At 43.8% G+C, this 227,584-nt stretch overlaps 13 protein-coding genes across 16 annotated transcripts; 4 read left to right on the top strand and 9 right to left on the bottom strand.

Moving 5' to 3' along the window:
- The first annotated feature begins 15,419 nt into the window (after window positions 1-15,419).
- Window positions 15,420-22,671, top strand: cox4i2 (cytochrome c oxidase subunit 4I2). Its single transcript, XM_084553970.1, has 5 exons — window positions 15,420-15,535; window positions 19,870-19,954; window positions 20,130-20,294; window positions 21,544-21,675; window positions 21,945-22,671. Exons 2-5 carry the CDS (start codon window positions 19,870-19,872, stop codon window positions 22,076-22,078), a joined length of 516 nt encoding a protein of 171 aa, XP_084410096.1. The 5' UTR covers window positions 15,420-15,535; the 3' UTR covers window positions 22,079-22,671.
- Window positions 22,672-26,188: 3,517 nt separating this feature from the next.
- Window positions 26,189-60,562, bottom strand: bcl2l1 (BCL2 like 1). 2 transcript variants are annotated; one of them, XM_084553331.1, is made up of 3 exons: window positions 60,440-60,562; window positions 55,959-56,733; window positions 26,189-29,356 (listed from the first exon to the last, which is right to left on the bottom strand). In XM_084553331.1, the coding sequence occupies exons 2-3, from the start codon at window positions 56,511-56,513 to the stop codon at window positions 29,213-29,215; spliced, it is 699 nt and encodes a 232-aa protein (XP_084409457.1). In that variant the 5' UTR covers window positions 56,514-56,733; window positions 60,440-60,562; the 3' UTR covers window positions 26,189-29,212. The 2 variants fall into 2 exon arrangements, with proteins under 2 accessions (XP_084409457.1, XP_084409458.1); XM_084553332.1 differs by lacking the exon at window positions 60,440-60,562 and adding an exon at window positions 59,426-59,805.
- A 1,908-nt stretch (window positions 60,563-62,470) lies between these two features.
- arfgef2 (ADP-ribosylation factor guanine nucleotide-exchange factor 2 (brefeldin A-inhibited)) lies at window positions 62,471-91,369 on the bottom strand. The gene is made up of 39 exons (XM_084552995.1): window positions 91,035-91,369; window positions 88,311-88,341; window positions 87,803-87,926; window positions 85,038-85,184; window positions 84,007-84,186; window positions 82,269-82,560; window positions 82,014-82,172; window positions 81,145-81,272; window positions 80,643-80,776; window positions 79,712-79,946; window positions 79,492-79,591; window positions 78,918-79,057; window positions 78,069-78,177; window positions 77,793-77,982; window positions 77,530-77,641; window positions 77,233-77,438; window positions 77,058-77,142; window positions 76,099-76,270; window positions 75,527-75,678; window positions 74,373-74,501; window positions 74,107-74,265; window positions 73,866-74,013; window positions 73,091-73,187; window positions 72,955-72,995; window positions 72,690-72,859; window positions 72,215-72,366; window positions 71,915-72,087; window positions 71,637-71,797; window positions 71,415-71,545; window positions 70,621-70,750; window positions 70,160-70,295; window positions 69,842-69,980; window positions 67,744-67,801; window positions 67,318-67,426; window positions 67,055-67,194; window positions 66,801-66,978; window positions 66,438-66,576; window positions 65,786-65,903; window positions 62,471-63,986 (listed from the first exon to the last, which is right to left on the bottom strand). Exons 1-39 carry the CDS (start codon window positions 91,249-91,251, stop codon window positions 63,819-63,821), a joined length of 5,589 nt encoding a protein of 1,862 aa, XP_084409121.1. The 5' UTR covers window positions 91,252-91,369; the 3' UTR covers window positions 62,471-63,818.
- A 4,435-nt stretch (window positions 91,370-95,804) lies between these two features.
- Window positions 95,805-116,846, bottom strand: pard6b (par-6 partitioning defective 6 homolog beta (C. elegans)). Its single transcript, XM_084553422.1, has 3 exons — window positions 116,332-116,846; window positions 113,790-114,012; window positions 95,805-96,779 (listed from the first exon to the last, which is right to left on the bottom strand). The coding sequence occupies exons 1-3, from the start codon at window positions 116,392-116,394 to the stop codon at window positions 95,842-95,844; spliced, it is 1,224 nt and encodes a 407-aa protein (XP_084409548.1). The 5' UTR covers window positions 116,395-116,846; the 3' UTR covers window positions 95,805-95,841.
- A 9,343-nt stretch (window positions 116,847-126,189) lies between these two features.
- On the bottom strand, window positions 126,190-136,664 carry adnpb (activity-dependent neuroprotector homeobox b). The gene is made up of 4 exons (XM_084553887.1): window positions 136,222-136,664; window positions 131,721-131,837; window positions 130,362-130,454; window positions 126,190-130,268 (listed from the first exon to the last, which is right to left on the bottom strand). The coding sequence occupies exons 2-4, from the start codon at window positions 131,826-131,828 to the stop codon at window positions 127,242-127,244; spliced, it is 3,228 nt and encodes a 1,075-aa protein (XP_084410013.1). The 5' UTR covers window positions 131,829-131,837; window positions 136,222-136,664; the 3' UTR covers window positions 126,190-127,241.
- A 1,703-nt stretch (window positions 136,665-138,367) lies between these two features.
- Window positions 138,368-142,284, bottom strand: dpm1 (dolichyl-phosphate mannosyltransferase subunit 1, catalytic). Its single transcript, XM_084552630.1, has 9 exons — window positions 142,134-142,284; window positions 141,832-141,931; window positions 141,019-141,052; window positions 140,853-140,929; window positions 140,126-140,151; window positions 139,924-140,019; window positions 139,732-139,800; window positions 139,513-139,627; window positions 138,368-138,852 (listed from the first exon to the last, which is right to left on the bottom strand). The coding sequence occupies exons 1-9, from the start codon at window positions 142,262-142,264 to the stop codon at window positions 138,748-138,750; spliced, it is 753 nt and encodes a 250-aa protein (XP_084408756.1). The 5' UTR covers window positions 142,265-142,284; the 3' UTR covers window positions 138,368-138,747.
- Window positions 142,285-142,934: 650 nt separating this feature from the next.
- On the bottom strand, window positions 142,935-177,897 carry LOC311493971 (collagen alpha-1(XX) chain-like). The gene is made up of 42 exons (XM_084552795.1): window positions 177,532-177,897; window positions 172,625-172,736; window positions 170,441-170,545; window positions 165,707-165,850; window positions 163,294-163,473; window positions 162,415-162,612; window positions 161,723-161,890; window positions 160,849-160,968; window positions 160,417-160,581; window positions 160,095-160,253; window positions 159,833-160,005; window positions 159,356-159,485; window positions 158,466-158,611; window positions 158,244-158,373; window positions 156,687-156,826; window positions 155,772-155,898; window positions 154,458-154,597; window positions 154,250-154,382; window positions 153,384-153,529; window positions 153,152-153,281; window positions 152,948-153,064; window positions 152,692-152,838; window positions 151,399-151,455; window positions 151,069-151,107; window positions 150,826-150,964; window positions 150,047-150,189; window positions 149,520-149,629; window positions 148,386-148,544; window positions 147,993-148,070; window positions 147,786-147,872; window positions 147,644-147,697; window positions 146,823-146,918; window positions 146,204-146,257; window positions 146,063-146,116; window positions 145,923-145,976; window positions 145,615-145,686; window positions 145,491-145,526; window positions 145,336-145,402; window positions 144,235-144,423; window positions 144,076-144,153; window positions 143,809-143,970; window positions 142,935-143,653 (listed from the first exon to the last, which is right to left on the bottom strand). The coding sequence occupies exons 2-42, from the start codon at window positions 172,725-172,727 to the stop codon at window positions 143,625-143,627; spliced, it is 4,758 nt and encodes a 1,585-aa protein (XP_084408921.1). The 5' UTR covers window positions 172,728-172,736; window positions 177,532-177,897; the 3' UTR covers window positions 142,935-143,624.
- A 1,390-nt stretch (window positions 177,898-179,287) lies between these two features.
- Window positions 179,288-186,092, bottom strand: LOC311494261 (solute carrier family 35 member C2-like). The gene is made up of 10 exons (XM_084553209.1): window positions 185,967-186,092; window positions 184,912-185,119; window positions 184,438-184,588; window positions 184,039-184,102; window positions 183,824-183,896; window positions 183,381-183,549; window positions 182,858-182,941; window positions 182,054-182,229; window positions 181,818-181,944; window positions 179,288-180,697 (listed from the first exon to the last, which is right to left on the bottom strand). Exons 2-10 carry the CDS (start codon window positions 185,020-185,022, stop codon window positions 180,576-180,578), a joined length of 1,077 nt encoding a protein of 358 aa, XP_084409335.1. The 5' UTR covers window positions 185,023-185,119; window positions 185,967-186,092; the 3' UTR covers window positions 179,288-180,575.
- A 16-nt stretch (window positions 186,093-186,108) lies between these two features.
- taf13 (TATA-box binding protein associated factor 13) lies at window positions 186,109-186,841 on the top strand. Of its 2 annotated transcripts, none has more exons than XM_084553210.1 (2): window positions 186,109-186,176; window positions 186,263-186,841. In XM_084553210.1, exon 2 carries the CDS (start codon window positions 186,267-186,269, stop codon window positions 186,639-186,641), a length of 375 nt encoding a protein of 124 aa, XP_084409336.1. In that variant the 5' UTR covers window positions 186,109-186,176; window positions 186,263-186,266; the 3' UTR covers window positions 186,642-186,841. The 2 variants fall into 2 exon arrangements, with proteins under 2 accessions (XP_084409336.1, XP_084409337.1); XM_084553211.1 differs by having other exon boundaries at window positions 186,122-186,176; window positions 186,266-186,841.
- Window positions 186,842-188,301: 1,460 nt separating this feature from the next.
- Window positions 188,302-191,460, bottom strand: tnnc2.2 (troponin C2, fast skeletal type, tandem duplicate 2). The gene is made up of 6 exons (XM_084552794.1): window positions 191,376-191,460; window positions 190,403-190,454; window positions 189,941-190,084; window positions 189,557-189,671; window positions 189,324-189,460; window positions 188,302-188,988 (listed from the first exon to the last, which is right to left on the bottom strand). The coding sequence occupies exons 1-6, from the start codon at window positions 191,376-191,378 to the stop codon at window positions 188,957-188,959; spliced, it is 483 nt and encodes a 160-aa protein (XP_084408920.1). The 5' UTR covers window positions 191,379-191,460; the 3' UTR covers window positions 188,302-188,956.
- Window positions 191,461-193,067: 1,607 nt separating this feature from the next.
- tnnc2.1 (troponin C2, fast skeletal type, tandem duplicate 1) lies at window positions 193,068-198,982 on the bottom strand (the record flags this gene model as incomplete). The annotated part of the gene is made up of 6 exons (XM_084554360.1): window positions 193,068-193,225; window positions 194,432-194,568; window positions 196,826-196,940; window positions 197,960-198,103; window positions 198,712-198,766; window positions 198,923-198,982. The coding sequence occupies 6 exons, from the start codon at window positions 198,980-198,982 to the stop codon at window positions 193,194-193,196; spliced, it is 543 nt and encodes a 180-aa protein (XP_084410486.1). The 3' UTR covers window positions 193,068-193,193.
- Window positions 198,983-207,910: 8,928 nt separating this feature from the next.
- LOC311495044 (olfactory receptor 14A16) lies at window positions 207,911-209,097 on the top strand (the record flags this gene model as incomplete). The annotated part of the gene is made up of 2 exons (XM_084554356.1): window positions 207,911-207,985; window positions 208,127-209,097. The coding sequence occupies 2 exons, from the start codon at window positions 207,911-207,913 to the stop codon at window positions 209,057-209,059; spliced, it is 1,008 nt and encodes a 335-aa protein (XP_084410482.1). The 3' UTR covers window positions 209,060-209,097.
- Window positions 209,098-210,058: 961 nt separating this feature from the next.
- Window positions 210,059-224,520, top strand: LOC311494814 (phosphatidylinositol 4,5-bisphosphate 3-kinase catalytic subunit gamma isoform). 2 transcript variants are annotated; one of them, XM_084554046.1, is made up of 12 exons: window positions 210,059-211,401; window positions 211,528-211,779; window positions 213,032-214,224; window positions 214,580-215,207; window positions 216,892-216,957; window positions 218,334-218,559; window positions 219,146-219,240; window positions 219,565-219,799; window positions 220,196-220,326; window positions 220,817-220,928; window positions 222,545-222,702; window positions 223,003-224,520. In XM_084554046.1, the coding sequence occupies exons 2-12, from the start codon at window positions 211,552-211,554 to the stop codon at window positions 223,258-223,260; spliced, it is 3,330 nt and encodes a 1,109-aa protein (XP_084410172.1). In that variant the 5' UTR covers window positions 210,059-211,401; window positions 211,528-211,551; the 3' UTR covers window positions 223,261-224,520. The 2 variants fall into 2 exon arrangements, with proteins under 2 accessions (XP_084410172.1, XP_084410171.1); XM_084554045.1 differs by having other exon boundaries at window positions 210,059-211,779.
- Window positions 224,521-227,584: the final 3,064 nt, after the last annotated feature.

Genomic DNA, 227,584 nt, shown 5'->3' with positions numbered 1-227,584 from the left:
CCCTTTGATCCCGTCGTATGGTTTCATGTTTGCGGTGCTGGGATGGGCCCCGAGTGTGTGGAGTCACCTCCTGTAAAACTGAAAGACAATAACAGGTTTTTAACAGACACTGCACATGAAGACGCTTTATTTTCTTCCTTCCTGGTTATGAGTCTGTGTCAGTGTTTCAGACTCAGGAAAGCTTTCACCGACGGTATAATTTCACACGAGCACACAAGGCGATGCAGGCGATGCCGACCCATGCTTCTCTGCTAACACATGCAAAGCAAAACAATCCCTCAGTCGGTTCCTGAAACCTTTAACTTAAAGTGAGAACAAGAAGAAACTTCCCCCATAAACCACAGAACGTGCTTCTCCAGCCTATATAAAGATGTTCGCTCTTAAATGCGTACCCTCCCACTAACCCACTAATCAGGGCAACATCAATACAACCAAAAGATTATGTATATGTACATATGTTATATGTGGGCGGTGCCCTGCTGCACGTGGGATCCTGATGACCAGGGTTTAAACCCAACCAGAAAACTCCCATGGTCTTCTTCCTTTAATAGTGGTTTTAAAATGTAAACGAGCAGAAAACAAGATTAAGGAGAAGAAGAAACCTTCCACTCACTACATCTTTGTTTCTGGGCTTAGGGAAACTTTTTGACAGAATCACAGAAATAATACCTGTCCTTTCCCGGCTATGGCAACAGCAACATGTCCACTATGAAAAAAGTCCACAGAAAGTGTACTGTCATGACTGTGTGGGTTAATTGGTGGCTTTAAATTGTCCAGAGGTGCACAATATATATATATATAAAAAGTGCAGTAATCACAAGCTGTACGATCAACTTCTTACCTGTTATCAGATGTGTAGGTGTGAAGTGTGGTACGGATGCTAACTAACAATGTGATGGCGACTCTTTCCTATAAGTATTTTAACAGCTCTTAAAAATTTGTGGCATTTTATTTCAAAACGTTGCGGAAAGGACAACGCAGAGCTGCAAAAAATGAGCTAATATGATACTGCTGGGGCGTGGTGCCTCACAGCAAGAAGGTTTGAATCCATGGGCCGACTGGTTCCTTTCTGTGTGGAGTTTGCATGTTCTCCCTGTGTCTGCGTGGGACAGGCTCCAGCCACCCTGAGAGGATCCTAGGTTTTCACAGGAACAAGCGGTTACAGTAATGAATGAATGAATGATACTGCTGTTATAATAGAACCATTCTGAACTTGACATAGTGGGATCTAAACACTTATTATATGGTTCAACATTCATTCATTCATACATCTTCTGTAACCTCTTGTTCCTGTTAAGGGTCGCGGGGGTCTGCTGGAGCCTATCCCAGCTGTCACCGGGCGTGAGGCGGGGTACACCCTGGACAGGTCTCCAGTCTATCTCAGGGCTAACACAGAGAGACGGACAACCATTCACACTCACACCTATGACCAATTTAGAATCACCAATGACCCTAACCAGCATGTCTTTGGACGGTGGGAGGAAGCTGGAGAACCTGGAGAGAACCCACGCAGACACAGGGAGAACATGCAAACTCCACACAGAAAGGAACCAGTCGGCCCATGGATTCGAACCCGGGACCTTCTCTCTGTGAGGCATCAGTGCTAACCACCTCTGCCACTGTACCTCAACATTGCAGAACTAAAAGACTAAAACATGTTTTACATGCTGTATGAGCCCAATGGGGGTGGGTTTTCCCGAAAAGTCGTTTTTGAAGCTCAGCGGTGACAGCTGGCTGTACCTGACTCATTCGCCTGAAGGGGTGAAGCCTTACAGACATTTGGGGTTGCACAACTTCGATTAGAGACTAGTCACCGACTGGTCTCTCATGATGTCCCTAATAAAAACACAGTAGAAAGCTTTGCAACAATTAAATCTATATTCTTGACCTGAATACATACGCTGAGAACAGACAGCTCATGTGCTACACACGGTGAGCTGCAGATATGTATAGCCTGTATAAAAACAGGCAGCACCTCAGCACCATCTATGGGGGTAATATGCTGAGATCAAATTGCGCTGCATGCGACCCCTGAACTAAAATGAGTTTGACAAAACCTGCTCTAGGCGGTCAGCTGGAGCAGATCCCAGCTGTCGCCGGGTAAGAGGCGGGGTTCACCCTGTTCACCAGGGACCGCGTGTCTCTGCAATGTGAGGAAAGCAACTGGAAAAAACACCCGGAGATTAGGAAATGCTGTGCAGCAGGTTCCAAACCTAGGATCCTCTCAATTAATCTAGTACGGGTGCCGTAGGAATGTGGGAGGAGGTCGGAGAAAACCAACACAGGCACAGTCAGCAGAAATGTGAATCAGTGAAGTGAAGCAAACGAGAGCAAGAAGAAATCCAACAGATCATTTGAGGACTGGATCACTGACGCCCAGACGCCAGATCTGTAATTTAGGTTGAAATTAGCTTCAGCCCGTCTTAACCTGCATCTGTGGATGTTTAGCACTCACTTTAAGCTGCATTTAAATCTGTAACACACAAATCTCCAGTATAAATATAATAAATAACTAGTTTTATGTTAAATAAATAACTTTACACTGCACATACTGTTATAACTACCATCTTAATAGTTTTTACACTTTGAAGCTTTTACTTTTTCATGTCTAGGTTTTGCCGAGCAGCCAGTTTACACACAGATGTGGTCCCTGCAAGGTTTTGGTTTTAGGAAATCACCGGTTTAAAACTGGCTAGGTCGGACGCTAGGATACTCTGGGAAGGGTTTGCAAATTGGTACAAGATGTTTATAATTCAGAAATCAAACTCTTTTACATTCTGGGTAATACCGCTATGACGGTGAAATCCCTTTTCCATCTGACGAGGCTGTTTAGCCACCATATAAGAGATTATTAGACTGTGAAAACCCTTTTATTGAAGCATTACATGCACCGTGGAAAGCATGAATCATTGTGTGTGTGTGTGTGTGTGTGTGTGTGTGTGTGTGTGTGTGCACTAGTAATTTCCTTTCTGCCATTATGCGAGTAATAAATAAAGCAAACAGCTCCGTGGATGCTGTAGCTAAATATCCTTACCCACTCTCTGCAGGAGGTTTCATTAACGTGTGCTATAGCAAAATATGCCCAAACACCTTGAATATGTGTCTGAGACTCAGCTGGAGAGGAGCAAAACCATCCTTCCACAAGTCATGACATCATGGGATATTTTCCCGGTGGAGTTGGTTAAAAAACTTTTTTTTTATTTTCTCTTTCGTGGCACACCAGACTGAGGAGCTGGACCGAGATCTGAGGATTTATTTCACGGTCATCAAACCATTCTGTGGCAACTTATCCCTCCTGCAGATTAGGGGAAAACTTCAGCTCCAACTGGTGAAGGTGCTCGGTGACAGAACACAGGCACAAATGTGAAATTTGTTGGGCACCGCGTTGTGCAGGCAAGAATTTTGGTAAAACTTCCCCCTGAGTGCATATTTAATATAAGCATGTGTCTGTGTCAGAGGTGGTGGAGTGAGTCAAGAAATTTTACTGCAGAAATTTGGAGCTTGAAGAAATTTCCACTATTTATTTTAATCTTTCAGTTTCAACCAAACAAACCAGAACCCTTGACATATTTTTGGGACTGTTCGTAATTAATGCACATTCACTGAAGCGATGGTGCACATTTTCCCATAAGAGAAAATGCAGACACGTCTGCAGAGGACGTTCAGTTAAACCTTATTCAGGGCAGTCATATTTTATTTTTGGGCCATTGAAGGCAGCACAATATAAAGTAAATGTAATATATACTCACATCCTGCAGTCCTGTTTTGGCTATATTCTGCTGAATATACACCAATCAGCCATAACATTATGACCACTAACAGGAGAAGTAAATAACATTTAAACCATCTTGTGACAGTTCAATGTTCTGCTTGGAAACTTTTGGACCTGGCATTCATTCATGTGGATGTTACTTAGATATGTAGCACCCACCTAGACCAGACCATGCACCCCCACCCCATAGCAATGACACTCCTTGATGGCAGCAGCCATCCCCAGCAGGATGCAGCAGGATGCAGCCTGACACAGACACACACACAAAAACGCTTTAGGAACAACTAAAAAAAAACAAAACATGAAGAACAGCACACAGGGTTGACCTGGCCTCCAAATTCACTAGATCCCAAACTGGTCAAGTATCCGTGGGATGATCTACAGAGGCCCCTCCCCTCAAAGGCCCCCCACTAACAATATTCTGTTACCAGACACCACAGGACACCCTCAGAAGGCCCATGTTAAATGCGCAATTAATCCCGTTAAATAACTGGAGTGTAAAGTAAGCTGATAAGAAAAGGTGTAAAAACACACCCTCACACGTATCGTAAATCAAAGTTAGTCCATGAATGTCATGGATGTTGTTTTTATGGGCCTGTTAAAGTTTGCGCAATGCCAAACAAGACTCCTCGGCGGCCAAGACCGAGCGTCAACCACAATGTAAAGAATTACTATCTCGGGACAACTAGGAGCTGTAAATATAATATTCAAACGTCTCTTTTTGAGGCTTGTATGCCTCCGCGAATGATTTCTTCACGTGGCGCTGGCTGGCTCCTTGGGAAGACAGCGTGATGATTTGTCGCCTTTTACGACGAACGCAAAAGCAAACAGAATCACAAACGCAGTTTAAAATGCACAAACGTGGACGTCAAAGCCGATTTTATCAGTTTATTTTATATGAAACATGACTTTATTTTCATGTACACCTGTTAAATATGGAGCTGAGAAGTAGTTAGCGTAGCTTAGCATAGCATTAGCATTTTATACATACTTTTTTGACCCTTTGACCCTATACAATTTTTGACCCTTTTGCTGACTGCAATTCCTCCTGTCTCTGTGTAACAACACTACTGGATACCAAATTTCCATGGGATAAATAAAGTATCTATCTATCTATCTATCTATCTATCATAGAGACTTGGAAGCAAGCAAGGGGAAAGCCAGGCCTTCCCAAAGGAAAAGGTATACCCATGCCAGTACATCTAAAGATTTGAGTTTTCTTAGTTTTGATGCTAAGCTAAGCTAAGCTAACAAAACCAATGCCCATTTTTAACAGGTAGAAATTAGAGCAGAATCGAGCTTCCGCCGTCGAGCAGCGGTTGAAGAAGTGGTTTTGGGGCTGTAAGATCGAAGGTTTGAAGAGAAAGAATTTCAGGCATCAATGAAGGAAACGGTTTTATTATTATTATTATTTAATATTCTCATCTAACTCTCATTTCCTGGCTGTCACTCTAAAACATAATTTCTCTGTATCACGTTTTGCTCTCTCAGTGGGGCTTGGCTAACTCTTCCGCCAGTGCTGGAGGTTTGGCATGAGGAGACTTCTAGTAGTGTTGGAAAGAAACCTGACAGCCTCCGAGGGGCAGCGGCGTATCTGCTGGCTTCTCTCACTGTCACCTTCCTTCAACGCGGTTTGTATAATGCTTTGAGTTCATGTTGTCTTTGTGACGTGTCTTGCGAAGGAGGAAAATTTAACTGAATTGTTGCCTCATAAAAAGAAACGAATATTAAACGCTCTCCACTCGAGGCTTTTAAAGCAGTGAACGGCAGCAGCGGCGGCTCGTGAAGTCTTTATTTCTGAAGCAACGTAAAAATGTTTAAAGTGTGCTGCAAGCAAAAGTTAGATTAAGCTCATTTATCAAATATTAAAAGGCGAGTAAATAATTTAAAACCAACGTTTATCAGTGAGCAGATCTCGTTTGTGCAGCTGCCTTATATTAGCACAAAAGAAAAATTTGCATAATTTCACGGACTGGCCAAACATTTGGTATTTAACAACAGTGGACTTATATAAGCCAAATATGACCTCAACGTTTTATAAGACTGTGTGCCTGCAGGAGGAGGAGGAGGAGGAGTAGAAGGAAGAGGAGGAGTGGGAACACCTCCTATATACACCAGATATTTGGCATCAGTACGACGCAGTACGAATGTGTGAATGTCCTGTGAAACGTCATGGTTGGGCTGGAGCCTATCCCAGCTGTCATTGGGCGAGAGGTGGGGTCCACCCTGGACAGGTCTCCAGTCTATCTCAGGGCTAACACAGAGAGACAGACAACCAGCATGTCTTTGGACGGTGGGAGGAAGCTGGAGTATCTGGAGAGAACCCACGCAGACACAGGGAGAACAGACAGCTGACGTATTAGAACCCAGAACCTTCTTGCTGTGAGGCATCAGTGCTAACCATGGTGTATACTGTCCTTCCATCTCTGGTAGTGCCTCCCAGTCATTGCCCAGGACCTTCATGAAAAGGGACCCAGTTGCAGGATCCGGTCTCTTCTGCTCTGTTGCGTTCTCTGTTATATTGCTTGTGTGGACCTATGTTCTCTGTTTGTGTTGATAGATGTGGTGGAGGGTGTAGACTATAGGGGCAGTAGGGGTCCCAGGGGTCTCCACACCCAACATGAAGGCATTCATTAATACACAGGATTAGATGTAACAATCCCTTGTGCCAAAACACATTTCCCAGGCAAAACACATTTAGAGGCCCTGTCCAGCTGAGAAACCCTAATAAACCTATAGTCATGTGATATGACGCTTAACCTACAATCTAAATAAACTAAGTAAATGCTGCTGGCTTGTATGGCCCGCTCAGCAGCAGACGCTAACTCGAACCTTGTGAAATATAAGCTAACCAAATGCTACTGGCTAGCTTAACCTACAAATAAATAAACTAAGTAAATGCTGCTGGCTTGTATGGCCCGCTCAGCAGCAGATGCTAACTCGAACCTTGTGAAATATAAGCTAACCAAATGCTGCTGGCTAGCTTAACCTACAAATAAATAAACTAAGGAAATGCTGCTGGCTTGTATGTCCAGCTCAGCAGCAGACGCTAACTCAAACCTTGTGAAATATAAGCTAACCAAATGCTGCTGGCTAGCTTAACCTACAATCTAAATAAACTAAGTAAATGCTGCTGGCTTGTATGGCCCGCTCAGCAGCAGACGCTAACTCGAACCTTGTGAAATATAAGCTAACCAAATGCTACTGGCTAGCTTAACCTACAAATAAATAAACTAAGTAAATGCTGCTGGCTTGTATGGCCCGCTCAGCAGCAGATGCTAACTCGAACCTTGTGAAATATAAGCTAACCAAATGCTGCTGGCTAGCTTAACCTACAAATAAATAAACTAAGGAAATGCTGCTGGCTTGTATGTCCAGCTCAGCAGCAGACGCTAACTCAAACCTTGTGAAATATAAGCTAACCAAATGCTGCTGGCTAGCTTAACCTACAATCTAAATAAACTAAGTAAATGCTGCTGGCTTGTATGGCCCGCTCAGCAGCAGACGCTAACTCGAACCTTGTGAAATATAAGCTAACCAAATGCTACTGGCTAGCTTAACCTACAAATAAATAAACTAAGTTAATGCTGCTGGCTTGTATGGCCCGCTCAGCAGCAGATGCTAACTCGAACCTTGTGAAATATAAGCTAACCAAATGCTGCTGGCTAGCTTAACCTACAAATAAATAAACTAAGGAAATGCTGCTGGCTTGTATGTCCAGCTCAGCAGGAGACGCTAACTCAAACCTTGTGAAATATAAGCTAACCAAATGCTGCTGGCTAGCTTAACCTACAATCTAAATAAACTAAGTAAATGCTGCTAGCTTGTATGTCCCGCTCAGCAGCAGACGCTAACTCAAACCGCTAACCAAATACTGCTGGCTAGCTTAACCTACAAATAAATAAACTAAGTAAATGCTGTTGGCTTGTAGGCCCACAGAGCAGCAGAGCATAATTCAAACATTGTGAAATATAAGCTAACCTAACGCTGCTGGCTTGTATGTCCCGCTCAGCAGCTAACCATAGGTACCAAGCAACATGAAGACATCAGGAACCTGGCCTAAACAACAGCAGTATGCAGGAATGTCATTGGGGTTTTCAAGTGGGCACCTCCCTTCACCGATGTTTCGTTAAGTTAGGCCCACGATCCCTCGAGAAGGCTTAACAGTGACTTCCAGCGTCCTGGAGTCACCCCCCTCCACACACTGCCACTGCAGCTTCGCCCCATTGATGCGGACTGAAGGTAACCTATTGTTATACACACTAGGATTATTGGTTGGTGCCACTTTTCACATTACGTCTTTTTGCAGTCTGGCCTTTTGTTTGTTGTATTCAGCTCGGAGAAGTTCATTAGTCGCGCCTTGATTTAATATATTGCTTTTATTTATATGGTAAAACCACACGGCCCAATCATTCCCCACTGTTCATGTGTAAATCCTTCTCGGTTAGGTTTTGGTGTTTAAAATAAATCTGTTCCCAAGTTTTTCTTCGACCAGCTTTCCTGGTTGTTGTGTGCCGGTCCCTAAATTCCCCTTTAGTGCCACCGAGGGGCGTAACGAATATATAAACCATGCACACAGGAATAAAACTCATGGTGCTTTTGTATTCATAAATACCTGTTAGTAAACTTATTTCATTGCTTGTTCTGTTCTTTCATGAATCAGTCCTTTGAGTGTGTTCATGTTGGCGTGCAGGAATTAAGAAATCTAGGTTAAATGAAAAAAAAAAAAAAAAGAGAAACAGTGGTGAGGGCACACATCACATGGGTGGGTTCTTGGTTCGACTCCTGGCTGGCCTCCTTACGTTTCATATCCATCTATACAGAGCTGTGATCACCTGTGTGTCACCTTGAATAAATCTGTGCTAGGCTACTCTGTATGACTTTATGTCTCTTGCTGTAATTGGGCTTCGTCGTCGAGGTTCGGTGGTCTTCGGAGGGGGAGTCGTCCCAACACAGCTTGAGTGCTTCCACATGTCGCGTCCCAGCTTATGGTTTGGCACGCCGGCTCAAAGAGAGAACGTCGGTCCCTGGAAATCACAACCTGGGCACGTTCAGCGATGCCACATCAAAAACAAAACACGTGGCTGTGCACTAAACGGATCTAATCAAGTTTGAAGACGCTGTAACGCGCAGAGTGGGTCTGCGATTTCTCCGCACGTGGTCACTAAACCCGGAGTGAATCAGGAGCTGGCACGCCCGGTGACTGCTCCATTATCCACACTGACACGGCAGATTACTGTAGAACTTGTACCTTTCCAAATATTTGGAGGAACTCATGACACTGGAATGCTGCTATATTTCCTTCATCCTCCGGCTTCTTCTGCTTCAGTCCAGCTGGAGGGTAAAAAAAAAAAAAAAGAAATAACGGCCCGAATCTCTGGTAAATGTGTCACATAACCACAGTCAAACCACCTGAATGGTCCCCAAAGTGTACAGCTCCAGTCGTGTGGCATTCAGGGTCCAAGTAATCTCAGAGCACATGGGAGTCAAACTCATTTTAGTGCAGGGGCCACATGAAACCGAATTTGATAACAGCATAATAACCAGTATCTCCAAATGCCTCCCTTTCTTTTAGTGCGAAGAAGTACAAGGACATACTGAGCTGTACTTTGGCAAAATATTTTAGGAACAAACTGGATTTTTTTTAGGAAAAAAGTGCAATTTCAGCACATCTGCTTATCAGTTCCAGGTCTCTGTGTTGTTATGTCACAACTCTGACAAAAAAAATAGGAATAGAAGTTACTTTAGTTCAAAAAATAACAGTTAATAACTTATATTCGCTTTTTAACCCTTTGCAAAGTCATCCTGCGTCCCAGATTGGACCCTCTGGTGGGCTGGTTTTGGCCCACGGGCCGTATGATTGACACCCGTGCCTCAGTACTCGAGTCTAGCTGGGGTTGAGCCTTTCAGAACGCCAGGAACAGCTTCTGTGATTTCTTTTATTCAGTTCTCATAATTGAAAACGTGACCCGACTCATTCAGAGCTGTTAATGCGCCGGGACGCATGCTAAACCCTCATCATGATTTCAGAAGACGTATAGAGAGCTGGACTCATGATGTCACGTCTGGGCCGCGCTTCCCACCGTTGGAAACTGAGAGTAATCTGTGACTCAACGCATCTCTCATCGAAGAGAAGAAACGTGGATTGGATTTTTTTTGTGTGAGGGCTGGAGCCTATCCCAGCTGTCATCGGGGCGAGAGGCGGAGTACACCCCTGGACAGGTCTCCAGTCTATCACAGGGCTAACACAGAGAGACAGACAACCATTTACACTCACACCTACGGCCAATTTAGAATCACCAATGAACCTAACCAGCGTGTGTTTGGACGGTGGGAGGAAGCTGGAGTACCTGGAGAGAACCCACGCAGACACAGGGAGAACATGCAAACTCTACACAGAACCACTTGTCCTCTGGAGGATCACAGGGGAGCTGGAGCCTATCCCAGCTGTCATTGGGTGAGGGGCGGGGTACACCCTGGACAGGTCTCCAGTCTATCTCAGGACTAACACAGAGAGACAGACAACCATTCACACTGCAATGAGGCACAATGAAAAGGTGAAATACTGTGAAACATCCCTACAGAACCACCAGGTGGCACATTTGTTCATCCTGCTGTTTATCACACTAGCTGCACGGGACACAAGTCTACGACGACCGACGGAGGCAGATAAAGAGACAGAAAGACCCAGAGGGAGGGTTTAGCCACTTTTTCCAAAGTGAATCTGCAGACAGCACTTTTCTATTATGTCCCTGCAGAGAATCAGAGAGAGTGTCTGCCAGTTATGTGCCAGCCTAAGATTTTCCATCTCTACACACCTAATCGCCCGTCCCGCAAAGATTCAGACACCCATTAATCAAATCTGCCTTAGAGTTAATTTTCTGACGGTGCTGCTGGTAGCTTCCCAAGACATTTCTACACAGAAGGAACACGCCCGACATTTGGGGTTGCATGAGTTCAGATTTTTTAAAAAAACTTATGGGATGAAATTCAATTAAATCTATATTCTTGACCTGAATACATATGCTGAGAACAGACAGCTCATGTGCTACATACTGTGAGCTGCAGATATGTATAGCCTGTATAAAACATGCAGCACATCAGCACCATCAATTGCATTTAATAGTACTCCACAGCGTGTTGTTAGATGTGATAGTGTAGCCAGGTGTCCTGCAGCTAAAGGTCTAATAACTTTATCAAATAGTTGATGTGCATCCTCCTTCTCTCTGTTACCACAGGACGTTTGGTGAAGTTGTTAACTGACTGCTGTCCAGAGGATTTGGACCGTTCCTCTGCTAGCGTTAGCGTTAGCCTTTTCAGATGCATTGCAGTGGTACTTTAGTTGTATTTCAGGACTGACATGTCACAGTAGTATGGGCTTCATCTTTAGTGAAGTATTTCCACACACTTGATGAACCTGCTAGTTTCCTGCAACGACCCACTGGACTCCTCACCTGTCTTCTAGGAGGCGTCCATGTTGTTATTGTCCCGTGATCAGTGACTAGTCGACGCGATGCTTTAAGTGTCAAGGCGCAGCAGTGAAGTCGACAAACTGAGCCGTTCTTCAGTTCAGTGCCGTTGGTTCCAAAGCAAAGGTCTGCAAAGAGAAGAAGCTAAAGTTAGATAACTGCACGGTCCAGAACATCAACTCCAGACACACAATTTGCCCCGAAGGAGCCGCCAGATCAGGGAATCGATCCACACTTCTCATCTGCCGCCTCCCACTTATCAACAGCCTGCAAGTCTCTGTGTGTACAAAGGCCAAGAGCAGCAGGAAGAATCCAAACGCTGCTCAGCGGCTAAATTAAATCAAACTGGCGTAATGCATAACAATTGGCACTTAATATGATCTCAGCTTGAAGTGGTTGGTTCGGTTTTTGCAGCATCAGCCCGAATAGTGTCATCGGATCCATCTGCTCCACGTTAAGGGAACGCCTCGGCCAGTGAAGCCGTCCACGGGGCACGGCTTCACAGTCATATAGGTGGATTTATCTTGATAAATATATGTTTTATAAAAGTTTTAAACTTTAGTTCTGTTGGTGAGAGAGATGGCAGACACGAGAGTAGCTTTGCATCTGTCGTTTACAATTTTAAAATCAATTTGCGTCACGGCACAAACAGAGCACAAACGGAGAGCAGATTTGTTTCTGGGTAATTAATATGAAAGTTTAAAGAGACGTGAATACAAATATACAGTGGAAAGAGGCAAAGTATTACAATAAACCTGATTTATGAGGAAATGCATGCTCCCATTCAACCAAAGCCTGCATACACACGCATTTACTTCAAAAGCAAGCGTGCAGATTAAAAGAAAACCTCCAGAAAATATAACTCAGGAGACCACAGAAGAAGCCTGGTGACTGTATACAGGTACTGTATGAGCCTCTGCACATTCAAAAAGCTAACAAGAGATTGTTTGATTGCTTGAAACACGAGTTTGCACGTCTGTCAGCCGGTGCACTGAAAAATACTAGAGCATGCACAGTGCTGATTACCCTTCAGAATAGTCCACATTTCTACACAAAAATTAAAAGAAATTGGTTTATTTAAGAAAAAGAATCATTCGTACGTATGTGGAAGTTGCAGAAGTATGTGAAGCTTTGGTTTTCAGTATCTGGTGTGAGCTCAGGACTAGTCTGAGGCCGGCGCACTCCCAGTAAAAGTGTGCAAATGATGACCTCTGCTGATCACAAAGAATTAGAAGGATTACTGTGCAAGTCTGCAGTTATAGAAGCTGGAGTTACTGCTGACATACATAAACTGCAGCAAAATATTTTATATAATTGTGTCATGTAATAGTTATTTTTTTCTTGGGAGATATTTTTATGCTGAAGGAAAACTGTAGAGGAAAAGTGTTTTATTTGACTTCTCCTTTCAGCCAGCAGGGGGCAGCAGCCACAGCTGGGATTTGTTTTCCAGTTGTCAGAGCAAATCTCTGCAACAATGAGATTGTTTCACAGAGAAGATGTCTGGACATGTGCTCGTTCAACAGGATTTCAACAAACAACAAACAAAACTGAGTGATGCCATTAAATGTGTCTAGGTAGCAGATGATAACACAGACCGTTTTACTTGAGGTGGGTGTTCCTGAACAAGCAGGATGATAATGTTGGAGGGGACCAGCATCCAGTCCGGATGTGGGCTGAGACGCTAATTTGATAATTGGAGGAAACAAAATACCCACGGTAGACTTAGACGTAGATCAACTTTATTGGTCCACAAGGGAAATTACTTGGTCACAGAAGCTTAGTTGCACATAAAGAAACGCTCTTAAGAACCACAAGTAAAAGAAGGATTAAATAAAATAACATAAATATAAGTAAAATCTAGTAAAATAAAATAAAAATAATCAAAAAATGAACAGAATTAGCATATGAACAAATGTACAAGAAATAGAGATGGAAGTATATATGTTGTATACATAGGAATGATAGTAAGGTGCAATAGTCATCTGTTATAGAAAGTTGTTGTCCAGCTGGATAGAGTTTGGTGTGAATGACGTCCTGTAGCGTTCACTGGGGGAGTGGAGCTGGATCAATCTGTTGGACAATGAGCTCCACTGTCCCTCTATTGTCTGGTGTAGTGGATGAGATGGATTGTCTCAATGATGGAGAGCAGTTTGTCCAGTGTCCTCCTGTCCCTCACTGACACAAACGTCTCCAGCTCACTGCCAGTAACTACTTTTGTCCTTTCTGCTGGTGCTGCTCCTCCAACAAACCACAGCAAAGTATAGGACGCTCACAACAACTTGCTGCAGACGTTGAAAGACCTGAGCTTCCTCAGGAAGTAGAGTCTCCATCACTGTTGTCCCTCCTGTCCAGTCTGCTGTTCACGTGGACTCCCAGGTACTTATAGTGGTCCACTACTTCCACCTCCAGACCCAGGATGGTGATGGGCTTCTCTGGTGTCCTCTTCCTCCTGAAGTCAGTGACCAGCTCCTTGGTCTTGTCCACATTCAGTAGTAGGTGGTTTTCCTGGGACCACTCAACAAGTGGTCTCTGCTCAGTAAAGATAAAGGATGTTTATAGTTTTATAAAAGCTTCATAGTCTATAATTTAGACTTGAGACATTTAGCTTACTGGTTTTATTTTATTGGTTTCTATTTTATTTTATTAGTTTTATTTGTACTTTTCTATTTTTATCAATTTAATTTATTTTTAGAGATCCAACTTTACCGTAGTGGTATAGTTTGCCCTTTATTATTATTATTATTATTATTATTAGTAGTAGTAGTAGTTGTAGTATTGTTATTATTGTGTTATAGCATAATTATTATTTTATTATTACTATATTACTATACAATAACAATAAATAAATATGTTGGAAAAATTGGAACTGATTCAGTTTAAAGCATATTTCCTGAAGGTCTGATTGATTCTTGGGTAGAAATGTGACATCAGATAGAAATAGAAGTATATCTAGATTATATTAAAACTAGTAACAACAGAATTTGGAAACAAAAAAACAAAAAACATTTCATTCCGTTCCATCTTAGCAGCAGATTATCAGTCCGGTGTGTCGGCAGCGGAGCAAAGAATGAGCAGGATAATAATTCATGAGCATTGTTCTACTCTTGCCAAGCGACACAGTTAATCTGGACGCGTACTTTGACCCGTGTGTCGTCTGACTGGTGAATATGAAGACTGTAAACATCTGTAAACATGAAGAACCGTATAGATCTAGAATCTAGAATAAAGGTTTTAATGCTGTGTGATGTTAATAGATTCATTCATACATGCTGAGCCTAGTTCTGGGTTGCAGCCTTTAGTCTCCGGTCTGTCCTCATCCAGCTTGTGTGTCCATCTCCCTCTGTGTGGCTCTTAGGGTAGAAATAAAGGTGGTTAATGCAATAAGATACAGAAATGACAGGGCTGCAAAAAGCACCTGGTGACCGTCACTGTGTCTTCAAAGTCTTTTTCAGTGCTGCAGCTCTAACAGAAATCTTTTAAGGACCCATTTACTTCCTAATTTGGCGTCACTGCAGGATATTGAGGAGGGATATTTTCTGACATACATAAACACTTAAACAACTCAAACAATAAATGTTTAGAGACTTGATTTACTCTCTGACTGCGGCTGATCACACTCTGAAACACGCTGATATTAATAGACTCATTCTACCTGAGCTTTTATTTTGGGTTGGAGCCGCGCTGTGTTGTGTTGTGGTGTCGCTCCAAACAGATCTGTCCTTATCTGACCTCTATGTCCACCTGTCTGCGTGCTGACTGCTGACTGCTGACCTCCCCCTGCACCACGTACAACCCAACAGGCCGTTAGAGTTTAGGGCTCGCTGCCAAGCCGCTGTGGGAAAGTTGTGGCGCGGTGCCCACTCGCTCTCGCGGATACGTTTTATTTCAAGGAAATTCACACTGTCCCACCACTTCCTCCCGTCTAATGTGTCCTAATGTGACCCCGGCTAATGCCTCCCCTCCGTCTGCTCTATATCATGGCTGAACGAAAGGTAAATAAGACTGAAAGTGTCCTTTAGTCGACCATGCTCCTCTAACTAAACCCTGCCCTCTCCTTCTGGTTAGCCTGCCAGTCCCGTCACATGCTTTCCTCGACTGTTTACTTGCACTAGTTTGGTCTCCAGCTCCCTCCCTCTCCCTCTGTGTCTTCCGTCCAGCCTCTCTCACCCGCCCACTAACGCTTGCTTTCTGCTCAGTGTCGCGCGGCGGTAAGAGCAGAGACGGAGCAGGAAAGAAGGCCTAAACAGTCTGATCTTCCTTTTCGCCCGTTGCCTCTCAAAATCTAGCGACCACTGTGAGTATCTTGTCTTTTTGCTCAATCAGATGCATGGACTAGTTGTAGTTAAATCTGGCAGGGAGTCACTTGAAGGAGTAGATTTAGGGACAGACCCACCCCCTCCCTCCCCACACCTTCACCCTCACCCCTGTCCAAACCCCACACTGCTAGGGGGAGAGTGGCGGACGTGCAGCGAGGACATGGTCGCACAGATCGGACAGATATCTAGAAGTCAACTGTCAAACATAGGAAGTTAAAAATGCTCTGGAGGCAGAATAAAGTCGCTCAAAGCTCCTTTATTTATAGCAGAATCATAAAATAAACAAACCACGCAGCATAGAATCGTGTGCAATTGTCTTGTTTGCAAGAATAAAACTTTTTAAGACTTTAATGTCTGGATAGAAACAAGCATTGCTCCCTTCACTTGCTTTTCCTTTGTGATAGAAAAAAAAGTGCTTTTGAGCAAATACTGCCTTGGCTAAGAACAAATAAAGGCACTTTATTTTATATTCTGCGTAGATATTAAAGTGAACAGGTGCTGAAACAGGTCAGGAGCAAAAGCAGAAGCCTTTCCTTGTTTAGCTCCGCTCCTCTCCTCTCAGAGAGGTCAACTCGGACTCTCCAGCTCTGAATTCCAGCCAACATTTTCCACCATTTTCACTCTGTGTGTCTGTGTGTGGTTGTGTTTCTGCGTCTGTGAGGACCAGGCTGGATTTGTTTTTAGACCGTGGGAGTAAGATGGAGGTTAGTTTAAGGTTATAGTTAGGGCAAAGGGTTGCGGGATGTATTTTTCTAGCAGTAGTCGGTTAATCCTTTAAGTTATCACTAAATAATTTGCACAACTTTTCCTCATGAGCTTTTATTTGAACATGATACCTATTAGATTTATTTACTGCAAGATGTTTTTACTATAGTCTGTCATTAACTGGTATACGTAGAGTGGAATATGATTTACCTTCAGTGACTTCTGCAGCAATAACAGCAACTAAACGTTTCTGGTAACTGCTGATCAGTGGTCTACAGCAGCTTGGAGGAATTTTAGCCCGTTCCTCAGAACAGAACCACTTCATGAGATGTTGGTGGGTTTCCTCACATGAACTGCTTGCTTCAGGTCCTTCCACAACATTTCTATTGGATTAAGGTCAGGATTAAGGTCCTAAATATTCATCTTGTTCTTCTTTAACATTTCTTTTGTTCTTGGGCTCGTTGTCTCGCTGCATGACCCAGTTTCTCTTCACATTCAGCTCATGGACAGATGTCCTGACGTTTTCTTTTAAAGTTCACTGGTAGAATTAAGAATTCATTGGTCCATCAATGATGACAAGTCGTCCTGGTCCAGATGCAGCAGAACAGGCCCAAACCAGGACATTAGCACCCCCATGTTTCATGGATGAAACGAGGTTCTGAGGTTCCTCTCCAAAAAACAGTTCTACTTTGGTCTCATCTGTCCACTAAACATTGTCCCAGTAGTCTTCTTGCTTGTCCACGTGTTGTTGATCAATCTGTAGATGGGCAGAAATGTTCTTTGTTGAAGAGCAGTGTCTTTGTTCATCATACCAGGTTGTTCCATGTTCTCCTGATGGTGAATTCATGAACATTAACATTAGCCAATGAGAGAGAGGCCTGCTTAGAAGTTCTTCGGGGTTCCTTTGTGACCTCTCAGGCTATTATGGAGTGATCTTTGTTGGTGGACCACTCCTGTCATCTTAACTCTCCTCCATTTGTTCTCAGTCTGTCTGACTGTGGATTATTTGTGGATCCAAACTCTTTAGAGACGGTTTCGTAACCTTTGTCCAGCCTGATGAGCAACAACAACTCTTTAGGGTCGAGCTGATCAAAGAAATAAACGTGAAGGTCTTTATCTCTGCAAAAAGCACCTGTTGCCCGTCACTCTGACTTCAAAGCCTTCGTCCGGCCGCTCTAATGGAAGAACTTGTGATGCAGATCACATCTCAATTATTTCTCAACTTCTCTGTCACATTGCAGAGTGTGTTTATCTGTAAAAGACAACGAGGTGGCCAGACAGGAAAAGAAAGGGGATTTGGCCGTCATCCAGGCCACCTTCATAAAGCACTTAACAAGATTGTCTCATTCACGGCACGGTGAATAACAGACGTACGAGTGTAGCCACTGCCGGCTTTTAAAAATAGGATCAATGTCGGATTAAGTGTTCGGGCTACTGCGAAATAAAACACATTTGAAAAGGAGTCGTTAGGTGTTCAGAAACAGCCTAATAGTCTTTTACTTTCTCACCTTAATGATGTTGATCATTCAGTGCCCCTCTGAGAGTCATAAACACAACCAGTTGTAATAAAATATGATTGCACATGGGCTTGGCGTTCACTGTCCAGAGTTAATTGTTGTACATGGAAAGGAATTACTCAAAGAGATCGAGAGGGGAGAAAAAAAATCCAATCTATATTTGGATATTTGGCCGAATGAATGAATGAATGTAAAACTCCCCTGTGTAAAAACAAACAAAACAACAACCCTCTTTCAAATAAATGACCAGATCCCTTCATAATACAGAGCAATTTCCATAGTGGGGTTTCAACAACACCTGAAGGCATCGTTGCAGAAAGCAGCTGCACATACGAGCCGGAGCTCAGTTTCATCAGGCTGCAAATGTTTCTACAACATTTGTTTCTTCCACCTGGTGCAGTCATGCACATCATAAAGCAGGTCGTTCTTGTTTCATGAATAAATATGGAACTGTATGATTTGAACACAAGAACGCCTGGCTGTTTTGTTCCATCCATATTAGAGCATTTGAAAAAAGTTCATTTTCCAGATACATTACGATTGTTGTTGATTGACCTAAAGGGAAAACCAGCAATATTTAAAGGAGAACTACTGTTTTTTACAACCTGGACCTTATTTATGGCATAAAATATGATTGTTTACTCATCCATATAACTTTGGTGTCATTTGGAGTCGTTCCGAAGATATTTAGATATCCATATAGTGGGAGTGAATGGGGCACCGAAACGCAGCCTCTAAATAACTCATTATCTGCCACGAAATTCTTTCATTTCACCAGTATTTTGTTGTGATACACTAGTGCTATTCCCTGTTGAGTCTGGACTTACCTGTTATCATCATCCAGGGTCTGTAGATTGACCTACTAACCTCTGACCTGGATGATTTTTGCAACATGGCTGAATATTTTTCCGATTCTGAGGTTGTGGACGACAACTTTGTTTATGATGGACGTCCTTACCACTTTGAGCCAGAGTATACGGATGAGGAGCTCGTTGAAAGGAGGATGTGGAGGCAGAGAGAGGAACAGCTGGACAAAGAACAACAAACCGCTGCACGTCCGCAAATAGATAACAGGTAACTCGAGTTTTTAGATTAACGAGTTTTGTGGCAGATAATGCGTTATTTAGAGGCTGCGTTTCGGTGCCCCAATCACTCCCACTATATGGATATACGCTGATCTAAATATCTTCAGAACGACTCCAAATGACACCAAAGCTATATGGGTGAGTAAACAATCGTATTTTATGCCAGAAACAAGGTCCAGGTGGTAAAAAATGTTAGTTCCCCTTTAAGGATGTAACTTCATTCAGAACAAAACTCACAACCTCTAATATAAATGATAATACAGCAAAAGGAACTGTAATGAGAGCCTTTTAAAATATTCTGTCCTTGTAGCTGTTAACTAACTAAATAATTAAATAAATCTATACAAGGATTAAACTAATGAAATAATTTAACGTCACTACACGCTGCGCGATTCAGTCATTCAAAAAACACATCAGCATTACCGAAAAATAAATGGATAATTACTTAATAATTGCTTTCTATGAGAGAGAGAGAGAAAATAAGATAAAACAAAATAAATACCAAATTTCCAAAGAGCTTTTTTACTTTCTAAATTATACATTATCCAGAGCCTCCGTCTTCTGTGGCGTCCCTCAAGGTTCAATACTTGGTACACTCCACTTTGTTTAAATATCCTACATCTTGTAGATGATATGATCCAATAACAGAACTTTTTGTCATTATTATTATTATTATTATTATTGTCTTCCTTCCCCTATAGATCAACAACCACTATAAACTCACACTGCAAACTTTGTCATCTTCAGTCAAAAAGATTTGAAAACATCACTCTAACACAAGCTTTGTGTTTGTTATGAGGCTTCTATCTGCCTCGAGATCATGGACTCTGAGTGTTGTCAGTACACAGTTCTTTGTTTAGCTGCTCCACACTCAGATTCCCCCATTTCTTTTTCTTCAAACATCAAGAGCTCTGGTATTTAACTAGAGTTATTGAGGTGTGTGAACAAAGCATCACCTGAGCTGCAGAGATTTGCAGTAAACTAAAAACAATTTCTTGTTTCCAGATGCTGCGCCTGGGAAGCCTGTTGGCCAGACGCACCACGGCGGCCTTGACCACCGGCAGCGTGAGAATGTCAAGCCACGGTCAAGGTAGGTAGCTAGGTAGGTAGGTAGCATAAATTGGTGAACCACAAAACAAAAAAAATCCAGAATACTGAATCAGCAGAGGGCGCTGCTGTCCCATCATCACATCACACACCTGTTATTTAGGCTGATGTACCTTCACAGCATTTTACTCCCTCTTCTACTGCCTCTGTCCCTGCAGAGGTGTCGGAGGTGGTGGACATGTCTCGGCCGATGTACTGGGACCGCAGGGACTCCCCGCTGCCTGACAGATCCTTCAAGGAGGTCCTGACCGATGCCGACAAGACCCTGAAACAGAAGGAGAAAGGGCCCTGGGGTCAGCTGAGCAAAGAGGAAAAGATCGCCTGTAGGTGTCAGTCAGAGACATTCACTTATAACCTCCTATATGTGGGAATAGTGGTGTATGGTAACTAATTTATATTTATGAGTACATCAATCAGATTAACTTAAACCACAGTATAAAGTCAAAAATGATCAAATCATAAAAACACAGACATTTTTCTGCAGAGTGGCTTCTTTAATTTACTGAGACTCATCAAGTTTTTTATTAATTTCTGCAATTTTTAGATTAAAGTAAAAGTCCACTGGATATATAAATAAAGAAAAGAACATATCACAATATGTTTTTGTCCAAAAATAAATTAGATTTTTATAAAAATGCCCTTTATAGTGGACAAAAGAACTTTTGATAGCTTCATCTTCTTTGTTTCCTTGTTTAATCCGATCAAACAATATAATATAATATAATATAATATGCAAGAGAATGCAAATATAGGGATACATGACATAAATTGTGTGTATATCTAAATATATGTCTGATATAAAGAGACATTTACCTGTTTTCCTGAACTATTAAGGACCAGAAATCAAAAGTTTTAACATGTACACGTAGTGCTCCTGTCCTAAACATAAACTAAAACTTCTTATCAGTTTCTTTAGCGCAGGGATTTCCAGAGCCGTGGTTCTATGTGGCCACAGACAGAAAGATGGCGTTCAATGTACTGCATTTCCTCTAAATCCGTCTCAAAACCAACCCACGTGTACTTTGTCAGGTCGAGTTACTTGATGTGGTACGCAGGAAAAAAAACAAAACAAAACACCAGCAGCAGGAACTGTCATGAAAAACAGGATCGCTGCAGAATGCAAAGCAAAGAGATCATGTAAGCTTAGCAGGTGCAGCTTGAATGAGGGTGTTCACACATCCACAACTGAAATTCCCAGTTCTCCATAATCTCTTTAATCTTATTTTACACTAATTAGGTCCAGTTCATCAGTCAGAGGAGTTACTTTTCATACTTTAAACACAGTGAGGTGACTTTTTTATTCTTCCTCTAACACTGACTAAGATTAATGGCTCACCCATTTTTTTTTTTTTGACCTTATGAACTAGTGTGTCCTTAGGCTTTTATTTCGATAGCATCAGTACTCATCCTGACAGAGGGGTGTCACATGCAAATAATGACCCCTCCCGCCCCCGGCTAAACTATCAGCCGCCACCATCGCTCACTACGCTCAAGGAAATAGGAAGGAAGGACATTTGCATATTCGATTGCACACTTTATGCAACGCTTTCTCTCCTCTCCTCTACCCCCCAGTGTATCGGATGGCGTTCAACAAGACCTACCCAGAGATGAGTCAGAAGAGCGATGAGTGGAAGACCGTCGTCGGGGGCGTGTTCATCTTTCTGGGCTTAACGGGCCTGGTGGTCTGGTGGCAGAGCATTTATGGTAAAAAGCATCTTCAGATTAGACAGCGACCATGCCAGGGAACAGGAAACCTCACTCACCTCAAACACTCCCCGTCTCTCAGAAGACTCTTTGACTCGTCTTGGCCTGAAAAAGCAAACCTGCAGCTAATGACGTTTAGGTGGCTCTGGCTCTTTTGAGTCTTTTAAGAGCAGACTCATCTAAACGGATCATCTTGCTGCAGCGTTTGATCAGTCAGATGCAGGTGTAACTGTTTCTCATCTTTTTTTTTTGTTGTTGTTTTTTTGCAGTCTACCCTGAACATCCCCGCACCTTCGAGGACGAATGGAAGGCCAAACAGTTAAAGAGGATGCTGGACATGAAGATGAACCCCATCCAGGGCATCTCCGCTCAGTGGGACTACGAGAAGGGCCAGTGGAAGTAGAGATTGAGAGCTGGCTGGACTTTCCGCCGAGGTGGCACAGAGTCAGAGCTGCAGGGCTTTCGTTCCACTCTCCGGAGCAGCTGCTGAAGTCGGTCCGAATCTGAATGTTGAGTTATCGCTGTTAAAACCACTGGAAAGATTAAGATGATCCACTGTCTCTGTGTTACCTCCGGTTCAGTCGCCTCCTCTCCAACCACTGCAGCCTCCTGTCAGGGATAACTGTGTCCGTCCCGTTGTAAACCATATAACAATAAAGATTTGCCTATGTCCGTGTCTTGCTTGTTTATTATGAGTCCTTAAAACTTACTAAGGTTTTGTGCCGTTCAGAATTTTCCACATAAAATAACATTTCTGCACAAATATGACTCAAAACACCAGCAAGTTTTCACACAAGTCCTGAAAGCAGACAAATGACAAGAGATATTACACTTGTGGATTTGTTTGTTTAAGAAAATGAGCCAATATTACATATGTGTGAGGTGCACCTCCAGGATTACACGCAAATCTCAAGGCCAAATTAGAGTCCATCTGTTCCAGTCAGTGTTATGAGACTCAGGTGTCCCTACGCACAGTGTTTAGTTTAAAATTAGGGAACTGTCAAGCCTAATCTTCACAAGATATGTTTATGGAGGAGCTCAGAAAAAGAGTTGGAAAAGAACTGTATTTTATAAATGCATCATCTTCACCCTTCACAGAAAACTAGTAGACTCCGTCTGTGGATGATGAAGGTCACAAGCTGAAACCTTCTTTCATTAATGCAGCCAAAATGCTGGAATTCATCTCGTAAATTCACATTAATTGAATAATTAAGTATTCCCGAGATCAGTTAACGCTTGTTTGATCAGAAAACGATCTGTTAATCGTTTACATTAGCGATGCTCCTCATAAGAGGTTCATCGGTGACCCATAAACCGCCTTTCTATCCGCTTACAACTAGTGTTTACAGGGCTTTACACTGTTTACAGGATATTTATACAGAACCTTCTTGCTGTGAGTGTTAACTGCACCGCTTAGCCGTCCCTAAATAAGTACCAATAATATTTAACGCTACAGGATAAATTCTGCACTAATGAGTACTTTCCCCTGAATACTTTCAGCACGTTTTACAGCTCGGTCTTGCTGCATAAACCTTGCTGCACGCAAACCTCCACCTATAAAAACCGAGTGAGTGTAATTACTGCCTGAAATACATTGACTTATCAAGATGAATGCATTTAGAAAAACTAATAAGACCCAGTGAGATTGTCCTCTGGCATCTAAAGACATTTAACTAGAGCAGCAATAAAAATAATTATATTTAAATGAGAAAGGTTGAAATTGTGAGACGCTAACTCAGTGCAATACAAAATGTGCTTTTTCTTACATTCTACCATATGAATGCTAATCAAACAGCTTATGTTGTTATGATGGCGTATAAACAAACTATTGTGGATTTATGTATACCATTTTAATTTATACACCTACACTGTTAGAAATTCCTGTTAATTTACAGCAGAATTCCGACAGTATTAACCTGTTATTTTTGAAAACATCACTCTACTGTTAATACAAACAAAAAACTGTGAAATTTTGGTGATTTACTGTTCTTTTAACAGAACTATACTGTTTTCCTAAAATACAGCATTTTACCGCTAATCATTCATCCAAACCTTCTAAATCACAATTCTGGGAAATTTGACCCGAACTACACATGGGAAGCTGGGTCTGTTCAGGCGGCACAGTGGCGAGGTGGTTAGCACTGATGCCTCACAGCGAAAAGGTCCCGGGTTCGAATCCATGGTCCAACTGGTTTCTTTCTGTGTGGAGTTTGCATGTTCTCCCTGTGTCTGCGTGGGTTCTCTCCAGGTTCTCCAGCTTCCTCCCACCGTCCAAAGACATGCTGGTTAGGTTCATTGGTGATTCTAAATTGGCCATAGGTGTGAGTGTGAATGGTTGTCTGTCTCTCTGTGTTAGCCCTGTGATAGACTGGAGACCTGTCCAGGGTGCACCCTGCCTCTCGCCGATCTGTTCTTTCACAAAGCACATAGTCTGTAGTTTTTGTGAAGACTTATATTTTTAAACAAACCAGTTGACTGTAAAGTATTGTGAAAGTAATCTTAACAAACAGTAAACGCTGTATTTTTCAATAACAGCACAAAACTGTAAAATGACAGTAAAAATATGTTAATTTTACAGTAACATAATGGCAACCCTGCTGCCAGTTCTTTACTGTTATTTTACAGGAAAATTCTTAACAGTGCACTTATTATAGAACTGTGTATTTCATGAATACATCTTCTACATTCTTCACAGAAAACTGAGCAGAAATCATGCTTTCACAGAGTAAAGCGTGTTAGATCATAAAATAAACCATTATACTGTCAGTCATTCATGAACGGTTTACATCACCGGATAGGTGAGGATCGGCAGTGACCCGTAAACTGTCCTTCTATTTGCTTACAACGCCACAGAAGCAGTGTTGAAAGGGTTACACTGGGTACAAACTATATTTACATCCATATTTTCAGTACATTTTGCTGATCATAAAATAATGCATGCAAACCTTCAGATATAAAAACTGAGAAAGTGTAATTACTGCTTTAAATACAGCGGCTTATTACGACGAAAGCTTTTATAAAAACTATTTAGAAACTGCAACTTGTCCTTTGGCTTGAAAGACATTCGATTAAGAGCAGCAGTAAATGTAATATAATAATATTTAAATGCAAAAAGTTGAAATTATGAAACACTAAATTAGTGCAATACAAAGTGTGCCAACATGTGAATGTCAAACAGCCCGAGAGCAGAGCTGCTGTTATTTTTGGGTATTCTTCGAATTTGACACCAAGTCAAATTAAGATCAGTGTCCAGAGACCATTCACATTTTAGCAGCATGCTGACGTTATCATTACCTTTTTAGCTCAAAACTCACATCGGGACAAATTGCGGTCACCGTCTCCCCACTTGACTCACATCTGTATTTTCTTATTACATTATTGTTGACATTTCGTTACACAAATGACTCACATTTCCTCTCATCGCCCTAACAAGTCATCTGGGGCATGAAGTTTCTTTCCTTCTGGCTGATTTCTACTTCTTGTGATATATTTAACAGCATGTCTCAAACATCAGGCGGCGCTCCACAAATTCAGAAAAGACACGAAGGCCGGGGTACATTTTCCAGTATTGGGCTTTATTAGGTACAAGTTTACAATGCCATTCTAAAGACATACAGACACCATTGGACAAGGTTTGAATCTTTAAATTTTGTATTCAACAGGAATGCTCCAGAGCTTTTTATTTATTATAATTTTTTTTTTTATTATTATTATTTTTGGAAAATATCTCGCTTTGCTTCTTCTTGACTAGTAGCAGTCCAGTAAACGTAAGAGAACACGACCGACGGTGAACATCAATGCAGAAGTGGGATTTAAGGCCATTTGAAGGGGCACGGTTACGCTTTTTTTTTTTGTAATTTTTTTATTTTTTTTTTAAACACCATATATAAATAAAGTTTAAAAGCCAGGTTTGTTTTTTCTTAAATATGCTACTAAGCTAACGTACTAGTCTAATCAGTTAAATAACTAGCATATAGGGTCGTGCCAATGCTGCCATACTTCATTTGTGCCTCCTTCAAGAACATTTATCTAGAAATTCACACGCATGCACTCACTCTCTCTCTCTCTCTCTCTCTCACACACACTCACACACACACACATACATACATACATACATACAGACGTACATAATGTGTAGGAAGAGAAAATGTTTGAGTGAGAACCCAGACAGCAGAAAAAAAAGCCTGTGAGCAGCTTCTTGATTGGGCGTACACTAGAAAAATAGATATATAATGAACTGGAATGTATGACAGCAGGCCTTGGCGAGTAAGATGCTCAGGAAGTTTTTTTTTTTTTTTTTTTTTTTTTGTTGTTTTCAGGTGAAATAAAATTGTTCCAAAGACAAAAAAACGTTGAGAGAGAAATCCATGTTCGGTAAATGGACGTGATTTTTTTTTTGTGAATGGAACAAGAAAGTGAACACTAGTGATGCCATGATGAAAGACAAGACAGTCTGTGACGACCGGGACGCAGCTGGTAGCCGGACACTCAACGCCGAGTATGTAGTGATGGATTTAAAACGACGACAACAATTAGAAAAGAACTAAACGTGAAGCAGAATTTACTGCTTTTGATGAGAAAACTGCAATCTGCCTGTAAGATGTGCTATTTTTTTTTTTTTTTTTAATTTTATGTTTTTATTTTGCAGGGACATATTGTCCTTTAGTTGGAGGAAGTATCTGGAAGAAGATCAAGTCTGAAGCAGTGGGAATATTCTTGGAACGGGGATGAGTATATACCGCCACCACCACCTCCTTCCCAGTAAATGAATCAAGCTGGCAGTTAGTTGTGTGTGAAACACCAGGTGACAAACACTCCCTCCAGCTTCAAATCAAATCAAAGATGGATAGATGTTTAGAAACAAAGACGGGGTCTCCTCCTGCCGCCCCACCCCACCCGTCTCCATCTCCTGCACACCACGTAGCTGATTGGCAGGTGTGTGTGTGTTCGCTCCGGAGGTGTGTCTATACGCCGGGGCAGCAGGTGGGCCAGCTGTGACTGACGCACGCGGATAGGTGCGGCGACAGCTATGGGACTGCAGGAGGAAGAGGTGGAGCCGGGCGGAGAGGAGGAGGAGAGGCTGGTGGAGATTTGACAGATTTGAGGCATCTGGGGAGGACAGAGGAGGAGGGGTGGTGGGGGGGGGTTGTGGACTGTGGAGGCAATGCATGGATAAGCTGAAGTGAGTGCATGAGATTTGAATGTCTGAAGGCGTCTAGTTTCACAGTGCTACAGCCACCGACAGATGCTGATTGGCTCGAGACGGGTGGGGGAGAAAAAAAAAACACAGCAGACGCGTTTTCTTATTAAATTAAAGTGAAAAGACATCTGATGCATGACTGTATCCTAAAATAAGACAGCTGCTTCATCACGTTTGCTACACGAAAAAGGCCGTGATGCTCGCTCTGGTGACGAGAAGTGGAGTGAAGTGTGGGCTGTGTCCGGGACAAATATCAGATGTAGAGAATAGATAACACTTTATTTTAATCCTCCCCCCCAAACTGAACACACATTTCACATGAATCTTATCAGAACTGTGGCAGATGAATCTTTAATAGATTAAGTAAATGTCGGCGCTCAGCTATGAAGGAGTTGGCTACGAATAGAAGGAACGTGGGTTTTATTGAAAGTGGACGATTGTTATTACAGCTGGAATGATAAAGTCTAGCGTATTATAATAATAATAATAATAATTTATGCACCTCTTTATTATAGAAGTGTATATTGTATAAATACATCTTCTTCCCAGATAACTGACTCAGTTTGTGGATGAAGGTCATAAAACGCAGCCAAAATGTTGGAATTAATCTCGTAAATTCACATTAAGTGAAGGATTAAGTTTGTTCAGACACTTGTTTGATCATAAAATAAACTGTCAATCCTTCACATCACCGATGCTTTGAAGCGGAGGTTCGTCGGTGACCCGTAAACCGTGCCTCTATCGGCTTACAGCTACAGCTCTGGAAAAAAAATGAAGTGACCTCTCCCACAAATGTTTCTTAAATCAGCATCTCTACGTCTATGGCAGCCAGTCCACTCGAACACATTCTACTTACTGAGACGCTGATCAGGTGATCACCTGAACCAAATCTTATTTTATGAGGAAGATTATTAAAAAAAAAAAAACACAGCTGTGATTAAAGATTGAGATTATCCCACCAATAATGAGTTCTAAACTCTTCCTAAGTTAAAATATTAGCGTTGTGTTGTTTAAGAAATGTTTCTCTGCGTTATTCGATGTTTGAAATCACTGCATCTTTCTTGTTATTTTGACCAGTTGTCATTTTCTGCCAATAAAATGTTCTAAATGGCAATATTTTAATTTCAGATTTGAGAGAAATGTTGTCAGAACTTTATAGAACGAAACAAAAACGTTCCTTTTAATAAATACACGGCAAAAGCAGCAAAACTGATCATTTTGCAGTGGTCTCTTATTGTTTTTCCAGAGCTGTACATTAAAGCTGTGTTAAACAGGATCCGCGCGTCGTTGCACTGTTGCTAAACAGGGGAGGGGGTCTTATAATAAAGTGTTACCAAGCGGCTTTGGAGCTTTTCCGTCCAAATATCGAACCCAGGACGCCGTTTGCGATTAAAGAGCTTCCTCGCTTTATTCGTCTGACTATCCGTGCTGCTACAGGGTTTTCTGCGTTCTTCAGCTACCGTGTGTTAAACATGGAGATAAACTCATGCTGAGGACCTGCCACACACACACACACACACGCGCACACACGCACAACCACACGCACACACAGCAGTCTTAGGCCAAGTATGTCCATAAAAGTACAGAACGGCGGGAGCAGCAGAGGGATTTTAATGGTCCAGAAATACAGAAAACCAAAACGCACCAACAAACACAAGCAAGCAAGAAAATGTAGTTTCCCATTAGTTCGTTTTTTAAGTTTGAGAATCGTAATGAAAACCAAAAACCAAACACGGAGGACGGGGAAAGACAAAACCAGCTGTGTGGAGTAAATGGTTGATGACACTGTATGTGATGGTGATGGGTAGGAGGACGTAGAAAAGTAAAGTGTTCAGGGTCAGGTGCCACATCCTCCCCTGCCTTCTCTGTCTCTCTCTCTCCGTATGGCACGTACAAGGACATTTGCAGAGCCGTCTCGTTTTTAGTCGACATATTTAAGACCATAATCGGCTTCAGGCTGCTCCGAGAACCAAAAATTTGTTAAAACTAAAGCGTACAAGATGAAACTAAACATAGGAACACGTGGGCGAATGGAATAGAAGCAACAACTAGCTCGGTGAATGAATACAGGAACATTTCTTTGTACTTTGCAACCACAACTTTCTCTTGTCATTTTCTCAAAAAAAAAAAACAATGAAGGCCCATTGACATTTCACGATTCTCAGTTCTCTCTGGGATTCGTGAAAGGTACATGGAAGGAAAACAAAAAGTAAACATCATCAGTTCTGCAGAGGTTGATAGCATCTTCATCTTAGCATCTCGTGTGTTTGTGTGTGTGTGTTGGGGGTTGTTTAAGGAGGTGGGTTGGGAGGAGAGCGGTGCTAAAGGGGTCTCCTCTCACAGGCGCTTCTGAGCGAAAAGCGAACCCACCACGACGCCGGTCACCACCGTCATCCCGACCAGCAGCCACTTCTTGAAACTCTCCTGAGACTTCCTGCTCTCAGCGGCGGCGTCCTGCCCGAAGATTTCAGCAAAGCGCTCCTGGAAGAGAGAGAGAGAGAGAGAGAGTAAAGAGTTAAAACCTTTTGTTGATGATGACGATGATGATGTGAGGTGTATTCAAATGAGATATATAAAAAAAAAACAAAAAAACACACACCTCCTGAAAACTCCCTATTTAAAAAAAGAAAAAGTGAAAGGCCACGGTGTCGGGTAGATTCCCGTTTGTAAAGGTCGAACAAGCAAGGCTGCTACTGGGTATCTGTTTGACTGTCACAACCCACACCATCACATGTGGAAATTTCCATCCCCCACAACAGGTAAGTCATTACTAAAACCAGCAAAAAAAAAAACAAAAAAAAAAAAAACAAAAGCCTGCACTGATCACTGATGGCGTCTGCAGCAGTGAAATCCCCCATCCCAGTCCCTGCTGGACTGCTGTTGTTGCCGACATTCTTTCCCCATCGCCGTCCTCACATTGCCAAGCCTACGCTGCCCGCCCACTAAAAATCATTTCCTGGAAATGAGCTGAGGGGAGGACGCAGTTTGGGGTTCTCGCCACGAGGAGGCGCCCGACAGGCTCCGATCTTTTACACAAACAGGACGGCTGATCAGCTGAGCTGGACACTGACTCACTACGGATGATGTCCCGGCTGGAGAAGAGGCGACGCCTGACAGGACTAATGTGAGAGTGACTAATTCATTAGTCTGAATCTTAGTCAAGAGGTTGATTTGACAGGAGGGAGGGAGGGAGAAGGTCTTTTATGGGATGAGTGGGAGTTTTTTTTTTTTACTGGAAACTGAGTGAAATGACAAAAAAAAAAAAAAGTAATAGGTGAGAAGGTCAGAAAGTGAAGGCTGTGCTGCAACAAGTTTAAGAAACCACGAAGAGAAGCTGATGATCGACTCATCCATCACTCACCAAAACCATAAAGGTTGTTGAGAGTACCAGAAATTAAATGATACTGAATTTGAGTAAGTGACAAACAAATCCTACTCATGTGAGTTTCTGATGGGTAACCCCCCACTCCACGCCACACCACCAGTCTTTGGACTTTGTCTTCAAGAAACCCTACAAGTCCAGTCGCCCTTGTTCAAAGCTTGATAACAAATATACTGTAGGCCCGAAATCACCTAAAACCACAAGTATACAGTTTACAGCAAATGCCTCCGCTCCCCCCCCAAAACAAGAAAACCAACCAGCAGGTACTGTTTTTCTGGGCGAAAGTGACCACTTCAAACAAGCCGAGCTCTATATATGTGAGCACCTCTTTAGTTGTGGTGCGAAAGGGAGATTCTCAATCTCGAAGGTGCCGAATGCAAATCGAGGAGTTGAATCATACCGATAGTCGACAGGGGCCAAAGTCTCAGAAGGGAAAACGTCAATAGCGTCAATAACAATACAAATCGTCTCAAGACGCTTTACAAAACCTGGCTTGAAACCCCCGGAGCAAGCCTGGAGGCGACGGTGGCAGGAAAAACTCCCCTTTTTACAGGAAGAAACCTTGAGCAGAACCTTGAGCTCATATGGAGGAACCCGTCTGCTTAAGGCCGGCCGGGTAGAGACAGAAAAGAGTTTGAAAATGTGAGAGGAATCAAACAGTAACACCTGATCGTTACTGTGTTTTTTACCACTACAACCAATACCAAACTGTGAATCAGTTTGTCTCTGAATCAGTTCGTCTCTGAATCAGTTTGTCTCTGCGCATTAGGCTGGCCCAGACACCGCCTGATTTTAAATCCCTTCTTTGTTTTTGTTTTGACTGCTCGCTTTACCGCACAAAACGAGACCAGTCCACGTGAGAACGGAGACCCAAAACAAGACAGAAGCTCCAACTCTGAGCTGTCCAAAGAAACTTTAAAGAAAGGCATCTGGACTGATGCTGAATGAAACCCGGGAGCGACGCCCAGTCCAGCTCTAGTCTAGTCCACCTTAGACATCTTTCAGCTGCACCACAATCATGCAAAGTGGAAATATTTAAGTCTGTTCATCTCACGGCGCACGCCACCTATGACAGGAACACTCCATCAGCGCAGCCAGACACAAACAAATGAGATCACTGTGAACTGATTAACCGTGGTTATGTTTACAGAGCTTCACGCTGAATAATTTATTATTTCATCAAAGACGGCTACAGGAAAACGCAGCCAACGTTTAAGCACATTGAACTGCTCCGATGACCGACTAATTGCACAAACGCTGATAGCGAAAGTGCTCAGGTCACGGTCTGATATCTGAACTGACGAGCGCTGATGTCGACCGGATCGATGTGAAACTCTTTCGTTTCTGGCACAGACGGAGAAATATGTGGGAAAAGTACTTGGAGTTGTTTCTTTCTCGCCGACAACGTCTGTATTACAGCGGACCAGACAAAATAAGGAACCCGCCGGCAGCCCGAGTTCTTAGGAAACATATTCACAATGAGTTGACAGAGATAGAGGATGAAATAATGAGATAGGAGGTGCAATATTTTTCCTGAGGTACTGCGGTGTTTGTGTTCTGAAGAACTGTGACTATGCAGGGTGTGAATGTGATCAGGAGTTAAGAGGATGAGATCACTTTGTAGATATGTGTGTAATAACACACACAGACAGTAGACACTAATCAGCCACAACATTAAAACCACTAACAGGAGAAGTAAATAACATTTAAACCATCTTGTGACAGTTCAATGTTCTGCTGGGAAACTTCTGGACCTGTCATTCATTGGTGTGGATGTTCCTTAGACATGTAGCACCCACCTAGACCAGACCAGGCACCCCCACCCCATAGCAATGACACTCCTTGATGGTAGCAGCCATCCCCAGCAGGATGCAGCCTGACACACACACACACACACACACACAAAAGCACTTTAGGAAGAACTCGTGAAGAACAGCACAAGGTGTTGACCTGGCCTCCAAATTCACTAGATCCCAAACTGATCAAGTATCTGTGGGATGATCCACAGGACACCCTCAAAAGGCCCATGTCCATTCTCTGATGAGTCACCACAAGGGAGACCTACACAATATTAGGATAATGTTATGGCTGATCGGTGTATATCTCTTTCATTCGTCACAGCAAATCAGAAGATGTCAGATTGGTTTGACTTTTATTAAAGAGGCCTTATCGTTCTTTGACAAACGTCCCGTTGAAACCAGCTAAATGGATATTACAAGCATCATTGTCACTGCTTTTCATAAACAAACTAATTTGACTATACTTTGAATGTACTTTAGTTTTCACAGATGTTGGTTTCTTAAAAATATAAATGGAAGTGGTCAAACTTTCTCATTTCCAACACAACCTCGGATAAGAACAGAAAACTGAGGCTACAATTCAAAACTGGGCAACAAGAAGATTGAACCTGGTCTAATGAGTCTGATGATAGGGTCAGGATTTGGATTGGATTGCCTTGAACAGTTCAGGCTTTTGCCCTCAAGGGCCGTCTGAGTTTAGACACCACAGTATTTTTGTTGACCAATATCTTCTGGCGACTACTTCCAGCAGGACAACACTCCATGTCACAAATAAATGTCAACCAAACAGAGCATCTTTGGGATTTTAGTGGAACAGGAGAATCCGCTTTATTGTCTATTTATATCTCATCTTGCTTGATAAGATGGCTTTTATTCTGAAATGGTAAAAAAAGCCAATGTGTCAACAATGGTTAATGTGTTAGCAGAAGTTTCCAACTCATTTCTGAAGCTGTGCCATGACGAATTAAATCATCTCTGAAGACAAAAGAGGATCCAAACCGGTCATTCTGTTTTCAAACTCATAGTTTTTTCCATTTAGCTAAAAACTGCGGCCAATCCAAGACAAAAAAAAAAAAAAAAAAAAAACACAGAACACTAACCAGATTTGTTTAGTGCATGGCCTGTATTGAGATCACTGCCGCAAGCAGTCAGTGCTCTTTAGATCTGAAGGACATTTGCTGGTATCTAAGAAAGTCCAAGTCTGACAGTAGCCCCTTTCATTCATGGTTCTGGCTCTAAGTAAACACACAGGAACACACACACACACTATTAAACTCAGTGAGCAGACGTTCTAGATGAGCCGTTATGCTCGTGTGTGTGTGTGTGTCGAGTGTGTTTCTCAGTCAATGAGCGGGATCTCAGGAATCTGAAAAATATGTAACTGAGTGACGGTTTCACTGGATCACTGGCTTCCTCTCGCATGAGGTCAGCACCGGGAGGGAATTTCACCTTCAACCTACATCGGTGCTAATCTCTTACTTGCAGGCGGAACCGTTTGGCCCTCGCGTATCAACCCTCTGACTCTCGCTACTCCTAGACAATGTCAATGGCCGTGAGGAATCAAAGACCCTCTCTTTAGTGTACCGCATGTGCGGAAGCTGCCAAAGTAAAGTAAATATTTATCTTGAACCTCCCCAGAAACCTCCAACACAGCCCTCACTATGTCAAGTGAACAGAGGACGCTGTTCAGACGTTGCGTTAACATCCGTCCTGGCCAATCTGATCACACGTGGCCAACTTACAGCTCAGGTGTGAACACAGGTCTCAAAGTGCATTTGAAGGTGAGCCAGAGACGCTTTTGACCTCATTTCTTTGCTGGTGCGAACACACAATGAGTCCTGGGTCACAATAAAAACCTCCTACTCAACAGGGGTGATATGAGTAAGCAGAGTGTTGCCTTATTCATTCTGAAAAACAACTAGTATTACAAAAGAACACCTGGTATCTGCTCAGTAGTGACAAGAGCCATTTAAAATGTGCTTTATCCTTTGTAGTAGTTGCCAACTGTATAAAACACAACTTGTGTTTAGCCCTAAACCTTGTGTAATAGTTATTTTCTTGCCTGACTTCCTGTTTTGATAAAATGGCTTTTATTTTGAAACAACTTTTTTTGATACCTGCATTTCCTGTGCCCCCCCCCCCCCCCCCCCAAAAAAAAACAAGGTCAGTATCAATTGTCATAATATAATATTAAGTTTCGGTATGTGTCCTGAAGAAGATTCAATTATGTATAAAGCGTTCTCTACCTTATTGTTTAACCCTTTAACACCTAAGCTTTAAAATGTTTTTTGAATATACAAAGTTAGAAATATGTCCTGTGAGTAAGTGAATACCTGGCAGTTATTTACAACTTACTGCATGTTATGTGCAATAAGTGTAATAACCTTCCGGGATTGGATTGTTTTTTTCCCAACAGCACAAACTGTGTTGTAATTAGGTTAATCCAAAGTGCGATTGCGCAAACTGATTGCCCAGGGCGGTCTGAACGGGGCCAGAGATTCCTGATAGCCGTAACTAGTTGAATATACAGAGGAGGCAAAAGCGAGACAAAACACAAGACACAGAGCGAACTGGCTGAGACGTGTACTGGAGCAAAGTTGCACTTAAGCGCTGTGAGCTACATTAAAGTAAATCAGGTGAAGTGGCCACAAGAGACTGATAAACGGTGCTTAAGTGAATAATGACGTCGCGTGATTACATAGCGCTGCAAACACTGTAACATGAGTCAGTGTTTTCATAAAGCCCTTTTATTGTTTATTCATAAAAAAAAAAAAAAAAAAGGGATAGTCTGACCGCAGCCCATCTCTCCACGTGAATTCCTCCAGAACTATGTGAAGAATGAGGGTGTATATAACGCTGCTGAGATTTGTGACGATGACCAACACCTGTAAAGCTGACATGTACAGGCATGTTCCCAGTAGGAGGGCAGGAAATTCATAGTGAAACTATTTTGTTTTTAAAGTAATACAGTTAGTTTTACATATTTGTGTACAGTACATAGTTATGTCCTCATTCTTAGCAGACTGACGAAGAGATTCTCTTATATTCTGGTGTTAACGTTCTACTAAAAAGGTCTTACAGCTGCTTTAATGATTGATAAGTTAACAGACGTTTCGATTTGAATAAAAGTTGAAGATTTACTAAATCACACAGATGACCAAGACTCTTCAAACATAAGAGGCCAGGCTTGACGGTAACAGGTTTAATGTTAAAGCTATTAAAGCAGGAAGAGTAACGAGAAAGGAAGACCCAGTGAGTTCACGGCATTCCTCAGGGATCAGTGTCAGGACCACCTTTGGTTTATTACTAGGGCTGCATATTGCTTCTAATTTCCCAGTTTGACATCAATTCATTTAGAGAAATATCATATAATGCTTCAATAAAAAAGATTTGTGGTATTTCTACAATATTTTTCTACTAGTTTTCTTGCACATGTCTTTTGTGCAGCTCTTTTCTGTTGTCACACTTTCAAAATCATCTTTTGCGATTACAGTCTGAGGATGTGGACCAATTTCGTTGCAGGGTCTCGTGCCGCAGCAAGATTTCTAACGGGAGGATGCAGGAAATGGAGTCGTTTTGAATTGGAAAAATCTATCTTTTAAACATTGCTACGCCGGCCTGAGGGGAGGAGTCTAAACAGGTTGTGACCAGGGTGTGAGGGGTCTGTGGAAAATCACCACAGACCCCTCACACCCTGGTCACAACCTGTTTAGACTCCTCCCCTCAGGCCGGCGTTACAGAGCGCTGTACGCCAAAACCAGCCGTCACAAGGACAGTTTCTTCCCCCGGGCTGTCGCTCTGTTGAACTCTGAGCAGTCACAGAGTGTCAGACCATCCACATGAACATTAAACAATAACTCTGCACTGTTGTATATACTCACTGTACAATAATCCTTGGTGTATATATTATCCTATATTTTATGTGTACAGATTCAGACTTATTTGTATTTTTATCTTATTTTAATTTTATTTCACTTATTTAAGCTGCTTCTGTACCAGAGAGAAAAGTTGCCGGAGTCAAATTCCTTGTATGTGTCATACTTGGCCATTAAAGCTGATTCTGATTCTGATTCTGATTCTGATTGCTACGCTGATGACAACCACCTTTACATCTCTACAAATCCAAACGCAACACTTCCTTCTCCCCCGTTTTCCCAAATCAGCAACTTTCGGGCCATCAACATTTTAAAGTCAAACCATATCCAAAAAAAGGTTCAAAAAAGACAACTGGACTTGTGTTTTTTGAGAAGACATTTCACCACTCATCCGAGTAGCTTCTTCAGTTCTAGGGGACTGGTGGGAAGTCTGAGGTTTAAATAGGAAACTCCTACTGAAAAAAACTTGCTTGTTATGCTAATATAACCAGAAACATTTCCAGTTGCCTTTTTTGAACCTTTGTTGGATAAACCATGACCTGGATGACTGAGAACCTTCACAGATTTAAAGTCAAACTACTTTCTCAAACTCGACTACGCTATGCGAAACTCCCCTCTTCACTACTTCGATTAATAAAAGACAGACAAATAAATTAAAACCCAAATTAAAAGAGGTTGAAGTCTTAACCTCAACAGTGTTCTGCCCCTAATACTTCACATATTGCCTGTTTCCACCAACGGCAGATGTCCAGACAGAGATTTCTGCAATACTCATACTCTTTGGCAACATCTGCACCAGTTCCTTCAAAAGCTTCCACACCTTCTCCATCCTCTTTTGATCCTACTCATCTGTTTCTAGGACGAGTTCGTTCTTGATTTGGGTGTTTTTGTGGGACTTGTAGACAAAAAAAAAAAAAAAAAAAAAACTAGGAACAGGCCTTAGCAAAATATAAGAGGGAAAAAGAGGGGCTGGGTTTGTTCTACTTAGGGCTGGGTTTGTTCTACTTAGGGCTGAGTTTAAAAAATAAATAAATAAAGGCGTGTGAGGTAGAATCAAAACATGACAGAAGCTCCAACTATAAGAGGACTCATAAAGAGAGGATTTAAAAGGTATGACGACAGAGAAGAGCAGGACAAAAGCAAAGACGGATGCAAGAAATTTAGAGGTAAAATATTTTGGGAACGCCACAAATCTCTGGAAACAATGACATTAGTTTTAAATAAAATTATTTTGACACTATATATATATATATATTTATATATATATATATATATACATGTAAATGGATTGATATTGAATCCAATCAGTAAATCAGCAGCGATTACCCAGCCCCTTGTTCTAATTCACCTCTAATTGAATCCAACCTGTTTACCATGCTGGTGATGTGCTTAGAGGCTTGAAAAACACGCCAATCAAGTCATATAGATTATCTTTAGCTTAGAGCCTTTCCAGAGATGGGTCCTTATGCAGCCTTTAAGCGTAGGTGACAGGTAGAAGTCCTCCACAAACACAAAGAGACACTCCCACAGACAAATCTGGTTCACCGATTATGATTTAAAGGTTGTTGTTTTCTGCCTGGCCCCATGTGATGCTTACGGCACGTGTAATAAATCCCGAAAATGTGCCCAAACCTGCCCCTATCACACCGTCGCTCTGGCCGTTATTGCTCATACACTAACCAGCGCAGACCGCAACAGTAAATCAAACAACCTTTCCCTCGGGAGGGGGGCGGTGGCATCATCTGTGTTTCAGATATTACATCTCTCTATAAATATCATCTTTTTTTTGTTTTTAAAAATCAAATCTAGGCAACCCACGAGGTCTTCGCCGGCTTTAATCCTTACCAGAACAACCAGTTAACTCGCTGTGCGCATTTCAAGGCTTTTGCTTTGACACGCTCAATCTCCCCTAGTCCCACCTGGCAGGTAAACCCCGTCTTTATCTGCGCTCTCTCTTTCCCTTTCACACGGTCACGCCTTTATTTCTTTATCTTTGCCGCGCTCCCAGAGGAAATCAGGTGCTAGGCAGCTGCTTGCACAAACGCTTTGTGTATTTCTTTTATTATACGTCTTCAAGTTTCTCTTTCTTCGTTACTGGCAGGAAGGGAAGGACAAAAAAAAAAAAAAAAAAGATGAGGGAAGGATTAGATCATGAAAGCTAAAGGTTGGGAGCGGAAAAAGTAAAGAGGGCACACCAGTAAGAGATTCTGCAGCCGGTTACCACGGCTACCGGGAAGAAGCTGATTATTGTGTGTGATGTTCTGCAGAGTGTCTCCGGGCCTGTAGGGTCCGTCTCCGCTCGGCTGATAAATGGCCGCCGTGCTACGTGCGGGAGAAAGGAGCATTTTAACGATCATTAGCGGCGGCTTCCCATTTATCAGCTCCCGACTTGACGGTTACTCCGGTGTTGCACCATAACAAGCTGCAACGCTCAAATCCCTCGATGGTGAAACCCCCCCCCCCCTCCCTCCCTGACCGTCACACACAAAGCAGCAGACGCTGATTAACACCTCACATCCGCTTTTCTTTTCTTTTTTAGGCAATATAGGGGTGAGGACGGATGGAAATTGAATAACTTGGGGAACACGTCGTATCTCTGTTCTCGGCACCGAAGTTAAAATGAAGATGTACAGCAGGGCTGGGCATCGCTGCCGATTTCCTGAACGGCTTAGAGTCAGATTCATCACAGATAAAATAATTTCTACTTAAAACTAATGTTGCCATCGGTTCCAGAGATTTCCACAATATCTTCCCTCTAGTTTCACATCTTGCACACGTCCTTGCTTTCGTGCAGCTCTTCACACTCTTTAAATCCGATCGGCTTTCAGGCACGACGGCGCTCTCAGACCCGTATCTTCCCTTTCATGCTTTGGATCTCCCTCACACGTGGACTAATCTCGTCGAGATTTGTCGCCTGAAACCCGTCTCGTGAGACCGCAGGTAGATTTTTAACAAGAGGATGCAGGAAACGGCAGGAATTCACAGCATTTGTAAACAGCTACAGCTGGTTCCTGCTTCTCGAATGTGAGAATTTTGTTCCTTTTCTTTGTGTTATCACGACATCTGGCAGAAAATGCAGCGCTGAAATGCCGGAAATCTGCATTATCTCATTTTAACTTTATTCAAATTCAAAAAAGGAAACAAGGAACTGCAGAGAACAGTTGTTCAAAGCTGATCCCTGCAGATCTATTTTGTGTTATCTGTGTAAATCCATACCTGGTACTGGTACAACAAATTACTTTAAGTTCTGGCGACAAGTAACCAAAGAAATTTGTATTTAAGAAGTATATTATTCACCAGAGGGCGAGTCTTTTCTCCAGGCTTAAGAAGGAACCTTGGACTCAAAAATCTCTTCTTAAACACATACTACTGTAACTATAACACAACTACAATGGGAAGATTATATATTTCTTGTGCAGATTACTGCCTTTTTTAGGATTATTTAATTTAAAGCTCAAGCTAAAAGTAAATACAACAAACACATCAAACATCCGGTGTCAGTGCAACTTAACCGGTTGACTTTTCTCCCTACGTCTTTGACTATTTATCGACAACAATCATAGAAGTGCAGCCCCAGATATATTCTGGAGTGACTGCTTCGTGCTGCCACTAAAACTTCATCTCTGCACGTTTGTGTGCAACATCTGATCGAGACACCACCCCCGCAGGAAGTTACTACTTTCTAGGAACCAGCAGGTCACGTGACACCCAGGTCTCGTTGACCACAAGCAACGGCTGCAAACGCTCTGTGGTTAAACTTGTGCTAACGCTGCAGGGGACTCTGGCTGTGCCACTCGAGCTGCGCCGAGAAGATACCTGGAAGGTTCTGTGAAACAGTCAGCATTACCGACAAAGACCCTCGGACGCGTGCACCCCTCACGCAGCTTGTGTGCAAACGCGCTGCCTCTGAATAGCAGTGACTCGACAGAAACTATCTAGATCAACCAGCTCTGAGTCAGTCGCTTTCAAAAAAAAAAAAAAAGAGAGATAGAGAACGAGAGAGACAGAGGGGGCAAACGAGCACACGAGATAAAGTGGAAAGTTACTGGAACTCTGTGGGGGAGACGGGAACAGTTTAAAAGAGAACAAATAAACAAATCTATCACGACAACATCACTGTGATTAGACGTGGTGATGTGGTTTAAGTTTAAAAAAAATAATAATTCCGTTTCTAGTGCTTAAAAGTGAACAGAGCGTTCAATTTAAACTATGTTCTCTGATGAAAACCTGACATACCATCCGACAACCCTGTTCTACCACGAGCACGCTTGGAATGCAGGATGTTTGAGGCGCGCACTTATCCAACGATCTTTGTGTGAAGGCAGCGAGGAATGCATTATGTCAGTCAGTGTGAATGATGTGCTCGCGCTGAGTCACAATTAAGGTCTCTGTTTTGGCTTTGTCAAACGAACAGGCAGAATGAAAGTTAAGGAAAAGGAGAGTTTCTGTTTGAAGATGAACTCCCTTCTTACTGAACGCGGTGCTGCTTCTAAACGTTTGCGACTTTCTGTTCAGAAGATAAGACGGTGCCAGAAAACCGAGAAGCTGAACGTAATGAGTCAGAGACACGGTTAAAGAGCCTGACGATCCCCCCCCCGAGGAGTCACCAGAAGATGGAGCTGCCTTTTATTACACTTTAAAACGTAATCTACGCCGGCGGTAGCTGAGCAACACTTCCTGTTAGTTGCACTACTTTAAATGTGCACACGGCAGCGATGCGTGGCCTTGTGCATACACACACACACACACACACTCAGAGTCACAGTCACATGCGCACACTTGATGTGTTTTTGTTTATTGAGCAAAGTGACTATTGCAACCAAGTGACGGATGAAATTCTGTTTACAGTCAGGCCAGAGTAGGTGACACGATGTTCTCGCTGGTGAAACTAAATGATGTCATACGAGCACACAAGGGTGCATATGAAGTTCCAAGTGTGGTTAGCCAACATGTGTTTGTGTTTGTGCCACGACCTCCCGAGTTAAAATATCACAGCGGCTCGGCGTGATGAGAAGAAACAGCAGATTAACCAGGATCCAGATAAAACCTCCCGAGCAAATGCAGACAGTGTAAACACCCTCAATGAGCAGCTTTGAGCTAATGAATCCAATCACACCGTAGAATGAGCAGAGATTAAATGTACTGTACTTAAGTATTCGGAGCCTTTAAGATGTAATTCCAGGCTGAGACGAGGCGGGATGCGTTTCCGAGAGCGTCTTTTACAGATATCTTAAAATATCTTTTAAAACCCTATCGTGTTTCAGGGTGACGGTGCAGGAAATGGCGAGCATTTAAACCCAGACTATTAAACATTATACACCTGAAGATCAGGTTCAGTTCAGGTGTTATCTATCCAGATTGACTGAGCTTGAGAGGATCCTCCAGGAAGAATTCAGAAGCTTGAACTTTTTGAGCGTTTAATTTAACCTGGGACGAAATATTCCAACTTTAAAATGACAGTGTATGTATATACAACAACTTTTGAAGCGGCTTGTGGTCCAGCACTGGATTCTCTTAAGCAGGGCATACACTGTGCGACTGTCGGCTCATTTTGAGACGATTTTGCCACTCGTGCGACTATTTTGTGAACCTCACGACGAGCTCCCGATCACAAATCGTGCGCTCGCAAGAAAATCAAACTTGTCTGAAATCCTGGTCGCTCCCCGTGAAGGTATCGCACATCAGAAGCAGCGCCACGAGACGATTTGCCTCAACCTCACGATCGCTGAAGTTACGTCAAAACAACTTCCATGTGCGTCTCCCACTTCCGGGTTCCTCTTCTTCTTCTTCTTCTACTTCTTTTTGACGTTGCAGTTCCGGATAGAAAAGTCTGACGCGTGGTATACGGACGTACAGTGTGAGCAGTCATGACGCATCAGAGCATCAGGCCGTATAGCGTGAGAAAATGATTCGCAAGGCTGTGAACTTTTGAACTCAGCGATCTAGTCGTGCAGTTTGAGATGAAAATATCGCACAGTGTATGACCGGCCTTACAATTCAGCTTGAACCTAATGCTGACGAGTCGATATATCAGTAAACTAAGCCCCTATATATAAGCCACCAATGACTGGAACGGATCAACATTGGGCTTCAGCCAAGTCCGATCTTTTGTAATTATTTATTTTGGGCCTGCCATGAACCTAAACCACATCCCTGTGGCATCAAAATGTCTTATTCCTCTTTGTTGGCTTGCGTCAAAGCTGCCAACATCACATGACCAAACATGACTGCTCTGTGGCAGCACTTTACTCTTTAAATCAAGTCATTAAGACAGCAATTTGTAAGTTATGCCATGTGGATATTTAGAGATATTTGTAGATCTTCATTTAACACTTCCAACTTGATTAACCACCAGAAAAACAAACAACACTCAGGTAAAGCCTTCACCAAAACACCAACAACAACTGAACGCTGCCTTTAAGAAAGAGAGGAAAGTTTCCTCAAGGCAGCGTCAAGTGAAAAATATGTCGTGCTGTAAAGTCAGAGGATGCGATGAATCACATGAATGGAGGGAACAAAAAAAATGAGGAAATTGAATAATTCAGCTTTTCCTTCAGCGGCGACGTTTCCTGGTGTTCGTGCCAGCACCAGTGTGACCGGTAACGGATATGACTGAAGTTGAACTTTTGTACCATTAGGACATTTCGAAACCCTGCAGCTCCTTTGGTGACTGCAGAAACACCGCAACTTCCACAATTTCCTAAAGCGATAACCTGTAAGTTCAGGACAAGAAGACTACAGCTGATGAGTTATGCGAAGGTCAAGGAGTGTGTGCTCTCATTCTTGCTGGGCAGGGAGTCGCAAATGACGCCAACGGTGCGATGATCTCACAGTTAAAACGCCCCTGATAACTTTCCTCCTGATCTGCGCCACATCATCGCTGACATGCGAGTACGATTACTGCATTCGCTATTACCACGCCACTTTTATCATTATTGAGGTCTACCTTCTTATCAATGTCTTCATCGTGTCCATGAGCTCTTCCTGCCCCTCCTCAAGGCCTTCCGCTGCTATTTTTATCTTTATTGCAACTGTCAAGGCATTTTAAAAGGAACAGGGGGAACAGTCGGCAAAGATCCCAACAGGATAAAGTAAGAATTATTGCAGAGCTGGGGCATCGACGGGGGTGAAACACAGTTCGAGCTCACGGCTTGAACTTAAGAGCAAGGACAAATAGGAATCAAGTGCAATCCAAAAAAGAGAGAGACTGCTCAACAGTCCAAAAATATGAAAAATGCATGCGACACTTGCCGATCCACGACGAACGGCGCAGCCGGTCGAATCGCGGCTCTTTTAAAATGTGCGCATTTCATATAAGTCGGAGCGACGGATGCGGTTCCGTTTTTTGACACATGGCTGAGAGTAAGAGGACGTGACATTTTAAACAGGTTTTTCTTCTTCATTGTCATTCTGCGCCGAACGGAAACCTGCGCGGAGGATTTGTGTTCCGGCAGTCATTTGGTTTCTTATTTTAATTTTAATGTGCTTGGCTAGATCGCTGCCACCTAAAGCCTGAGATCAACGGTGGGGGTGTTGGCATGGGTGTTGGCGGAAATAGTTTGAATAATTTCCAAGCAAAAAAAAAACAAATGGGGGGAAATTGAATCATTAAACCTTCCCGGTGTTCGTGCTCTTTCTTTTTCGTTTTTGGACACTGGAGCTGACACTGTGTGCCGGCGGTGAGGCCATGAATTAAAGAGGAGATTAATGAGTCAGGACACGGAGGCTCAGACTCTCAATCTGTTCCCTGCTCCACTGTGGGAATGAGGAGGAGGAGGGGGGGGCTGCGCCTCTCCACAAAACCCCATTCTGTCAGCAAACGCACGCCCATACACGACAAGACAAACTGTATGTATACACCGCTGTGACGCAGCAGGACGGCCGAGGACTCGGGACGGTCTGGCAAGGAGAGCACACGTTTAAGAAAGTGCAAACGGAAGCAGGGAAGACCAAGAGACTAGATTCTCTAGGAGTGGATGTATGTAGGTCTTTAAAACCACCCAGACACCTCGCCATGACCCCGAGACCTGCCATCTGTCTGGAAGAGCTGGAAACAGCAATCGAGCGAGAGAGGGAGAGAGGGAACGTGCAAAGAGAGACAAAATAAGAAAGAACAGAAAGGTAAAGCGGGGAGGAGACGCTAAGACGAGAAAAGTCAATTTTCATAAAGTTCGAGAACATGAAAAAGACACAGTTTCTCCAGGATCACTTCAGCGAACGAGTCTGCTTTGTGTTCCATTATCTCGTCTCGTCTTTATCGCTCCTCCATCCCTACAGGCCATTTAGACGTTGAGCTTGCGTCGAATTTAACGACGACGGCCCCCGATGCTCTTTTATCATCATTTAGTCCTAGCGCGAGATTGCGCATTACCATGAAACACTCATCAACCACCTTCTCTATCCGTCCCTCAGCTCTCCCACTTTTAATACATGCCACGAGACCCGCTAATCCCATGATACGCCTCGTAATCTGATCACCGATATGAGCGCGGCGGAGACGGGAGGAAGGAGAAGCGGCGGGCGGATGGGAGGCAGAGGGAGAGACGGGCGAAATGCAATCAGAGAGGGGAGAGGGATGCGCCGGGAAAGAGGAAGAGAAAGAATGCGTTGAAGGGGAGGAAGAGAGAGGAAGAGTAGGGGTGTGGGCTGGAGCAGAGAGAGGTAAAGAAAAAAAAAACGAAAAGACAGACAGACAGAAGAAGGGGGGAGAACGGAGAGGAAGATGGAAGGAGGAGGGTTGGGGGGGGACTTGGTTGTGACCTGATTTCACCACAAAGCCACAGAGAAGTGGAGCAGCAGCAACCGAATGCAGCGTCTGCAAACATCCAGCTGTTCACTCATACACACATGTAAGCAGAAACCTACAGTGTGACCTATTCACCTACATAGGGACGTCCCGATCAAGGTTTTTTTTTTTTTGCCCGCCGATCCTCCCCTGTTGAGTCATAAAGGATTTTCTTATCTTCTTTGTATGTGGCTGTGTTAAATCCAATAACTAAGGCAGTCAAAGGCTAACGTAGCGAGGAGAGGGTTAGCTTGTACCTTGGCTCCAAAAATGATCTGGTCATTCAACACCATAAACTCTGTGACCCTCTCTGTGATACTTTGACGTCTCAAGGAAAAAGAAACTTTTCCTTTAAACCCACATGTTTTGTTTTGTGATTTATTTTTGTAGCTGTTGAATCAAGTATTGAATGACAATCTTCTTTGACGCTAGCCAAAGCTGCCAAAAGACAAAGAAGAAGAACAACAACAACAACAACAAGGGGAAGAAGAAGTTTTGACACTACTGAGATGTGATTTTTTATTTTTGGGAGCTTTGACGCTAGGCAGCCGCCACAAAAACAGAAGAAGAAGTTTTGACGCTATAGATATGTGGTTTTGGTTTATGGCAGATCTAATAATTACATAAGTTCAAGCGAGGCTGAAGCCCGATCAAAAATCCCCCCAAAAAAACCCGACTCTGCCCCGATACCGACTGGGACATCCCTTCCTACACACTGCATCCTCATCTCCACCTTATCTTCTTCCTCTCTGTCTGGACCCTCCTCGCCATCTGCGTCTTTATAACCTTGTCTTCTTCTTCTTCGTTCTTGGCTGCCGCACATAATGGTGCGCTGCAGAGGAGGAAGTGTGATGTCTCCCCCAGTCTGGCAGCGCCGCTCAAACAGCTCCGCGCTCTGCAGCGTGCTGGCAGTTACAGCCACAAACACACATCTATTACACAGCTGGATGTCTGCCCCGTGCACATAAACAGCGTCTGGATGCGGAACGCGCAGACGTCTCGCTGCTGCGACACCGGCGCGGGGTTTCTAATGAGAGAAAAAAGATGGGAGTCTAACTGCTGCCAGTGCAGTCATTAGATCCTCTGCTGTGGTTTCTTCTTTGTGCGTGCGTGATGCTGCAGGGCTAAAGGTCTTGCATTTCACATGATCAACTGATGACCTGACAGAAGCTGTAAACACACGAGTTGCTGTTTACTGGCCTGCTATTCCAGCTATGAAACTGATCCGAGGATTGAGCGGTCTCTGACACTTTCTGTTTCTTCACTCACAGGATGAGAAGCTAAACAAAGCGATGCATCAATTCATTTTACGTTTAATTTCCCTCCAGGTACTGCTACCGAGTTCCTGGATAGATTCAAGGTCCCGATTTGATTCAGAAATATTTTATTTTCAGACCTATTTTACTCAAAGACGTTTTCACAAAGCTAATGTTGTCATTGGTTCCAGAGATTTGTGACATTTCCACAGTCTTTTACCCCTAGTTTCACATTTAGCATTTGCCTTTTGCTTTTGTGCAGCCCTTCTCCTCGTCACACTTTTTAAAATCAGCTTTCAGTCCGGTTCAGACGGTGCTCTCAGGGTTGGAGCTTCTGTCATGTTCTTGATCTCCCTCCCACCATGGAATAATCTCATTGCAGTCTAACAATTCCTTTTAAAAAACCCAGCCCTGCACAATAGTTTCTCTCTACAGCAACAACAACACAAAGATGCTGTTATCACAAACCCTCTCCTTACATGGTACAAACAACTTGGGGACCGGGTTAAGAAATAATTGATTATCGGATTTAAATCGATCTAGATTTGAAAGATCAGAGATCGATTCATAAAAGATTTTTATTTATTCCTTTTTAAACACACGCCATATCCTGTATATGTTCTTGTCAGAAATAGGGATGCACCAAAATTTTTCGGCCGAAAACCGAAAAAGCACTTTCGGGCCATTTTCGGCCAAAAATTGATAAAAGTCTGAAAATTTTTAGCCGAAAATTTATCGCCGAAACAACACGGCCGAAACAGGATGTTGTGATGATGCAAGCAACAACCGCAGCAATTTTCATCCAAAAATGGCCCAAAAGTGCATTTTCATTTTTCCGGCTGAAAATTTTTGGCCGCAAAATTTTGGCTGAAAATTTATCGCCGAAACAAGATGTTGTGATGATGCAAGCAACAACCGCAGCAATTTTCGTCCGAAAATGGCCCAAAAGTGCATTTTCGGTTTGTGGGCTGAAACAACACGGCCAAAACAACACAGCCGAAACAGGAGGTTGTGATGATGCAAGCAACAACCGCAGCAAATGGCACAAAAGTGCATTTTCGGTTTTTCGGCTGAAAATTTTCGGTGCATCCCGAGTCAGAAATCTGGAAATCTCGCTAAATTGGAAAACATAATAGAAGCTCCAACCCTAAGAGCACCATCAGGACTAAAAGATGGTTGGATTTAAAAAGGCGAGTTGCACAAAAGCAACACTAGATGTGAAACTAGAGGTAAAATATTGTGGAAATGTCACAAATCTCTTGAAACCAGCGACAACATTAGTTTCAGACTGAATTGAGATCGTTTCACAACTGAAACATCTCGAATCGGGAGCCTGTGAATCGGAATGGAGTCTGAAAATCCGTAGATACAACTAGCACACATGTGCACACGTCAACACAACACATCCCTGATGATCCCGTCATGGAGCTGGAGGCAAAGTGAATCATCCAATCTGTTTGCTGCCATTCTCAAGCTGTGACTCTGACACCCACCATTGAGTAAGAAAAAAAAAACAAAAAAACACAAAAGAAACAAAAAAAACACAACACACACGTCTTATGTCACAGATCGCACGGCTTTAAACATATGCATCCAAAAACCATGGAGATAGGTCCCACGGTTGAGCGGCTGCATTCAGAGATCAATCCTCAAAGAGCCGCCCACCGCACAGAGGCGTTTATTGACGCCGTTCGAACGAAAAAAAAAAAAGCCCCAGCCATTGATCCGGTGCAAAAAAGGTTTACGGGAGCATTATCTATGTATACGTGTGTGTGAAATCTGTCTCTCTGTATATGTGTATGTGTATGTGTGTGTGTCGAACAACGAGACGATGACAACGTCGCTCTTTGACGAGCATGACCGTGTCGTCTTTGTGTCTGCAGAGTGAAGACACACCTGTGGGCTCGACTAAAAAAAGAAAGAAAGTATGGCACGTTTTCTGTGAGTGTGTATGTGGCCACGGGGTCCTTTGTTTGAGGCGGTCACGTGACTAAGTCTGAGTTGGCGGCGTCCCCTCCCCTCTGCAGCGCGCCACCATACAGCAAAACGCCAGCAACAACAACAACAACAACAAGAAGAAGGAGCAACGCCACGTGGGTGATCTCAAACCAACACACAATTCACGGAAACTTTGTCTTGTTAGAAAAAAAACATTTATCCTAATTTATCCTAACGAAGTCACACATGAGCAGTTAGTGATGAAGGATAGAAGAAAGAGGAGGAGGAGGAGGATGGTGTGTGGGGAGAAAAGATGAAGGGATGGTGGCAGCTGCACAGTGGGGGTTGCGAACCGGGATCAAGTCGGGGAGGTGGGGGGGGGGGGATCGATAGCAGCACCGATGGCGATTTTACGGGCCACGCGTGCGCTGATAAACAAACATGGCGGAAAAAGGACGCGGGGGTTAACGGCGACACTGACGGGGGCGTCCTGTGGCGTCCTGTCTGGTCCGTAACACATTTAGTCTGGTGTGTAGAGATTGATGGGTGAGGAGATAGAGGGAAGAGGGAGGAAAGGAAATAAAGGAGCCTAAATGAAAAATGGCGGGCGGGCGGGCGGAGGTGCGGACGGAAAAATAAGTGACAAAAATCGATTGGTGGCAGGAGGAGGAGGAGGAGGAGGAGGGGGCGTGGAGTTGGGGGAGATGTATAGAAGATGAAGGTGGGGGGGTCGAGGAGGCGGGCTGGTTAGGTCCCAGGGGTGAGATTTCCTCTTGTCTACATTAGGGCGGTCTGACAGACGACTCCAACTGCCTATCCTATGTGCATGTTAATTACAGGCAGAGAGAAAACCAGAGAGAGAGAGAGAGTAAATAAGTCTGCCGTGGAGAACAGCACAAAGGAAGCTCAGGTGTTTCCTCCGTCAAAACAAGTCAATGGACTCATCCTCCTTAGGCCTTTAATTACAAACACGCTTTAGGATACGGTCGTAATTACACACGGCGAGCCACGGCGGTTATGTTGACGATATATTTCATAATAACGTTTCCCACGAAAAGAGAAGACGGACGATCAACGAGCCGGTTCTCTGGGGATTTTCCAGCTAAACTGCCTCCGGCTCTCGGGCACAAAGCTGCTTACACTAAAGATCTTTTGTTCCTGTAAATGTAAATTTTTCAAAAAAAGGTAAAAGTTCCCCAAAACAGAGACGGGTGAGAGTAAAAGTCATTTTGACAGAAGAGAAAGACATTTTCTAGGGAATCTATCTTTTAGATGTTAAAGCTAAAATTAGAGACGTGACGTATTCACCGGTAAAAAGAACAACATGTCACAACAGTGTGGTCAAAACTGGCGCTCTGAAAAATTTCCGAATTTTCTACATTTCTGCATAAAAATTAGGGATGCACCGAAAATTTTCCCTGATAAAAAAATGACTCAAAACATCAGTGGACTTTCAAAACAAGTCCCGAATGCAGACAAAGAGCTCACAATCAAAACGAATGAAACAGAAATATCATGCTTGTTGTGTGTTTAATCTTACATATCTGCTGTGACCTCCTTGTGCAGCAATAACGGCAACTAAACATTTACAGCTGCTTGGAGGAATTTTAGCCCGTTCCTCAAAACAGAACCGCTTCAGTTCTGAGATGTTGGTGGGCGTCAGGTTCTTTCACAACATTTCTATTGGATTAACGTCAGGATCTGGACTTGGCCGTTCCTAAACATTCATCTTGTTCTTCTTTAACCGTTCGTCTTTTGTTCTTGGGCTCGCTTGTCTTGCTGCATGACCCAGTTTCTCTTCAGATTCAGCTCATGGACAAATGTCCTGACGTTTTCTTTTAGAGTTCACTGGTCCATCAACGATGACAAGTCGTCCTGGTCCAGGTGCGGCAAGACATTTCTCAAAAGTGCATTTTTGTTTTTTGGGCTAAAAATTTTTGGCCGAAAAATTTTGGCCGAAAATTTATCGCCGAAACAAGATGTTGTGATGATGCAACAACCGCAGCAATTTTCGTCCGAAAATGGCCGAAAAGTGCATTTTTGTTTTTTGGGCTGAAAATTTTTGGCCGAAAATTTTTGGCCAAAAATGTATCGCCGAAACAACACGGCTGAAACAGGAGGTTGTGATGATGCAAGCAACAACCGCAGCAAATGGCCCAAAAGTGCATTTTCGGTTTTTCGGCTAAAAACATTTTTGGTGCATCCCTAGTCAGAAATCTGGAAATCTCACTAAATTGGAAAACATATCCAAAACATAACAGAAGCTACAACCCTAAGAGCACCATCAGGACTGAAACATGGTTGGATTTAAAAAGGAGAGCTGCACAAAAGCAAAGACAAACACTAGATGTGAAACTAGAGGTAAAATACTGTGGAAATGTCACAAATCTCTTGAAACCAACGACGACATTAGTTTCAGATTGAATTGAGATGGTTTCGAAACTGGTCAAAGCCGTCCTGGTCCAGGTGCGGCAAGACATTTCTCAACCACATGTTTGTCCCAAAGATGGGGGACGAGTTTTTTCATCCTTTCCACTCTTATTGTTGTTTAGTCATTTTATGCAGAACTGTAGATACATATTTTGAAAGGTGCAAAAACCTTTAAGCGTCACTGTACAATGCCTTTTTATCAGGATCAGTTCATCTGTGTTGGTCTTTTCACCAAGGGTTTGTGAAAACAGCATAATAATATGTAGCCAGTGGTGGTTTATAAGGGCGTAAAAAAAAAACAAAAAAAAAGGGAAACCAGCGGAAAGAGAAAGCCACATTTTTCTTGTAGTTAACTTTCCCTTGACCTTACTGAAACCATCAACAGCACGGAGCAGAACAACCGGACTAATGGTCTCTTCTCCCTCGTTTGTCATACCCTTCCCTTCCCCAGTCCCATCCAGCTACAGCCGAGCATCCCCCAGACCATGGCACCGTTGCTGCTCTAAACGAGTTTAGCCTTTATTAGTCTGTCAGAGAGAGCGAGAGAGAGAGAGAGAGAGAGAGGGAAGAAAAACATTCTTCCCCCCGGTAGCAGGTCGAGATATTATTCATCTATAATTGGTAATAACCCCGTACCCCCTCCCTGAGGCGGCTCAATCTCAACTGAGTAATCACTGCCATCGCCTGCTCTGCCAGAAACAGCATTATTAGGTCGATGGCACTGTCTCTACCTCTGCCGTCTGCCAAGGAGGTTTATTATCAGACAATATACGGTCTTACGACGGAGCTTCTTTTAAAACCACAAGCTGTAGAGGGAGCAAATTTATCCCACGTCCCAAGCTACTATCAAATATCTCAGCATCCCTGACAGCGGAAGCTCCAAAATAAGCTCCAACGGGATCATTTAGGCTGAGGCTTTATGCTTTTTTATATTTATTTATTTATTTTTTTTATGTCTGCAAGGTTTCCTCTGTGTTGCGCAAAACAGCTTTCACTTTTTTAATATTTGACTGTCACCTCCGCTACTTCCTCAGTTCAAGCTGGAGGCTTTCACACTTTTTCTTTGCAAAACAAAACTGAAGCACAGTTCAAGTTGTATTAAAAAAAAAGCATTGTCTGGCCCAGAATCCAGACGGATCAGAATCAGAGTCGATAAATATCAACTCTAGACAAGAAATAGTAATGACAATAAATTGAAAATTATATAAAAGGAAGGGGCTGGGTTAATAAATTCATATCAATCTTGATTTGAACGATCCAATGTTGATTGATGAAATCCTCGCATAGAAGCTTTTTCAAAAACACAAACCGTTTCCTGCATCCTCTCGTTAGAAACCTCTGGTGACTGGTTGCGGGTGACAAATTGCAAAGATTTGGCAACGACATTAGTCCCTGTGTGTGGAAGATTTAAATCACGACAGAAGCTGCAACGCTGAGAGAGAACACCGTCAGGGCCCGAAAGCCGATTAGACTTAAAGCAAAGACAGATGAAAGATGTGTCAACTAAAGCTAAACAAAAAAAAAAACAATGAATTGATATTGAATTGAATCAAATCAGGAAGTAGAGAGAGAGATAACAGCTTTAAATAGAAAAGGAACTTTACAAACAAAGTGTAACTGACTTTAATGCAATGACAGAGAACAAACTGTGCGTTCATGTGCTGCGATACGTTTTCTGACGAGAGGATATTTTTAAAAAGCGGATCCAAGGATTTTATTTAGCGATGTCGGATCTTCCAGATAAAGACCGATTTCACTGACAGACTCGGCCTTGACGTGCCCGTCGCCCACAAACACTGGAAACTCCCAAGCTTTTGGAAAACACCCCTGAGGTAATATAAAGTAATTACGCCAACACCGATTACTTTACCTTCAGATTAAGCCTCGGCTAAGCTTCATTTACCGTACGTCATCATCCATTTACACCTTTTTCAATTATAGCAAGAACCAAAATTACTCCAAACAGCAAATATTCAAAAAACTCCAGAGGCATATAAATGAGATCATGACAGACTGATTGCTGAGTGAAACAGAAAGTGACCTTGCCGCTGCTCAGGGCGGACTAATATTTCATCAGCTAACACTAAGGGCACACCTGCCTCACAGCTATATACCCACATCTGCCAACGGCTTTGAGCTTCATCCCTGTGAGGAGGCGTCAGGGGAGGAAAGGGAGGAAGAAAGGGGGGGAAATAAAAGACTGAAAGAAAAAAAAAGAAGAAGAAGAAGAACAGAGCCTCGTGTGGGTTTTACTCAGAGACTCTGGTACATTTCAGGGAAAACAGTGGGTTGACTTTGAACGAGCAAAACCACAAAAAAAAAAAAAAAAAAGACAATGACATTGTGACTAAGAGGGGAAGAGCAGTGAAGCGATGGCACTGGTGACAGGAAAGCACCTACTGGTTTGTAAATTTCCATTTGACCACCGCCATGGCAAGAGCATCAACTTGTGCACAAGTAGGACACGTGAACCCGGCGCTCTCTCTCTCGCTCTCTCGCTCTCTCTCTCGCTCCTCCTCTGCGCCAGGCGACTGTATCACCAACAACACAACAAAAGTGAATTACGCAGCGCTCACAACGGGAAGGAAGTGGCATCATGCGCTCAAGGCACCGTCAGGAGAAGTGAAACCGTGCAGCGTCGACCAACGCGCCGATCCATTCACTGTTTCGGGTGAAGTCATTCAGTTGTCTTCTTAAACCGAAGTGACACACAAAGCGCACGACCACAAGCGTCTATCTACGGCGCGTTAACTGATTCTAGCCCCTGACGTTAACGTGTTGCTAAGGGAAAATGACTTGTGTGTGTTGGTGTGTGTGTGTGTGTGTGTGTGTGCCTGAACCTTTATTTGACAACATGATATCATGGAGATCAGCCACACACAATGACGTACGTGTTGATTACACAGCTACTGTAAAAGCATCCACTTGTGGTCGAGATGGGAAATGTAATTGACCATTAGATTGACCGTCTATTTTCACAACAACAACTGTGTCTCTGCAAGCGACTGCACATTTAATAATGATCAAATTCCATCCATCATTGGTCAATGCTCATCCACAGAGAGTTGTGTGTTCACACCATAGACTCTAACGGGACAAAAATGGACATTGGGGCAAAGTGAAGCTAATATCCCAGGGATATGATGGGCGGCGCCACCAGGGAGAGCTCCACATGCTTTGGCTTTGCCTTCAAAAGGTGGAACGGTCATGGCGCCCAATTTTTCTACAGCAAACTCATTTGGTGTCAAACTCATTTCAGGTCAGGGGCCGCATACAGCCCAGTTTGATCTCAACTCGGGGGGCCAGACCAGCAGCACAACAGCATTTTAATCTATAAATGACTCCAAAAATGTGCAAAGAACGCTATAAAAATGTTCACGTTCAATGAACTCTACTATTACAAAAACACGCAATGAACAACCGGACATTTCTTAAGAAAAAGAAGTGCAGTTGTTGCAAAAGTGCAGCTCCAGGTCTCAGTGTTGTGTGTGTGTTTTATGTCCACAACTCTTACTAAGACTGAGTGAAGACTGGGAGTAGCAGTAACGGTTAATGTCTTCAGTGGAATATTTGCACTTTTGCTGATTCATCCCGCGGGGCCAGGCTGGACCGTCTGCCGGGCCGCTTTTGGACCCCGGGCCGTATGCTTGACACCTGCGGTCTACGGTTCACGGGCTACGGCCGACATAAGCTACAGCTCTGTACGCGTCGCTATAGCGCCGTTGCAGCGTAAATGCAACCGACGCCCGGTGAAGCAAACACCTGCGTCCGGTCGATGCACAGAGGAGCAACAAAAACAAGCTGAAGCTATTTGCTGTCAATGAAAACGTAACCCGGCTGAAGTTCACCCTGGACCAGGTGATCAAATTAAACAACCTGCGAATGACCAGCGGGTGTGGGTGTTTCAGCTTTATGCCAACACGCTCGCAATAACAATATGCCAAAGGTTACTTGGTTGTGACTCTCAACAAAAAGCCAAGTTGCTTCAAGGATTAACGGCAACTTATCCTGTGGCTGTTGAGGTGTTTGAGTTTGCAACAACAACACAACCAACGCCACCCTGACGTTGAGTTTAGACAGAAAAGCTGCTTCCTTTTCGTGCTCTGCTTAAGATTAATGACATCTATGAAATAAAAAGGTTTCCAGATTTATTTTTATTTTCCGGTGCTTCTTCCTGGACACGCTCAGTCCACTGTGTCCCTACTTTGTCCCCTTTTTTTCTCTCATACAAACCAAAGCAGCGTCCAATCTGAACTGGAACAAATAACATCAGCTGTTTCCATAACCTCGTCTTTCATAGCTTTATTTATTTATTTTTTTTAAACTGCAGAACAAATAGCAGCAAACCCAGGCTCTGCACAATTGGGTTTTTTCCTCCTCTAGAGATACGCCGTCAGCCAGAGGGATGTTAGTTTCCATAGGCTCGACCTTCGACCCGGTGTTACACAGCGCCGGGGTGAAAATAATAAACAGCCCCTCCCCTCCCCGCTCTCCTCCATACCATCAAACGGCCGGGACAAAGGAAAAGAGCTGACCTTAACTGTCCTGGAAGTGTGCACGTGTGCAAGAAAAAAAAACAACAACACAACAGTGGGGTTGTCAGAACCAGGACGGGCCACTTTGAAACTAACCCCAGTTAAAAAAAAAAAAAACAAAACACAACAACTGTGCTTTCATCTGATGCAGCTGGCTCTGTGGAGAACACACAAAAAAAAAAGAAACGTACAGATAAAATGGTCAGATGGTGAAAGAAGAAGAAGAAGAAGAAGAAAAAAGAAAAGCAGCCAATCAAGTGACCGCCGGAGTAAAACAAAGGGCTATCTGTAAAAGCCCTGGACTTCATCCTGCCTCTTGATGAGAGAACTTCGATCCCCAGGCGGGGCCGCGGAAAGCTACAAAGCCTCGCCGACGCCGTAGCCCCGTTAAAGCTCCCCGCTTTCGATCCGGCTCATCGAGCTCCGCGCCGCTGATCAATTAGAGAACGGCCGAAGCAGCTGCTGACCATACAGACGCTCTGTGTTTTTACCGTTTCCAAGCACAGGCGGCGTCTTTGCGCCACATGTGTACGTACGCGGGTGTGCGTGCCGATCGATCCAGCGCCTCTGACTAGATGTGATATGAAGAATTTTTCTCTGGCGCACGTCCAACCACACCCATGCGTCGTGTAAAGTCTCACGGTGGAGGAGGATGGTTACGACATGAGTCTGTACACGATGGAATGATGAAATGAGAAGTAGGTGAAGGGCGCCGCTACTTTGTCGTCTTTTTTTGGGGGGATTTTGGCAGCGTACGTTTAATTCCCACTCCCAAGCGTGTGGGTCTCCGCTTAATGAATTTAATCACTTTTCAGGTTAGAGTATATATATATAACACCACACGCGCACACACACACAAACAAAACACCATGATCACTGCATCAACAAAAGGACACACATTTCCAGAACTAGCTGGAAACATAAGGATTTATGTGACTGCTGCCAGCTGGAGGGAAAAGTGTCAACATGGAAATTTTCCACCCAGACAACCTGAGTCTACCGTACCCGTTTAATTAAATCCTCGTATGAAAGAGGCTACAGAAGCAAACAGCACATTTCTCTGTGTCACTGAGCAGGACTCACCCATCCTCCTTGGCTCTGGATCCAGGGCTGGATGTGGTTGTCCAGGTAGACCGTCATCCACTCTACGATCCTCCCCACCAGGGGGCTCATCTCCTTCTCGACGCACTCGACACACAGCGCCCCGCCGAAGGCGAAAAGCCCCACGATGCGACCCCAGTTGACGCCGTCCCGGAACACCTCGTCCATCACGTTCTCGAAGCTCTGGTAGGCGGTGGCCGGCGTGATGTGCAGCTGGCTGTGGAGGTCGCTGAAGGCGCGGGCGTACCGCAGCTCGAACTCGTTGGCCGTGTCCCGGAGGGCCTCCTTCACCGCGTCCAGGTCCGTCGTCGACGGCAACCGCTGCTGCCGCATCGGGGACGCCGGCGGAGTCCCGGGACTCGTGCCGTTAAAAGTCCCGTTGGCGTGTGTCTCTGTCCGCTGTTCCTCACCCATCCCCGCGCCCCCCCCGTCAGTCCTGTTCGGAGGCTCGTTGAGCACCATGTGGTTGAGAGGATAGTCTTTCTGGGAGAGTTTATATTTTATGTAGAAAACCACCAGTTCTCTGTTCTGAGACATATTGTTTATGTAAATGTGCTTTGTCCTCTTTGCTCCAGTCCGTCTTCTCTGTTCCTCTCTCGGTCAAGCTTCGCTGTGTTTGAGTGAACGTTCTCTGTGCCAGGATGTCTTCCTGCGTCTCCTCCGCTCAGACCACCATGGTCAGCTGATGTCCACAGGACACTCGGGGAGATTTGGGCGAAAACCAAACCTACACAAGGCTGACAAATCAGCTCAGGCCCTGTGGAGAGACAACAAAAGGTCAACGTCTGGGTAGCCTTTGTCCACGACTGTGTGTGTGTGTGTGTGTGTGTGGACTTTCAAATTAAATTTGGACAGGTGGGGTCAAAGTGCATCTCTCTAATTGGGCTTTTACATATGGAACAGATGGCAACGATATTAATGAGACGACGGTGGAGCGAATGTGTGTGTGTGTGTGTTTTATCGAGAGAAGGAGAACAAGAGAGACAAAGGGGGAAGTGGTGTGAGGAAGGTGAGGAAAGATCAGCGAGACAGTCTGGCTTGAAGGTCCTCGCAGACAGTCGCCGTGTCTTAATCAGTGACCTCTGACCTCCACTCAGAGCAGCTCGGCACCTTGTTTGTCTCATGCATAGACTGTATATAAAGATGGACGCCATGACTGCTCCTGTAAAAGTGAAGCCAAAGCATGTAGAGCTCCCCCTGGTGGCTGGCTGCAGTATAGGTCATAAGCTCCGCCCCCTCCATGTTAGTGGATGGGACGTGGGCCGAACTAAAACACTAAAATACACGTCAAATATTTTTTTTTCCAAGGATAGTTTCTGTCGTTTTAGGTAGCTTATATAATGTTGATGTATATTCAAGTGTCAATTTTTGGATAGTTTAGTTTTAGCTAGTTATTTGACGCTATAGAAACAGGATGTGACTGTGAGAGTTGAATGAATAAATAAATAAATAAATAGTGTATAATCCACTATAATCCCAAAAAAATAATTAAACTAAATATTAATTAAACAAAAACGCTTGCAGTGTGGGCGGGGCGCTGATATCGTGACTCCACGTGGCTCCACTCCAGGACTGAACTGATCAGGACTCCGGCTCCGAACCTCGCAAAGACAGCACCCGCCTCGCCTGCATCCTCAGGAAAATAGCGTCAGTCTAAACCAATTCAAAGGAAGTGGTGACGCACTGTCCAATGTTTACACAGCGCATGGTCTCAGCTGCAGGTTGTCGCTCATTTGCATTTTGCATATTGCATACAGTTAATAGACTGCCACACACGCCCATGAATGTCCACAAAAAAAACAAAACTAAACGGGTTTTCTGAGGGATTTTTCCAGCACTGAACGAGTTTTCATGTCACTGTCGGAGGTTTGGACTCTTATAACCTCATGTGTTATCCTGTTTCTGTGAAAAATAAATCATGAAGAAGACCTCTTCTTCTTTTGTTTTTAGTGGTGGTTGGCAAATGTCAAAGCTGCCAAAAATTGAAGAAGAAGAACCAACATTAGGTGACTAAATGTGTCTGCTGAGTGAAAGTACTTTACCCTGGACAATTAAGTCAGTCAGACTGAAATTTTGAAATTACGCAATGTGGATATCTGGCAAGGTGGTAGCAGGAGATTGTCATGTCATAATATCAACCTGATTCACTGCCAAAACACTGAAAAAAAAAAGGGTTTATTTATAGGAACTCAGATCAGCAGATAGTGAATATGACAAGATCAGGACATCCCTTCAGGTAACGCTGCAAACTGAAACGGTTTGTTTCGCTTACATAAATAAAATTAAAAACATAAATTGCACTTATTTACTTCAGTTTTTCATCTCCTGTGTGCTTCTATCTTTAAACTGTCTTCTGCTGCAACGCTGCAAATTTCCCCCACAGTAGAAGTACAAATATAGAAAGTTTATTTCAGTATTTTCTGACTTTTTTTTTTTTTTTTTCCAAACGATGATTAATTAATTAATTGAGAAAACGATGACAAGAACCAGTTCAACCGGAAACATATTAAAAAAAAAGCTCTGAAATAATATTTTTTTTTATTTAAACAAAGCATCCATTTTTATCTGCTTCTACTTTTCTTCTACTATTCTATCATCCTGCAGAGCGCATAAGATTTCTGTGCACACACACAAACACACACACACCGCAAAGAAGCCACTAAATTTGAGTTTAAGCGGGCCCACATCCCTGAAACAAAAGACAATCTGACACACTGCCACAGCCGTGTCCCTACACACCATTTCACTGGTGCACACAAAAAAAAGACGTGGGAGGAACAATCTTGGTGATCATGTGGGAACCTGACCTTTTCCTCAAACAATATTGACATTTAAGCTGGTTAAGTGCTGGGAGCTAATAATCAGGGTTCAATGCAGTATAGAAGAGAGAGAGAGGGGAGCTCAATGCAAATAGAGCTGGGGGCGACATTACATAATACACAACTGGTCATCTTTACAGCACAATAGACGCACGACTCTACTGGCTCCTAATCAGAGACACCACAAATAAAATAAAATATATTATAAACAGACGTCAAGCAGATGATTTAGTTCATAATTAGTAGTAAAAAAAAAAAGGGGGCTTGTTTGAGCAGATAAAGACCCAGGAAGCAGCAGTGTTTACAATGCCACATGGTCCCCAGCTACCAACACGTGGCTAGACGTAAACACCACACAAGCCCATGTCTGTGTTCCTGAATACCAGCGAGTCGCGATGAAATGTAGCACCTGAACGCAACATTTCTCGTTATTATTATTTTTTTTAATTATTATTTTTTTTAAAGCTAAACATGGACTCAAAACTCAACTTGGAGTCTGTGTTTGTTTATTACGATGGAATCTGGACTGCCACGATAACAACATCACGCTGGTCGTAAATTGATCCCTGCTGTAAAAGAGCCATACGACATAATAAGACTAATATATATATACAAACGTATACGTCTTACCAGTAAAGCGGCGGTGAATACTGAAATCCGAAGCTTGTCTTCGGTCGAAATGTCTCCAGTCTGTCCGACAGTCTTTCCGCACTAATGCTGTCAAACCCCAAGAATGTGGGATAGTCACTTTGTGTACAGGAGAGTGTACGTTAGCACGTATCTTCCCACGTCTCCCCTTCTCCATGCACGTCCAGCCTCCTGAATTACGTAACGTGGCGCGTTCAAGTCCGTCGGACATTCTAGTTTCTCTACGCCGGATGAATGACTGGGCAACAATTGTTCACATTTTATCTCGTGGAGTAAATAAACCCAACGATACACACTGTAGCTTAAATAATTAAATGTTGACCTGACTGCTTAATTTATTCATTATTATGTAGATATTTCCAATCAAAACAACGCTGCTGAATTACGTTCTCAAATTAACGAGCTCGGCAGGAAGCCCCGTGAACGCAACACGATTCCATTCCGCTGTCACAAACACACCAACTGGGCTCGGGACCTTTAATCGCACAAAAAAATGGCGACGCCTCCCCCCTCTCTGCTCCGGCTTTAAACCGATTTCACCACGGCTGCGTGACATACTTAACTCCGACATCAAAACATTAAAAACAAGTCACTGAAACAGCCTTTTACACGCGTTACTGCGGGCAAAGCTACCGAGCATCCACTGAAGATGGCTGTCACTGACATATACACACACACACACAGACTGGGCTCATAGTCGCTCATTCGTGGACTACGAGTTAAGAAATGCGTATTTAACGTTGGGGGAAAATAAATAAATGTATAAATATACTCCACATGAACCACAGCGATATATAAGCGAGTAATATTAAAATAAATAAAGCTGTGGCGTCAGTGGCGTTAGTCCAAATCTCTCGAGCTCTTTCCTTTAGCTGGTGGAGAAAAAAAAAAAACCCAAACATCACCCTCTTTAGCGTTTTTATTCCTGCATGTTTTATTAGCCAAATGCTAAATTGGAGCAGAATCGCGCTCAAAGAATAAACCGTGGACTCTTACTTGTAGGGTGGTCTCCATAAAATCATGTCTGCTGCTGGCTCGCAATCCAAAGCCCCGGCAGGAACAATCCCGTCCTTCATTGCTAGCCTGTGTGTGGCTAACCGCCTAGCATGCCCAGCTACTACTGACTGTGGCGGATCCGCCCACACGGCTTTACGTCCTCTGCGCAGGCGCCGCGCCAGGCTGCCTGCGTCCAGTCAACCGGGCGAGTGACAGCTCCATCCAACGCGGAGACTCCAAATAAATAAATAAATAAACAAACAAATGAATAAATATTAAAAAAAAAAAAAAAAAACACGTATTTTCAGTGACTTGACCCAAGAGCTAGCCGAAGCTAACGGTCGGCTAGTTAGCTAGTTAGCTAATGTTAGCACTAGCTGTCTAAGCTAGTTTATGTAGAGGGTTTTTTTATTTTTTATTTTTAACGTCTTTAACTTTGCAGCTGAGCGTTTCGTTTTAAATTATAATTTGTTTTACTTACTGGCTTATTGATTAATAACGGTTTATTTTACAAATCCCTCATCTGGCAGCTGTTGATAACAAAAGATGTGGGGTCTCCATAGTAACCTTTGTTAGCCCCCCCCCCCCCCCCCACCATCCTCCTCCTCCTTCTCTTGAAATCCTGCACGCTTCAGGCTATCCTGCAGCTTGACTACAGCGCCACCCTGTGGGCATCTTTATATGGAGGACTGCACAGATAATACTAGCTCCATATATCCCACAAAAACAAATAAAAACAAGCTGAAACATGGTTGAAACATGGTCATCTGGACTCATAAATGATTGCTGGGGTTTTGGGGTTTAAGTAGGAACCCCACCTGAGAGTCACATGACCTGCACTTTTTAACTGGAGCCATCATTAATGACAACACGGATGAATTTGCAGGGCACGAGGAAAAGAAAACGCATCAAACAAACACTTCAGAGCATGTGGATGTCCCAATTTTTAATAAGAAATCTTAAATCCTAGAAATCCAGTCGCCTCAGCTCGTGCAAAAATGCAGCTGCCCGTCTTTTAACCAGCGCTATGAGAAGAGAGCACATCACTCCTGTCCTTTATTCCCTCCGTTGACATTAAACTTTTAATGTTCAAAGCTCTTAACTTCCTCGCCCCGTCTTATTTATCTGCGATGCTAACCGTTGTTAAGTGTGGCAAAGCTTTGAGGTCTTCTAACCAACTCGTGCTGAAAGTGCCCAGGTCAAAGTTTAAACACTTATGGGGGTGACTGAGCCTTTTCAGTTCCTGCACCCAGGCTCTGGAATAAGCTCCCCACTAACTTATTCATTTAGAACGGCTTCGATCGTTGCTTGATCCCTAGTAAAGCACTTTGGGTTGTTGTAAAGTGCTACATAAATAAACTACATGACATTAAATGCTCTTTGTCTGGCGTTAATCTAGATATATGGAGCAAGGGCAGTTTCTCGAAGACGTTATCATCCAAGTCTTCAGTTCTGAAAGACTGGTGGAGGAGCTTGGGGTTTAAATAGCACGACTAGAGTGGATACTTACCTGTAGACCAGTTCAGTTCATTACCAGTAAATCAGAAGCTGAACAGATGCTCGACAATCTGGCGTCACACCTACTCGAGGGCAGGCGTGTCTGGTGGTTAACGGGCCGACAGATGTTCCTGTTTAAACCCTGACCTCGCACCAGTCTTTCAGAACTGAAGATGAAACGTCTTCAAGAAACTCTACGAGTCCAGTTGCCCCGGTTTCATCTTTGTTTTGTTTTTGTTTTTACCCGGAGACAGACGTAAAGACCCACAGGGGTTTTCCAGTTTTGACACAGATGGCTTCCTGCGCTACTCTTTAAATCAACCCCGTCTTCCAAGAGGCTAAACTGTGGACATCGTATCTTCAGATGTAGCTGGACAGATGCATTGTGGATGTGATTTTTGCATATTCTCCAGTTTCTCAGACACTTTTTTTGTTCCTTCCGTCCTCCACACAAGTCTAAATTCATCCGTGTCGTCACAGCAACGACTCCTCACTCGTCTCTAAAACCTTCATCATCAGTCACCTCAGTGGATCAGAATTCAGATTTATTGATTACTTCACCAAATGCTCGGAAGATTACATCACATATTATGTATAGAACCGTATAGCACTTTCATTTCTATTTATCTTACATTGAAAACTTTACATTCTGCAATTTTTTTTTCTTTCATTTACTATATATATATATTTATATTTATATATATATTTATATATTCCCTAGATTTAGGGAAGAAGAGTAGACATCCATAGTTGCAAGGAAAAAGAATGCTCTTCAAAAAATATTTAAATGCACTTTAAATAATTACATACATCCTTCTTTAAAAAAGAAAACAAAAGGAAGAACAAACAAAAAAAAAAGGCATGGAATAACCGAGGAAGGGTCCGGGATGCGGAGATTTCAGTATCTCTGTGGATGTTTTGGTTTCGCTGTTCCCACGAAAACCCGTCCGTGGGACGAAGTCAACACTGATGTGAAAGTCAGTACACTGAGCGGCGTTAATACACGAGAAGATCGCCTCATCGAGCCGACGGATGGATCGCGGTCTCATGAGAGAGAGTTCGTATTTGTGGGTGCAGGAGGGGTCGAATCGCGCAGGAATGCCACGGCGGAGAGGGGAAGCTTCAACCAAACCTTTCACTGTAAACCAGCGATTACGCAGAAACGCAACCGTGAAACAAACGTAAGCAAAAATAAATAGGTAATAAAAAAAAATCTCATCGACAGGCAGGAAATGACGAACAGGATGATTCAGCTGCGCGAGATCTTTGATAGTGTTCTAAGAAACTGTTTTTCATCTGCAGCCGCTTATAAATCAGATACGAGAAGGGAAACATCACAGCGATGATTAATGCTTCGGGGCAGGAGCACATTTTGATTAGATGGTTGTGTTCTAACAGGCACAGGTAGCCAAAACAAAAACAAAAACACATTTCCACGAGGGGCATATGCGACAACGACGATGAAATTCAACGGTGATGAAAAAAACAAATCAGGTAACAGGGTATGCAACCATTTCAATAAATTATTAGTTTACAGATCTTTTCTGGTCATTTAGAGGAGGGTCAAGGTGGGATGGGGGGGGGGCGCGGGGAAGGGGGGGGGATGATGAATGACAACAGTCAGCAGAGAGAGCGCTGGTCACAGTGCTGTTCATCCCCGAGAGAAACAGAAGGAGGGGAAAGGTTTCTCCACGAGCTGAGCGCAGTAGAAAAAGCCGAACACTTAAACGCAGAGTCCTGAAAAAGCTACAGTCACTTTCTCATCTCGATCCAGTCCAAAAGGAGGAGGAGGAGGAGGAAGAGGAGGAGGAGGAGGAGGAGGAGGAAGAGGAGGGAAAAATCTCTTATATGTCTGCTTTCATATCTCTGTGCCTTTTCCGTCCTAGGACGAGGGAGTCCGGGCATGGGCCCCACCTTCCAGAGCAGCGATGCGGAAGACGGAGCCGATGCGAAGGAAGAAGCGCCTCAGGACGGCCCGCAGCTCGGGGATCAGGTCAAACTGCATCATTTCACACAGGTGTGGGTAGTAGCAGGAGGCGTGGGGCTTGAACTGGAAGGAGGAAGAGGAGGAGGAGGAGGGGAAAAAAGGTAAATTAGTACCATAACGCAGCCAACGCACAACGTATGACACAGTAGGACCTCGCATAACTCAAATAACCAGTGAACAGTGTCCTGGAGGTAGACGAAGAGAACCAAATCAAACAAATGAAGCAGAAATATTATACTTGTCTATTTGTTTACACAGGAAAGTGAGCCAATATTACATATCTACATGTCTGTGAGGTGCAGCTGTGGGATTACAACCAGACCATCCTTTCAAAAGCGTTTCCAAATAACGTCACAAGACTCAGGTGTAGTTCAGGGCCCTGCTTAGTAAAGTAAATAAGTAAATAAATAAAAAAATAATAATCAGGGATTTGTCACAATGGCACTGGCAAAGGAGCTTTCTGAGGAACTCAGCAAGAGTTGTTGTCGCTCATCAGGCTGGAAAAGGTTAGAAACCATCTCTACAGAAGTTATTCCACTAAAAACAATAAATGTTTAGTCCTGCCCTTAATCCAGTGGTTCCCAAAGTGGGGGGCACGGCCCCTAGGGGGGTCGCAGAGCCATTGCAGGGGGGGGCACGGGGCGTGGATCGAAGCAGAGGGTGACAATTTTTCGGGACAATTTCACTGTTGGTAACGTGATAGGGACGGGACAGAGCAAATAATCAACAGAAGCGGTCGGGACCGGGACGGAGGACGGAGCCGGAGATTAAATTAAAATCGGGATGGGATGGGATGGGATGAGATGCACAGGTTTTTGACAGGCTCCCACGCAAACGCAAACCTGTTACACTGAACATAATTAGCTTACTTTTATTTGTTCAAAAAAGGCTGAGGTTTGTATTAATTACAATGTGTGGAGGAAAAAAAGTGAAGATTTTCTTATGTACCAAAGGGGGTCCCAGCAGAAAAAGTTTGGGAACCACTGCCTTAATCCAGTGGAAATGTTGTGGCGAAGCAAACAGTTCACAGCGTCTCACGTAACATTTCGGGAGAAGTGGTTCTGTTCTGAGGAATGAGCTAAAATTCCCCAAAGCTGCTGTAGATGACGGATCAGCAATTACCAGAAACGTTCAGTTGCTGTTATTGCTTCACAAGCAGATACTGGAAACAAGGGTGTACCTACTACTGACACAAGTATAATATTTATGTTTCATTTGTCTGTTTGGGTTCTCTTTGTCTACTTTCAAGACAAATGTGAAAATGTTCTGATTCACTTTTATTCAGAAATGTAGAAAATCCCAAAGCGGCGCAAAAACCTTTAAGCAGACGTCTCTAAAATACACACAACGGAAAAAAAAGAAAGCTAGCAACTCTGGGATGGACTGGGACTTCACTGAATTACAGAACTGCATTCAGAAACGCAATTTGCAGCAGGAAGCCGTGCACGACAGAGAGCCAGTCTGCTGTAATATTACCGCTATGATTTCTGTTGATGCAGTGGTTTGTGCGGTGCCAACGTCTGCTACAGCTCTGAGCTGTTTTCTGACAAAAAAATGAAAAAATAGGTTATAGTTTTGGCCTAGAACGCCCTGGAGAGTCACGGGCTGTAATGAATCATCTGTGAGTCACGCTCTCATCCAAAAGGCCATGATTCATAGGTGACAGCTTCCAGAAAAAAAAAGTGTTTATAATGGAAAAATATGATGAAAATACCAGGTTGAACATATATTCTGTTATTTTTATCATGCTACTACACTATCAGACACTCAAGTGATGGTCCCCTGAGCAAACTCTTGCCCTCTGCTTATTCTTTCACAGTTTAGATGCCACTAATGTAGAAGTACAGCGTGTGTGTTCCTGCCTTGTCATCGGGCAGCCGTAGTGTCCTGGTGAGCAGCAGCATCAGGAGGCTGTTCCAAGCCTCTCTGTGGCTCTCTGAGGTCAGACTGATGAAGTAGCCCAGAGCTTCACTGCAAACCCTGAAAGACAAACAACAACACACAGGATTATTACAACTTATTAAAGTAAAGCAGGTCAGCAGGACGTCTTAAATCTCCTCCATCTGTTCTCAAATTGTCTGATTTGTAGATTCCAAACTCTTTACAGATGGTTTTCTAACCTTTTCCAGCCTGATGAGCAACAACAACTCTTTTTCTGAGCTCCTCAGAAAGCTCCTCTGTCTGTGCCGTCATACTTTTCCACAAACACGTGTCGTAAAGGTCAGACTGAGACAAAAACCCTGATTATTTCAAACTAAACTAAGCCCTAAACGACACTCGAGTCTCTTTACACTGACTGGAAACTCGTCTGAACAGATTTGGCCTCGAAATTAACTTGTAATCCTACAGGTGCACCTCACAGATATGTAATATTGGCTCGCTTTGCCAAATAAACAAAAACACAAGTATAATATCTCTGTCTCATTTGTTTGATCGTGTTCTCTTCGTCTAGTTTCAAGACGTTTTTTTGATGTTTTGAGTCGTTTTTATGTTAGAAACGTTGACTTGACTCACAGCAGCAGGCGTGTCTGGATGTCAGGCCACGAGTCCTGCAGCTTTGGGTCAGAGTACATCCTGAACAAGATCCTCAGACTGCAGGCAAGACTGCTGGTCTCCTGCTTCAGCAAGTTGGGCTTGGACTTCCCTTTAAATCCTGCGTGCAAAGGAAAGAGAGAGAGTTTAAACAACAACAACAACAGAGGGTTTAGTGTGCTGCTACACCTCTCTTTAGTTTCTTCTCTCTACCAAGCGTCTTCTCCAACAACACTGAACTTTTCTGATAAAACAAACCTAAAGTTACCTTGTAAATACTAAAAATCTTAGTAGAAGCAGCAGTTAGTTTATTTTAAGGCCCCTTGGTTCTGCTTTCCTACTGACCTGCCCTCCAGAGTGCCGTCCTTTGTTCGTTGTTGGAGTTGAAGTCCTTGGCGAAGGTGTGGGACTCCAGCAGACAGTCGAGCAGCTTGAAGAGGTGCGCGGACGTCATCCTCCCGTACATCCCCTGATCTGGACCGGAGTCGCCCCCCTCGGCCTCCGACTCCTCCAGAGCATCTCTCTGGTGGGCGGTTTTAAGTATTTAGTTCGGTCCGGGCTTAAAAAAATAAGGGTTGAAATAAAAAACCTGAGCATACCTGCGCGGCAGCCATGTTCTCAGCGTCCTCCTTCTTGCTGGTGGTTGGAAAGAAGACGATGTTGTCTACGGTCTGGATTAGCTCAAGCTGCACCACGCATTTAATCAGCAGGCCTGCAAACAGCTTCTGATCTGAAACTCCTGCAGCACAGAGAAAAATATACAAAGATTTAGTCTGGTTTTTGCAGAATACTGGAAGATTTCTCACCATTTTCAGGCAGAAATTGAAGTTTGGATTGGATTTCATACTGGATGTGCACTCACTAGCATTAGACTTTCCCTTCCAGGTGTCGTCACTGGACATCTGGCTGTGTCCTCTCTCAGACAAGGCCCTGTCGTAGCTGCTCTGGGACTGGCTGTCGAAATCAGCATCCTGGAGACGTATATAAATAAAAGCACACCCTCCATGAGCATTCACAGGTTAATTAATGTCACACAGTGGAGAGATTAGTGGGAAATCCAACACTCTTTTATCAGTGTTTAAAAGCAGCTTATCATGCTCCAGACCAGGTATAAAACATCTGCAGAGCTGCAGGTAATAAAAGCTACTGATAAAGTGCTTCCACAGAAAAGGACAAAAAGCAGGACAATCACAGGGAGACGCAACAACAAAAAGAAAGGCTGACTGTGAAGCGTAAGTAAAATTAAGAGAAAGCAGGAAAAAGAAAGCAGTAAAATGTATTTTCTTACAAAATGCTTGCCATCAGCTGCTTCCTCATCCTGTCCAGCCGGTCGCCAAGTCAACAAACTGATGTGAAAAGCAAACACAACGGCAGATTGGTAATCAGGTGTCGTAAAAACTCACGTCCTGTCGCAGCAACACAACAGCCGTACATCCAACTGTTTTTTTTTTATGAAATAACCGACTCAAGGCCTCGTTCAGATCACACGTTAACATCCGTCCCGGGCAATGCGATCGCGAGTGGACACATTTAAGTACAGGTGCGTCTTCAGTCGGCACTAGAGGTCAGATCTCAGTTTAGTGCTCTGTATGCAAACAAACACTGACATCATCTGGAGCGTAGTGTAATATCATAACAGCTGCCGTCTCTAATGAATCTCTACCGATGAATCAGAACCACAAACAGCTGTTTGTTGTGTGTGTGTGTGTGTGTCATGACGTGGGGACGCGGTACATATTTTGGAACAAGCTGTTCTCATTCACTGAAAGCACACGTTGAGTTTTATCAGTTATCTTAGAGACGCAGGTGATTATTGAGGAGTAAATGTGGATCATTAAACATCATCATGATCACAATCAATAACTAATCACATGGCAGGGAAGGAAGGAAGGAAAACTGTTTTGTTGTAGTTGCTCCCATTAATGGGATAATTAACAATCTGAGGTTTATAGTATAATTGGCTGTTATTGACTACTTTTGGTTTTAACTTTATATTTCATCTTAAAAACCGTTTACCTTGAATTGTTTGGTGTCATTCTTTTCTTATCTGATGTCTTCATGTTGGTTGGTAGTGATATTTCTTTGTGTGGTTAGCTGCTGAGCGGGACATACAAGCTAGCAGCATTTACTTAGTTTATTTAGATTGTAGGTTAATCATCATATCACATGACTATATGTTTGTTAGGGTTTCTCAGTTGGACAGGGCCTCTAAATGTGTTTTGCCTGAGACTTTGGCACAAGGGATTGTAACATCTAATCCTGTGTATTAATGAAAGCACAGCCTCACATGTGTGACTCTGACCTACTGTATTAACACAATGGACCTAAAACCACACTAAAAACATAACATCCGAGCAGATTTTTCACTGTGAAAACCACAAAACATGTTTAACAAACCATTTTTATAACTTAGAATGCAAATCTAAAATGTAATTTTCACAAGCTTATTTACAACTATTTACATTAAAATGCAGGAAATGCGTCAGGCATTTTTTTGTACAACTATTTACAACCACTCCGGCTTCCTCCCACCGTCCAAGGACATGCTCATTAGGTTAATTGGTGATTCTAAATTGGCCATAGGTGTGCGTGTGAGTGTGAATGGTTGTCTGTCTCTCTGTGTTAGCCCTGCGATAGATTGGAGACCTGTCCAGGGTGTACCCCGCCTCTCGCCCGATGACAGCTGGGATAGGCTCCAGCAGAGCCCCGCGACCCTTAACAGGAATAACCGGGTACAGAAGACGAATGAACTATCAGACGTCACAATAAGTAACGCCTAAAGGTCACAAATCTCGCTTCTCTCTTTCGCCCTCGTCAACTTTTCCCTCTTCCTTAGCAACCGTTGCCATATAATTTTCTGATTGGTTGATGTGATGCATTTTTCCACCAATAGGAAGGAGGGTTTCGAGCACTTGAAGCTGGCAAGCGCTCTCCGCTTACGAGTTTTCCTTTTTGCCGTTTCTTCCCGCATAAAACCAATCATGACGACAATATACAGGAAAAAGCATGGCATAAATTATTTAATAAGTCTAGATTTACTTGGCCTATCAACACAATTTAAAAACTGGTATACATTTTGAACCTAGCACTTTCTACACAAGTTGAAACGGAGACTCAGTGAGACTGCGTCTTGCTGCTACGTCGTCTTAAACAGGTCTTGTGATTTGGACGCACCGGCGCGTCTGTCGACTTCAGAAGGTTAAGGAATGAGTTAAACTCCTCTTCCACATTAGGTCTTTAATGTGACCCAGGACTCATTGTGTGTTAACACTCCCAAAGGAATGAGGTCAAATTCTGGAAGATCAGACGATCAGATTGCCCAGGATGGACGTTAACGCAGCGTCTGAATATAACACACACACAGCACACAGGGGGTTGGTACTCACGCGTGAGGGCTGGTGTTCTGGAAGATCTCCAGCATACAGGAGCAGGTGATGTTCCAGACGTCAGGGCTGAACTTCTCCCCGTTGAGAATCACCAGGCTCTCCAGACAGTTTGTCCCCGACCGAGCCAGCTGTTCGTTATCTGCAGGGAAAAAAGAAACACGAGGCTTTAGAAATTTGCGCACAAAAGCTGGAATCAGCTAATAGTAGAGGGTTTAAACGCCACGGCCTGGAGTCTAACAGATTTGGATAAAGTAGATGCTGATACAGGTTGACATTCATCGTAATCTACTAAGGTATAACTGGGATTCATGCACCCACCTTGTCTGACACACCACTGCAACTGCGTGAAAATGTCGGCCAGCAGTATTTCACTGAGAGGCTCGTAAAACTGGGTGAACACGTCACAGATGGCGTAAAGTGCGTGGTTACACGTCGTCGTCATCCACTCGGTTTTCTGGAGGCAAACGAAACAAAACAAACGCGAGCAGATGTCAACATTTAGCTTTCTTAACCTTCCTTTCGTCTTTGAGTCGACCGAGTCCAAACCAAATCTGTGCCAAGTTGTTTCAGTTAAGTTCATTTAAACTTATTAACACATTGTGTATGATGTTTTTGTTCAATGGACCTTGTTTATTTAAAATGAGATGTAATTTCTGAGTAAAAATATGCAAGATAAGTGGAACAAGTGTCCAGATACTCTTTGAACGGCATTGTTTTGTTTTTTTAAAGCACCCTCATTCAATCTTCAGATGTTTCTGAAGTGGCTGGTGAACTCTGACCTCCGTCTGCTGCTCAGGGAGCTTCATGTTGTCGAAGATGCGGAAGACGATTCTGAAGAGGTCGTGCCACCAGTGCTTCTCGAAGGTGTGGCCGTAACTCTTCATGATCTCGAACATGACGGTGAGACCTCTGTCGGGAGACAAAGACAGGAAAGACATCAGTCCTGCTGCAGCGTCGCTTCCTCCTGATTCTTTCCACGAGCACGTCATTAGACAACAATGTTGGTGTCAGATAATCGGACACAGTAAAATGACTTTAATATAAACAGTGATAAGATAAAAGAGGAACAAGCAATATTAGCTGGACATTTTGGGCCTCAGTTTATTTAATATAAAAGAGGAAATATTTATACAGTAGGTTCTGCTTTGAGTTTTGTAGAATAGTTTGTCGGGGGAGTAGGTGATGCTCTCGTGAATCTGTGAGCCCTTTATTTTTAGCCTCTGTGTGTTTACAGTCACGTTTGAAGCGTGAAAAGTTACGTTACCTTAGCAACTACTAAAGACACCGATCAGGCATAACATTATGACCACATTCCTAATATTGTGTAGGTCTCCTTTGTGGTGACTCATCAGAGAATGGACATGGGCCTTCTGAGGGTGTCCTGTTGTTAGTGGGAGGGGGCCTTTGAGGGGAGGGGCCTCTGTGGATCATCCCACAGATACTTGATCAGTTTGGGATCTAGTGAATTTGGAGGCCAGGTCAACACCTTGTGCTGTTCTTCATGTTTTTTGCTTTTAAGCAGCACTGCATATGATTCTCTCAAGCTTAACTCCACGCGAAGCGGTTTTGCTACCTGGTGCGGACGTCCAGCTTGCAGCGGTTGATGATGCAGGAAAGCTCAAACAGGATGGGAAACCAGCCGCGAACCCAAACCCGATCACCGGGGGCAACATTCATGTCATCACTAGTGTATTCCCTCAGGGCCTGGACACAGACAGAGAGTATAACATTACACATCCGTTGTCAAGAAAACGAAACAAAACATAAAAGTATGCAATAAGACCAGTTTTGTTACCTGGGGTCTTTCGGAGACGTATTTAGCACAGTGTCGAATGAGTCTGATAGCCTCCATGCTGGTGTCAGGAAAAGCTGCGTTGCACACAAACTCTGACAGACACTTGACAGCATCCTGGAAGGAATCTATAGCAGCTGCAAAGTGCTCCTTGAAGGTATTCACTGATGGAAAGAAGGCAATAAAAAAACATCTTAAATTTCTCTCTAACTTGTGTAAAAGCTACCGAGGAGCAGTTAAGTCACTCCGCTGTTGGAGGTCAGGACTGAAGTCGTACTCACTGACAATATGACCAGTGGTCTGGAAGGCCAGCTCCACTATAGTCTCATCGTGGTCAGAGGCAGCCTGGTGAAACACTGAGAAGATGTTCTTCCAACCGGAACGGATGTTGGCTGCCTGGGAGTTCACCATCTGAGCCACACACCTGATCACCATGTCTCTGATAGTGGGCGACCTGTGGGGGGAAGGGTGGGGGTGACGTTACATGAACTGCGTTAGCTACTAGAACGCCAATTAACGTCTCTTTCCTCCAGCAGATCTACCGTACAGAACCCTCCACATTACATTATCTCTCTCTTCACCTGTTCTTCTTCATGATGTGTTCAAAAGGCCGGAGGAAATCTTTCTGGAAGCGGAAGTTGGCCAGCTCTCCTTTCTCCAAGAACTTCATGGACAGCTGCCTCAGTGAATCCACGGCAAAGATGGCGACGTCCTCGTTGGGGTTACAGCCCACCTACGGGGGGGGGGGGGGGGGGCGGGAGTAGAGAGTCGTTAGCGATTTTGTCGGTATCTCACTTCTAAGGAGTCTGAGTTCAATAAATAACTTTAGGAGTCAATTCTTCTTGGAAACCGTAGACCTGTGTAAGCGTAATTAAATAACCATTTGAAGGTACTTTAGCGGTAATAAAGCCAAGTCCTCGAGGGCACAATACAGGAGAAAAGTAACTGCACAGTGCGACAGGAAGCGTTGCCAAAAAAAACACTCCCACCGCTGCGCTTGTGATACCCTACAGGCCTTCTACAGTTAATCTTTTGCGGGCCGTTTGCTCCACTGACCTTGTTGAAGTGGTCTCCTATGACCTGCCAAATTCGAGACCACTGCAGCCTGATGCGGTTCATGTTGTAGTAGGATATCTCCACGATCTTCTGCAGGCTGAACATCCTCGGCTGGTGCGTCGAAGCCAGCTCGTCCATGGACACCGCGCACAGCCAGCGCACAAAGTCCACTGTAGGCAAAGAAACGCTCCGTGAACGACTTATCTCGCTTTGTAACGTGCACAAAAAATATACCGTCGGTAACGGCGGAGGTTGACACACTCACCGATTGCGTTTCCGTCTAGTCTGGTGGAACCGGTAAAGATCCTAAAAATATAAAAGTAGGAGGGGAAAGGGGGAATTAAACATCATCATTAAGCATTTTTAAAATAAATCGCACTGTAAAGGGAGGTTTGCCTCACCTGTCCACAGCTACCACTACACTCTGAGAGCTGGTTTCTCCCACCGACTCCTGAATATGAGCCATTTGCCTCTTGTCCTGACTTCCCACCAGGTTACCTGCAACGGAAAACAAAACTTTTAGCACTAACTACTGTAATATACACACATATTATTAACAGATTCATTTTAAAACATCTAATATTTTATGTAGCCTATATATCATCAAATTCTACCATTGTGCACATTGTATAATCCATAAGAATATCGCCATTTCTTCCATATTGCTGTTGTGGAGACATGTAACTACCAAGGGAGACGAGTCCCCAAGGAATGATAGATATCACTGCAAAGGTAACCTTCTGTACAAGAAGACTATATACAGTGATTGTTGTTTGTAGTCGACTAGATGGAGACAAAGGACCATGTATGAAATGGAGGCACAGTTATCAGATTCTGTCAGGCAAGTCACCATGTGGCGCATATTTGATGGAGAACCGTGTGGATAGGGTCAAAAGGGCCACTAAAGGTAATAAAAACAATATCAGTGGCATTAGTTCTCAGCTGTTAAAGGATTTGACGAAATATTGACACATTAGAAGAAATTCTTGTTTCATCTGTTGGCTGAGGCTAGCTGGTTAGCTTCAACGGTGTGATGCTTGGTATCAATGGAAAGAGTTAAAGTCTGATCTTTTAGAGACACTGCACACTCTGTTGTATGACCTACTTATTGGCAGTCAGTTACTGGGTGTAAGGGCTTAAAGTGCATTGAAGTTTGGCTGTGTATGAAGATCCTACCAAGTCCTAGGGGCATGAACTCCTCTGTGCCGGAAGGTAAGCCTCTGATGCTGGCCTCCCTGTCCCGGACCACCCCTGAGATGTAGCGTGTCTTCACACCGGTGCCGATCAACTGGGCGAGCTCTAGCTGACTGATGCACCTCAAGATCTACGACACACAAGCATGAAGCATGAATAACGAAGCAATGTTTTTTTTTTTACTTCTGGGAGTCTGAGTTTTGAGGCCGTTCTTTATTTTCACCTCATGCCAGGAGTTGCCCAGGTAGTTTCCATCAGTGTGGGCCACAGTGATAAGGGTCTTAATGGTGTCAATGTTCTTCTGCTTCATCTCCGTGATGCTGGAACTGGCCGTCAGCAGGGTGAACCTGGCCAAAGCTTGAACGTACGCGTCTCGCTCCAGCTACAGACAGAAAGCCCGGTCACTACACAGTCATAGGTTATAAAACGCTCAACTGAACCGATTTCAAACGTTAGATAATAAACTGTGTGTAAAACATCGCCAAACACCTGCATGCTGAAGATACAGGCGATCCTGATGGCGCATCGAATGCCCTCCAGACACAGTGAGGCCACCTCTGGGTCATCACAGTCCTGCAGCCCCACACTGAACGCCGCCAGCAGTGGAGTCCACGCCAGCTGTAACATACAGAAAGAATCAGAATGTGGACATTTCCAATAAATACGTCGTCCAACCACTGTTATAATATTTAGTTCAGTCTAATCAGGAAAGTCAAGTACAGTGTGAGAACCCGGCATTAACTGGTCATAAAACGTGATGTGATCATCTAAATAAAGAAAAAACCTGATATGATACAATTGCAAATAGTTTCATGTCGTGACTGGGTGTGTTAGGTATGACATAAACAATCAACCACTGTATTTACTAACCGGTAAAACCTGCCTTCACAAAACGTCAAAGTGTTTCAAGGATCTGCAGATCAGACCTGCATGAAATCTGAGCCTTTCTTTCTCACTGAACTGATTCATCCATACTCTTTAAATGTCTGGTTTGATTTGCATTCCTCAGATTCCTCAGATTCCTCGCCCAATGTTTTTGTGTTTTACTCTGTACCAAGGCATGTCGGATATCAGTGCAAAGCCAACCTTCAGTACAAGATGGCAGTGTTGTGTTTTTAATCTGTAGCACCATCAGGAGCACCACTAGACAGAGGCAGAGGACCATGTATGAAATTGAGGCACAGGGGGGTCAGATTCTGTCAGGCAAGTCGCCATGTGGTGCATAGTTAACGCAGAATCACGTGGATGGGCTCAAAGGGACCGTAAAAGATATTAAAAACATTTGTTTTCAGTTGTTTTTGGATTTGATGTTATACTCTGACATTATCTTGAAAGACACCATGATAAACTTGATCTTGGTCCAAATTCAAGCCCCAAATCATGACTGTTCTTTCAGGAACAAAGACGTTAACTAGCTCCACTAATTTATTTAAGCTTGGTAGAGTTGCCACAGAATTAAATTATGTCAATTTCTAATTAGTTTATCTATGTAGATGAAACACTTTACAGGTTTAAGTAAGTACCCGTACATCAGTAGATGCTTTTGTCAACAAGCAAATTCAGTGTTGGAGAGTTTTGTTGAATGAGGTATTCAGTATGGACAAGACAACAACGTTTGTCACCGTAAGTGAAACGAGTGATACCTTGAACATGGGCCTGACATGTTCCAGGTGTGTGGCGCTGAAGAAGGGAGCCTGAGCGTGGCTGACGGCCTCCATTAGGGCTTTGGCCGTCTTCGCCATCTGCTCCATTTCCATGTTGTACAGAAGACGGCGCTGCTTCTCACTGGCTACACCTGCAGGAAGAAGGACCAAAATGTTTCTGAGCATTTAGTGACAGGAAATTAAGTGGTTCTATACCGAGGAGTGAACTAAAATTCCTCCAGGCCGCTGCAGGCGACAGATCAGCAGTTACCGAATACATTTAAGTGACGTTATTGCTGCACAAGGAGGTCACAGCAGATACTGAAAACAGGGGTTCAAAGTATGATATTTCTGTTTAATTTGTTTGATTTGATATTCTACTTTCAGGACTTGTGTGACAAAACGATGTGTGATGAGTCATTTTTATGCAGAAATGTGGAAAAACCTGAAGGACATTTGAGAGAAACCTTGAAAGCGTTACTGTGTTGATTTGTTGAATAGTATTAGACGGCAAGCTGTAGACAAAAGGTTTTATTCGACTGAATAATCCCAGCTGCGAGACAGGTACTCACTCTGCTTTGTGGACTTTGGGGTGATAGAAAACTCTTTGCTTTCCTTCATGGCGATCTTCTTGCCCGCGATCTCGTCGTATATGGAAGACAGATACTCCTCGGGCAGGTCTTTGCTGTCGTTAATGCCGCGGTTCATCTTGATGTACTGCTCCTTTGTCATTTTGTTCTTCACCTACGTCGACGAAGAAGGTCAAGAGAAAACATTGAAAGGGAATTCTAACTGAGCCATGTATTGAGACGCTATAATCAAGTATTAGCTCTTCTTTTGAGTCTTATGCTGCTTAGTTTTCACCGAAGCTTAAGTAATATACAGTGTTGACAGTGGAAAGAGCTCTTATGTCTTTCTTGTGGTGCTATACGGTGAGACACGTTTCAATTTACTGCACTATCTTTACTGGTTTCAAAGTGTTTGCATTGTCTGACATTGTTTTACCATCTCTCCCCGGTTATAGCCCGTGTGTGTGTGTGTGTGTGTGTGTGTGTCACTGTGCACACACTGTGTACCATATTTCACACCTGCTTTTTCTGGACTTTTAAATTTCAGACTTAACTCCCTTTGTCAGCAGCGATAAATCAGAGGTAACCGCTATTTGCAGAAGGACAGATTCTGGCCTGTGCAGCTCCCAACAGTCATTTGAATGAAGCCACTGCATTGACGCAGTGTGGGCTGCCAACGCAGAGGGCTCTGTCCAGAACTGTGCAGCGTTCAGGATTCCTGGTAAGATTTCAAGTTCACCTGTCTGTCACTAAAACTGGACTTCCTGGATCTTAAAAAAAACACTCCCAGGACACAATTGATGCAAGACCCAGATCTGATCTTAAATAAACAAACTTTCCTCCCCTGGTGATTCAAAAAGGCCTTTCTTGTGTCATTTATAACTATTTTTCTTTCTTATATTCTGTACCTGGAATAAGACCCTCACATGACGACAGAACACTAAACAATCAGAAGTTCTCACCTGAGGACTGTGCAGGTCTGTGGTGAGCATAATGATGGAGTACGCCAATACGTAGGCAGTGTCTGCGCTAGCGAACAAAGTCTGTCTGCAAAACACATCGCAGGGCAACGGTTAGGACTGGACTCAACGTTTAATCAACTCAAAATAAGTAAATCTGCACGAGAAGGGATCTTACCCCTGGTTGCACTCCAGGTACCGAGCAGCAAACTTCTCCATCAGCCTGTCGATCTTCTGGGCCTCCCCCGGCAGCCTGAAGCCTTCCAGGAACGCTCTCAGAGCCGAGACAAAGTCCCTCCCGCAAAAATCCAGCTGGTCCACGTAGCTGTACATCACCTCTTTGTTGAACTTGATGTTCTCGCCGAGGTACTCGCCCACCTGCGTCTGTGGATGCACCGATAAAACATCTGGGGGTTACTACCGACGTTTAAAGAGTGTGGCGTTGATTCTGATTCGTTTTGTGTAAACCCCTCACCGTGTCAAGTCTGTCCTCCTGGTGCAGGAACTGGGCGATATCCGCGGCTGAGGAACCCAGCATTCCCTGGTCCTGCAGGTACTGGATGCCACGCTTCGGCTTCTTGTTGAAGCTACAGAGAGAACAGAGGGACAACTATATGATCTCTACGCAAGAACAAACATCAGAGAAGTTCAAATATTCCACACCCAGGGACGGACCCTAACTAATCCCAATGTAAATCCCAGCCAGAAGAAAAAAAAAAAAAAAAAAAGGAAGCTCACAGTTCAATGCCGTGCTCAATGATGTCCTTCTGTTGTTTGATGACCTCGTACTGCTCTGGGTGATCTGCCTGGGACGGCGGGACGCTGGAGGACACGGTGGAGTCCAGAGAGCTGACGCTGTCTCGGCGTCCCGCCAGCTGCTCCGGGAGCTTCAGCTCTGCTCCTTCATTGTCCGACGGATGCTCCTGGCCTGCGCACAAAACACACACACACGGTAATTATGAGCTCAGACCTCAACTCCTCTGTGAATTATTCGTCAGTGTACCGTACACTTACCCAGGTTGGCCTGAAGGTTTGGATTGACGTACATGTCTTTGCTCCACTCCACCATACATTTGAGGATGGACACCAGACACTCCAAACCCTTCTTGCGCAGGCTTAGCTCCTGGGGGTATCCCGAGAACAATTAATGTACAGTGTCGTTTAAAGAGTCTTGTGTCCTTCAGAGTTTTCTACATTTATGCATAAAAATGACTCAAAACTTCAGCGAATTTTCATACAACTTGCTAAAGTAGACAAGGAGAACCTAATGAAGCACATGAAACAGAAATATTATACTAGTGTTTTTATTTATTTAAGATAATTAATCATTTGTTCATAACTGTGAGTTGCAAATGTAAGTCAACCCTTGTTTCCAGTATCTGCTGCGCAACTAAACATTTCCGGTAACTGCTGATCAGTGGTCTACAGCAGCTTGGAGGAGTTTCAGCTCATTCTTCAGAACAGAACCACTTCAGTTCAGAGATGTTGCTAGGTTTCCGACTTGTGTTCTTGGACTCATTGTCTTACTACATGACTCAGTTTCTCTTCAGATTCAGCTCATGGACAGATGTCCCTGATTTTTTTTTTTATAAACGAGTCTCATTTCATTGATTGGAAACACTGCTGAACATATGGCACTGAAATTAACTTGTAATCCTACATTTTATCAACTCCCAGATACGTAATATTTGTCTACTTTCTCTGGCCACATTAGAACAAGGTTATAATATTAGCAAAGAGCTTAAAGATGGAAGATACACATTTCTTTTTCAGTTTCAGTGATACCGGTAAGAAGTTGCTCCTTGCACCTGACCAGAAATTAACACTTCATGTAACACGGTGATGCACTGAATGCACATGTACCTGCAGAGGAGTCATCCCGAGCTCCTGACCACTCCGCCCCTGAGCAATCTTAGACAGGTCATTGACGAGGCGCTCAAAAATGTTGGCGGCGTTAAGGTCACAGTCGTAGTTTACGTAGATGTCCACCACGCATTGGGCATCTGGGGAAAGGAACAAAAAGAAAATGTTTGAAACGATTGTGTACAAGTAAATAAATAACTATAAATGTGTGGTGATAATATTTGTACGATGGCCCTGGTTCAGGCCTTGGGAACCTGACTGCAAGCTTCCAGCTTTAAGTACAGGTGTGAACATGAACACAGGTACTTTAATCTTGCCCAAGATGGATGTTAATGCAGGTTTAGAACAGGGCCTCAGATTCCTGCTAAAGTTCTTCTTGCCTAAGAGCTTAAAGGCAATTTCAATTCTGACCAAGCAATAAAAGTTTGTGTTAAATGTACTGCTGCCAAATGAAATAACAGCAGCTGAGTCACTGCAATGCAGCACTTGGTGGAGTTTTAAATGGGCCTAACATACTGTATGTTAGCAGAATACTAGATGATCTACAGGTGAGTGTTAGAAGAGGAATCGGTACCTGCACAAATGCGTGTTAGTGTCTGGATAACCATCCATTTGTGCTCAAAGGAGCTTGTCGACGTCTCCAGGATGGTCAAAAAGATCTCCCGGAAAAACACCTGAGGTAGCGGGAGGAAGATGAGAAAAGCAGGGTTGTGATTTAATTTTCACAAACATCAGCAAACAGTTCAGAGCACAGGTGTCCCGTTTAGCTTTCAAGACCTGAGCAACTGACTCACCTCGATCTGCATCTTCAGGTGGACCTTGAAGTGGGAGAGCAGCGTGAGGAAGATGGCCAGCGAGAGCTCGAAGACCTCAGGCACGGAGGAGACGCCGTTTTTGGACAGCGCCACGCACAGGTACTGCTTGATGGCGTTCACAAACATCTCGTGGGTGCGAAACACCGGCCCGGCGCCCTGCAGCACGGAGAGCAGCAGCTGCAGAGAGACGATCTTTGACCGCAACTCGTGAGACCTGAACATGTAAGGGAAAAAGACAACGGGACATCAGTTTATTGTCAGTTACATGTGCGCACAGCAATGTGGAGGACATAACAATATTTTTATGGATTCTATAACGTGCACAATGGTAGAATTTGATGATTAAGAGGCTAAACAACATGGCTAAAGGCTGTATTGTGTGTACGTTGCCTACAGTTCTGGGTATCGGTAGTATTTTGAAGCCAGATTACCTTTCAAGAGGTAAAAACCCAATTTGGCACATAAGTTCCCTCAAAGCTGAGGGCAATAAAGAATATAAATGGATATAATGGTGATTCACAGGGTATCACAGCCTTCATTGTGAGCCTCTTGCCAGGCTCATTTTACTCTGGCCTATTCACACCGGCTGGCCCGGAGGTCTAACGTTACAGTAACCAGAGACGACAGGGCCACGCCAGGATGGAAAGGGTAAGTTAACCTGCGGAGACCGAGATGAAGCCAAAAGCAGCTATATATAGCCGACAATAGCGTGACAACAAAAGGACACCAAATAAAAGAACTTATCAAGGCAGGTTTGAGCTGATGATTCAGAAAACATGTTCAGATGTGATTCAGAACGTCATGGGAAGCTTTTCAAAAATAACTTTATCGTGTGATGCAAACAGCTGCAATGAGGCAAGAGGTAGAGATAGGAACTGTTTTAAAAAAACAAAACAAACCAAACCCTTACTTTGGGTCTGGAGGTCCATCAGCGAGTGGCTTCATGGAGAGTTTGCACAGAGAGCGGAACACCAAAAAGGCATCTTTCTGCAGGATGTGTGAGAACCGAGCGGCGTTGTGGGGTCCCTGCAGGGCTTCGGCATCCTAGGACAAGACAAGAAACTCAATCCAGCTCTACATAACACACCTGTCCTTGGATTTGTCTCGCCCCAGACGGTTTACTTGTCCTGACACGTCCAAACTTACTAAGGTTCAATTCAAAACAGGGTGTACAGACAAAAGATGCAGTCATTGTTCCTGTTGTTCCTGTTTAGCAGCTGGAACAACACTTTCACTTCAGGTGAAATATGGTTAGATAGACACTGAACCAGAAAGGCTACACACATGTTTACCAGTCAAAGTGACATTTCAGTGAGAATAGATAATGAAGCACAAAGACTTTGAGCTCAGCACTTTGAGCTCGGCACTCGGCACTCTGCTCATAAATAACTGATGTCAGTAACTTTACTCACCAGCATGTCGGCGGAGGAAACAGAAGAGCGGTCCTCGATGATGCCGTTCAACTGCTGACCCTCCGTCCTGACTCGCGGGGGAGCTACCTCTGTCTGCTCGGTAACAGAGTGGACCGGGGGCTCACCTCCTGGGGAGACACAATTTCAGGAACATTTTCAGGTCAAGTCCGTGAAGAATCCATTATCTACTCAGTGACTTGCTGACTAAAGCCAAGCCCTGGGACTAGTGGGTTAATGGTGGTAATACAGATAACAAACAGAAAGTTAGCTTTGCACCGATATCAAACATGCCTTGGTGATTTGTTTCCCTGAGGAGTTACAAGCGTGTGCAACAGCCATATAGAGAAAATAAATATTTTTATGGATTCTACAATGTGCACAATGGTAGCATTTAATGATATACAGGCTAAACAAAAAGGCCAAAGGTTCAATTGTGTGCACATGACCTCCTGTGATGGTAATTAGTTGTATTTTGAAGCCAGTTTCAATTTCAAGAGGTAAAAACCCAATCAGGCACATTATTTTTGAGTCTGCCTTGTATTATTTTTACTAATACCTTTGTAGAACATGCGTGCTTTGTGGTATTTCTATAAACTCTTTGAACAGCTATAATCAACTGGTGGATGAATGAGTTCATTGTGATCTTTGTGCACAACATCACTGCTATCAGGGTGAATTTTACTGTCTGAGGTGAGGATAAAAATGTAAATTTCTCCTTATTCAGGCTTAAAAACAGCCACAATGTTAGTGAGACTGTGAATCATTCTCTGAAGTCTTACCTATCCATAGAGACCAGCATCATGAACACGAACCTGATAGTTTATTTCTTATTTAATATACAAAACTCCTGACACAAGCTGAAGTCTGACCTGGTCCACTGTGTATTTGCGCTGGCTGTTGTTCTGTGTCCTCTGCTTCAGTCTCCGCCGACTCTGCTGGATTTGGACTAGTCTCTGGTTCGCCCCCTTTCTCAGCTTGCTGCGATGCTGTGTGAGCCGTCTCTGCACCCTCGTCCTCAAAAACTGAATCTGACAAAAAAGAAACAAAGACCAAAAGACTCAACAAGTGTCTTTTTGTTTAAAATCTAAACTAAAAGCCAGAGACACAAAGTGGGCGACACGCACCTCTTCTTGGTGTATCGCTGCCCTCGGCTTCTCCGTTGACTGATGGTGTGTCCGGTGCTTGGTCCTGGTCCTGGTCCTGGTCCTGGTCCGGAGCTGGAGGTGGGGGCGTGGAGCTGGTGGCGTTGGTGAGGTCTGGAGTGCTGGCTGCCGGGGACGGGGAGCTCTGGGGCTCCGGAGTAGGCGTTCGGTCAGACCTGGGCGAGCCGCCAGACCTCCGGCTACTCGGGACCGGTGACGGGTTCTGTTGAGGCAGACGGAGCCGCTCCTTCTCCTGCTCCTGGGCCTCTAGAGCCTGTGGTAGCAGGATTTGTGTCAGTGTCGTGAACTGACAACGAGCTCAGACTTTTGTTTTGCTTCTGTTTATGTAGTACCAACAGAAAATAGTTTCTGTTGTACTGTATTATAAAGAAAATTAAAAAACAAATGCTAAAGAATCCCTCTGTGCTACTTAAAAGCTTTTGAACCTTTCAGAATTGTCTACTGCATAAAAATGACTCAAAACATCAGCAGAAGTCCTGAAAGTAGACAAAGAGAACCCAACCCAACAAATAAAACAGAAATATTTACACGTGTTCATTTATTTATTCAAGAAGATTAATCATTTGTGTTTATCGGTGAACTGGAAGAGTATGTGAAACTTTTTTTCCAGTATCTGCTGTGAAACCTCTTGTGCAGCAATAACAGTAACTAAAGGTGTCCGGCAACTGCTGAACAGTTTTCTACAGCAGCTTGGAGGAATTTTAGGCCGTTCTTTAGTACAGAACCGCTTCAGTTCTGAGATACTGATGGTTTAAATCTGTTTAGCTGCTTAGAGGTTGCCCTGGGTTCCTTTGTGACCTCTTAGTCCATCTTGGAGTGATATTTGTTGGTCAACCACTCCTATGTAGGGTAAGAGCTGTCTTAAATCTAATCCGTTTGTTCATAATCTGTCTGACTGTGGATTCCAAACTCTTTAGAGATGGTTTTGTGACCTTTTCCAGCCTCATGAGCGACACCAACCATTTTTCTGAGGTTCTCAGGAAGCTTATTTGTCTGTGCCAACATATACTTCCACAAACACCTGTTGTGAAGATCATTCCTTCATTCATTCATTCATCTTCTGTAACTGCCTATTCCTGTGAAGGGTCGCGGGGTCTGCTGGAGCCTATCCAAGCGGTCATTGAGGCGAGAGGTGGGGTACACCTCTGGACAGGTCTCCAGTCTATCTCAGGGCTAACACAGAGAGACACTCGCACCTACGGCCAATTTAGAATCACCAATGAACCTAACCAGCATGTTTTTGGACGGTGGGAGGAAGCTGGAGAACCTGGAGAGAACCCACAAAGAACCCACAGGGAGAACATGCAAACTCCACACAGAAAGGAACCAGTCGGCCCATGGATTCGAACCCGGGACCTTCTGTCTGTGAGGCATCAGTGCTAACCACCATGTCACTGGGCCGCCCTGTTCTGAAGATCAGACTGAGACAAATCAGACTGAACGACACCAGAGTCACATTACATTAATTGGACTCTAATTTGTCCTTGAAGTTAACTTGTAATCCTACAGGTGCAACTCACAGATATGTAATATTGGCTCACTTTCCTAAATAAATAAGTGCACATATATAATATTTCCGTTTCCTTTGACTACTTTCAGGACTTGTGTGACAATCTGCTGATGTTTTGCGTAATTTTTATGCAGAAATGTGTGAAAACTTTCAAGTGGCAACATTACGATGTGACGATATTAAACTAACAGCCTGGTTTTCCATGCGCGTGAAGATAACGTTGAGCATCTGCGTGAGCGTGGCCTTAGCGGTGGTCTGGTTGATGAGGTTGCGGCTGGCCAGGTAGATGTTGTAGCAGGTCCTGACGGTCAGGAGCACCGTGCCCTCGTGGATCTCTATGTGCGGGGAGGTCACCGCCGTCAGCAGGGCCTGGACGAGACAGAAGAGGAAGTCAAGAGTTATCAGACGGGACGTCTTGCTTGCTGCACCTGCTGAATCATCACCCGACTTCCCTACTTATGAAGCTGTTAAAGCTGCAGATGCGTTCGAGTTCACACCCTGGGCTTCGTCTGAAGAGAAGAATTCACTGGCAGCCGGTTTGTGTTGTTCTGTGTACAGAGCCTGTGCTGACATTCAGGTCTCCTTCAGCGGTGAATACAATTCAAACAGATGTTGATAAGCTGGCCTATAAATCTTATGTCAACAATGATAAAAACTGAGGGCTTCGTGTAAGACAGACTTCGACCTTAACAGCCAACAAGGATGTGCGTTTCAGTCACTTTAAGGAACCTGAGTAACCAGCAGCTTGAATTATAGCTAAAAAAAAATTAAAATGGGAGCAGGAAATGTGAATGAATCTGCAGAAATCAAGCAGCTAACACAAATTAAATACTGTAACCATACGGAAATGATCATTTGACACCTTTTAAATACGCTAAACATTTTAATATCTTGGAGGAGGAGGTATTAAATTCATAATGATCCAATAGAAAATGTGAAAGATCCACTTATTTTTCTTTCTTTGTAAAAGAATCTGCATCAACATTTGAATTTGTTTGTCAGAAGGATCAAATATTAAACAAAAAAACAAGGTATAAATGCAGGTAGTTTTAATTAAATATTAACCTGTGTCTAAAGCTTCTTCAATCTTCACATTAAAAACAAATAAAACTTGCAGAAACTGATCATCTCTGCTCCCTCTCTGTGAGGCGTGTCTCACGTTGTAACGGATCAAACAAACAACAACACACGACAGCTGGAGGATCTGAAGGCTGCCAGACCTTGATAATCTGGAGCTGGACTCCCTCGTCGGTCTGCGGGCCCTGGAAGCAGTTGCAGATGGTTTCCACCAGCCGGTCGATCAGCCTCTTGCCCGGAGTTCTGCTGTCGGGGGCGTTGCCCGTGATGTGGCCGTACGCGATCAGCTTCTACGGAGGGAAGAGAGCGCACAGGTTGGAAAAGACATGAACAGGAACGGCTAAACCTCTTTTTGATCAGTTTATTGGAGTAGCATCGTGTGAACGTACAGTAATCCTGTATGAGCAAATGAAACAGGAGCTCTGAGGCTAGTCTGGATTTTTCATTTTAGTTTTATTTCATTTTTAATGTGGGTTTGCTAGTTTTTTATTAGTTTTTGTATTTCCAAAAATGCTTAGTTTTAGTTTAGTTATTATTAGTTTTAGTTTTTTCATACTTTGGGTTATTTGTCAGGTGCAGGATTCAAAAAGGTCAGAGTGAGTATTGTATAATAAAATTCAACAAAAGATACGTTTAAAAAAATGAGGGTGTGTTAATAATGACTGACTTTTTATTTTTGGGTGAACTATTCCTTTAATCCTTCTTTTTCGGGGGGCGGTGGCGGCGGCGGCGGCCTCACAGAGGCTAGCTTGTTTTGGTACTCGACATTAGCCGCCTTGTGCGAGCTTCTTAAACGGACTTTGAGATTCGCGGAGTTTCTCCCCTTGAGAAGAATCAAGACACATATTTTGTCACAGTCTGTTTCCACTACAAGACACTTGCTTTTATCTTCCTCGTCGTCATATTCAAAAAACAGTCCCGTACAGGACTTTGCTGCTTCCTCCCAGGTTTTGCTGCAACCGCCACGATGCTGCTGCTGCCAGATGGCGTAAAACTGGTAGAGCGGAATAAATCGATCATACGAATCCAACCAGTTGAGGCTTATAATTAAATTGACAGAGACGAAAACTAAGTGAATTAAATCTATAATTTTAGTTCGTTTTCTAAACGTTTTTTTTTTTTGTTTTTATTTATTTCAGTTAACGAAATAGTTTTTTCAATTTTAGTTTCCGTTTAGTTTTCGTTAACGATAATAACCTTGGTCTGGTCACCAGCTGTTTAATAAATGGTGTCGTTTTATTTTATGTCAAATTTCTAGGTGTGTCCATGTGTCCTCTATCCTAGAATCTAGACTGACCCTGGAAGCAAATTACATTTGCTTCCAGGGTCAGTCTAGTTACTCTCCGTTGACTTGAGATTTCGAAAAATCCAAGATTGACCGGGCCAATCACGAGTCGGTGGGCGGGCTTAACATGATGACGACTGACCTGCGACCATAAATTCCGTGAATTGACCTTTGGCTAAGCCCCGCCCCCCTTAGTTACTGTTGCTACGTCCGACATTCTCTTCTGGGCTGTGGTTTTCTGGTTATCTATAAGGCTCTGGTATCAATATCAAGGAGCAACACTGTTCATGCAAAGCTGGGTACGTCTCTATTCACTTCTATAATCGTTATTACGAAGCAAACGGACTAACGTTACGCACGTATAACGTTGTATTTCTTCAGCGTGTGCTAGCGTATCAACAAGGGTTTTGCGCGGACATCATTGGGCTTATCCGTACCCTGGATGCTGGATATATACCGACAGTAGAGCCTGCCGAGACCGAAAATATGAGACGCCTGCGTTAAAGTCAATGGAGCGCTGTGGAAAAAGTGTCTGACCCCTGTGGGAGCTCTCTTGGCTGTGATTGGTCAATCTACATTCTAGGGCGGGGCTTAGCCAAAGGTCAATTACGCGTGAGTTCCCCATCCTGCTAGAACTACCAGAGCGATGGCTGCTGCTAGCGAACAACTTTCTTTCCAATCGGCTTTGGCCGCCGCTCTGAAAGACTTGAAGTTAAGCTTTTCTCTGAGAAAGGAACTCTCTTTTCCGTCGCTCTGACTACGTCACCTTCTTCGTTGCTCTGATTGGTTGTAGCGCTATCCTATTGCGTGGAGAGGGAGTTTGAAAGACAACCGTTTATCCCACCCCTCCGGTTGAGCCCTGTCTATGGAGAGTGCCCCAGACCCTACATTTAATGTGGGTCTGGCTCGTCAGGCTATGTGTCCTCTATATATATATTAGACGTTTGACTGACAAATATTTAGTCAATGAATAAGTGTCTTATACAGAGAGGGATAAAACACAGCTACAAAACAAGATTACCCGGATTATATTGTCAGGTTAGATTATCAATAATCCCGATAATGTCGTCAAATGATGTCATCAATAATCCAAATCATTTCATCAATTTATACCATCAATAGCACCGACAACGTCATCAAATCATATAATTAAAAACTGATGTCATCAAATTGTTTCAGTAAGAATGACGACGTCATCCAATTAAACCATGAAAAATCTGATGATGTCATTAAATAATACCATCTATAGCTGTTTGTATCATTCAGTGATGAGTAAATGGGACCTGATGTGAGGACGCACCATTGATCACAGATGTTTAATGATCCTCCATGACACTTTTCTTTAGTGCAGTGAAAAGTGAAGCTACAGAGATGAATGAATGAATTGATTGTTTGTTTGTGTGTATATGTGGATGTAGCGTCACTGTTCTAGGTGGACGTCAAACGTGTGGAACAGGTGTAGCAAGACGCCCCGCCCTAAAACATCCAGGAGGATAAGTCAAGTAAAAGTCAAGTAGGAGATTTCCTGCTGTGGAAACGTCACAGAAGGAACCGGACTAACCTGAGTTTACTCATATTAACTGTATTTGGGTGTGTGTGTGAGAGGCGTTGAGTATTATTAACCTGCAGACAATCCAGAGAGGTGCTAACTATCCGGGGGGACTTGGAGTGACAGGCCAACTCAAACGGCAGCACGTATTTGTCGGCCTCGATGTAGTTGGCTCTGGGCGGGACCACCGTACCATCCCTGGAGGGAAGACAGAGAGAGAGAGGAAGAGGAAGCAAACATCCGAGTGAGCTGGAAAGTCTACAACGGGAGCAGCTGACTGTCAACACTGGAGCTTAAAGATCCCATTTTCAGGTTAATGATAACTCCAGTGGAGGAGGTTAATAAATAACGTTTAAAAAAAGTTTAGCTCTCTTATAAAGACCGACCACTAGCAGATATATGACCTGAAGGCTCATAAAAACTGGAAATCACCTGAGACATAAATCATAGTGAGCAGTCGCTGACTTTTCACGGCTTCTTCACTCATATCACAACCACAAAAGCACAAATATACTGCAGCGCCATCATTCATTCATTCATTCATAAAAAAACATAAACAGCTATGTGTGTAAGAAAACTTACTTTTGTTTCTCCAGCTCCTCTTTGATTTCATCTATTAAATGAAGAAACAGAAGATTAAATGTTACTGAAAACTCAACTTTGACCTTTGCGGCAAACACAGCTGAAGATATGACCCGTCTCTAAACGGGCCAATCACAAATCTGAGACCAGGATTCAACCTGAAACTACCCCAGTGAGTTTTATTTCAATCTACACCTTTATTTCAAACAGCCTCCTGCAGAGCTTGGGCCTTTCTCTTCCCCTCTGCGTGTTCTGTTCTCACTGAAATCAATTTCTTCATCGTTTTTTTTTTATTATTCCACATTGATCCGACCCGAGCCCGCGAGCCGCCCCGGCGTTGCAGCCTTGGCTGCACAGTAACGGTCAGTAACGGTGCGCATTCAGCCAGACGTGACCGACCGGATCGATTAGAATCACATGCAGCGGCGCAAGAAGAAGCAAATACTACTAAACTGAACCTGTATCGCCAAGGGCTGCACTGAGGAAATGAAGATTATGAAATATTCAGCAAAAATGTCATAATCACTGTTACAGTTATGAGTCATTTCAAGTCAGTAACAGGAATGAATGACCTGTTTCTTCGTGTTGGTAAAATGTGAGTTCAGCTTAAAAGTATGTGCACCCTCTGCATGAATTTAACTTTCACACGAGTCCTGAAAGTAGACGACTCTAGAAAATGAATTTGTTCGTATCTGTGAGGTGTAAAAGTAGGTGAACCCTTGTTTCCTGTCTCTGCTGTGACCTCTTTGTGACTAAATGTTTCTGGTAACAGCTGATCAGTCGTCTACAGCAGTTCGGAGGAATTTTAGCCCGTTCCTCAGAGCAGAACCACTTCAGTTCTGAGATGTTGGTGGGTTTCCTCTCACGTCCTTCCACGACATTTCTACTGGATTAAGGTCAGGACTTTGACTTGGCCGTTCCTAAACATTCATCCTGTTCTTCTTCTGTTGAAAACGACTTGTGTGCTCGGGGTCACTGCCTCGCTGCGTGACCCAGTTTCTGTTAAGATTTAACTCAAACTGTCGACGGGCAGAAATGCACCAGCGTCTTTGTCCACGCCACTTTGCCATCACACCACGGTTGTTCAGTGTTTTCTCCCGATAGTGGACTTGTAAACATTAACATTATCCAACGCGCGAGAGGTCTTTCGTTGCTTAGAATTCACCCTGGAGTTCCTTTGTGACCTCTACTGTGTGCGTCTTGCTTTTTGAGTGATCTTTGTTGATCGGCCACTCCTGTGGAGGGTAACAGTCGTCTTAAACCTCCTCCATTTGTTCATAGTTTGTCTCCAAACTCTTCCAAACTCTTTAGAGATGGTTTTGTGACCTTTTCTAGCCCCGATGAGCAACAGCAACTCTTTTTCTGAGCTCCTTTTGTCCGTGCTCTCGTGCACTTCGACAAACATGAGTTGTGAAGATCAGACTGAGACAAAACCCTCATAACATTCACTGGAAACACTTCTGAACAGTTTCTAATTTGGCCTTTACTTTACTGCCTCACAGATATGTAATATTGGCTCACTTTCCTGTGTTCACTTTGTCTACTTTCAGTGTGAAAAACGCTTTTGTTTTGAGTCAATTTTTCGACACGCAGAAAATTTTGAAGGACGCAAAACCATTCGAGCGTTACACCGCAGCTGGCACTCGGGAATAACATTACTCTCTCTCCGTTTAGTTAGTCGACTGTCTGAGCCTTGCTGTTTATCTAAAACACCGTTAGCTCTCTGCTGGGTGCCTAGTTGATCACGGAGGCATTAGGGAACAACTCAAGATGTGCGAGCAGAGAAACAAGGAGCTCGCAGCCTCCGTCGGCGGCGTGTGAAGCTGAGGAGTGTTGTGTTCAACTGGTATCATGAATAATAAGAGAGGATCACCGGCGGACAGAGCCGGCCAGAGCAGACGAAAACAATCTCACCCACCTGTTTGCCCTCCACCCAAAACCTGCACCTTCATAATTTCCTGTTCCTGAACAAATTTCTCAGCCACCCCCCCCTCTTTAGATAACAGCTGACTCGGTGAATCAGCAGGTTTCTAAAGCCTCCAAAACCACAACAACAAGTCCTTATAGGTGTTGTTTCAATATGTCTGTGCATACACACACACGGGGAGGTGGGTTACACATGAACGGGCAGGGCAGTTTGAGCTGAAACACAAACAACAGCAGCAGCAGCAGCAGCAGCAACACAACGAACACACGCCTGGTTTGTGTGGTTGTCTTGTAACACGATGCGCGGGGTTGTGTGTGTGTGTGTGTGTGTGTGTGTGTGTGTGTGAATGGAAAAGCACGGACGTCAGTAGTGCATCCTGGAGTCGGATAGTGTCTGGGCTGACTGGCTGAGTGACAGTGCTACGTACAACACAGGGATTGGTCTGTTTAGCTAGCTGGCTGGCTAACTAACTAGCGTAGCCCCAACGGCTAGGCTTCTGACAGCTAGCTGTTAGCTCGTTAGCCTGGAGACGTTGGCTCTCATATACAGAGGCGGCGTCAAAACAACAGCGCTAATATTAAAATAAAAAGGGTGTGACAATAAATAATTAGCTTCCTGTAAAGCTAACCGACATCTACAACGGACGACGGAGGCCATTCAGATGCTAACGCCAAATAGCTCGCTAGCTAGCTAGCAAGCTAACTCTCTCCCGTCTCCCTCATAAAACAGAAATGTGTCAATGAAGACGAACAAGAACGTAAAACAAGAACAAAAACAAATAAAAAAAAAACACTCACCGAGCGCCACCTGACAGGCTTTACGCAGCTGGCTGTGCTGGGTCCTCTTCACCTCCTTATCCGAGAGGATTTTCTCCAGCGCCCTGGACAGAAACATGCTCTTGGTTTTCCCGTTTTCTGCCTTCGACTGCGGGTTCGGCTGCTGCTGCTGCTGCGGTTGCTGCTGCGGTGGTGGTGCTGGGAGCCGCTGGTGCTGCTGCTGCTGCTGCTGCTGCATCTCTCGGTCTTGTCAACGCTCCTCTCTCAGGCCGTCATCTTCGGCCCGGCCCCGCGAATGTAAGCAGGTGACGGATGGAAGCTAACGAAAAGCCAGGCTATCGGCGTCCAGTAGAGCTGCTACCTCAGCTCGGCGCCGCCATGCTGGTTACACGTCACGTCACGTGATTCTCAGCTGTCTGGGTTTTGACAACGGCCGACCCCACAGACGGCGGACCCCCCCCACGTCCCACGCCCCTCGACCCTGAGGCAGGTAACCTCCGAAACTGGGTCAAATAAGTTTTATTGTCAGTTATTAGAAAGAAAGAAAGAATACGTTGTTTTACGCTCATACAGTAGCGGTTGCCCGTTTAAACCGGCCGTTAAAGAACGTTGGCGTTTTGCGACATGAGCAACCGTTTACGCCGCTGTAGCAAATACATACGCTGCCATGGAAACTAAGCACTTCCTGGAATGTCCAACGGATGGCGCTAAAACATCACAACGTATTTCAATTAGTTCCGATTCAGATCTTCATCAGCACAGTGGGGAAATAATAATTATTATTAATTAGTGCTAATTAACAATATAACTACACATATAATATAATAATTTATTAACATGTCTTTTAACTTAAAGTTTGTTTTGATTTGTATATATTTATTGTATTCTGTCAGCTGCTGTAACACAATTTCCCCTAGTAGAATATATAGAAGTATATCTATTATAATATAATATGATATAATATAATATAACCTCTACATCTGAAGCTAACAGACACCAAACAGTGAGTATTGCTACATATTAGTTTATTTTATCCAGCTCCTCCAATCAGCAGTTACAGGTGTACATCTATTTATTCATACGTCTCCAGTTGAATCTTAAAACATTTTCAATTAATGTGATAAAATTGTACATTATATATAGATATATATATATATATTTATATTTATATAGCATCGATATGAAAATACTGACAATCTTCATTACAAATCTATACCACGGGATTTATCTGGCAAGCAAAAATCATTGCTCAATCATTTAAAAAACAAAAACATTTAGCCTGTTTTGAAGTGCTAAATTTTTTTTTTCTTTCTCCCTCAAAATAATAATTCACAGTATGAAAAAAAAAAAGCAATAGTGTCACGTTTTGCACAGACAATTATAATAATGAAAATGGACTGTACCGTGAGATTTATGACCAAAGCTCACGAATAAACAAAAACACATCATAGTTATAAAAAATAAAAGTCTTAAAACGTGTAAAAAGAAAGAAAATATGCAGATACATGATTAGAGAGAATAAATATATAAAAAAAAAAAAAAAAAAATGTTTCCATGGTTACAATCCCGGAGTCCTGTAGTAAAGTAAAGACAATAAATTAAAAACTGATTTCTAAAAGTCTTCTGTCCAGAGTCATCGCTGTGTTTTTCTGTTTCTGTTTTCACGAAAGCCAAAAAAATAAAAATAAAAAAGTACCGTAAAGAGAAAAGCTTGATGTCCAGTCACAGATATTCATCGTCTATAAATGAACAATAAAGATAGAGCTTCAAATGATAAACATTAGTGTGATGGTGATATAATAGCCAATGCTAAAGTCCAGGCTAGCACTTTAAACAGGAGAGTAAATGAAATAATCAATGTCTGCTCTCACTCTGAGCAGCAGCATGTAATGGTACTGGATGTGTTTCCAATAATAAATGTTATGGATCTGCTTCGTCAGGAACAAAAACCTGGAAGAATGTAAGAAAGGCCTGAAACACACAGTACATGTCAGAGAGTTTCCATAATCCAAAATTACTCATATGCCTTACAAGCAACTTAATTTCTTTAGGCCTTCACTACAAAGTTGCTCTAAACAGCTTCATGATCCAGAAGAAAAACTAATTTCTTAATCACAAAAATCTCTTAAACTTGATTTTTTAAGCCCTCATTACAAATTTTGACTTAAACCGCTTTTAAAATCTGAGGAAAGAGGTTTCAAAAGAATTCTTATTATGTCAATCATGTGCTTACTGTGAGCAAAGTTCATTACGGCCAATGAAAGCAATTAAAATTACAGCTCACTGTACATATTTGTCAGACCTGCCTCGCCTTCACTAAATAAAGAGCGTGAATCAGTTTGTGTCTTGTGAGCCTGCACGAGTTAAAGTTTCAATGTGACTCAGTGTGATCGGTACGTACTTTGAAACCGGGGCAGTTTCTGTCGTCTGTAGTGACCGTACGGATTTCAATTTGTTTGCTAACAGCGTTACAGTTCAACGACAAATATTGCAGAAATACTGGAGTGAATATGTAGTTTCTCTCATGTGTGAATGTCTCAAGAGACTCTAAAGTGAACTCTGGGCCTGGTCGAGGAAAGCAGAGAGATGACTGCACTGAGCAGCACAGAGATGAGACACAGTCCTGCTCCAAAGTTTTTTTTTTTTGCGCCCTGCGTTAGAAAGTGACTCAAAACATCAGCAGACTTTCACACAAGACAGTAGACAATGAGAAGCCAGTCAAACTGAAATATTGTTCTCCCAGTTTAGTTTTAAAAAGCAGGGATTTGTCTCAGTCTGATCTTCACAACACATCTTTGTAGAAAGTGTATGATGGCACAAAACAAAGCAGCTTTCTAAGGAGCTCAGAAAAAAAAGAGTTGTTGTTGCTCATCAGGCTGGACAAAGGAGTTTGGAATCTATAAATCCAGTCAGACAGATTGAGAACAAACGGAGGAGATTTAAGAGATGACTGTTACCCTTCACAGGAGTGGTCCACCAACAAAGACGCACAATAGTCTGATAAGTCCCAAAGGAACCCAGGGGAACTTCTAAGCAGCTAAAGGCCTCTCTCACATTGTTAATGTCGATGAATCCACTGAACAACGTCAAGAGGCGTCATGTTTGGAGACTAAACAACACTGTATTCCAGCATCAGAACTTCCTTCTGTCCGTGAAACATCGGGGTGATAATGTCCTGGTTTGGGCCTGTTCTGCTGCATCTGGTTCCAGGACGGCTTGTCCTCATTGATGGACCGATGAATTCTGAATTCTACCAGTGAACTCTAAAAGAAAATGTCAGGACATCTGTCCACGTGCTGAATCTGAAGAGAGACTGAGTCACGCAGCAAGATAACGAGAACCAAGAACACAAGTCCCGTCTACAAAAGAACGATAAAAGAAAAACAAAATGAATGTTTTGGAACGACCAGGTCATAGTCCTGATCGTAATCCAAAAAGAAATGTTGTGGAAGGACCTGAAGCAAAACAGCTTCTGTTCTGAGGAAAGGGGATAAAATTCCTCCGAGCTGCTGTAGACGTAGTTACAAGGAGGTCACAGCAGATACTGGAAACAAAGGTTCACTTACGTTTGCAACTCACAGATATGAACAAATGATCATTTTACTTAAATACTAAAAGTTTTCTTTGTCTACTTTTAGGACTTGTGTGAAAATTCGCTGATGTTTTGAGTCATTTTTCTTTTGCAGAACGACAGAAAATCCTGCAGAGCGTAAAAACCTTGAAGCAGTCCTGTATATTGGTCCAGGGGGAAAAAACAAACAAACAGAGAATTAATATCACATTCACATTTTGTCATTTCGTACACCTGCAGCTGGGGGGAAATAGCCCTTGTCGTGGAAAGGAGATGAGTGCAATATGAGGAAAAACGTGAAGGGAAAATGAAATGATAACACGTCTCGTTCCCAGGTGGGGGACATTCGCGTTTGAGCGGCTCACAACTTCCAATTGGTCGGGAGGAAACTGGACACCCACTAGAGTATTATTCATAACAACAGGAACAGATAATAATAGCGATAAAAGACGAGGAAGGAAACAGAAACGGGTGAAATAATATAAAACACAGGCTTAATTGTAGAGATTTTTCAAAAGACGAAGTTGTCCCAAAGAATGATCAGAACCTTTTCATTACCAGTCAGTCGTTACCACAGCAGGTAGATGAAGGAGGAACACCTAATGACAGTGGCTAAAAGCACCTGAGCCAGAACAAAGAGCCCAGACTTGTTTTTATCTCTCTGAATAAAAACTACAGTATTATTGCAGATGTCAGCGCTCGGGGGGGGGGGTTGACGGCCGCGGTGCTGCTGCCTTCCGTGCAAAGTCTCGTCGATTGTCGATGAATGCTCGAGCTCAAATCCCGCTTCATTGAGTTTGAGCTGAGATGGAGAGAGAGAGGGTGGGTGGGTGGTGGCGGGGCGGGGAGGGAAGGGGGTTAATCTTCTGCCCTACGGCGCAACAACCGTCGTTGGCGTTAAAAAGAAGCGCTGCTAGTGGTTCAGAAATGAAACTGAGGGCGGCGGGACATCGAATGACACTTTGATTTTTGACGTATTTGTGCCTGCAGAGCTGTGACGGGACAGGGGGGGGTAGAGGGGGTCACCACCACTATGGCACACATGCGTGATCATTGGCATGTAGGTGAGCAAAGCGTGTAAATGTTAGGACGTGTAGTCGTATGTGCTTGACAGGTATGGTTTGTGATGTTCCCGTGTGTGATCTGGTGTCCCGTGAGGCCCCCCCACCACCCCCCCCACCACCCCACCACCCACCAAGTGTCTGTGGAAGCATCTCGAGTGGTTTGTCTCTCTCCAGGTTTCCAGTGTTGCCCAGACTACAGCGTTATAACGGTGCCGTCCTCCTCCAGGCTCCGTCTCTCCATCGCTCTGTCCGGCGAGGGCGTAGTCGAAGTGGCGTTGCCTAACGATTCGCTGCTGCTGCCGCCGCCGCTTGTGGGCAGCGTCCCGTTGGCGTTGGCGATGGAGAGGGCGGAGGAGGAGGTGGTGGAGGTGCGGAGGTTGAGGTGCGGCTCGTAGCGGGGCAGCGAAGGCATGCTGTAGTTGGAGGAAGCCCGCCTGATGGGCTCGGCCTCCCCCCCCGCCTCGATCACCAGGTCCTCGTCGTCTTCGTCGTCGCTCTCCATCTCGTCGGCGGGGAAGTTCTGGATGATGTGCGTCGGCACGGGGGCCGCAGCGGTGACGCCGCCGCTACCGTAGTAGCTGGCGCCGCTGTCCGACGAGCGTCCCGAGCTGCCGGACGCCGCGCCGCCGCCCCCGCCCCCGCCGCGGACGACGTTGTTCCGCTGGTTGGCGGGCTTGACGGTGATGATGAGGTTGTGGCTGTTGGCGATCATCATGTCCGTCACCTGGTCCAGGGACTTCCCGGCCACCTCGATGCCGTTCACCTCCAGCACCTCGTCGTTGACGGCCAGCAGGCCCGTGCTCTCGGCCAGCCCGCCGGGGACCATGCGGGAGATGAATATCCCCGGCACCTTCTCCAGCCCCTGCGGGGTGACGCGGACGCTGGAGCCGTCGCGGATGTAGAAACCCAGCGGCTTCTCCTGGCCGTGCTTGTAGAGCCGCACGCGCCTGTGCGTCTCTGGAAGGATGTCCACGTCGATGATGGACGACACGGGACGGAAGTCTCTCGGGAGGCTGATGATCACTGGCGGCTTTTTCCTGCTGGCGTCTGGTCGCAGAAGAACCGCAGAGAGGACGTTGTTCTTCTTCCGGGTCAGTGAATCTGTACCAAATGTCGAATAATCGGCTTCTTCTGCAAAATAAAGAGACAGAGGAAGTGGAGAAGGAGAAGTAGAGGACAAAGGTGGAGAGAAACAAAGAGGATGTTAACAAAAGCTGGTTGATTTCTCCGTTGCCGTCACGCTGAGCTCGTTACACATTAGACCGTTATTCAGGCTGACATCCTCTTGCATCACGTCGTTTAGGAGAATGAGTAACGCTTCGCTCTCAGCAGCCCGAGGCAACGCTGCGGGGCGTCTGTGCCGAACACACGCCACACGTTGATCCCCCGCAGCTCCCCTCGGGTCGGTGCGATACAAAAAACGCGGCGCCAGCCAAGTGGGCGCTCGCCCCAAACTCCCCAGTCCTCGTCTGTCTGGACGCGCTTGCCACCTACATACGCCGTTTACAGCCCTGCAGGTCCATGTGGTGAGCCGCATTATCGTTTTAATAAGCATATGTCTGGTGTCGCAGAGTGTCCCAACTAATCCTCTACTCTCAGCCCCCCCGGGATACGCTCTAAGAAAATGATTTTAACGATCCAGGAAACCAGGAAAACCTCATTAAGATTTAAAGTCCATGTCAGGACGGGCAAGCAGAGCAACAGCCGCTCAGAAAACGTATGAAAGCATCACAACAATGGAGCTTTCTACTATTTCCATGATGGTGTATTTGGAGCCAGGTTACTCTGGGGGCCCCGCTAAGAGTAGGAAGCGTTGAGAAGGAGTGGGGCCCGGCTACTTTCCTCCATACTGTCCTACAACATCCATAACTCTTGGTCGTGGACAACCGTCTCTACCTACTGAGACACAGCTGCCCTGTAAGTGTTTAACACACCTACGAGCTTGGTGTCATTGTTCTTATTTTACTTTCAGGACTACTCCTCTTTGAGTAATTGTTTCTAAAGGTCACATTAGATGCAAGAATATTTTTTACTGCATTTCCGCTGCATGAGCCACCAGGATGTCAAAAAGCACAGACGACCTTTACTACGCGCATTTTAAGACTGAAAACTATATATTTTCATGGTAGTGTAGACTTTAAACTAACACAGCTGTTACATCCAAGGCCAAAGCTGGACCTTGGCTCTCTAATAGTTAACCGACATAATACAAGCAGCTAAACATTAACGTCTACAGTCCATGTTGTTGTCAGTTCCAGGCTATTTTTAACATCCATCTTTGAGATGCGTCGACTTTTTCACCTTTTCCAAACTCCTCGCTTTTTTTAAAGTCTGTTTTTAGATGAAAGAGCTCTATAAATAAAGCCCGGGCGCTCTTACGCTGAACACTGAACACTCCTATCTGGGGAAAATAAACCGCCCCGGTGGCTGATAAAGATTCAGGGTCTCAGGTTCTGACAGGTACGCGCTCCCGCCGCCCCGCCCAGCCGCCGCCACTCCCCTCTGCATCCCTACAACCAAAACAAAAGGATCGATTGTCCCTGGAAAGAGAGGCGGTCTCGTGTTTCGGTTCCCATGAGGCACGAGTTTAGTGTATACACGTTTACGGTATCTGTGGCAGGCCTTGACTTTACGGGCCGAGAGGAATAAACAACCATAAACTTCCAACAGTTTTTATTATTATTAGTTTTATTTCTACATATCCTTGGACTCGCATGCACACGTCTCCCTCCGTCTGTGGCACACAGGGTTGTTTCTCTGCAGAGCACCAGTCATGCAAAGATCTCGCTCTTTCTAGACTTTTTCCTCCACCTCCAGCACACGAACAGCCAGACCTGACAACGGCGCTGGAGCTGAGGAGGGAGAATGGGACGGTTCCCCCGAGGCCCACCGCTCAAAAGGTGCAAACTCATGCACTCGCTAAAACGCACAGAGCAGCAAAGAGATGCAGCGGTTAATGAGCGCGCGACGAACCTGCGCGTCTGTGTAAACGACGTTTAAACTCGCAGACACACATTTGCACGTTTTATCTCCGGTCAGCGACGACGCCGGAGACCTAACGAACAGCAGCGATGAGAAACGTTACACCCCGTCCGACAAACCGTAGCTACATTATCAGAGCACACGAGCTCTCAGTCTAATTGGCTACTGGGACCTTGAGGCGAGTCAACACGCAGCTACAGTGTACACTCAGAGCCTCATTTACACAAATTATCTACTTGCTCTTTTTGTTTTTGTTTACACACGGTTCAAGAATATTTTTCCGGCAATACGTTATTTTTTTTATCACCCTGATACAATAGAAACCACTATATAAATGAGGAAAGGTCACAAACATAAGTGAATTATTCTCCAATCCAATCAAAACCTATTAATGATTTATTTCAGCCTGTTACAGTAAGTTATATCTAGATGCAGCGGAGCCACAACATCCCACCACCAGACTTTAGCTCTCAAGTCTTTGACCACACAATCTGAGCATCAACATCCTTTATTAAAAAGTTTTATTTTAAAAGTTTGTTCAGTTTGCCGTCCTGGCCGTGATGGCTTTTGCTCGGTAAACACTCGAAGCTCGCATGTGCTACTGTGTTTACAGGTACGCTGCCGATCTGGCTAATGATTAATGTGGAAGCAGATGTGAGCTATGAGGAAAGGAGATAGAAATGTTGTATAATGGATTTTAAACTTGTTCCGATCGAGTTCTAATCTCCCAAGCACAAATAAAATGAAACGACTATGCTTCAACCACCTTTAAGTGCTCTAACTTTGTTGAAATGTGATGCTAAATTCATGTTATATCAGCAGCCAATGCTACTTTTACTCCTCAAACTGTACGGCCCAAGATACACCTGCGCCACATCAGGATCGGCGTTTCCGAGGTATAATCCACCAACTCTGAATGCAAAGCGTGAAATCGTTAGCCACACACACGCTCGCCATGTCCCTGCACAGGTTTCCAAGGTATTCCAAGTATGCGCTGGCCGCTTTGATTTCCCACACTCTGAATAGAGCCGGTGAGCAGCGAAGGAAGCGAAGCAGTGGAGGAGAAAACGACAAGCCAGCAACACGTCGTCACGAGAAGAGGACACACACTAGGGCTGAAACGATTCGTCGAGTTACTCGATTAACTCGATTACAAAAATTGGTCGAGGCAAAAACTCTGCCTCGAAGCCTCGTTAAATTCCTATGACGCGCACTATACGCGCAGGGATCTGATTGTTCCACACGGACCGTTGTTTTGGAAGCACCTATGCAAGCACACCACTAGCGCGTGATACATTTTGAATTTAGTTGGCGCGATGGTGGAGAGTAAAGATGCCCATAAACGGCAAAAAATGTCTAAAGTTTGGGATCATTACATTCTAAAAAAGGAAGAGAACAAAGTGCAGTGTAAATACTGCAAAGTAGACCTGGCGTATCACAGCAGTACAAGCTCAAATGATCCAGCATCTAAACAGAAAACATCCACATGCTGTTTCACCAAGCGTCGCTGAAACAAGGTAACGTAACCTAAACCTATACATTAATGTTCGCTGATTTTAATCGCATACTGTATGTAGCGATGTCATGATGCGGTTTGACTAGATATGATGGCAATCGGGACGACCGGGCCGGCCGAAGGATTTACGCAGCGGGTCACAAATTGAGCGGCCTGAGCTTATCAGAATCATTGACGTTACTAAATTCTCCGCGAATAGCGGCCAAATACTCCCATATACTCTCCTATTATCACAAATTGAGCGGCCGCGAGGCGAACGCGACCGGCCTGAGTTTATCAGAATCATTGACGTTACTAAATTCTCTGCACCCTCATCTCTCTCACTCTTCCTCACGCACAGCACGCGTTCACAAACAAACACACAGGTTGCTAGGTTACCATAGCAAATAGGCTCACCCCAGAAATTATGTATTATTTGTTAGTAGCCTAATGGTAAATGCTGCAGGTGTAGAAATCTACATAAAACGGATATTTACTTTGATGTCAGGGCTAGATTACAGCATGAAACTTGTTGTGCATATTAATAAATTAAATTGCTTTTTGTTTTACAGTAAGTTCGCTTAACAGTATTGTTATGTAATCCTAATTGTTGGCACTGGCACTTTTAATGGGTAAATTGCAATACATGGGCTTAGTTTTGGAGCCAAATGTTGGAGTTGGAGTTCTCTGTTTTTTTGAGAAATAAAAGGCAAATACTTGATCATTTTACAGCCACATAATTTTCGTTATGCATTAATTGTTTTGGTTGTTTAAAAACGTAAAAAAAATATCCGATTAATCGATTAATCGATCGATAAAGTGCTAGATTAATCGATTACAAAAAGAATCGATAGCTGCAGCCCTAACACACACACAGCGACGCTTTGTCACTCCTCTCCGTAGCGTAACACACACACACACACACAAGCACACACAGACGGGGCGAGCTAACGCACGTCCACCCCGACGCTGAAAAGGCCTGCGACGACTCTTGCCTCAGGAGAGGAAACCACTTCACGGCTGGACACATCATTTCCGTTTGTTCTCCGCACACACACTCCGGGCGCATCACGCTCCAACTCTGGACTTGGGCTTCAGAAAGAGCCAGTGTTAATAATGCAGAGTCAGTGGGAAGCGCAGGCATTCAGAACATGCCACAGCTGTTGACTTCTAATTTTGCAGAAGACAGATTTCGTTTCACTCTAAAATCTGTAACAAAACCCAGAAAAACGACATTAATATGCTTCCTTCCAGATAAAAGCATTATACACCTGCTACAGCACTCTCATTACACACACTCTTACTCAACACCCTCAACAATCCATTACTTCCTGGTAACTGGGGTTGCTGCATCAGGGAAACCTGATGCCGCGTGCAGGTGATATAACATGTTGAGGAAGGAGCTACATGGCAGCTACACAAGCACATTATCAGCGCTGTTACCGCAGCCAACACGGTTGCTTCTACACTGAAGAAATGAACGTAACTTGAATCTTACAGCAGCTACTTACAGCTGACCAGTACAGTTACAGACGGAGGCCTTAAGAACATAATAAGCCACGTAACGCAGACATTTGAATCTATGGTGATTTAAATCGTAGCGTGCAAAGTCCTGAAAGTAGACAAGAGAACCCAATCAAACAAATAAAACATAAATATCATTTGTTTATACAGAAAAAAAGAGCCAATATTACATATCTGTGAGTTGCAATTGCAAGTGCACCTTTCCTCGAGGGTATAACAAGTTAATTTCAAATGCAAAATCTGTTCAGTAGTGTTTCCAATCAGTGTAGGGCATACGTGTCAAACATACGGCCCGGGGGCCAAAACCGGCCCACCAGAGGGTTTAATCTGGCCCGCACAGGATGAATTTGCGGATTGCAGAAATTACATTGAAGACATAAACTGCAATTTTTCCAATAAAAATAAATGCTATTCCTAGGGTTCACACAGATTTAGTAAGAGTTGTGGACATAACCTAGCCTGGTCGTTACCATCCTACGTTTCCGCCCAAAATTTGATTTCGGTCTGGCACGTTAGTCTGGCCCAATGTAACAGGAATCTGTCTCCGTAATGGGCGGATGCTTATTTTGAGGTTTAAAATCATTGGAGTTCCCTTAACCAATCAGCAACGTTTGGTAATGACGTATATTGTGCGCCGGAGTTCAGGCTCTTACGCTTATCACTTCCGCTTCCAGTTAAATAAATCAATCTTTTCCCAAAGCCAGTTGGAAGGAGAGCTACGACGTCCTTGCCGTTTATAAAATGGACAAGACAAGCCTCTTGTTCTGGTTTTAATTCCGTGATGCTCTCGAGAGTTGAGACAACTTCGCGGATGGCTTCTAGCGTCTCTTCCTCCGTCGCCATTGTTGCTATGCTGTTGAACTACAAGCTTCGCTGGACTACAAGCAACTCGGCAGGCGAGTTCCGCGTCATCACTCAAGTGTTCGCTGATTGACGCGGTTACACGCGAACCGCGGAAGTGCAATTTGGCCAGACTCCGTGCGAGACCGAAATCTAATTTTTGGGCGGAAACGTAGGATGGTAACGACCAGGCTAGACATAACCCAACACTGAGACCTAGAACCAAACAGAAATTGCATTTCCTTTTCTTAAGAAATGTCCAGTCATTAAATGTAAACATTTTCATAATGTTCTTCTTTGCACTAAAACAAAGGGAAGCATTTGGAGTTATAGGTAAATACGCTATCGTGTTATTGGTCCGGCCCCCTTGACATCAAACTGGGCGGTATGTGGCCCCTGAACTACAATGAGTTTGACACTCATGGTGTAGGGAGACTCAGGTGTCGTTCAGTGTCCTGTTTTGTAATAATAATAATTTGGAAAAGGTTACGAAACCATCTCTAAAGAGTCTGCATGCATCAAGATCCAACTCTGAATGGGCTAGAAATCCCTAGCCTGGGTGCCAGCCGAACTTAGTCCCGCCCACAACATTTGAGGTCTGGAAGTTCTGTCTGGCGTCGCTCCGTTGAGGCGCAATTATGCTCGAACAGGAGCTGTTCGTACCAATCAGATTCTCAGGGCGGGCTTTATACGATGATGGACAGATGATCAACAGTAACGTAATCACGTCACCAAAGAGCGCTTGGGTTGAATTTGTTTACAACAAAGATGGCTGCCGCTGGAGAACTGAGATGTGTAGATTCTGCCATCGAGTCTGTTCTATAAGATATCGACAGCGCATTAATTTTAAAAGAGGAACAGATCAATGCGATCAAGGCATTTGTTAATCGGAAAGATGTTTTTGCCGTCCTTCCTACGGGATTCGGCAAAAGTTTAATTTATCAGCTGGCTCCGATGGTCGCTAAGAAGATGGGACACAATTAACATACGTCACACACTCCGTTGCTCTGATTGGTTATACGTCTATCCAATTGAGTGCAGAGGCGTTTTTATTTCCTGGTTCGGTTGAAACACGCCCCATAATCACAGCCCAATGGAGCGGTACCAGACTAACATTCTGACTAGAATTGAGTACGGCTACGTCAGGCTAAGAAGTCCCCACGCTTCTGCAGGAAACGTTTAGTTGCCGTTGTTGCTGCACAAGAGGGTCACACCAGGTAATGAAAACAAGGGTTCACATACTGTCGCAACTCACAGATCTGCACAAATAATATATTTTTTTTGAGTTAATAAATGAAAAAGTTGAATATTTCTGTTTCATTTGTTTGACTGAATTCTCTTCGTCTACTTTCTGGACCTCTTAAAAGCAGATGTATATAGAAATGTAGAACATATCGAGGGATGCAAATGTTTTTAAGCAGCATGAATAGTTGCTACTGTTACAGTGGTGCAATGTTTACCGCTTTTTTTAGTGATAATAATGATAATTGTGTTGATTTAAGGCGCGCCCCTGAACTTTCTGATTGCACAAGTCCTATAAGTGGTCCATCATCTAAAAGCAGTTCTTTACAGGATGAATAGCTATCCATGAGAAACCAGTCACCAGAATCCACACGCGCGTCTCAAGGATCAGGCCCGAGAAAAAAAAACAAGACGACGAGCAGCTGAAGGTTGTAGAGTTTCTGGAAAACAGTTTGTTGACGACGAGCCTGGATGTTCACCACAGCCGGTGCCACGGTGTTCCTGACACTGAACGATACGAGAGGGGGGAGGACGGGACGGGGGAGTGTCAGCGCGAGCTCGTGTGGATGAGAGAAAACAGGAGTGGTGTTAAACAAAAGAAAGGAATGATAGAAATACAGCAGAAACGCAGCAAGGAGGAGAGAGAGAGAAAGAAAGAAAGACAGAAAGAAAGACAGAAAAAGAGAGGAGGTGGTGATAAGAAAATACTTTCAAAAGGAGTAAATTCCCGGAGGGTTGCTATTCCTGGTGTGGTGAGCATACCTCCCTGGCACAGCCCAGATAAAAGTTCCTTAATGCTGCTGATAAGAGAAGGAGAAAGAAATGGAAGGAGGGAGGTCAAAGAGAGAGCGCTGGGAGGAAAGGACGGAATAGGGGCGAGCGAGAGCGCTGAAGACTGGAGCGAGACTACGGAGTCCTGATTAGAGCTGGCGATCACTACTTAGCTCCTGATTCAATTCATTATCAATTCATTTAGAGATATTTCAGTTTCAACGCCATCTCAATCAGTTCTGAAAGAGACGTTGACGAAAGCAGCTTTGACTTTACTCTAGTTTTGCATCTTGCTTACGTCTTTGCTCTTGCGCAGCTCTTCTCTGTTGTCAGAGTTTAAGAATCCACTCGGCGCCCTCAAACGTCCCTCACCCCCTCACAGCAGCGAGGTGTTTGGGAAAGCGAGACGCTGCCGAGACTTGCAGAGGTGTGAGGCGAGCTCAAGCAAAGGAAGCCTCGACGCGTAACTGAGCCGACAACTTGAAGGATCGCTAATTAAATCCATTACTCAAAAGACTCCGACTCGTGAATATTAGCCTGCTTTCGGGCCTCATCATATAATCTCATCAGTCCTGCTTTATTACCTCGTTCTTGACGGGAGCCATCCGTCAAAAAAAATAAAAAAATAACCCAACTCAAGCCTACGCTGTAGAGGAAACCAGCTTTAATATAGCACAACGTAATGAACAATAAAGCATGAAGTCATTAACTGCTTTAATCCAGAGTGAATGCATTTTATTTGATGTTTACACTCAGGTAAAGGAGTTTTTCTCTGTGTGTGTGTGTGCTTCACTCTGGAAACTGCAGTATGAAGCAATTCCATCAATCTATTTTGTGCTGACACAGATGGATTTCTGCTGCCTGTAATAGCTCCTTCTCTCCCTGTAATCTTCACTCAACCTGTTCCTTAGTCACTCCGGTCCCTTCCTGTCCTAGTTCTGCCTCCATCTTCCTTCCCCTTGGTTGTACTTGAACCGATATAAGTCAGAATGTGGACTGAGCTGGTTGTAGTGGGAGTAGAGCTGGGGCTGAGAGTAGGAGGGGGCAGGGACAGGCGGTGGGCCGAGTGCGGGACAGGACAGGGGAAGGTTACTTTGGAATGCTGGTTTCAGTACTGGGTTACAGGAAGAGGGCGGAGTCTTAGGCTTAGACTTAGGAGTCAGCGGCGAGGTGGCACGGTCCGGGTCTGACAAACCCAGCCTTCGTCCAGGGGGGACTAGAAGATGGAGAGGACGGAGCAGCCGCGCGGAACCCAAGACTAGTTCTACAAGCCTGTCGCTGATGCATCTGAATAAGGACTTTAAAGGAGAGTGACGGAGACGGGGACTCTGCAGCCGTGACTCTTTCCTGACTACATCAACTGGCTCTGGAAGACAAAGACAGTCAGTCTACAGTTAGATCTGCTCACTAATGTTACGTTCTGGGCAATCTGAGTGCAAGTGTCCAGCTTAAAGTCTAGCTGTGAACACCCCAAGGACACACTGAAGAGACATTAGAGTGATCCGTTCTCAGACCACATTTAGAGGTGGTCTGGGACACATTTGACTTAATATCTCTGGTAGGGTGAACATACAACCCTGTGTCCATATTGCCATGTCACTGATGTGTTTACGTTGATGTAAAGGCGTCTGCGTAGAGTTTAGTTACACATTTCATCAATAAAGACTGCTATCTTCACCAGAGACTTTCCAGGTTATAATCTGAGCTTGGTTCAGGGCGTCTGGGCGGAGATACACAACAACTTGACTCGTGGGCTTTTGGCGAGTGCGAAAAAAACATGTCCCCGAGTCACGAACCAAACACAACAAACAGCTTTCTGGTTCTGAACACAAAACTGAGATCTGATCTCAAGTGCTGGCTGTGGACGCACGTGGAGACACATTTTAACACCAGGTAATCCCACCTATACTTTAAACTGGTGGTCACCTACAATCGCATCGCTCAGGTCGGATGTAAATAAAAGGTCTGACTGAGGTCTAGGACAAACTTTCAAGAGCCAAGATGAACTTTTAGCAGACCGCAACGGACCTAAAAGGATCTGTGAGACGTGTAATCCACTTTAACGGAACATTACTTGAAGTTTCACAGTGGGGGAAAAGCATAGAGGTGTGAGTTATAAATTGAATAACGGCTGAATTCCATTTGGCGGTTTCAGTTTCAGGCGGCTGGTGCTGTTCATGCCGGCTAACTGGAGCGATCGCTGAAGTAACACCTGTTCTTTTCCTACTGGGGAAATAGCAGAAAGCTTTACTTAGCTTCAATGTGCCTGATGCATCTTTCATTTTGAGGCTCTAAGAATTTGTCTTTTTTAATAATATATGTAATAATATTGATTTGACTGTAGCGACAGTATATTTAAAGGGTCCTTGGTGGATGCGTTCGATCCTTCTATCCATACTGGATGAGAATATACATTCAAAACGCCATCCCTGTGGGGAGGGAGGACAAAAATCTAGCTTTAGATAATGGGGAAATTTCCTCTTTGTGGTTCTAATGACAACACTTCTCGCTGAGCTGCGGTAGAAGGATGGTAGCACAAAGCAGAAAGTCTCTCAAGAGAGCCAAACTGGATCCATGGCAGGATGTAAGGACCGAGCTGCATATTTAGAGCAACGCTAAACATTATGTTAGAAAAGGATCTCTTTACAGCTACAAGGAAAAAACTGATCAGTTTATAAATGTATAACAACTCAGAGCGTAAGGGGATTAAAAGCGACTGAAGTGCAAACAGTGACAGTAGTTAGGGCAACAGTGTTTGGGGAGCTGCGTGTCAGAGCCTGCTGACTGACTGGTGCGCAGCCAGCCAGGGTAAATAACGCTGGAATGGTGCGCTGAAAGAAAACAGGCAGATAAGCGTATCAGCCGTCATGATTCATATACGATATCGCCGCAGCCACGCCACGGGGAATGGAAAGGAATGTGTTTTAATTAAGGAATATGAAAGAAATATACAGCACATCTGTGTGTTCACGAGCCAAAATCTAAAAGTGGTCTCCAACTTTCAAGCTCATGAAATTCATTCAGAAAATAATAACGTGTTACACGGTCCTCTCTTTTCTATAGCACAACAAAAAAAGAAATAAAAAAACTACAGACATGTACGAAATGTTTAAACTCAAGCTTCTTTTTTTACTCTTGGAACAGAAACAAAGTTCATTAATTAATGTTAACCTGTCACACGTTCCTTCCTGTTCCTCAGCTGCATTTTTCTGTTTATCTATTTTAGTTTAGTAGTCAACAGGTCACTTTGCCCACTGCCTCACCCTCACCCTCACCCTCACTCCTCCTGGTGCATACTTCTTCCCTCCTTCACATTTATTTTTTTCCTCCTCAGAGCTCCGACCGTTTCCTTCCCTGACCTCTATTCAATCATCTTTGTGAACCAACTCTGAGCTAAGAAATTCTGACAGACTCCAGACTTCAGAGGCTGGACTCCCGTCGTCTTTACTCTTCCTCCATCCTAGCCGCCCTCCCTCCGTCCCTCCCTCCCTCCCTCCCTCCATCCTCTCGCAGCCTGCTCAGAGTCTCATTCAGTCAGGTTTAAAAGGTTCTGGCTCGTTCCCCCCTTCCTTTCTTTTACTTGCTCTCCATCTACACCCCGTGCCGACTGAGTCTGGCTCTGGAGCCCAGCGTCCAGCCTGGCCCTGCTGTCCTGTCTAATCTAGCCAGCAGACGTGATCAGAGCTTGGCTGCATTCCACGCAAAGTGCCCCGTCCCCTCCCTCCGTCCCTTCCTCCTTCTCTCTTTCTCCATCTCTCTTTATGTCTTTCTGTCTCTCTCTCTCTCTCTCTCCCTCCCCGGCTTGGGCCTCACTCTGCATTCCTCCCCCGTTAATACTATTCCCACTATCCTCCTCCCTCGCTCTCTACCTCCAGTCGCATTCCTATCACACTTACACTACTCCCCCCCCCCTCCCCACCCCACCCCATCTCTAATTACATGCCTTTGCCTTAACAATGCCTTATACATTACTCCCCTCTCTGGTACTGTTTACTCTCTCTCCCTTTCATCCTTCCATCTCTCTTATCAGGCCCAAGTTATGTTCCTCCTCCTCCGAGCGTACCACCTTAAGTGCTGCGAGTCTATCGTTCCCTTTCCTTACTTGTCGCACACACAGAGAGGCATCGTGAGGAATAATTCATACACCCCAACATCCTTTACACCTGATTGGCACATTCCTCTTGCTTTAAACTAGGGCTGGGTATCTCTACCGACTTCCTGATTTGATTTGATATGATATCAATTCATTTAGAGGTGTTGGGAGTTTAGAAAGAGATTTTTACATAACTAAAAACTGATTTGTGGTATTTCTACAATAGTTTACCTTTAGTTTCATTCATGTTTTTTTGCTGTTGTGTGTAACTGTTTTCATATGAGTGATTTTTGCCAGTTGGTCAAAGCCTATGCCCCCAGTCAGACTATAATTAGTTGGTGTCCTCATTTTATTTTTTCGTCTTCCAGCTTTGTATTTGAGGCAATCAGTAATATAAGAGTGTCTGCCTTTGCTTTTACTGTATGTCATTAATGGAAACTAAATACAATGAGTGTTAACAGGTGTATAAATAATCCAGTAAAATGTTGAGCCACCTTGATCAACCCAATTTATTGGACTTAATCCAGCCGCTAAGTGCACACGTGAACCAGGAGAATAAATAAGAAAAGAAAAGCCTCTCTGTGATTATCAACATTTCCATCTCTGTCACTTTGTACCTATACGGTCACTCCCTTACATTCCTTAACAGACTGAGCACATATTGCTTATCACACTCAGAGCCGATGCCTTGGTTTAGAGGGTGGGTAGACTTTGTATTGGAACATGTACTTTCTCATTGTGCATTTCCATTTCTCTGGACGGATGACTCATGCGCGCTGGTTACTCATTACTGAGGCAGTCTCCGCTGGTGTACGCAAATCCAAGCATTCCTGTCCCTCTCTTCCCCTCCGCCTTGCAGGTTAAACATTATGAGTCGTCCAGGACTGAAACCGCGTGAGCGCCGAACGACGTCACCAAAACAAACGAACGAACTCGCTGACAGACAGGACGACCGCTTTAAAAGCTTGCCACCGCTACACGGATGACAAGCTGCGGTGTCTCTAAGAACACAAACGGTGTTCTGGATAAGTGATAAAGGTAAACAGTGTCAAACCCTGGAAAATACCTCTTATGCAACTGTGTTTGCAGCCAATCAAGCAGAGTCTGGGCGTGTCTCACAGTTTCCCTGGAGATTTGCAGAAACTACACCTGAATGCAAAGCTGAATATACAGTCAGTTTATCATATGAACAAGCAGGTTGCAAGTTTTTAAACCCCAATAGAACATATATTAAAAGTGTAGTATTTAAGTTTAAATGTCAACTTGAACTAGACTCATGAAGATTGGAAAGATCCAATATCGGTTCAACATGATCGGTGGATTTAAAAAAGTATAACGACAGAAAAGACACAAAAGTAAAACTACATGCAAGATGTGAAACTAGAGATAAAATACTGTAGCCTGGTCGTTACCATCCTACGTTTCCGCCCGAAATTTAATTTCAGTCTGGCGCGGAGTCTGGCCCAATTCGCCTTTGGCTAAGCCCCGCCCCCCTTAGTTACTGTTGCTACGTCCGACATTCTCTTCTGGGCTGTGGTTTTCTGGTTATCTATAAGGCTCTGGTATCAACATGGCTTATGCTGTGACAACTCTTCCTGCTGAACTTTTGTCAAACTTTTATAAAGCAGCAAATAAACTGTCAGATAGAAGCAGGCAAAAGGGGCTACAATATGCGTTGGAAGGCCATATTCAGGACATACAAGTGAAACGCAACGAACAACAAGGCATCCAAACAGAGGCAAAAGCTACCGGTCACAGTCAAAAAGTGAACCACCGCATATCCTATTAATCGAGACGGAGGCTGGGACTGACAATATCAAGGAGCAACACTGTTCATGCAAAGCTGGGTACGTCTCTATTCACTTCTGTAATCGTTATTACGAAGCAAACGGACTAACGTTACGCACGTATAACGTTGTATTTCTTCAGCGTGTGCTAGCGTATCAACAACTATGCAACTTAAGCTGTAACGGTGATGTTTTGGTTAGCTCCACAGGGTTTTGCGCGCACATCATTGGGCTTATCCATACCCTGGATATATACCGACAGTATAGCCTGCCGAGACCGAAAATACGAGACGCCTGCGTTAAAGTCAATGGAGCGCTGTGGAAAAGTGTCGGACCCCTGTGGGAGCTCTCTTGGCTGTGATTGGTCAATCTACATTCTAGGGTGTGGCTTAGCCAAAGGTGAATTGCACTTCTGCGGTTCGCGTGTAACCGCGCCAATCAGCGAACAGTTGAGTGATGACGCGGAACTCGCCTGCCGAGTTGCTTGTAGTCCAGCGAAGCTTGTAGTTCAACAGCATAGCAGCTGAACTCCAATGATTTTAAACCTCAAAATAAGCATCCGCCCACTACGGAGACAGATTCCTATTACATTGGGCCAGACTAACGTGCCAGACCGAAATCAAATTTCGGGCGGAAACGTAGGATGGTAACGACCAGGCTAAAAATACTGTCGACATGCCACAAATCTCTGGAATCACTTAGTAGGTTGTTTTGTTCTCAACAGCTGACACAGAGCTTAGCAAAAATAATATGAACCAGGAAATATCTCTTAACAGCTCTAATCATAATACTAAACATTAATGTAGCTACAACTACAGTACTGCTTTAAAGTTTTTGCACGATTTAGAATTATTTATGTGTTTATTTATGTAAAAATGACCTAAAACGTCAGTGGACTTCTGTACTGCAGACGACTGAGCAGCAGTTGCTGAAAACATTTCATAAATTTTCGTTTCATTCATTTTTTTTTTAATTAATAAATAAATGCACTTTATCATCGAGTCATTTTTATGCAGAAATGTAGAAAATTCTGACGGTCGCTCATCATTTAGATGGTTTATGCTGTTCAAATGCTCGCAGCAGCAACTCCCAGCATGCTTTGCAGATCCCATCAGCACTTAAGGAGACTCCGCCACTGTTAATCCACCTATGAACAGGCCTCTTCAGCGGCGCTATGACAACCAGTAAACAGTGGACACGTCTGCCAGCTGAACAGTCATGAACACATTGTCCACAGATGGGGGGGTGTGGGTGTAGGGGATGCCCAGCGCTGCTCCGTTGAACTGGCGAGCAATTTTTAAAAATGACTGGCACAAGCACTCACCCTGTTTCTCAGCAGGGAACAATAAGACACTAACGGCTGCTCATGTAGCGCCGATTCAGAAACAACAACAATGCGGGCTTTATTCAACATTCGAGAAGCAGACCACAACAATACAACGACATACACTCAGAGTCCAACAGCCGACCCCGTTTCCATCCACAGAGCCATCTGCACGACAATGAATGGACAAAACCCACACACACGAGCACCGCGGCTGTGTTCGGTCTGGATTCAAAGTCTTCCAGACAAATAAATTGCGGAGCTAAAAATAACCTTCGTGAAACTGAACTGTGCCCAGATCTGCGTACCGAGATTTCAGTGCGGTATTCCCGTGAAGGCCACGCAGGAATAAACTTTGGCCCACACACCACCGCCGCTTTGTTTGAAGTCCTGCTCTTACGCAACAGCGAGCGATTCGGTCACATCTGACTACTGGCCACCCCAGACATTTTATATAATTACCTCACCATCTCAAAGGACAAAGTAGGACTATGGACTATTGTGGGATAACTCCGGAGCCAAGAGCTGAAAACTGATCAGCTGTCTTGCTCCTGTGTAACCTGTAGGGCTGGGTCCCAACTTCCTGAACTGATCTGATTCAATATCATTAATTTAGACAGATTTCAGTTTCAAAGATTTTAGGTTTTAGAGATTTAGTTTATTACCACAACATTTTACCTTCACAAACACACATAGCAACAGTAATCTAGGAAGTCATGACACGACAAGAAGTAGGAAACAAGAAGATGGTCAACAAACCAATCAAAAAGCCAAGAAAAAGGGCCAATTTGACATCACACTATGGTTGAAACTTCCCAGATAAACAACCCGCGTTTAGAGTTTAGTGTTAAAATGTTCCTGCGTCGGCGCCAACACTGAAAAGCCATTACCTTTGCTAGTCTAGAGCCATCATTACAGATAATAACTGGTGTCTGCAAATCCATATTAAACCATATAAGCTGCCAATTTGCTACATCCGCACACTGCAGAGGCTTTTAAGCTGGCAGCAACTGCTCAGCACTACGGCGGAGCGGGGAGGAGGCGCAGACAAATCAGGAGTTGCGGCAGTTGTAAAAGCAAGTGTTCTGCTTTTATTCTAGTTTTTATTTTTTTCCTACAAGGACGTGTGAGCGGGTGACCGTCGCGCGACACCTGCTTTGCCTGCATGTCCCGTGTTTTGTTTTGTTTTGTTTTGGTGCAGAAGTGAGCCCCAGCGTGGGGGGGGGGGGGGGGGGGGGGGGGCGGGCGGCGTCTGGGAGCGTGTAATTGAAACATGGTCCCATGCAGCGCTGCACAGTGACCCCCACTAATCTCCCTCCTGACAAAGTGGCTTAGCTTCTATAGGGTCATATGTTCACAGCGAGACAGCTTACACACAACAGAGCACACACAGGCCTGGGGGTCCTCCCAGCATTCAACAGGTGACGTTTAGCATCTCAGATTTTAGAGGCGTATGCATTTCCTTGAACAAGCGCAACAAACAAGACACATTAGTATAAATTTCAGCTTTTAGAATTTGTCCATTTGCTGAAAAGATAAGGAAATAATCTATGATACCATGTTCTTGTAATAGCAGCACTTTTATGCACGAGATTTACTGGAACCAGTGAGAACGATTACCAGAGCCAGGAAGTGAGGAAGTTATAAACAAAAAGTGTCTTTGCAGAACTTGAAACCCTTATTTCCACAGCAGACCGCCGTGCGTCGGTAACATTCGAACTAGACAAAGTTTCCCCTGGGCAGAGTAATAAACAATAAAACGGCAAATATTCTGCAACTTTTTTTTGTGTCCAGCCGCTACAGTGAAATGTTGACTGCACACGGCTGACCTTCAGCGATGTGGGTCAGAACTGGGACACCAAAGGACAAAGCTAGAGGACAGAAGTTTAGTGGTTTGTTTACAATCACAGCGACAATGACGGCAAAATACGAAAAACTAACACTGTAGCATTTCATAATTGTGTTTTGATTTGTTTTTAAGCGTCTCGACAAACTAGACAAAGCTCCGACTATTTCTAAGACGTGCGCTTCGAAGCTTTGTTTGTGGAACAGGTGGAAACCAGGGACCTATCTTCTCTCTTACCTTTCCTTTGCAGGAACAGCCTGAGCAGGGGGCTGGCCACGGAGATGGCCTTGTGGTAGTTGTCATCGTTGTTGATGGGCAGCAGGTCGCCGTGCACGTCGGCGTAGCCCACCAGCAGCTCCACGTTGGGGATGCGGTGCACGTGCTGCAGGAGGCCGTAGAACTCATCGAAGCGGCCCGGCTTCGACCGATCCAGAGAGAACCGACGGAACTCTGCGCCAAACTGGAAGAGGCGGTCACAATGTGAGCACAATCACACGAAGGACGTGCACTAAAAGACACTTTAGTAAAGGGTCTGAGGTTTAAAGCTGTGGCTAGGAAGCATACGATCTTCTGGCAGCCCATATAATATCAAAAGCTTTGTAGCCTGTATGCGAAGAGTCTTTCATCCGTGTGCAGAAGCTAACACACCACCACATGTGATGAATTATTAATGGCCTCTTTGTGGTTAGTGTATCTCTAGGTTTGAGGATGCAGAACAGCTCAAGCACAGCTTTACTGAGGCTATGACAGCAGGTTTGTATGCAGCTATAAAATAAAAATAAAATAAATTGTGTGTTTTCACCACCTTTGCCACAAAACATCTTGATGGCTTATGACTAATGAGCGTGGTTAGCCAAATGCCTAATCTTCAGGCAGCTGCAGAACCGCCATTGTTGATGAGAAGTACCGGTTGTTGTGGTTACTGTTGCCGAGCGCTGACGAGCCACAATTCTCCGTCAACCTGGACACCTTTAGCCTGCCTACCTAGCTACCTAGCTAGCTACCTAGCTAGCTAGCTACATCACCGCCTGTCTGCAAGTTTGTTGAACATTATGTGGACAAGCAAGAAGGGAACTACTGGGGACAATGTTTTGTGGACAGAAAGTAGAACTGTTTGTTTTAAAATGAGAGGAGAGACGTTTGGAGATGAAAAAACGCTGCGTCGTTCCAGCATCAGAACCACATCCCATCCATAAAACACGGGGATGTCCTTGTTTGGGCCTGTGTTATTGCTGCATCTGTGCCGGGACAGCTTGTCATCGTTGATAAACCAATGAATTCTGAATTATACCAGCAAATATCACGACATCTGTCTGCTGTTCTGTTCTGAGGAACGGGCTAAACTTCCTCCAAGCCGTTGTAGTAGACGACTGGTCAGCAGTTACTGATGCACAAGGGGGATTACACCAGATACTGAAGACAAGGGTGCTTTTACAACTCGAAGACGTGAACAAAAATGATTAATTTCCTTAAATAAATAAATGCACACGTATAGTATTTCTGTTTCACTGGTGTGACTGGGTTCTCTTTGTCTTCTTTCAGGGCTTGTGCGAACATTTTCCAATGTTTTGAGTCATTTTAATGAAGAAATTGTTGAGTTATCACTGCGTTATCAGATAAATCCCAAAAAAAATTTAAAAAAATGTCAGGACGTCTGTCCGTGACGCGAGTCTTAAGAAACACCGGGTCTCGCAGCAAGATAACGACAAGTCGTTCCACAAACGAGCGTCTAAAGAAAAACAAAATGAACGTTTCAGACCATAATCTAATAGATATGCTGTGGGAGGATCTGAAGCAAACGGTCCACGCGAGGAAACCCGCCAACATCTCAGAACTTAAGCGGTTCTGGACTGAATAACGGGCTGAAATACTTTTAAAAGCCACCGTAGATGAGGCTGCACAAGGTGGGGTCACACCAGATACCGAAAACAAAGGTTATAAAACACGGATATGGTCAAGTGATTCATTTTCTTGAATATATAAATGCACACGTGTAATGTTTCTGTTTTAATAGTTTGATTAGGTCCTTTTTGGTGTAGTGACAGGACATGAAACTCTGTGTAAATTGGTTCTAGAAAGTTGCCTTGTTGTTGTTCTTTTAACTACTGAGCAACTTGGTCAGTTTCAGCCACCACATGTAAATTAGTCTACAAAAAAAAAAAAAAACAGGTTATGAGAAGTAAAAATATCCCAAGGGCCTCATTCCTCAACATGTGTGCCGCTGACAACCTGTCGCGGAAGGAGACATGCCACAGACCGTATCACACCTGTCCACACGGGTGGATGACAAACATATAATAAAAAAGCTTATTCCGACATAAATTTGACATAAACGTTGTGTGACATGTATAAACTTCCCCCTTCTCTCCAGTGATAAGCTAAGATGAGAGGCTTGAGGTAAATATTTGGTACATAAGCAAAGGGAGAGGATCGGCGGCGGAGGAGGCGGTGACAGGTGACAGTAGTCAACCTCCACCTTCAAACTTCAACCAGCTAAAACTTAACCACGAACTACGCCATCGTTTAAAGTTTTAAATACTTAAAGCTAGTTTTATTTTTTTTAAAAAAAGAAAAAAAAAACAAGCTAGTAAAAGAAGGCAAAAAAAAAAATGTTTAGCTTGTACCTTTTTGTGATATGTGCGACACCGTAAAACCGCCATCAAGCCACTTAGCAGGCTAAATTAGCAAGTTAATAACGGCTACCACCTAAAAGGCTGGGGAGGGGGGGGGGACTACATGACACTAGATTAAAACGAGACAAAGAAGCGTCCATATCCACCTTGCTCTTCACCTCCACGGCACTCAGAGAACGGTTGCTCGGCGCTCGGTTGTATTTGTTCATGTTTCGCTAGCAGCGGGACCGCCGCCGGAGCACTACTCCTCCTGCTGCTGCCTCCTCCTGCCGTAGCCGTTATATCCCACAGAAAAAAAAAAAACCCGTATGTGTCCAACGGCTGTTTTTTTTTTTTTTCCACCGGTCGCACAGGTCGTCCCGTCTGCGGTGTCTCTCTCTCTCTCTCCCTCTCTGTCTCTCTCTCCTGAAGACTGCGACGACAAACGGCTGTCAGACCAGCCTGGCTCGGCTCGAAAACTTGTCTCCTCTCATAGTTGCAGTTGCCAGCGTCGTTTCAACCTCTCTCACTCCCTCACTCCCTCTCTCTCTCTCTCTCTCTCCCTCTCTGTGTCTGTGCCTGGAGAGCTGGAGATTTCAAAATAAAAGACTCGACCTCTCGTCTGTCTCCTCGACTTCAAAATAAGAGCCGCGAACTTGCTCCAAAAATAGACACCAGACAAAAACAAAACATTACGTGTCTTTTATATATATATATATATATATATATATATATATATATATATATATTTATATATATATATATATTTATTTATTTATTTTTACGTTTCTAATATATATATAATATTATCACGTAAAAAGACAGGTATCTGTAAAGAATTATTTTATTAAATTATTTTTGTTTACTTTTTAATTGCTTTATTTTTCTCTACTGTGTTATTATTTTCCCCATTTGAGTTTTTTCAAAATGTTATATTATTTAAAGAGCATTTACTTTTTTAGATCTAATGTCAATATGTCTGTGAAAAGACGGTTACCTGTATATTATTATTATTATTATTATTATTATTATTATTTTCTCTACTGTGTTATTATTTTTTTTGTCCCATCTGATTATAGCTGCTTTATTTATTTATTTATTTATTTATTTAACTAAAGACAAGCAACAGAAACACTCACAGGACAAGAACAAAACATTTGGTACATTACGTCTACAAAACGCAGGACGTTAAGTCATTTTACACTTAACTTACATTTAAAGAGCATTTTAAATTTTCATACGTTTATGTCAATGTGTCTGTGAAAAAGACAGACACCTGTATATAATTATTTTATTATATTATTTTTGTTTATTCATTCATGTTTTTCCCCTCAACTGTTACTGTTATGTTATTTTTAAGTTTTATTTCTTTATTTTTTGTTATTTATGTCATGTGTAATGTTATGTTAACTTTATAATATTCATTATAACTTCTTTAATGTCAGTTATTTAGCAGTAAGAACCCCTCGGAGGTAATGAAATGAGCAGTGGTGCATTTGATTTCTCTTTTCAACATTTTATTCATTACAATATTGTGGTATTTCTTCTTCTTCTTCTTCTTCCTCAAAAGTCACATAATCTGACCTTAAACGAACAAACAAGAAAAGTTTCATGAAAATGTCTCAGATGGACAGAACATGTGAAGTGTCCCAAACACGGACAGCAGCTTGTATCTTGTTGCATAGCGACCTCTTCTGGTCATGAGCCATATGGACCTGCTGCTGCTACTGCTGCTACTGCTACAGTCACTTGTAACCTTAAATAAATGAAAGCAATTAAATGTTGATCATTTATTCTCAAGCAAGGCTATAAATGAGTTCAGGGTGCATGTGATGCAAAAACCCATCAGCCATGGCCTTAACACCCCGGGGCAAGTTCAGTTTTTTCTCAGCATTTTCTAAAACCCAGAAGAATCACCAAGAATAAACGCTGATCTGAGTAAAAATAGAAAGTAGAATAAATAAAGTAATATAAGTGGTGAGAGAGCAAATAAAAAAAGATGGCAGCACATCTGAACCACAACTAGAGATCAATCATCACAGAAGCCAACGCATCATAAAGGAACCAATCAGTCACAATTCATTTCCACAAGTTGTTGAAATGTTTTTTTATTAAGGCACTAAAATTTTATTATCATTAACCAAGTGATGCGTATTTAATGTTATTCCTTTAAGACTCAGGAATAGTCTAAGGCTCGATCACGGTTCCTATGTGGTGAGACAAGAAGGAGGAGGCCTTTGTTGTGGGGTGAGATCACATGCTACGTCATACTAGCAAAGAACACTTCAGAGAGACTTTCTTCCAGCTGGACATGTGTCGATGACCTCTGACCTCTGGCGATTCCGCTGATTAAGCCTAGAAGTAAACACATTTTTTATAATTACCAGAACATTTTCCACCTTTCCACTCACCAGAAGCGTGTTGCCCTATTCCTCGCCCGCCTGTTTTTGGTCTCTTCCTCCTCCTCCTGTTGTGTTCACGGCGTTGTCGTTAAAGCTTTAGTCTGACCTGCCAGCAGACAGCAGGTCGTCCCTCCCCATTCATGCAGCATCCTGGAAAGTTTGATTTGCAAATTGGAGGCTATTTGCAACATATGTCGGCTTAGTTATGGTTGAGCCTTGATCTGGTTACTGTAGCTGCCCGTTGCAGAGCACTTCCTCTTTCCCTTATATGGAAAACACGGGTTATAGTCACACACCTTTTCTCACACAATGTCCCATTCATTCATTCATTCATTCATTCATTCATTTTCTGTAACTGCCTGTCCTCTGGCGGGTCGCGGGAGGGCTGGAGCCTTTCCCAGCTGTCACTGGGCGAGAGGCGGGATACACCGTGGACAGGTCTCCAGTCTATCTCAGGGCTAACACCAGAGAGACAGACAACCATTCACACTCACACCTACGGCCAATTTGCCGCCTATGTCTCATTCGGACCTCGCATTAAAATCCATCCATCCCAATCACAAGTGTCCAGCCTAAAGTACAGGTGTGAACAGGTGTGAACACGCCCAGAACGCATTTGGAGGTAGTCTGGGACGAATTTCATTCCTTTGTTAGTGTGAACACACACACGAGGGTCACGTTAAAGACTGCCTGCTCAACACGATCACTCTTTGGAAGAGTTGTGTTGTGTTGTTGTGTTTTTTCATTCAGAAAAAACACAACAAAAAAACCCACATGGTTGTGTTATAATATTCTACTGCTACCCAAATGATGTCATTTGCATACAGAGCCCGAGACTGAGATCAGCTCTCGTCTGCTGGCTGGGGACACATGTGGAGACGCATTTTAAATGTCAGGTGTGAACACAGGCACTTAAATCTGGACACTTGTGCTTGGATCGACCAGGACGCATAAAAATGTCTCAAAACATCAGCAGATGTCCTGAAAAGTGGACAAAGAGAACCTGATCAGAACAAATGAAACAGAAATATTACACTTGTGCAAAGAAAATGAGCCAATATTACATATCTGTGAGTTTCAAAAGTAAGTGAACACTTTGTTTCCAGTTATCTGCTGTGACCTCCTTGTGCATTAGAGTCCATCTGTTCCCAATGTTGGCCCCTGTACTGAGAAATGGGCTAAAAGTCCTCCAAGCCGCTGTAGACGACAGATCAGCAGTTACCGGAAACGTTTAGTTGCTGTTATTGCTTATTTAAGTTAATAAAAATGAATCATATTTTCATATATTTCCTTAAATTGCCCCCCGGGGACAAATTAAGTTTTCTGAATCTGAATATCTGTGAGGTGTTAAAGTCAGTGAACCCTTGTGTTTCCAGTATCTGCTGTGACCTCCTTGTAACTAAACGTTTCTGGTAACTGCTGATCAGTGGTCTACAACAGCTTGGAGGAATTTTAGCCCATTCCTCAGAAAGGAACCACTTCAGTTCTGAGATGTTGGTGGGTTTCCTCACTTTCCTCAAGGTCAGGACTTGGCCGTTCCAAAACAATAATTTTGTCCGTCCTTAACTGTTCTTTAGTTGTTGTGTTCTTGCAACCTGCTGATGTTTTGACTAATTTTCATGCAGAAAAATTTCAAATACATTTAAGAGGCACTGTATAAGTTTATATGTCTGTACGTAGCCTACTTGAGTCATTTCTACTTGTGCGCTCGTCATTCTGGCTCGCTCTCTAAAAACGCCATCCTAATGCTTTTTGTTTTTGTTTCTACTTCCTGCTTCTCTTTCAACAACGGCGACTGAAACTTTCGCCAAAATTTCCGCGAAGAAGAGTCATACAAATGTTCGTATCTCCGAAACCTCCTCAGTTAACCTTAACTCCATGTGTTCCATCTTTACTAATCCATAAAGGTCAATTCTAAAATTGTGGAGATGGAGAACCAATCACAGCTCCTGCGCTCTGCGTCGCGGAATTACATTTCGGGGGAGGTGCACGTCAGCCACAGCGCTAGGGTCTCCTGCGTCAACTTCACGCAGAAGCATAAACCTCCTGTTACACTTCTTCAATCTGATAATTTACTTTTAAACGGTGACTAAGAATCTAGACGTCCTACCAAATGAACAGAGGACTTTTAAATTCATCCTCCTCTGACCTTGACATTGTCACAACCGGGACGTATCCTAAAACACCGGCTTGCCGCGCGTCCACCGACAACGTGTCACTCCTTGTGACTTCCTGTCCTGCTTTGTGTCCTTATTCTTTTGCCATCTCCTGCTCCTCGTCTCCCACCACGTCTCACCCCATCACGACTGACTTCTCACGTCTCTCCCTCCCCCCCTTCATATGTCTGTTCATATTGCTTTTTTTTTTTTTTTTTTCAGTCAGTCCTTCTGGATGATTCAATTCCACCATATTCCGCCCATGAATCATTGGGCAACGTGTGCACCAAGGCCGCTCTGACTGCAGGAGGCGCTGGTAGTGGGATACTCCTGCAATCATTTCTCTGTTTCTCTCTCTCTCTCTCTCCTCTCTGTCTCCCCCCACCCACACCCCTATCCTCCCCTCCAAGCCCCCCCCCTCCTCCACCACCCACCCAACCTCCCCTCCCTCCCCAACCTCCATCACCCAGCACTGCAGAAGAGGCCTCTTGTCTCCCCTGCAGTCTGCAAGGCCTTTCTTTAGACTCACCCCCACCTCCTCTTACCCCCCCCACCACCACCACCCACCCACCCACCACCACCTCCCTCTCCCTCACTCTCTCCCTCTCTGTCTCTCTGCTGCCGTTATTGTCCCAGTTAGAGCCCTGATCTAGAAGCAATATTCAGAAAAGGACACAATTTTAATTTTCAAATCTGCGACCGTGCCTCCTCGTGATCGCCCCGCTCCCGGTTTTCTTTTCCCCACAGGGGGCGCCATCACTGCCCCCACCCTGTTATTTCTTGTTAATAGACAAAAAAATGTCCTTTCTCTCTCTCTCCTCTGTTGCTCTACCACCTCTAATTAACTGCCCCCCCCCATCTCTCTCTCTCTCACCCTGACCCTTTTCCCGTTAGGCGTCTTTTTCGTTTCAGCAGCCTGTACCTCTTTGTGTCTGACGCCACACAGACACACACATATGAGGGCCTAGTTGATTTTCTTTCACCTCCCTCCTCCACCTGCGGGGGGCGCTAGTCTCCCCACCAGCACCACTGCCATCGCCTCCCCCCTCTTTCTGCCTCCTCCTCCTCCTCCTCCTTCTCTTCCCTGCACCCCCCACCCCCTTTCTACCTTCTCCTCCTCCTCCTCCTCTTCCCGCTCCACCCTCACCCCCCTCTCCTCTGACTCCCCCCTTTTTCCTCTCCTCCCCCCCCCTCCCGCGGCACCCTCTCACCCTCGCCTCCCTTAACTCTCCCCCCTTCCCCCTTTGAAAGGCTGTTAAGCGCTCCTTCTGCACACAGCACTGCAGATGAGGCCTCCGCCTCCCCCACAGTCTGCCAGGCCTTTCTCTCTCTCCCTCTCTCTCTCTCCTTCAGACTCCCCCACCACTCCTTCCCTACCTCCCTCCCTCCCTCCCTCCCTCGCTCCTTGCAACAGCATAGCAACACTGAGTAGCCAGCCAAGGAGTCTTCCCTCTCCCTCTCTCCCTCCCTCTCCCTCTTGCACTGGGGTAATTTCCCTCCATTTTAGCTTCCTCGTCCCAGGGGCGACGGAGGGATGGGATCTTAATGAAAAACTGCGAACGTGCATCTGATCTCCCTCACTTTACCTGGGCCCGGTCGAGCGGCGCGACTCTCTGAATGTAACTCAAGTCACATCTGATCTGATCTGGTCCCTACTCCTTTCATGGCAAGAAAAAAGGGGGTTAATAATGAAGCTCTCTGTTTCTTAAATGAGGCCAGTCCACGATGGTCAAACACTCTAATATTTCGTTGGACGTCCTTTAGCTTTGATTACAGCACACATTCGTCTCGACAAGCTTCTCCAATGTCACCAGATTTATTTCCATCCAGTGTTGCTTTCATTTTTCACCAAGATCTTGTATTGATGATGGGAGAGTCTGACCACGGTACAAAGCCTTCTCCAGCACATCCCAAAGATTCTCAATGGGGGTTCAGGTCTGGACTCTGTGGTGGCCAATCCATGTGTGAAAATGATGTCTCATGCTCCCTGAACCACTCTTTCACAATCTGAGCCCCATGAATCCTGACATTGTCATCTTGGAATATGATCCATTGATGGAATAACCTGGTCATTCAGTATATTCAGGTAGTCAGCTGACCTCATTCTTTGGACACATAATGTTGCTGAACCTAGACCTGAGCAACTGCAGCAACCCCAGATCATAGCACTGCCCCCACAGGCTTGTACAGTAGACACTAGGCATGATGGGTGCATCACTTCATCGGCCTCTCTTCTTACCCTGATGCCCCCATCACTCTGGAACAGGGTAAATCTGGACTCATCAGACCACATGACCTTCTTCTATTGCTCCAGAGTCCAATCTTTATGCTCCCTAGCAAATTGAAGCCTTTTTTTCTGGTTAGCCTCACTGATTAGTGGTTTTCTTAAGGCTACACAGCTGTTCAGTCCCAATCCCTTGAGTTCCCTTCACATTGTACGTGTGGAAATGTTCTTACTTTCACTATTAAACATAGCCCTGAGTTCTACTGTTGGTTTTCTTCCATTTGATTTCACCAAACGTTTAAGTGATCGCTGATCAATCAGGATTTGTTTCCCGACCACATTTCTTCCTCTAACACGATGGTTCTCCACTATCCTTCCAGTTTTTAATAATGCGTTGGACAGTTCTTAACCCAGTTTTAGTAGCTTCTACAATCTCCTTAGATGTTTTCTCTGCTTGATGCATGTCAATGATTTGACCCTTCTCAAACAGACTAACATCTTTCCCACGACCACAGGATGTGTCTTTAGACATGGTTGTTTAAGAAATGAGAAGCTACTCATTGCATCAGTTGGGGTTAAATAACTTGTTTCCAGCTGAAAGATAATCACCCATGCAGGAATTATCCAATAGGAGGTTCGTACCTATTTGATTAGTGAAATCCAGGTGGCAACTTTATTTTTTTTGGCCAGGCAGTGTGTGTGTATATATATATATATATATATATATACTATATTCTGTTTCATATTTTCTTCCACGCCTGGAAAGGAAGCAGCATAGATGAAGTATTTAAAGAAGGCCACATTCAAGGCTCCTCCATCTATTTTTTTTCTAAGTCTCGCAGTGAAATCATTACAACCGAGATTAGAAAATAAATCTCAGATCGTGCGAGGCTAAATCTGTGTTTTATTCATTTTTTATTTTCCCACAGTTACCAAGCAATGCTTGCATATTCCTGCAACTATTTTTGGCTGCTCCTCGACTTCAAGGTGTGCAGACGCTTCGACGCATGCGCGCGTTTCTTTATGCGAAAAACTGACGCCCTTATCTCAAACTACGAAGAAAAAAAACAAAAAACAAAACAAAAGCTCTCATAAAGACGAGCCGATTGGAAAACGAAGCGAAATGTCAAGATGCTTCAGACCTGACGGGGGAGATAAAATATTCATCTGGCTAATTATAACTCTTTAATTAACACTCTAGTTAGGCGAGGAGGGTAGGAGGGAGGGAGGGGGAGGGTTACTGTTGAACCTGGAGGCTGCACGCTTTACTTTCTTTCTTGCAAAACAAAAATGGGTGTATTTGTCTTGAAAAAAAACTTTCAGTGATCCAGGGAAACGTCTTTGAGGAATGTTCTTTAGGATATACCATGACCTGGATGACTGAGATTTTGGAAAATAGTTTGGCTTCGTTGTTGTTCTCCTGCATTTCTGATCAATACCCACCTCCCTTCCTACATTACTGTCTATTCACTATAAGAAGACAGCAGCCCCTTTTAGTCCAGTGCTTCATTTTAACGGCAGGTTATGTTTTATAAGATCTTTAACATTTGATTAGAGATACACTTCACTACAGCGGTGGACCTCAACCTTTGCGTATGGAGGCCCTTAAAAACGAGGCAACGCTTACGACCCCCTCAGCACAGGCTATGGACTGTAAACTCTTCTTTTTACCATCCTGAGTTTCATTCGAGGGACGTTTTAGGGCCCGGATGTGGACAAGATCCAACGCCGTGGTGAAATTCTTCTCCACTAAAATGTTTAATATATTGTAAAAGAGTGTGTTGTTGAAACGCAGCCCTCTTTTTGTATAGTCAGTAATATCAGTAGGTAGGGAGGTTGCTCAGATATTGGATATTTATCGCAAATGGAGGAACAAAGCAACGTAGCCAAATGTTTTGTTTTCTCAAAGATGATTCTTTGAACAGGAGAAGCTTTTTGGATGAGTGGTGAAACTTTTAAGAGTTCTTAAAACTGCAATTTCTGTCAGTCTCTCCAGCCACCACAGCAAACATTGTTTTGTGTGTTTTACAAAGCTCCTGTGATTTATTTTGCTGAAAAGGGAGCTGTAGGTTTTTTTTTTTTAGAGTTAATGATGAACTACAAACGTGACTTTCTTTTTGTATAGAATAGGAAGTAATATATGTAGGGAGGGAGGGAGGGAGGGAGTTGGACATGTGGGATACACCACTTTATTGGATATTGATCAGAAATAGAGGAACACGACGAGGTACAAGTGTTAACTTTTTTCCCCCCGTCATGAATTTAACTTTAAGGACATTTAAGGACCGGATTTTCTGCAAGAAAAAACAAAACAAAATCAGCAACGCTCTGTATCTATTTACAGATCTGGTGACCTTTTAGATTTATCTTGGGAAAAGACCATCAATGCACCATTAACTACACAAACTGCAGCCCACTTTTCAGCCGAAAACGAGGACGCCTCATTGAGTTGTTCCGAGTCAGTTAGGACCAACACTTACGGGGCCGCGAACTATTTTTCTCCCGTCTCGAATTTCATTTTGAGGACGTTTAAGGGCCCGAAGTGGTCGAGATCCTGATGTTGTAGTGAAATATATGAATAATGAGATAAAGCAGTCAACTATAAACTCTGCTATCTCTTTGTATAGAACGTGCAAACGGTTGGACATGTGGGATATGTATTTATTGTACTGATCAGAAAAGGAAACAACTTTTTTTTCTTCTCTGCCTTAGATCTAGCTTTAAAGACATTAAAGGGCTTAATGTGGTGAAAGAAAAATAAATAAATAAATAAATAAACGCTCTGTGTCTATGTACACATCTGGTGACCTTTTGGATTTATCTTGGGTCTTTAAAGACCATCAGCGCACCATTAACTACACAAACTACAGTCCCCTTCTCTTGCACAGGTCAACGTGGACCAATAGTCTGCAAACATAAAGTTTAACTTCTTGTGAGACACGAATAATGTTTGCTGGAGTGACCGCGACACGGAAACTGCAGTTTTAAGAAAGCTAAAACAAACACAACTGGACTTCTTGGGGTAATATTCTTAAACATATTTTTCCTTCTTCGGTTCAATAAACGTCAAGAAGCTTTGTTCTTTTTTTATATATACGACAACCTGGATCACCGAGAACCATCACGGAGAGTTTTTAAGAAATAAAGCAACAAAACAACAGATTTAAAAGCTCGTATATAAAATAAATTAAAACACATTCACAGCTTTTATAGCCGATGCCTCAATGAGAACAATCCCTCTGGTTCTGTGAGAAGCACAATTACAGCACTTTATTGTTCATAAATGCTTAAAGTGAAAAATGAAAAACATAACAAATACACACAATTCAAAGAACACATATTAAACACAACTATCTTTTTTGGGAGGGGGGGGCGGGGGACGAAAAATAAAATAAAATAATGTTTTCACTTCCGTGTACGTCGGCGTACGTGGTCGCTAACCGTCCGGCCTCGTGGTGCAAAAAGAGGTTAAAATCGTGAAAACAGAAAGCAGGTACAGTACGAGTCAGTGAGCAAAAAAAAGGGGTGGGGGGGGGGGGGGGCTGCAAAACGTCAATGAAACGCTCCGTTGTAGTTTTATAAAAGGGAAAGAGCAGCTTAGATTCTTTCTGAACGAGAAAACAAAGGATCGAACTTAAAAAATAAATCTAAATCGGGATAAAAGCAACGAAACGAACCAAAAAAAAAAAAAGTAAATTTATTTATATATAGATATATTATTTTGCAAAGAAACTAGTTTTTCGTTAAAAAATAAACATACGAGAAAATACCAGCCACCAAAGCGACACCTATTGTTAAGCATACCGATGTAGAACATATGAAGCTAACCTTTACACACGGGTAATAGCAAATATTCAGGGGAACATGTACGGCAAACGTCTGTCCAAACATGTCTAAAAGACTGTACAAATTTACACTATCTCAGTATGAACTACATGGAAAAAAAAAAAAAAAAAAAGAAACGATGGATTATCTGGTCAGCTTAAAAGCTTCGCCTCAAAAAACAACTCCCGACAGTTTGAGCCACTCTTCACGAGCTCCAAATTAAAAGTTATTAACTCATCCTCAGCGTTAACAAAGTAGACAAAAAGAATCTCTCTGTCGGTGCAGTTTGGTGCGACTTCGCTCGTCTTTGCGCCCCCTCGCCCCCGCCGCGTGTACAAATCTTTCACGTCTGTAGCTGCTCGATGAGTCCTGCCCCGTTAAAATGTCACTGGATGGCTTGTTAAATTTTTTGAGATCTCTCTCTTTAGGTTTAGATCAGCTGAGCGCTCGTTGGGTTCTTCGGGCGGCGGTCAGACCTGCTGCTTGCCGAGCTGGGCCCCGTCTCTCCCGCTCCGCGCCGACGACGGTACGAACTTGGGGATGATGATGGGCAGAGTGTCTCTTCCTTTAGCAGCCTGTCTCACCGGGCCCTCTGGGGGCCCGAAGCCGTTCTCTACGTGTGACCCATCGTCCTCGTCCTCGTCCTCATCGTCGTCCTCATCGTCGTCGTCGTCGTCGTCCTCATCGTCGTCCTCGTCCTCGTCTGACAGATCATCCAGATCTGAAACAATCCTGGCCTCTGTCCTTGGCTCCATTCTCTCCTTAGTACCAGTAAGCTGCCGGTTACCATGGAGACGTACCTCTCCCTCCTCTTCCTTGTTATCCTTCTGCTGCTGCTGCCGCTGCTGCTCTTCCTCATCACTGTCAGAGTCTATGGCGATGGGCTCCGAGAGATCGAGAGGCATCTTCTGTGGTAACGTGCGGTTGATTGTCTTGGTTTGGTCTCTGGTGGCGTGAGGAGGAGGAGCCGCCGCCGCCGTCGCCCCCGTCGCCGTAGCACCTTCCTCGCTCCTGGTCAGCCTGCGCTCTTCTCCTCTACTGGCCACGAGCTCCCTGTGTCTCCGGAGAGCCTGCTCCGACACCCCCATGCGCGCCCCGGACGTCCGCCGCCTGCCGCGCCGGCCCTCGTACGCGCCGCCCTCGGCGAGCAACGCCAGGCCGTGGCTCACCTTGCAGAGCTCGTGCATGCTGAAGCCCAGCAGCACGCTGGCGCCCTGGGTCTCGCACTCCTGCACGCACTTCCTCCTCCTGTTGACGAAGTGGCTGGAGATGTCCGACTTCCACAGCCACAGGCTCGCCGCCAGCTTCTCCACCTCCCGCTGCGTGGGGTACGGCGCGCGGTTGAAGTACTGCGTCAGGAACCCCTTCCTGGATTCGTACGACTGGTTTTCGTGCCCTTTGGGGTCGAGGGCGAGAACGACGGGCTCGTCGGGGTTTTCCACGAACGTGCACGGGCCGTTGCGGTCCCGCGGGTGGGCCCTTTCCCCCGGGGGTCCGGGCCTCCTTCGTTTTGGCGCGCTAGTGTCCGAGCTATCGAAGCCGGCCCGCTTGAGAGTGCCGCTCTGGGCCTGGCCGACCCGAGAAGAAGAAGAATGGGTTGCCCGGCTGTCCTGTCCATTCTGGGACTTCCCCACGCCTCGACAGTGCACCAGATGTAGTGTGATGGTGGACGCGGTCATGTTACTTGTGTAAACCCCCAAACAGTGAATGCACTTGTAGGTTAGTTTCTTTTCTACGGGGTGGACTGTCTGAATCACCTGGTGCCTCTCTCTCAGGTGGTGGGCCAGTGAGTCCGAGATCGGGCCCTTGAGGATTGAGAAGCAGAGAGGACACAGAGTTTTCCCCACGTCCCTTTTGTAGGGGACAGACGCCTGAGGGGGGCTCTTGACCGGCGCACTGTCAGAGGTCCCTGAGGGCGTTTTGGGCGGGTGCTGAGGCATTAACCTCTTGCCCGATATTAGAGACGCAGACAGCGCCGAGGACATGTTGTTGTTGTTGTTCTGGGCGTGAAACGCCACGGACTCCTCGGGCGCGTCCCGCATGTTGTATGTAGTGACGATCAGCTGAACGTTTTTGGGATTGCCCTGCTGCAGGGTGAGGTCAAAGGTCAAGGGGGAGTCCGTGCGCGGGCCGACCTTCTCGTCCGGGTGCGACAGCCGCATGTGCGCCACCATCTTCTCGACGTCGTTGAAAGTCGCGCGGCAGTGCGGGCAGGACAGGCCGTGGATCAGCATGTGGTTCAACAGCGTGTCGCTGGGGAGATAGCGGTTGCAGTAGAGACACTTGCTGGTGAAGTTGTGGATCTTCATGATGTAGTTGGCCACGGCGGGCACCTTCTCCGCCTTGTGCTCCTTCTCGAAATGAGAACTGTACACGTTCTCCGGGAAAAGCTCGTTGCAAATAGTGCAGATTTTCCACTTCTGGGTGTAGGATGTGCCGAGGACAGAGGAGCCGCCTTTCTTGGACGTGACAGAGGCTACCGTAGTGGCCGCTGCCTGGACACGTGAGCCCAGGGGGTTAGACTTGAGCGAGGAGGAGGTGGTGACCATCACCGGGCTCCGCAGGCCTCCTCCAGAAATAAGCTGCTTTGCTGCATGTGACTGCTGGGGCACAGAGACCTGGGCGTTCCCCGGCAGAGAGACCCGAACCTGCTGGTTGCCGACGGAGAACGTCTGCGTGGAGCCGGCCTTTAACCCGATCGCGTCGTGCTTCATCCCGGACAGGAGACTCTGAGGGGTGAAGCCGGCCTTCGACGTGATGACAACTCGACCCAGCTGCTGCGAGCCGGGAGACCTGGTCGTAGCCATCACCGCGCCTTTGGGACCCATCCCAATGATGGTCTTGTCTCCTTGGGTTTTGGGGGGCATCATGATGATCGGTTTGGGGCGGGGGACTATGACGCTGGTGTGCCCAATCATTGCGGTCACCTGGTAGCCGATCCTCTCGTGGTCCTCGATGACGTGCTGGACGAGTGCCTCGTAGTTCCGCGGAACGAAGAGACACTTCTTGCAGTGGATCTGGTTGTTGCTGACGGCGTTTGTGTTATTAGTCTGCGCTGTGCCGCCGTTCTGAGCGTTCGCCTTCTCCCCCGGTTTCACAATATAGGGCTGGGCCACTTGCTGAAAATGTTCCCGGTAGATGTGCTTTCGCACCACATTGTACAAAGGGTCCCTGTAGGTGCACTTCTTGCAGTAGTACACCGCCTGCTCCACGCTGTCGCCGCTCCTCTTCAGCACCCCGTCCTTCATCACGATCCCGCCGCCGCCCGCCACCATGCCCCCGGGGCCCGGCCGCACGGCGCTGTTTGGCATGTGGAAGAGTTTGATGTGCGTCTCCAGCGTCTTCTTGTTGCCATTGTAAGTGCAGTAGGGGCAGTTGAGCAGGATGTTGTTCTCAAAGTCCTCGCTGTGCACGTTGCGGAAGTGGCTCTTGTACGCGGAGAAGTACTTGGAGGAGAAGAGGCAGCCGGAGCAGCAGAAAGGTTTCGATCTGTAGTCCTGGAGACACAAGAACACAAATTGTACCTTCAAGTTCTTTTGTGACGTGAACGAAAATCTGAGCTGGCAGAATAATATGTTGAGCGTACGTACCTGGACTTTGGTATGTGACGGCTCCCACATGCACACATCTTCCCAGCTGGTGTGTTTCATATACACGTCTGGAGGAGTATAGTCTTTGTAGTCCTAACAAAGCAAAGGTCGATGGTTTAAGCTTAGTGCATGATCACGGTGAAACAAATATGCAGAGTGTTATCTGAAACGCCCGCTTCAGTCAGACAGTAGGGCGGTAACGAATCGTCAACATCATTGACAAACAAATGCGTCAACGAGCCACACTCCTTTGTAAAAAGCCCAAACCCTAACATCAAGAGTAAGGTGATTAATTAAATTTGACCCAGATGTTGAACTGCTCTTCTCATTGTAAAGCCGAACAACTATTTCTCCAATTAGTGTAACTAGGGCCCTATAAAATCCGTTTTATTTTTTTCCCAAATTCCGTTTTTTTCCGTTTAAATTTTTGGTAGTTCTGTTTTTTCCATTATAGTTTTTGAGAATCCCATTTTTTTTTTTACCTTTTACTCTTATTTTACTATCAAAAACAGTGTTTTTAATGTAAATGACTAAAATGTACACAAATTAAATAGAAATTAACTTTATTGAGGTTTTAAGTTATAAAACTATACCGCTATATTAATTAAAAATGAATGAAAATTAAATGCTATTGAATATGTCATTATTATCATTTAAAAAAAAAATATCAAAAAATCAAAGTGACAGGTGAAAATAGATTATGACGGGATTTTTATGACCCTGTCAGTCAAAGTGACAACGAAAAAGTCTAGCGCTACCTCTGCCTGACACACATAAGTCGCTCGGGAACTGCTCGGCTCTGTACTGGGGGGTTAGCGTCGAGTTTCGCAGTTTTTTCGCCGACGAAGACGGAGCCATAGGCGGCCGCTTCGCAATGCTTACAATGTTTTGAAGGGGGAGGGGCTCAGTCTTTGGAAGGGGCTTGTTGTGCCACCCAGATTTGCTTCCCTCCGTGCAGTTTTCCCCAGACGTACGTTCCTCTCCCACATGAAAACAGCAAATTATGTCAAATTCCGCGATATTCCGCGTTAAAAAATAGATTCCGTTTTTATCGGCCAGTTCCGTCTGCGATTCCGTGATCGCGAAAAATCATAGGGCCCTATGTAACTACGTTTTTTCTGAGAAGTCGATTAACCTTTTGTTTAGCCACTAAAATATAACACAAGTTTTCTTAGTAAATAGATTCAAACATAACGACGTATCACTACATTCTGTCATTAATTAGCATACATCAAGTGTTTTAACTTCAATTAACTTGTGCCGTTTTAGAAATAGAACCATCAAAATGTGAGTTTGAAGACGGTGTAGAAATGTGGAGGCGTAATTATAAAAAAAACCCTAAAGTCTGGACACGCTCACCTCCAGGTGATCTCTGCAGAACTCCAGGCCGATGTCTCCCAGGACCTTCTTGACATTTTTTCTCGCTTTCCGCAGACTGCCCAGGTTATTGACAGGGAGCTGGAACATTCTGCCGGCCTGAAGAGGAAGAAAAAAAAAAAGCGCGGTTATCAACGGGTTGTCGGGTTTAAATCTAGACAAAAACGCCTCGTAACCCAACGAAAAGGTCACAGGTTGGACAACTTGTTGAAAACTTAACCTGGTGGCTCAACTCATCGAATTGAGTTCAAAAGCAAAACAGCTCGCTTTCATTTATCTGTTGAAGTGACGGCTTCCTGGCATTCAGACATGTTTGTTTATGGTTCTACTGAGACATAATTACAGACATTTTCACATTCATAGCAAGGGTTACCTGGGTCAAAAGTTTATCCCACAATAAATTATTTAGAAAAAGGACATGTAGAAGAAATTACTGCCAGTCAGAAAACACATATTTTTACATCCTGACTTAGCAAGTCGCTGAGATCTACTGAAGCAGGCCATGACGGTGTGACAGTGAGCGATACAAGAACCATGAAACCAAAGCATCGATCTAATTAAGCATTGATTCATTCAGAGATATTCGGTTCCAGTGATTTCCAATTAATTAAATCTCCCTAACTGAGGGTTTATTTGCAAACATGTCCCCAGGAAACCTTTTAGGACTCCACAATAAGAGCTGGTTGTCTCAATCAAGCCTACAACGACGCACCTGCATCCTAAGGACATAATACACATCCCTACCAATGGTTCACACCATTTCACAGGCTGACAGGTGTGAAATGATAAAGAAATGTCAAGGAACTATCAAATGTGAAAGTTATGCTAGGGCTGGGTTTAAAAAAAAAAAAACATTTGATTTGAAAGATCTGATATCGATTCATTTTATTAAATTCATGCCATTTCCTGCATCTTCTCATTAGAGATATTACTGTGCTCTCGTGAAGCTACAACCCTGAGAACGCCATGCAGCCAGAAAGTAAGTACGACGACGGGGGACGAGCTTGACAAAAGCAAAGACATGAATGAGCAAAATACTAATAAATCTCTGGAACCAACGACCAATGAGCATTAGTTTGGTGAAAATCTCCTTCATAACCAACTAAAACTAGCCTGACGAGCCAGACCCACGTTAAATGTAGGGTCTGGGCACTCTCCATAGACGGGGCTCAACCGGAGGGGTGGGATAAACGGTTGTCTTTCAAACTCCCTCTCCACGCAATAGGATAGCGCTACAACCAATCAGAGCAACGAAGAAGGTGACGTAGTCAGAGCGACGGAAAAGAGAGTTCCTTGCACGTGTTGTGGAAAAAACTTATCCTAATAGATATTAAATAGTTCTTGTTGCATCCTGTTTTGTTTTTTTTATGAGTTCGCCTACAGGTTGAGTTTCTCCTGCATTAATCATTTTCAAGCTGTGGATCAAACTTTTGCCGTATCCGGTTGGCAAAACTCCAAATACATCTTTCTTTTGTAAGAACGACCTCAGTGCAGTTTCTTGTTCTTTTCTCAGAGAAAAGCTTAACTTCAAGTCTTTCAGAGTGGCGGCCAAAGCCGATTGGAAAGAAAGTTGTTCGCTAGCAGCAGCCATCGCTCTGGTAGTTCTAGCAGGATGGGGAATTCACGCGTAAATTCACGGAACTTATGGTCGCAGGTCAGTCGTCATCACGTTAAGCCCGCCCACCGCCTCGTGATTGGCCCGGTCCATCTTGGATTTTTTTCGAAATCTCAAGTCAACGAAGAGTAACTAGACTGACCCTGGAAGCAAATGTAATTTGCTGCTGCTAGGGGCGCGTCTAGATTCTAGGCTAAACTAAAACAGCTCTGAAACATAAATAAATTAATATCAGGGCTGAGTATTGCTACAGAGTTCCTGAATTGGTTCAATATTCCCAATGTTCATTCATTTATTTACACAATATAATCCTTCCTAGGCGCCGTCCACACGTACCAAAACGATCTTTTCCCCCCTCCGTCTTTACCCCGGGACCAGGTTTCAGAGAAGTGCGTTTTAAGGAAATGCGTTTACAGGATTCGTTTGGACGATCGGCCAAAACGATGCGTTTAAACCAAAAAGCGTCTCCGTGTGGACGCCCCCCCCCTAGTTTCACATCTTTGCTTTTTGTGCTGCTCCTCTACTTTTTTAAATCCAATCAGTTTTCAGGCCTGAAGGTGCTCTCAGGGTTGGCGCTACTCTCATGTTTTGGATCTCCCTCACACGTGGACCGACCTTGTTGGCAGGATTTCTAATAAAGAGGACGTGGGAAATGGCGCATATTTTAAAAAAAAAGACCAGAGAATTCTATGAATCTAAACTGGATCGAAACCTTCAAATTAAAAAATTACACTGATTCAGAAAATCACAGTTCAGTTCACTGCCCAAGCCGCCTGGTTCCGGCGTCATGTGCTCCAATCACAGCTCTGTGTAGTGAGGTCAAAGGTCACTGACGCACAAGGACATAAAGAGGCAGTGACAACAAACACGACACGGCCTCAGACAATCCCTGTGAACACCTCTGCTTCTAGAAAACACAGAGGAAGAAGAGGAGGAGGAGGAGGAGGAGGAGGCACGTGGACAAGAGTGTGTGGTTGGACCAGTTCAGAGACATTCCCGTCGATCTGCCTGCACGTCTCTCGCCGTCCTGCCTGCCTGCCTGCCTGTCTGTCTGTCTGTCTGTCTTCTTGTTGGGAAATGTGCAAGGGCCCACTTTCCCTCGCTTTTTCCCCCTGCCGCTCCCGTTACTTGTAGATGGCGCTAGAGAGGGCGTCCATTATGTAAGCCTCCCTATATTCTTGCCTGCCCCCTTTTTTCTCTCTCCCTGCCTCGCAATACCATCACAGAATGGCGCCTCCTATTGAGTCAGCAGCAGCCTCTACAATATGTCTGCAGTGTGCGGAGGGGAGAGGGGGAAGGAAGGGAGGAGAGGGAGGAGAGGGAGGGAGGGAGGGATGTTGGAAGGGAGGAAGGGGAGGGACAGAAGGAGCTAGAGAGAGAGAGAGAGAGAGAGAGAGAGAGAGAGAGATCAGGGAAGGGGGAGGGTGAGTGCGAGAGAGGATGAGGAAGGGGGGGTGAGTGAGGGTGGGAGAAGGAGTGTGAGGGGAGAGAGATGAGAGGAAAGGGGAGAGGACAGAGGCTGAGCTACGGAAGTGGAGAGATGAGGGGGGGGATGGGATGGGGAGGCAGGGAGGGAGGTCGGACGGACAGACAGACAGAGGAGGGGAGAGGAGGGAGAAAATGGAAGAGGGTGAGAAGGGTGGGGGGTGGTGGATAGGAGCGAGGAGAGAGAAAAAGCAAAAGGAGAGGCTGAGTAGGAGGGAAGGGAGGGAGAGAAGGGAGAGGAGAGGGAGGAAAGGCAATAGGAGGCTGCTCTGCTCTGCTCTGCTCTGCTGGCAGAAAACAGGTTTCCTCCTTCTATGGTGGCGTGAAGAAGAAGAAGAAGAAGAAGAAGAAGAAAAACAAGAGGGGCCTGGATTCAAACCTTCAGCCACAGATTTCCTCCGTCGCTCCTCCATCTGTGTGGACGTGTACCACACAGAAAGTTTGAGATGACGTACAGGTCACTCCATTAAACACCTGTGTGTTTTTTTTGTGAAATAAAATAAAAAAAGTCTATATATGAGGCTGATGCACTTGTCCCAGCACATGTAACAACCCTCCTCCTCCTCCTCTTCCTCTTCCTGGATCCGACACCAGGTACGAGTACATCACCTGGGCCTGTGTGCGCTTGGCTTTCACATGGTGATCAGCTTCGTGTGCAGCCAGGGTGGGGTGGGGTTGAGAATTAAAATTAAAACTTATTTCCACTGTTTTTTTTATTATTTATTTATTTATTTTTTTGCTTGCTTGTTTGTTTTTTTAATATATATATATATATATATATATATAATGATGTTTAGCTTACAGCCCATTGAAGACAGCCACATCTGTCATGGTAGCTTCTTTAGCTGCGGGCACAACAACAACAATAAACGTGCGTGGGTCTAATCTTCTGATCAACATCTGGCACAATCCAGATCGATAGCTAGCTCTGGCTGAGAGCTGCTGCTGCTGCCACTGACAAAGAATGGAAGAGGGGGGTAGGGGTGGGTTGTGGGGGGTGGGTTAGCATGCTAAGCTAGCCCCACTAGCAACCAGCAGCAGCAGCAACAACAACACAATCTCGTGAGCTGTTCAAACCTGGCACTTCTCTAAATATCCCTCCACGAATTGTGTATTTAAAAAGGTGCTGCTGTAAACAAACCAACCGGGGAAGTGATTAAACTTGAGGTTACGTTGACAACCCCCCTCTCCCCAACCTCTCCCCCCCCCCCAACCTCCACCACTACCACCACCACCACCACCACCCACTACTTACAGAAACGTTAGCCAAGTTACCTTAGCTGTAGTTCACTGCCACCCAGCATCACCCGCAGGTAGCAGCGAGCGAGCTAGCAGCAAACTGGGGTTACACGAATAAAAACACAACATTATGACAAGTTTTACCTTTCCTTCACGTCAACGGCTCCCGTCTTAGTGAAATGTGTCACCCCCAGGATGACTGAGGCGGTGTACTTTCCACTTGTCCGGCTTATCTCGGGAGAGGTGGTGGCGTGTATGTATATATGCGTTTTCGGGTGACAAGTCGCTTTCGTGAGGAGGAGGTGGAGGAGGAGAGCCAGCCAGTCAGCCACCCTAGCCCGGCCGTTGGTGTACCCTCCAAACCCGGCTGTCCTCTTCCCTCTGGTCGGGAAACGGCAACGGAAAGCCTCCGAGCTTCATCAGACAATTAAAACTTCCATTCCCCCGGAGCGGCGGGAGGGTGGACGCATCGTCTTCGCCGTGTCTTCCTCCGTCCAGTGAATTACTTTAACTGTTTACCTGATACACACACAACAACGCTTTTCCCATTCTCCCGTCTCCCTGACAGACAATACACATCCAGCCTGAGAAACTGCCCTCTCCAAAATGGCGCAAATAAAAGGGGGCGGAAGTGACGTCGCCTCGATTAGCATAAATAATCTCATTGTGAGGTCCTCGCGAGGCTCCCCCCCGGCTAATCATTACAACTGCTTGATTGGTCCGTCAATCAACTTGTTCAATTAAGCAAAAAAGCTCTGTAAAAAAATATATTTAAATATATAGTGGTTGTGTGGAGTGGTTTTTATTTATTTTTTCTCTGTGTACCGGCTCTGTGGTGGTAAACAACCCGGGAGAAGTAGTAGCGGGAGCTGGCCGACAGCGGGCGTCCTTCCGGAGTGGCTGAGGCGCATGCGCGGCCTGGTTACATCTGGCGTCTTCCTCCCTGCGGAGCATGGGATGAGCGCACCGCCTCAGCTGGAGCGGCACGGAGGTCTAACCAGCGATAGGTGGCGCTGTAGTGTGCTCTAATGGGATTCAGCCTTGCCCTGCTGCACCTCCTGTCTATTGACTGCTCATATTTTATTATTTCTATTCAACTGAGCACTTTCAAAGTGGATATACTCCCCTAAAAAAGGTTAAAAACACAGAAAGGCAGGAGGTTTCAGGAGGTCTGGAGCAGTTAATGGCCTCCTAACTTTTTTAGGAGGCCGTATAGCAGATCTAATGTGACTGAGAGATAAAAGTTTAATTTATTTTTATTATTATTATTAATCCATTGTAGATTAACACTGGTGCAACTATGCATTATTATTATTATTAATAATTCCCTTTTCTTTTTACTACAGTCTCTTATGTGTTCCCTCAGTTTTATTATCAGTATTAATCTACAGATGTAGAACTGTGGACCAACAAATACAGTATTGCCCAACTCAGAATTTTTTTTACATTTCTGCATAAAAATGACTCAAAACATCAGTGGATTTTTACACAAGTCCTGAAAGTAGTCAAAGAGAACCCAATCAATCAAAGCAAACAGAAATTTTGCACTATTGGATTTATTTATTCAAGAAAATTAATCATTTGTTCGTATCTGTGAGTTGTTAAAAGTGAAGTGAACCCTTGTTTCCAGTATCTGCTGTGACCCTCTTTGTGCAGCATTAACATCAACTAAATGTTTCCGGTAACTGCTGATCAGTCGTCTACAGTGGCATGGAGGAACCACTTCAGTTCTGAGATGTTGGTTGGTTTCCTCACATGAACTCTTTCCTTCGTCCACAACATTTCCACTCGATTAAGGCCAGGAGTCAGACTTTGTCATTCCAAAACATTCATTTAACCGTTCTCTTCTTGGGGTTTTTGTCTTGCTGCATGACCCAGTTTCTCTCATATTCAGCTCATGGACAGATGTCCTGACATTTTCTTTTAGAGTTCACTGGTAGAATTCAGAATTCATTGGTCCATCAGTGATGTTCAAGCCTTCCTGGAACCAGATGCAGCAAAACAGGCCTAAACCAGGAGATTACCACCCCCATGGTTCATGGAGGGATGAGGTTCTGATGCTGGAATACAGTGTTGTTTCATCTCCAAATATAAAGCCTCTCATTTAAACCAAACTATTATTTTTATACAAAACATTTCCCAATATCATTACTGTTTCCAAAGTCAAGAAGAAGAAGCATTCTCCTAAGTTGTTGAGCAGGGACCTTAGGCTTGGTATGTATTATCATCATCATCCTAATCCTCCAGACTGAGCTTGAGGTCATCCTAAATAAATAAACAAAACACAACCAACAATACAAATTTGTTTAATTCTATACAGGCAGTTGCAGGTGTAGCAGTTGAATACTAAAACAACCTTGTTAATGTAGAGTTCAGTCAGCTGTCTGGGAATGATGAGACACTGTGCTTTGCTTCAAACAGATTAAAGATGATGACGGATGAACGTAAAGCGCAGCGTTCCTTTGGTATTCTGGATAGCTACCGACTGGGGCTTATTTTATATTTACTGCTAACAGAGAGAGAGAGAGAGAGAGAGAGAGAGAGAGGCCTCGCCTGATCACGTGGAGCTTTTTTCTCCCGCCTCATTAACTACTGCGTTAAAGACAGCGAATTTAAGAGTGGGACAAAGACTACACGGCCGTGGGATGTCCAAACGGAGCGCTTCACTGATCATGTCGTGGCGAAGAGCGTGATCAGTCCTTTAGCGAATGACACAATCTCGTTGCCTCCCAGTTTGGACTCGCCATAAACTCGGTCCACAAAGGAAATGGGTACCTGTTGTTTGGAAGAAGAGAGAACAGGTTTCCTCGGTCACATCAAAAGGCAAAACAACGTTGAAATGAACTTTTCATTTAGAGCTTGATGTAAGTTTTTATGATATATTTAACATTAGGTTAAAGCTAAAACCAAAATTGTCCTGATTCTATTTGATTTAGTTCAATATCAATTAGAGATATTCGGGTTAAGAAACAATTTTACTTTAAACTAAATCTAACGTTGTCACTTGTTTCAGAGATTTGTGGTATTTCCACAGTATTTTCTCTCCAGTTTCTCATTTTGCTCACATCTTCTTCTCTGTTGTCTGACTTTCTGAAACCTGTCAACTTTTAGGCCTGACGTTGCTCTCGGACTTGTGGCTTCAGTCATGTTTTAGATCTCATCTTGTTGCGTGGTCTAATGAGATTTGCTGTGCGCACAAGACCGCAGCAAGATTTCTAAAGAGAGGATGCAGGAAATGGTCTAAATTTTTAAAATAAAATCTATCCGAAGACAGTTGTTTTGAAACTGAAATATCTCTAAGTGATATTAAATTAAAGTCAAACCGATTCAGGAAATCAGTAGTGATATCCAGCCCTAGCTGGATATGAAAAAAACTAACTCATAAACCGAATTAAATCCAACACCACGGGACAAAAACAAAAACCGCGACCTCACCTCTCCGATTGTGTAGTTGAGCTGTCTGGCTCGAATAATCATCTCCATCTGAAAGACGTAGCCTTTGGACACGCAGCGCTCCACCAGACTCTCCAACACCTCCTTCTTGTACAACCTGACGTCGGCGAGGAAAGAGCAGCGGGAGCGTGAGGAAACACTTTGCGATTTTAGGAAGTCGGCGGCGCTTCATTTGCAACAACACTCCTTCCTAGCGCTCACCTGAAGCTGCCTGTGAGGTCGGAAGCGCCGGGTCTCAACAGCACTTGAGTCAAAAAGTTGGCACCCCGGCTGACAGAGAGAGAAAGAGTGAGAGAAAGAGAGAGAGACAGAAATAAAAGAAAATTTAACCTCAGCTTCTTCGCAATAAAGTGAGCAGAAAATTAACACAAAGCAGCGTCGACTAGCAGCTACCTGATGAGTTTCCTGCGCAGGTCCCAGCCGTAGACGCCTCCGTTTCCACTGTACCGTGTTCCAGACACCAGGTCGTAATTACCTTCTTTCTGCTTTCTGACAAAATAAGTCAAAACAATATTTTAACTAAAAAGATGGAGCATCATGTCGCTTCCAAGTATGTGTATTTTAGCCATGAGAAAAAACATTTGGAGACACTTACTGAATAAATTCTGGAATAAACTTGGGCTGAAATGAAAAACAAAGAACAATAAATATCACACAGACCACCACAACAACCTCTTCAGGTTTTATACGTTTTTTTTTTTGCCCTGATCCCATACCGATCATTTAATATTTAGCAGTGGTTGATCCAAATCCAGATCCAGTCTCTAAATGAACATAATTTCCTCCCCTGTAGATTCATCAAGGTTTTCTTCCTGGTATTCTCGTAGATGAGGTCTGCACCGTGCAACTAGATTAATAAAGTCCAACAAATAAATCAAGTTGCTAGTAATGAGTGACGATCTCCTACTATCAACTTGTCTTCTTCAATTTTTGGCAGCAAGCCATCTGCCACCAAGTCATTTAACAGCGCACAGCTTGCTAAATTACCTGGAGTGCACTTGTTAACATTACAAGCTTACTGGCAAATTAGTTTAATTACTTTGTCTGATTTTTTTTTATTTCTTTGTTTTGGAGTTAGCAGATTATGTCGAGTCTTTTTATTTATAGCTCTACTTAAGTTCTCACTTTGATAGTTTCTGCATTTGTTGATTAAATAAAACCCACTTTTTCCAATCACAAACACCCATCGCCTCACTGCTTGGTAAACCAACACGCAGCAAATTTAATCCGGCTGTGCTTCCTACGCCGTCGAAACGCATCAGGAAAAACGACGATGAATCTAGGAGTGACGGCTATGTAAGATTTCAGTAAGCTCCACTCACATGATGAGAAAGATCTGCATCCATTATGAAGATGAAGTTCCCAGTGGCGTGCTTCATGCCGTGGATGTAGGCGGTGCCTTTGAAAGGAAGCAGGAGGACATCAGTGGGCAGGTGGGAAGAGTTACTACGTCTAAAACGGTGTTTTCTCACGCGGCGTACAACTCACCCAGGCCTAATTTTTTCTCCCTCGGTCGCAGAAGCTGAAATGCAGAAGAGAGTTAGGGTTTAACGGGTTTACAAAATCCTCTTACATAGGCACAGGACATAAAGTGTCGCTTAAAATTATTCTTCTACATTTCTGCACAAAAATAACTCAAAACATCAGTGACTTTTCACACAAGTCCTGAAAGCAGACAAAGACAACCCAAACAAACAAATACAACAGAAATATTAAACTTTATTTATTCTAGAAATGTAATTAAACATAAGTGAAGCCTTGTTTTCTGCCGTGACCTCCTTGTGCAGCATTAACAGCAACTAAACGTTTCCGGTAACTACTGATCTGTCGTCGACAGCAGCTTGGAGGAATTTTAGTTGATTCCTCAGTACAGAACCGTTTCAGTTCTGAGATGTTGGTGGGTTTCCTAACATGACCCGCCTGCATCAGGACACTTTAGTCTCATTATTGAAAACACTCCTGAACAGATGGACTCTAATTTGGCCTTGAAATTAACTTGTAATCCTAAAGGTTCACTTACTTTTGCAGCTCAGAGATAAGTAATATTAGCTAATTTTCTTTAATAATCAAACACCCAAGTACAATACTTCAGTTTCATTTGTTTGATCAGGTTCTCTTTGTCTACTTTCAGGACTTGAATGATAAACCGGTGATGTCTGGAGTGATTTTTATGCAGAAACATAGAAAATTCAGAAGAATGCAAAGAGTTTGAAATGGCATATTTTATGAAAAAGAAAAAAAATAGTTCATTTGTGTGTTTTTACTTTAATCTACCTCCATTAGCACTGATTCTTAACTTACTATTTTGTCCTTTCCATAAATTTTCTGCAACTGCTCCGCCACCTCCAGTGTCCCATCCGGGCTTCCGTCGTCAATGACAATTATTTCATAGTTGAATCCGCTGTAAGCACAACAAGTTCAACAGATTGCAGCTGCATGTTTCGGTTTTATCTCTCACATACAAACACTCACTGACAGTTTTAAATAAACTGGAAGCTGAGCGGAACGAGGAGAGCTGCCGGTTTAGTGACAGCTCATCACTGTCTGTGGTATTAACACAGCGGTAACGTTAGCTAGCGCTAGCCGAGCCCCGGGAAACTCACCTCTCGCCGAAATATTTAACCAAAAGCCAAACTATTAAAGGCAGGTTTTCTCTTTCGTTGTAGGTCGGCAGCAGCACAGAGTATTTGTCTCCGTTCACTCGCTTTGACTGAGAGGTTTTTCGGCTCGCCATGGCGACGGGACAGGCTACGTGATCACGCAGCAGGAAGTAGTTGAATGCGGATGTAAATAGAAAAAAGCACACAACTTCCTGTTTGTTATTTTCAGAATAAAGTATCACAACAGGTCTTTTGCGTAGCGAAGTTATCTAACAATACTAAAACTATTTATTTTGGAGAATATTTTCAAAATAATTGCTGTATTAATCCATGTCTAGTCCTGTTATCTTACGCCATGACATTTACGAGTAAATAGAACTTTAAAATATGCAATGGAGATAAAGCTCTCCTTTATTTTGAAAAATTGACACATATATTTTAATACCGGAAATTGTGCCGCTTGCCGGTTGGTTGGAACTTCCGTTTGTGCTCTTCAAAATAAGCTCCACTGTAAATAATTCCCTCTGCAACATGGTTCCGAGCCTCCGCAGGTTCCTCCAACAGGTGAGGGTTTCGCACTACTGTGTTAACTTCAGTGTGCCAATAAAGTGCCAGGCTTTTATGCCGATTATTTATTTATTTATTGGTCCTTTTTTTTTTTTTCTTATCTTGCCCAATATTAAGCCCATGTTTGTTTCCTCATATATTTTATTTTGAAAGTCTTGCAAACATGAAGATTTGATTTCATTCAAACGAAATAATTTTGGAAAAAAAAACACACTTCATGAGACACATATTTATGGAATTTATTTTATTAAAAAGATTAAAAAAAATGCATCCAAAGAAAAACATTCGCGCTCTCTCTCTCTCACACACACACACACACTAATGCTGAGCACCCGAACCCTAGAAAATTAGAAAATGTAAACAGGTATTATCATGTAGAATTCATACAGTTTATATACATGAATAATCAAATAGAGTAGATACAACAAAAAATATACAGGGTATCATACATATGGTGACAACAGGCACGATCACAGTATCATTTATGCCATGGAACAAAAGGAAGCTTGTACACCATGGATTATGCATCATTTTCATTTGTCCTTGAGGCAGTTAAGGTTAAAATGGCAAACGAAAGACACGGAACAGTAAACACAGGTGGATAAACTATTTGGCAACGATACAGTGCATGGATACATAGACATAGCAACGAAAGGTTTCAGTGCGAATACGGCGCGTGAGACAGAACTTTACTGATCCCGCTGAGAAGGACAGATTCTCCTGTATGACGCTATTCTGTGTTAGGAAGCCCCAAAATTCATTTCTCCGGACGAGAGGAGGGAAATCCTTCCCGCATCGTTTCCTTTCCCACATCCCCGAGCGGCGAGTATAACAAGCGAAGCCCCTTCGTTGGAGCTCTTATTGTTCCGTCTGTTATTCAGCTCCAACGGGAGTCATTTCCACCGCTGCCTGCTTGTTGATCTCCACTCAGGGCTCGTAGCCATAGTAAGGGTCTTCTGGATGAAGAGAGAGCAAACACACAAAGGGTCAACACTGTATTTTGGTAGAGTCTGCAAACTTTCAGGAGAAAATCCACTTTTGAGTCATTTTTATGAGAAACTCAAGAGGAACTCTGAATAGTATTCAAGATGTGTCTTTAGTAGCGGCTCACCTGTTTGCTGGGGAGCACTGTGGCAGCCTCCACTACTGTCACACACACCCGGTGGTCCCATCTCTCCCGGCTGACCCGGAGGTCCGGTGACTCCTGTTGGCCCCGAGTTACCGCCGTCTCCCTTTGGACCAGGGACTCCCAGCACAGACTCACCCGGAGGACCTGCAGACAGCACACACTCATCATGACCTGACGTCGGTGCAGAGTTGCTAACTTTTGGATCATGTGTGCGTTACATAACAGATGCAACAATTTGAGGACAGATACCTGCGAATCCTTTAATCCCTGAGGGCCCCTGGACATTGGTTCCTGAATCACCCTTCGCCCCCTGCACACCTCTCCTTCCTGGAGAAAAGGACGACACAAATCAGTACTTGGGTGTAACACGTTTGTGCAGCACAAACCATCCACCAGAGGAAGTCTCACCCTGTTCTCCTGGATATCCGGTCCTGCCAGGTCTCCCTCTAGATCCAGTATTCCCCTGGGAGCCTCTATCGCCTGGTGGGCCCCTGGGCCCTGGTATCCCGGGTTCCCCCGGAGGCCCCACCGGCTCCTCGATAGGAGCTGGCTTACGATTCACCTCGTTCATGAAACTGTCGAGCTTCATCACCTCTTCTGAAATAAATAAAATGAAATAGCTTCTATAGCACTGTTTGCACGACATTAGACGTCATGTGATTGAGAATCTACCCCCTACATCTGCGTTTCATGTTTTGCTCATTTTGATTTGGGGCCCAATTTGACCTGAAGCGGGCCAGACCAGTAACATGACAGAATAATAACCTATAAGTAACAACAACTCCAAAGTAAATCAGGAGAATGTTTACATTTAATCAACTATCCTTTAAAAAAAAAAAAATAATGAAATATCTTAATAAACATAAGTGCAATTTGGGCTCATTGCTGTCTGCTGTTTAGTCCTGGGTCCCAGCGTTGTGTTCTGTCCACTTCTCTGACTAAAACAGTGGACAAATTAGGAACAGCAGTTGTTTTCACTGAAATCTTCTATGTCATTTTCACACTTTCTGCAAATTCACGCTGCGGGCCAGATTAGACCCTCTGGCCGTCCACTTTTGGCCCGTGGGCCGTATGTTTGACACCATTAATGCATCACTAAATATAATCCAACCCCTATAAATATGCATGTCATCCATCTCATCATCCTTCACAGTTTTGTTCTTTTGAATATTTTTTTTCTGTGAAGGGGCCTGGAAGCTATGTGGCGACATCCTGACTTTGCACTGAGAAAGGCCTGGATTCAAACCCGGAACCTTCTTTTATTTAAAAAAAAATATATTCCTTATTATCAATTCAGAATTTGCAAAGTAATTAAAGCTGTCAAAAAGTGTAAATTTTCCTCTGACATGCGGTGGAGTGAAGCAGAAAGTACCTGAGACATTACTATGGATAGTAAATTTGAATAAAATGTAAAAGTTCGTTTATCCCGTGCAAATGTGCCACATGAAACACAGGCGTAAGCGGGACGTAGATGTTCTAGCTCATTTTACTGACCGGTTCCTTACTTACTATGTACTAGTTGCTCACAGGCCTGTGTGACCAGTTGATAGATCATGGCCATAGACTGAGGTTCGCCCTGTAAAAACAGCCACAGTTACGCCATCTAACATCTAATGCAATGAAAAGCAATGCATCATAATGTTACGAGAGTTTCATGAACCCACCTTTTCTCCCCGTTCCCCTTTATTCCCTGACAGACCCTGTAAACATGTAGACATGTTTAGAGACAAGTGCACAAACGTGAGGACAGACAGACAGACATGCTGCTATGTGTCCCTCTGGGCTTACCGTAGGTCCAACTGGTCCAGAGGGACCCCGGTCCCCTGGAAGGCCTGGATATCCTGGCATCCCCTGTAAACCCTGTACAGTAGTAGAGTTTCTTTGTTATTAACAATATTATATTTCACATAATTAGATCAGAACACATTTACTAATGCAGAGTTTGCTGCGTCCAACCACAATAACCAAACTAAACCAGACTTTACACGGTGGCCTGAGGATGGCGCCAGAGGAGAACTCATGTCTGAAATGGTTAATTCTCAGTCACTTTAATCTCCATCAGCACATTAGGATTCAACAATGAAATCATCTCTTACCCTAGGTCCAGTGAGGCCAGGTGGTCCCATGTTACCTTCGACACCCCTAATGCCCTGTTCAAACATATTACAGAGAGATGAGGACAAAGAGAACGGCTGACGTCCACTCATCTGTCTTGGCTGGGATCAACAGGTCTCACCTTGGGGCCTGGGATCCCTTCTTCCCCTTGTGGACCCGGAGGCCCTGGTAAACCCTATAGGGAACGAGAATGAGAAGCTTGTACGTAGGGCAGCTAGAGGCAGATGGATTCAGTCACTACACTATTACACTTTAACCTCACCTGAACTCCAGGTCGCCCAGGATCTCCCTTTTCTCCTCTGGCTCCAGGCGGACCCTGAAAAGAAGAATACGAAAATATTACGACAGTTTAGAAACTCGTGAACCGCTGTTACCGTCGCTAGCCTCAAAGCCACAGAGATCTTCTGTGGTGGACGGAAAAGTAGCAGCATGGTACACATCATCTCACCATCGTGGAGTTGAATTTGTTTAAAACAGAATGGTTCATCTCACAGGCATGGATCATTACGACATGTTCAGGACAAAATTTTCAGACGTTCAGAAGACAAAGGCCTTAGAGATAAATTCAGATGATATTCCTCGTGTCATAAAGTCTAAAATTACATCTGAATATTGCTCCAAACTCATCTCCATGGTCCATTTGACCAAGAGAAAAGCTACAAAATCACTGACTGCTGCAAACAACTTCTTCTTCTTCTTCTTCGTCATCTTTATCAAATGTTCTGTTCTATCTCAAAGAACAGCAGTGTTAGTTCTCTTTCTGTTTTACATTTTTTTCAAATATCAAAGGGTGAAAGGTATGTTTGTAAGGTTGTTTAGCATTTTTTATTTGGATTTGATGATCAAAAAAGTACACACAGATGAAGATTTAAGTCACCCACCATTTTGCCCTGCACGGTGATGCCTCGGGGCCCTGCGCCGCCCACAGGTCCAAGGCCTCCCTCGAACCCGGGCTTCCCTGGAGGACCCGCCTCCCCCTGATTAAATGAAGACGTCAGGTCAGTGTTGCATCAAAACAAAACGGTCACGGTGCGGTGGCAATGATCGTCTGACTTTTACATGTTCATTTCGACACTTCGCCCAGCTACACCTTTCCCATGGGCAGATTAGAAATCAACCCTTCTTCTATAGCAAGTGTTGTACAAGTCTCCCATGACACTAAATATCATGCAAGCATAGCCGTCATATCTTTTCTGTTAGACTAAACAGGTTATGTGGAATACTACACATGGCTGAATATTTTTCCAACTCTGGGGTTGTGGACGACGACTTGCATTATCTTGTGGAGATAACGCGTTATTTCGAGGCTCCGTTTCGGTGCCCCAGTCACTCCCACTATATGGATATACTGCGCTGCACTGAGCTAAATATCTTCCGAAGGACTAAAAATGACACCAAAATGATATGGGTGAGTAAACGATCGTATTTTATGCCAGAAATAAGGTCCAGGTTGTAAAAAACAGTAGTTCCCCTTTAAGTACCTGCCAGCACTTGCTGCTGTTTAATATACACAAACAGCGGTTTGTTGTGTGTTCGTCATGACTTGGTTAGATTACACATATTTTGGAACAAGCTGTGAGTGTGAATGGTTGTCTGTCTCTCTGTGTTAGCCCCGTGATAGACTGGAGACCTGTCCACTGTGTACACCGCCTCTCGCCCCAGTGACAGCTGGGATAGGCTGTCATTTTCATTTTCAGCTCACCTTTTGGCCTTGATCTCCCTTGTCACCTTTCTCGCCACGAGGACCTGGCTTCCCCTGAAAAACAAGAAAAAGACTTTTAATACCTTAAACACATAAAATTTTAATCCACCAAGTAACTCTGGGTCTTTTTGAGGTGACATACAGTTGGTCCGGTAGAACCAGGAGCTCCAGGGATGTCAGAGGTACAGGTGCAGGAGTACGCGGGGGCAGGACAGCTCTCCTCATCTCTCTGAGACAGACACACAAAGATGAACGCTCACGCTGCATAAAATGTCTGTAAATATTATATAACCACTGGGAAAAAAATTATTTTATGGAACTAAAAACTAGCCCACAACAACACACTGACCACTCCAGGCAGATCGCAGCAGGTATCTTCCGAAGCCCACGTGGTGTTACAGACAATTTCAAAGGACTGCAGCTGAAACTGGAAGCAAAGAAGAACAGGAATGACAGTTGTGATGCTAATATGTAACATAGAGGTGCACTTACTGTTGCAACTACTATGTAATATTGTCTCATTTCCTTGTACGACTAAGTACTGAAGTATAATATTTCTGTTTTGTTTTTGATCTGATTGGGTTCTCTGTGTCTACTTTCAGGTCTTGTGTGAAACTCTGCTGATGTTTTGAACCATTTTTATGCAGAGATGCAGAAAATTCTGATATACAATCTGTTAAAAGACTGAACCTGGATTAATATAGCAGAAAAAAAAATCATAAATAAATGATAAATCAATTACTGGGGCAGATCCACTGTTGGGTCCCCGGGTCTTCACCAGCTTCCCAAGCATCTCAAAGCCGTCGGTCGGCAGGTTGCCAAGAGGACGGGCAGGCCTCTCGCCCACGCGCTGGCAGTCCACAGACAGAGACACACTCACCTGGCTGACGGACAGGTGAACCTGCCAATCAGAAGAAGAAGGGGAACTGATCAAACTCAGAACACCGTACGCCTCCCCTCCATCAAATCAAAGACACGTGTGTTACGTCAGTTTGGGGGATATTTATGCTAGTTCAGGCATAGCTTGAGTGACACAAACAGCAATGGCATAAAAATGTGATGGCATTTTATAGGTTCATGTCATTCTGTGCAGTGATATTTGGTCTTTTCTCAAGTGGAATACGTGGTAGTTTACTTATTTATCATGTCATTTCAGAGGAATATTTGTTTTTAGAGCGATCCTCCTAATGGAGCTGTCAGTATTCATGATATTCATACCTTTCAGTATACTTTTGCATATTTTATTTCTCTACCCTTATTCTATTATTTTTACCCTGCGGCCATAACATCTAAGTTTCCCTTTGGGCGCATTTCCTCATATACACTGATCAGGCATAACATTATGAACATTATTCCTAGTATTGTGTAGGTCTCCCTTGTCCTGAAAATGGACAAGGAGACAAATTTGTTCCAATCTGCGAGTTTCAAACGTATGTGAACCCTTAACAGCAACTAAATGTTTCCGGGAACTGCTGATCAGTCGTCGACAGTCACTTGGAGGTGTGCTTGAGTTGCATAAACAGGAAGTATGTCGACATGAAATCAGTTCACAATCTTTTTAGCCTACATTTGCTTACATTGTGGTAAATTTGCACCATTTGCTTGTGACGGCATGTGACAGACTTATTGGGTTGTCTCCCTCTTATGTTTTACGTCTTAAGAGCCAAGTTGTGACATGCTAACGTGGCTGTTATCAGCAGTGTACAAACACCAAATTACTGCATATTCTCAGGAAATCCTTAATTTAAGATTATCCTTTATGATTTCTATGCGCATCATTACACATTTTGCATGACAAATATGTGACAAATAAATTTTCGGGCCAAATGAAAATGAAGGCTACACGGTCCTCCACCTTTTGAGTGTTAAACCTCACCTTGTGAAAACTGCCATAGAACAACTTGTGGACCTGAGGCTGGTCAAAGGTCAGTTCCTGCACCTCTCCCCTGTAGTCCAGACTGAAGTACAGCAGCTGCCTGGTAGCAGCTGTTTGGAAACACAAGTTATGTCTCACATTAAGGCTTTACAACAAGACAAAGACGCTTCTTGTATCTCACTTTGGTGTTTTTCCCCCATCGCCGTCTATTTTAAATTAGCTCTAGAAGTGTGTATTTTCAAATTCACTTTGAAAAAGAACAAAACAATAATGGATTAGATGTTGCTCTGACTGATGTGCTCCTTTATTGTCAACTAATTTCTTGCTCTTTAAGAAAAAAAAAATGCATCCAGCTGTTAAAACACATTTGAGCCAATAGTATAGAATAATATCTGCTGTCCCTAACGCATCTCTACCGCTGGATCAGAACCAAGAACAGTTGTTTGTTGTGTGTGTTATGAACTGATGAACTGGGGAGATGATAAGATCTTACTGCAAGGTCTGAACATTGCAGGAATGTTACTCACGGTCAATCACCACTCCCATCTTTGGCTGGAAGTCATTGTCAGTGAGCTGCCAGAGAGCAAAGGGCTCCCGGGGCGTATCCTGCAACATGCGGAAAGCAATGCTGATGGTGTGCTCTGGAGAGAAACCTGCAGGGTGGATAAACCTGGAAGGAGAGAATAGTGGGAAAACGGCATTTTAAAACTACAGAAATACGTTTAACACCGTTTCACAGTCACACCGGAGTCTTTTGAGGCGTGCAGGACACTACTGAGAACGGTTTATGACACCGTGGTTGCATCAGCAACCTTCTAGGCCGTGGTCTGCTGCAGGGGGAGAATCACAGAGGGGAACAAGAAAAGACCGGAGAGCTCCATCTTGTTTTCAGCAGAGCAGGTGGCTGAGAGGAGGATTGTTGGCCAAACTCTCACCCTCTCACTGTATGGGACTGTTGGGTTCATGTCAGGGCCTTTGAGGGGAGGGGCCTCTGCGGATCATCCCACAGATACTTGATCAGTTTGGGATCTAGTGAATTTGGAGGCCAGGTCAACACCTTGTGCTGTTCTTCATGTTCATGTTCACACCAATGAATGTCAGGCCCAAAAGTTTCCCAGCAGAACACTGAATTGTCACAAGATGGTCAATGTTATTTACTTCTCCTGTCGGTGGTCATAATGTTGTGGCTGATCGGTGCAACAGGCCCTCCGAACACACACACGACTCGAGTCAACTGTATATGAGTACTTCTATATATTAGATGGAGCAAGAAGAAGAGGTGAAGTTGAGGGTCAGAGCGTCTCACCTGGTGCTCTGCGTCAGCTGAACGTCCCTGTACAGGGTGTAGGTGGGGAGGGTGTTGAAGACGAAAGGCTCGGCCGCCACCCCCTCTACGGACGAGTGAGCTCTCTGGGTCAGACCAAACGCCTCCATCATGTCGAACCCTGAGGCAGCACACACAGAACAGAAACACGGTCTAGTGTGTCTTTCAAGACACCCTGCGGGTATAATCTTTTTTTGTGCTATGATTCATTAACTGTCGTCTCACCTTTAACAATGTTGTTTCTGATGGTGACTTCAGGACAGACTGCAACACCAGAGGGCAGTGTTGTTACAGGCAAGACAGATAAAAACATGAACACAAATCTGCCGATGACGATTATACAATTACGTCTCAGAGAATGTTATTATCGTGAAATGCCACACACTAAATCTGTATCACGATAAATAAGTGGCAACAAGCAACTAATATACCCGGAAAGAAAGAAATGCCACAACTGACGTACTGCTTGTTTAGCCGGGAACCCTTTTAAACTCTCTGATCAACGTGAACTCAAATGATGTAGTGAAAAACCTTAAAACCTAATTCCTAAGTTACCTTCGTTGTGGATCGGGTACATCCGGGGATGGATGGGTATCCTGGCTGGAGCTGTGGCTGCAAAAGAAACAAGAAAAGTAAATTATGATGCAATAAGCAGCAACAACAAAATGAAATGAAATGTTTTGCTTTTTTGTTTTTTTCTTTTTATCTGCAGAAACAACCGCTGTCACACATTTTGTGGTCCCGAAATAATTCATTTAATGAGAAAATGTATAAAAATCAGCCTTTTATGGTTCGCTATGGTAACTAAGTTTTAATGCAAACATAAAACCAGCCCGTCGGAGGGTCCAGTGAGGCCTGCCGCATGAATTTTTGCGAAGTGCTAACACGACATAGAAGACATTAACTGCTATTTGTCAATAAAAGTAACTGCTACTCTTAATTTGTCCACTGTTTTAGCCTGAGTAGCAGACAAATCTAAAGAGCTATGAACTTATTTTTCTAAAAGAGGAACTACTGTTTTTTTACAACCTGAACCTTATTTCTGGCATAAAATACCATCGTTTACTCATCCATATAACTTTTGTGTAATTTTCAGTCAGTCGGGAGATATTTAGATCAGCGTATATATTCAGATAGTGGGAGTGAATGGGGCACCGAAACACAGGCTCTAAATAACACATTATCTGCCGCGAAACTCGTTCATTTCACCAATATTTTGTTATGTTACGCTAGTGCTATTCCCTGTTGAGTCCGGAGTTACCCGTTATCATCATCTGGGGTCTGTAGATTGACCTAGAGACCCCGGATGATGTTTTCTGACCTGGATGATGTCATCTCTGAGCGTTGCGCGCAACCGCGATGGTCAGAGATGATGATAACTGGTAACTTTGGACTCAACTAGCGTATCATAACAAAATATTGGTGAAATGAATGAGTTTCGCAGCAGATAATGCGTTATTTAGAGCCTGTGTTTCGGTGCCCCATTCACTCCCACTATATGGATATACGCGGATATAAGTATCTGCCGACTGACTCCCGGCAAATTATATATATATATATATATATATATAAGGTCCAGGTTGTAAAAAACAGTGGTTCCCCTTTAAGAAATTTTATATTGTTCCTAAAAATGTTTTGTAAAAGGATAGTTCATTAAATTTAAACACTTTCATAATGCACTTGTAATTCTTTGCACTAAAACTAAGTGGAAAACTTATTGTTATTTATAGTTTATGAAGCTGTTATGTTATTGGTCCGGCCCCCTTGAAATCAAATTGGGCTGTATGTGGCCCAATTTGACCCTTTGACTCCCCTGGTCTAATGTAAGTTGCTGCGATCTCTTCACACCTGTCGGGTGGAGAATGGAGACGGCGGCGCCCTCCGCCGAGCCGAGAAGCGAGTGCACGCCGATGCGATACAGCGTCTCAGGCTCCAGATCCGTGAAGCAGTGACTGCTGCTGGACTCGTCCACGGTTTCTTGTTTCGTTTGCTTGTCTGCGAACGCACAGTCACACATGCACACCAGTTAACGGTTCGGTGAGTAACGGTTTCTGAGGAGACACCAAACAGCTGCCACGTCCCGCGGATGTGACAACGGATTTACCTTTCACAGACTGGATGACGATACGGTATCCATCGACGGCAGACACGGGTCTCCATGACACACAGATGCTGGAGTGGTCTGACCTGACCACGCTCACGCTGCTGACTCGCAGACTGGCTGGAGAGACGAGAGATAAAACATGATGGACCATGATGGATTAGAACCCAGAATCTTCTTGCTGTGAGGCAAACACATTTGACTCACTGGTTTTGCCCTGGGCCGAAGCACTGCCTCCCTCTCTGTTGCGGTACTCAGCCGTGACCAAGATGCTGTAACGAGTATCCGGCTGCAACGACTCCAGCACCACCCGCTTATCACCACCTGAGACCAGCACCTGTGGACAACGAAACCAGGTAACGCCCTCAAGTTAGAATTGCACCCAAGCTACACTTTTATTCGCAGCGTGCAAGGACACCGAGGATGGGAGGACACTCACTGTGCTGTCCTGGGTTTCAGCTCCGGTCAGCGGCGTGTAAGACACACGGTACTGGAGGACGTGAGCGTTGGGAGGAACCCAGCTGACCAGCATGCTGACCGCAGTCTCTTCGGAAACCGATACGCTGGACGGGCCTCCTCCAGACACTGCAACGGCAAAAGACGGAAGACAAGAAGGTTCAATAGATTTGATATTTACTTCAGGTTAAAACTTCAGTTATTTTTGGACCTTAAAAGTGTCTTTATAAGATGATAAATCCCTTCTACATCTACGGTTGTCTCATTTAAGTGTGCTCACTAAATGTGCGAATGAATGGCTTTGACATGAATTCCTCTGTGACGGATTATGCATTCATTCATTTTCTGTTATGCAGGCACATAAAACTAAGTTAATAAAGACTATTTAAATGATAAAAGTAAAAAAAGTACATCTAAAATCTTATTAAAACCCAATTTAAAAAACAGGAAAGGCTCTCTGATAGTAGATTTTCTCGGGCAGAGCCATGGGACCCAACATTATTTGGGCCCACAGTGTAATATTATAAGAGCTGCTGTCCCTCATGATTTGCCAACGCTGTTTCAGAACCACGAACAGCTGTTTGTTGTGTGTTGCAGGACTTGGGGAGATGATGCACATGCAGTCTTTCGGTGTTAATCAATTTACTACTTTAGATACCTGCACAAATCTCACATTATAAGTTGACCCTTAGAGGTCTGCAAATGGATCAGAAGAGAAGTCAATGAACACTTTTTAGTTTTCGTGAACTAAAGCCCTTAAAGAACAGACTCCAAACTAAGGAAGTGGGCTGACATAAAAGACACATTACAGTATTTAAGGCGTGACTGGTGCAAATGAATGTGACTCACGGGTGCTATAGCGTATGGCCACGGCTTCACTCTGAGCTCCGTCTCCGTACAGAGCAGACAGAGACACCTGGTACTCCTTATCGTCCTGCACCCCCTCCAGGATCGCTCCCTCGCTATCGCCACTCACCCTCAGCTAAAACACACAGCGGGGATTAGAGGAGCTGCGATTTACATCAGTCATTACACATCGTGCCCTCCGGCCATCCACCTGTCTCAGGTCTCCTCCGCTCAGGGAGATCCACTTGATGAGGTAAGACACAACGTCGTCAGCTGCAGCCTCCCAGCGCACGGTGATATCGCTGCCTGAGAAATTAGTCACCCTGAGGTCTGACGGGGAAGGAACCTTCACTAGAGAGATGGAAAAAAAATACATGGTTTTTATTACAGCAGAAATCATGAAAGCAGAAAGACAACCCAATCAAACAAATGAAACTGAAATATTATATTTGTATATTGCATCAGTGAGTTGCAAAAGAAAGTGCACCACTAGGAAAAGTTAATTTCAAGTTCACATAAGTGTTTCCAGTTAATGTACCGAGACTTAGGTGTTGTCCAGTGTCCACCAACAAAGATCACTCCAAAAGCAAGACGTATAATAGTCTACAAGTTCACAAAGGAACCCAGGGGAACTTCTAAGCTTCTAAAGACCTCTCTCTCATTGGCTAATGTTAATGTTCATGAATCCACCATCAGGACAACACCGAACAACCATGGTGTGATGGACAATGACACTGCTCTCCAAAAAAGAACATTTCTGCTCGTCTGCAGTTTGATGGATAAGCCAGAAGACTATTGGGACAATGTTTAGTGGAGAGATGAGACCAAAGTAGAACTGTTGTTTGGAGAGGAACCTCAGAACCTCGTCCCATCCATGAAACATGGAGGTGTTAATGTCCTGGTTTGGGCCTGTTTTGCTGCATCTGGTTCCAGGATGGCTTGAACATCAATGATGGACCAAAGAATTCTGAATTATGTCAGTAAATTCTAAAAGAAAACATCAGGACATCTGTCCATGAGCTGAATATTAAAAGAAACCAGGAGACAACGAGCCCAAGAACACAAGTGGTTCTACAGAAGAACAAGATGAACGTTTAGGAACGGCCAAGTCAAAGTCCTGACCTTAATCCAATAGAAGTGTTGTGGAAGGACCTGAAGTCAAGCAGTTCATGTGAGGAAACCCACCAACATCTCAGAACTGAAGTGGTTCTGTTCTGAGGAATGGGCTAAAATTCCTCCAAGCTGTTGTAGACCACTGATCAGCAGTTACCGGAAACGTTTAGTTACAAGGGGGTCACAGCAGATACTGAAAACAAGTATTATAATCTGCTTTCATTTATTTAATTAAATCAGTTCTTTTTGTCTACTTTCAAGACTTGTGTAAAAATACGCTGATGTTTTGGGTAATTTTCTCTCAGAAATGTAAAGTGGAATAACTTTTAAAGCTGCACTGTTCGATCTCAACCTCCAAGGCAGTGTTAGATGTTGACTTCAATACACTTGAAGGCATGGATGTGCGTCTTACGTGTGGTGACGTTACTGGTGAATGCTGCAGACAGGCCTTGCGGGTAGTGAGACTGGACTGAAACCAGGTATCTGGACAGAGAGGACAGGTTCTGCACCAGCACTGAGTTCAGGCCTGTCACCTCCACCTGGAAAGACAGACCAATACCAATGACCGACAACGTCTGCGGCTCAAGTTCCTTGCTTGTAGCATAGAAGCTCAAAGTGAAATTATACTATTCCGACATTACAAAATAAAACAGAAAGCTGGACTTCTTCCCCTCCAAAGGCGACACCGTGTAGTGTGCCTCAGCTGATTGTACAGGAAGCAAGCTTTATAGGGTAAGCAAGGGTAATAACTTATCGACACAGAAACAAGAAACCTCTTCTAGGAAAAGATTGCAGAAAGTGCAAATGATAAAAGATGAGGTGGTGACTCTCTGCTTGACGATAACGGGTAATTGTCGGAAGCAGAACGCAATTAAAAATTGGAAATGTTTAACCAAACTGCATTCTCAGTCTCTCCTTCTACAGTTTAGAAACATGTGCACACGTGTTCATTTTCAACGACGTTGTTCCACCATCTGACTCCCTGTAGCTTAAGTTGTTTACAACAGGCAATTATATTCTAATCAAACACTTGTTTTGATAATTAACAGAGCCAAAAGCTACCTCTAAACACAACGTGGGGTTAATGGGTAATCATGCAATCAGTGGTTTGGTAATAACGCTAAATTACTGTGACTGAAATTGCTCCCTAACCATACCACACCCATAAAACCCACATTTCTTAATTTTAAACATTTAGCTTTTCTTGTTCCCAAGACTGTATGGAGTCTCACTGTTCTCATTAAAATGCATTCTTTGTTGTCTCTCTTAACTGTGATGCTGGTTCTCTAGTCTTTTTAATTTAAAGCCAGGGTGTTTGGTACGATACCTGCTTGACGTCACTGCCGTGGTTGGTGCTGTAGGTGATTCTGTGGCCGGGAACGTCCACGGCGCCCGGCACCCAGCTCACCCTCAACATACTGTGGGTGACCATCGGGAACTGAACACTCAGCGGCGGAGGGAGAGGGACTGTAGGGTATTGAAGTATTCATTTCAATTCATTTTTTTATTGAAATGGTGTTAATAACAGAATAAACTGTCTCAAGACAAGAAGCTTTATAGAACCCAGAGCTTGAAACCCTCAGAGCAAGAACAGCTGCTTGAGGCAGACCAGGTAGAGGCAGAAAATGACAAACATCTGTCATACATGTTAAATTATAGAGTAGAATTAGAGGAAAGTAGAGGACAGGTGCTCACTGCATCAGGGGAAGTCCCCCAGCAGCCTAGGCCTATAGCAGCATAACTATGGAAAGGTTCAGGGTCATCTAAGAAAGCCGTAACTAGAAGTTAGGTAAGGTTTAAGCTTAACCTTAATGAGGAAGAAACCTTGAGCAGCATATGGTGGGACCCATCTGCTTGAAGCCGACCGAATAGAGACAGGAAAAGAAAGAAAAAGAGGAACAAGAGGGGTGGCAAACAAGATGACACATACACCTCTAGTTCCTCTATGTAATCTTTTTTGTATGATGGATGAAATTAGAGGATAGGTGCTCAGAGCCTCATGGGAAGTCCCCCAGCAGCCTAGGCCTATAGCAGCAGAACTATAGTTTCAGGGCTACCTGAGTCAGTTTTACACCCAACCTTCCAAGTAGAGAGGATGGAACTAAATTTAAACGGGAAGAAAGGCTTGAGAAGAACCCAGTTCTGAGATACATACATCTGATTAAATCATACCTGCATCAACTACAGATTATACAAACAAGAGTACAAGATATATACCTAAAGCAGAAGAACTAAGAAATGGTTCAGGGTCAGGCAGAGACAGAAAAAGACAGACAAGAGGAGGAACAAGATGACACATACACCTCCATCTCTTCACCATAATTTAATTTGTATGATGAATGAAATCCTGAAGTCCTCCAGCTCTCTAGACCTATAGCAGCATAACTACTTGATCTCTGAGTCACTTGAGCCAGCTCTAACAATAAGCTTTATCACAAAGGAAAATCTTAAGTCTACGCCTTTGAAAGTGGAGAGGATGTCTGCCTCAGCTGAAGTGTATTGCAGAGACGTTGATACGAGTGAACTGTCTGTCTTTGTGAGATCTGTTAGATTATAATAGAAAGGGACATTGGTAGAAACATAAATTTGAATTAAAGGAGAAAGGGACAGGAAAATGAGAAAAGGCTAGCCAGCTGGGGCCTTTCTGTTTGTGTGGGTTTTCTTCCTCTCCCAGTCCAAAGACAAGCTTGTTATGTTAATTGTTGATTCTAGACGGCCTGTAGGTGAACACGTGAGTAGGAATAGTCGTTTGTCTTTTGGTGTTGGCCCTGTGATTGACTGGTGCCCCCTCCAGGGTGTACCCCGCCTCTCTGGGATAGGCTCCAACCCACACAATGACAGATAATGAATGAAAATAAGAAAGTGGAACTGCAAACAATCTTACATGTGGTGGCAACAGCGGTGACGGGGTCACTGGGATCCTCGTCATAGAGGGCGTACAGAGTAACAGAGTAGTCCGTCGCCGGCAGCAACCCCGCCAGCTCCACTACTGTCTGATCTGCACCGAATTTCTCCTGCAGAGACACAGAATCAAAACGATGAGCTTTGTTGCTTGGTTTAATTTCATCATGGTTCCATGCCGAGACTCAAGAGATTCACTTCTCACCTCCTTTGCGTCATCAGGCTCTCCATGGCTGAGTGCTGAGTACAGGATCATGTACTGTGTCGCACCGGGTGCTGCGTCCCAACTCACTCGCAGCAAGCTGTACGAGGAAGGAGTCACCTCTAAGTCGGCAGGCATGGCCAAGGACACTGTGGGACAGGGAGACAGAGGAGTTTCGCAGCAGATAATGCGTTATTTAGAGGCTGCGTTTCGGTGCCCCAGTCACTCCCACTATATGGATATACGCGGCGCTCTACTGGATCTAAATATCTTCCAAACGACTCCAAATGACACCAAAGCTATATGGGTGAGTAAACCATCGTATTTTATGCCAGAAATAAGGACAAGGTTGTAAAAAACGGTTATTCCCCTTTAATTTTCTATTTAATGTGACCCAGGACTCATTGTGTGTTCACGAGGGGTTGAACAGACTAGTTGACTTGTCAGTTTGTTCGACTTCGCCGTGGTGCCATGGCGCTTTAAGCATCGTTACAACTAGTCACTGATCACGTGATAATAACAACATGGCCGCCTTGTAGAAGAGACCTTTAGCTGCAGTAAATAGAGAAGGCTGAGTTGCTGCCTGTTTTTATACAGGCTATGCGCAGTGTGTAGCACATGAGCTGTCTGTTCTGACTTTAAAAAAATCAGAAGTTGTGCAACCCCAAGAACTCACACTATTAAAGGAACATGGTCAAATGTGTCCCAGACCACCTCCAAATGTGTCTGAGATCAGATCACTCAAATTAAGCCGGTCTCTTGTGATCAGATTGCCCTCGATGGATGTGGCCTCCTGGAATTGACTCCAGTTCTCCCTAGGTTTCTTTAAAAGGTTAAGCGGGTTTAACCAATGGTACGGTCATCTCACTATTTATCAGTAATGTCAGTCTTACGTGTAGTGACCGTCCCTCTTAGTGCCAGGCCAACGTTGTCTTCATACACAGGGAAGATGGACACGTGGTACAAGGTCTGAGAGGAGAGGCCTTCTAGCAGCACGCTGGACTCAGAGCCAGGCAACACCACCTGGAAACAAAGCATCGCTCACAGTCGGACAAAAACTTCTAGGACATGTATTTCCAAACTATTGTGGAGACTATACGTTGGGAGTTCTGTTCTGGGATGAGCGTAAGTGACTTGGGATTGTGGCTGTTGATTGCTATGTTTGTCTAGCTTTTAGTGAATATAGTGCCTCAGTGCTGTGTAGTCTCTTGAGTGCCCTTCCTTAGTTTCACTTATTTATTATTTTGCGTCCTGGGTGGAGACTTGTTTCTCTGATAGGGGTAAGCTTGGGACATTGTTTTGGTTGTGATACGGTGGCCACTCAGAGGCTACTTTGCTGTGACGGTGTAAAATAAGACTGTATATCTGACCTCCTGTGGACTCTGACCCTCAGCACTGTGGTAAACCACTCTGTACTGCTGGACTGGCTTGGCAGGGTTGGTCCAGTGAAGCTTCACCTCTCTGGACCCGAGTTCAGAAAACCGCAGATCGGTCGGACTGGGGTATGAGAGGGCTGGGTCGGCCGTGGGCCCAGGCTCAAAACCTGAAGACACAGCAACACCTGTGTCAGAGCTCACTGAACGCTGGTATAAATTAAAAACCTGACACCTTAGTAAAACAGTGTTTATTTACGCTTTGTGATGCCACGGTCCTCTATCCTCCCACACAAGATGTGCACCAGCCGTGCCACCAGTTTGCTGAGCAGCGGGAAGTCATTGACGTTGTAAACGTTCAGATCCAGCGGTTCAGACGCCACCTGCCTCAACTCGGCTTCATCTGCGTTCTTCACGCCTGAAGAACAAAGCGGTTCAATCTGATTAGAAAGAATTTAGTAAAATTCAATGAGAGCTACGTCAATGTCAATTTGGCGGCTGCAGCTGAGAAAGCATGATCTCCCCTGAATGGATGTGAAAGTGTGAAACCTGAAAAACTTCTAAACGGTTTCCAGTCTCACCTACAGCGATGATCTCCACGCCTGCACTCTTCAGCCGGTTTGCCGCAGCGATGGCGTCGTCCTGAGATTTCCCGTCGGTCAACAAGACCAGGAAAAACGGCGCGTCCGACCTCGCGCCCGCCTCGGCCCTCATGTTCTCCTCCATGACGTGGAGCAGTGCTTGACCTGGGAGACGGATGCATGGTTACAGACCAACAGACATACAGTATGAAAAAGTGTTGCAGGTGTATCCAAAAAGAAAAACAAGCTGAAACAAGAGCAACTGGACTTGTAGAGTTTCTTGAAGACGTTTCATCCAAGTAGCTCCTTCAGTTCTTCAGGAGACTTCAGGTAAATATCTTGAAGCTTGGACTAAATGTCTTCAAGAAACCCTACAGGTCCGGCTACCCTTGTAAAAAATAGTCACCAGAGAAACTTCATAGACAGATTTACCTGTAAATGTGTTTCCTCCCTTGTATCTGAAATTCCTTACTGCCTCCAACAGCTGTTCTTTGGTAGTGTAGTTGTTGAGGTGCCACTCAGTGCGGGGGTCTCCACTGTACTGAGTTAGACCTGGGGCAAAAATTACCGCGTTAAACAAGATTTTGATATCTGGGACAAACGTTAGCAAAAAATAAACTCAATTTTCTCTTCATTAATTCTGTTGCTACTACAGATCTAATTAAAACCAAAGCACCTGGAAATTCGAAAATCCTTGGCCGACAGACTAAGATTAATTGAATTGTGGTATGAGTTGGGTCATTGCTGAAAGTAGCTGAGAGGTCGTCTGGTCATTGCTACAGTTATCAGGCTAATAATTAGTACTTGATTGGCCTTTTTGGTGTTGTAGCTATGTGCATACTTTTTCTATAACATTGGATTATTGTTGTGTAACGAGGTAATTATTCCAACTCATGCTATTAAAAGTATTACTCTTTTCAACGTCTGAGCAGCTCAGTTCACAGCTAAGTTCACATCAACAATAAATGCAGATAATTTTGTTGCTCTTCTTCTTCTCTTCTTCTTCACCTATTTTGGGGATTTTTGCTAGTTTTAAGGCTACAGGGCGTATTACCGCCCTGCACAGGGTAAAATTATCTTCTACGACGCACTTCAGGTTCTGCTTGCTTTCCACAACTTTACTGCAGCTTTGATCACGTCCTAACAGGACCTGCATGCCGTAATTGTGCGTTAACAAAAGGAAAATTGGGTTAGTTTGACAGCTATATTAAATACTCTTTGGATGGTCTGCACCTCTGTAACATTCAGTATGAATAATGGTCTGAAATCGGAAATCCTCACATCCTGACAACAATCTGATCCTCACCGATTTGAATGTGGTTTGGCCCAATGCGGAAGGGCATCACCAGGCCCTCCAAGAAATCCCTGACCCGTCTAAAGTTGGTGCGTCCAATGCTCCACGAGCCGTCCACCAGCAACATGATATCTGCTGCTGCGTTGCTCTCGCACTGGAATGGTTTTCTTGGCGACACACCTTAACAGAAGGACAAAAGAAGTGATTCACATTAAGCTGATCAAACAACATTAAAGCTGTTCTTCATCTGTTGGGTGCAGGGGATAAAACTCAGGAAACAGACGGCATGTAGGCAGGCCCAGCGTGGCGAAAGCATTAAAATGTAGGTGTGTACATACATGTGTCAACACAAGTTTCCATGTATGTGAATATCCGTGCGTTCCCTGGGATTATGAGGAAGAGAGAGGACACATGTACCCTGCAGGCCGACAGCATGGTCTGTCATTATCCTCAACCCGTCCCTCCCTTGCGTAAACACTGTGATCACGTTTCCAACCAACACTTACTGCACCGAAGCCTCATATTCATTAACTCACAAGAAGAGCAGAGGGTGGCGGTGTCCAGACGTCCTTTAAGCTTAACATCAACCGCTTCGCCTTATCAAAACCTTTGTGTTTTGGTTTATTCATGCATCAAATGCCACTAGTCGCACTTCGCATCTGAGATTCTGTCATGGTTTTGTAACACCGGAGAGCAGCAGTTACCCGTAACCGTCTGTGTAGTGAAGGGTGTCTTCCGGGGTTTCTCCTCAGCTGGTTTACCCTGCGTCGTTCCCTGCTCCTCTTTGTCCTCCACCTTCGAACGATCCCGCTCTTTCTCTTTCTTTCTCTTCCTCTTCTCTTTGGTGGTTTTCTCTGGGGCTTCGCCGGGGACCTGGGATGGAGCTTCTGCAGCTGGGGGCTCTGGAGGAGAGAGGGCATGGCGTAGCATAAAGGGTGAGGCAAGATTAAGATAAGCAGAGGTTGTTTAAAGGGATAAGGAGGAAAAAAAAAACATGACAACGAATAAACATCTTCCATACAGATGGTTTATCTTCGCTTGCTCTGCCTGTTTTCCTCATCATCCATCTCGCCCTCACTTTTATTTCCTACTTGAGGTGCTGTCGTTATCATGAGCTTGTTTGCATCAAAGCTTTTTGATGCACGACATTTATGTAAGATGTATGATATATCTGATGTACAACAATATGAGCATGTTAATCTAAGGAAAGGTGTCTGTGGGTGCAGTAAACTGACTACATTGCTTTGTGAAAATGACTCAAAACATCAATGAATTTTCATGCAAGTCCTGAAAGTATTTCAATTATTCACACAACAAAAGCCTTATCGATTATTCCCAGACTAACAATGAACAGGGAACTTGCTGCATTCCTGCGTTGGCTTATGTTCCAAGTCTTTGTGGGTGTCCTTGCAACTGATAAGCACTTAAACGCATTAAACTGTCACCAAAGTGGATTTTAAGGATCATCCTAGTCTTTGTTGTCTCACCACTAAATATACACCATGCCCTCAAACAATAAAGGCACCCGTTCCTCTAATAATACTCATGCAGATGTGGCGTCACTATCTCCTGGCATGCCCTACCTGTAGGAGTGGCAGCAGCAGCCGTGGTGGTTGTCGGCTCTGGATACAGAACCGTTGGCACGTCCAGCAGCGTCTCCGTCGCATCGTCCAGATCTCCCGACCCCGACCCGCCTGGCAACAGTTTCTTCCTCTGCTTTCGGCTGCCGCTGCGGATCATCTCCTCTTCCCTCAGGGCCTCCACTGGAAGCGAGATTAAGTCACGTATGAGTAAAATTATAATGGTTTAATCAGTAAAGGGAGCCTGCTGTGATAATTTATCAATGAAGGGGTCAATTTGCTGTCATTTCCACTAATTCCTACTGTATAAATACTGTATTTCTAATGTTATGACCCAGGGTCATAATTTGGTTCCCCTAGGCCGGACGTAACACTAAACAGGGCAATGATAAGGGTTAAGGGAAGTGCATGTTTGGTGTGCATCACCAGGTCTTGTTAGCAAATCCATACCTAGCAAATCCATACCTTGACTTAAGAGTCAGGGTCAATTCCAACAAATTGAGCGTGACATTTCCAGAGGAAGTAAGAATTGCCCCGACGTAGCAGCCAGGGCTTGAGATAAGTACAGGGCCCCGAGGGGGGTTGAGACAAATGGGAAAGACGAAGACGCACCAGGAAGGAATTCCCAGACTGCAATCATTCCAGCATGACAGCCGGTGTCAAGGTCTTTCTTTTTATTTTTCTGACCTGTCTGCACACGCTCGGCTCGACACAGTAACCCACTATCACTTGTGCTGTTTGCAGGCAACCACACGTTCAGTCCACACATTATACAACGCATGCTGAGCCCCGGGAGAGAATCAGTCACAGTCTAAACAACAAGATGTCAAAAGTGAAAGGGGTTCACAAATAGAGAGAGAGACGTGATGGGATTCAGTGTCAGTGCTGCAGGCAACAAACTGAAGTACGATAGGTATGCACAGGTTTTAGTGCAGAGTGAAATCCTCCAGACACATTTCATTAAAATGTCCTCATCCTCCTTTTAAGATGTGACCTGTAATTTAAGACGACTCTTTTCCTCTCTGCAAGCTGCTCAAATTAAACACAGTCACACAGTGTAGTTTTACTGGTAAGGCTGCCTTTGTGGGCCACACATGAACAAGTGTTAGAGCACAGCTTTGCAACCAAGAAACACCCAAAATTAATTCTCTGCAAGTATGCACAGTTAAGTCCAAACCCAACCCACTTTCAGCCTGTAATCCGTATGCAGCGTGTGTATCTGCTCGGTGTTAAGAATGTCAAAAATGCACCATTTCCTCCAATATGACTCTTGCGAGTGTCATCTGAGCGTTTTTTTCTGTTCGTCACTACATGCCTGTGGAGTTTTATGTCCCCCGTTGCGCCGCAGACAGCGAGACACGAATTCCGTGGATCTCACTGCAGCTAACTGTCACTCACATACACAGTACATAGGTGCGTTCATTATATCACCAACACACATGTGTCAAGGCTGGACAGCTGCTTCAAAGTTATCGTGCTCCTCAGAATTTTCTACATTTCTGCAACAAAACATCAGCGGGATGTTGTGAGAATAGACAAAGAGAAGTTGATCAATCGCATAAAGCAGAAATATTAGGCTTGTGGAGTTATTTAGTCAAGAAAATTAATCATTTGTACATATCTGTGAGTTGCAAAAGCAAGTGAACCCTTGTTTCCAGTATCTGCCGTGACCACTTTGTGCAGCAATAATGGCAACTAAACATTTCTGGTACCTGCCGATCAGTTGTCTGATCGTAATTTTGGCCCATTCCTCAGAACAGGAACAGATGGACTTGATGGATTTTGGCCTTGAAATACACCTGCAATCCTAGAAGCGCATTTACTTGAGCACCTCACACATACACAAATGTGCAAGAACAATATTTCTGTTTCATTTGTTTGATTGGGTTCTCTTTGTCTACTTTCAGGACTTTGATGAAAATTCGCTGACGTTTCGATTTATATGAAGCAAAAATGTGGAATATTCTGAAGAGAGCAAAAAGCGGCACTAGAGCTAGACGTGTACTATATGCAACGTTTCAGGTAGTGCACCTGGATTTCATTGTGTGCACCAAGCAATCAAAGTAAAATTTATCTTGATCGTTCCACACCCACATAGCATATCATTTTATTTCCCAGTGCTTCTTGTTTCTCCCGTCAAGCTCAGCTGTCTGTGTTAATTTTAAGGAAACTTAAGAAGTTCAACTTTCTTCGATAAGATTATCAAACAAAAGTTCCTTATTTTCCCATTAAAACATTTTAAAGTAAACCTGCAGTTTCTCTTATTTTTGTAGTTGTTAATACCGTCTTTGAGTTTCCTATTTTACCTTTCAAGATATGCTTTAACTATGTTTTGAAAAGGGTTACACAAAAACTTGTCCGACAGCGATTTGTCTGGATCTCTGTTCCTTTTCACGTTTTAATTTGGAACACTTACTGGTGAATCGCCGCTTTGCCAGAAGTTTCTCTGTCGTCCCATTGAGCACAAGGACCTGGAGGGTATACTCCTGACTGGAGTCCAGCCCCGCCACCGTAGCCCGTCCCCGGGTGGTGGTCAACATCAGCTCCGGCTGTGGCACGTCTGGAAAAAGACAAGCGTCTGTGGTGAGCATGGACTGCTTTGGCTTGAAAAATCATTGCATAGTTTCCTTTGTTTCAGTGTATACTGTTTCTAAGGGTGTGATCTGAAATAGGTTAGGCCTCTTGTTCTCCTAAGTTTAGTTTAAACAACGACAAACATTCATTGCTCATTTAACAAATGTACAACTGAAATGTTTGAATTTGGATGGAACATGTTTTAGATATGACCCTGTTCAGGCCTTGCATTAACTTCCTTCTTGCTTTGTGGGCGCAGCAGTCTCTGGCTGAAGGAGCTTCCTAAAGTCCCAACCCAGGATGGAGCTCTCCCTCTCCGTGACTCCGCCACACCAGCAGACCGCGGCGTAGAAGGTTGCCAATGCAACCACAGCATCATAAAAGGCCCTGAGTAGTGTCCTACACACCCCAAAGAAGGACCTCAGTCTCCTCAGCAGGTGGAGGCGACTTTGTCCCCTTCCTGTATAGGAAGTTCGTATCTGGAGGTGGCCTGGGACACATTTGAACTCATTCCTTTAGTAGCGTGAACATATTAGAGGCCGACTACTCAACAGGGTAGCTCTTGTGTAAGCGTTGTTTTGTCCTCATCAAATAAATACAGAACCGCTATTATAAATGAACACCTGACCAAGTTTCTGATGGGTAACACCCACAGTTGTTCCCAATTCAACCCCAACTCCCCGCCGGTCTTTAAGAACTGAAGCAGCTACTTGGATGGAACGTCTTCTTGTCGCCCTTGTTGGCCGAACTCTCAAACATCCTGAACAAACCCTCTCATACCTCGTATGAGACTGTTGGGAAGTTAGGTAGCTCCTTCAGCCAGAGACTGCTGCACCCAGAGTACAAGAAGGAACGCATCTGGATGTCCTTTGTCCCCTCAGGAGTCAAGACTCTTCAACATCAGCATTTGTTAACACTGCTGCTGAGTTTCCTCTGCAACCGAAGGACACAGTTATCCTCTGAGCAACCCTAACTCTAACCCTAACCCTTCTCAAGTGCAAGGCCCGTATCTCAGGCACATTCTACACCTACTGGTACACCTACATTTCCCTGCAGGGATCTAATCTTATCTTATTTTATGTCTCTTGCTTCAGCTTGTATCGTGGGAAGACGACACCACAACCATTTACTCCTACGGCCATTCTAATTAAATCAACCTAACAAGCCAGGTTTGATCCTTTATGTGAGGCAACGTTGCTAACTACTGCATGATAAAAGCATTAGTAATGAACAGTCTGCTCTTACACCTACTAGATTCCGCACATTGTTTAAGTACAAAATGAACGCTTGATCAAAAAAAACAATTTACTGTGACTGCTTTTTTCGTCTCCACCTGACCCTCCACGTCTTTTCCCTTTCTGCAATGATGCACCGCCTCCTATTCTGTTCCCCGAATTGCAGATGCGTGTTGTAGCCCTTGTGCAATTGTTTCTCATGCATTTCCCTTCCCTTGATCTCGTCAAAGCCACCATTTCATCCTCTTACTGCCACCCCTTGCCAAACACTACACCTCCAGGCACGACAATCCTCGCATTCAACTGGATTCGTGCGTCTGAAGCCCCCCTCTCTTGTCTCCCCCGTTAGACCTGTCTGGGCTTAGCTGCGCAGTGTGGAATGGGAGATAAGAGGGAGACAAGAGGGAAAACAACACCAAGAAAGCAGTTTAGATGTTCAAGAAGAATCACACATGTGAGGGAAAAGGGGAGGAGAGCGAGCAGCATTTTTATCTCAGTCATCACCTGTAACGCGAGAGAGACGACACATTCATGGCAGCCGGGATAATAGTGGTGATGTGAAAGATACTGAATGTTCTCACTATACTTACACACAGTTTCAAGCTAGAGCAGGAGAACCACAGTAAAGTGTATGGGCAATCTACACCAATCTAGCATAACATTATGACCACCGTCCTAATGTCGTGTAGGCCTTCCATGTGCCTCCAAAACAGAGAATGGACATGGGTCTTCTGAGGGTGTCCTGTGGTGTCTGGTAACAGAATGTTGTTAGTGGTGGGGCCTTTGAGGGGAGGGGCCTCTGTGGATCATCCCACAGATACTTGATCAGTTTGGGATCTAGTGAATCTGGAGGCCAGGTCAACACCTTGTGATGTTCTTCATGTTTTTTTTAGTTGTTCCTAAATCGCTTTTGTGTGTGTGTCTGTGTCAGGCTGCATCCTGCTGGGGATGGCTGCTGCCATCAAGGAGTGTCATTGCTATGGGGTGGGGGTGCCTGGTCTGGTCTAGGTGGGTGCTACATGTCTAAGTAACATCCACACCAATGAATGCCAGGTCCAAGAGTTTCCCAGCAGAACGCTGAACTGTCACAAGATGGTCGATGTTACTTGCTTCCCCTGTCAGTGGTCATAATGTTGTGGCTGATCAGTGTATGTCCATTATTTCCAAACCAAACAGTCTTAGTCGTTTTTACTTTTACTTGTGCTACATCTTGTAATGTTTCAAAGAAATTCATTTTACTTTAATAAGCTAGAAACCTACGCTTGCAGGAAACTTGCAGTCATTGTGTATTTGGTCACAGCGAGAGACTCCATCACATCTGAGGAAATGAAACGACACCTCTAACTCCCAGACAGTCATGAGGAGAAGTTTCATCATATTAATCATTCAGTGTTGTTCACTTACTGCTTTCGATGGTTTGTACTAAGACTTTTATGCTGCTCCTGCTCATTTTATTTTTCACAGGTCCCTTGAAATCTGAAGGTCTCTGACGTTGTTCCACAGTAAGTCTATAATTATATAGTATACAGTGCCGCTTATACTCACTTCTTGTGTCCTGTAGAATTTCCTACATCTCTGAATAAAAATTACTCAAAAGGAGGCAGAGAGAACCCAGTCCAACAAATGAAACCAAAATACTATACTTGTTTATTTAGGACAATTAATCATTTGCTCATATCTTTTAGTTGTACTTGTTTTCAGTATCTGCTGTGACCTCCTTGTGCAGCAATAACATCAACTAAATGTTTCTGGTAACTGCTGATCTGTCGTCTACAGCCGCTTCGAGGAATTTTAGCCCATTCCTCAGAACAGTTTCCTTCAGGTCCTTCCACAACATTTCTATTGGATTAAGGTCAGGACTTTGACTTGGCCGTTCCTAAACATTCATTTTGTTCTTGGTTCTCGTTGTCTTGTTGTATGACCCAGTTTCTCTTCAGATTCAGCTCATGGACAGATGTCCTGACCTTTTCTTTTAATGATTATGTTATATTAATAGTCTTCTGGTATCTGGTTTGTCCACATGATGTTTAGCAAACTGCAGAAGGGCAGAGATGTTCTCTTTGTCCTTGCCACTCTGCCATCACAACATGTTGTTCAGCGTTCTCCTGATGGTGGATTCATGAACTTTAACATCAGCCAATGTGAGAGAGGCCTTTAGTAGCTTAGTAGTTACCCTGGTTTCCTTTGTGACCTCTCAGGCTATTATGGAGTGATCTTTGTTGGTGGACCACTCCTGCGGAGGGGAACAGTCGTCTTAAATCTCCTCCTTTTGTTCTCAATCTGTCTGATTATTTGTGGATTCCAAACTCTTTTAGAGATGGGTTTCTAACCTTTCCAGCCTGATGAGCAACAACAACTCTTTTTCTGAGCTCAGACTCTGACAAAACCCTGTATCATAAACAACATAAGGCACAGAAAAACACCTGAGTCTCTAATTTGGACATTAATTTGTAGTCCTAGAGGTGCACTTACGTTTGCACCTCACATATACGTAATATTGGCGAATTTCCCTAAATAAACAAACGCATCAATATAATATTTCTGTTTCATTTGTTTAACTGGGTTCTCTCTGAAGAATGCATAGACTTTTAAGCGGCGCTGTACTTCTGCAAAAAAAACGCACCATCCGTTTTAATGCCAGTCCAACGATGTACAGGCAACTACAGACGTTGATGTGGTTGTCCTAGCAACTGATTAGCCATTAAATGTACCAAACTGTTCAAGTGGATTTTAATGATCATACTGGTCTTTACTGTCTCACTAGTAATTCTATATTCTTCTCAGCCTAGAACAGCATTCATCATCATGGAGCAGAATAAAAAAAAAAAAAAAACCTAAAAGAAATATTAAGTGTGTTAGCTTATTATTTTTTTTTTCTACCAGCGCTAATGAGTTCCCATTCACCAACCGAGCATTAGTGACGCCACGAAATAATGTTTCATTCATGTCAGATCAATAAAACTGTGATTATGAGGGGGCTGAGTGGCAAACGTCAGCTTTCCACGCATTAAACCAGAAATTGGAGTATTGGAAATTTCTGAGAATTCATGAAAAAAAATGGTGATTGCAACTGCTTGAGAAAAATCGAATAGTAACAGCAATTAAATCAATTTGGCACTTTTACCTGAGCTATTCAGCACATCTGGCTGCTCTTGGTGATGTACCACTTCAAAGAAACACTATAGCAGCTAATTAAGGCTATGCATCTGTGAACAAAGAATAAAGTATAAATACTTTCGGTCCTGGGTTTGACTTTTAATTTTATTGCCAAGGTTTTGGATGGTTTTGTAAAGTAGATGGTTTTATTGCTTTAATCCCATCCACAGCGCTGAAGGTCTCACCTGAGTTTGATCTCACTCGGACCTTGTAGCCCTGAACCGGCCCATCAGCCTCCTTCCATTTCATCTGCAGTCTGTCCTCAGACAGGACCGTCAGCTTGAGGCGACCTTGAAGGAGAGAAAATAAATAAATCATGCTTAAACTGTTAAAATGATTTGGTGCCGGAGAACGGCGGAACATGACAGCTGCAGGATTTTTCAAAGATCAAAGACATTCAGAGGCTTCATTCCTTCTGCTCTCCACGGCGGTCCGACCCTTCATACTTCCTTCTCTGCAAGTCAAATCCGTCTCTTGTTTCGACTCCATCTACATAATTTCCAGCAGGGGCTTCCCAACAAGCAGCGTCTTTCATGTTGCCACCCTCCCGCCCTCCATCCGTCCTTCTCTCCAGCTGCCCGTCAAAGCGTTCCCTGTCCTCTCGGCTGGTATAGAAACAGGAACAGGACGCCGGTCGGGGACTGCGGGGTCCAAGGTCATGTCAGAGGAACGCCGCGGAGTTACAGTGTGACAGGGTTTTTTTTAATGTGTAGTGGGGTAATAGATGGAGAAGAAAAAAATGGGGGTCGAGGGGGAAACGGAAGCAAAGAAGACAGAGGAGTGTTGAAGAGAACAGCATGAATCACTTCTATGGGTATATGACCCTCAGCACTCAACAGACCCTTTACTGGCTAGCATGTATGTAGGTCTGCATGTGTGTCTGGACCAGGGGCCTCTGGAGGATCTTTATCTAGCTGGGTGCTTGGCAGAGGATGACATGGGTCCGACGGGGATTTAGAGAGACAGGGTCAAGGTCCAAGAGCCCAACGAACAACAACAACTTTACCAGGCTGGCAGGCAGATATGCAGATAACTACAGTGTCTGCATTGTACTCTGGGATTCGTGGGCGAGGAGCAGCTGCCGGAGATCCGACGTTTTTAGTTATGCATTGAAATAATAAGACCCCTGAGTCTCGCTCGTTGTATCTTTTATTAAATGTGGACTAAAGTAGCCGTGAAATTAAAGCAGACAACGCACACAATACGCCAAATAAATAATGTGATATTAATAAATAGGAAAAATTTCCTTAGCACAAAAAATGTTACCGTAGCACAAACTTAAGCTGTTCATGGTTCTGAAACAGCGGTAGGCAGAGATCTGTTAGAGGCAGAAGCTGTTACAATATTCCACTGCACGCCGAATGATGTCGGTGTTTATTTCCATGCAGACACTGAGATCAGATCTCAAGTGCTGGTGGGACACCAGTCGTGAACAAGCGGGATGTTACCTCTGATAAGAACTGAGTCTGGCACATAGACTGTATATAAATATGGACAACACGTCTCCACTTCCTTGCATTGGCCAAACTGACGCCATTTTCCCGGGGATACGGGCGGCGCCATCTTGCGACTTTGGCGCCAGAGTCTGATCAGTACGGTCCGAAAGTGGAGCCACGCGGAACTACGTTATTGATGCCCCGCCCACACTTCCTCCAGACTCGCATTTCGTTTAATTAATACTACGCTCTGCTCTACCTCCACTATAGTTACAAGGAAATGTTGGATTACACACTGTACTTGTTTATTTATTTATTTGTTTACTTGTTTTTTCCAACACTCACGGTCCTACGGGAGCCTTTCGCGGAGTGGTTGGCATGGCAACTTGTAGTAATCATGATGTCACATCCTGTTTCTATAGCGTCAAATAATGAACTAAAACGAAACTTATCAGAAAAATGGATATTTGCGCATGCATCAGTAATATATTAAGTAACTAAAATGACTGAAACCACGTATTAAAAGTGTATTTTAGTGTTTTAGTTCGGCCCAAGTCCCGCCCACTAACATGGAGGAGGTGGAGCTTATGACCTATACCGCAGCCAGCCACCAGGGGGAGCTCTACTTCATTTTTGAGGAGCTGTCATGGCGTCCATTTTTTATACAGACTACATTCTGGCTACGCTAAGCTAGTATGAGGCTGCAGGTATTTACTAAACACAGAGAAAGGCCTCCTACAAACAGTAGAGACACAAATTTCAGCTCCTGATTTCACGTGAAGCCTTATGTGAGTGCTATCGTTTAATCAAGCTAACGACACTACTACAAGAGGATTCGCTGTGAGGATTCTGTGCAACTTCACCACCATCTGTGACTCACTCCCCACTGGTAGTAATCAGATTTATAGTTTATAATGTAAGGAACACTAGTACCTTGGCCATGGACCCCTGACGACAGCAGCAGGACGGCACCGAGCAGCGAATACAGCGTCAGCCAGAGAGACGACGATGACGAAGGAAGGAGGGGGGAAGACATGAGTGGAGCCTGGAAACATGAAACACAACGGCATTGATATTTTGTTAAACTGATTCATTATGCATGCACAGCTTTTAACTGATTCAAGGGCAAGAACTTTACATTAAATCAAATTGAGGGGCAGTAAAAATGTGGTGCTGCATGAGCTGATCTTTTTTAAAACAGCTTTGTCGCTTCAGGATATCTTTCAGGCCACTAGAAAAGGTACCATGTCACCTTTTCCCACGGGAACCCCACATTTACGGCTGACTCAGACCACAGAAATGAGTCGGTGCTTGTCCCCATTACAGACTCTTAAAAACTTCACACAGTCTAATGACACACAGGGCCGTAATATTAACTAACGTGCTGCACTTTAAGAGGCCGTAAAAAGCAAACTGCAGAAAAGTGATTGTGAGTGGAGTGGGTGGGTGATCTTTAGAAAAACCAGGGCAAAGACTCCGTCCCATTTTCCTTCCTCAATGAGAACATTGTTCGACAGACGCAGGGCGAACAAAGCTACACTTAACCGTCTGGTGGCACAGCTGGAGCTGGCAGGGCCGCGGTCGTGAATGAGACAATTACGACAACAAAGTCCTCCAGGCTCAGTCGGTAAAGAGACGGCTCAGTTAGACGGAAAAGGAAACTCTGGAAGTCAGGAACAGCTTATCAGATTAGACGTCTCCACCGAGGAGAAGACATGAAGAAGCTGAATGTTTAGTATTTCATTCACGCCGTGGCGCAATGTGTACATAAGTGCACATGCCAGTTCATTAGGTACACTGAAAATAGACAAGATGAGATAAGATGCAAGATAAGATGAGACAAGACAAGTTAAGATACAGTATAAGACAAGATATAAGACGAGACATAAGACGAGACAAGACATAAGACGAGACAAGATAAGATATAAGATATAAGATAAGATAAGCCCAGACCAGACCAGACCAGACAAGACAAGACAAGTCAATAAGATAAGTCAAGACAAGATACATATAAGACAAGACAAGATGTAAGACAAGCTGAGATGAGACAAGATAAGATTTAAGACAAGACGAGACAAGACAAGACAAGATGAGACAGGTCAATAAGATAAGTCAAGACAAGACAAAATACATATAAGACAAGACAAGACAAGACAAGACAAAATATAACACAAGACAAGACGAGACAAGACAAAATATAAGACAAGACAAGACGAGATGAGACAAAACAAGATATAAGACAAGATGGGACGAGACAAGATAAGATATAAGACAAGACGAGATGAGACAAGACGAGACAAGACAAGACAAAATATAAGGCAAGACAAGACGAGATGAGACAAGACGAGACAAGATATAAGACAAGATGAGACGAGACAAGATAAGATATAAGACAAAACGAGATGAGACAAGACAAGACGACACGAGACAAGACAAAATATAAGACAAGACGAGACGAGACAAGACGAGACAAGATATGAGACAAGACAAGATATAAGACAAGACAAGACAAGATAAGACATAAGACATAAGACATAAGACAAGATAAGATATAAGACAAGACAAGAAAAGACATAAGACAAGACAAGACAAGATATAAGACATAAGATATAAGACAAGACGAGACAATCAGATAAGTCAAGACGAGATGAGACGAGACAGGTCAATAAAATAAGACCGGACTAGACCAGACCAGATAAATCACATGTATGCTGGTGAAACAGATGAATTTTCCATTTTGCTCATTAAAGACTATTTTTACATTTTTTATTTGGAGGCTGCGGTTCACGGTACTAGAGATGTTCCTATTATCTTTAGCCAAATATTCTCAGAAACACTTTTAATTGAATCCAGTTTAACAACACCACGAACCTCATCCTCCAAAACGACCTTCCAGTTGAATTACCAACGATATCTGAAGGTGTTTCAACATCAACTCTACATCAGAACAGAACATGAAGCTGAGACTCAAGGCAGGGCTGTCATATTATCACGTATTTGTTTCCACCAGTGTGCCTAATGAACCGGCAAACGAGCGTACGCTGCCTGTCCAGCTTAAGCCTTGAACACCACATGCCTGTCTTGTCAGTCAAACGGAGGTCAGGACACCACAGCAGAGTTTAGGAGAAGTTTCCCTCTTGCCTGAAGGCCTCCCCGATCCAAACTGATAACACGGCCGTCGTCACGCGGCACATGACGTGACCGTATTCCTCTCTTTGTACGTTTTCTGGTGTTTCACGTGTAGCTGCTTGCCTGAACGTTGCCGTGTCTAGAGTCTGGCTGCCCGTCAGACAGGAGAGAAAAAGATGGGAGTGTTTTTATGTAATCCCCGTGAATGTTCCAGAGCTTTGTAGAGTTTATCCTTTGTCTAAAGCCCCTTTTTCAAGTTTTAGATAGTTGAATAACCAAGAAAAAAAGAAGGATAACAACATCAACCTCTGCCATTTCACTAAATGTTTAACGTTTACTGAACACCACAGCAACGGAGAGATCTGTGGTGCAACTGTAATATGAAACGTGAAAGAATCTGTCATCTTTATCAAGCGTCGATTTGATTTCTAAATTTCGCGATGCCTTCACTGCCCTCAGAGTGACCCCGCGACGACAACTTGAACTCCACTTAACCTGTGAAGAAGCAGCCAGGTGGTTTACTACGGGAGAGGATGAGCACCTCTTTAGAAAAACATTGCTTGGGGTTACAATGTTTTATTCAGATTTCTGACTTCAAGAATAGATTCTGCATGAACGTTTCAGTCAGATGTACGGTATGTTTATCTCCTATCCTCCCTCTTCCCTCTCTTTTCTCTCTCTACCTGGCCGGCCTCAAGCAGATGGGTCCCTCCATGTGAGCTTAAGGTTCTGCTCAAGGTTTCCTCCTGGTAAAAGAGAGTTTTTCCTTGCCACTGTCACCTTCACGCTTGCTCTGGGGGTTTCAGGTCTGATGTTGTAAAGCGTCTCGAGACAATAATTGAATTGAAGAATTCTGAGGAGAAAAGTGACTGAATTCTGGGTTTGTTTTCATGGACTTTAATCTCAGAACTACAGAAAAGAAAGGAAAAAAAAAACAAGTTAGACTAGTACAATAAAGAAATCTGAGAAAAAAAAAAAAAATTTAAGTTAAGGCCTCTGTCTCTGCTTTTACTCGGACGTCAATAATCCTGAGAAACACCTACGTGCTGGAGAGGATGTGGACATATATTCTGGAGTTGTCCCACTCTTAAATCCTTCTGGGAGGGAGTTCAAAAGTATTACCAGTGAAGTCTTGCAGTATAATTTTAATTTCACCTGCTTATCATTCTACCTGGGTAATATGGACACAGATACCTCCTAAATATCTTCCAGCAAAAAAGCCAAGAAAAACAAGAAGATGGCTCAACACAGAACCTCCCAGTGGGAAGCCATTATTAAAGACATCCAAACTATGGAACTACTGACTATTAGTCTCAGATTACAAAGGTACAAAGGTGATGCCCACCTGTCTTAATGCCTTATACACTTTGGTTAATGACCACATTGCTGCAATCAGTGGCAACCTACTCGTAACCCCATGGCTCTTTCTTCCATCTCCGACTTTCTTTCTGAGGTTAGTGACCGGATTCCTACGTTTTTTTTTCTTCTCATTTCTGACTATTCTGATTTTTTCCACATAACTCTGAGATTAAAATCAGAATTCTGACTTTTCTTTTCAGATTTCTAACCTTTAACTATTCTGACTTGAAGAATTCAGAGGAAAAAAAGGCAAAAATTCTGAAATTAAAGTCTGAATTTGGTCTTTTTTTCTTAAAAATCCCATAATTCTGAGAAAAAAAAGTCTAAATACTAAAATCAGTGTCTGATTTCTGACTTGCTTTTGTTATATTATGGCGATAGTTTCATAATTCTGAGGAAGAGAGTCGATTTAATCGTTGACTTTGTATTTTTTTCTCAGATCTCCGACTTTCTTTTTGTGATTAAAGTGACCGAATTCCTACGTTTTTTTGATTTTTTCTCATTTCTGACTATTCTGACTTTTTTCCACATAACTCTGAGATCAAAATCAGAATTCTGAATTTGGTCTTTTTTTCTTAAAAATCTCATAATTCTGAGGAAAAAAGGTCAGAAAATTCTTTACAGTGGCCCTAATCATTGAAGGATTCAAGGAGTATTTATTGTCATTTCAACATATGTTGGTACATGAGGTGGAACGAAATTAGTTACTCTGGTCCTGGTGCAAGCCAAAAGTATAAAAATAGAATAAAAAATTAGCTAACTAAGTATAAAAAAGCAAGCTATGTAAGTAAGCAACAACATACAGCAGACGTTTAAAGTGTCAATTGTGCACTATTCAGAGTCTGTGCAAAACAACTGCATTCTGTGCAAGATGTGTCATCTTCCGTAGTTTATTGATGAAGGGGAAACATGAGAAACTTTACAAATAAATCATAATTTTTTATTTTTTGGAGCTCAAAGCCTTAGCTGCCACTGCAGACATACTATGAGCTGCATAAAAATACTGTTACCTAGAGTGTTTGATTGACGCATCGCTGCGCCAATACCTGCGCAGGTTGCTCCTTGCTTATGACCTAATAAATGTTAATCAGAGTTTAAATAAATAAATAGATATTAAAATACTGAGAGTTATTTTAGCTTAAAGCATAAGTAAGCGACACAGCAGCTGTTGTAATTTTAAAATCTCTCCTCTGTATGCTGTGGTCGCAGGTGTTCCTCCTTCTTCAGGTGGGCTTTCCTTCACCTTTCAAACAATGGACGTCAACTAGACTGTCTCTGTGTGCCCTGGCTGGGTCGTTCAGGACCCGTTTGAAGTGAGACAAGCGACCGAGCATACCCAGGTGAGGTCTTACCTGGCGGTTCGGTGAGTCCAGGTTATTCCTTCCAGGTTAGTCCTTCCCGGAGAGCGCACGCAGCATTCCAGAGGTGGGATGTCAGCAACAAGCGCCAAGTTCCGCTAAACTGCGCGGCCAGCTCTCCTCATCGGGTCTTTATGTGGACTCCTCTGGGTGAAATCTGAGACTCAGGGCCCTCCTGCTTCTCCAGCATGGGCGTGGTGCTCCAAGGAATGCTTTAAAACCCTCCAGCACGGTGCAAGTAAGGCCAGAGAGCAATGCCTGTCCTGCACCTTGGAGCTCCTCCACTGCGTTTATTTAAACAGGATTTAAATATCTTTGTAACTTGTGCGTAGAGCATCTGCATGTGCATTTTATTTTTTTTTTAAAAACGCACTTTTTTTAGGGCTTAATAACCCTCAGTCATTAGTGGATGGAAAGAAAAGGTTTGCAGGGAGCAAGTCAGTGAAAGTAATTTCCAAACATCTGTGTTGGAACCTGACCAGACTCTGAGGCTAAACTTCAGGAGGTCAACCAGGTGCAACAACACAACACAACGCAACGCAACACAATACAACACAACACAACACAACACCTCCCAGTCACAAATCACACACAACATTTCAGATGTAAGGATTTTACTGGAGAAGTAAGAGTAGTCCTCTTTCATTGCTCTTTTAGGGATAAATATAGATTAGATCCAGATTAGAACCAGACTCCTGGAGAAGTAACAGTAAGTTCATTCATTCATCTTCTGTAACTGCTTGTCCTGTGGTGGGTCGAGGGGTGGTTGGAGCCTATCCCAGCTGCCGAGAGGAGGGGTACACCCTGGACAGGTCTCCAGTCTATCGCAGGGCTTAACAGTAAATTAAGTTTGAATAATAATAATATTAATAATTATCAGTTTTATTTTTATGGGGCTTTTCAAATCAACTTTACAAACTGCTTAACAAAGACACAAAAATCTACTAATTTATTTATTTTCAAATAACTCAAAACAATAAAACACTCAAAAATACAGTTAAAAACTCAATTAAAACACAGTTAAAACCAGGAAAGTCTCTCTCTGTCTTCAGCCCCTAACTGCAAACACCCTGTCTCCTTCTGTCTTTCAGCTGGGGCTCCTGGAGCAGCCAGCAGACCTCTGGCCGAGGATGACGAGGTACACACTGGCATGCATAGTGTTAAAACAGTGACACAGCCGGAAGCAAGGCCGTGGGGAGCTTTAAAGGTGATAAGTCGGATCTTCTAAAACATAATGGAGACTTTTATACTATTCTGACTTGAAAAAGTCTGAGAAAAAAAAAAAAAAGAGATTAACGTCAGATTTTTGGGATCTCAGATTTCTGTCTCTTCTGACTTTAATCTCAAAATGCCAACTTTTTCTCCAGAGTTCTGACTTCCTCTGTATGCTGACTGTTCCTGACTTGCTAAAACTGAAGTGATACGATTCCTTCTATTGGTTAGAAGCTGAATTTTGCACCGTCTCAAGTCATGAGATTGATTTATTGTTCAGATAATAAAAAGCTTTTATAATAATCCAGGCATGACGAAATAAAATAATGTAAAATAATGCGACAGATTTTGGAAAGGTTCCCGAAGAAGGACGGAAAGGTTTTTATGAATGAACTACATAGTTGTTATTGACGGGACAAATTCACTCATGGGTTTACATAACCAGTGTAATCAAATGTTTAATTAAATGTATGTATTCATCTTTAACACCACGGTTTAAGTTGCATCTTGAAGAACTTGGCGCAGTGGATCGATGGAGTCTTCCTCAGCGACCACCTACTGCAGGACTCCTCATTCTCACGACCCCAGCTGTGTCCTCAGGCCCGTTGTCTCGCTGATGGATGAATCTTGGACCAATCAGACGCCTCCACGACGGCAATAAAGAAGAATCTAAACAGAATTTCTTTCTTTGTCATTTTATTTGCAACAATAGTTCATTTTACAGAACATTTTTTTTTTTTTTACAAATGGCTTAAAAGTCAAGTAATTCGGCTGCATGGCCGCTTGGTTCTGAAAATAGCTTGTAATTCCTCCACTGCTGCGGCTGCTGCTGTTAAGGCACGTTAAGGTCTGTTCACATCTCTTCAAATCGTGACTTAAAAGGCTGCAGAACATTAACCATTGATTGAGTTAATAGCCTCCAACCCTAGAACCCATTCAATGCACAAAGGGAATGTTTGATTTTCCGCTTGCGCGGCTAACTTTTAAAATGAACTTACACGGAAGATTATTATTTAAAAATAGCTTCATTCAGACGTAGAGGATGAAACCACACTGATAGAAATGTTTTGACATTAAATCTGACTTCAGTCTTAACTTTTAAAAGGTGAGAACAACATCAAAATGTCTCAAACTGTCATTTTAAAGCTTTAGGAAACTGCAGAATCTCACATTTTCAAAGCAAACGATTAATGAATTAATCCAGAAAAGCCATTTGCAGATTTGATAACAAGCTTTCGTTGTAGCTCTACAGATGTCTCCACGTAATAATCCGTACGTTAGCTTTGGTGACTCAGTCCACAATCTGTAGAAATCCAAGGAGGAGAATACACAGAATAAATTAATGGTTTTCTTATTTGGCAATCGCGCTGCATTATTTTAAGAAAGAAATGATGTAGTCTGAAGAGTCTGCTCTGTATAACCTGGATACCAGGAGAGGATCGTCGCCCCCCGTCATAAATCTTCTGCAAGATCCCACAGCTATTTCCAAAAATGACACACCACAATTCAAGGTGTCAAAGTGTCCCTTTAAAGCCGTAACTCTGTCTCTCCGTCTCCATATATCATACTTGCATGTATTTGCTACATCTTGAACCTCCCCTGAGGCAAAAACATCATAATTTGTGTCACGTTCAAAGTCCACAGCCATCGTACCGCTGATAAGGAGGCCCCGTCTGGGCCAGAGGACGCGACGTGTGGAGGTACAGGACAGCGTTTCTGAAGCATGACAGTTTAACGCTCTCCTTTGACGTCGCCGTTCAAACCCTCAGCAGGAAGAGCTGTGAAGGAGCGGGCGGCGTGCCGACGGTGCCAGACCTCCAGTGACGTCAGTGCAGAGTGACTTCCTGCTCCTCGTCTTCGTCCTCGTCTTTATCTCCGTTCTGCCACAGTAATGGTAACTCCATCTCTGGGCTCTTACTGTTGAGCTGCCTTAAAGAAGGACCCTTATCTGATGGGAAACGATAAAACAACATTAACATTTAAAACATCATCATGTTAAAAGTCTTACGCACAAAAACAAAAAAAACAAACAAAAAAAACAGATTTGGTATTTGTTAATTCAGTTGGGTTTAAAAGAGGAAACTTTTTTTTAAGATGTGCTCATCTTAAAACTTGACGTGTATGTACCACCAGGTTTCTGATATGAATGAATAAGAGGATGAATAAGAAGAAGAGGAGGAGGAGGAGGAAGAAGAAGAAGAAAAAGAAGACAAATAAGAAGAGGACGAACAAGAAGAGGAGGATGAATAATAATCAGAAGAGTAACAAGAGAAGGAGGAGGAGAAAGAAGATGAGAAAGAAAGAAGAGGAAGACAATGAAGAAGGAGAGGGGGAGGAGGAAGAAGGAGAAGAAGTAAAAGACGAATAAGAAGAGGAGGAAGAAGAGGATGAATAATGATCAGAAGCATAAGAAGAGAAGGAGGAGGAAGAAGAAGAGAAAGAAAGAAGAGGAAGAACAAGAGAAAGACAAGGAAGAACAAGAGGGGGAGGAGGAAGAAGAGGAAAAAGAGCATGAATAATAATCAGAAGCGCAAGAAGAGAAGGAGGAAGAGGAAGAAGAGGAAGAGGAGAAACAAAGGAGAGGAAGAAGAAGAAAAAGACAAGGAAGAAGAAAAGGAGGAGGAGGAGGAAGAAGAAGAGGAGGAAGACAAGGAGGAAGATGAAGACAAGGAAGAAGAAGAGGAGAGGAAAAAGAACAAGAAGAAGAAGAGTGGCCTGGAGTCGCCCCATTTTGCTCTGGGCCAATCAAATCATGTGGGCGGGGTTTATTTGGTGATTGACAGAACAGACAGCGACACAGTCGTAGACGCCGTCTGATCCATTTAGTTTGATTTATTCACAACAAAGTGTCTCTGATTGGATGTTAGACCATCCAGACTCCTCTGTATCAACACCGCCTGTCATCTTATTCACTCATACTCTGATAAGAGCTGAGTCGCCACTTTATTCTTTGGTAGGAGTATTTATATTTTATATGTCATAAAAAATGGCAACTAAGAGGTAGTCGCTGTTTGATGCCGTTACCAATGACGACACAGGCGGTATAAAAAACAACAACAACAACTTACTTTTGGAATAATATGTCTTCAGTCCCACGTGCAGCGAGATGCCGCAGACACACACAGCGAATCCCAGCCAGTTCAGCATGCTCATTTTGTCGCCCGCAGAAACGGCCAAGAGCAGAGTACACACCTCCTGCAGGACCAAGACAATGGTGAAACAAAGTGTTTATCATGAACATAATAAACAGATAAACAGATAAAATACTAGTACTGTACACTGGCTCAAGCAGCATGATGAGCACCTTAAAGATCCCTGCTATGGATAACGTGAGGCTGGAGGTTCGGGAGACCAGCAGGAACTCAGAGAAGCCCAAACCGAAAGCCAGCACGCCGCCGATGCTCAGCGTGAAGACCGAGTACAGGAGAGGAGTGAGCTCCGTCACCCGGAATAGTTTCTCTGAGGTGCTGAGACTGAGCCCTGGAGGTGGAGAGAAAACGATGAGGACCAGATGCAGAGGAGTCACATGTTTGTGGATGTATGTGGGTGTATGAAAAGGAGTTGCTGCTGCTCATCAGGATGGAGTCTGTTCAGCAACGTGTCAGGCAGGGCATGATGGGATTTCTTCAGATTTGGCCCAAATGTTCACAGAGACCTCACAAATGAACGCTATGATAAATTCCTTGACTCTATAGTACATATATCAGTCTAGATAGACATGGAGGCTAAGTCAAGGCAAGCTAAGCTAAGCTAAGCTAAGCCTTTATTTTATTTTTCGCAGCAGACAGTTTAAAGACGGCAGCACACAGGTGATCTAAAACATTAAAAAAAGTAATGACATTAAAGAACTAATTAAATATAATAAAGGTATGATGTCAGTCAATCATTTGCTACTGAACTTCGATCGTCCTCTGAATGCTGCTGTCCTAATGTGAGCTTTCGGCGATTCTCAGCTCGAGCTGTTCTGGACATTGGAATCAGAGGGCTTTAACGGAAAAAATAAAAACTCCACTATTAATAACTGGGGCTGCAGCAATGGCATTACTGCAGAGAGGAGAAATGAGCGAGAACACACACACACACACACACAGCCTGAGACTATACTTACCTTCATTATACAGGAAGAGGGGAAAGAGGCTGAGGAACATGAGGGGCTGTAGGTGGTACATGGTGTCGACTGGATTCTGAAGGCCTGGAAGAAAAAGAAAAGGCAAGAAAAAGCTGTGCACGTATTTCAACTTTCAAGTCAACTACTCTCTATAACTATATTTAAGCTACTGAATGGCTGTGTCATCTTTTAACTCACAGCTGCATTTGTCGAATACACCGTTTTGATTGAGGTGATGTTTCGTATTCTGCAGAGCCTCTTATGTTTCACAGTTTAATTAAGGTGTCAGTTAAATATATATTCATCGTTATTCATATGCAATCAGAGCTGCTACTCTCATTATATTAAAAAGAGTTTTTACATCAAAGAAGAACAAGAGTATGCACTTCAAACTTATTTTGTAAAGCGGTGGACCAAATTATTTTTTCGTTTCATCCATCACTAACTGTACGGGATGTGTGGCAGCAGATTTAACAGGCCCGCTCCACGTACTACATATACACACACATCATCTTCTTCTTACCCAGCTCTGCTTTCTGCATGAGCACCTGAGTGAGGGTCCAGCGGATCCCCCCTAAGAAGGACGCCATCATCACCAAGATGAAGCCCTCCAAGATGAACTGGGTCGACTGGAACGTAAACATGAACAGGCCGCTGGAGATCAGCAGGACCACGATGATCAGGAAGGGGTTCTGGATGAAAAATGGGAGAAGAGACGAGACGGGCGGGTGAGGAGCTGCAGCAGATAAAGAGAGGAAAACATTCTTCAGATACAGCGAACAGACCTTGGTTGACTCTGTTTTCCTCTTTCTGCACAACAGTGCAATCCAATAAAAGCATTCAGTGTTGCGTCCACGTTATCGGTACGGTAATTACATTTAATTCTCTAATTCTACAACAGGACCGTTCGCGCCACCGTCAAAACCGCTCCATGAACGCTGGAAGTGTAACTAAACCGTCACTCACCGGCTCCTCTAGTTTAAAGATCAAGGAGAAGAAGAGGATAAACAGCACTGACGAGGACTTGGTCATGGTGTACCTTGAATGACGTAAAAGAAAAAGCCAAACTGTAGGATGGAACAATAACAATAACTGTCTCCAACCATCACTTTAAATGTTAAACTGGTACGATCACTTTCAAGTAGCATCTCCTGATGGAAAAGTCAAAACCACAAACTTACAGGCTAATGGTGATGAAGAGGAAGCTCCAGTTGGAAAGTCCAATATCCAGCGCTGTTGCCACGGCTGCGGGTAAGACAGGCAGAATTTAGACGCCACAAACTACAGTATTTTCATTCGTAAACAGCTAACTAGCCTCCGTTTGTCGTTACCGATTTGAAACATAAAGAGAAAACTGATGAAAGTTTCTGCAAAGTCAAAAAAATAAAGAAAATGCTTATTGAATGATTCATTGATGCATTTGTTTGGTTTTTTTAATCCTCCACAATCTCCTCAAGTGTGATGTGGCACTTCTCTCCTTATGGACTTTGGTTCAAGTCAATCAGTGAACGTGATAAGAGCCGACCGTCTGTCTCGTTCCTAATTTTCTGAAACGCTGAGCACGACTCTCAAAGGCTCACCTGTGGGAGCCACTTTCTGGAGGTAATCTCTCCAGCTCAGAACGACGCGGGGTTTTCCTGTCCAGGACTGTATGAGCCGCCGCGTCACGGCGGACAGGCAGAAGTTCATGGCGAGGTGCACTAATGTCATGAAGAGGGGATAGTGGAAGCCCTGAGAGAGAGGGAGAAACAGACGGGATGGTCGTCCATGAAGTGGGAGTCCGTGTGTGGTCTCAAAGACAGCTTTATTAAATTTTCTTTCATTTTTTTTATGCCATGCCGTTTGTTTATTAGTGCTCTCTAGCGCGCCTGCATCCCATGTGACCACATCATGACTTATTATTGGATATTGTAAGACATTTTAAAGGGTTTATTTCCCTTCAGACTTTTAAAAAGTTGTGGGACCCCAGCATTGTCATGTCCACACACATTAAAATAGTTATATCACTTGAAGACACATGCCCCGTGTAGCGTTTTCCCACCTCTTTAACTCACCTTCATCAGCCAGTTGTTGTAGAACGTGATGCCAATAGAGAAGACATAGTAGAGGAGAACTAGTCCAACTGTGCGGAGTCCCCGGCACAGGAACTGGACCGGGAACGCCATGCAGGAACTGTCAGAGCAGCTGTCCACTACAGACAGCTACTGTAGAGAGGTCACATCCAGACTAAAGCCCATCCTAGCACCCATGTAGTTTAACTGTCTTTAAGAGAGGGAGGGAAAAACAAGGTCAGCATAAAGTTGCTTTAATGTACACGAAAAAAAAAAAAAAAGTTACAAAGCTGAAGCTCAAAAAGTCTTCTTTAATGTTAGCTTAGCATTACTGTTGGCTCAAGTTATCAGCAGCTAGCCGGTGACCACGTCAACTAGCCGTCAAGCCGCTATTAAGAGGTCCGGCTAATAATAACCACATTTAACCTAAAATAAATACTGAGACAGTTTAGTTGCAGTAAATTAGGTAAACCTCGGCTACTGAACTCATTAGTAGCTGGGTGGTTATTCGGCTGAGTTTGACACGCCATTAATGTAAATTAGCTTGCTAATGTAAACCTACATCATATTGTTGACATGGCTAGGTAGCTCGAGTTAACTATTCCTGACGTGGACAACTGGCAACATTTGCCTGTTTGCAGCTGGTGACAGTGACGTTTTCGTTTGGCAACATGTTCATTTAAACCTACAAAGTTACACGCACTGTAATTTAAACCTTTTTGGATAGTTATCAAGTATTCTTTGCTGAATTCTGTAGCAGCCGGTATCCACTTATCGATCCCAGAAGAAGTACGAAAAGTAGGAGTTAAAAAAACTTAAATTCTGATTCAGGCTCCTGTTTCATTGTAAGATATTTCACACAACACGCAAAAAAAAAACTTATATAATGTGTCTTAAATAGGTTTAAAACTCATGTTGATGTTGCTAACCTGCGGTGCTAGCTAGCTAGGTTGTGATTCACACACACACACACACAACCATCTCTTAAATTAACATCTTTTCTAATGGAGTTTTGCAAACAAAACTACAGATTTGCTTTGCTGAATAAATAAACTTACCATTAGTGGTGTTGACTATACGGTTGAGTGGCGATGGTAAACTTTCAGTTGTTAAGTGTCCGTTAAGTCTAAAAGGAAGGATGGTCGCTAGGGGCAGTGTTTTCAGTTGCTAACGGTTATTTCCAATACGACTTCCGGTTTAACAGAAACGGAAGCGGAAGTGAACTAAAACCCAACGGCTGTTGTTGTGATCCAGCGCAGAAGTATAATGTGAGGATTTTGCGTTTAATTACACACTATATCAGTTTAATATAAGACGGTGTGAGTTAAATTCGTGTATTTTTGTGTCTTTTTAGCAGAATGGCGGACGAGGAGGACGAGACCGGCTTCGACGAGGAGTTGGACGACGGCTCCGGCGGTGTAGACGTCGGCCACGGCAAGAGGAAGAGGCTCTTCTCCAAGGAGCTCCGGTGCATGATGTACGGCTTCGGGGACGACCAGAACCCGTACACGGAGTCCGTGGACATTCTGGAGGACCTGGTGATCGAGTTTATCACGGAAATGACCCACAAGGCGATGTCCATCGGCCGCCAGGGACGCGTCCAGGTGGAGGACATCGTTTTCCTGATTCGCAAGGACCCCAGGAAATTTGCCCGAGTCAAAGACCTGCTGACCATGAACGAGGAGCTGAAGAGAGCCCGGAAAGCTTTCGACGAAGCAAATTACGGCTCTTAAACTCAGCCTTGGACACCTTTTATGTTTTATTTTTTGTCATACATCCACTTTTTTTTATTTTAGTTTACACCTGTGTTGTTTCAAGGTGGGTTCACACTTTACCAAAACTGTGTAGGTAATGCCAAACAGTGTCAGAGTGTTGTTCAGATGCGCAATTACATTTTGTCTGGTTCTGTTTGAATAAAGTAACATGCACATTGTTTTAATATGTCACCTGAAGTCATTGAAGTTGCAGGAGACATTCGTTAGCCTTCGACGGTGACGTACGGTGCTTTCTAAGTTTCTGCATAAAACATCAGTGGATATTCACAGTCCTGAAAACAAAGGTTTACAAAAGTATCAGCAGTATCTGCAACTAAACGTACCCAGTAACTGCTGATCAGTCGTCTGTAGCACCTTGGAGGAAATTTAGCCCATTCTTAGTCCAGAACCACTTACGTTCTGAGATGCATGTGCTTTCACATTTCTATTGGACTGAGGTCAGGACTTTGACCTGAACCACTAATTTCTACATATGACGCGCGCCTGAGGTCATTGTCTGACTGCGTGGTTCAGTTCCTCTAAAGCATACGTGTCGAACATACGGCCCGGGGGCCAAAAACCGTCCCGCCAGAGGGTTTAATCTGGCCCGCAGGATGAATTTGTGGATTGCAGAAATGACATTGAAGACATAAACTGCAATTTTTCCAATAAAAGTTATTGCTATTCCTAGGGTTCACACAGGTTTAGTAAGAGTTGTGGACATAACACAACACTGAGACCTAGAACCAAACAGAAATTGCATTTCTTTTTTTTAAGAAATGTCCAGTCATTAAATGTAAACATTTTCATAATGTTCTTCTTTGCACTAAAACAAAGGGAAACATTAGGAGTTGTTGTTATTTATAGGTAAATACGCTATCGTGTTATTGGTCTGGCCCCCTTGACATCAAACTGGGCTATATGTGGCCCCCTGAACTAAAATGAGTTTGACACTCATGCTCTAAAGGATCAGCTCCATAACTATTTGCTCATCCAGGGCTAATAGTCTTTGGATTTGTTTGTTTACGGTAGCAAACGGGGGGATTTGGTTGGACAGAACAAGACATTTGACAATATCATCTTTGACTTGAGGGAAACTTGGATTATGGATGTGTTTTAAAAAAAAAAACAGTTTTCTAACGTTTTAAACACAAGATGCACCAAATACAGTTTAAAATTGAATCATCCTTTTCAGCCATTGAGTAAGATTAAGCATCGTGATTTTGCATTATCTGGCAAGTAAGACAACAACCAGAATATAAAGTGGCATTTTAACATTTTTAAAATAATCTAATTTAGATAAACAATTAACAGGGTTATTATTATTATTTTTTTTTCTTTTGCTTTCCATTTAATCTCGTTTCACAACCCCAGTCCAGTTTGTTACAGTAACGCACCTCTAAGCTGGTGTGTCAACCACCATAGAAGAACTAAATACACAAAATCGCCATTTCTGAACGCAAAGACATTCGTTAAAATGCAGTTGCAGCCAGGAATACTGGACATGTTTGGCCACACAGTTAGCAAAGGGAATCTTTATGGTTCTTGACTTTAACCTGCTTCATGAGTCTTAACGTTCATCACGCAACCTGGCGATAAAGCAAAACTGGCTGCACTTCAAACAAAGTTGGACAAAAAGAAGAAACAAATAGTTTTTATTGATATTCCTCAAAACAAAAAAAAAAAATAATTACACTGACTATAAATATAATTAGACCAACTACCGGTGAGCATGTGTTACTTCATTTATTCCGTTCAAGCACATTACTTCTTTGTACAGTGAAGTGGTTGAATTAATTGGTCTAAGCAGCAGGTCACAGGCTGCCCATCTATCTAGACTACATCTAGATAAGAGCTTCACCAGCAGGGGGTGAGGGGTCGGGGGCGGGCGGTCACTGATGACGTGTTAGGCTATGCATACTGCAAACGGCGGCGTCGTGCGTTTGAATTTCCCGATTGAAGCCTTTGCCGCCCTGTTACGGGCTACAGGGTCGGCGCTGCATCCACGGGGCTGTCTGCAATCGCAAGCGAGCTGGGGGAGATTGTAGCCCAGCCAGCGACCCCCCAACTACCGGGCGCCCTAGCTGTCTGTTGAGGATGTCTAAGGATGGAGAGACTCGGATTAGGATGGAGAAGAGATGCGTTGAGCCAGGTGGACAGGAGGGGAAAGTGTGGAAGGGGAGTTTCAGTGGGTCAGTGGCGTGGAGGGATGAAAAAGGGGCGGATGTGGTTGAGATGGACTGAGGAGGAGGGTTCACGGGATGGTGGAGGAATGTCCATGAGTCTTTCATGTTTTACTGCACATTCTCCATCATCTTGAGGAATTCTGGAAGAGAGAAAGGAAATCGGACGGCGTTGTTGAGATGGAACGTTTCTTTTACCATGATCAGCAGCAAGAAAATGTTAATTACCTAAAAAAAAGCTGCATAGCCTAAAGGAATAAAACTGTTATCTACAAGCTGTTGGCTTCATTACCAGTTCATTTGATTGTAACGTGAGGATAAGATACAAAATCTACTTAAAACTTAAATATTGAGTTACAGAGATTTACCTTACTGCTCCAAATTCTTTGTTGGGTATCGTTAATTGAGATAAATAATAAACTAACTGGTCAAATAAGACCCAACACGTTCATTATCCCCTCCATCACTGTGCATGTACCGTCAAAGTCCAGCATGCCGTCGGCGTTCTTGTCTCCATCCTTCAGCAGCTCATCAATCTCATCCTCTGAGATGGACTCGCCGGTGCTGCGGATGATGAGGGCGAACTCCTCTCTGTCGATGTAGCCGTCGCCGTTCCTGTAGGGAAGACATTAAGGATGAGCAAAATGTTCCATATGTGGCGTCACGACTGTCGGTATGTGACTTAATGTTAACCACGCCGCGTTAACGTACTTGTCGAACACACGGAAGCACTCCGCCAACTCTTCCTCGCTCTTGCCGGCCTGGTCCTCCTTTAGGAGCCTCACCATCATGACCAAGAACTCCTCGAAGTCGATGGTGCCGCTGCCTGAGGGTTAACGAGGATCCACATAATTGATTATTAGCGGATGGTCAAACCGGTGCGTCTTTGCGCACACATTTAAGCACGTTTACGCAACCCGAGCCGTACAGTAGAAGTGAATAATAACTAAAAGTAAAATCATCTTTCTTTGTGACGTGTCATTTATCATATTCTTGGTTCTTAAAGTTGTCAGACTTATCACACCAGTGAAGTGCCTATACATCCATAAAGTGCTTGTGCGTAAAACACAATCAGAGACGTTTTCCGTAGCTCACCGTCCTCATCGACCTCCTCGATGATCTCATCCAACTCCTCTCTTGTCGGGTTCTGGCCCAGCATCCTCATCACGGTACCCAACTCCTTGGTGCTGATATCACCGCCACCGTCGGTGTCGAACATGTCGAAGGCAGCTTTGAACTCTGGAGAAAGACGAGGGTTGAAAGAAAAAGTGTCTTTACTGGACTGAACCGTGTCCCCTATAGGCCTGGCGATAAGAGCCCTTTAAAGCATGCATGGGGCAGTAATTACTGCGCCTCTGCACTTCTCATGGTCGTTAATCACCACGTTGGACTTTATATGAGAGCTCATGCTGTGAGGGAAGTGGGAAATGGCGCCGCATGACACATCACAGGTTTTTATTTAAATCGTATCCGCTCATGAATTTTATTTTTTTATCAGCAATGGGCTTCATTAGCGAAAGAAATGACCTCAGTGATACCTAAAGTCACTTTACTCACCAGCCAGCATTTCCTCGCTCAGGTAGGAGCGGGCCTCTTGTTGCGCGTCAGTCTGGAAGAAAACAGGGCCCAGTGTGTTACTCCAGCACCAATCACAGGCTTCATTTAGAGTCCACAGTTTATTGCAATTAAACTCTCTAGATTAAAGCCAGCCTGCAGCCAAACTGTCACTTCCCTAGGCCTCCTGACAGCTCTCATTATGTTATCATCATTAACTGTATCAGCATCTTCAAATAAATTGTAATGCTCCCTGAGAGCAAATGCTTTTACGTACTGTCCAGAGGATACATTTGAGAAATGTTAAAAGCATATCGTAAAATAAATAAATAATAATAATTCTCTAAATAAACTGTGATTCAGCTTTTTATGTCACTACACTTTTGTGGTGCGTGTTGGTGATAACAACATGATAACATGCTTTCATAAGTCCCAGGGAACAATGGCTGCATCTCCAGAGGATTCTAGAGCATGGTGAAAATGAGTCCACCCGGCTATTTCAGGCTCAACACATTATCCTCTCTGTATATGGCCTGCAGACATCCAATCCCCCGGAATTCGTCGCCCAAGCAGAATCCGCACCTTCCCAGCTGACACCCATCCTGCTCCCCCTTTGAGCACCCAGTGCTACCTTTTTTTTTATAAAGATCTAAAGTATTTGCAGTAGATAAATGACCTAAATATTAATTAATGTAAGAATTCTAAAGCCAAAATTTGTTTTAAACGCTGCAATTAGAAAATATTAGTAAAAAATACATAGCTTTTCTAAAGTTTGAATATCTAAACCAGCAGAAGAAACAGAACATATTTCTGAGCAGCTCAGCAAAATGAGTTTTGCACTTGCACGCATCTTTTATTAATTGTTCATTAACACATTAACTCTTAATCTGGATTAACAACTACTGACTGGCTCACTTGATCAACTCGGAACAGTTTAATGGGTCATTTGCGCGACTGACTCACTGACTGGTCTTACCATGTTTGTGGATTAGCCTTTCCCCCCTAGATATCCAAGGAAAAAAAGAAAAGCCAAAAGGAGTGGTCAATCCGTGTGCACCTCAACAGAGAGACTAGACGTCAAGTGAGGGTTCAGACACACTTTAAACTGGACAGCCAGGTCCCGCCCCTTGCCTCTCACAGGCCTCCAGATTTAGTATCCTGAACTTTTAGGGTTCTGGGGCCAGGGCAAGCCAATCACACTTTGCAGAGTAACGCTTTAGTTTCTGGAAGTTGCAGGGTTAAGAATTGTAAAAGCAGCAAAGCGGGAGGTTTTCAGCACTTTTTCGATATAGGTAAAAAGAAAAAGTGTGAGGAGTTGCAAGAAGAGTAACGTGAATTGTTGGGGGGAACAGATATTTCACCGTCTGCCGAAGGATTTGTTAAAACTCAGATTATAGGGGAAGCAAAACGCACTTTATAAATGTAGTTAATGCAGTGATGCAGAGGCACACTCCCTAGAAAATGACCCCATGGCAGCTTTCAGTGGTGACGTCCCTAAAATAACTCCAATTCAAGAATAAACAAACAATAAAATCACAGATCTGGTGGCTCAGATTCCATCCACACTGATTTCTTTTGGGCCATGTCAACATAAGACAGTGAACAAGAAGGGGGAGCCAAAGATTTCGAAGTGGGTTTTGTGATGATGGTGTTTCAATCTGGGCGTGAAACTCAAAACCAGGAGAAATATGCCACCCTGCCCCCCCGCCCCCAACCATGCCCTGAATAGCAGGCAGATTTCAGACTGAAGGGGGACGCAAAGCGAGCGCCCGTGCATCCCGGTGCCTTGTCGCCCTGGTGAGCCTGACCTGGTGCTCCTTATAAGGCAGGTGGCTCCTGCAGGGAGGGGGTCCGGGCTGAGGGACCAGAGGGGTGGATACTGAGGAGAGGAGGGAGGGGATGTCGCTTTTAAGAGGCGGTGGGGGGCTTGCAAGCTATATACCCAGAGGGAGACCTGCGCTTTCCGAAGGGAGCAGTTGACTCGTCCGATCTGTGGCCGCCTGCCTTGATCCTCTAACGCTGCTGGGGCCGAGCCACTGATCGTTGATTTCCGTGCTGGGAGACTGCTACGGGAAGATGAATAACTGGCAGATATAGACAGACTTGGGTGGAGAACAAATTGGAAGAGGTCAATTTCTTCAGATATGACAGTTCTCTAGAGCCGAATGAGACAGGGAGCCTATCTGAGCAGGTCTATGTGTGAGGCCTGGAGGCTATAGTTTGAATTTGGTAGTGGATAAGACCGGCTGCAGCGTCCATGCAAAGCGAGACCGATGCAGTAAGCAACAGAGAGCGGTAATCTGAAAGTCACAGAAAGGCCTCTGAGAGATTAGCGAACAAGCGAAAACGTACAAAAACACGAAGATAAGACATGTCGGGCATGCGTGTCAGAATAACTGGCGAAGATCAAATAATGAGTGGAGGAAGAAGGTTTATTTAGAAAGCACAGATAAGGTTGGAGATTCAGTTTTGAGCGGGGGGGGGGGGGGTCAGCGCTACGAGGTGTAGCATTTCTGGAGGAACAGCAGCTGCCACGGAGACAGCTGAGTGGCCAGGCAGGAGGAGGCGGTCGGGAGAAAGCGCCTTCGTCTTAAAAGGTTTGAATGGATATTTATAGATAGCCTCTGCAAGCCCCTGGGTTGCATGTGAGGAGGGGGGGGAAACGGGGTGACTGGGTAAGAGTCGAGGTGTTCCATTTCTGTCCATTTTGACGCCTCAAAGGAGAGCGCACCGAGCGGATTTCCGTTTCTCTCTGGGGGGTGAAGGATCGCCCAGAAACGTAGAGCCGCTGTCGTTACTGGACGTTCTCCATCATCTTCAGAAACTCTGTAGAAAAAAAAAACGGAAAGGAGGTCGATCATTAGTTGATCAACCCAGCCGACCACCATTCCATCTTATCACCGGATAGATGAGCACATTAGGCAGTCAGGCTCAAACCACAGCGTGCAGATAAAGAATATAAATTATAGAGAACAAGGTCTCCCTTGTGACTCATCAGAGAATGGACATGGGCCTTCTGAGGGTGTCCTGTGGTGTCTGGCAACAGGATGTTGTTAGTGGGGGGCCTTTGAGGGGAGGGGGGCCTCTGTGGATCATCCCACAGATACTTGATCAGTTTGGGGTCTAATGAATTTGGAGGCCAGGTCAACACCTTGTGCTGTTCTTCATGTTTTTTTTTTAGTTGATCCTAAAGTGTTTTTGTGTGTGTGTCTGTGTCAGGCTACATCCTGCTAGGGATGGCTGCTGCCATCAAGGAGTGTCATTGCTATGGGGTGGGGGTGCCTGGTCTGGTCTAGGTGGGTGCTACATGTCTAAGGAACATCCACACCAATGAATGCCAGGTCCAAATGTTTCCCAGCAGAACACTGAACTGTCACAAGATGAAGTATATGTGATTACAAGTGCAATACCACTAATTTTCACAAAAAAGCATCAACTTCATTCATTCATCTTCTGTAACCACTTGTCCTGTGAAGGGTCGCGAGGAGGGGGGCTGGAGCCTATCCCAGCTGTGACTGGTCTAGAGGTGGGGTCCATCCGGGACAGGTCTCCAGTCTATCACAGGGCTAACACAGAGAGACAGACAACCATTCACACTCATACCTACGGCCAATTTAGAATCACCAATGAACCTAACCAGCATGTCTTTGGACGGTGGGAGGAAGCTGGAGAACCTGGAGAGAACCCACGCAGACACAGGTAACGTCTTCAAGAAACTCTACAAGTCCGGTCGCCTTTATTTCATCCAGATGAAACTGTGAATTTACTGTTTGCTTCTGCATCTTTTGACTGCGTGTGTCTCACGTGTCGGCCCATTTCTTGACTCGTTATTGTGACTTCATGAAGTGCAGAGTGAATTCACATCCCTTATACTGTATACGCCAACCTGCTCAAACTTGGCTGACTTTGCCTTCATCACTAAGAACTTTCTTGGTGGGTATGGAAGCGTACTTTGTTTTTCTCCTCCTCCAACAATAAAACAAAACTCGTGTTAGAACGTCTTTCTTTAAGTTGCATACGGCTCGATCTTACCATCAAAATCAATCTTTCCATCTTTGTTTGTGTCGGCTTCTCCGAACATCTCGTCTATATCTTCCTCTGCGACCGATTCTCCCGTCTGATGGAGGATGTCTCCAAATTCCTCCCGGTCAACGAAACCATCTGCGTTCCTGTGGAATGAAAAACAAAACAACACAACAGTATTACATTCAGAACCAGTCTCTCGCCTCGCTCCTAGCTTTCTTTACCATAAAAACACGCTCTAAGCGTTCATTATAAAGTCTGTTTTACTTTAAAGTTCAGGGCAGTTTTTGTCAATACTGCTTTTCACTAACCAACTGTGACCTTCAGTTCAGAACTGAAGAAGCTACTCGGATAACCTCTACAAGTCCAGTTGCCTTTTTAAAATACTTTTTTTGGTGAAAATGAATGAATGAATGAATGTTCTCGTATCCATACAAGAGAAAAAGATTGCATTTCACGATCATACCGAAATATTGACAATTCATCTTTTTATCTATGCAAACCAGGGTCTTCAATATTAATCCGAATAGAAAGGTATTACAAATTACTATTATTATTTTTGTAAAATCTGGGGAAATTAAACTATGAAACCAGGAACCTTCATGAGGCTGATTACAAAATGCTAAGAAATGTTTTCTGTGTCTGATGAACCTTTTGCCAGATCACGAGATTTGCAGTGAAATTAAGATGAACATGCAAATCTATCTAATATATTGTAGAGCTAAGACATTTCATCTGTTTGCCTCGTTGCCCTCTGTTAACTTGCCTCTCTCATAGCAACGTTAATGGCCGCTTGATTTCAAAGAAAAAAAAAAAAACTCCCTAATGGACAGACTCAGTAAATAGCCTTCTAGTGAACAGACTGCAGAGATGCATTAGCAGCTGAAGAGCCAGACAAAGAGACATTCCACTTGCAAGGTAACCAGGAACTTGAATCCAAATTAATGGTAACGTTGCTCGGTGAATGATGGATTTTTAAAATGTGCAAGCTTTCCATATTGAATAACCAGGCGATGGTATGCCAGTGTCCCCGTTTCTGCTGCCTCCAAGCAACCAAAACATCACTTATTTCAGGGTTATGCATCATATTCACATTGAAGAGTAACTGGTTTGAGAATGAGTCACTATACCAAGGGAATGTGCTATGTAGCCTTATTATTGAGTGAACAACACATTTCTGATGCTGTTTGTGATGCCCTTGAATCCATACAGTATATAATAAGTGCGTTCTACAAATAACTTCAAAATGCTCGACTGAAGGCAATAATTTTATATTATTTGTCTGTTTTTCAGTTTTACCACACACACAAAGATTTTGTGCCATTCATAATTTTTTTCATATTTCTGCATAAAAATAACTCAAAGCATATTTGTCCTGAAAGTAGACAAAGAGAATCCAATCTAACAGAAATATTATACTTTTATATTTAGCTATGCTTGAAAATTGTATTACACAAGTATGTGAACCCCTTGTGCAGCAATAACTGTATTCCAGCATCAGAACCTCATCCCTTCAATGAAACATTGGGTTGGTAATATCTTTATTTGGGACTGTTTTGCTGCATCTGGACGAGGACGTCTTGTCATCATTGATGGGCGAATGAATTCTGAATTACACCAAAATGTCAGGACATCTGTCCTTGAGCTGAATTTGAAGAGAAACTGGGTCATGCAGTAAGACAATGACCCAAGAACACAAGTGGTTCTACAAAAGAACGTTTAAAGAAGAACAAGATGAATGTTTAGGAACGGTCAAAGTCAAAGTCCTGACCTTAATCCAATAGAAATGTTGTGGAAGGACCTGAAGCAAGCCGTTGATGTGAGGAAACCCACCAACATCTCAGAACTGAAGTGGTTCTGTTCTGAGGAATGGGCTAAAATTCCTCCAAGCTGCTGTAGACCACTGATCAGCAGTTACCGGAAATGTTTAGTTGATGTTATTGCTGCACAAGGAGGTCACAGCAGATACTGAAATCAAGGGTTCACTTACTTTTGCACCTCGCAGATATAAACATATGATTCATTTTCATTAACTTCAAATAAGCAATAACATCAACTAAACATTTCCGGTAACTGCTGATCTGTCGTCTACAGCGGTTTGGGGGAATTTCAGACCATTCCTTAGGACAGGGGCCAACATGAGGAACAGATGGACTCTAATTCGGACTTAAAATATACTTCTTTTTTTTTTTTAAGAAAAAAACTGTTGATATTTTGAGCCATTTTTATGCATAAAGGTCAGAAATAGCAAACTTTTTAGCCTAATGTAATAAATAATATACTTTTAAGATAGACTGTGTTTTAGTTTTTATCTTCAGCTCCTTTGACTGATGTATAATATTTAATGTAATGACATATGGTGTTCATATTTAACTTAGCGTTGTTCGTGTTTGAGTGTCATACTTGTCAAAAATACGGAAGCACTCTGAAAGCTCTTCTTCACTCTTTCCAGCCTGATCCTCCTTTAACTGTTGCACCATCATGACCAAGAACTCCTCAAAGTCAATGGTGCCGCTGCCTGAGGAGAGAAAAGGTCAATAATTGAGAGCCGTGCCATAAAAAAAACACCTTAACATTAAGTTTTTTAACCTTTACTTGAGTCTAAGTAGTGGTTTGAGATGGTGAGTATTTCTCGTCCTTTTCTCGGCTACTTTTCTGATTTTCCGCAATTCAGCAAATGACCTTGGATTGCTTGTGGTAAAAGGGACAATAAAGAGTTTTTACACAGCAAAGTCAGTCGATTCATTTTAGGGAGGGGCTCTGTGATGAAAAGCGCCGTCCTGCTGCTCTGGAGGGAGCTTTTTGAAGTCTGAAAATGTCACCAAGATATGTCAAGGCTTTAATCCTGAATGTCGGATGCAGATAACCGACGGTCTGACCTGGTCCCTCAACGCCACATCAGCAGCGTTTTACACTTTTTGCACAGGATGAGGAGAGCACATCTCTGTCTGGCTCGGTAGCTGCAGTGCCTCACACAAGAAGATGGAGCAGAGGTGTTGGATGATGTTGTGTGCAGTACAGTGTGCAGAATATTAATTATCAAGTGCAACGTAGAGTGTTGGCAAGATGGTGACCCCTCCCTCTCTGTGCATTTAGTGCCTAAAAATATATATGTTTCTTGTACAGGAGCCTGAGAGGCTGTCAAACAGCTTCATCCACCAGGCTGTCAAGAGGCTGATGCTCCACCTGTGCCCCCTCCCCCTGGACTGTAACACAGCCATTGCACACAAGGACTCTACCTCGGCTATTTTTGGACATAAAACATCATACATTCAGTATCTGTTTCACTATACCCCAATCTGAAAGCTGTCCTGCATGTGCACTGCTGTTCTTGTACATCTCAACAAGCTGCTGCCGTTTTGCTCTACTGCCAAAGTTGTACATAGGTTGAGTTTATAGATGTAGATGTATGTAGATAATTCTTTTATTCATGTTTTACATTTGTGTACAGCTGTGTAACTAAATTTAATTCCAGTGTTTCCCCGCCGGTGTAGAAGTCTTAGATTTGACTTGATTTGAGAGCCACAGTGACCTCACCATCCTCATCCACCTCCTCAATGATGGCGTCCAACTCTTCCCTCGACGGGTTCTGGCCCAGCATCCTCATCACGGTGCCCAGCTCCTTGGTGCTGATGTCACCGCCGCCATCGGTGTCGAACATGTCGAAGGCGGCTTTGAACTCTGGCCGAGAGAGAGAGACAGGGACATAGTTCAAGTTCACTTGGGAAACTATTTATTAATTTTCTGTAACCGCTTGTCCTTTGGGGCTGGAGCCTATCCCAGCTGTCATCGGGCGAGAGTCTATCTCAGGGCTAACACAGAGAGACAGACAACCATTCACACTCACACCTAACCCTAACCCTAACCCGGGTCTAACTTGTAGAAGATACAACCTGTGCCTGCGCATAAGTAACCTTCTCTTTGGGAGTAAGGTTACTTCCTTGTCCCCAAACCTAACCCTAACCCTATGGTCAATTGACAATCATCAATGAACCTAACGAAGGACGGTGGGAGGAAGCGGGAGTACCTGGAGAGAACCCATGCAGACACAGGGAGAACATGCAAACCCCACACTTTAAGGCCCCAGTCAGTCTGGATTAGAACCCAGAACCTTCTTGCTGTGAGGCATCAGTGCTAACCACCATGCCACTGTGCCGCCACTTTGGAAAAATAGAAGTGGCAAAAGCACACATGGCCAAAGGAAAAGAAATTCACTGAGTTGCTTGTTCCGTCTGAAAAATAAAGGAATCTCAATAACTCATACTTTTGTGTGTAGGAGAAAGACGTACCTGAAATCATCTCCTCCGTCAGGAAGGAGCGGGCATCACTTTGGGCGTCAGTGGGCTTTAAGGGAGGAGAAAAGGCGGAAGGAAAAGTTAATGGAGACCTGGCCGGAGAGGTGGAATGTGGTAATGAGCGGTTTCAGGCTAATACCAAAGCAGCCTCTAAGTAAGGATGGCAGGATGATAATAGAGTTGTCACGGCAGGGAAAGCACTGACGGGCTTCACAACATCGATCACGGCTGAGGTGCATTGAAAGCCATCACAGTGGCCCTGCATGCGCCTCCATTAGCTTGAATACAGCAATTATAGCTACACATGTGCCTTTTCTGTAATCTTGATATGCATTTTCGTCCACCTTCAAACTGTCAGATTACAGGTGAACATCAACTCACTGTAAAGAACAGAAAATGACTATTGTAGAATGCATTATTTTATTTTTTCCCAAGTAAGACCTAACCCTAACCCTAACCCCAACCCTAAGTCTTTTAACTTTACCCACCCCCCCCTTTTTTTAAGAATTGATTTTAGAGCGAAATGAGCAAATTTAACAACCCTGCTTTAACTTGCATAAGATACAACCTGTGCCTGTGCATAGTAACCTTTCTCTTTATGAGTAAGATCACTTCTTTGTCTCCAAGCCTAACCCTAACCCTAACCCTAACCCACGCTCGCAAGAGACAGAATTATCGTTGGCAAAATGACAGAAAAGGATGGGGAAACAGTGTCCGAAAGGGGAGAAGCCATGTTTAATCCTCTGCTGGTTCTTAAAGAGAAGCACCGCACAAAGAGCTATCCACAAATTTAGGAGGATCCAGTCAACTAATATGATTAAGTGCAGAGTAGTTAAGGTTTTGTGTTGGGGTTTTATAAAGGAACTGGTGATGAAACGTCCAATCTTTGCCCTTAAAACTTCTGCCTTCCCCAGTTTGTTCTCATATTTTGAGCCTACAGCCTTTTCAGCAATACCCCCCGACCCCCCATCCACCCCTCCATCCCAGGTCCCGGGACAGAACCTCGATAATATCGTATCACACAAACCCATCCAACGGTTCTTCTCTAAAGCTATTTTTATAGGTGAGACTCAGGAGAGGATTTGAGAGGGATTTTTCTCAAGGTGAATATTCCAAGTTGGGACATTCAGGAAAGGCGGCGTGTCGTCTCACTTTACTCAGCTGTTTGCTTTCTATCTTTAGTAGCGCTATCTCAAATCTAAATATCAATCGTGGTGAGTTTAGTTACAAAGAGGTGGAACACAAAAGCAGCCTGAAAACCAACGGCAAAGAGGAGCTGCAGGAGGCGAACTGTGGTTCGCAGTCAGGGGAAGCTGCTTTGCTTGTCTGTGGCAGGCGTCGTAAACAAACATTTGCCCACCCCCCAAATTAAACTCCCATGAATTTCAGGAATCCAAACAGAGAAAACACCACTTGTGTGGGAATCCAGTGGTGCTGCAGGTGAGATCTTGCTGGGCTGTTTTCAGCTCATTACAAGTCCTCCTTTGACATCTTGCTTACATCCTCATCAGTTGAAAACCAAATCCTCATAGATCCAATAAAACTAAACTGCCTCCTCTTTGTGGTCTTTCACCTCCTCTTCGGTTTTTGGTTTCTTACCATGGCGGCGGGCCGTGCGGAACAACCAACACAAACGACGGACGGACGACTGGGAACGAAAGTCTCCCTTCTACACAGTTCAGGTAGAGCTCTGGCTCCACTCTACCCCCATAAGTACCCTCTCCTCCAGCTACCATTTTACTAAAAACGATTAGGATTGGGCAACGGACCCACTCCTCAAACAAGAGCCGTCCAATCAAGCGAACTCTGGCCGTCTCACAATCTCCCGATGGACATCCCCTCATGTGTCGCACCATCCAATCCCCCATATTTAGACAACAGACAAGCTCCCTGACATTTATTAAAAAAAAAAATAAAAAGGAAAACACTGCACAGGCATCAGGCAGCTGGAAGTTATTTTGGCAGAGGATCAACTGGGCATCTCAGTGTAGATGGACACTTGATTTCACATACTGTGCAACAAACACACACACACAAACACACATAGATTAACACCACCCCCCCTTGCATGCACAGATTCTCCACCCCTTCCACAGTGTCCGTTGACCCATCTATCTGCCTGTTCTGCTGTCCTCACTGCCGCTGACTTGCCCTTGCACCTATGACATCTGTAACATAAGAGGTGTGCGAATGGACTTGTGACCCCCCCACCCCACCCGCCCACCACACACACACACACACACACACAGCTGCTGTGCCACTCGTCTTTAACCAGCTTGACAATTGGTTTCTTGCTCCATCAACAAGTACACAAACAAATCAGTCTGAAATAGCCACGAACAGGCAACCCTTAATTACTCAATCAGGGGACCTGAAGTGAAACCGGAACTTCTACTTTCTATTCCAGAGGCATGAAAGCCTTATCCCGAATTCCACTGAAATATGCAACTATGCTAATAGTTACAGTCTTTCTTAACAGTATTATGTTTGTTTATAGTCCTGCATGAAAAAAAATGGCTCAAAACTGTCCTGAAAGTAGACGCAAGTACAAAAGGCCTGACCTTAATCCAATAAAAATGGTGTGAAATGGAATGGAAATGCACAAACATCTGGGCTAAAATTCCTCCGAGCTGCTGTAGACGACAGATCAGCAGTTACTGGAAATGTTTAGTTTACTTTTCCAACCCACACATATGAACAAATGATTAATTCTCTTCAATAAATAAATAAATAATTTCTGTTCCATGTGTTTGATCGGGTTCTCTGTGTCTTCCTTAGGGATTGTGGGAAAATCTGCTGATGTTCCGAATCATTTTTCCATGATCCTCTGTCATCACTCTCTAAGGTGTTTAAGTAAGAGTACAATGCAATCTCTTATTTGTTAACGTTACGTTAATATCATAGTTTATTGAATATTTATGTTTAGCAGCCGTAAGAACATTTACCGTGTGTGAAACTTCAAGCCTCAACAGAAACGCTCGGTCAACTGGGAGTCGAGACGTTTCTGTGTGTTCAGTCATGTCTGTATTAACAGCTGTTGATGCAGAAGTGGCTTCAGAAGAGAACTTTGATGAATTTTAAGGATACGGATTTTAAACTGTGCATGAATGAATTTACCATCGTGTCTGAAAAATTAAGCCGAGGCAGAATAGCTTCAAACGGCCCTTTCAAAAATCATCAATGTCCACTTCCAAAAGCCATGATATAGATTAATTAACTACTTCTGATCAGTGCTGTTGCTGGCATCAAAGAGAGTTATAATGGGATGGGCTTCACTGGCATCTCTGTTCTGGAGGGATTGACGAGCAGTCCTCGGGTTCTCGCTCACATCCACCCTTGCTTCTTTCCGAAAATGAAAAAAAAAAAAAAAATTACAAGTGAGGAGTTTCATTTGTCTGATAAATGCTCGGTAATCAAATGCCTTTTAATTCAATTCTACTTCAGACCCCCCCACCCACCCACCGGAGTCAGCTGATGGAAACAGTCAATCCAGAGGGCTCTGCTGATCTCGGCGCACAAGCTGGAATTTTAAGCAGGGGGTCTGGGGTCTGTCTTTTACTGGAAATCTATTTGCGCCCAGGGTACTGTGTGATTGCCATGGAAACAAGAGCAGCCGTGATGGCTAATATCTTCTCGGGTCTTTTAACTTGAGATCAAAAGGCCTGCCGGCAAGATCTTAAGTGGAAGATAATAAGTTGTTTCTTACAGTTTTTTTCCCCCGTAGTAGTTGAGTGGTTCTTAAATGACCACGGAGACTTTTGTTCATGTAAAACATCTGTTTTTAGTGCATTCGTGAAACTTTGGGTCTGCTCAGCGTTCTTGCCACTGGTCATCTATGAACCACCTTGACCCCTCCAAGGGAACCAACCCCCAGTTTGAGAACCACATGTCTACAGAGCTGAAGTTAATTCGTAGAGGAAGCCAGGATGAATAATGGCTCCCGGATACTTTAATGGAGATATGATAGCTCACACAAATTTCTAATAGGCTTTAATGAGAAAAATTGAGGTTGAGTCCATTTTCAACTTTGCTTAGAGGGTAATGAAGAGATTGTTAACTAGGGGAAATGCTGGAAGCATAAAAACTCTGGATTAGAGAGGTGTGTTTAGATAACACAATTTTGATCCATGTGTTTTTAAAATGTACTGTGCCATTTAAAAGATTTAGCTTCCTTCAGATTTTTTTTACATTTCTGCATAAAAATGACTGAAAACTTCAGTGGATTTTCACACAAATCCTGAAAGTAGACAGAGAGAACCCAACCTCACCTATCGTCCACACCTTCCACCACATCTACCAACATTAACGAAGCGCCAGGTCAACACACATCTCAACATGTATCAAGGCAGAAGAAAAGTAAAGAAAGAAAGCAGCAGAAAGAGCAGCAGAGACCGGATCCTCCTGCTGGGTCCCTTGGCAATAATTGGACAGTCTGGGGTTGAACCAGGCAATTAGGAGGAAGTACCAGAATCCACAGGTGGAAACCAATGTGTAATCAAGACAGGTGAGGGAGGGAGAGAAAGAGAGAGAGAAAGAGAACTCTAATTGTTGACACCATGGAACCACTCATTCTTGTTTTATGATCTGAAAGTGTGATATATAGGTGAAGACAGGTGAGGAGCCCAGTGGGTCGTTGCAGGAAACTAGCAGCGGTTCATCAAGTGTGTGAAAAGCCCATACTACAGTGACATGTCAGTCCTGAAAAACAACTGAAGTACTACTGCAATGCATCTGAGAAGGCTAATGCCAGCACTAGCAGAGGAACGATCCAAATCCTCTGGACAGCAGTCAGTTAACAACTTCACCAAACGTCCTGTGGTAACAGAGAGAAGGAGGCTGCACATCAACTATTTGATAAAGTTATTAGACCTTTAGCTGCAGTCTACCTGGCTACACTATCCCATCTAACAACACAGTGTGGAGTACTATTAAATGCTATTGATGGTGCTGAGGTGCTGCCTGTTTTTATACAGTCTATACGTATCTGCAGCTCACAGTATGTAGCACATGAGCTGTACATGAGAATATAAATGCATTTTACTGTGTTTATATTAGTGACGTCATCAGCGACACACACACGCACACACACACACACATATATATGGAAAAGCACACTTGAAAATGTGTTTGATGAAAACCCACCTACATCATTGATAATCATTTACATCAATAAATAGATAAGTGTGAAAGCATAACATCCTTGGGTACTCTTTGTCTACATTTAGGACTTGTTTTGTGATGTTTCAGGTCATGTATATGTAGATGTGGGTTCACACTGTTGTGTGCCTCACGGCGCGGATGCAGTAATTATTAAATGAATGCTATCTGACATTTCTGTGATTCTTTTTTGTACGATCTTTTCTTTCTGTTTCTTCTTTTTTGTTTTGCTCTGCTCTTGAAATATAATAGTATATAATAAGTAGTTATTTAGAGCTGCAATAACCTTCCTCCAAATCCACTTTTGAATTAACTTATACTTTCATCAGTCAACCATTTTCAGCAGTTTAGTTAAATTGTCTGTGTTTTGCTTCTCTCCATTTTTTTTTTTTGCCACCTTAACCTCCCCTAACCCTCCTCGGTCATCACTCTCCGTCTTTGCCCAGAGGCCCACAGCGCAAGTTCAGCCACCATGCCGTCCGACTTATGTCACCTCCTTCATTCAGAGCCTGTTTGGTGCCTGACTGACAGCGGCAACTGCTGCACGGCTGATTTTCCACAAGTGCTCCTCTTCTAGCTGGGCGAGTCAAAAAACACATCGATGGGTTAAGATGACTTTGGTTTCTTAAAGAACGACCAAGATTAAATCACTTCCTCCTTTTTTTTGTCATGTTTCTTCTCTCTTTCTGTCTTTCTTTCTCCGTCTCTTTCAGCCTCCTTCTATTCCTGGACATTCCCAGAGAAGCAGCTGAGCCCTTCAGACAAACGCACCCTAAATAAGGCTGGAGGTATGCCATCACTCCTCCCCTTTTAGCCCTGTGTCCCTCCATCCTGATCCCTTGGTTGCACTCACGTCTCTCTCTGTCCTTCTTCTGTCCCTTCTAACTCTCGTCCTCCAACGACCATGTCACTCATTAATGTCCGACACAGTCTCGCGTGGAAGTGGAAGACACAAAACTATTAACCTATCACCGAAAAAAAAAAATACAATCATGTGCCACTTTTTAATCTGTCCTGAGGTGTGTTGGTGAAATCCACCATGACGTCGCTATTGTTTGTTATTTCCACAGAGCCGGTCAAGGTTGTTTCATTAAACCGTAATTCATTTTTTACACCGGCCTGGGACGATTTTGACCACAGGTCAACATCTACAGTATGTTTTCCACACAATGATTCCCTCAACTTTTCCAACCGTGAAGTTCACACATTTTGTGCAAAATGTTGCAGCATTGTGGGGGGCGCCGTTTGTAAAGATAAGCACAATAAAATGAAAACGTAATTTTTCACTTTTTTTTAAATCACATTTACTAAATGTTAAATCTAAATTTTAAATGTTAAATCTAACTGTACATGTTATATCTAACACGTTTAACATTTAACATTTAGATTTAACGTTTAGATTTAACATTTAACATTTAGATTTAACGTTTAGATTTAACATTTAACATCTTGATTTAACATTTAACATTTTGATTTAACATTTAATATTTACATTTAACATTTAGATATAACATTTAACATTTAGCATTTAGATTTAACATTTATTTTACAAGAACAGTAGATAAGTGATATAAAAGTGACTTTAAAACATTCACACCTCATATTTTAACAATTTTGGAGCTAAATGTGGGAAAAATTGCGTGTTCATTTTAACATGCGCAGCTTACAAACGGTGCCCCATACAGCACGACTATGTATTGCTAATTAAATATGGTACTAAATGACGGAATGAATTGCAATAACTTCCTCCTCTAACTCCTCTCTCTCTTTCCAGCCATGCATTTGCGTGCTGCTACTGTTCAGCATGTTATTAGCTCTGCGTCCCTCCCTCTTTCACCCCTCTTCCCTCATATTCTTGTGAGTGTCTCTGCCCTGGAGTTGTGTGTATCTGAGCTCATCTGTGGCCCTGGTCCTCATCAACCTGCCCAGTCTTTATGGCCTCCTGCAGATATCCACTCCTACCTGAATGCATCATTCTCCATCCAACCTCTTAAATTCATTATCATTATAGCAGCTACCTCACATTTAATAGAACAATTATGGTCTGACTGACTGTTTTGCTGTGCCTTGAGATCCTTTGCTCTAGTTTATCCCTATAACAGTAACTTTATGAGATCTACTTTTAAGGTTCTGACTTTCATTTATGATAAAGCTTCTAGTTAGCGCTGTCTCAGGTGACCCTGAACCATCCCTTAGTTATTTTGCTATAGGCCTAGGCTGCTGGGGGACTTCCCATGATGCACTGAGCACCAGTCCTCTACTTCCTTCTCTAATGGCTTCATCCTGTTTAAAGGGAGTTTATCCCACAGATACTTAATCGGTGCATGTGTGGGTTGACTCAGTCACTATGATATCATTGTCAGTATGATTTACATATGTGAAAGTATGTCAATACACAATAATTCATTGTATATAAATAAGAAAATCAATGAATGTATATTTAGATACATGTTTTTCATGTTAATGTTTGTGGTGTGGTATTGTTTATTGTGATGTCTTGTACACATGCTCATGTTTAGAAGATAACCTGCAGCATTAATCCTGCCCTTCAGATTCAGATTCAGAAAACTTTATTTGTCTCCAGGGGCCAATTAAGAGCAGGCAACATAAGACTGAGTGGAAAAGCTCAGTTAAAATAAATAACATAGAATAAACCAATTGGAATATGTATATATATAAAAGAAATGAAAAACACAAACCTGGTGATGAGTAGTGCAAATGACTGAACATTATATACAATATATACATTAGGGTGGAAGATTGGCAATGAGGTAGGCAAAGTACAGTGTGCAGAAATGGAAATGAGGCGTTCACTTTCAGTCCACAGTAAAAGTCCGGTTGATTTCGGTGATCCTGCCGACTTGTGCACAGCAGTTCACGTCTTTGGCACCGGGGGGCAGCCTGCCTCTTTCAGCCAAACTCTGGTTCCATAGTCCTTCTCAAGCAGGAGGCGGAAAAATTGCATTGTCCTCTGATGCAGAAAGAAAATCAAGTGCTATTAAACTCACGTTTAAGCGACGTTTGAGGTGTTTAGATGACTGCGGGTGGAATTGGGGCCCAGTTAGTCAGTCAGTTTGCATGCATGCGTAATATGTCTGTGAAGGTGCTCAGTCCAGGTCATGGTTTTAAAAAAACGCAACTGGACTTGTAGGCAACAGGATTCTACAAGTCCAGTTGCCCTTTTATCCAAAAACGCTTTTTGGATATGCATGCGTAATGACAATGTGCGTTATTACGCATGCAAGGAATGAATTACACTTCATGGGTCCAGAAACTGTTGCTCAGTTTTCTCAAAACTTAAGGAGAATAACTTAACTTCTTTACGAAAACTAAGTTAAACACTACAAAGAAAACCAGTGCACAGATACAAAGAGATTGTAACCCCAAATTTAGTAAAACTGTGTTCAGAGGTGTGCAGAACTCCGATTCGGAACTGTGTTTGAGGAAACTGTGTTAAGAGGTTCTCAGTTTGGAGTCATGTTGATGCATGAGCTTCACGTTTTCAGCATTGTGTGCATTGTTCCATTTTTTTCGTTTGTTTTTGTTTGTTTGCATGCAATGGGGAAAAAACTGTGTTAATCTGACGCCCACGGTGACATTAGGTTTAACTGAAAGAGACAACTCAGTGAAATGAGTTCTAGATTTGTAAATGTATCCGCTTATTTTTTTTTCGTGTTGTGAACAATTAAAATTATTATTATTTGTTAAAAAACGTGGCAGGATAATTCAAATCAAATACATGCACGGAACGTCCAAGGAACAGCTGCAGTCTCTCCCTCTCAGACGCACAGAGCATCTTCCTCCTCATACGCAGCTCCTCACTCCAGAATCAACCTTCCACATCTGTCATCCCCTCCAGGAGCATCGTTGCGCCTTGCAGACGGCACCGTGGAGCGCGTCTCACACCAGAGTCAGCCACAGTAAAGGCTACTATGGGCTACCGTTTGCGTGGGAGGGCTGTCAGGTCAAGGAGGGTGCGGAGAAGTGAGGCGCGCAAGTCGTAGAAGAGGATGGTTAGGAGGACACTCGGATCAAAATGACAACAGGACCTCTGATGCCGGCCACGGAGGCGCACAACCTCACCTGGTTCAGCCAGGAGAACCGAACAGAGGTTCGTTTGGACGCTGCCGGCTGCTTTTTCATATCTATACTGCCATATAGGCACGCAGTTCCAGCTCTGTTATGCCTTTTTATCTTGCTGACTATCTTCTCATTTCTCATCAACACGCTCACCCTGTTCGGTCTTGGGCAGTCCGGGGACCTGTCCTGGCAGCCGCGCTTTACCCTCCTTAAGAACTTGATTTGGAGCGACCTCATGCAGACTGCCACCTTTGGCCCGGCTGTCATCCACTCACTGGCTCAGCGCCGGACAATGTCCTTCAGCGCCTGGTGCTATGTTCAGTACTTTTTGGGAACGGCCAGCATTTTCTCTAGTCTTGTCACCATCACCTGCATGGCGCTGGAGCGCTATTTGTACGTGTGCCACGCCATCCACTACTTAGTCATTCTCACTCAGATGCGCATCAGGCGGGTCTTGGCCCTCATTTGGGTCTACTCCGTGGTCGTCAGTGTCGTCAACATGGTGCTGCTGCACACGGGGAGTGAGGAAAAGGTCGCGCATGCCACCATGGGACTTTTGTGCGAGCCGGACATGGTGGAGCAGCACATGGGGTTCCCCAGAGCCTCTGCCATCTTTCGCAAAGTCACGGGCTCGTTCACTCTACTGCTGTGCCTGCTGGTCTATGGTTTCTCCTACTTGAGGATGTACCAGGACGCGCGTAACGCAGTGATACCCTTCAATGCAGTCAACGTCACGGCGCGCAAGACTGTGATGTTTTACTGTGGCATGCTGTTCCTGCAGCTGCTGCCGCTGCTGCTTAAAGTCATCTCGGACGCGCTGTGGGAAGTTGAGGGTCCCCTGGTCATGATGGAGCTGTCCTCCCAATCTCAGGAAGTCTGCAAAGTGAAGCCGGCGCCCTCGGCCACGGCCGCGGTGCTTCACATGGCCCTGCTTATCATGCTGCTAGTGCCGCCGTGCATCAACCCTCTGGTGTACGGGCTGAGGAACGCGGAGATGAGGCAGACGTTGATCAGTCTGTTCCGGCGGTGGAAAGAGTGGCGGGGCGCAGTGGAGAGAATAGGAGTTGGACACATTGCGCACCAAAATCGAGCCCAAGCAGGATAAGGTGATGCTTTCCAGAGATGCAAGGAGGCTGGAAATCCTCACATTATGAACTAGGAGCAAAGGAAATGTGCACAACAACTTCCATTCAAACCTACAGTTTGAATGGAAGTAATTTTCCTGTAATACCTCTTACTTTTTTTGTACAGGGACGCAAGAGCAGCTGTAAGGTGAGCTGAGCAGAGGAAGCAGTTTACAAAGACCTTTTTTTGACAATCATGGAGCCCACTGCTGCAATATTTTTAACCTCCGGGTAAAAGCCCAGAGGCTGCTTTTATATGCAGTTTTGGACCCTGTTTTGGGGACATATGTCCCTACTGTCACTGTATCTGTCTTTTGTATTTATAAGTACGACAATGTTGTTTTTTGTGGTGCAGTTTTGTCAATTCATGCAGCTACTGTATTTATATTATATGCAAAAGATGAATGTAAAGTTGGGACCAACAATGTGTGATTTATGTGCTTTATGTGGCATCAGAAAAAAAGACAATTTAAAGTATGAGTGTTAGTTGCAGACATTATGATTGTGTGGCTCAGTCATGCTGCATTTCCTGTTGTCAAGGGCTCATTTATACATCTCCAGAACCTCATAGCACTGAAGTTTTGTACTTTTATTTTTTTTCTTTCAAAAGCACAGAGAAACATTTCTGCATAAACGTGACTCAAAACTCGGTGGATGTTCACACAAATCCCGAAAGTAGGCAAGTAAGAACCAGGTGAAACAAATGAAACAGAAATGTTGTATTTGTTTATCCAGTGAGTTGCAAAAGTATGTGCATCTCTAGAATTTAGTTAATTTCAATTTAGAGTTTTGCAAATCAGAAGTGTTTCCAATCAGTGTAAAAAGACTCAGGTTCCCATCAGTGGCAATCAATTTAGTTCGAGAACTGAAGTGGTTCTGTTCTGAGGAATGGGATAAAATTCCTCCAAGCTGCTGTAGACGACTGGTCAGCAGTTACCGGTTAGTGTTATTGCTGCAGAGGGAGGTCACAGCAGATACTGAAAACAAAGGTTCACCTACTTCTGCAACTCACAGATATGAACAAATGATTAATTAACTGATGTTCTGAGTCATGTTTGTGCTGAAATGTAAAAGACTGTGAAATGCGCAAATACTTTTAGTTGTCACTGTAAGTCTATGAACAGTTGCATCTTGTTGTTCATCAGGCTTTATGTTTCAGATAATTTAATTTGAAATAAAAGGACAACAAATGATTAATGCACAAAGCCTCTTTAATTTAAACAAATTTACATTGATATAAAAAGACCTGTGCATTAAAAAATGTGGCAAGGGTGAAAAGTGACTGAAAAAATTCATGCAGAAGTTCACCCTACGGGTTAAGAAGTAAGAGAATTATCATTTAGTGAAGTCTGGTGAAGTTTTCTGTGAATATGAGGAGTAAATACTGTAAGGTGAACATGTAAGTGAAGGAGATAACACTGATACACAAAAAAAGCAAATTATTTTAGAGATATCAAAGGCAATCAGTTGTTTTTGGCAAAATTCTTGCAACATTTACGTGTTGCACGAAAACCAGAGATCACCTGATGATCATTCCTCTTGATGAAGACCAAACAAGACCATAGGACCGAATGAAGCATGTTTTGCTTCTCATCGGAGAGAGACTGAACGTGGAATAAACCATCTCAGTGGAAAGATGTTCACTTCAAATTGTGTATTGTATTTGCTGTATGGTAGGAGATAAAGTTGCCAGCATCTAAAGAGGCTCCTAATGTTAAGAAACACTCACTGGAGGACAGCACACTTGGTACAAGTTCAGAGAAGAACCGTTTGACGTAACTGTAAACTGATCGGCAATTGTAAATTACTGATGTGATCATGAATTTTTATCTATATATTTTGTGCACAGGCCCGGTATAACATGCTTTTAACTGTGAATACGAGGTGCATCTACATTCTGCTCAGCAGTGGCTTCACAGCATACCAAGCCAAACAGCCCAAACTGGTTTGGTGTTTTCCTGTAAGGCGCCGAGTGCTGCACTACCTGTTTAATTTAGAATTGAAATGCAGAAGTTCATACTGTCTAGCAGACGAGTGCTCTCCACCATGACCTGTTGTGCTGCTGCTGCGCTAGCTGTGAAAACGCCGGATAATTTATTGTAATTCGTTATCTAAACCCAAAAAGGGAACGGGGAAGTAGCCTCAGTTACAATGTCAGTAAATGCTTTGTTGGTGTTTGACTCTGCACTGCTTTTGGATGTGTCACACAAAAGAATGAGGAAGTCACAAAAAAGGGAAATTCACATTGTTGAACAGGTGCAGATTCACATGGACTCCACCTCAAGCCTCAGCAGCAGCAGCAGCAGCAGCAGCAGCAACCACCGTAAGATCAGCATTTCTGTCATGATTTGTTTTGTTATCACACTGCACATTAACAATATGTCAACTATCGTGTCTGAGTTTAACTGACTGTCTGATCCAAGTTTTAAAGCATCTTCTTTGTCTTCAGATTCTGCTCTGTTTAAAAGTACCAATGGACCCTGAAGTGTTCCTGAATCAGCCGGTCTGCCCACACGCTGCAGACAGACTGTCGAGGACGTCGATTCAAATCTACTCTGAGAACAACCTGAAGTTTATCTGTGAGTTTAAGCCCGGGCCTGGCGATGAGGATGACAGCGTCAGCATGGATTGTGAGTCGGTGTCAGTCATCCTCCCTGCACAGTGTACTGTCCACCAACTACGGCTACGCATCTGTATGCAGGTATGCAAAACCCGACTGGATGGTTAAATGAGCCAAAGTAGTGAGTTGCAAGAACCAGCTATGCACTAAATAATGCATGAGCTAAAAGGCAGGCAAAAAACAACCCACCATGACCTTCACTGACATGTATTTTAAATAGTTTTGGTTTGTTTGTCTTATTCTGCAAGTGTCCACAAAGGTTCTCAGTCATTCATATAGTATATCCCAATAACAAGCTGAAACAAGGGGAGCTGGAAGTAGATTGTTTCTCAGAGAGATATAATCAGCCATGAATTTACAACACGGCCTTAACATCTGTCCCCGAGAAGTTTCAACCCTGTACACACCTTATCAGAGATGAGATATCTGGCTGATAACGGGTCACTAGATTATTCACTGCGGAAGAAAAACAGATCAAAACAGTTTTCTCCAACTACCGGTAAGTATCTGGTTATTAACAGAAACCAGTCATGTGTGTTTTTGACCCAGAGATGTTCATATGTAAAGCCCAGCTCCTCCACCAGACCTTTAGAACTGAAGACTTGAATGAAACGTCTTCAAGAAACTCTATAACTCCAGTTGCACACAGCTATATAAACACAGAGAAAGAACATTTAAGGTTTTTAGATCAAGTTGGTTTCAGCGTTCAGCTTATTCTGCAAGCTCTTGCATTTTTAGTACATAGGTGCTTCTTGCAACTGAGTGTATACCAAAGCTTTTTTTAGATAAATACGGTACTATTTGAAAATTTACAACAGAATTTGCTGGTTGGAAAGGCTAGCAGGGAGAGTTTAGGGATTGCATTGTTGATTAGTCCACCACCTTAGCCCAGACTTAAATGCTGCAACAACTGGTAGATGAATTTGGTGTCTTTTGTGTCCCCTTACTTTTCCTGTAGCGCCGCTAGATTAACACGGTTTTAGTGAAATGCCATGACAAATATTGAATGGATTCTTCTTAACTTCGTTTGAGGCATAATCCTTGGGAATGACTTAAACACCATTCACTTACTTGTATTTTATGCTAACAAACATTTAAGCATTTAAGCTAATAGCAATCAAGCACGGAAACCATTAAACCCGCTAAACATCAGCATGTTAGCTTAATTATTGCAAGAATGTTAGCTTGATGGCATCAGGATTTAGCCTAAGTGCTAGCTTGACATCTGCTATGTACACTTTAGCTGCTAGCGTGGCTGCAGGCTCTTGATTCAACATTCAGTCAAGCAACAACCATCAACATTTTTTTAAATATTTTGACTCTGTGCCTTCAGTTACAGGAGCAAAACTGTCATCCAGACCCATTTGCAATACTGGACCCAGAGAAGTATATTCTGCTGTATGCCAGAGGGGGCGACTGGTATGAGGCCTATGATGACTGTCAGGTTATCAGGACGCTAGACGTTCCGTGGTCATTTGACGACTTTCAGTGTCTGTCGGCACACCTGGTGGTAAAACCGCCGGTGGCAGTGGATTCAGAGGAGAAAAAGAAACAACAGCAGTGTCTGACATACCTGATTGGACACGACCTGGAGAAAGACGCATCTGACCGACTCGGCGAACTCACATTCACCCGCAGGAAGCTAGCATCTCCAAGAAGGCAAGAGCTGAGGAATCGGGATGACAAGTTGTACGCCACAGAGCCTTGGATAACATCTGCCCCCGTACCAAACGACCTGCAGGACTGGCTGAAGAGAAAGCTTCCTGTGACATTCCATTACATGAACAAGATCAGCTTCAGCATACAGGTTGATTTTAGCGCAACACCAGATGTTCTTTTAAAAGTTTTCAGAAGAGTGATGGCAGACCAGGGGATTGAATGCGACCCCTCCGATAGTCTGGTGTTGAAAATCTCAGGAAGGGAGGAGTTTTTATCTGGAGACCACGCCCTGATGGATTTCATCTGGGTTCGCCAGTGCTTGAGAAGCAATCAAGACCTCCACCTCTCTGTGATCCCTGTGTCGCTGCTTCCCCCTGAGACTGTTGAGTTTGTGGACTGGCCTCTGGTTGATGGTTTCAGCGGCCAGTTCAGTTCTCACGAGGATCTTGTCCTCGAAGGGAAAGATCTGGATGACATCTTCATGATATCCTTGTGGGACTGCAAAAGAAAGCTCAGAGTCAAATTGCTTGGCTTTGATATCCCTGATCTTCCTAGCAAATGTCCTCAATCTGTTTATGTTGAAGCATCCATACTTTACGGTAACAAGGTTCTCTCTTCAGTGTCGTCCACTCCCAAGACCTTTGCAGATGAAGTGCTGTGGAATGAGTGGTTGGACTTTGACGTTTTCCTCAACGATCTGCCACGGGGCGCCAAGCTGGGTCTCACTCTTAATGCTTGTACCATTGACACGTCCCCAGTAACCAAAGACCCAAAGTCAGCATCGTCTTCACCCAATAAAACACCAGACTTGCAGAAAGTGAAAGCAAAGGTGCTCTACTTTGTCAATCTTCTCCTCATTGATCACAGGTGAGTTGAAATATCACCCTGTAGCCTAGAGAGTAGCTTGCTAGAAGGTGGAATTCCTTGCTGAAGTTATGTTTTAGAAACACCTACTATCAAGGTGCATGGAGGAGGAAAATAAATCGCAGAAAGGTCAAGACTCAGCAAAGACCAGCGATAAAAATAAGATCTATAAACATGCACATGCACATAACATACACAAGTGTACATATGCATAAGACGATAAACAAAATAAAATAAAGACTATATTAAAAACTGAAAATATATCATGTCAATGCATACGTAAAACTACATAATCTAGAACACTACAAAACCACCCTGTAAAATAATCATAGTAACTTGTAATTTGTTTTTCTTGCAGGTCCCTACTCAGCCAGGGCCCTTGCACTCTGCACATGTGGCCCTACCCTGACCTGGAGGACGAGGCCGTCACCTACCAGGCGGACAAGCTGTCCTCTGCAACTAACCCAGATGTAGCCGACTCCATGGCTATCAGCATCTTTCTAGACCGCTACAGCTTCCCCGTAGTTCTCCCAAATACCTTAAGCCCCAGCCTTTTGCCAACCAAATCTGCTTCAGCCCCTCCTTCACCTTCCTCCTCACCCCTGCCCACCTTATACGGCAGAGATTCTTCCTCTCTGAATGCCACATCGCTGGAGTGCCCATTGAGTGACGGCGTACCTCTCAGATCTCCATCTCCTATCACCCACACCAACAGGGCTTGCCTCAAGAGGTTCCGGGAGGAGAGCATTCAATACGCCTCCAACCTGCCCCACTATCTGCGTCACATTGATTGGATGAACCGCAGAGTGGTCGAGGACGTCCACTGGCTGCTGTCAAACTGGGATCTCGGGGAACTGGATGTGACGCTGGCCCTGGAGCTGTTAAGTATGGATTTTGCTGATGAGACGGTCAGGAGGCTGGCTGTCCAGAGACTGGAGAGCCTGTCCAATGACGATGTGCTCAAGTATTTGCTGCAGCTGGTGCAGGTATGTGTTTGTATTTAAGTAACAAGGCAAAAGTGAGTGAAACAAACACAGAATCGATATGTGGAGGAAGTGTGAAAAAGTCAAGTTTATGTGCAGTCCCCAAAATAAGCACTTTTTCTGTTAGAAGGCGACCTAATTTGATCCAGTTACCAACCCAGTTTGAAAACCCCACACCTTCTGCCTTCTATGTCCATTTCTAGTCACCAAAAAAACATTGGTAGTGGTCTGTAGGTCAAAAAGAAAGAAATGCTGGATTTCCAGTAGATTCAAGAGGTTTATTGTCACATATGCAGTAAAAAAACAGCAGTTTAGACCATACAATGAAATGTTTACTTTGCAATTTGCCCTAAAAGCTGAGAAGCTGAGTTCAGGTGTGTTTAGGCACAAAGTGCTCAGTGCCTTGTGCTACAGATACAGTCACTTCTGATCAGGAGTCTGACGGCCTGAGGCTAGAGTCTTGTCCTTGATTTCACTCGCCTGTAGCGTCTCCCCGACAGCAGAAGTGTGAAGTTGTGGGCTCTCCTGATAACTCTGGTTGTGCAAATGTCTTGTAGCTGATGGGAAGGCTCCTCCACAAATTAACTGTGGCATTTTTAAAAACACTTTGGAGAGTCTTCCTGTCCTGTTCCCAAGCCATGCTGTGATTGAGGTGGTGATGGTGTTCTTAAGTGTCCTAATGGAGCTGAGGATTTTGGTTGACATATCACATTTCCTCAGCCTTCTCAAGAAGTCTTTACTGAGATTTCTTCACGGGCTACTGAGGGTTGCGAGACCATCAGCAGAGGGAAGTGAGATCTTCGTCGAGTTTGAAGGTCTTCACCCTCTCCACCTCTGTCTCGCAGACGTATACTTTGAGGTGTCGTTGGTCTTTTCTGTGTCAAAGGCGAGACTATTTTCCTGACACCAGGCCTCCAGACCTGCCACTTCTTTTCATTACATGATGATGGTGTCAGTCTGGGAGGCCACACAGTCATGGGTGAAGACGATGTTCAGTAGCGGACTCACAGTCCTGATGTCTGAGTTTCTGGTTTCCCCCTCAGACCCACTGTAAAGGCCTGTAAAAGGGTAAAGCAGGAAGTTGCTTTAAGGCCTCAAATCCTCACAGACCCCAAAAAGCCTGAGATGACCAATTCATATTACTACATCCTTCTTAGTCACATTTGCAGCATCATGCTTTATATTCTCACACATCCTCTTTCTTTCTTTCGTCCTCGTTGGTAAGAACTTATTTTAGGTCAACCCTCTGATGTACTTTGCTGAATCCTCCTGAATCCATTCAGATTTAAAGCGTAGCAATCATGTTATATATCAACTGTCCCGATTGGTATCAGGGTATCCAGGCATAAAATGATTAGATCAATATCAGGCTTCAGCCGACTCTGATGTTTTGTGGTTATTTATTTTAGGAGTGCTATAAACCAAACCCACGTCCCATGCATCAAACTACTTCTTCCTCTTTGGTTTTAATGGTGGTTGGCTAGAAATGTTCTGGTCACCCAACACCATAAACTCTGTAACCCTGTCTCTAGAATATTTTTCTCCTTGACGCTGCCTCTGGGAAACTTTACTCTTCTTTTAAGATTGGATCGGAAGTCAGATCGGCGGATACCGAATATTTAAAGATCAATGCGTATTGAAGTCTCCATCCCTTGGATGTAAGAGTGTGATCTGTCTCTTCTTACAGACCCTTAAAGTGGAACCTTACCATGACAGTTTCCTCGCTCGGTACCTCATCCAAAGAGCCCTGCGGGTGAGTTGTGCAGATTCTTAGTATTCCTATCATGCTGTAGGCTTTTAATGACATATTAAAACAATATTATTACCGTTATCCGGCACTTTATACTACTGCCTTCTGCTCTGTAGTTACATTTGGGACTTGGGAGTTTGCAACTGTCAAAACAAAGCCTTTAATACACTTTACAGAGTACCACAATTAGTTTTATTACGAGCTGACACACCTTAGGGAAACCGTTATTAAATGTGCCCCCAAACAGTTCCTCATTTAAAATAGATCAACACCGGATCCTGTTTTACAGTCTGCCATGTCCCATGTAAATTGTTCACATTGTTCACGCATCTGAACAAGCAAACACTCAATGACAATTAATAAAAGTGACATACTCCAACAAATGACACTGACTTTTGTTAATATTGCCAATTTAAACAAACGCAAATTGTCTTAATTAAATCTCTGACGTCTAGTCCGCTGTTTGCTTCACTATTTACTGCTGGATCTCTTTAAGACCTTCAGAAAAAAAAAATGGGGACGCTTCGTGGATGTGCCTGGCAAAGGGATTCAAAAAGATCTCTTAACAGGTTGCTAGTTTACAACTGGTGCATGGGTGTACATTTCATGAAGCAGATTCCTTGAAGATAATGTGAGGGCCATCTGTTTGAAAGCTGAAGCTGATGAAGTAGTAGATCTTTCAAGACAATAATGATCCCAAACACATCAACAAACTCGACTCCAAAAGCAGAAATGGATGGAATAGACTTTTTCTTTCATCTTTAATCTCATCATTATTCTGTAGATAAGAGTAAAGAGACTCATATGTAGTGTGTTGAAATATGCCAATTTCCAAGGGATGTTCTTACACTGATCAGCCACAACATTATGACAGGAGAAGTAACTTTGACCATCTTGTGACAATTCAGTGCTCTGCTACGAAACTTCTGGACCTGGCATTCATTGGTGTGGATGTTACTTAGACATGTAGCACCCACCTAGACCAGACCAGGCAATGATACTCCTTGATGGCTGCAGCCATCCCCAGCAGGATGCAGCCTGACACAGGCACACACACAAAAACGCTTTAGGAACAGCACAAGATGTTGGCCTGGCCTCCAAATTCGCTAGATCCCAAACTGATCAAGGCCTCTCCCCTCAAACCATAGGACCCAAAAGGCCCCCCACTAACAGCATTGTGTTGCCAGACACCACAGGACACCCTCAGAAGGCCCATGTCCATTCGCTGATGAGTCACCACAAGGGAGACCTACACAATATTAGGAAGGTGGCCAACATGTTATGACTCCGCAAGACAGAGTTACAGAAGCCTCTCAGCTTTCCAGCAGTTCGCAGTGCTGTCTGTATCTTTACTGACTCATTGGCACGTTTCACCGCAGAGCAAGAGAATCGGCCACTTCTTCTTCTGGTACGTCCGCAGCGAGGTGGCGGGGTGCCCGTACTTCCGCCAGCGCATGGCGGTGATCCTGGAGGCCTACTTGCTGGGCTGCGGTCAGGCCATGCTGGACAGCTTCGCCCAGCAGGTCCAGGCCGTGGAGGTCCTGCAGGAGGTCACTGAGATCATCAAGAGGCTCTACCCCGACAAGACCGACCTCCCCTCTACGGGTGGGTGACACTCCAGTTATCAGAGCCATCTTTAGCCATACACATTAACAGAATATATATATATATACGCATATATTTTTTTTTATCTGTTTGAGTTTTATTGTTTTGCACCCTGACTCACAATGAGTGAATTTGAGTGAATGACTCGTGATTTCAGTTTAATGGTTGAAACGTCACACTGATATCCGCTCCCCTACTGTGAGTTGAGGTCAAGAAGTAGTTTGACCTTGGTAATATTTGTATGCGTGTGTGTGGTCACTCTTCCGGCTGTGTGTGGTCGTCATCCTTGTGAACACCTGGTGCAGAAATCCCTTTAATATACACAAAGGAAATTCAATCTGTAATGAGTTGCGCCGTGCAGGTCCTCTATGTAGATGAAGTGCTGCTGAACACCTGGTGCTCGGCAACCGTTGAATAAGAAGAGGTGTACCTGCCGAAGCTTTTTAAACCGCTTTGTCGTAGTGAAGGAGTGCTTCTTTTTTTGCATTTGCATGAGTTGTCAGAATCCCAGTCATTTGTTGTGCTAACTGTGTTATTTTTAACTTCATTCACTGGACTAACTGTGTCTTTGTTGCTCTCACTGTAGCCCCCCTCAGGCTCCAAGAGCTCCTTAGAAACAGTAATCTGCCAAACGAGTTCTTGCTGCCCTTTGACCCCCGCATCAAGGTTGGAAGCGTCCTGGTAAGCCTTCACATACTGACCTGTTTGTGCTAAATAAAAAAGGTATGTTTTAGACATGATTTGCATGGTTAGTCTTTTGTGTATGGTTTTACATATAGTACCCATTTTTTTAACATATGCGACAATGACTAGAAACAATAGAAACAATACAATTAACTGTAGGGCCTTCATAGGAGGTTTATTGTTGTCATGGTACTCTATCTTGATTTTATTGCGGCCGTGTTTCAACTGAAAAAAAAACAAACTCTCCGCTAACAACCAATCAGTTCAACCCTTAAATACTCAAACACTGCTTAAAAAACTCTGTGTATCTATCCCACACAGCTGGACAAATGCAAGGTGATGGCCTCCAAGAAGAAGCCGCTGTGGCTGGAGTTTGCTCCCATGCCGTCGCCCACCCCGGCTACACCTGTCGGAATAATCTTCAAACAGGGCGACGACCTCAGACAGGACATGCTGGTCCTTCAGACGCTGGTGATAATGGACTCTATCTGGCAGGAGAAATCGCTGGACCTAAACCTGATCCCTTACGGCTGCATCGCCACAGGACACAACATAGGTATAGACATCAGACGATCGACCTGTGATCAAAAGTTTCAATGCATGATAACTTTATAATACTCAAACCATCCTGAGAGATTAAGAGACATGGGCACAAATTTTGTCCATTTAATAAGTCAAATCCTGCAGCCTACTTTTTCCATAATTCAACTTGATAGTATTCAAGTTTTAAACTGCTGGATAAATACCCATACCTGTCATTTCCACTTGCAATGCAGGCTTTTTGTCAAAAAAAGTGAGTATCCAACTGAACCTGATGGTATTTTTTTGTGATGTGATTCTCCTTTTGTCACATCAAACAGCTGTGGCAGGTGATTGCCAGGTAAAGCGCTGTTAAAAGTGAACAGAGGGCGTCACGTCTAATAGTATTTTTGATGACGTTTCTCCTCTACAGGTATGATCGAGATCGTGAGGGACGCTGCCACCATCGCTGCCGTCCAGAGGAGCCACGGAGGAACAACTGGGACCTTCAGAAATGACGCTCTGTTTGAGTGGCTCAAGTCCAAGTGTCCACTCCAGGAAATTGTGAGCATCATGGACCTTTTTCTCTTTGATGATAATAAGCCGAAAGATATGACTGCAAATGAGAAGAGCTTCTTCCTACTGGCTAATTGATATGCTGGGTCCTATAGATCTGTGCAGCTGCCCTCAGGTCAGCAGGGGGGGAATAATTCAGACGCAGATTTGTATTTTTGGCAGTGCTCAGGGAAACTATTTTCTTACTGCATCTTGGTTCTAAAGATCTGGTTTTAACATATTTTAATTTTTGCCTGCTTATAAATTACATGGTAATGGTGCAGATGATGCTGCAGAGTTGTGTAGAAAGATCAACTCGCTCTAGTCTCATCGACCAGGCCTCTGACCCATGAGAGCATTTATGCATTCATATGCTAATAATTGATTTGTTATTAATACACTATATTTAACCTTTACATATATTAAAATGCATGATTTATTTATTTTTTGTGGCTCGGTCGATTTTTTACCCAAGTAAATGCTTCTTCCTCCTCTGCAGCACTACCAGACCGTGGAGAGGTTTGTCAAATCCTGCGCCGGCTACTGCGTGGCCACTTACGTATTGGGCATAGGAGATCGACACAACGACAACATCATGATCACAGACAAAGGTACCCAGTACAAATAAATCTGCATTTGTGCAACTGTAAACATTACAACTTTTATTTATGTATTGAAGATTTATGTAAATTGTATCTACAGTAAACAGCAAACTATACCAGGTAGCATTATTAGCCTCACCCTATAAAGCTAAATGAATCTCATGCATTAGTTTCTGAGACCTGCGCACCACTCATGTAATCAATGCTCACCTAAAAAAACCTGTTGCATGTGGACTGGAGACTGGTCATCTGCCCCCTGGTGGATTTATCCATGCTCTTCAGTCCATAGCATGCTTTTGGCAGCCATTTCCAAAATGGATTGATGTTTTTTTTTTCTTTTTGCAGGGAAAGGTTACGATAAGAATATCATTTCAATATGAACATTTATTTTATTCAAGCAAACTATAATTATTTCATACGTTATTCATTGAGTCAGAGTGAAATCATGGTGAATATGTATTCATCAAACATGTTGGCATTTATTTAATCATATAATTTATTTATTTATTCTTTTGCATATTTTTCTAATTTAACTAAATGTATTATCTGAAAGACTAAAATCTCAAATTAAAATATGCGTTAACTTCTTTCATAGTAGTAGAATTTATACATTTGTACGTGTGCTTTTTCTGTGCAACCTTGCGTTGCAATGCAGACGTTCATTTAGTGTTTTATCATGAATAAAAAGACTATCGTAACCTGTGTTATCTGTATTTACCAATTAAATTAGATTTAGAGACAAAAGTAGCCGATAGGTTTTTCAGTCCGTCTTTGCGTGGAACAAGGACGGTTATTTTTCTTTCTTAACCCTAAAGACAAAAAATTAAGGTCATAAAATGGTCCTTCATTGGGAAGATTATCAAATTCAAATTTCAAATATTATACAAAATAAAAATCATTTTCTTTAGTTGACAAGTTCAAGAAGCACTTACATTTCAGTTAAAATTTGTGTGATTTTTCTGACTAATATTTCATATGTGGGGCTGCACAGAGCTAAATTAAATTAATACAAAAGCTAATATTTGCACTATTTTGAGGTCAGAGTCCATATTTTGGTTTATCACTAAAGCCTAAAGCAGGGGTGTCAAACATACGGCCCAGGGGCCAAAACTGCCCCGGCAGAGGGTCCTATCTGGCACATGGGACAAATTTAAAAGTGCAAAAATGACACAGAAGACATTAACTGCAGTTTTACAATTAATTTGGCACCTATTCCTTATTTGTCCACTAAGAGTTGCAGACATAACACAACAGGGAGACCCAGTACTAAACAGCAGAGGGCAGCAATGTGCAGAAATTGCACTTATTTTTCATAATTTCATAATTTTTCATGTTTATAAAATATTTTGTAAAAGAATAGTTCCTTAAAACATTTTCATAATGTACGTCTTCTTCTTTGCACTAAAACAAAGGGAAAATGTGAAGTTGTTGTTATTTATATGTTATTGTGCTATTGTGTTAGTGGTCTGGCCCTTTGAGATGAAATTCTGCTGTATGTGACAGTTTGAAATATGCAGCCTAAAGTGTTAAAACACAATAATATGTCACGTTGGTTGTTGAGCAGTTTGAACTAAATGCAGCCACCCTGACAAACCCCCTGCTCCTGTGTTTCCTGGGCCTCGCAGGGAACTTGTTTCACATCGACTTCGGTCACATCCTGGGAAACCGGAAGCACTTTCTGGGCGTGAGCAGAGAGCGAGTGCCGTTCGTCCTCACGCCTGACTTCCTGTACGTCATGGGCAGGGTCAGAGGTCGCAACAGCCTCTACTTTCAGAGGTTCAGGGTAAGAAGACGTCACATTGTGTGAAATAAGATTTTAGAGATGTGCATGCATAAAGTCATCAAATTATGAAATCTTGAGCTTCATTCTTTGCAGAGAACTCCAAGCCACATTTAAACTGATGACATCATTTTTCTTTTGCATTTCCTCAAGAAATTAGTACATTATCTATTTGAAATATTCATAACTTATACAACTTGGATGATTAGGATGGTTGAATAATTCCATTTGCGTAAGTCAATGAATCAGTGAATCCACAATTTTCTAAAATTCAGTTTTTGCCTTGGTTCTGCCTTCGTTCAGGACACCTGCACCCAAGCCTACCTCTCCCTGCGCTCCCACTCCCGTCTCCTGGTCACCCTGTTCTCCCTCATGCTGCTCACGGGCATCCCGGAGCTGAGCGCCGCGGAGGACATGCGCTACCTGCGGGAGGCGCTGCAGGAGGAGCAGTCAGAGGCGGAGGCCAAGGAGCACTTCCTGCAGCAAATCCTCCTGTGTGAGCAGCTGGGCTGGACCGTGCAGGCCAACTGGTGGATCCACATGGTGGCGGGCATCAAGTAGACCGATGTGTGGTGAAACGCATATCGTTAGCTTCGTAGCATAATTGCTGTAAAAGTCGTATTTTAACGTTTTCAGAAAACAAGAAAAAACACAATTTTTAGAAAGTACATTGGTATTTTTTATTGATATTGTAACAGTGGCCAAAAAATGGCAATTATGCTATGAGGCTAACGATATGTTTTTGTGCAGTATATCCTCCTAAGACCTGAGCTTTTGTTTGGTATGCATATTTCATTTCTCCAAGGTATTTGGGATTAGTAGGACCAAATAATTATAAAATCTTAGCATAATTTTTCAAGAGGAAGTCGTTTTTGAAAAAAAATGATGTCCTCATATGTGGACACGGGGTTTATTTCACTGTATATTAAAATAAAGTCACCAATGTGTAACAAAATATAAAACTGTTTGTTTTAATACCTGAACATGGCTGAGCAAAAACAGAATTGCAAACAATGAAGTCCCAACGTCCTCAAACGAGTACTTGCTAATTAGCGACGTGGTAGCTCGTTACTATTGACAGAATTTGTGTGTCATATCAAACTAGAAAAGTTAATGAGCATAAATAAACAAGTTTCAACCCTGGAATTTGATGAGGTTTTGTCCCGTGATGGGCTGTAGAATGAATCCACTGAGGTTTAAATGAAGCAGAATAAGCTGCCACAAACCTAAAACTTAGTGTCCTCATATGAGGACACAGGGTCTCAGGAGGATATACTATTGTTAAGTTCATATAGTACTTACTAGTGACATGTGGGCTTGTTATTTCACAGGCTGTTCTGTTTACATTTAATTAAAGGTGTAGCTGTCCACTATAAATGTGTGCATGTCTCTGCAGAGACCTTGACCTCAGGAGTGAAATTGTCTGTCGTTCTTTTCTAGCTCTTCTTTTCATCAACCAGAGGAAGAGAGGCCGAGGTTGATTGTTGTTTTCATAAACATCTACTAACACATCCTACAAGCGCTTCCCTTTCATGCGATAGATACCTGAAGCTGTGAACCCTGACCTGACGTGGGTGGAAAATTACGTCACGACATGTAGAACCATTTGACATATATACAATGTTAATACACGGGATGTGCAGTTGATTTTGTCCCTGAAGTGACACTCCTGTCCTGCACCGGTGTGTGTCACCATGCATGGATTTCACTGGTGGTAAACACATTGTACCAACATCCAACACGACAAGTGTCATTATTCGGTGATGCACCTTGTCATGCTGGCAGGCAGTAATTAAATATGTCAAGATCTCATCCCCGTTTCTGGTCTGTGTCTGTTCTGAGTTTTCTTTCTATCCGTGTTGTAAAGAAATGCATTTTTTCGCATAGTCCTTAAATTATGCCGAATTTTTCGAACAGCATGAACAGCTGCCCATGCGCGTTAGGTTCACTGGTGATTCTAAATTAGCTGTAGGTGTGAGCGTGAATGGTTGCCCCTACCCCCCCACCCCTCCGCGACCCTCCAGAGGACAAGTGATTGCAGAAAATGAATGAATGAATGAATGAAAAGCAGCTACAGACACATGGACGCTTGATACCACAAAGGCTATTTGATTGGACATCACGGGGGAGGCTTTCACCACACAAGTACATTTATTCCCCGTCACAAAACAGGTGTGATGTTGATGAAAATCTTTTTCCAGATCAGCAAGAGCCACAAGATGGTCTACCAAGAAGATGAGACGTTGTAAGGTCATGCACTATTGATGATCGCAGGTGAAAATGTTCGGTTCCTTCGCGAGTTCTGAACATCTTCTGTGATTATGTTTGGTTTTCATTTTGAAATTGTCTTCCTTGGTGTTCCATGACTTGCTTTACCTCCCGTCTGATTATGTGATTGCTTTCCACTTGTGTGCTTCCCCCCCTCCGTCATCTGACTTGTGCTTTGTTAGCCCTTGTGCATAGACAATTAGTAGTAGCCACGGTAGCCAATCTGACAAATAGAAAACATCAATATAGCCACCCCGACTCCCCAGCGATAGGCTCCAGCCCCCTCACAACTCTTCTAACGATAGATAATAGATGGATTTATTTTCCAGGTAGTACAGGGATGGAAGGCTCATCCATGATCGACCTCCTGCTGATGTTCAAAGACAGTTACGGTTGGAAGTGATGTTGTATTCGTACTGGTCTCAGATGGGCAGCGTACACAGATCAGCCACAACATTATAACCATCAAGAAATGAAATCCCACCGTCAAGCGCAGCAACTGGTATAACATTAAAAGGGAAACGTTTCTTGAGGCTGTATTACTGTGTTTCGCCGTAGCGTGCATCCACAAAGGCGATGTCCAACGTGAGCAGGTGTTTCTCACAATGTAAAGCAGCAGATGCTGTTTTTCTGCCTCTCCATCTGTTGATTCCTGAATATTTACACAGATCAGAGGCAGCTTTTCTCTGTGAGGTATATAATATATGTATGTGGGTGATACTTCAGCTACGGTCAAATTTGGTCTGGAAGTTTTTTAGAAAACTTGACTTTTGACACGTTTTACTTCTCCGCAATGTGTAGCAACACTTTCTGAAAGTGGCTGTAGCGAAATTATATGACTATTGTATAATTTTGGTCATTTTGGTTTTGCACTCAGAGGAAAGCGTCATTTCCATCACACCACAAAAATTCATTCATTCACCTTCTGTAACTGCTTGTCCTGTGAAGGTTCGTGGGGGTGCTGGAGCCTATCCCAGCTGTCACTGGGCGAGAGAACCTAACCAGCATGTCTATGGACGGTGGGAGGAAGCTGGAGTACCTGGAGAGAACCCACGCAGACACAGGGAGAACATGTCAGATCAGTTCGGGATCTAGTACGGGCGCCCCGCCACCTCGCTGCGGACGTACCAGAAGAAGAAGTGGCCGATTCTCTTGTTCTGCAGTGAAATGTGTCAGTGAGTCAGTAAAGATACAGACAATACTGCGTACTGCCGGAAAACTGAGAAGCTTCTGTAAGGTCATCTTGCGGCGTCGTAACATTATGACCACCCTCCTAATATTGTGAAGGTCTCCCTTGTGGTGACTCATCAGAGAATGGACATGGGCCTTCTGAGGGTGTCCTGTGGTATCTGGCAACTGAATGTTGTTAGTGTGTCAGGCTGCATCCTGCTGGGGATGGCTGCTGCCATCAAGGAGTGTCATTGCTATGGGGTGGGGGTGCCTGGTCTGGTCTAGGTGGGTGCTACATGTCTAAGTAACATCCACATGAATGAATGCCAGGTCCAAAAGTTTCCCAGCAGAACATTGAATTGTCACAAGATGGTTGATGTTATTCACTTCTCCTGTTGGTGGTCATAATGTTGTGGCTGATCGGTGTAGACAAAAAAAAGCAAACGTTTTTTCTTTCTTTATAGCTAAAACCGGTTTATTCCACCAGAGCGTTTACAATCCAGCTCTTTAAACAGCAACCTCAGGTGCAGGCTCAAGGTTAACAAGTACCGCCACTAGAGGGGACTGTCATGTTAAAATTTTTGGTCTCCACCGTCCAGCAGCAGACCTTGAAAAATGCTCGTGTGCAAATGCAAAAAGCACAAGAAAAAGGGGCTTTTTTAAGAGTAGCAATCATGCAAAAGAGCCCCAGATGTTTCTCCATTCAAAGGCTTTAGCTCTGGACAAATTACAGCCTTCCCTCCCTCCAGGTTTCTCACTGCTGTCATTCAGTTTTCTCCGCGTCTTTCAGCTTTTTATGTAGACTGCTATCCTTTGTGCTCGAGCGTGCGGTAGTAGCACATAACAGGCTTTCATTTGATAACACATTTTGTTGCTCCTTAGCCGTCTTAAGTTTGTATTAAAGGAGAACACTGTGGCGCGGAACTGCTGATAATTATGCATTCCAGCCATTCCTAAGGATCATCGAGCACAACACTAGCAGACGACTGACGGTGGCCTTCACAGGTGCTCCACCTCACTCTGCTTCTTGTCAGTTTGCTTCAGACGGTTTGAACGCATCACCCTCCTCTTTATCCATCTCCAGTCCGCACATATTCTGTTTAACGAACAATGCTTTCACAAAACGTTTCGTGAACAAGCGGACATTTCTCAAGAAAGATAAGTGCAATTTCTGCGCATCGCTGTCTGCTGTTCAGTTCTGGGTCTCAGGGTCGTGTTATGCCTGCAGCTCTTACTAAAACAGTTAGGAATTGCAGGTACTTTTATTGAAATATTGCAGTTATAGTCTTCTGTGTTAGTTTTGCACCTTCCATGAGCCAGATTGGACCCTCTGGTGGGCCGGTTTTGGCCCACGGGCTGTATGTTTGACACCCCTGTGTTTAACCCTACAAAGGAAACACCACATTCATAAATAAATTCAATAAATAAATTCAAGATCATCAAACAA

The sequence above is a fragment of the Chelon labrosus genome (genome assembly GCF_963514085.1).
Source record: "Chelon labrosus genome assembly, chromosome: 10".
Lineage (NCBI taxonomy): Eukaryota > Metazoa > Chordata > Actinopteri > Mugiliformes > Mugilidae > Chelon > Chelon labrosus.
Note: the sequence above shows the minus strand (reverse complement) of the source record. Positions and strands in the feature narration are given on the sequence as shown.

Bases quoted from the DNA above. Each gene is read 5' to 3' on its own strand.
- cox4i2 (XM_084553970.1), top strand. From the start codon at position 19,870: ATGCTGCGCCTGGGAAGCCTGTTGGCCAGACGCACCACGGCGGCCTTG. The intron at 19,955-20,129 runs GTAGGTAGCTAG...CTGTCCCTGCAG, and splicing joins AATGTCAAGCCACGGTCAAG to AGGTGTCGGAGGTGGTGGAC. The intron at 21,676-21,944 runs GTAAAAAGCATC...GTTTTTTTGCAG, and splicing joins CTGGTGGCAGAGCATTTATG to TCTACCCTGAACATCCCCGC.
- bcl2l1 (XM_084553331.1), bottom strand. From the start codon at position 56,513: ATGTCTCAGAACAGAGAACTGGTGGTTTTCTACATAAAATATAAACTC. The intron at 29,357-55,958 runs GTGAGTCCTGCT...TCTCTCTTCCAG, and splicing joins TCCAGAGCCAAGGAGGATGG to GAGCGCTTTGCTGAAATCTT.
- arfgef2 (XM_084552995.1), bottom strand. From the start codon at position 91,251: ATGCAGCAGCAGCAGCAGCAGCAGCACCAGCGGCTCCCAGCACCACCA. The intron at 76,271-77,057 runs GTGAGAACTTCT...TCGTCGACGTAG, and splicing joins CAGACCTGCACAGTCCTCAG to GTGAAGAACAAAATGACAAA. The intron at 66,979-67,054 runs GTATGCTCAGGT...ACCGCCCACCAG, and splicing joins AGAACATGGCTGCCGCGCAG to AGAGATGCTCTGGAGGAGTC.
- pard6b (XM_084553422.1), bottom strand. From the start codon at position 116,394: ATGAACAAATACAACCGAGCGCCGAGCAACCGTTCTCTGAGTGCCGTG. The intron at 114,013-116,331 runs GTGGATATGGAC...CGCCTCTTCCAG, and splicing joins CCGTGGAGGTGAAGAGCAAG to TTTGGCGCAGAGTTCCGTCG. The intron at 96,780-113,789 runs GTAAGAGAGAAG...TTTATTTTGCAG, and splicing joins GCTGTTCCTGCAAAGGAAAG to AAGAAGCCGATTATTCGACA.
- adnpb (XM_084553887.1), bottom strand. From the start codon at position 131,828: ATGTTCCAGCTCCCTGTCAATAACCTGGGCAGTCTGCGGAAAGCGAGA. The intron at 130,455-131,720 runs GTGAGCGTGTCC...TTGCTTTGTTAG, and splicing joins TCTGCAGAGATCACCTGGAG to GACTACAAAGACTATACTCC. The intron at 130,269-130,361 runs GTACGTACGCTC...TTGTGTCTCCAG, and splicing joins CGTCACATACCAAAGTCCAG to GACTACAGATCGAAACCTTT.
- dpm1 (XM_084552630.1), bottom strand. From the start codon at position 142,264: ATGGCGAGCCGAAAAACCTCTCAGTCAAAGCGAGTGAACGGAGACAAA. The intron at 140,020-140,125 runs GTAAGTGTCTCC...TTATTTTGTCAG, and splicing joins TTTATTCCAGAATTTATTCA to AAAGCAGAAAGAAGGTAATT. The intron at 138,853-139,512 runs GTGAGGTCGCGG...TCCAAACAACAG, and splicing joins TCAACTACACAATCGGAGAG to GTACCCATTTCCTTTGTGGA.
- LOC311493971 (XM_084552795.1), bottom strand. From the start codon at position 172,727: ATGTCTTCCCCCCTCCTTCCTTCGTCATCGTCGTCTCTCTGGCTGACG. The intron at 162,613-163,293 runs GTAGGGCATGCC...TCTCTCCTCCAG, and splicing joins TGCTGCTGCCACTCCTACAG to AGCCCCCAGCTGCAGAAGCT. The intron at 145,977-146,062 runs GTGAGACCTGTT...ATGTTTGAACAG, and splicing joins AAGGGATCCCAGGCCCCAAG to GGCATTAGGGGTGTCGAAGG.
- LOC311494261 (XM_084553209.1), bottom strand. From the start codon at position 185,022: ATGGCGTTCCCGGTCCAGTTCCTGTGCCGGGGACTCCGCACAGTTGGA. The intron at 183,550-183,823 runs GTGAGTGACGGT...TTTTTCATCCAG, and splicing joins TCTTTAAACTAGAGGAGCCG to AACCCCTTCCTGATCATCGT. The intron at 182,230-182,857 runs GTAAGTATAGTC...CTCCACCTCCAG, and splicing joins CCTCTTCCTGTATAATGAAG to GGCTCAGTCTCAGCACCTCA.
- taf13 (XM_084553210.1), top strand. From the start codon at position 186,267: ATGGCGGACGAGGAGGACGAGACCGGCTTCGACGAGGAGTTGGACGAC.
- tnnc2.2 (XM_084552794.1), bottom strand. The intron at 189,672-189,940 runs GTGAGCTACGGA...GTTAACCCTCAG, and splicing joins CGAGGAGGTCGATGAGGACG to GCAGCGGCACCATCGACTTC. The intron at 188,989-189,323 runs GTACATGCACAG...TCTCTCTTCCAG, and splicing joins CGGCATGCTGGACTTTGACG to AATTCCTCAAGATGATGGAG.
- LOC311494814 (XM_084554046.1), top strand. From the start codon at position 211,552: ATGGACCCTGAAGTGTTCCTGAATCAGCCGGTCTGCCCACACGCTGCA. The intron at 211,780-213,031 runs GTATGCAAAACC...CTGTGCCTTCAG, and splicing joins GGCTACGCATCTGTATGCAG to TTACAGGAGCAAAACTGTCA. The intron at 216,958-218,333 runs GTGAGTTGTGCA...GTTTCACCGCAG, and splicing joins TCATCCAAAGAGCCCTGCGG to AGCAAGAGAATCGGCCACTT.